This window comes from Mercenaria mercenaria, chromosome 8 (genome assembly GCF_021730395.1).
Source record: "Mercenaria mercenaria strain notata chromosome 8, MADL_Memer_1, whole genome shotgun sequence".
NCBI classification, from domain to species: Eukaryota; Metazoa; Mollusca; class Bivalvia; order Venerida; family Veneridae; genus Mercenaria; species Mercenaria mercenaria.
The window spans coordinates 35,446,042-35,734,399 of record NC_069368.1 but is presented as its reverse complement, the minus strand read 5'-3'; the positions used below and the strand labels follow the sequence as shown (position 1 = coordinate 35,734,399).

Below are 288,358 nucleotides of genomic sequence, written 5' to 3'. Positions count from 1 at the left end.
AACAATAGGAAAGCATTGTTAAAAATCTAGAGGCCATATTTACCATCAAGCTCTTTGATAATATTTTCAGAATGTTTAGGTCAGAAACTCAAATCATCAACTAAACATTTGTTAACACTCTAGAGGTCGTATTTTCTAGTGATTTTGATAAAAAGTTAGAATATTTGTCTCTATAAATCTAGATATAGTTCGAAAATGAATCATCAAATGTCAAAATCAAGGTCACGTTGTAAAATAGAAAACCCTTACTAATTCTCAAAATGTATGTCTGCATTTAATTTAGGAAAAATTTGTAACTTTGTAAGCTTAGCTCAAAGACTATGTCAATAAGTTAAATCTTAAAAAGAGGAACTGTTCATACTCCAGAAATCATTTTTTTTTTAAATCTGATCTTCATGAAAGCTGGTCAGAATGTTTTTGTTTTCTTTTCATAAAATGTAAATAATGTTTTAGTCTAGGGTTTCCAAGGTCAATCACTAGGTCAATTTATAGGAAAACCTTTATCACGATATTATTCTTTATGAAATCTAGGTGAAGTTCAAAACGGGGATAAATTAGGTCAAAAACTAGATTTGTTAATTCATTTGAAAATTTTGTTTGCAGACTAAAGACTTGATATTCATGAATATATGCCAGAATGTTTCATTATTCAAGCTAGGTGAATTTGAAACTCGGTAAACTACAGTCAAAAACTAGGTCACAAGTCAAATCATTGAACAATTTCGATTTACACAGAGCATGATCAGAATGTATTTGTTATAATATCTAGGTTAGATTGGAAACAAGGCCTCGTGTGTGAGAACTAGGTATGGTGTACAAACAGGGCCTTCATTACCCTCTTATTAAAAACTTGATATAATATGACGACTTTTCATGTTTATGTTCGCAAATGCTTGAGGTAATCAAGTCATGTTCAGCTAACGTCTATTATAGCAGCAATATCCCACTTTTTAAACCAAATCAAATCCATGTCGACAAAGGGTATTTGTGTTTTATTAGAAACTGACTTACTTGAAAATGTAAAAGCAAATCAACTTATTTTGTAATTCATTGATTGTGAAAAATATGTGTTTCGTTAGGAGCAGAACATGAAGGGAAAGCATAGGGTTGCGACGTGAAAGATTGAGTTTAAATATTTTATAGGTCAAATGTGTTGTGAAGGCAGACACATACAAGATATAACCTGTCAATGTACAGATAATTTTAGCCTGTCAATTTGCACAAATATGAAAAATAATAAAGTGAAAGCGAGGTTGGAAATATTTAGTTCACAGCAGTGATCATGTATCTGATTACCTCAGTTTGTTGGTCTAGTGCTACAGTTAATGATAACTAAATCTTTACTAAACCGTCCTGTGACGTGCTTTAACACCGATTATACAATGATTTTGTTTAAGTTATATAATTTGTTTCAATTCAATTTGCCTATCTTTGAAAGATTTTGTACAATGTAAGGGTAGATACTTTAAAATATTGACATTTGTTGCATTTAATAGTTCAATAAATCTGATGTTATTTCGATTCGAGGAATTAACTGCTGTCTAAGTATACTATAAACTGGATATATTAAAACAAAATATATATCTATAGCATTCATAAACTATTGCCCATTCTTAAGTTTCTGTGACAGCAGGTCTCTCTTGAAATACTTTCCGTTATATCCGAAAATAGCTTTTAAAAAATATCTCATCAATATATTTATTGATAAGAAATTGTTAAATCTTTAATGAAATGCACGTATTAGAAACATATATTTGGGTAATTTGGAGGGCGTAGATTAAATCAGGTTTCAGTCTTTTTATAATATTCTTTAAAGTTTGAAAACTTAAAGAACTATTTCTATCACTTGAGCAGTTTGTTTAGGCAGTTTATATTGCAATTTAAAAGATTAAACAAAATAATAAATCACAGTGATGAGGAAACCAAAGATGCGGCACGAATGACTTACGTCATTTTGTCACAAAAAAGAGTAAAATATTCAGATATCGTAATATCTGTGCGCACTATTTCAAATTCCTAATGTATAATATGCCTTATTGCTATTCATACCGTGTCAGAGTGAGTAATTTACGACAGTCTGTGTAATATTAAATGCAGCAAGCATGTTCTTTATTAGCATTCCTGGTACACCAGCAGAAGTGACAATGCCAAATATGGCGGTCTGTTTCAGTTTCTGTCTGCGCTTAGTAGTTTGAAGTGAGAGTTATAACATTTTACCAATGTGATATTGTGGAGTAGGTTCTAAAGGAAAGTAAAGTATATTTTGAATATTGCTGTTTGTCATATTGTTATCTTGCAATAATATTTTGTGAACAGCCATTGACTAAATTCAAATTTTGTAGGTTTTTTATGTTTTGTTAAATAACTGTCTTGTTATTTAAAGCAAAGAACTATAAAATACACAGAACGGCAACTGGAGATAATCTCTCGTCAGCTCTTCAAAGCGTTTGCCGACTTGATCAATCGTGATCAAATTTACAGACGCTTACTGAAGAATCAAACTGGCGGTACGACCGGTGCGTAATAAACCGAATCGAGTCCATTTTTCAAACGACAACTGTTGATTTCTCAGACTTCCAATCAAAAATTCACTCGCTCCCCGTGTAGAAAATACTAATAACATTAGAAAAATACCATTATCATTACAACGATCTGATAGAAAGTTATCTTATTTCAAAGCGTTTGCCGGCTTGATCAACCGCTTACTACAACGATATCTCATTCAGTTGCCATGTGATGTTGGCGAGATTTGCTCTATATGCCTTTCAAGCTGCCGATCTATTTATTTTTATAGCTCTATGTTTAAAGCCTTTATTTGTGTCATGTAAGATGTAGATATAAAAGCTACATTTTGTTTTTCCACCGCTTCCTGACTGATAGGTTGGTTTCGAAAAATGACGGAGACGCTTAATATAGACACAATTTGGTATGGTCTAATTTATATTACAAAAATAAGTGTTTTTTATACTTATGACGATTAATGGTTTAATTACCGTGCTTCTTTACTGCGACCTGAAGCAATAGAAAGGTCGTACGTAACGTTAGATTCGATATTCTTTTCCGACGACGTGAACCGAATCTTTATACATCTGAATAAATTAATCCGAATGTGAGCTACATGATCTGTAGTTACGATACGTTTAGCAGTTTGGTTGTTATGGCGTGATTATAGTGCTAAAAATATGACACAAAAATGTATTGTATGTGATAAAAGGTAATTGAAGTTACCAAGGATATTGCATGTATGTCAATGAATTAGATTTTTTTAAAGACCACCTTGGATATCTTTATTGACTTATAAAGTATATTCACAAATTAATTGTTCTGTTGTTATTTAACCTGTAAAACGGATTAAACACGGTAGTTCTGTAACCACTATATCATTTCTGACGGAAAAGTATTCATGATTTTGATATTGAAACCTACCGTATCTCCGAGTTATTAAAATAGTGTTTTAGTTTTATTGCAACATAAAAAATTGTAAAAGTATATATTGTTATTTTCTACGCTTTTGATATAAGATACATTCTTATGTATAATTGATATGCCATTAAAACGTTTTTCCGTAAGCTAAAGTTTGTAAGTTATAACGTCAAGCAAATTCTAATATGAATCTGACAATTCTTAAAATGTCAAAATACTTTTTCTATGGTTTCACACGACAGGATGCACAAATAAATATGTCAAAATATATGAATTGTGACTTGACAATCAGTTTTCTTTGACAGCAAAAGGAATTACGATTTATGAAAAGCGATATGTCTAAAAAGATATTTCATGCCTGATCTAAAACGACGAATTCGACAGTTTGGATGAGGGACAGTAACTGAAATTTTGTAAAAGTTATGTTTTATGAAATATGATCTGTATTACTTAAGAAATAATATATCTCATCGGTGATTTGTCGCTGAATAAATCACTGTTTGGAGTGCAGATGCGAAGGAATTATATCACTCGGGCTGCGCCCTCGTGATATAATACTACGCATCTGAACGACAAACAATGATTTATTCAAGAGCAAATCACTAAATGAGATATATTATTTCGATTCTAACACGTTACCAAGGACTTTAAAGTACATCCTTGTTGGCATTCATTAAATACTTGCCCATTTTCAATCGGTTTCTTTTCCAACGCGCCGCTACGCCGTTTCACGCTATGACGTAATAATTGTGACGTCAGAACAGTGGATTGTTGTTTAGTAATTCACTGTTTCCGGCCTTCTTTGTTTAATAGGAAAATGAATCGGATCGTGTTAGAATGTCGGTTGACGACTGTTTGGTATTCGAAGATGAAAAAAATATAAAAACTACACCTCTTAATAATCCAAACTAAATGCTAGTACATAGTTATGAAATATAATTAATAGTAGGCCTAAATTTAAATGTAGCTGTTTGTAGTATAATTAATGTATAACGCAAATGTTAAAAATTCAGATTATGTATTAGATCTATACTAAACTGAATTTTAGAAATTTTAAGTTAAAATTACATTTGTACATTAGCGGCGGAAAAATATAACAATATAATCGTCATGGTTTCCGACGATGCATGTTTAGTGCAAAAACGGCATATTTCAATCAAAGCAGGAGCTTTGTCATCATAACACAAATTCAGAACTGGCAGTTGTATGCTTGATTTGTTTGCCAGACATTTTTGAGAAAAATCTCAAGCATTTTCCATACTGGGAGCCTATAAGAAAATCAATATTTTGAGAAATTGTTCAGCCCTGTCGACTTAAATGAAACTTCTCACAGTCGTACATGATTATAGAGACGTTGGTTATGATAAAGTCAAATGTAATATATAGGTCCCTGTGAAATTTTTAAATGTATTTGGTTAATATTGAAGAGATCTGCAAATTTGAAGATGGTTTAAGCTATGATTCGTGATTTTATCACGTGTGTGCTTTTGACACGTGTCAACATTTTTACAATTATATTCGATCTTTAAGCTTTATTCTACGTATTCTGAGTAGATGACGTTACGTGTAGAACTTTCTTAAAGGATACTCAAGTAAAGTCTTCACAATACGCTCCTTTTTCCGTTGAAAGGTACGGAGTACAACATTATCCTAAATAATTGAAAGGCCTAATGTGTGCGCTTTTTATTTCTATAAACACCTTTACAGAAAAATGTATAACATCTATTCGTCAGCATTTCCAGTCTTTCATTTCTTTCGAAACTGCCATTGTATTGAAGGTATGTCTATATGCTCCAAAAATAAGGCATTGACCATAATTCAAGAAAGCCATGGTCACCTGATTGAGATACGTGATAAAGAAAAAACTTTAACGTGTACATACTTACTTTGACTTACATAATACCAAGCAGTTGAAATTGAGTTAAAATTGCTTAAAATTATACAAAACGTTTTCTTTACTGTCAAACATCAATATAGCTATTATCTGGCGTTAAATGCCTTTTACTAGGCCAGAAAATGGCACGGCACTATATATTAAAGTACATCTGACAACTAATCGCATATACCTATTTAGGGAGAACGCATAGAACATGGGATAGGTTGACGACTGAAACCTATAAGGCGATCGAATGAACGAATCACAAGAAAGTTTGCAGATGTTATAACACGAAACGTGTGTTAACGCTATTCTATCATTCATGTAAAAAAAAAAGCTAAAAATGAATATAATGTCCATGAGCGTCATTAAATGCGCGGGAATGTCCGCGGCGTTTGTTGATCAAGTTTCCTTTGAGTTATCCTTTATAGGGTCTTACTACTCGATTTGACACGGAACGCGCACACATAAAATACATAAAAATGTGCGTTAACAGCTTGTGACCGTGAGAATCTCATTTTTAACGTCATTTAATCTTCTGTTTGAAGATGTTCTGAGAACGACAAAAACAGGTTGTTATGCTGTAAATACTGCCTTGCTCAGCCTAGGATTTCTACATAATTTTCTTTATAGCTACGGTCCCTAATTCACCAAACAATTCATCTTTAAACAACACTTTGACAAACCAAATTGATATTCATGCATTTGCTTAAAAATCATGCTTGCTGTGTGATCAAGATATCAACGTTTTGTCTCTGCTAGTTTGATCTATCAATGTTTTGGAGAAGACTTAGTTTCATTTAACATTATTGGTTAAATATAAGTCATAGCAGGTATATGGCTTTCAATGTTTGAGTTTTGTTGTCGACAGCCTCCATCAGACATTGTTGTTTTTTCCCACAAGAAATCCGTCTTCTGAGTAAACTTAAAATTTATGACTTCTTTCTGTGATATTTTCACATATCTTCGGATAAATGGAGAAGGAAAATGGAATTCTAATGCAAAGCAAGTCACGCCGATGATAGAAAATGGAGTGATTCGTGGATGATACAGTGTAGTGCATTTGATATGGTTGCAATACAATTAACACTTTTTACCAATTATACTATGTTCACAATGTTGTCATATGTAGCCAGGCCAATTCCATTTTGATTACAAATCTCATTTTGAAATGAAGCAAAACAAAACCCCACAAAATGTCTTTATCTATTGCTCTATTGTATCCAAACCTGAAAATAAGTGTTCTAAAACCTTTCCACATAAAACAGCTAAACCATATGACTCCATGGCTAGTTCCTTGAATAGTCTCCCTTTTCTTTCAAGCTATGATTGGTCAAACTTTTGTATATAAATTGGTACCTCAGTACCCATAACTTTGAATGGACTGAAACTTCACACACTTGATCAGTACGGTCATAATCTGAAAGACAATGTGTAATGCACATGTTTTATAACTTCAACTTTTCTATTTAAGTAATTCCCTTTTTCGACTTTGTAGTTTTGATTGTTTATAATTTTATTTTACTTATTTTCAAAACGTTATGCCCGTTTTTTGTTTTACTTTTTTACTAATTTTCATTTTTATAATGAAAAGGTTTTTGAAGCCAAGCATTTACACTTCTTGTTATTGACTAAGCTCTTTAATACAATCGTTTTTCCGAACTTAATTGCTCATCCAGGTCATTTTAGCGTAAATGTAAATTTAACAAACATACTTTGGATAAGAATACTCTAAATATAATATCTTTAAAAAATACCTATAAAACTATACAATGTTTTTAATATTGTTAAAAGATAAAAATTACACCAAACACATTTATCATTTGTAACTGGAGCCACATTATACTTGATAATCAATTTAGTTTTCGAGTCCTCACTGATTTCCAGCATTAAACACGATTAAGAGCAAGGTAATCTCTAAAAGTGACGGGATATTGGGAGAATGAACAACAAGAAGCCAGAGGTAGTCGATCCAGACCTCTGCTCTCAAAGATATTGACAAATCATTTGGCAAAACTACGCATATAGTACCCGCCTTATGTTGTGTGATGTAGCTAGCATATAGCATTGTGTAAAATTAAAACCAATGGACGACTCACATTTATTCAGAATATTCAGAAATATCTTTTAACTATTATCTCCGTATAAGGTGTTTTGCACACAACTTGTTTCTAAAGTGTTTAAAAGTGTGTCAATACCTGTCTGAACTTCTTGCTATCACTCCCTAAGGATATTTCTTTAGAATTTCTCATATATTAATAAAATATTTGTGCCTACAAACAATTACGGGACATTAGAATGTATTGCTTTCTTAGAATAATATTGAAAAATATCATTCGCAAACTGATTTTTACACTATTATTCCACCTATTATCTAATCAGTTAAGCTCTTAAGTGTGTTCCTATCCATGAGACTATCTTCGAAATTATAATAGTATGCGTAAAATGTGAGGTAATCAAAAGGCGCTTAATATCAATATTGCTGTGATCTATTGGAGTCGAGTAGTTCTACTGTAATATGTATAGTATTCAGTTTCGGGTACTTACAGGCACTTGAAAAAATACATGACAGAAATTCTTCCACTTTATCGGACGTGCTCACGGGACAAAATACAGATCTCGTTTCCCAAATACATATTTGTTTGTTGTAAAGTGTTTTAAGATTAGGCAATTGAAACATGGTTTATTAATTTAAACGTCCAAAACCTTAAATGCCGACCAATCGTAAGACTGATACCAAAGAACCTAGAGACTCGAAACTTTCAACAGGACTAAGTAGAAAAGACAAAAAAGCTGCTAATTCGAGTAAAAACTATAAAGTGAAAAAATAAAGTGAGTTATCTAATTTTTTTTGTATCATGCATATGTTCTGACTGTACTCCGTTTATATTTCAAGACATCCTTTATTCTTGAAGAATTACAGTTCAGTTATTGTTAGTTGACCAAATGAAATTAAGGTATGTGTATCATCAATATTGATATAAAGCAAAGTTCTGAAATGTTTAATTTAAAATGTTCAAGAAGAGAGACTGTAACAATTATCTGAAGACCGCACTAAGCAATTAAACAGATTCATTATATTTCGTATTGATCTGCCCATCTTGTGCCATTATAATAATTCTTCACATGACAGGCCAGACCTCTGACACTCTATGGTGCATTTAAGGTCTGTTTGGGGTCCTGTATTAAATGTTCCATTACTCGAAAATCTTTCGAAGTTATTGATACTGTATTCACATTCTTTATTATAATTGACACAGATTCTAAAGACACCCATTGCTAGAAAACTACATGACAACAGAGATAATTTATTATGATTACAATACTGACTGCGCCTACCATATCTGTTTAAAACAATAGTGAAAAATAATAAGATATAAATCATGGACTGTAAATTAGAGGCATGCCTTCGAGTACAATGCTTTAATGTAAAATATAACTTTGTATTTGGTTTCTAATACTAAATTACTGCCCACAGTTTGCTCAGTGCTTCCATACATTGTAATTCTGAGTGAAGTTTAACAAACGGCGAACGTGTCAGAGTTGCTCCGATTACTCCAGAAGTAATGTTCTGCACAATAATCACTTTCATCATAATGTAGAAATTATGAGTAAGATATTCTACAGTTTATATTTACACAGCTAAATTACAAACACTCTTGCTATCTTTCAAAGTAATGGTCTTAATCAATTCGAAGCTGAAAGTATTTCAGAGATATATTTATGGCAAAAGAATAGATTTGTTATAATCTCTAAATATAAAAATAGATTTTGCCCGCTTTTCCTTTTTTCCTTATTTCGAGATAAGTCGCAAGGTATCTGCTATACAGTAAAACACTGTTCACTCGAGGTCGCAAGGGCATGAGCAAAATGCTAAAAGGGACTTCGAACGACCCAAACATTGAAAATGTAAGGAAAACGATATAGGACCATATAAATGGCGCGAGCGGGGCAAGTTGATGAAGTTATTGATGCCGAAGCGAACTACGTTTTACTCTACTTCGTTAATGTCTTGAAATCAAACTTTGAATTTACATTATTCACATTTTGATTCCTAAAATGTCAAGAAATGCATCCATTAATTTTCTTACAGTTTCGTAACTATACACAATTTTAATTCCCATTCCACTATGCAAAAAAGTTCAAATCAAATACACTCCGCCTCTTGTTATCAGAAATTTTATCAATGAAGTAGTACATTTAATGCCGAATATGCATCCATCTACGCTTTTCAAAAGTGAAATATTTCTCGGATGTTTAGTTGTTTTTTTCGTTCAACCGTTATAACGGAATCAAAGTGATCACAATACTCGATTAAGTAATTTGTTTTTATTAATTTCCCCAAAGTGTTATGAACAAATCAAGACGAAAGTGAGCTTGTGAGTGCACATATAACTAACCGTGAGTGGGTACAAACGCTAGACTGGCTCTTACACTATTGTGTATGCTTTGGCTCCTGTAAAGATTTAATAAATGAAAAGAAGAAAACTAAAATACTTTCATCAGTCTTGTTCAAAATAGCCAGGATGGTACACATGATACATGATATCAAAACAATATTAAGTAAAACAGGTACCTAGCACAGTTCCAATTTAAAATTGATTTCGTATTTAGGTGGTGATCAACTGGGAGACCGATGTGGCAGTTGGAAAATTGAAGTGGTAAAACGTTAATCTTGTGTAATAAAAAGTATAATTGCGACATGTTAATCAATCGCACAGTCTTTTGGAATTTTAAGTGTCTAAGATGCACTTAGCTGAACTTCGAAGAACGATTCCTTGATATATAACCGGAGTATAAGGAACATTTTTCCGACATAATTTGGAAACAAAAAAAACTTGAATTCATTGAATTGGTCTAATTACAATCTCTTTTTTTTGCACTACAATCAATAAGCAATTTGTATCGACAAAGCCCCTGCAAACCGGAGGCTAGCAGACGACAATATTTTCCGTAACAGATTCAGAGTACTTACGGATAACGGCGAAAACAGCCGGAATATTTGAAGAAATGTTCACTGTACACACTAAATTGCAAAAAGGACCAAACAAACCATTATTAAATTTATAACAAATTACACATAAAAAAAATTGAATATATTTTCTACATTTTTAGGGGTATCGATTTTTTGATTATTTGCCGAAAATATCTAATTTTATCTGTTATATTTGAAAAAGTCAGTTTTTTTTGTCCCGTTTCCTACAGAGTCTATATGAACTGAGGTGAGTCTGTTTAAAGTCAAAAAGGACCAACCAAATATTAAAATATTTTCTAAAAAAAATATTCATAAAATCCGGAATGAATTAAACTTTAATTTGTGGGGTATCGAATTTTTGATTTCAAAATAGAACTTTTTCTATTTAAGTTTAAGTAATTTTTCCTCCTTTGTTTATATAGGCAAATTTATCGATTTTCCGATAGATCGATGTTACTAAAAGTTGGTAATGAAGGAAAATTAATACGGATACGAAAATTATAAAGAAATAAATCAATATATGTGCGCATATATGTGTAAAATTCAATTATTTGGTCGAAGGGGATGTCAGAAGTGTTGCACGTTTAATTGCCTCTTGTAAACAATTAAATCAAGTTTTCTGTCATTCTGCTTCAGTCTATGCTTCCAATGAATATTCTTCAAGATAAATGTATTGAAAGAAACACGTTGGTAGAGGATAATGAAGTTTGTAATTTTGCTATGTAAATATGATTTGTAGATGAACTTGCGCTCATAACTTCAAAATTGTGATGAAATTAATATTTCAACAGAAACTTAATGTCTTGCGTAATCGGAACTATGACAGCTTCATCGTTTGTTAAGATGACTTCGAATTACGATTCATATTAAAATCAAGACGATTAGAACGATCCTTTTCATGTTCCGCACGTTTTGATCATACCTTTATTATATTATAAGATATCACCTTGATAAAGCTGCACCAAAGAGACTATTTAATTGCCAAGTCTTCCACCAAATTAGCATGAAGTAGGTAACACATATATACTAAACTGTGTTATAAGTATCTTAAAAACTTAATTATGATAATAGAGTTGATCGTATACAAATTCATTGTCACACGCATTAAAATGCTTCCGTCCTTTTCTGTGCTGGATCTACAGAGGGCGGACATCTCGTTTTGTAGTAAACATGTTAAATGTAGATACACATGAACTTTGAGTACTTGTAGAAGAAAACAAAGACTGAACGGAGCCTACATATGTATACACCGTATACATGGTGCTTGAAAATCCAAAATACAATTGTATCGGTTTATTTACAATTAGAGCTCAGAAAAGTGGATAGCGTCAGTGGTATTTCGAGAATATATATATTTTTGTATCATTTTCGATATAGCATTCACCATCATTTCATGATAAGCATGATAATATGAGTAAATGAACCATATTGACAGATGATATATAATATGGCATTTATACAGATTTGCCATACATGACTTTTAATTGATGGTTTACAATAGGATAATTGTTCAATATTTGAAGCAAGTAACCGTTACCATCCGTTATTTATGCACTTAAAAGCCATTTCAATATAGCGTGTATCTGCAGGAGTAATGCCTCAAGTTTTGCCCCTCTTCCAAATGCTTGCCAGAACAAGGTGTATCTCACTTAACGCTGCATAAAAATAACACATTCTGTAAGTAAATCTGTAAGACTTATTTCGGTTTCAAACAACATATTTGTAGAATATTTAATAATGTTCAATGTGTCTAAATACTATATTGCTACAATTTTCAGCTGGATAAGTTTGTTTAATCTCCCTAAAGTATAGACAACATTCATTGATCTAATGCTCCGAATACAGCAGATAAATAGATAACGCGTTTGATCCTTCGTATGAAGATCAGTTCAATTAAAACTTTTAATGAAACATACTAAAAACATAAATTACTGAAAAGGTAAACTAAACATATTTTAAGTGCATTTTGTATTCAAACAAGGATATTCAATATCATAAACACTCTGTATAAAAATGTAGGACTGATTAGTGTAGCCGTATTGTCTAGAGTATAGCATATATACACCATACGGCCGAACATATTTCTATTTATACTATATAATGAACTAGTAAATAAACCATATTTAACCCAGTGACAAAGTTATAACGAAAATATGATATATTGATAATGCACATTTCTATTTTCCCGATTCCTTACTCATAATTATAATTGAGATAATGTGTGTAGATTGATGTGGTCAGAAACCGCAATTTTATCGCACTGCAAATATGGAAACCAGTAGTAAGACCGTATTTAAACCAATTTACAGAAATTAGTAACTGGTATGTTCATGGCATTTATCTTTCATTTCATTGAGAACAAAGGGAGAATGCGTTACAATAAAACGTCTTGTCTCAAAATACAAGTTTCAATACAGTATTGGAACTGGAATGTCTTATACCATCTATGTAAAACTCGAAGTCATTAGAAATATTAATCACATGAATTTGTTTCAAAATGATATCTGAAAATAAACTGTGTAGCACATACAAATCAGTCAGAAGTTTTACTTAAACTATGTCCTCAATCTGACTAAAGTACATCTCCTAATACGCTACGCTTAGGATCTGAGAACGAGCTATTGATAGCCTCGTTCTGACGACCCTTTCGCTAGCTAATCAGAGCTTAACTTACAACATTTTGCAAATCTATAGTTAACCTTGATTTTTGATATTTACAATTCTTATGTCGTAATATGTCAGATAGCCGGTTAGCTCAGTCGGTAGGCCACTTGCTCTGTAAGCGAGGGGTCACGAGTTCGAGCCCTGGATTGACTGCACATTTTTCTTACTCTTTGACATTCGAACAAGTCGTCTGATTGGTTCAAATAAAAATATATTTGCGAAAATAAAAATAGCAATATTGGAAATCCAAAATATACAGAAGACGAATGTGAATGGGCCATTCTCAGATCATCGTTTAGAAGATCAAGTACTTTAGTCAGATTGACTATGTCCTATATCAGAAAACGTTACGTGCTATTTTCTCTCCTATAACAAAGGACACCAACATTATGCTCTCTAGTGATTGCCAATTTAAGGAACATGGTAACAGTCTAAGATTGATCAAATGGGAAAAGTGCAGTACGTTCCACATCCACCACCCCTCCACCCAGCACTGGCTTTAATACAATTTATATAGGAATCTCTTGATAGGCCTTAAGCATGTATACAAAACATGCATACGGTTAACAATCGACTAGATTAATTCATAGACTATGATATATATTTTTTATTGATTTTTATTTTTAAGGTTGTGAATATAGCCATTCTATATCCTATGTCAAAAATCATATAAGAAAGTCTGTGAAATAGACTGGCATTTGTCACTATTACATAGAATAAATGAAAAATCACAAAATCTGAAAGTTTGTGACAAATTCTTTATGATCAGTCTAGTGACTAGTCCAGCAGCTGACATGTGATTGCGAAACTAGTTGTTTTCAAGCATGTACAAAACTCATAGCACAAGAATAATGTAACACTTCTTACGTATGGTATAGTTCTGTTTAATCCTTGTAAATGTGGACTTTGGGCATGCAGTGATAAACATTGCATTCTATAAGCAGCCAAAACGTATATATTCGTAATCTTCGTGTTTCCATAGAAACAACATTTATTGCCAGGTCATTTTTTCTGTCTCATCGTGATCATGGGAACAGGGCTTAACTCAATCGTTATCTCCTGCGATATCATTCCATAAACACTAACCTGGCAGATCTGGAAACAAATGAAACCGGATTTCGAGGCAGTTAAAGAATATTGTGAAGTTGAATGTAAACAGTTATGATTAACAAAGTATATATACATATATATATGAGGCTAGGCGTATATTATTTTCATCTCAAAATTGAGAGATGAAATTGCCTAGATACAGTTTTATTGGTAAGTGTTTTCTCACTTCAATCACTAAATATCATCTAATGAAATCATTTCATAATAATACATCTGTATGACACTAAAAATGATGTTATTATACTAGACTATGACTTCCAAAGATTTATGAGTAACAGAGCATTTAATATAGGACCCCAAACAGACCTTAGATGCATCACAGAGTGTCAGAAGTCTGGCTTGTCAAGTAAAGAAAAATTATCACGGCGCTAGATGGGCTGATCAATAGGAATGAAATATGACTCTTTCGCTTGTGGTAGTCTAAGCTTCAAACATATAGAAAATGTAACACTGGTGTAGAATAAAGAGAATGTGATTACGTTATCAGTATCGCTGATGTGGAATAAAGGGAATGAGATTAATCTTCTATTCTAACCTTTGTAATGTAAGTGTTAGCATTTGTAAAGCTATCCATTTAAATATCACAGTCTATCACTGGAAATCATTACATTTCTAGTACCTTTTTCAACAAGAAACCTTTCCAGTGTCTTCTTTTAAGCAATAAAGCTTTGCCAGTATCTTTTCGCGCAATGCAGCATTTCTAGTATCCTGTTGTGCAATTAATATTTTTTCAGTAACATATTTTGAACAGTTAAGCTTTTGCTATATCCCTTACAAGAAATAAAGCTTTTCCAGCAACGTTTCTTAACCAGTAAAGCTTTTCTAGCATCCTTTTTTGGCCAGTGAATATTTTTCTGGTATTCGTGTTTGTAGCAATCAAGCTTTACCAGTTTTTGAGTAATAAATATTTCAATTATAGTATCTTTGTTTTAGCAACAAAGAATTTTAAGCATCCTTTCAGAATAAAGCTTTTCAGCTGCTTTCCCCAAGCGTTTGTAAAATTACAAGTCAAAATATCTTATATTATCGCATTTTCTAATTTGTCAATGACACAGGCTTAATAATGAATTTAATGGTATAATAAGTAAGGTAAATTTAAAATGAAAACGCATATTTACCTTTTTTAAAGAAAAATTATCATAATCAGCAACCATATGTCTTTTGCGTTCAAAAATAATCTTGTCAGTTTTGTTTGAAATACCTGTGTCATGTTATTTTGTAAATTCAGATACTAGTGGTTTGAGTGAATGTACATTAGGGTACTTTACAAAAATGGATCGAATCATTTATCAGTAAGTCCTTTAAAGTAGTTCGTGTATCCAACTGGAATAAAAAAAAACTACGAGAAGACCGTTTGGAAACATAGAACGAAACTTAACAAAATAATAGCTGTCATAATTTGATAGAGTCTGTTCATAAGAGGTACTGAAATAATGTTCCATACCCCTCACACCTCTATCAAAAAGTATTGAATGTATTCCTTGGCCCAAAATATCAAGTCAAAGTATGTGGAGACTTTTAACAAAAGCAAACTGTTATGTCGGTAATCATTTCTTACAGGGAGTGTAGTCAAAACAGATACAAGATGAAAATAATATAAAGCTCGCTTTGCTTTTATCCGACTCGTGCCTCGAATAAAAAGCTAATGAAACTGTCACCAGTTGTTTTTGTATATATACACATTGTTCCGTGTATATACCAAAAAAGTGGATGCATTTCTTTCTGCAATTTTAAGTGCATATTATTTACAAGTATCAGTAACGGAATAATATACAAGTCACAGTAACTAAAACATATAACATTACTTTACTCCAGTAGATCACGATATCATAGATATTAAGCGCCTTTTAATTTCCTCATATTTCACATATACTGTCATAATTGTCAAAATAGTATCGTGAATAGATACACTCCTAAGAGCGAGATTAATAGTTAACTAGATATTAGGCGGAATAATATTGTAAATATTAGTTTGCGAATGGCATTAGTCAATATCATTCTTACAAAGCGAGACTATAATATTTTGCAATCGTCTGAAGGCATTTTAAATTGTATTAATGGATAAGAAATTTGAAAGGTAGATGTCCTAAGGGAGTGATAGGAAGAAGTTTGAAAAAGAATTGACGCAATTTTAAGCGTTTTTGAAACAAGTTGTGTGCGAATAACATTTATTACCAATTAGCATATATCAAGATAGCCATGACAGTATTCTTTAAATTTAAATAAACGTCAGTCGTCACTTTTTCACTCAGGATCTATTGTAGTTTTATAACAATGCTAAAATTTTGAAAACTGCGCAAACACTTTTATTTTCAGCAAGTACACAATCTTTATGAAAATTGACTTTAATTGTAAAATTCCATCAAATCGTTCTACTGCCCCCGCTAAAACGGCAAAAAGATATTTTACTATTTATTCGTTGTGTCGTTTTATTGTCCCCGACAAAACGATACAATGACATTGTTCTCGATTTATTTGTTTTGTCACTACGTCGCAACCGCCAAAATGACAGAATTAAAACCATTGCGCGACAGAACGACACAAATGCACACACGCTATAGCTCTATCTTTTGGCCGAGATTAAGGTGAAAGATGTGGTATTTCATGCCCACTTTTACCTTTATACCCATCCGAAGAATTTTGAAATAACTCGACGTAAGTGTTTGCGAAAAAGGCGCAACGTGCAGAATATTGGTTAAAGGTAAATAGTGTTGTCTTTTTATAGGGTCTAGAGTCACATCGACATCATTTGTTATATTGAGACTATTCATTTAAGATTGATGGTGGAAGAAGAGCTCTGATGCTCCTCCTGGTACCAAGGTAGAACTACTGTCCAACCATGCTAGATGGCTTCCTCACTAGAAGAATTCTACATCTAAGCATGGTTTCAAACCCACATTGGTGACGGGTAAGCGATTTAAAGTCTATGGCCTAAACCACTCGGCAAAGAGATCCCTGGTTAAAAATGAAATCAAAAGGTAAGAAATTGTTTACCCATCTGACATACTTTCTAATTACTTTAAAATTTGCAACTTTCCAAAACTTGATGACATTTCTAGACCAATACATAAATTTATGCTGTAGACGGATATTACATAAAAGTTAACCGATCCATTTTCAAAATAAATATCTTGTTTTCATTTCTATTTTCCTGCCACAAGTACCTTTTAATTATTCTGGTATCTGTCTGAATGTAAATGAAAATGAGATAATAGATTTTTTCATGCTCTATCAGCTTTATTGGATACAAAAACTTCCGTTGATTTTTTTGGAGGGGGTGGGGAGGGGTTAGCTCCGTTTTTCAATAGTATTTCAGTTATTAAACGGCGAGCAGTATTACTGGACTCTGAAACAGTACTTACCTCTTCTCCTCAAGAAACTGTCAACTTCCCCCACATGAGTCAGAGATGGAGGATAAATTACTTTAAACACAATGTCATTTATCAGTCGTCTTGGAGAACATACACCTCGCCTGGGGATTGAACTCACGACAATGCGATACATAGATTTGTCCTCTTCCTATCGAGCTTAGCGAGTATTGAACATTTCATAATATATAAATATAGGGAAGAGGATAGCACACCAATGATTCGAATATCGATGACTCAAAAGAATAATGTAAAATTAAAACACAATTATTGTTTTCTTCAGTAAAGTTCTTTTCAAAATATATGTATTTGGCCTGTACGTGAAAATACCGTTGGAATAATAATAAACTGAGGTAATGCTATTGACATCAAAGCGTAACTCCAAGTACATTGATGACGTTTCTGTGAAGGTCGGTGATTCTGTGATAAAATCCACGAAATGTGTTAGGAATCTTGGAGCAGTATTTGACAGCGGTATGGATATGGAACAACAAGTCAACTCGGTGTGCCGGGCTGGATATGCACAACTTCGCAGAATAGGTCACATCAGACGGTATCTTACCAGTGATGCCACAAAAACCCTTATAAACAGCCTGGTTACTTCACGGTTAGACTACTGCAATGCCTTGTTAAGTGGTATACCAAACAGCACACTTAACAAGTTGCAACATGTCCAGAACACTGCAGCTCGCGTAATCACTAAGACGCCCCGTCGCAATCATATAACACCGGTTCTGAAGGAGCTTCACTGGTTGCCAGTGAAATACAGGGTGCAGTACAAGGTTCTGACCCACACCTTTAAAGCGTTACACAATCAGTCCCCTGCCTATATTAGGGATATGCTAGAAGTGTATAAACCGGTCAGGACCCTAAGATCGCAAGACACGCTGTCACTGGTTATGCCAAAATCTAATACCATGATGTATGGCAATCGCAGCTTTTCGTGCACTGCTCCAAAGCTTTGGAACTCTCTTCCTGTCAAGATCAGGGAAGCTGACACGCTAGCTGCTTTCAAAAGCCTGCTCAAAACCCACTTCTTTGTACAATATTTTGTTAACTGACCGATACATTTATTTTTTTTATCTTGTTTTATTAAATTATACTTGTTTTCATTTATGATTTTTGTTAATGTGGAATGCATTATCTTTGTATACGTATTTGTTTGTATTTTTGCAATTTATTCTGTAAAGCACTTTTGAACGTGTACAAGTGCATGAAAAGAGTGCTATATAAATGTGGTATAATAATAATAATAATAAAACGTGAATTAATTTCATGCGCGAGTCAGTATGTATGTCAAATGGGCAAGCACTTGTCTTTAATGAGTTTTTGTGGCTTCTTAAATGTGTGAATAATTCTTTTCTTAATTAAGCATTTCCAGAATTTTAAAAAAAATAATGCTGAATTCTATCCTGAAAAAAAAAATGAAACAAACAGTTAGTCTCAATCTTTTTGTGAGTATGACCTTTCTTAAGTAAACTAGCCACTAGACTGATAATAAAAAATTTGTCACAAACTGAAACTTTTGTGATTTGTCTCTTATTCTATGAAAAAGTGACAAATGCCAGTGTATTTTAAAGATTTTCCCAGAGAACTGATTTTAATATTATAATATCAGACATAGGATATAGACATTCACAATTTTAAAAACAAAAATTAAAAGAATAATATATCATTGTCTAGGAGCTAGTCTATTTCAAAAAGAAGTATCCAGATAATACGCGAAGTCAGTCTGAACGTATCTAGATAATATATGAGCTCAATCTGAACGTATCTAGATAACAAACGAGGTTAATCTGAGCGTATGCAGGTGATATATGAGGTCAATCCGAACGTATCTAGATAATATACGAGGTTAATCTGAACTTATGCAGGTGATATATGAGGTCAATCTGAACATATCCAGGTAATACACGCATTGGAGGCTTTCGGAAATATCATGTATAACTCATTTACAAATATTATGTTGTCCTAATCAAATCAATGTACCGATAACAGATACAGTTTGGGCTTCTAAATTTTGTTACAAAATAGGCTTCATTTATTGATACCGAAAAGCAAAACTTAAATACTTACAGTAAAACAATTCATCAGATATATGGATAGATCTCCTGCATACACTTTATCTGTACAAACGTGTCTGTACATCTCTAATGCAAAACCGATCCTAAAGATCTAAATATTTTTGCTTTTTTTTTTTTTGGGTTCAGATGACATTTAACGAAGAGTGTGGTTGCAATATTGCAAGTCTGAAAGAAATATGAGAATAACAGATTGCTAGATCGGCGCGTTAATTTAATTTCAAACGCCTGCGTTTCTAAAAAGCGATTGATTGCACTTTATTTTGATGTCGCACTTTCTATTTATTTCTAATGTGTACAGTGATTTTCAACTTTAAAACATGGTTTTGTGAAGACATGTTTAATTGGACATAAGACCTGGCACTATTTACGTCAATCTGCTTCAGCCGATCGGGGTCTGAAACACCATGATCGAATTTTTAAATACATTTGTACAATATATGAGGGTGCATTTTCGTTCTTTATCTATCGCAATTTTTCAGATACATGTAATATTCAAACTAGTATGGATTGTGCAGGTTAGAAGAATCATAAAAATATGCTTTATTTTTGACAAAGTCCTAGTTATACCACTCAATAAAGGTTCAAAGTGTCATTTTCTGCACAATCTGGATACATTTCTGCTCTTTATTAGTTAAACAATATTTTAAAGCCAGATAGCACGAAGGCTTTAATGTTGTCGACGTCTATAAATCAGCAAGCACCGGTTGCCTTAACGACTGTTTGTTCTGAGTGAAAGTACTACGGAGAGAATTATGGGATCGATATTCAACATTGAACAATGAAAAGCAGTAAGCGCCAAACTAAAGTAGTAAAGTGCTGGAAGGATTCACCAACAACATCACCTCGAAGTTATTTTCTTACTTTGTCTATTATTTCAGTGCGGAAAAGGATACTGACTAAACTGGAGAATCAAAGACATAAAAGAAAACCTTTTATCTTTTGAAATGCGTAAGCCAAACAGAAAATAATATCAAAACATATTGCGTAATAATCTCTTTCTTCAAATAAGCACACCAGGAAGCAAAAAAATCCTGTCAGACATACCATTTTAGTACCTACTGTTATACGATGTTATATTTTATTACTTCCTTATAGATCTCACACCTTATGGTGCAATTTAATGTTAATTTTATTATATAATATATAAATGTAAGGTTAACAACTGAGACAGGGTATATTATATGAGCTTTCCTGTTTAAACAGTTGTACGAGTTGTGTGAAGTATGCAAAAAAGATGATCAGTGTTTTACTGTATCCTCAGACCATTGACGCTATTATGAAACAACTCGTTCATTTAAAGGTTAGGTGGTGCTTAAATGGCCCCCTCCTCGGCAATTAGACGCATTAATAAGAATAAAATAAGCAGACGAGTTCCCTAAATACCCGGAGGAAATCAGGGTTACCATGAAATGTGTCTTTAGTGCTACCACAATGGATTGTTATCAATGTGAACTAAAGTACTTTATCACCCGATATTGCCAAATTTGGATGAATTTTGATGTGTTTGTGAGAAAATACATATATCATTTTATACGGCGAAAAGCATTATTTCAATATAAATCTTCATAGAACCAGAGAAGTTATTTTCCTTTGCAAGCTCAAATCTAAATAGGAATCGTTACGCCAGTTTTTTAATACCATGAACAAATTTGTTACACTGATCCTTTGTAGCCAAATATTTTACATTACCATTCAAACATCGAGCCCTTATATTTGTGGAAAATAAAACAGATTCTCTGTTCAGCCAAAGAAAACAGTATCTTTAAACAGGAAATATCTTTTAAAACGATATTCGGCGTTGGTGAGGATTTCATGTATTGAAAATGTTGGAGTGTACAAAAGAGTTCGAAAATGCCTGTGCAATTTTGAATTAATACTGCATTTCTGACAATTTTTAGTAGATATACCAGCAAATAGACGGTATTTTGTGGTTCAAAGTCATATCAAACACTTGCATTTATTATAAACGCGCAAGTACATTACAGATTTTACGGAAACTACACTACACATCAATAGTTACACATATTTGGATTCCCAAGATTCGTTTTCTAAACATCAATCATTATTCAGGTAAAACTCCAATATTACTAGTATAAATACCTCCTGTCTACAGTAATCTTTTGTGCTTCTCCCTATAAACGGACTAGAGACAGTAGCTATTGTATCTATGTAATACTTAATCGAAATTAACGAAACTTATTTCGAAACAGTATTTTAATTTCAGTCAATTAAATGTATGCATACATTGTGTATATTTATTTCTGTCCAGTCGCGCTGCTTTTATTGGCTGAGGAATTATAAATTTGCAACTTTCATTGTTTTTTTTAAGTAGGTCAAAAGTTGGCTTAGACAGCTACGCCGAAAAATAAACAGTGACACACTCGTTTAGTTTTATCTGATAAAACAGCTTATAATTGCCCTAAAATTTGAATATAAAGAGCTTATCGGGACATTGGAAATTTGCCCCTTATTACCGAGGTTCGATGTATGCGTATAATGAACTGTTTCTTATATATGGACATTAGTACGTACACGATTATAATAATAATAATAATAATAATGTATTAAAGATTACACAATCTTTCTTATTCATCTTTGATAAGTATTAAAGATATTCTTTGACACTCGTAAAATTGTTGGTTTCCATTAAATTATATCTGATGTTTTAAGGTAGTACTTTCATTTTCTCCGGTAAGAAGTACTGAAGAAGAATTTCTTGTATTAATGTTATTACGTGACCTGCCTATTACTTCCTTTTTAAACATGCTTGTATTTTTTTAAACAGCAGCCATTCTGAAAGAATGACGTTTTTTTTTTATCAGATCGTTATGAAAAACTAAATTGATAGCATCCGTATCATTGTATAAAATAACAACAATTGAAATGCGTTGTTTTATGTGTATGCTTACTACATCGAGTAGGCCTTTCAATATGCGTATGCGTACTATATGTGTGACATATTTTGCACAGAGACATATTAAAACCAGCTATTAGTATTTAGGGAGTTAAAACACTTTAAAATTTTATAATCAACGAGACATTGCGGGAGGAACAGTGATTCTAGCAAATCGTGTATGATAGTGCTTAAACCTCTGTTATAAGACATGGGGGGCGTGAACAAACTCATAACTAATACATGATGTGTTATTGAATGACTCAAATAAATAATTGTGCCCTCAAGAGGCTCGTGTACAAACACGCACCATTTTGTTTTGATTTGTACAGAATTACGTCTGGGAAATAAACACAAACTTGGTAAGAAATTGTTGTAGTAAATCACCACAACAAATTAACGTATCAAGTATCCTGATAGCCTTCGCCTTTCCGTTAATAACATATACCAAACATTTTAGCGCAACACAATATCTTCAAAACCAAAGAAAGAATATTTTACTTAATATTTGGAATGAAAACAAATATCTTTAAAGGTTAACTATGACATTCATTTTACGACACCAATTCAAAGATTTTAAGTCACAATAATACACATAAATGTTTAAAATTTATAAAAAAAGAAAGCAAATCTCGCTATAAGGCAGGAAATTATGTTGAATTTAAAGTAGCGAAAACTCTTTAACCTTAGTTTGATAATGAATTTGTTCCTTTGAAACCGAAACAAAAGATCTTTTTTGACTTTTTAAAACTTGTTATATGTCATAAATTATAAAGAAAACTATATGATTGTATAAAACAATTTTTTGAAGCTTTATATGTGAACAGTATCGAGAGTAACATATTGTTCTAAATGTGTGAGAAAAGTAGAAGATCAAACTCCACTATGTAAAGCCACTGTCAAAGAACGCAGCCACTCATAGTGTACACAACATGAAAACACTAAAAGCAGACACAAATATTGATGTAGAAGGAACACATCAGGACCAAAGGACCAAAAACGATATTCAGTTAGTTGGACTGATTATCAACATAAAACATAACTTGTTTTGCTATAAAACATATGTACTGAAAGAATCTACATATATTTTGGTACATAGTAAGCTGTATTTCACAAAACATTTTAAAGACGAAAATTCTTTATTAGCTTCAGGCGTGGTTCAGCTAGATCGCCATATCGCTTTATAATTTTTATATAGTGTGTCTCTCTGTACCATATATTGTGTGGCTATAATTGATTTATTTCCATGGCAGAGTGCTGATTTTCCAACTCACAGAAAGGTAATAACATGCTCTGTAACGGTTGCAGTCATGTTACTTATATCGAAAACAAACCTGACTTAAAATATGTGCTGTTCAGGTCGACGTAACAAATTACTATAAGAATTGCAAAAGTCAGAAAAAGAATCTGCATCGGCACCTAACAATACCTAGCTAAACTAATTAGCCCATATTTAAGGTTACTCGTACTTTTTAATGTACTTTTGAATAAAAGTCTTGTAATATATCACTTTTATATGTTTGAGCATATTTGGATGATCAAATTTATAGGTAATCTAGACTGATCGGTAATATCCTGTATAACACAGCTAAGTGTGTCTTCAATAAACGTAAATGGATGTGTCTGTAACTTACATTAGTTGCTGTACGGGGATGTTTGAAATTATTTTGTCTAAAACATATGGTGTGGTTTATTCTTGTTTTTTGTTTTTAGTATTTAGTATGGCATACTTTTACCTGAAGAATACTCATTTTTTACAATATCATTTTTTTCATGCATGCAGAAATTAATATCCTAACTAATAATGCAGTACTTTCATTATCTTACAAGCGCTAGAAATCCAAAGGTAGCAGACATAGACAGTTGCCCGCACTTGGACGTTTGTTTTCTTGGAATCAATACAATATAGTTTCGGCTTAGGCCGGTATAGGGGACTCAATCAACGAGAGAATTGAATTATTTCATTGTTGTTCTATGTGTATGAACGATATTCTTAAAGATTTTGGTAATTGTAAAATATAAACCTATTATAGTTGTTGTATTGTTTAGTCTTAGTGAATATCTGTTATCTAAATGCAGAAAAATCAGCGTATCAAAACATAAGATTTGATTTTCAAATTTTATTTATTTAACATACTCTAATGATTGCCGTTTACGATACTCAGTCAATGGACAGACAGTATACTCCAAAGGCGCAAAAAATATATCAAATATGTTTGTGTGTAATGGAACATCTAATATAGACCCCCAGTCGACCATAAATGAATCACAAAATATCAGAAGTCTGGTCTGTCAAGTAAAACAAATGTTACAGCGGCGGTAGATCAATAACAATGAAATGTGACTCTTTCTCATGTGGTACTCAAGGGTTCAATATTTAATACAAGAAAAGAAACGAGAGTGAGCTTGAGATCTTCTGTTGCTCATGTAAAAGAGTAAGTGTTGCAAAAAATGTATTGCTTGAATTGACTGATGTAAGGAAGTATGGAACTGGTGCGGTAGTTACTAACTGATGTTTTTGGAGTATAGTAAGTCTTTCGCTGTAGGATATCTGTCACTTAATTGTCACACACATCATAGGAATATCGGTACACACGTATTATAAGTTATTTATACCAGCGTCATGCAAACAACATATATTTAGACACCAACTTTAGACCTACGCCGCCTCAGCAGTTATATTTATCACACAGACATACGTGTGACAATGTAAAAATAAAATGGTAGGAAACATTCTTAAACAAACAGTTTTTGAAGACCCACAACAACTCTCATACATTTTCTTCACTTAAAACCTCATGAAAATCAGCTTGATAATTTAGTTAAAATACAGTTAATGACACGTGTACGATTTATGACCCTTTTCGAAGTAACTATACATGTTTCTCCTATTTTATGACCTATTCTATTTCATTGTTTCCAGTATTTTTTTTAAGTTGAAGAAACAAAATAAAAAATATTTTCATAAACCCAGAGTCACGTGGTGACCCCATATATTTCTGCGGAGGGTCAGTAGATTTTCATGTCGATCTAGCACTACTGGATGCACATGCCATTAAAAGGCATATGAAATTGGCCTTATTTTTTTCAAACATTTTTAATAGAGTTTTAACAGGTCACCATTAAAATTCACCCCTTACTTTTTACTATTTAATGGCATTTTCATGACCATAGCTTTAATGCCATATATTAAAAAGCCATGAAATAAGTACTTTAAAACTCTGGTAAAATATACCTTGTAAAAATGACTTTGAGTGCCATGAAAAGCTGCTAAAAATAAACCACTAAAAATAATTTAATTGGCTCCTTAAAACCCCATGAAAATTTCTTAATTGGCATTAAATTAATGAGCCATTAAAAAAGTACCCCTTAATTTCACATTAATGAGTAAAAACTAAGACGGCCATTATTTTTTTTAATTCTCTATTAATGGCTGTTAATTAGTTAATAGTCTCAATAAATATGTAAGATTCAATTTTAATGAGTTTGTAATATTGTAATGGTATATCAAATTAAGGGCCATGAAAATTTACCACCAGAATTAGACATCATTAAGATAATCAACTTCATATTGAGATTTGCCTTATAGATTTAAACTACGTATTACTACACATGTAATAGTATATATACATATGTACTATTTTGTAAAATGCTAGAATATTGGATTCTTTTTTCTCTCATTATTTTGTTATGTAAACACATGTAACAGCCTTGTACAAACATTTGTCATATTGTATCCTCATTCTGTCATATGTTCAAATGAAATGAGAAAATAAATGGATATTGTATTGTATTGTGTTGTACTGAGAAGGGTTTACATGTACCCGTTTAAAGGTTTTACTATTAAGATCAAGTGACCATGTGAGTAGTTTTAACTAACCAACATTTTTATATTGACAAACATTCTCATTATTTTGTTATGTAAACACATGTAACAGCCTTGTACAAACATTTGTCATATTGTATCCTCATTCTGTCATATGTTCAAATGAAATGAGAAAATAAATGGATATTGTATTGTATTGTGTTGTACTGAGAAGGGTTTACATGTACCCGTTTAAAGGTTTTACTATTAAGATCAAGTGACCATGTGAGTAGTTTTAACTAACCAACATTTTTATATTGACAAACATTCTAACCAAGTTTTTATTGGTACAGACATTAGGCGTCATGTGTGTTGATGACAATGTCAGCACACAATGGGCGATCACAATCTAGCTCTCCTTCAGTACTTTGTGCTCAGGTGCATGCACTTAAACAGCTAAGAGCAAATGCTTGAGGGATTGTATCACAAGTAGCTTCCCCCAATCAAGCGTACCACACTCTTTGATTCACTGAAACGAAGAAGCCATTGGTCTGCCCATGCCCCAAGTGAATTTAAATCAGGCTGTAAATCTTCACAATCATGTTTACTGTTTATTGCTCTATAAACCATAATGTAAATTTCTTACTCCACCCACTTTCGTATACAAATGCTGATTATTTGGACAGGAAAAACAGAAAACAGAAAAGTGACATGCCTCAGTACGTATTTACCCTTACCAAAATAATGTAGATTGATGTTATCAAAAAAATAAGTATGTTTTCATCCGACTTCCATTGAAATAAATCCGATTTTTTGTAGGAACACACTTTGGCAAACATTTGGAGAAAATGGCGGAACTGCATCAAGGGGAGATAACTTTAATGCAACTAAATATAACATCATGATATATTATAGACAATGTGTGCGTAGTATGTATTTATTGTGATTAAAGTCCATTTTAGAACAATATGGGACTGGAATTAAAAGCATTCAATGGCGCGAGCGCAAGCCAAAAACAAACAAAAAATATTTTTTTGTGCTTCTGAAAATATACGAATCACATTTTACAGAATGTAGGATTTAATGGGCATTACATTGCTGTTAAGGGCCATTAATTTTGCTCTTAAATGAAATCGTACAGAACCTAAACATTTAATGGGAATTGAATCAAAGTTAAGGGCCATGAATAATCATGTTAAATTCAAAATATACAGAATTTCATTATTTTTTCAAAGCCATTAACTTCTTTCGCTACTAAACCAAATTTTTAACGGCATGAATTATGGTCAAAAATGAGTGTTTTAATTGTATTTTAACATGTAACCCATTAATATTGTGAAACCTGTTAAATAAAGTGATGCAAGAATTAATGGGGTTAATTAACGGTTTTTCCTATTTAATGGATATTTTACAGAGTTTTAAACCATGTTTAATGGTATGTGCATCCAGTAGTGTAGGTCGATAAAACTAAAAATATGTACCCCCCATTTATCGTAATGACCCCATATATTTCCGCTAACAAACTCAATAATTGATAATATTTTACACTGTGAAGAAAAATTGGTGTTAACATAATTAGAAATGATAAGCACTATGCAAACTGCTACATATATTTGATAATTGATTTAGATAGTAAACTGTGTGTAACTGTAACAATAAAGCAGGTACCGGCATTTTGCATTTTTTCTTCATCTTTTGAAAACAAGATGTATGTTCATACATTTTATAACGTGAAACAAAAGAATACAAATTTTTACACCTAAAATGCAAATAAAGCCATAGAAATCAACAAGAAATGGCCAATCATCATTTAAAACATTTCCCAATCTATATGCAGTGAAAGTTACTTAAGAATTAAAACCTTCCACCTCTACTAACACTAACCAGAAGAAATCATTAATTTGGAAACCACAGTCCAACTATTTCAAGTGTGATTGGAAACATCATGAAGTTTGCGAGTGTGAAATCATATTTAGTTTGGCACGAAATCTTCAAAGCATTTTTAACGTAAATTTGTGCATGAAAGCAAATTTATAAGCAGAAAAGAACTGAAGATTATCTGAGGCAATTAAGATTATAAAGAACTTTTGTCATTAATGGGACTCCTGTGGGTTGTTATCAATGCAAGAATAAATAATGGCCAAATTGGCGTCCAAAATTTACATATCATTTTAAGAGTGATAAAGTCCGCATACAACAAAGGGAACTGCCTTTCTTCTCAAATACCCTTGAAAATGTTTATCATTCATCCTTTGAAGGTAGAGATGTCACGTGGTGTGGCAGCTATCTCAGTATAGCTATAGATTGATTAATTGTATATCAGATTGCAAGGAAATATAAGAAATTTGTTTTAACAATAATATTTAGTCATTTAATTTGCCATTGGAAGTAGTTTTAAACAGATTAATTTGACTAATGTACTTGACTTTTCCACATACATGTATTTGATTGCATTTTCGTTGTTAAATAGTTGGCCAATAAACGTGTCCGCTACACTCCCCACGTCATGAAGGCTCTAATTGAAGTACAAAAAGAGAGAAAAGATAAATTGAATACAGGGACTGTTTTCAAAACATGTACAAATGCAGAATATTTAATAATGTTCAAATTTGTAAGCAAAGGATTTAATGGTTAACCAGATGATTTAGCCAAAATGCGATAACATTGATCAGCTAAACCTAGGGCTAGCAACCAATTACATTATTTTTCCTAGGTAAATTGACTCTTTATTTCATTTTTCTTATATGCCGTCATTCTAAGATACAGAAAACTAGAGTAATTGATGTTTTATAATTCATTGACCCATTGCCATGATAAATACTCTCAATATTTTAAAAATATTATTTTTAATATGACGGTATAAAAATACACGCAATGGATATTGTTATTCAATTACATTTATTCATTTACCAGAAGATGCCTATTCGAAGAGATCCCTCAGTATTAGAGTAAGATCTATATTATCTCAAGTTAAAAAAATCCTTTCCGTGTTTCAATCAGACTTCAGAAAAGTTTTCATACAATACAATCAATTATTTGAAATATTGACCATAACTTTTCACAATAGCAGCAGATTACTCAATGTGTGACAATGAACAAAAGCCTTCGGATTTCTTACTTTTAAAAATGTATTTGGAGAATATCTCCGTATTTTCCATTCAATTCCTTGCTTTGTCAGGTTAATGCCGCTGTCAGTCAAATGTCAAACGATCCGCTTTGAAGTATTCTGGAAGAAGCTTTTGTACACCAAATATAAAACATATGTGCGTCTCAGATCCTCTAAGAGGCGATACGTTTTCGATTAGTCAGGATAGTTGTTTAAACGGGAATATTTGGCCGAGGGTATCAAAGTCATGGGCTTGCTAAGTATGAAAATATCTGCAGTGTTGATTATTGTGTACATAAGCTTTTCATCCATTCATATTTGTAAAACACTTGCCTTCCAGTTTAGTTGTTTTCAAACCTAACTGTCTACATGTTACCTCGCTAATTATTTAAAAAAAAGCGCTTCTTAACGGAAGACATTCGAAATATAACAGCTTTCCGTGTTGCAATAACATCAAGGGCGACACTCCCTGCGATATTGCACGTAGATGTTTGATCTGACGTTGATCACTTAAAACATAAACAAAATTGCGTACCTCGAAAAAATCTTTGAAAATCACCAACAAAATCTTAAATAGTACTTTAAATAATACACACTATGTACCCGGATAATCCTAACTCTGTTCAGCGACCCTAACTCAGTGCCAACATGGCTGACAGAAAGATGATGTATGTAGTTAATTTCCTTGTCTTTTTACATGTTTTTATGTTAGTATGCAGTGTTAGCGTAAAACATTTGATAGTCATGATATCCTGTATTGATAACATGTTTTGTGTACTAAATATTTCAATCGAAAAGTCACATTATGTGGCTGGAATTCATTAAAATGTACTCAAAGAAGTCTTCAAAATGAACATGTTTTATGTTTTAAAGTACCAGAAATTGCAGCAAGACCTTACTTATCAATTGTATTAGTTCCATAAACATCTCTTTGACAATGTTTAACAGTATCAAAGTTTGAAATAGATTTTTATAGCTTAAACATTGTATTAATTATGAGGTGGGTTTAAATTTGCGGATAATTCCTAACTGGTATAGGAAACAGTGCTGGATAAATACGAACTTAGAATGGATAAACACCTAACCAAACGAAAATATAGCTGTTTGTCTGTGCTTTATTTATGGACTGTAGATGCTCGAAGTTCTTTGACCTACCCACCCCTGCAGGGATGTGGGATTCCTATGTCCAACTTATCCGACTCGTGATTTTTTGCCGGCGGACAAGTGCATTTTTCATTCTTTGTGTCCGCGGACAAGCATACTTTTTCAGGTATAAAATGAGAAAACAAAAAAATATCATTTAGATTGTGTGTTGCTTCAAGTGTATGGAGGTAATAAAGATAATGCGTTATTTGACTAGGTCTCGCGCATACTGTAACTCGGTGACTATGATAAAATATCAGAGAAGATTTAGATATAAGAAGATTTATTTAACGTCGGATAAGTATAAACATATAACACTAGCTTAAAGCTATTTTCCGGCAAACACATGTAAATAAGCTCAACAATAAGTAAAACAGCTGTAATAAAATGCATATATGTTAAAGCACATTAAAGCAAATAAAGCATCTGGCTCTAAATAGATAAGAAACAAATCACAAATTATCACATACATGTTACAGCGCATTAAAACAGAACTTCGAACATCGGTGGTATTAAATAATTTCTTATATAATTATATAATAATTTTGACTTTTATACTGAGTTATTTTTGAGGTTTTATCCAGATTTTTGCAAACATTGCTATTTGCATAATATTAAAATTATGAAAAAATATTTGCCTGTAGTGGGCATATATATATCGTCTTGTAAAATTAATGACAAAGTTTGAAGACAAAACCGCTTATAAAGTAATGTTTACAATAATCAGACCATGTATATGTCAACTCATTCATTTCTATAGAATACTAGTCAGTTAGGTGTTTATCCGTCACGCAATTTCGTGTAAGTTAGGTTTTTATTCATTCCTCATGTAAACTGCGTTCGGTTTTTATCAATTCAAAGTTAGGTTTTTATCCCTTTCCTCGCTGTCAGTACATTTGAACATGTATTGTGTCAACATGTAGTGGGTTAACAACATAGTGTAAACGGGCCTATAAAGCAGTATACTTTTTGCTTTCAAACAACAAAATAGTCGAGGCATCAAAAGCATATAAGTATTTTTAAAGATTTTTTGTAAAAGTTTTCATTAAAAAATGTGCCTTGTTCGTCGTTTTTCCACCTGAAAACACAAGGGTTGATATATTTAACATGATACATTTTGAAATAAATATACACTTGTCAATGGAGATAGATATAACAACCGAAACATTCCTTTATACATCGTAATTACACAGAAAACAAAGTTACATCCGCCATGTTGGCACTGAGTTAGAGTCGCTGAACAGATTTAAGATTATCCGGGTACATAGTGTGTAATAGCTAAAACTCCATTTTCTCACGGTAAAATTCAAAAATGGATCGACATGACTATGCGATTTTTTTCATTGGATTTAAGGATATTATAAATTAAAATCAGGATTTGTATTTTTACTGGAAGGCAAATTTTAGTTCAACGAGGGCTTGTAATTTTCTCAAACCTCATATTTTGTATAAAGCTACTCTAAAAATGTAAACGTAAGGATTGGCTGTTAATTTTTTGTGCTTTTATACTGATATAAATAACTATCGCTATCGCGATTCATGGATTTGCCAGGAATTTTTTATGTACTTGTTGTTTTATTGTCTGTCTGCTAGATTTTTCGTCACTATCTTTCTTTTTTGTCGTGGGCCTTCTTTGCGATAAACGGCTCTATAGATGTGTTTGAGGTGCTCTGTAAAACCCTTACCTTTTATTTTGTACACGTATAAACACACAAAAATACCATTCAATCATTAAATAGCTGTATTTGATTTTATAAGTTTCATTTCAAAGGAACATAAAACAATTAAAATTCATTGTAAATAAATATGTTATCATGTTGGAGGGAAGTAATTAAGACAGAAAAAAAAACAAGATGCGAAAGATAATTAGGATGACTACACTAATCCAGAAAGGATTTATGAAATGTATTAAAGGGGAAATATTCTGAGGTGAAAAATTACAAACTAACAGCAAAATAATAAACGTAGGTCTCTGGTACATTCACTGTTGAGTAACTAACCAAAAACTATTATGGTATTCCCCTTTTTGCAGAAACCACACAGTCGTGTAAATATAAAGCCAAAATGTTTAAGCAAAATAGTTTGAAAATCCATTCATGCAACGTAAATGCATTGACCGGACAAGAACTGCTACTGCCACTTTGTTATTTCAAATGTTTGAGCCAAATTATTTGAAAATCCATTTAAGCATGGCAATATTATTATCCGGACAAAATAAGACTGACGAATGGAAGGACAAACGGACGAGGCGCAAACCTTGAAGCGTCGCCGAAATTGGTTTTCAGTCGATAAATTGTTCGCAATAAGAACTTGAAAAGACGACAAAATCTACACATTTTGCTAAGTTAAATACAACCTAAAAGAATAAGTAAACCTTCACAATAAAAGTCTTTGTTTCATACTGTACTGATCATTTTGAAAATAGGAAAAGAAATGACTTTATAATAAAAGAAAAATATTTTTAAAATGTTGCAAGTATTTGTCTGGGACGGTAGCGAAAATGGCAAGCCTGTTCTCATTATTTCCAATCAAGTTTCATTACTACTTTTACTCACCATAATTATCCTCTTCAGTAACTGCGTACGTCTTTTTAGCGTATTCGGGCAATTTTGAACGGTTAGCAATTGCGCATTGGCAGCAGACATGCTGGGCTTAAAAAGACGAAAAGTTGTCTCTCTATTCATCAACGTTGCAAAAGAAAATAGAGGTGATTAACAGTTCCGCACAGAACACTCCGATCGAGGTAAGGTCTAAGACGCTCTGCGGGTATCTTTAAAGTGGCAGTGGTAAGAAAAAGTATTTCTCGAGCACCAAATAACCTAATTTCTATATTTACCTCCTTTTACACACCCAACTTAAAATCTGTTCAATTCTGAACAGCTTAAGATTATATTATTGAAAGTTTCATTAGAATAATAATAAAGCCTAAATCAATAACGTTACCGTAAATTGCACGGTATAAAACCGAATTTTGCGACATTTCAATTTAACCAGAAAAGCAATTTTAAAGTGTAATGATTCGAGAAAGTTAGTCTAGTGCGTAAGAAAGTCCTTATTTCTGCGAAGCTTACAGTGCATAACAGTGTAAATAGTGAAGTATTGGAAGAAAATAGGGTTTGTCAATGTTCCAAAGTATGTAGTTATAGAGACTGAACATATTCGAGAAAGTTGCTTCACAAGTTTTATACCAGAGTACACATCTAGTGCGCAATAATTTCTCTCTTTGAAATTCAGAGCACGGATTAGATTTGGAATTGTAGAATTGCATTGATGAAATATTATCAGCTTTGTGTAATTTATTCTACCAGCAAGACAAAGGGAAGAAGGGCTATCGTAAATTAATAAACTAATCTATGAAACAATGGCATATAACGAGAAAGAAAATAAAAACATCAAAGTTAAACACGTGTATTTGCCACACATTATCAATTGTTTCATTGTTCTCTTTTGCAAGATTTTTTTTTGGTACCCATCTTTACAAAATGAACATAATAGTGTTTGACGGTAACCGATATATTTTGCAATTCAAATAATAAATGTTCCCTTAATATTTCAGAAAACTGGATATCAATGAAACGTTTTTTTTTTAAATTATAAACGTTTATATTAATTTGAAATTAATTTTAAACATAAGAAATATGTAAACTGTAGCATGTGTGTTTCCTTTTAATAAAACATTTTAAAAATAATTTAATGAACGAGAGAACGCCATCTGTATTGGTAAAGACGTTGTATTAGTAGGTCTAAGTGCTGATGTCCAAGTCATCAATTTGACTAAGTAAACTCATTGTATAATATTAAGCTAGATCGAGTATATATTGTTGATTTGGCATACTTATTCTGTATCGTTAAGCCAGATCTGATCCGTAAACTCCTGAATGTTTACCGTGTAAGCTAGATCTGATCCGTAAACTCCTGAATGTTTACCGTGTAAGCCAGATCAAGTAAAGTGAAGACTCGACAGACTTATTGTAAACTGAATCTGGTCTCATAAATGGCTCTGTAAACTCCATTTTCCTCTAAAGCCATACTGACATGCTAGTCTCACTGTATATTGTAAAGCCAGTTTGCCTATTTATGTACTGTTAGGCCAGATCGAGTCACCTGATAATTAATTTACTATTTGTCCTTAAGCTAGATTTAATCTGTAGACTATTCTTTTCATGCAAGGTAGATCGAGTTACATGATCAATTCGGTAGTCTTACTTTTTACCTTTTACTTTCCTAGATTGCACAAACAACACCAAGGTAAATGATAAAATAAGATTAATCTTTTTAAACAAGCTAAACCATGTGTCAAGCTTACCACTGTTTTCTGAATTGTAAATGATACTCTTATACCGTTTTAGCGAGACTGACTTGGCACTCACAATGTTTACCGTTTTAGCTTGTGTATTGCAATTAGCTTGGTAGACTGAGGAAATGGTACATTGTACAGCGCAAAGACAGAAGTAAAAATTATATTATTCATTTAATTTGTGACCGAAACAGAGGCACAACAGTAAAGTACAAAAATGTACGTTATTATTAACATTTTAGAAATTTAAGGCTTAAATCTCTCTGACAGCTGAATGTCTGCTTATTTAACATGCAGATTTGAAGAAACTAATAATTTTACACTTCGGCAGAAAGAAATGTGTATGTATTATTCTTATGTAGCTGTATAATAAATATGTACTATAAAATTCCTATAATTGTAACATTATAATGAAGTTATACCAGTAGCTGCTACGGAAGACCTTTCCTATTGATTAGTCAGCCATGTGATTCCATCGTCATTTGTAATATCTCCATTAAATATAACAAGTTCTGTTTCTCTAAGGACAATTATACACATTGTTGACAATGAATGAAAAAGTTATTTATACTTTTTTATTTAGGCGTAAAAAATTGTTTGTTTCCGGTATCCCGACCTACCCTAATTTTTTGGCCCGACCCTAAATGTTTTTATGACCATGGAGAATATTTTTTTCAACTTTTTAACAAAAAGATGCAAAACTGCACTTTTTGTGCTTTAAACATGGCCAGTGATGTTAGAAATCAACTTACTGATGCTCTAAAGGTATAATCCCCTTATTTGTAATCATTTTTTGACAAAAAAATAATTTCCAAAAAGTCTCCCTTAATAAAAAAAAAATCCAAAAAAAAAAAATTTTCCGACCTACCTACCCTAATTTTTTTTAGCATGTTACCGGAAACAAAGAATTTTTTTTTAGGCCTTAACAGAGCTGCATCTCAAAATAAATTTTCATTTAAATTTACTTCAAACTTATTTCTATTTATAGTTCACCTATGTTTAACTTACTCCGCTTACAATGAACTAATAAAGCTTTGTTATTGATAAAGTAGGTATATTGATGTAAAAATATTCGCGATGAGCATTCTAGCATAAAACTACTGAAACTGTCTGTTTCATCAGAAGAATATGAAGGTACCTTTATTTTTTATGCGTATGGAAAGCCATCTGCACTATAATTCCAAACACCTGAAAACCTATTCAAAAATGCTTTTTCCCCTGAATACATTGGTTTCCTAGTGTAAATGGTACACAATAATAACCAGAACCTAGGTTCTTACAACTAACTCTATTTTTCTTGTTAAGAAACATAGTTCTCGGTTCATAACTTTTCTATAGAACCTAGGTTTTGAAACTGTCGTTGCTTGCCCGCTTATCCCTATCTTAACTCAATAGGGAGAGCCCAAATCTATTAATCGCGGGGTCGTGAGGTCGTTCCTTGGGCGAGGCGTATGTTTTCTGTGACGATTTGATAGAAGATATATCTAAAATCATTCGCCATCCACCTCTGATTGATGTGAAGATGTTGGCAATTACTTGCGGAGAACAGGTTCGTATTGGTACATATGGTGGCTGATTTCTGCCAAGTTCGTTTTTTCGCTTTGTCGCCCGCGACAAAGCGAAAAGGCGAGGTTTTTAGTATTGGCGCGTTGTCACCTTTTCGCTTTGTCGCGGGCGCCAGGACGAAAAGGCGAGATTTCTGGTTTTGGCGCGTTGTCATCTTTTCGCTTTGTCGCGGGCGCCAGAGCGAAAAGGCGAGATTTAGAACTCGACAAGCGAAAAAGCACAAGGCGACAAGGCGAAATAGCGAGATTTTTAGCGCGCCGTAAAAATCTCGCTATTTCGCTTTGTCGCCTTGTCGCCCGGGACAAAGCGAAAAGGCGACAACGCGCCAAAGGAAAAATCTCGCTATCTTTAGTTTAATCATATTTTATTGCTTTCTGTTTCAAAGATACACACAATAGTACATACATTTTTAACACATAACAAAAAACAAAAGGGTCGGGCAACGAGTTATTGCAACATCAGCATACAGTCCTTCCCATAGAAAGAATGTTATACTCTACTAAATAGATTTAATGTGAGCAAGTTACTTGAGAGAAAAAAATAACAAACAAACAAACAAAAGAAATACAATAACACAAAAGAAAAAAGTATATCAAAGAATACATTTCTGTAACGGAGCTACTATATTTTTTCTTGAAGCTGCCTCTTCATCCCGACCGTTCCAAAAGAAACCCATACTTGATATAAATTGAGACTTATAAGAACTTATATAAATCATACTTTGTTCAAGCAAATAAGAACACACGCAGACAATTTCATTCATAACAAAATGTGTATAAAAGGTAACAAATAGAAATAAAAAAAACATATATAAGGTTATAGAATTTATTGTACTACTTAAACCGATTTGATTGTTCAATAAAAGCTTGCACTGCTAAATATATTTTACTATTTTCTTCTGTTTGTTCTTCATTTCCAAAATTATATGGCACTGTTTCATTAAATTGTGTTATGAGATATGACAGAATGTATATTTTATACAGCGCATGTGCTACAAGAAGGCGACAAAGCGAAATAGCAAGATTTTTAAAGATCTCGCCTTGTCGCTTTGTCGCTTTGTCGCCTTGTCGGATGTCGCCTTGTCGCTTTGTCGCCTTGTCGCCTTGCTGTAGCACATGCGCACACCATTGTTATGAGATATATTTTATATAGCGCATGCGCTACAGGAAGGCGACAAAGCGAAAAGGCTAGATTTCTGGTATTGGCGGGTTGTCGCTTTTTCGCTTTGTCGCTCGGGACAAAGCGACAAGGCGAAAAGGCGAGATTTTTAACGCGTCGCCGACGGCGCCTCAAAACTCTTGCAATTTCGCCTTTTCGCGTTGTGGTTTTTTCACTTACCCTGCAACTATAAGTTATGAACTGGATTACATTATTACAGTGTAGGGCGGATGGTCTGACGGACAAACATACGGCCACACAGATGAACAAGGAGATTACTTTAGATTTAGTTACAAAATGATGTTCAGTTTGAACCAAAATAGTTACTCCTGTTCCGTGTTTAAACACATATAAACCCGACTCTCACACAAAAGAATCATGTGTTAAAACCTAATATTTTATCCGTAGAATGATTCTTAAGATTTGATTATTCGATCTGTTTGCTTATTATTAGATTTCAAGCCATTATACGAAGTCTATGGACCCAATATTGCCGTTCTGGAAATAATATGAGAACACCAGATTGACGAATCGTCGCTATAACTTGATTTCGAACGCCTGTGTTCCTTTAAAGCAATTTATTACTATCCGATTTGTTCACACAATTGGGATTGTTATTTCTATTATAAAGTTGTAGCTCTTTCGTTTTGAGTGTTTTGCAGCAATGAGTTTCACGCTTTTAAACACTACTTTTTGCAGGCAGTTGAATCATGCTGCAGAGATTTTCCAAGAAAACGAGCTTAAAGTTACTCTCGCTTTTGTATTTTTATAACAGAGCAGTGAGATATTATATTATCTTTTTTAATTGTACTATGTTCACCTTACAGATCCAAATGATAGTTTTTATTAATTTTGCAAATACAGTAATAATACAATAATCTACATTTCGTCACATTTTCGGTTTAAGAAAAATTATATTATCAAATCGTTTTGCAACCTGTCGAAGATTATTTAGGATATCTTTAAATCAAAACTCACTATCCCATAATATGATAAAGAGGACATTAACTATTTGCGAAAAGCGAGATATAGTGTCCGCATGTACCCGAATGTCCGGCGGGGAAATATTGGCCTTCCTCAACCATACAAGCTTAAAAATCACCTTATATTTAAAACCTGGACTTCTTCAGAGCAATTTCATATAAATTGTTTTTATAAAAACAGTGTCCACCTTTCTATTCTTGTGACATTAAACATTATATAATTTGAGATTTTCTTACTCAACATTTTATTGACTACATGGTAAAGAGTGCCAACTTCTGGTATGAATTTAAAGATATCGGTGAACCACCAAGAGTTGCAAAGGGTATACTTTGTATATATAAAGTAAACTCGGGACAAATGTAACAAAGTAAAGGCCAAAACATGAATTTGAAACATTTTAATGTCTCTTTTGAACCCTTTTGACAACAGAAGTCTGCAACAACATATTATAGGTAATATTGTTATGATTCATTTAAAACAAAGGGTGGTAAGACGAACGCACGGGTGAAACAAACTCACAGACAGACAAACGGGTTACACAGCCCTAAAATGTAATAAATACATGTATCTACAGAATATGTAGAATAAGACATTCAGTGATGTTTATTTTACATTCATCCCGCTTTTTGAGATTTTAGATATAAATATTTGATATTTTGGGATACGGTTTTCTCTTTTAGTGAGCTTGTGCCATGTCTCAATGTACATATAAACAGGCTCACAGAGGAATTAAATGATTCTTGAGATTTAAACATTAAATCTGTTTGCACATATTTGAAGTTGGCTTTAAACAATATTTAAAGAGGAATATGGATCTAATATTGAAATTCTGGAATGAATATGAGAGCAACATATCGCTGAATCGATGCGATAATTTAATTCCAAACGTTTGTGTTTCTAAACGAAATGTTTATTGCCTTTTCGTTCACACAATTGGAATTATCACTTCGCCTATAAGGCTCTTGAGGTTTCGTTTTAAATGTGTTACAGCAATGAATATAAAAAGTTTAACACAGTATTTTTGCAAGAAATAGCAACTTGCTAAAGAGAATTTTCCTAGAAACTGAACTCTTTTATCACTAAAATGGCTTTGGCTTGCTGTACAACATGATAATATCGCAATGCACTGTATTGTATACAGTATTGTCTTCAGTTCCTAAGAAAGTGGAAAGATTTCTCCGTAAAAGAATAAATAAAAATGCTTGTAAATGCACGTGCATTTTCTAAACGAGATAGTAGGATTCAAGGAAATTAGTCATACTTTACATATGTATTTTATGAGCTCGCCTAATATGGATTTCCTTGACAGCGTATATCCTGTATCCGGCCACCAACAAGCCTTGTAACTTTTATGTCGCGACAGCGTTCTGGCAACGTTCATTTAATAGAACATTTATCTTTATTAGATATATGATGCACCACATTTCCTTAAGTGCAACGTCAGATATATCTTCAAAGAATTATATATATACCTTTAATATATACCTTTTCTTTATAAGAAGGAATATCTCAGACTGGATCAAGCTTTTTTGACAACACCCGAGAATACGAGTTGGCTTATTCAATATATGTAGCAAAAACATTGCTAAATATGCGGCCATTTGATTTTTCATGTTCAAAACTATATTTCTAGAATATCTCCGTATTCTCCAGTTTAATCCAACGCTTTGTCAGCTTATGGCGCTGTCAGTCAAACGTCACCTACTCAGTCGCGACTTAACTGTGAATAGGCCGAAATATTAGACATGAAATCTATTTTTTCCAACGTCAGGGTATTTAAGAAACATTACATTTCCTAGTGTTTTATTTGCTCTATTTTAGACAGAACGTACTGTGTACGATTCTAGAAGTGATCTAAATGTTTATAGCACTGCTGTAAGTTTTTACAACTAAATGTTTAACATTCTAAAGACAGTCGAAAAAAGGGCCCTTTGAGGAAAAATAAACAACAGTAGTCAGGCCAGTTCTTGAGTTCTGCATGAAGTGGTATACTTGCTTGACATCTTTAAAACAGACTAATATTTAAAACTATTGATATTAAAAGTTTTGAAGAAAAAAAAATGCAAATACGTTAGTATGATTCATCGTTTACTGACAGTATAAGATGATACCTGCATTTTTGCAGGAGGCCATACGTACATAATAATAAAAATGATTTATAAGTATTGCAAATCATAGTATTATAACAATAAGAATCGATCCTATATAAAATCTGATTTTAGTATAATTTAACGGATTGTGTTTGTGATCTTTTAAATATTTTTCCTATCCTTCGTCCTCCCTAATTCTGGGAAGACATTGTTTCTTACCTCTTCTTCCACTCATCCATCGGCCCATCTACACCATATATAGGATAGAACACACTAAATAGCTTTCCTTCTTTATTCTATATAAAATAGGCATATTTCCAATGGCCGCAGCACACACCAGGACCCATTTTAAATGTCTGTAACTTACATTTCCTTGAAGAATATTGTCAGTGCTGAATAAAAATCAAAAGAAAAGTGGGGCTCATGTTTGATGCAAGAAAAATATTTTCAGTCAGTCAAATACACAAACTGCAAAATCAGCTAAAAAATTAGACCCCAAATTGTAGTGGTGGTGAATGATCTAACTTTCAATGAAAAATTCTGTCATGTTGGTATTTCAATATGAAAATGCTACCTACATGTCAAGCATAGACCTGTCATGTGATTTTAGCAAAAACATTGCAAAGAAAATAAGGAAAATAGCTCTACAGAGCAAAAAAACTGAGGATTCTTTGTATCCGCCATTATGCAAATACAATTTTTTTTCGCGCTATTTCCTATTTAGTGTCTGTATGCCTATAAGAAAAACCTTTTTCTCTAACATTGTGCCAGTCTCATTTGACACGTACAAGCAACCTAAATGCATGAAAAAAACAAGGTTTTAGCTTGATATCAACAGTCTCTAAGGTTTCATAGCATTTTCAGTAACATAAGACAACGCGTCAGATTTTGCCAGAAATAGCCGTCGTGACATAATTTTCAAGTAGTTGCCCTAACTGTAGCCTTGTTTAGATCTCTTTTATCATTTTCTACTCTGATCTGTATACAAATTACACATTTAAACTGTTAAATATGTTCCTTTTTACCTCTGAATGCCAGAAATTAGCAATCTTTAGGCTATAAATATGCAGTTTTTGAACAAAATACTCCCAAAACAGTGACAATGTGATTTTTTTTGGGGGGTTTTATCCTCATTTATAACAAAATTGCAATACATTTTTCATTTTCTATCAAATTCTAATCAAAGTAGCCCATTTTCACCCTCATCTGGCCAGATTTCAATTTTTACCAATGTCACCACAACACAACTAAATAGCTTTTTAATCTATTCTATATAAAATAGGCATATTTCCAATGGCCGCAGCACACATCAGGACCCATTTTAAATGTCTGTAACTTACATTTTCTTGAAGAATATTGAAAATCAAAAGAAAAGTGGGGCTCATGTTTGATGCAAGAAAAATATTTTCAGTCAGTCGAATACACAAACAGCAAAATCAGCTAAAAATTAGACCCCAAATTGTAGTGGTGGTGAATGATCTAACTTTCCATGAAAAATTCTGTCATGTTGTTATTTCATTATGAAAATGCTACCTTCATGTCAAGCAAAGATCTGTTATGTGATTTTAGCAAAAACATTGCAAAGAAAATAAGGAAAATAGCTCTACAGATCAAAAAAATCTGAGGACTCTTTGTATCCACCATTATGCGACTACCATATTTTTTTCGCGCCATTTTACTATTTAGTATCTGTCAGAATACATCTGCTTTTTATCTTCTGATAAGGCTACGTGCTACCTTCGAGCTTCTTGGTTTAAGGTCAAGTTCACACGGTATTATACTGACGGCAATTTTCTTTTAGATTTTACGTTGTTTTACTATTCTAATGTTGTTTAGCTTTTTATTTATTATCTTCCTAGATATCAGAAGTGTTTTAGTGCAGCTGTAAATTTAAACAATTTAAACAATATTAGAAACTTCATTTTACATAAATAATTTGGTGTCGGCATGACTAAAGGAAAATTAAGTCAACTGGCTCGTATATCTTTGATATGAAGTACATATTAAAATAGGAAGGCGTTATAATGTGTACGTCTGTAATATCCAGTTGAGTATATGCAAATCGAATACAAGTACATATTACATATATGTTTTCACCAATAAAATATAACTATAAGTGTGATAAATAGTGATTAAAACAGAATCTTTAAAAATATGTAACAGGTTTTCACAGATATCATGGGCCTCCGTGGCCGAGTGGTTAAGGACGCTGACTTCATATCACTTGCCCCTCATCGATGTGGGTTCGAGCCTCACTCGGGGCGTTGAATTCTTCATTTGAGGAAGCCATCCAGCTGGCTTACGGAAGGTCGATGGTTCTACCCAGGTGCCCGCTCGTGATGAAATAATGCACGGAGGGTACCTGGGGTCTTCCTCCACCATCAAAGCTGAGAAAGTCGCCATAGGACCTAAAATTGTGTCGGTGCGACGTTAAACCCAACCAATAAAAATAATTTCCACTACAAAAAATGGTATATGCTTGTAAGCTTATTGCTATATTAATACAAAAGCACTTCAAAAGCAATTCTGCTTGCTTCAGTAAAACAATTAAATAGAAATATAATAACCTAACATACAATTTATCTTTAGATAACAGATAATCCGCGATATCCTGCTTGAAACTCTAATTTAATATTATTTCGTCACTTAAGTCCCTGCCTTTCATGGAATTGCAAAACAACAGCATTTGTTTGTCGGAGGGTCTGCCCTTGTTAATAAACCTTTTATTGATCCTTCTCTTTATAAGGAACGCTTAGAGTTGGCAAGTCACACTTGACTGAGCAACTGACCTCGAAAGCTGTTGTTATTGCAAGCTGGCAAATCAAACTCTGTGACCTTAGAAATTACCTCTGACGTTAAAAATATTCTTTTCTACTTGAGGCGACTCTGGCTGTAAGCGCTCCGAGGAGTACATATGACTAAACTCGAGGATGGAAGGTAGCGTTATTGAAACATGCCAAACACCTTATTTGTCACAAAGGTTAACATACGTCGTTACCTTCGAATGCATGGTCAATATTTGAAAACAAACCCCATTGCGACACTCTCAATGTGCGCAACAAATTACGCATCGAATGCCAGGAGATTTAGGACAGATACTACTAAATTACAGCCATGAATTACTTCATCAATGATCGCTAAAATTCTACACGCGTGTACGATTTTCCAATAACACGTGGATATTGACTGAGTTTAAATCAGGTCAATGTGTACAACAAGTGTTTTCTTAATTGCCGTATTTACTCAACTGAAAGTGTAATGGATTTACTTTGTTGTTGGATTTAACAACTAATGTTAGCGTAAATACTGTGGAAATAGCGGACTTTACATTTTTTTTCAGGCAATAGAAAACAACATAGTTCTTTTTCTTTCAATTTTTTTTTTCGTATTTTGGTGCAGAAATAAACGCCCCCTTGGTGCAAAATGTAACGACCTCGGGCGCTTAAACGGGGAGATACGGAATATCAATAAGGTAGAATGGTCTTGTCCTTGCGTCCAGTCCAAGGGTTCCACACATTGATGACCAATATTTATAACAGACATTGCAACCAAAATTTTACAAGATCACTATATATTTATATAGATGTGCCCTAGAAGGAACTTTTGCTATGATTTAACTTGTCTGAAGCATGTATTTAACTCGGCTAACACAGTGTTTTAAGGTCTAGGTCAGGAGGCGTTAAAACAGTCTTCCGTGCGATCACTTTAATTGTGCTACCTTTACTCCTAGTTCACTTAAATTTTGGCAAATAGTATACACTTGAATTATCTAACGCAACATATGAGATTTTGCCTATATCTTAAAAATCATAATAATTTTTGAAATATGTTATATTATAGGTATGTAAGGCTTGATTTGAGTGTGATCTGACAGTTATATGTCTAAGACTGCTCTGTCGCGTAACAGCGGTCTGGAAAGAGGCATTTGATAACAATTTCTGTGAGAAGATCTTTTGAATCATAGAACGCAACCAAGCAAAATGATAGCAGACTCGGTTTGACTAAGTCTCTTCATGAAAGGTAACGTAACACCCCTCTTTAATATGACTCCCTGTATTATACCTTCAGATTTATACCTTGAAGTTCGTAGAAAGACAATATGTACCTTAACGTTTTCAGAAGGAATATATGGACTTTTACACAATGACAAACTTTACGAAATGTTAACGAGAAAAAGAATTCAAAAGTAACAAATTGCTATATGCAGCCATATGATTTGTCAAAACTATATTTCAAGGAATATTACTGTATTCTCCAATGTAGTTCGCCGCTTTCTCGGCTTAAGGCATTGTCAATCAAACGTCATCTAATCAGTTGCGTCTTTGCTATGAATAGACCGAGATATTAGACATCAAACCAGTTTTGCAGCACCAGGGTATTTTAGAAACATCAAATTTCCTCCACATCTCTTTGGCATTATTCTATAAAGAGCATACAGTGTCCGATTGAAGAAGTGATCCAAATAGGCAATAGGGATATCTGTTTCACACCTAAATGGACAGCATTCTAATAACATTTAAAACTGCAGCTCTTTGTGTACAAATAAACAACAGCAGTAAGTTCAGTGCTTTCTGTTGTTATGAAGTGGTAATCATTCATAATAACACTAAACTAACAGCTAAGACTTTAGTAAGTAGTGGAAGAAATGTTCGTCATAATGAGGTTTCATTGTGAGTGAAACTTTCAGGCAACTTGGTTAGCGGTCAAGTTCACATGGTATACTACATGTAACCCAAATTTTGAAGATACTAATGAGTGGTAAATATGGATTGTATAAATTTTATTTGTTTGTTTGTTTTGGGTTTAACGCCGTTTTTCAACAGTATTTCAGTCATGTAACGGCGGGCAGTTAATCTAACCAGTGTTCCTGGATTCTGTACCAGTACAAACCTGTTCTCCTCAAGTAACTGCCAACTTCCCCACATGAATTATCAGAGGTGGAGGACGAATGATTTCAGACACAATGTCTTTTATCAAATCGTCACGGAGAACATACGCCCCGCCCGGGGATCGAACTCGCGACCCCGCGATCCGTAGACCAAGTATAATTTTTAAGTTGTTCTGATATCCTTATATCGTTTAGCTTTTGTTTCATTATCCTCTAAGGTATATCAAGTGTTTTATTGCAGCTATTCTTTTTTAAATTAGAATAATAGTAACTCAATTTTACACAAACAATATAGACGCTGACACAAATGAGCCACACCATGAGAAAACCAACATAATGCATTTGCGACCAGCACGGATCCAGAGCGCAGTCTGGTCAGGATCTATGCTGTTCGCTTTCAAAGCCTATTGCAATTAGAGAAACCGTTAGCGAACAGCATGGATCCTGACCAGACTGCGCAACTGGTCTGAATCCATGCTGGTCGCAAATGCACTGTGTTGGTTTACTCATGGTGTGGTTTAAATAGACGTTTGTATGATGTATGAATTTAAGGAAAACTCAGTCAATAACATCCTAAGTCATTTGATTAAAGTATACATTAAAGTAAGAAGGAGTCAAAATAGTGTTTGAATTACTCGCTTCTTCGTTGCCCACTTGTCGAGAATGCATGCTCAATTAAACGGCATTCACAAAAACATTAACATAATGGCGTTGCTGGAAGAAAGAAATTCAAAATCGAACACTAAACTTTCAAAAATTAGACTAGAGCTCTAACTTAATTTTCTGCCATCTTAATCGGCATGATTTTGTAATTTTTACTGCATTTACGAATATTTTATATTTTATATCAGAAAACGAATTACAGTTTCATGTAGGTGTTGTTTTTTTTGCACTTTGTTCTTGAAAAGATTGATTGTCTAGCATTAATTTTGATTTCTTGAATCTCCCAGAAATCTCCCAGAAAGACATGTACTTACGTTTGTAGCAAGCTGTCGGCAAAAAAGTAAATATAAGGCTTGAAAGTTATTTTTGTGTGTTTAGACGGATATTAACCAATAGTGCGATTCGTGAACTTGCAAAAAGTCATAACGTGATTTATACTCGACTAAAGTCACAAAATATAATACATGTATCTAATCTTTAAATAACGTCAACATCATTATTCATTGCTGCTTGTATTTCCACGAGTACGAAATGACACCAAATTGTATGATTGGAGCGGAGTCGTCGCTTCAACATTAGTATAATGCTTAACCGAATTTAAAAACCTGGTTTTTATATTATCACTCATGTTTAGCCTTAGCAGACATATTTAACGTATTGCGTATCATATAAACCCTATATATTTACTACTTCCGCTGAGATATAGTATGCAATAATACAGCCTTTGATAGCTGAAATTAACTTTGTGGACTGAAAGTAAGTCCGTATGGAAATTGACGGTCCCGTTACCTGTACACAACCTTCTGTTTGCGGTGATAGAAAACAAAACGTTACGGTACCGAGAATATAATAAAAATCAAAAAAGATAATTTGAAGAACTTAAAGAGGCACCACAAAATAACTGTATTCTTTTGTATTTCCATGATTTCAAATTGACAGTGACATATATTAGGCCAGAACAATGTGTTTAATGTCTTAACATTCTATTGAATTTATGTGTACAGTAGTAATATGTACATAAATCAGTGTGTATAGTTAAATTTCAATCACATTTTGTTTCTACAGTGTAAAACAGTTATTCATCTTTATTCTTAAAACTACGCTGAAAGAGATTGACTGAATATGTTTCCAGATGAAATTGTGAAAACACATTTATTTAGGTAGTGCTTAAATTGTCCACCTTATAACTTGTAGTATAGCTATATATTACCTGTATTATAGGAATGATTTTCATGAAGTTTTTGTGGGTGAAAAAATAGGTCACTAGGTCGTGGTGGGTCTTTAAAATATCACGTAGATTTATGATACAAGGAATATTTTATATAAGATGCCATTTTTTCCCTGCATGGTCATAGCAAAAATATTTTCTCCGCCCAATCCGCTTTTCTCAAAAAATTGATTTTATCACATGTTAATGCGTCATAGAAAAATTAACCGAATATCTTAACTTCATTTGTTAACAAAATACGGAATATCTGATTGGATTGATCTGCGAAAGTCTCTTTAAAGATAACATTTTGCAGAGCTACAATTCGTGTTGATGAGCTATTTTTAGGTTAAGGGAGCTGTCATATTGCAAATCCGTGGCTTATCAAACTTTACCAAATATGTTTCAATGGTTGTCTAGACAAGATTTTGTGCACTACCACTGAGTTTTACGATGAATGATTTTTAAAGAAGAAAATAGAGTAGCAGAAAAGTAAACATCACTGGGTTAAGTTCATACGAAGAAATGTTTTTAACTATTTGACATTTGTCTTGTTTGTTACTGCAACTGTAGAAAAATGTTTCTCCCTCTGTCGGATCGATTAACAATAGGCTGACACTAGCTTTTAACAAAAGAAAAGGAATTAATCGAACATTATTCTAACAATATGGATACTTATCAATGACATTTAATTTCGCTAAAATGACTTAAAGGATCTTTTTACAGATTTTATTAACTATCACAACAGCAATCTTTAAGTGCCGTGTGGCGGCTGTAAAAGTCTCCCTGTACTTGGATTCAGTGTTGTTATATTTTCTGTTCCTGTGGGACAATGGAGTCCATTCAACATATGTGTAATAGAGTTCCGCTTAAGCCGCTGCTAGGAGGTGAGAGAGGTGTTGCACATTTCATTACCTCTCACGAACAGACTCAGTCAAACCGAGTCTGCTATTATTCTTCTTGGTTGCATTCTTTGCTTCTAAAGGATCTTTTAAGTGGCCTTCCGTTAGCCAGCTGGTCGACTTCCTCAAATGAAATATCAACACTCCAAGCGGACTTTCGAACTAGTCGCGGAATCCTCTTGTTCTTGGTACACATGCGAAATATGTTTTGAAGTTTTCTTGTATGTACTTTACAAAACAGGACTTGATTGCTCGCAATGTAAATTATATTCACTCGGTCTGGTAAAATATGCACCATGCTAGATTTCATCTTATCTAATATGTAACACATTACAACAAAAAATATTTTAAAAAGATGAAAAGATGGTCAGTAAGTGTTTGCCATTGTAAAACTTGAACTTTAAGGTCAGTTGTCATGAAAGAGATTCATAAAGAAATGAAAAAGTTCTGTCCAAAATTGAAAAATGCAGTAATGTTTGAAGGTCAATGTGAAATGTCTACGTGTGCGAGTTTAAAAGAGGTCAATTAAGCAATGGATGAGTTACATGCAAGGTTAAACTTTGTGATAGACAAAGTAAAAACAATATACCCACAGATCATTCTCTACCGTTCGCTACTACAAAATTCAAGAAACACGTGCCTGGACTCTTTACTAAGGTTTCCAGTTTTTGGTTGTGGGTTTATCCCGCTACCAAAGTTATGTGTATTTTTGACAATCATGTAGCATCTTTATTTGATTCCAAATCACATCCAAAGGAATTTGTTCATGTGCTACACAAAGTAGTTCTATACATGAACAATGCGGATGAATTATCAATTTTTTTTGTTTAATCATATTTTATTGTATATATATACATATTTAATACACACACATACAACAAGCATACATAAATACATCAATGTAAATATACAAAAGGGTTGGTCCAGAAGTTATAACAACATTATCGGGGGCCCTCCAATTATCAATGATCAAGCAGTTCTTATTCATCCTCTATCAATTCACACTGGCCATTTAGATTATATAAGATCTGTCAATGATTGGGTATTCCAGCCCATGGTTACATCACTGACTTCCAGCTGTTCATGTAAGGTCAGGCAGAGTTTATCTTAGATCGAGGCATATTAGTATTTGTTTCTTATACATGTATATTTATAGATTGGCATTTAAAAGGAAAATAACTCTAGCAAAACCCGCAACCACCAGACATCTCAAGGCTTTGATTTACGCCTGGCGACATTATCTTGTTTTGAAAATCTATCTATAGACAATGAAAAAATGGAAAAAGGCATGTATTTTGTAATGCAAGAAAACCACAGTAACGTGACTGAAACAGGTGATGTAAAACAAAACTATTCTTCCGCAAATCAACAAAACACGGGATACCTACTTTCATTTCGGACATATTTCAGATCTACTCCAAGAATGCTATATTCAATAAAGAACCTAATACGATAGATAACTGTTAAAATTAAATGTTAGAATATTCCTAGCTATGTCTTCGTAATATTACTAGTATTCACGCGCTCGTTGAAACGAAAAGATATTGCTTTTAAATACAACTGACAATGTGAAGTTTTAACACGTATGTTTCAGTTTAATTAGGAAAGATGCCTGAAGTCAAGTCGATACAAACATTAAACTCTTACACTCTACAGCACCAGAAGATGAAGCAATTAAACTCTTACACTCTACAACAAATATGTTTAAAAGAAAGAATGTCATTGGATTGACAGTATCAAACACGGAAAACATATCAGAAACATTTTTTCGGGGGCTAAAAGACTGCATCTGTGTTCTTTAAATCTGTATTTATGTCTTTTTACAGACTTGTAATAAGTAGAACCATACGTAAAGTAATATATATAAATAACACCATGACCAATGATAAACTGCATTTGAGTGGGTGCCAGTTTTTTAATGTCTCTCAATAAATAGAAAAACAATGACAGCTTTTTGATATCACATTGTGTCATTAACGTAAAAGATAAGAAGTTATAATTTATAATGCGGTGTCAACAGCAAACTTTGAAAGTCTTGCAAGCATAGAAAATAAACTTGTTTCTAATGCTGTGCGTTTAATATCAGCGATATTCCAAAATGTAAACGAGTGAGCTGTTTCATAGATATTCAGCAATCTGATTTGTCATGTTCAAAACTATATTTGTAGAATATCTCTGTGTTATCCAATTTAATCCATCCCTTTCTGGGCTTAAAGCCTTGTCAATCAAACGTCATCTTATTAGTCACGGCTTTTTTGTGAATAGACTGATAAATTCCCTGACAGATTGAGTACATCAGACATATTCTGCATCCACCAAGGTATTTTACAGACATCCACTTTCCTCCAAATCTTATTTATAATTATATAAAAAGATTATTAAAATGCGACAAAAACAGCAAGTCATTTTTGTTATTTCGGGGCGCATGCTAATTGTTTTCACCATAAATAACTACTAGAATTGAAGTCTACTAAGAATTGAAAGAAAGATGTAGCGGCAGTCTAGTGGCTAGGATGTTGGCCGATCAACCCAAATGTCGTGAGTTCGAGCCCTACGATGGGACACCGCCGCTTCACATATGACACCTATGCTGCTTTTTACAAGAAGCGGACTAGAGAATAATTTTGATAGCTTAAACTCAGCAATTCTTTACAAGTTTAACGCTAAATCTATTGTGTATATGGTCCCTTGTATATAAGTAAATGATAGTCAGTTGTTGATATTTCTGTAGTTCTTTGGGTTTAACGTCATATTGTCACATATAGGTCATACGGCGATTTCAACGCTTTTGGTGGTGAAGGAAAACCCCAAGTGCCCCTTCGGGCAATATTTCAAGTCCGAGCGGGTACATGGATAGAACCACCTACGTTCTGTATCACATGATAAAAAATTCTACACACCGCTCCTCATTGATCATTGTTTACAATTCACCGAATAAGCGGTGTTGTCTTGTAATAAATAGCAATGTACTTCTTATAGGGACTGGCCTCCAAATCATTCGACAACAAGTTTAAAGTGTTTGTATGAATCTTGTGATTCTGTGTTGTTAATCTGAAACCTTCCATTTGAAGTCTAGGCTTTGTCTGTTAAATATAGATATATCATTAAAGGAAATCCTGCTTATAGATGAAAGGCGTACGCTAGAGTCTCTGTATATGAGATGGGCGAAAAATGCCGTTTTCAAGGGCAGATAACTCTTTTTCAATACTGGTGGCCTATGATATTTATTGCATATCTTTGTTTCTTAGATGTTTATCCTTCTATATCCAAAGTTTGAAGAAATTCTATTGTTGGGAGAAGTTTCGCCCATCTTATAAACAGAGTCTCTAGTGTACCGCCTTTAAACCTTTAGTTCTAGCAATTATTATTATTTTAATATACAAATATGCCTTTTAAGCCGTAAACTGCATTTTATTTGTAAATTTGACCGGAGCAGCTTACAAATTTTCAAGATTTGCTCTAAATGAGTTCAGAGCTTGTCAGACTAAAGTCGCCTACATGACTTTCAAAATCTTAAACAAAAGTCTGTTAGAGACTAATTTAGATCAAAAGAAACCCACTTTTATACATACCCAATATATGCTCTTGAAAATATCGACAATTGAAATAGATCATGTATTAACAAATTCTGCCAGGAACAGTACACAAATTCGCTAGTAATGTTACAGTTTCATTTAAGCTCCCTTGCACGCAAAAATGTGGAATGAACCCTGTTTCCAGCATTAAATGTGTTCAGCTCTCAAGCAGACTGAATCTTATGATATATTTAAGTTACTGGAACGCGAAATCTTTTATAGTACACTGAGTGCCGATTTTAACAATTTTCACTAAACTAAATTATTTGACCACCTACGAGTAGAACATATTTTCCCGTAACAAAATTTGACTGTTCTGTAGAAAGTAGCTTTAGATAAATAATAATTGCCTTAATTGAGATGCATTTTGAAGATCAATTTAGTAAGTCTAATTTTTGCAGGTATTCAAGTCAAAGAGTTTTAGATAAGTCATTGAAAAATAGAAGTCTTGACATGTGTAGAGATATATGCTGTATGCTCACACAGATATTACATGAACGACTGTTTTATTTGTATTTATTATGTATCATATCGTGTAGACATCTCTTCAATCATCATCCTGATTTCCTCATTGACAATGCTCACACTTTATGACGCATGTTAACTGTTTTAACACGGCCGCCGTAATGAGGTCACTTGTAAACTTTCTCCTCTCACGAACGGAGCTGTTACATTATTAGAGAAATAAAATTTCTCGTCTGCACCCAATCATTAAATACATATTGCAAATTAAAGTCGTGATTTATTAAATCACATAGAAATAATATCTTATAGCTATGTTTATTAAAGTCGGATATAAGTAAAAATATGCAAGTGCGCATATATATGAAATTCTCTGTTTCACCATAAGCCACTACTTTTTAGGACTGGTGCAAATGAACACAGGCTCTTAAAATTGCATGATCCATTTATGACAGTTCAGCTGCAGAGACTTTAGAACAATGATTACATCGTGTTTATCTTGGAAACAGCTGTAACAATAAATCTTAAATTATTCTATAAAGAGACCATATATCTTGTTTAGGAATAATGCGGTTGTAGCTTAAATAAATGCCATTAATAGTTCTTCGAATGGCTGGATATTGTCCAATAAATTGCTTTCTTTATCGGTTAAAAGCTGTTGTCAGTCAAACGTCAAACAATCCAATTATGCATGAGGGTTAATAGACGCTCTTTACTACATTTATTAACTTCCTCGCATTTATTGAAAAAAGGCTACATACAGAATTTTGAAGCTATGTTTTGGAAAGTCTCAAAAAGAAGTTGGTTAGAATTAAAGAACTTTTTTGTTCTTTTGAAAGCACACCAGAATTAATTTCAGAATGAAGAAGCGTCAGTTTTCTAGCTTAGTTTATACATAATTTATTTTAGGTCGATTGTGAAGGAAGTTTTATAACTTATATTAATCACTCTCGACACCTCATTCCTGATGGAATCCATCGTCTAGCTTGAATAGGAAGCTTGAAAAAAGATAGAGCTAACTGATATTTAAATCTAATAAGTAATCTTTCAGGATTGTTACTATCCAGCACATCAAATACAGCTTACAAATATTCTTGCATATGATTTTCTTGTACCTCAAAGATAAAGCGAATATTGCATTCAGAAGAAAGTAAGATAATAATAGAGCTTCGATTTTGTTTTATGACTTTTTCCCTGTAGACCAGCAAACCTGTGTTGAACTATAGACCGGTCAAATACACTATGTACCGGTAACATTAATCATTATTACATGACTCGCGAAATCGCGAATCAATATTTTTTCTATATGGACGGTCTGATCTACAGTCATGTTGCCGCTCCAAATTCTTTGCTGCAAGTTTTATGCAGACAGCAAAGAAACAATATGACCGGGACTGAAATTTCTTTGAAGACAGATCCAGCTCAAAACTACAAAAAAATATACACACTATTTTCTTTCAAACATCAGTAAAAATGAAATGTTGAGGATATTCGACGTCCCTAAATTATCTGGGCGGCTGCGACATAGGTTTGATGTTCACATACTCTCAGAGAATACGTGAGTTTTTTCACAGTAAAACCTTCACTTATTAGATGACGTTTGATTGACAATATCTTCAGCGTAGAAAGGGACGTATTAAATTGGATAATACGGAGATACTCTAGAAAGACAGTTTTGAACATGACAAATCAGATGTCTGAAAATTGAGCAATCTGTTGCTGTTAAATAAGCTAGCTTTTGCACAATTCGTAAAATCTCTCGAGTTATGTAAAATCTTGAAACCGTCTCGCAACGGAACCATGAAATCTGGCCCCCGTAAGACGAAGAATAGGTTGACCTGTTTGTATGTTTATGAAAAAAGTAAGCTTTGTGATGCAGTTTTAACAATAATTACACTTTTATTATATTTTTACAAATTATGTCTATACATATAGGCTGTTCCATGACAAAATATATATACATGTAAGAGATTTTTTTGGCACTAGTTAGCTCATTCCATAACAAACAAAAATCATGAAGCGCATTCTTTTACCTTTCAAATCTAGAAATTTGAAGGCATTTAGAGACGCGACGTTAGAAATGGCATTATGAAAGTATTATGATGTCGTCGTGCAGGCGTATATTTTTCATGTCATTCATGCGACAAGTTAAACGTGTCACTTATAGAACATCATACAATTTAGTATATAGAAACAGTTTAAAATGATTTTATTGAAAAATCATTTAACCGTGTATTGCTGTATTGCATCTCTATATTCTCATAGTGCATGGAATTTCGGTTGCCATAATAACACAAATAACATTTTCTCATAGAACAGTAGATACTTTTGCAAATGTTCAGATAACTTATGCCAGTGAACTCTACCATGGCGCATATTTTGCCAGTTTACCAATATATTCTCAAAAAAATCAAACAATTCTAAGGCATACGTAAGTTCATGAAGCTGTACACGTGCGATGTACTTAAATAATTTATCTTTTGTGCTCCTATTAAACACTTCAAAATTCAAATTTGTCATTTTCACGTGATAATGCATTCCAATGTATATCAATAACTAGTTTTCTGGATCATCTTGATTTCCCATGGCATTTATGTATCTCCATTGCTTATACTTCGTCCGTCCTAATTTGTCTAAACGTCAGCGAGAGGGTCATTTGAGCGCCGATTAATGAATTCAGAAGACACACGTTTTTATATAATGGCGCCAATGTGGATAGAGAATGTGTCCAAGTACATAATTTTTATACTAATCACCAGAATCCTCTCAATTAATGCAAGATTACAGATTGTAATGATACTTTATTCTTTACTGATTTATAAATCTTAATTGTTCTTAGTTCATATAGCGTCTGACACTATATTATGAAACACAGTAAATAAACGGACAAAATAATTGATGTCTGAAAACAAACAACCCATTTAATTGAGTTGCCTAACAGAACACAAAATTTACATGGTTTAGAAGTCAGTCTGTATCTCATGAATCATGATAAAACTAGTTAAAAATAAGATAATTTTTGAATAATCATACATTTTGTTCGCACGTCCAAATGATAAAGTATTTAACAAACAAATTCTTTAAATTGATGTCCCCGATCGAATAAGTGGTTGATATATTTCAATAAGTGATTTTAGTAACGAAACATTGAGATGGTACAAATTATGTGGTTTAAATATCGACTTAGTGTAGAAACATATTAGATTAAAAGGGAAGTAACTCAAACTCCTAGTATCTCCCTCTAATGCCAGTACTTAAACTTCATTGGAAGGGACGTAGTGCTGATTTTGAAATCTGCACTTCTTTTCTAATCTCTACTATTATGTAATGCAGCTTTTATATCCACTCGATAGTTGCAATAGTAGTATTGCAAACATTTGAAAAAAAGTAGGTTAAAAAAGACAAATATTTCAAGATTTAGCAAAGATAGAGTTTCGGTTTTAGCGTCCAGTACCTTCTCACATTGCTATTTACCATGATGACCAGTTGATTTAAAGCTCCCAAAAACAAGGTTAGTTTCGCTGCAAACCACTCTGAAGAAACAGTGCTGCGTCTAATTGACGGGGTTACAAATATTGTTTCTACGGAGGCATAAAGCTTGAATATCGGTTTAAACCAATTCAAAGCAATTTGTGTAACATTACCGTCATAATAAAAAAAAATCCAAGTAACATTGCGAAAGAAAACGAAATACTAATTTGTTATATCAATTCAATATTTCGGAAAAAGTCGGGTACAGCGGTTAATCACATTCCGCGCCTTTTTATCACAAACATTCTTACACGTATATAACAGTACACTATGTGGAATGGTATTTATTCAGCTCCTGTAAAAAACGAAAAGTTTGTTTCATACAGTTTATAGCATTTCTATTGTTCTTTCGAAGGATATTCACAAGTTATAATGGACAAAGTAATATGAAACGCGGATATAGCAGTTTGAAGGGTTTATAGTGTGTCTCTCTGACAGGAAGATCCGATTTAATTGATCAATTATATGCAGTTTGTTTTCTTTGATCTTATAGACACACACTTGATGTCACCATCGGTAAAACTGGCATTCATCCGACACTAAGACACCTGAAACCCATAAGCACTATAAGTATTGAACTGCATCAAGATGTTAGCATTATTAATTCGAATGGTCCATAGATCAAAAAAGTGTGAGCTACTACAAATGTTTTTAATTCATGATTTATAGCAGATCGAACTGATTCCATCAAAACAATGCTGACACGAATCTGTGACATTTCTTTTAAGCATTTAATTTCCTCCAAAATTGATGTCACGACATAATTGTTAACCAATTCTTCTAGCCTGAGCTTGTTTTTGCCCTAGTTTATATATTTTTACTATAATTTGCAAGTAAATTACACACTAATACTTTGTAATATACCAAATTTCCCCTCTGAAAGCTATAAATGGACAAAATTTAAAATGTGCATTTTTTAAAATAAAATACACCCCAAACAGTGAAAATGTGAATTTTGTTTTGGTTTTTATCAATTTTTGTTGCAAAATTTTAATGAAATGCTTATTTTCTACCAAATTCTGACCAAACTAGCCTACTTATGATCAATATCTGGACATATCTCAATTTTAGCCCATATTTTCTTACAGGTCAAACTAGCATAAATAGTGTTCCCTATATATTCTATATAAAACTGACATTTTTTAATGAGCTACCAAACATAGCTAGACCCATTTTAGATAACAAATCCTTACTTCATTTTAAAGAGTTATGATAAACCTGACATAAAATGAAGAGAAAATTATGGATCATTTATCTTCTAAGTCACATTTGCTTACTGTAAAATCACACTGCTGTAACCTGGAAAATGTCAAAAATTCACCCACAATGAAATTTTAACAAAAAAAAGCTTTAATTTAGACCTCTCTGGCCGTGCCAAAGTGAAAAATTAGTGTTCAAAAACCTGTCCGCCATTACGCGACTAGACCAGATGGCACCCTAGCTGGTTCCTTTACTATTAGTTTAGCCTATTAACATTACAGAAAGAACTGTTCTGACGTCATCACCTTTCCTTAATCTTTGATTAGTGCATGTACTGTTTAGTGAACGGTAGCAGAAATTGACTATTTGTCAATATTGAAATATTTTGTCCAGGACAAGCTAACACACTGCAATTAATCAACTGATAAAAGAGAGATCAGAAACAGTTCAAATAATACAGATTTCCATTTTCTTGTCGTAACGATTGCAGTAGACTTTATAACTTATTTTTTATGAAAACACAGACATTTTTGTCAGTTAACAAACAATTCAGTAAGAAGACTCCGTGAATCACCACACAATAAAAACACACCCGCCACAAAGCACGTCATCTAGTCATCATATCGCGTATGATCTGGAACTTTAGGCTAGAATTCAAACATGGTTGATCGCTAAGAAAATTAAGATGTCATAAAAGTTAGTGCATGTTAGAAAGAAACAAAATCCTCATGCGGCCATATATATCAGACACAACTATCTGCTAACTCAAGTTTTGTTTTTCACTGAGCAATTCACTCGAGGATAAGCGTAATTGTACCGACACGGTCGGTTATTTTACCAAAGAATATTATATTATAATTATCTTATTTCAGGCCTGGTTCTAATTCTATTCTGTTATGTCATTTCAATCCGATTTTGTTAAAAAAAAGACATAACTCTAGCATTAAACGGTCATAGAGTTATTCAGTATTTTGCCGTCAACTTAATCACGGAATGCTTCAAGCTGAAATAAAATCTGGAAAGTAGATCCCTCGGAAGCACCGAGAACAAGGCAAATAGTGAAAATTGTAGTCTCGGTTTGATTATTGAGTCTGTTCATGAGCAATAATGGAAAATGCAACACTGCCCACGCCCCCTAGCACCGGCTTAAGCAGTATTCAATTTTCAAATCTAAATGAGTTGAACTCAATGATCCCGAAGGACCAGAAAATATAACAACACTGAGATGAAATCGGGGCGACTTTTTACGGCCGCCACACAGCACTTAACACCCGCTACCCTCACTTATACAACTGTTTTAAACAAAACACATTCATGCAACCTGGTCTTATTCTATCTAAGATACAGAAACGTTGTGCAACCGACATGAAAACTTATTAACCTTTCGTCAAATGCTTTAAATTACTATTTTACTACAAAGATAATAAAGATAGTAGGAAAGTTCAATTATTGCAACTCCACACGATGCGATATCATGACTTCTAAACTTTAAATTTGTAATATTGTCATTTTCGTTAATGATGGGAACACAGTTAATGCCATACGGAGACATTACAGCTTTGTAATTGGCCAGCAGTATAGCTTCTATATATGATAAACTATTTCATGAAAAGCGGTGTTTTGATCCCTTAATAAAGTAATACAATAAACAACATACAACGGTACAGGTTTGTTTAAAGGAAATTCTGTCACCTTGATTGTGACAACTAGTACATGTACTTATTGTTCAAACTATCAAAAGTGTAATGTAACACTCAAAACAACAAAAATGGCTTTTATTGACAAATACTCACAAAAAAAGTTTAAATAACAATTTTGATTTGACAAAAACACGTGAAAACTAACACACCACTGCAATATGTAGATATATTGTAAATGATTTGGACTTCAAATGTTGTAATGACAAGGGAAGAAAACAAACATTTTACATCAAATGAATTTCTTTAACTGTTTTCTCCAGTCCGTTGATAAAAGTACCGATATAAACTCGATCTATATGGATCAACAATGTATCTAATGGTATGTAGAAAAGTTAAATGCAATATGATCTAATACTATAGAAGTGAGTTACCTTTTATTAACAGTCATGTTTGATGTTCGCCGATAGAGGTTGCTCTAAATACCTGGCAATATAATTTAGACATGCATATATAATATATAGTTAATGTATATAGTTATTAATTATCGAGATGCGTACGATAGTAACGTTATCAAGGTTCTTTTCATAAATGAATATTTAATATCATAAATTATGGACAAACACGATCCACACAAAACTACGTCTCCTCAATATCAACAGTCAAAACATTTACGCATAAACTGGATTATAGGGAGTGTATATCAACTCATAGTTCATGCACTAGAATTAATCTCAATCATATTTGTAGATCATTTTACGAGGAAATCAAGCTTTTCTTAAAGCTAGAGCTTCAATTATTTATTCCTATTAAACATTTTGATTATGTCTTTAATGTAATATCGACGTTTCGGTTAGGAAAATGGCATACGGTTCCGACTTCTGACAAAGCGAGCAATTAATCAAACGGGCCAGAATCTTTCTGATGATAAAAAATCGCAGCGGGCCGTCTTTAAATTTTGTGCAAAACAGGTTTAGTTGCTTCTTCAGACGTAAGGCATTTTTTATATTTTATTGAGTTTCGTCATATTTTACTGCTTTTTGTTACGAAGAGACGCAATACAGTAAAGCGCATTTGAAAGGATTGGCTATGAGTAATTTGAACTTGAGAATTCTGTCATCGAGGTTTAATAAAGTTGATGAATATCACTGGCCACGGTTATACGATTTAATCGTTACTTGTCAAAACCAGTTTAATATTTATCTTTATCACGGTTTCGAACCTGATTACAATTTGGAGGAAAATGTGTAACCGGCGGTAAAACACAGGAATATCATTGTGAAGCCTAGGGATCAAGTACCGGTCTATTTAAACATTTTTCCAGCCCTAGGACATCTTCGTGTTGTATTTTTGTCTGATCATTCTAATATTGCATCCAAATTTTGAAAATATATTACCAGCCACATACACTACAAACTGCCGAGGGGGTATATTCGTGATGTATAACGGTAACATGCTTTGTTTTTATCGACAAACAATATCAGATTCTACATATGTTCCATCTATAGTGTATTTTAACTGACAAAGACAGGGTAATGTAAACATATGCTATTCCTAGGAGGTTTTGATAATAATATGGACTGTGGTTTGCGTTGTTATTCTTGTATCGACGAAAGGACGCTCTCCGAAAGGCATGGTTTGTGTTACAAAGCCAAACACATACTTTCTAAAGAAATAATATTTGAATAAAGTATGTTTCTTATATTTTAAATCAAGAAGTGGCATTTTTGTAGCGTAATTATATGCATTAAATAAGTAGGCAGTTGAACGAATCATTTCTGCTATCCGTTTGCCTTGTGTATGGGTAGTTACTAGAATCAGATAGATTCAAGACATACATGCAAATAGTTTAAAAAGACTTGCGGACTTATGGAAGTCGGAGATTGCAAATGTACATTTTATTTGTCTCCTTGTCACGAACTACTTACACGTGGGTACAAGATTGTATATCGTGGTCTCGTTCTCACGAAATACTTTCTCGCAGATAAAATAACGTGTTCCCAACAGATCTATTTATAGTACTTGTTGCATAAGAAATTGGAATAGACAAGCTCCATCTGTACATAAGAAGCTTGAAATTACACAAGACGAGCAAAGTGGACATTGATTAATCAACCTTTCCTCTATGTAGCTATAGCTAATAAAATTGTTTCACAATTGAGATGATTGTGTAAAACAGAAAGATGCCGTTAGCGCTAACTATTATGGATCGTATCATGTATCTGAATATTTGGGAGGGGCTCTTTTAAGGAATGAAATCCTTGAAAATTTCCTCTGGAAGCACAGAATGTAACCAAGCAACATGATAGCAGACTCGGTTTAACTGAGTCTGTTCATAACAGGTAATGAAATATGCAACACACACAACGCATCCAAGCGCCGGCTTGTGCGGAATTCTATTATCATAGTGAAAATGAATGTAGTCCATGATCTCAAAGGACCATTGATTTAACAACACTTATTGTCACTGTGTAAATTAGAAGATATCTATATCCTTAGGACAGCTCGCACATTTTTATGATATCTTGCAAGGCATGGCATACGTATGTTTTGACGGCAAGTTGCTACACATCTTTTTTAAAAATAAATGTGATGAACATTCCTAAATCAAAATAGCTCTAAGCTGGAATTCACAATAAAGTGAATGTATAATGAATTTTACTGTGCGTATTACTTATATAAGATTGAATACAGAATGATTCATTCATTATACATGTAATACCAAATTATGTTCTTTTTTCTGATATAACAATATATAATAAATGTAAAATTGGCTGATAAGTCTATAGTCTATAGTTTTTGTCAGCATACTGAGAGTCTGTTTTCCCTGCCAATATTTAGAGGCTTTTTTGTCAATAAAAGATAGAGCCAATTCTCCTGGCAGTTTATGTAAGAGTCAGTTTTCTCTGCTAGTATATGGTAGAGTCAGTTTTCTCTGCTAGTATATGGTAGAGTCAGTTTTCTCTGCTAGTATATAGTAGAGACAGTTTTCTCTGCTAGTATATCGTAGAGTCAGTTTTCTCTGCTAGTATATGGTAGATTCAGTTTTCTCTGCTAGTATATGGTGGAGTCAGTTTTCTCTGCTAGTATATAGTAAAGTCAGTTTGTTCTGCTAGTATATAGTAGAGTCAGTTTTCTCTGCTAGTATATGGTAGAGTCAGTTTTGTCTGTTAGTATATGGTAGAGTCAGTTTTCTCTGGTAGTATATTGTAGAGTCAGTTTTCTCTGTTAGTATATAGTAGAGACAGTTCTTTTCTGTTAGTATATCGTAGAGTCAGTTTTCTCTGCTAGTATATAGAAGAGTCAGTTTTCTCTGCTAGTATATAGTAGAGTCAGTTTGTTCTGCTAGTATATAGTAGAGACAGTTTTCTCTGCTAGTATATCGTAGAGTCAGTTTTCTCTGCTAGTATATGGTAGAGTCAGTTTTAACTGTTAGTAAATGGGAGAGTCAGTTTTCTCTGCTAGTATATAGTAGAGTCAGTTTGTTTTGCTAGTATATAGTAGAGTCAGTTCGTTCTGCTAGTATATAGCAGAGTCAGTTTTCTCTGTTAGTATATCGTAGAGTCAGTTTTCTCTGCTAGAATATAGTAGAGTCAGTTTTCTCTGCTAGTATATGGTAGAGTCAGTTTTCTCTGTTAGTATATGGTAGAGTCAGTTTTCTCTGCTAGTATATGGTAGAGTCAGTTTTCTCTGCTAGTATATAGTAGAGACAGTTTTCTCTGCTAGTATATCGTAGAGTCAGTTTTCTCTGCTAGTATATGGTAGAGTCAGTTTTCTCTGCTAGTATATGGTAGAGTCAGTTTTCTCTGCTAGTATATAGTAGAGACAGTTTTCTCTGCTAGTATATTGTAGAGTCAGTTTTCTCTGCTAGTATATCGTAGAGTCAGTTTTCTCTGTTAGTATATGGTAGAGTCAGTTTTCTCTGCTAGTATACAGTAGAGACGGTTTTCTCTGTTAGTATATGGTAGAGACAGTTTTCTCTGCTAGTATACGGTAGAGTCAGTTTTCCCCTGCTGTTATATAGTAGAGTGAGTTTTCTCTGCTAGTAAATAGTAGAGACAGTTTTCTCTGTTAGTATATAGTAGAGTCAGTTTTCTCTGCAAGTAAATAGTAGAGACAGTTTTCTCTGTTAGTATATGGCAGAGTCAGTTTTCTCTGGTAGTATATAGTAGAGTCAGTTTTCTCTATTAGTACATGGTAGAGACAGTTTTCTCTGTTAGTATACGGCAGAGTCCGGTTTCTCTGCTAGTATAGAGTAGAGTGAGTTTTCTCTGCTAGTAAATGGTAGAGTCAGTTTTTTCTGCTAGTATATGGTAGAGTCAATTTTATCTGCTGGTAAATAGTAGAGACAGTTTTCTATGTTAGTATATGGTAGAGACAGTTTTCCCTGCTAGTTTATGGCAGAGTCTGTTTACTCTGCTAGTATATAATAGACTCAGTTTTCTCTGCTAGTATATGGTAGAGTCTGTTTTCTCTGCAAGTATATGGTAGAGTCAGTTTTATCTGCTAGTAAATAGTGGAGACAGTTTTCTCGGCTAGTATATGGTAGAGTCAGTTTAATCTGCTAGTAAATAGTAGAGACAGTTTTCTCGGCTAGTATATGGTAGAGTCAGTTTTCTCGGTTAGTATATGGTAGAGTCTGTTTTCTCTGCAAGTATATGGTAGAGTCAGTTTTCTCTGCTAGTATATGGTAGAGTCAGTTTTCTCTGCTAGTATATAGTAGAGACAGTTTTCTCGGCTAGTATATGGTAGAGTCAGTTTTATCTGCTAGTAAATAGTAGAGACAGTTTTCTCGGCTAGTATATGGTAGAGTCAGTTTTCTCGGTTAGTATATGGTAGAGTCTGTTTTCTCTGCAAGTATATGGTAGAGTCAGTTTTCTCTGCTAGTATATGGTAGAGTCAGTTTTCTCTGCTAGTATATACTATATAGTAGAGACAGTTTTCTCGGCTAGTATATGGTAGAGTCAGTTTTATCTGCTAGTAAATAGTAGAGACAGTTTTCTCTGTTAGTATATGGTAGAGTCAGTTTTATCTGCTAGTAAGTGGTAGAGACAGTTTTCTCTGTTAGTATTTGATAGAGTCAGTTTTCTCTGCTAGTATATGGTAGAGTCAGTTTTCTCTGCTAGTATATGGTAGAGTCAGTTTTCTCTGCTAGTATATAGTAGAGTCAGTTTTCTCTGTTAGTATATAGTAGAGTCAGTTTTCTCTGCTAGTATATAATAGACTCAGTTTTCTCTGCTAGTATATGGTAGAGTCTGTTTTCTCTGCAAGTATATGGTAGAGTCAGTTTTATCTGCTAGTAAATAGTAGAGACAGTTTTCTCGGCTAGTATATGGTAGAGTCAGTTTAATCTGCTAGTAAATAGTAGAGACAGTTTTCTCGGCTAGTATATGGTAGAGTCAGTTTTCTCGGTTAGTATATGGTAGAGTCTGTTTTCTCTGCAAGTATATGGTAGAGTCAGTTTTCTCTGCTAGTATATGGTAGAGTCAGTTTTCTCTGCTAGTATATAGTAGAGACAGTTTTCTCGGCTAGTATATGGTAGAGTCAGTTTTATCTGCTAGTAAATAGTAGAGACAGTTTTCTCGGCTAGTATATGGTAGAGTCAGTTTTCTCGGTTAGTATATGGTAGAGTCTGTTTTCTCTGCAAGTATATGGTAGAGTCAGTTTTCTCTGCTAGTATATGGTAGAGTCAGTTTTCTCTGCTAGTATATACTATATAGTAGAGACAGTTTTCTCGGCTAGTATATGGTAGAGTCAGTTTTATCTGCTAGTAAATAGTAGAGACAGTTTTCTCTGTTAGTATATGGTAGAGTCAGTTTTATCTGCTAGTAAATGGTAGAGACAGTTTTCTCTGTTAGTATATGATAGAGTCAGTTTTCTCTGCTAGTATATGGTAGAGTCAGTTTTCTCTGCTAGTATATGGTAGAGTCAGTTTTCTCTGCTAGTATATAGTAGAGTCAGTTTTCCCTGTTAGTATATAGTAGAGTCAGTTTTGTGTCTACTAGTATATAGTAGAGTCAGTTTTCCCTGCTAGTATATAGTAGAGTCAGTGTTCCCTGTTAGTATATAGTAGAGTCAGTTTTCCCTGCTAGTATATAGTAGAGTCAGTTTTCTCTGTTAGTATATAGTAGAGTCAGTTTTCTCTGCTAGTATATAGTAGAGTCAGTTTTCCCTGCTAGTATATAGTAGAGTCAGTTTTCCCTGCTAGTATATAGTAGAGTCAGTTTTCACTGCTAGTATATAGTAGAGGCTGATTTATCTGTGGAACTCAAACGATAGCATTTTGCAGCGACGCGACTACAGTGTGATCCTTATTTTTATAAAAACTGGATTTCTTAATTATAATATGCCATCTTTAATTGTTATGTTGTGTTAATTGATTGCGTTTGCAAATACATTTTCCTTCGACTCAGATATACATAATATACATAATAAAACGTTCAGACGTCCTACGTATTCATATAAGCGGAAGACGAACTTAACTACCGTGTCTGTGAGATATTCCAAAGTAGGCAGAAATAGAAACATAATGATCCTACCTCTATTAGACTGTCTCATTAGATTAGAACATGTAATTCTGTTAAATAGTAAAGACATTTTCGACGTCTTATAATGTGAAACTTCGGGGAATAAGTGCATATTAAGCAAAGATAAGTTTTTAAATCTGCGAGTGTTATGTACTGTCTGACAATTTATGTGTTTCTCATATATTGAATAGATGTCGGACTTATTAGTCAATGCTATATTTAAAGTAAGTTTGCATGCAGTTACATGCGAAACACCTTTAAAAGAATTCAGTGCTTTCCATAAAGTGCTTTCTTACACTGTATCTTTTAGTAGATTAGCATGGACCCCATTGGAAATAAGCTTTTAGCTTAATGGGTTATCCATAGGTCTCTAGTTTTCTCTAAAGTATAACACCTGGCTTAGAATTTTCAGTTTTATTAAAAGTATGCATCTTACCCTAGTCTTAAATACAGATTCGTTTTTATAACCATGTAAAGAAATTGTTTTTATATGCTGTGATATTATATTTATTGCCTTGTGTTGTGTTTTATGCTATTAATCTTTAAAAGGCTAGGTTTGTATAAATATGCACAATTTACAATATCATGTGGACACTTTACACGTGCAAGAAATTACTAGCCCCACCTGAACTATCAGAACCATTTAGACATTCATAACATGCGATGAAGCATCCACGCATCAAATCCAAGACACCCTTGTCCTGAGTTATCGCGGAAAACAAATTAGAAATGGTACTGCTTCTTAAAGGCCTAGTTCCGCTGCTATATAAGCGTACCCCTAATATCTTCCCTTATTTGCAGCTTATCAAAGATTACGCAATAGCTGTCAGTTGTAAGGTAAGGTGGCGGTGGTGGGAGTGTGGTGGGGGTCTACAACATACATAGCTGCAGAGGTTTCTTATATATTATAGGGAAAATAGTGTTTTACCTGATAAACATTCAAATTTGCTTTTTAATATGTTTTCATATAACTAAATGGTGATTTTCACCAGATGCAAAATGATATTAGTAATTATGATAATAATAATAATAATAATAATAATAATTGTTATTATTTGTATGATTTACTGTACACTGAAATCGTCATTGATATAACAAGTCAGCTCTTATTGTAGAGCGATCATACAAATTATACCATACTGGTCCAGTGCCTAAATCCGGACACTTTTGGTGATTTTATGACCATAACTTTGCATTCCGAAACCGCACGTGCCTCACATTTCAAATGTATAATTTTAGGTTCTTTATAAATCTCTATACAAAACAACAAAATCGTATATTGCTGATTTCATCATAAAAAAGTCATCCGAAGTGGGCCAGTAAAAGCTGTCAAAATCGACCTTCAGAATGCTTAAATATTCGGACACTATTTCGGTCGGTATGAAATGCAACGAATCAGTGCTCCAAACAATAAAAATGAATATGACTTTGTTTGAAACAAAGCAGTCAGATTCTGTCCTGTAAGTTTTGTATATAGGCCTACAGACATCTCCGTTCGATTGAAGTTTTATTACCTGTTAATCACGTAATCATGTGGACTAGTTTCTAATTTAATGTATAACTGCCAAATATAACAATAATATAATACGCAATAAAATCTATCTTAGCGGAAATTAATCTTTACAAACATGCAGATTCTGTTGATATCGTTATACTCTTTGACGCAACTATGCACTATAAAGACTCCGTGTCGATTTTATCTGATGAATTGCTTCTCTTGTCTGCAAAACGCTGGCATTTTCTTCTCTATGAATTAATTACTATATAACAGAAATCGCTTATATAAATACTGAGGGTAGTACAGAAATGTAAAACATGTTTTACATCATTTTTGATCAACTAAGAAAAAGAGTCGTCTGCAACAGGAATGATTGTTTTCTCATTAAATTAGTACCTCGTCGCACCTTAAATAACTGGCGTGCGCTGTATGACGTCATCCCCCGCAACACACAATGTTTACTTTTAGCGTTGCGGATATTTGAAGGTAATTTTCTCGGGAAATACTTACATTCACACACTGTTGTTGACAACTGGTCATCAAAGCGTTCGTATGCGTCGATAATGTTAATTCCAGTAAAAAATCACGACCGTAAAGCGTTTTTAATTGTGTCCGAATTATTAAGCACTATCCGGATTTAGGCACTGGACTAGTATGATTTATAAAATCCCTCAAACAAATAGAACTGCTTTAAAGTCACTGAGCGTAATTAAAGAACAAGAATTTACAGAATTAAAAAAAAATCATTATCAAGCGTGTAGTATATTCCTAAGGTTGTCAGTGAATAAACAATATTTTAACAATATAGCAAAATAAATTTCAGAGCTTACAAAATGTTATAACTTATAATATTCTTGTTTTCTAAATTTTTAAATGTTGTTTCAATATAGACATATTTGTGTTTATTTTATAAGTTTTAATGTTTTTTGCAAAGAAGAAGAACTGACAATTTCTTTGCCAGGAATATGAATTTAAACAAGCTCATACGGTGTAAGAATTTTCATCATTTGTTATTTTAAATGTACTTTCCCATAAAACTTATTGATACAGTCCAATCTTAATCGTTGGAAAACTGCATTATCATTAATATGAAAATTCGTGTCCTTCACACAGCTGACGTAGTGCTTCCATTGCAACAAATATAATATATACATGATAATTGATGTAAGTGAGTTTGTGCTATAGAATTTAGTTTCTAGGTTAAAGTCAACAATGAAATTCGAAAAAAAAGTCCCCAGCGAATTTCAATGATGTAACAGTATTGATGATTATGCAACCAAGTCATAGTCATACTAGAACTAAACATGCCAAAAAGCTTTAGTAAAACTCTTCCAATAATGTATATTCTCAATTAATACACAAACTCCACATATTGAGACAATTTCAACGGTTTTATCGACTGCATTTCATCTTAGGTCCACTCAAAGAAAAAAAAACTGGTAAAGAATATTGTCTGTGTGCATATTAATGTATGATGCATGGAACAAAACTAATCCCAGTGACATTTGCGCATCTCTTTTACAAAGTTAGAAGAAGGAAAACAGGCTTAAACTTCAATAACTAGTACTTAATAGAGATTTTGATTATGCCTTTAATGTAATATCGACATTTCGGTTATAAAAGTGGCATATCGTTCTGACTTCTGACAAAACGAACAAATTAATCAAATGGATCGGAATCTTTCCGACAATATATCAAGTATGACAGGCTGTCCCTAACTCCTATCATCTTTTCTTGTGTTTGTAATTGAGCAATAGATTGCGCTAAATTGAAACTCTCCGCTTCTATAGTAGAAAATTGAGTTGCTTTCTTCCTGTGGTACAAATTCTTTTACATTTCATTAATGGTTGGTATTAATAAAATACCATCGGCGACAGTTAAATTAGATAGCTTCTATTTTGGGAAATTTTGTAGAATTGTACGGAATAAAGATTACATAAAAACCAAGGGAAAACTTTTATCCATCTTGTGCTTGTTACTGATATTTTATTATATGCTTTCTCATGGATTACAGTATGAAAACAACTTTGCGATCTCAGCTTAATCTTCCAGCTTAAAAATACAACACTTCTAGCAATATAAAATGGATGACTCACAGAATTTACTTTGTATTGGAATTACCAGCTGTTTTATGTAGTCAATACCATATCTTTGTTTCTTATGCAGGATGAACAGTATTTTAGTTATATGCAGCCGCCTGTCTACCTGATTGTTTATAGATTTCTAACTGGTCGCTTTATTGAGCTTAAGTAATTACTTGAGCTGGAATTTCAATAAATTCAGAAGTTTTAAGAAATAAAGTAGATCCTGAGAAAAAAAACGACAGACATTTCCCAAAGAAAGCCTTTTGCATTGTAGTTATCTCCGATATAAACCCCACTTTGAAATAAACATTGCACAGTTCGAAAATTTTATCTGGTTTTTTTTTGTTTTTCGGCTGACACGGCGACAAATAATATTGTTACGCACTAGGGTGGTTATTCTGTCTGGATTTACCCTTCGGTTAGGAGCTAAATACTTTCGGGAGGACTTGGCCGATCGACATGAGAAAGCTTCTTCTAATGTATTAGGTCAAAGACTAGGAACTCTGTACTAACAGTTTATGAAGTTTAATTAGTGTGTTTTCTTCTAAGTTACACAAATAATTCAAACACAAAGTATCAACGAATAAAATGTTACACGAATCATATTAAATTTCAAAGGAACTCAGCAATTCACAAGATACCACGCAGTGTTTATAATGTCACACAGTATATATGTAGAAGACAGTGTTAGCTTTCCATAACTTAATTAAATGTAGTATTAACTTGAGCATTAAACTCTATTCATCACTTAATATATCTCAAAAGGCCTAAATAATTCATCATTCAGCAATGAGGACTTGTAAAACATCAGTACAAATATTCATTATTAAGACTGTATAGGCTTTCCATAACTTCTAAAGATGAGTGCATGTGTACTTAGTAACGTTCATTTCAATAAGGCTGCTTTTGCATTAAATCCACTTGAAAAGTAATATAAAAATAAATGTTCCTTCAAATCTTCTAAATGTATATCAAAATTACTTCAGCTTTATGTTAAAATGTGCTTACACCAATATAATTCATGCTGAGACTATTGTATTTGAATCTAAGATAAAGATTGGTAAAATTCTCAGGACTAGCAAAAAGTGCCCTTAGGCTTATTGTTCAGAACTGGAATGACCCAGATGGTCACAAATCTTGCCCTTTTATAGTAGGCAGGAAAATTGACCAAAACAAAATGGTCAAAATTGATCACACGGTAAATTTACCAAATAAAAATGGTCAGTGACCAAAAACAATTGGTCACAGTGACCAAGTGACCAGACATATTTGGTCACAGTGATAAAAATAATATAAAATAATATAAAATAATAAAAAATAATTGGTCACAAGCCTAAATTAATAGAGAATTCTGTCAAATGCTTCAAAATGGATACTTTATACAATAAAAGAGTGATTTACAGTAAAATTATGTACCAGGGGGTTAAATCTGAGGTTTTTATTAGCTTTAAACATCTTTAAAGATGACAACGATTATGTTTGCTGCTAAGTAACGGAAGTAAACAATCCCACAATGCAGCGTAACCAATACACTTCCTGTCAGAAAAATGTGACAATTACAGTGAATTCTCAGGAAAATAAAGCTGATTTACACAAAATAGGATTGAATAAAGGATGACAGTTGTCTTAAACAAACATTTAAATAACATGGAGTGATTGTGCAGCTGCTACAGTGATTCACATACAGGAAAAACGATGTAAAATGCAAATAAATGTAGAAATGAATCCAGTCCAGAAAGTAAACAAACTTGGATTAGAATCTAGATTAAAACGAACATAGGACTGTATAATATGTGTTTGATCGGTCATTTTATCTAGATCAACACATATGTGTACAATTCTGTGTTACGTTACTTGCAGTTAAAGATGAAAAACAAGGAAAACATGACTAGAATTAGCACCTGAGATGAACAAAGTATGTGGTAAGTTCTCATTATCCGGGGCATTACAATATTATCATTTTACCGTGAATTATAGTAAATTTTTAACTGACTTAATAGTTTTAAATTCTATATATTGGGCTATTCTAGTCAATAATCACACCAAAAATGTTTTGTCTTAATTTTAATGTATCTCTTTATCAAAGCAGGACATGAATTATATAGAGAATATTAGGTTACTGTCTTATAAATTTAAATTTATTAAGTGAGTCGGAGAAAATACAAAAGTCGAGGCTCTGCCGAGACTTTTATTTTTTCGTAGACGAACTTAATAAATTTGAATTTATAAGACAGTAACCTAATGTTCTATTTATCCTACTTTCTGATCTAAAATCATTCTTTAATTAAAATTAAAAATTTACCACCAACTTGATCTGAGTCTGTCTTGCACAGAAATTAATACGCCCCACCATTACACAAACAGGTCTTTAAAATGAAAATATTATAAAATTAGAGCCGAAAAACAAAGGCTAACCTTGTTCTGCTTTGTGTCTGACTTCTCTGTTCTGCTGAACATTAAGGAATGATTTTAATTTGCTGCCAAGTGAAGTTTTGTCCGAAGTTCAGTTGAATGTCGGATTGCCCATCCTCACCAAGCAAACGATTGACGAGACTTATATACACGCCATATCGCCGCTTGACAAAACGAATAGGCAAACCGTTTCCTCGATGATTTTATTCAATAACACTCCATTACAGATGCAATATATTCCTAGATCGACGAGAAGAAAGCTAAAATTCTAAACAAACGCTATGGATAAACATGAGTCACTTTCTGTTTCTCCGAGCGTTTCCGTTATAAAAACTTTTTGTAGTAATTGCAAGACAGTACGGTATGCATACACTATACATTTGTGATGGTCTCACATACCTAATAAAAGCGCGTTTATGAAAATAATTGCATAAATATGTCTTTTAGCAGTTATTCTCAAAAACAAGATGGCGTCGTTTTAAAAAAAAATCCAAAAAGTAGTCCGCCAAGCTTTATTTAGTCACTGACCAGATAAAGCAAAATTTATCTGACCCCTTGATTTTTGCCTTTATTTTGCATGAAGGTAGGATAAATGTTTATAAACAACTACATAAAGTTCGTATCAGACCTAATTCACCTACCAGCTCTTTGAAACTATAAATTTTTTAAAATGCACCTTTGTCTGTCAATAGTTCTGTCGGAATTTTCGATAAATAAATATTAAAATGTTCTTTGCTTTCTCTAACTAACATAACATTAATATATCACTTTAACGTGTATTGTATCTATTCAAATTTATAAAAGAAACTTTCTTTGGAGATAGTTGCATTGTACATATTTGACATGTACGCGTGCCGTACTATCTTCTTTCATACGTTTTTATGTCCTTGTTATTTATTTTATTTAAGAAATAATAAATATGTTCCTATATTTTATCAGTTAATAAAATATGGGCAGGAGTTCGGATGCGTAATAATTAAATCACGAGTGCGTAGCACGAGTGATTTAATATTCGCATCCGAACGACTGTCCATATTTTATTTAAGAAACAATTTATAGCGAAAGAGTGTTTTAACACTATTTATGCACGATGAGCGGTTATACGTCGGGCGTAATAATTTCAAGAGGGCGCAGCCCGAGTGAAATTATTTGTATGACGTATTACCGCCCGAGTGTATAAATAGTGTTAAACACGGTTTTGGTAAAATTCATTTCGATTCTAATGTGCCCTTAATCTAAAACAGTAGATAAAATGTAGTAGCGCTCTTTCATAGTCGCAACAAAAACATTGACGTCACTGCACGTTAACGTGACGTCATCCTAGCGTAATAGTGTTTTAACAGAGAAAAGCATATTAGAATGACTGATAAAATTATTGAAACATATTTATTATTTCGATTCTAACCACGCAAATTCTTGGCATTTTACAGCACTACATTTTAGTTTGATACGTCATTCGGCTGGCCATATGCTATTATAAAAAATCCTCCCCACGTTTGAAAAGCGTTGCGTAACGGAATTTTCCTATATTCAGTAAATTTTAATTTAAGTATTTAGTAGTTACTGCTGTAAAAATGTTATTTTCAATAACATCTTAGGCCGGAAAAGTTCAGAAGACTTTTAAGTAAATACTTCTATGCAGTTTCTAAAAATAGTACACGTCACCTATGATGACATTGCAACATACACACCAGAACATTGCGGCATATACATGTAAATACTTGAGTCTTAGAAGATATTGGAGCATGAATTATAATTTATTTACTGTAAAATATTTGTCCTTGTTTTATCATTTTACTATCCTTATATGTTGGTATAAGCGTGTCGTGATCTTTCTGATGAAATAACATTGCCGCTAAACATTGAAAAGTTGTGGGTCTTTACAATTCATCTAGCAATGAACAACAATCGTACATCATTTACTCGCAAGGAATGTTATAATCTGCAAACTAGTAACATTGCTTAATAATATCAGAATGAAGTGATCGTTGAAAATTAAAAGCAAATATTCAAAAGTTGTATCGGATTTACAATAGTATTCGCTGGAAGAAGACAAAGGAGGAAAAGCGTTGCAATGGTCTATTTACGAGACTGCACAGAAGAATAATAACCGAACAATGATAAGTTTATGATATGTATTTTGTACAGGTACAGTTGTTATTGTGCATAAATGCTGTTTTCCTCGTGTATCAAATACGTGTCATTGATAATCAAAAATGTTTGTTGGCGACGAGACATGAACTGTTACGCTTTCACGATACCCATATAAACATGTATATTACAAATATATTGTCTTGTTACGTGTTGAGTTCTACAGAGAGCAAATTATAAAGCCTCCTCATCAAAATCATTATTTCATTATAAATATCCGACTTAATTTCCCATATGTATACAGCACACTTGTATGGCATGCTAACAACCTACCGTTATGTATGTCACACAAAAACTGTTTTGATATTGTATCTGTCTGGAATGTCAAAATAGATTACTCTGTACGCCTTTTCTGTGACTTCATATTGAAAGAATACAAAGAGACTATGTGTCGTAATATTTTAAGAGAATAACTGACTTGTGTGAAAGTAAGAGACGACAGAAAAATATTTCATTAATAGTTCATTTACATCATGTGAATTTGACAGTGTGCTTTATTTGAGTTGTGTCACAATATTTATTATGTTTTTAAATAAAAGTGCAAGACAAGAAACAAAACCTTATCATTAAAGTTCTGTAATAACCTAACAATATTAGGATACCATATGGTTCATCTAGAAGAAAACATAAGACAAAATCTGGAACAGTAAAAGCAAAAGGAAAAACGAGAAAGTCACATTCATCTATACACTGGAAGCGATGACTTAATATGCATGTGAATATGTAAAATAGATTTATGCCTTTCTTTGAAAACAATAATAATATAACCCTATAGCCTGAATGAGATAAGACTGTATTCGCTTATATATTATGCCACTTGTTGGAGATTCAGACGGGAGTATCCGGTTCGAGTGTAACTATTTTGACTACCGAATTTCCGCCAAAACAATTACTCGAAAGCCAGATATTCAAATCTGCACAAATATCCATCTGTGGATTGCTTTACTTGCATATCATATTATAATAGAAATTAACTAAAACAAAATAGTTTCTTTGAAGGACACTTTCACATAGAAGCGTATTTAAAAGCGTGCGCTAGAATTCCCAGTATATGAGATGGGCGAAATTTTTACCAATAACAGAATTTCTTCAAACTTTGGATATTGAAGGACAATCATCTAAGAAACAAATATATGCAATAAAAGTCATAGGTCACTGGTACTGAAAAAGAGTTATCTGCCCTTTAAAACGTCATTTTTGGGGGAAATGTTGTTTTCAAAGGCAGATAACTCTGATAGATGATTGTCTTTCAATATCCAAACTTTGAAGAAATTCTGATATTGGGGAAAAGTTCGCCCCAAATTCTAGCATACGTCCTTAAACTATGCGCGGGGAATTAACGTTAATAAGATCGTGACGTTTCGAAGACACACACAATATTTAGATGGTTAAGTTCGAGTTTTCTACCTTTATTTCTACAAACCATACTGGCTTATTCTTACTCTAGATGAGTGTTCGTAGTTTAAAATTTTCCATAATGCTTTACACTGAAGTATTAGGGATATAAATTTACAATTAGGTTACTTGATATATATAATAATGTTATGAAATGACAATGTAAATGCGAAAATATTTAGAAACACCGTTTTGATGTGTGTATTTTATTATTTATTTATTTTTTTGTTGTTGTTGTTTTTGTGTGTGTGTGTGTGTGTGTGTGTGTGTGTGTGTGTGTGTGTTTTACACCTGTCTTCTTAACTACCGAATAAGAGCAAACTAATTATGACTTTTAATAATGCTGCATGATTAGCACACTGTGATAAAAGCATTATTTTAAGATTCTTTATCTTGATATTTGCATTCTAACAAATAGTGGAATTCGTCTTCGAGTATATTACATATAAAACATTTCATATTTCTGGACTTTTGTTTCACTTGTTAATAAAATAAGTAGTGTATGTGATACTCAAAAAACAATATCCGTCTTGTAAGAGACATGGTTCGATTCTCATATACAGCAAACTTGGTATATAATAGCACTAACATTCTAAAAAGTGATCATTTATTTAAAGGGAGCATTCATTTGAGTTGACCATTCATTATGTGAGATCATTTAAGTGAGAATTCATTTGAGTGTTCATTTACTTAAATGAACTTTCATTTGAGTGAGCATTAATTTTAGTGATCATTCATTTTGATGAGCGTTAATTTAAGTGAGCATATATATAATATATTAGCCTGTTTGGTACTTTGAATCTAATTAAGTAAAAATATTGGTGTTTGAAGATTTCCAATATAAATATTTACTTAGAATGGAATTGCCCATAATTTCAATATTATGATGAATTTTATATTGCAACCGAGGACCTTTCCTTCTTGATTAGTTAGACTTATGACACTCTCTCCATTTGATTTATCAACTTCAAATATGACAAAATATGAGCATATAGAACGAATATTTTTCCATATTTCTGTTCAAGTTGTAAACACTATAACCTGTTTGTTATTTGATGAAATGACTTGTTGAACATTGACTTATGTTTATTATGGCGAGTATGAAATATAGTTTGGTAATAAAGCCGCTTCTTTGTAAACAATCTGGTTTTCAGACCTCTTATGATTATTTTCAGGAGTTAAATTTATAATCAGAGATATCTTATGACTGATTAATTGTTTCGTGCATTTACATTTTTTTGGAAACACTTTTCTAGGTCCAAACAACACATATAAATCAACTTTTCGTGACACTTTTCATAATAAATACTGAATCAGGCATAGTCCGTGCATTTAAGTCTCAGAGGTTCTATGGTTTTAAATTTATGTTTAAAAAATTACTGTTTCCCAATTACTGACAATTTTTTAATAATCATCATAATTATTTCATGATTCTTTATATAAATCGCAGACCCATAGTTTGTGCTACATTACCGGTCTATACTAAACACATGTTTACTGGGCTAATTAGTCAAAAATGTAAACATAAAACTGTGATTATTTTTTTTGGTACCATGTAATAAAACACTTGTCGAATGGTTTGGATCTTAGACAATCATTTCAACTATTGACCGTTAAACTATTTTACTTTTAATTAAATTTTCGTCTGATGTTACATGATTTCAAATGCATTTATTTATACTTTAGAAAACGTGACAGTCATACAAAATTATTCATTATTATTAGTCATATAAAATTATGAAAATGTCGCTTCGTATTGTCGAGTGTCACTTCGCGTGTCGTGTATCGTTTGGAATTGTCGCGCGTCGACCCTCACCCAAACCCGCGACACGCGACACGACATTAGGAAAATGTCGCTTCGGGTTGTCGAGCGTCGTTTGAGATTATCGCATGTCGTTTGATAATGTCGCCGTCGCGTATGCAGGGTCGACACGCGACAACGCGAAGTGACATCGCGACATTACGAAGTGACATAGCGACAATGCGATATAACGCTCGGCAAAGCGAAGTGACATCGCGATTTATCGTGCTCTTGAAAGGCAACATTTCAAAGTGGATATCGCGACAATGTCGTTTGGGATTGTTGCCGTTGTTTGCGATTGTCGGGTGTCACTACGTAATGTCGCTGTGTCACTTCGCTTTGTCGTGTGTCGACCCCACAAACGTGAAGGCGACATTATAAATGGCCCCAACAGGATTCCGTAAATATTAGAACATAAAATGTGTCCTTTTTGCATATAGGTCTTAGTGTTCAACATTAATCATAGTAAGGAAAAAGTGATGCCTTGGTAATGTCACTGGGGGTTTTTGGTCAGAATTTATCCCTGATATTATGAAAGGAAAATAGTTTTCTTTTTTTTTTTCTTAAATGAATAAAATGATATCTTTCAAATGTTATTGTTGATATATATTTTCTAACGGTATTATGATTCCGTAAATGTACTATTTGTTATATGCAAGATAAAGCAATTTGAAGCCAAGAAGTTCTCAGGTAAATCTCCATTACAAACACGTATGCCGTCGAAGAATTGTGGATTGTGGCAGCAAAACTTTGCTACGAACCTAAATAGTCTTTCTGTAATTATTACCGTTTAAAATGCATTGGTTGACTGGACTCAGTCATGATGTCTTGTTTTAGTTGAAAGTAGTAATAGCAAGATAGTGTGTGTGCTGCAAGTCCCTGCTGATGTTGTATTTGCCTTTACCGTTTATTCCATTGACGAGTTTCAACATGGGAATATAGCTTCTTATTTGGCCGATGTGCCCGTTCGTGATAAAATAGTGCACTGAGGGGTATCTTGGGGCTTCCTCCACCATCAAAAGCTGGAAAGTCGTCATTCGACCTACATTTGTGTGGTGTGACGTTAAATATACACAAATCAGAAACATCATACATTAAATGAAAAGTGCATATAACTTGAAGTTTAGGAGATCTATTATATAACAACATTAATGTTAAGGAATATGTGCCGTATAAAATCCACATGAAGAGTAAATTGTTATCTTATACACGCAGTGTTTCAATTTAGCGTACACTGTCACGGAGTTATGAGTTCAAGAAAAGATTTTAAGAGTTAGGGACAGACTTTCATCCTTGATTTATTTTCGGAATGTTGCCTACCAGTTTGATTAATTGCTCGCTTTGTCAGAAGCCAAAACAATATGCTATTTCTATTACCGAAAAGTCAATATAACATTAAAAGCATAATCAAATTAGCAGCTATGAAAAGTTAAAAGTTTAAGCTTCCGAATAGCATGTTAAATTGATAGAAGAAACCAGAACAATATTACATTAATTATGCGTTAGAATGCAGGAAGAAGATCTGTTTACTAGTAATCTACGTAAGTTTACTTGAATTTAGAATGTTTGACTGTGAAGAAGATACACAAAGCATAGGTGAAAATTATCTACAAGAGTCTAATAATTCATTGGCGGCCGAGAAACTTGCCGATTTGTTCATGGCAAAAATCTCAAAAATACGTCAAACCTTAACTGAACACCAAAATTTTTAAACTCAAGTACGGGATGTACAAAATTTGGACAAATTTACTGAACTGGCTCAAGATGAAGTGAAAAAAAACTCATTAGTGACTTCAGAGCTAGAATTTTTGCCAACACCTATTCTTAAATCACATGTAGTCGAACTTCTCCCTTGTATCGCTAAATTCGTGAATCTCTCATTACAAGAAGGTGTTTTCTCTGTGAAATACAAAAAGCTGTTGCTAGACTTTTGCTAAAAAAGCAGGCATTGAACTAGAGCTTCTCAACTATCGTCCTGTGAATAATTTATCATTTCTGTCAAAACGTATTGAGAAAGCTGTTCTTTACAGATTAAACAAAGAAAGGTTTCATTAGTGACTTCAGAGTTTCGAACATCACCAAATTATAGAAAGAAATAATTGTTATACTTGAAAATTAAACAGCATATAAAACATTTATATTATTCTACAAAACCATTGTCAATTTACTCAGTGACATATATATTATATTGAATTTCGGTAAGGGACTGCAAGAAGGGGCCACACTTCTGGACAGTTCAACGCCTTTAAAATTCACCATTTTTAAAAAAACTGTTACATGTCTTCGTTTTGATGTATTTGCAACAATGTACGAGTGCATAAACTTTACATAACTAGGTTAAACATCGTTTTTTACAATTGTTTACTTTTATGTCTTTACAAATGGCATTCTATTTTAAAGGGGGGAGGGGGGGCAACTCTTTAAGAATATATTAAGTATCCAATTCTACGCGACAGAACGGTAAAGATGTATAGGACAGTTGGGTTGTTTATAAAGATGTTGTTTGTTTACTAAAAATTTCTGTGGTTTTGTGATATACTGCTAACCCTTAATGATCTTCTAAGTGGTATGGAAAAACAGGAAGACACTGGCTTCTTGCAATTGACTTAAATTCGGCATTTGATACTGTCGACCACGACATGTTGCTAGATGTACTAAAAGCACAGCATGGTGTCTATGAAACAGCTCTTCAATGGGTAGACTCCTACTTAAGGCCTCGTACTTGTACAGTTGATATCAACAATGCACATTAAGCAGAACCAAGGCATGTGCCTTGGTGCGTGGATGTGTCTCACCTATGCTGGAACTCTTTTTGATGTCATTCCCAAATCCATATCAGTTTACGATTTTGCTCATATAGAAATGAAAGCTTTCGTCCCGTAGAATCACAAGCGGACTTGATGAATAGAAACAAACTGAAAATGAACACTTCAAAAACTGAATATATTATGTTTGGTAGCAGACCTCAATTGATACAATGTTTTACAAATTCGATTAACATTGCTGGTGATGATATCAAACGTGAAAGAATATCAGATATCTTTTGTATCTTTGTGCATTTCTTGACGAAAGCTTGAACTTCAAAGATCATGTAAATCGCAAATGTGGTACAGCCATATTGAATAACCTACGAATTAAGAACATCTGCAAACATTTAACCAAAGCAGCCACTGAAATTTTAGTTTTGTCTCTAGTAATTTCACACAGCAATGTCATACTGTATGGTGTAGCTTACGGTGATGTGCGTATGATGCAACGTGTTCCAAACATGCATTGTATGAATTACATAGGTTGCTTGTGAAAGCAAGAATTGAGTTTAAGATACTTTCTTTCATGTATAGCTGTCACATTGGCAGAGCACCTATGTATTTAACAGAACTGCTTACAGGGTATGTTCATAGTAGACAAGGTTTGAGATCGTCAGAAAATTCTGAATGTCGTTATGTTGTTCAATACAACAAATGCAAATCATTTAATGATAGAAGTTTCTCTAATATTGGTCCAAAACTGTGGAATGAGCTGCCGTTAGCATTACGCAAAAGTAAATCATTGATACATTCATAAAAATTATCATTTATATTTTTAAGGTTTGTTAAATTAAATGTACAACGTTATTTAATATGTCATTGTATAGAAGCAGGCGTTTAATCAAATTAACCAGTTTCAGTTTCAATAATCAGCTGGAATCATTCTAACTTAAGGAGACTGTATACCACCAAAAAATATTTTTCCAGCTAGGTGTATCGTCGCACCGACCCAATTGAAGGTCATAATCCGACTTTCTAGTTTTTGAAGGAATGACCCTCTGGGAATTGTCTATAGGCACAGGCGGGAGAAATGCACTTGGGTAGATCCACTGACATTCCGCGCACCAGCTGGATGACATCATATCATGAAAGAATTCTACACACAAAGCGAGGTTCCGAATCTAAATTATAGTGGGAAAGGTGATTCGAAGTCAAGTGACATTAACCACGCGGCCACGGAGGCCCTTACCAGTGAGTAAAACAGATAATTTTAGAAAAGTTCTGATGTGTTTCCGTAACTGTATTGAATTGTTTGATAAAGCGAGTTACAATGCTTTCAACAATCTAATGCCAATTACTGTGATATATCGGCCGTATTTCAAGAATTGATGACACAAACACTTACGCATTCGTCTGATTTACGAAAGTATCTGATCAACAAAAGATATAAATCGAAGTCGACAAGAATAAAAGATACAAAGTAAATATCTGTGATGTACCAACTGTCAAGAAAACAGATATCCTATAATAAATACATAGGTTTTTCACGATATTCGTTAAATGACTTGAAAGCAATTTTTGAGTGTATTTCACGTAGAAGAATTAAGTTAAATTAAGTTAAATCATATGTTGATCTGATAAATCATGGTTGGCCCGAGAAAAGTCCGCGTTTTCAGACGGGTGAAGCGATGATCATAGTGTTATATAGATGTGGTTTCTGCACTCATCAACTGATATTCTAGCCCGTCTCAAAACTTAACAACATAACGATTTGTCTCAATTTATTTTAACCCTATATATGACGCTTCATTTACAGTTACACCCAAATGTGCCGATTTCTTTGATACACATCTTCTTGTTTGCATATGTTTAAGATTAAGCAGTAAATAACAAAACCTTAGAAATATTTGGTATACGAACAACATCTTTACCACCAATTATAGCCTGTGCAACACACGTTTTACCGTACTGTCCTGTACGACTGGATACTTGAAAATATTCTCATAAAGCTGTCCCCCTTAAATGCCTCTTGAAAAGAAATATAAATAAACAATTGCTGGAAACTACGTTAAGCCTAATTATGGGACATTTCAGCACTAAGGCGTTATTGCAAATGAATCAAAAAGAAGATATGTAACATTTTTTAGAAATGGTGAGTTTTTAAAAGCGTTGAACTATCCGAAAGTATGGCCCCTTTATTGCAGGCCTTTTCTGGAATTCAATGCATATAAAGTCACAATTGTTTTACACAGTACTATACATTTTATAAGCTGTTCATCTTTCATCAGTTCTTTCTTTCTGTGATTTGGTACTGTTTGATATTAACTTAAACGTCAAAATAGTTTATCAACTAAAACATGTAGATATGCTTAGAGTGTCTATAATTTATTATACTTAAAATGTATGTGCACAAAAGGCAAAACCTAAACTGGATTAAAGTTATTGGTGAAAGACAGTCAGATGATATTTATTAAAAAGAGTGCATTGAATGTTTAGATAAAGAATTCTCTGTCCATACATACTTTTGAAGGTGAGGTGCTTCTTTAAAGATGTTTATGTGATATAAAATGGAAACATTTTAACCGCCAAATGAATTTTCTAGTCGACATGGTATAAGCGAGGTTAGCAATCGTATTTAATATGAGTCATTACATATTTCTTTCTTTTCTTTATAATTTTTTCAGTGGTAATTAAAATCTTGTACCGAATAAAAATGATTGTACATTTTAAACAATTACGAGCCTAGAAAGTGCATTTGTATATTTAAATTGATAAAATTGAACTACTTATAGCCACAGTTTATATTGCTCATATTGATTATTTGATAGTGAGCTGGTCACAAAATGACTTTTCTACTTCAAACAACAACCTTTAAAATTGACTGAACACTGATAATAACAAAATGCAGTGTTTAAAAGACAGGCTAATATCAAGCGGTATAAGAATAATTGAAAATTGGTGTCTTTTTTTCAACAATTTAGTTAATGAAAGATTATAAAGTCTGCTCACTATATTAACAGCGTAAGGATTACACATATATAAAATAATATTTTGTCTGAAATTTACCTATAGGCCGTTCTTCAGTTATATAAATTATGGGACAAATCGCTATGAAAGTACATTTTGAGACGGTATATATATGTACATGTGTACGTGCCAAATTAGTACATTGCACGCCTGCAATAGATCACATTATCATATTATTTAATGTTCATTCATTTTGTCATACCTTACAAGAACTGTCAAAATTGTTGAATCAACATATATTACTGATGCTCCTCCACACCGCTAGATTTTTCCTACATTTAAGGCAAAGCAAGGGTACATTTATACATTCAATGACATCATCAGACCGTGTCTGAACGAAATTAATATGATGGCATACACATATATATTTATGTTATTATATGGTTCTTTATATAAATCATCGATCCATAGTATGTGCTATATGACCTGTCTATATTCAACAAATTGGCTAATAAATCGCGAAAATTAAAAACAAGACCACGAAAATATATTTCTTATGTCATATAATAAAACAAGTATTGAATGGCTTAACGGGCAAAAGTAAAAACTTTTGGCCCTCTATCCTTCGGATAATCTCGAGCAATAGTTTTGTCCAACGGCCGGCAATCCATTCAGTAAGTGTATAATAAAATTTCTAATGTCTAATGAGAGTGATAAATGGAAAATCGACATACTAACCCAGTTTCTAAAAATTCGGAATAATGTCAGAAGCGAATAATTGTAATTTGAATTCTTTAAAACTATAAGTATGCTATACGATTTCGGAAGGCAACACACTTTATAGTGCCGAGAATAAATGCCATTATCTTATCAAATCAAGCATTATTGGTTGATAACATGATGCCTTTGAGATATTACGCAAATTCGTTATTTTTAGCTGACTGACTAATGAACAATAAGGCTGAGCTGCTCAAGCTACCTTAGGCTCAAACTTGATGATATGCTGCCAATGAAATATTTATTTGCCTTGTACAAGTAAAAAGCAAGGTTTACATCATTTTCATTGCATAAATGATTTTTATGGGTTGATCAGTCAATATAAATCTTTATGTTTAGAGTAGAATTGTGTTGCATAGTTACGTTCAAATACGGTCCACATCGGACTTGAGCATTTGCATGACCTAAATGTCATCTTTCCTATTAGCAATACGCAAGCCTTATTGCTATTCATACCGTGTAAAAATTATTAGAACCACACTACGAATCATGAATATCAACATCTAACTGATCCTCTGTATTTTATTAAAATCCTCAGCATATGAGTCATCTAAATCAATAATTATTCTTTCATGTTAATATAAAAGAGTTATGCAGATTTTGGTGCCCAAGGAAATGCATCAAATACATATTATCGTGTTGTTTTATTAGAACATAATTCATGAAAGAGTGCAAGTTTATGCATTATTTATCATCGCACTGCACTGAACTGATGTTGTATTTTACCCTGTGGCGAGATGAAAACATTTAACCTAAATGCTAAAAGTGTTAATTTTGCTCTAATTTAAGACAAGGGAAAGAAATTTAGAACTTTCATTTTGAACCTCAAATTTATAACATAACGTCTAATTAATCGATACGGGTATTTTGCAAGAGGATTCTTAACTGACATTAGAAACTAAATGATACCTTTTGAATCCTGATAGAAATATCTCAAACGACAAAATAAGGGAGAACACTTTGGATGTTTTAAATCATAAACTTGAACAGAAATTTTGGTGCATACATTCTTATTGGCTTATTGAAGAAATATTTCAGGGACCAACTATTCTGTCTGAAAACTACAAAACCACTAAAATAATGTCTTTATTTAGTGTCTCCGTTCCACATTCTAAATGCTCTAAAACTACCAAAAATGAAAAATATTGTCATGAGTTTTACAGCGTCTTGATATTGTTTGTCATGTTATCTTGTAAATGAAAACAGATTAACTAATTTAATGCGTTTTCAATAACGTACATGCATGTGTCATAACATTTGACACATTGAAGTCGAGCCAGGGGCTAGTTGGAATATAGGTAAAAGCACTGGGGTAATTGCATACTTCACATTACTATTTCATAATATGCTGACATACGTCTAAATATTTGATACTTTATATATAACGTATATCGTTATACTAGTGTTATCTAAAATTTGTCTAAAAATTGATAAAAAAGGACAAAAGTTCAGCACGGCTAACTAAAAATGAAAAAGACCAGAAACGAAAATACATTTCACCTACATTTAAATGCAGTAGGTTTTACGATTCGTTAACAGACATCATCCCAAAATTCTGAAAATTTGAATCAACAATATACTGCGCATTTTTGCAGTACCACTATAAATATCAGTTTAAAACCTCTGATATCGTGCATGTCACCCGTTTCGATTAACAAAAGCTACGTAAGACCTTAATTTTTAGTTTAGATGGTACTTTAGCGGGCATAGAGCAATAAATGTCACAGTTTTGTGTTATTATTATTTTCTATGTATGAAAAATAGACTATTAAAATTTTTGTCCAATCGGATTTTCCAAAATCCTATTGGATATATGGCGTCCAATTGGACTTTTTTGCCATATTTTGGCGTGCTGGATTTTTTCCGGGCGAAAATTTCAGCAACAAATTAAAAGGCATATTTGCGTTTGTTTTGTGTTGCACTGTATTTTGTCTGGATTCGAGATCAATTCTATGGTCAATAAAAAAATCCATTTTAAAAGCTGGAAAAAATCCATTTGGAAAAATATTTTCCATTTCAGAAAGAAATTCAGAAGTATTGTATATGGTTATAAATAGGATCAATGAACACTCTTATACAGTAGTGAATGACGATACTTTTTAGACAGTAAAAATGTTTAACAAAAATAAAATCCAATTGGATTTTTCCCAAATTTTAGATCTTTGAAATTTTTCCAGCTTAAAAAAAAATATAAAAAATATCCAGCTTTAAAATCGGACGTTTTTCAAATTTTGAAAGTGGCCATACATTATAACGCCAAACATACTACTTACGGTGATGTGCGTATGATGCAACGTGTTCAAAACATGTATGCAAAATTTGTCCTTAATAGGAGGAAATTTGACAATTCCAAACATGCATTGTATGAATTACATAGGTTGCTTGTGAAAGCAAGAATTGAGTTTAAGATACTTTCAATCATGTATAGCTGTCACATTGGCAGAGCACCTATGTATTTAACAGAACTGCTTACAGGGTATGTTCATAGTTGGCAAGGTTTGAAATCGTCAGAAAATTCTGAATGTCTTTTATGTTGTTCAATACAACAAATGCAAATCATTTAATGATAGAAGTTTCTCTAATATTGGTCCAAAACTGTGGAATGAACTGCCGTTAGCATTACGCAAAAGTAAATCATTGATACATTCAAAAACAATATCATTCATTTTATATTTTTAAGGTTTGTTAAACTAAATGTAAAATAGGCGTTTAATCAAATTAACCAGTTTCTGTTTCAATAATCAGCTGGAATCATTCTAACTTAAGGAGACTGTATACCACCAAAAACTATTTTTTCCAGCTAGGTGTATCGTCGCACCGACCCAATTGAAGGTCATAATCCGACTTTCTATTTTTTGAAGGAATGACCCTCTGGGAATTGTCTATAGGCACAGGCGAGAGAAATGCACTTGGGTAGATCCACTGACATTCCGCGCACCAGCTGGATGATGTCCTATCATGAAAGACATCTACACACGAAGCGAGGTTCCGAATCTAAATTATAGTGGGAAAGGTGATTCGAAGTCAAGTGACATTAACCACGCGGCCACGGAGGCCCTTACTAGTGAGTAAAACAGATAATTTTAGAAAAGATCTGATGTGTTTTCATAACTGTATTGAATTGTTTGATAAAACGAGTTACAATGCTTTTAACAATCTACTACCAATTACTGTGATATATCGGCCGTTTTTCAAGAATTGATGACACAGACACTTACGCATTCATCTGATTTACGAAAGTATCTGGTCTACAAAAGATATAAATCGAAGTCGATAAGAATATAAAGTAAATATGTGGGATGTACCAACTGTCAAGTAAACAGATATCCTATAATAAATACATAGGTTTTTCACGATATTCGTTAAATGACTTGAAAGCTTTAACAAGAGGGTCATGATGACCCTGGATAGCTCACCTGAGTAATATGAAGTACATGTTTCAAATGTCAAACTGATGATTTTTAGAAAAATTTTGGTTTTCTGATGTACAATCAAGTAACCCCTGGGGCGGGGCCAATTTTACCCCGGGGCCATGATTTGAACAAATTTTGTAGAAGTCTACTAGGCAATGTTACATATCAAATATCTAAGATCTAGGCCTTCTGGTTTATGTTAAGCAATTTTATGAAGAGTTCCCTATCAAGTAACCCCTGGGGCTGGGTCAATTTGACCCTGGGGGTCAAGATTTGAACAAATTTTGCAGAGGTCCACTAGGCAATGCTACATGTCAACTATCTAAGCTCTAGGCCTTCTGGTTTATTTTTAGAAAACTTTTGAAGATTTTCCTATGTAAAATCAAGTGACCCCTGGGGCGGGGTCAATTTTGACCCCGGGGGTCATGATTTGAACAAATTTTGTAGAGGTCCACTAGGAAATGAAATGCTACATGTCAAATATCTAAGCTCTAGGCCTTCTGGTTTATTCTTTTTTTAAATTGAAGATTTTCCTATAGAAATCTATGTAAAATCAAGTGACCCCTGGGGCGGAGTCAATTTTGACCCCGGGGTCATGATTTGAATAATTTTAGTAGAGGTCTACTAGGCAATGCTACACGTCAAATATCTAAGCCTTAGGACTTCCGGTTTTTGAGAAGAAGATTTTTTAAGATTTTCCTATGTAAAATCATATGACCCCTCGGGCGGAGTCAGTTTTAACCCCGGGATCATGATTTGAATAAATTTGGTAGAGGTCTTCTTGGCAATGCTTCAAACCAAATCTAAGCTCTAGGTCTTCTGGTTTTTGAGAAGAAGATTTTTAAAGTTTTTCCTTTCGGTTGCCATGGCAACCAGAGTTCTGCATGGAATTCAATTCTTTGAAAAAGAATTGTAGAGCTTCACCCAAGAAACATTTTTGTGAAGTTTGGATGAAATTTGCCTAGCGGTTTATGAGGAGATGTCGTTTAAAATAAAAGTTTACGGACGACGGACCTGAGCTCAGGTGAGCTAAAAATTGAAAAAATATCCAAGAAGTTATGGACGGATTACACCAAACCAGAAGTGACTACTCAGTGTTACATGTGAAGTAGTCCAAAATGTAGTTCCATGCTATGGATGCAATCTGGTATAATGAGTGACATGAGGAGGTGACAATTAAATTTTTGGCTTATGTTTATTGCTTATAGTATTGAGAATAGATCTAGACCATTTTCATTGTAAATTTCTTGGAATAAGTTTTATTCTTTGCGAAAAATGTCTACCTACGCGTAACTGCTAAACGGCTGTTTTCTTGGGGGCATTTTTAGAGGGTGATGTTACTCAGATCAGATTATTTTTCTTATATACAACATAACATGTCAATATTTTTCTATTTTTGATAAGAAGACATGTTATACTAAATGACCATATATGGTTTTCATATCATTGAAATGCTCTAAAGTGCTGAAAATGAGGTCTGAATATTTTGTTATTAATATGAAATAAATAAGGAATTGAATTGGTAGAATGTAACCTTATCTAAAACATTGTAGAGACATTTCAGAAATATATGCTGCTGTAAAAACACATATATCAACCTTGTTAACTGCAAATTTGCCAAATTTGAATTTTAATCTGTACTTTCCAATCGGTCTAAGAACATTTGTGATTCTAGTATGGAACATGCATTTGCTTACAAGCCCATCCCTGCTCTTAAAGACTTCGGTTACACTGCCCAGTGCGCTCTACGGACGTTAACGTCTACCAGAAGTACAATGTCATCTACTTGCAAATCCCTAGTTTCTCTCTGCCACTTTTGTTGGGTTTGGAGGGAAGGCAAATACTCTCTGATCCATCTTTTTTATTTCAAGAATATGTCAGCCAAGTATTGGATTTGTTTTCACCATCTCTTGCAGTAAACGTCTTCCTTCTGGAAATCTCCTCTTGGAATACTTGAGTTACACTTCATCAAAAGAAGCAAGTTCGGTGCATCTCTGGGATCGGTACTCAAAGGAGTGATTGGCCTGTCATTGATTACTCTTTCTGTCTCTGTTATCAATGTCATCAATTTCTTGTCAGTAAGAGGTTTTTCTTGTGCAAGAGCTTTCAGTATTGTTCGCGTAGATCTGATCATTCTCTCCCATGCTCCACCCATGTTGCTTGCATATGATGGATTAATGAGCCATTCTATGTTGTGCTGCACCAAGTACCGATCGATCTTTGGCTGGTTCCACTCTTCTGTGAATCATTTGTCAAGCTATAAGCCACTTCTATGTAGTCTGCTCTCCTGGTCAAACAGGAAAAGTGACATCCATATCTTTTAAGACAAGAACGACCTGATTTCACCATTAATGGACCGAAGTAGTGTACGCCGACAAAGGTAAACGGAGGTTTGTCAGCTGTCGTCTGTTCTTGAATCAATGGCGCCATCTGCTGTGTGAGTATTGGACTGTGTTGTCGCTTACAAGCAATACATCTTCCAATCGTCTTCTTAACAGCGCTAGGTCCACGTTATATCTAGTATTTCGCCCCTAGTGCTGCAAGTACGTGTTGGCGCCCAACATGTCCGTTGCTGTTATGACAATGACGAATTATCAGCTCCGTCCCTTGATCACTATGGAGAAGTATGATTGGGCATGTGTCATATTCTGTGTGAATTTGTTTGCCAGACATCCGAATGAGTCTATTTGCCAGTAAAGGGTTAAGCTAAACTGTTATTCTTCTTCACAGAATTTCCTTTATTTCAGTGTACCAGTTCTTGACTGAAGTTGGCCCTTTGCACATGTCGTAATATCGCAAGTGCAGCGTTCTGAATCTTGACTGTGACGAGGTCTCCACGTTTTAATGTATCTTTCTGCCATCTATAGTACGCTATGGACCTCTGTAACCAAGAAAACGCTCTCTGTAGTCTATGCCAGTCGGAGCAGTGGTTGAAAATGTCTTCGATTGTTGTTCCCGTGTACAATGCAGTGGTGTTTATTGCAGCCTATCTTTTGACTACTGTGTCGTCGTCTACTACATCCAATTTGTTTGGTAGTCGGGGCCAAGTAGATTCACCCTGCATCAGATATTCAGGTCCGTTTTGCCATGTCTTGAGACTGGTCTAATCGCAGGGATCCTTGACTCTGGAAGCTAGATCTGCAGAGTTTGAAGTGGAGTCAACATAACGCCACTGTTCTGGACTTAGTCTATTTCCAACAAACGTCTTGAAACGTCTTATGGTGTTGTTTGTGTACCCTAGAAGGATCATAGAGTCTGTCCAGAAAACGGCCCGGTCAATCTGTAAGTCGAGTTCTTCAATCAGCATGGAATACAAGCGACAGGACACTGCGGCTCCACACAGTTCCAGTCTGGGTATAGCTGACTGCTTGATCGGGGCGAGTCGGGATTTACCAAGCACTGGACGTAGCCATGAGCCGTATGCGGTAAGGACGCGACTAGGGTGGACAGTTCGTGGACCAGTCCCTCAAACCGGCGTAGAACGGATCAGAACAGAGCATGTAAGAAAAACAGCAAATATCCATTTTGGTTAATCCAGTGACGTTTCATTACAACAACAGCTAGAACATATGTGGGCTTCAGACTTTAACTGCGAAAAAGAGTCGATATCACTTGAAGGTAAGAAGGCGTAAGGCATTATGGAGTCAACCCTTTCACACGTAGCCGGTCATTATGAGATGGGACTACCTTGGCGAGCGGACGATATTATCCTACCAAATTTGGCAATGGCACACGCACGTCTAAATCAGCTGAAGAGAAAACTTTCACACGACAAAATGTTACATGGAATGTATACAAAAATCGTCACAGACTATATAAACAAAGTGTATGCCAAGGAAGTAGAAGACAAAGATACTGACTCCAAACGGATATGGTACTTACCCGTCCACCCCGTGACGAACGTGAACAAACCAGGGAAGGTCCGTGTGGTGTCTGATTGTGCCGCGAAATTGAATTGTCAACTCCTACAAGGCCCTGATATGATGAACAGTCTAGTAGGAGTACTTATCCGATTTCGTCAGGAAGATTGCCATTGCTTCCGATATAGAGTAATTAGAAATATATTATATACAGTATATAGAAATAAATGCTACATTAATTTTAAGAATTTACAGAAATCTTACGATATCTAACACAAGAAATTCCGAGCTTTTTACTGGCAATGAATTATCTAACACTGACAAGAATAGTTTGTCCTACTTGATTCCAATAAAACGAGCATAGTTAGTAAAGTAAGTATTTCCCCGAACGTGATTGAAATTTACGTGATTATGTAACTACGAATAATTTATTACACTAAATTTTATACGTTGTTTTATAAATCTTGGAAAGCTGAAAATACTCACAGCTTAATAATAGGATATTTAGGAGAATATTCAATTTAGTAAACATACGTCCTTCTAATATTCAGGGATACAACTCCTGATTACGTCAATTGTTTTCAAATAAAGAAATCACTGACATTAGTGAATACATGAAGTTGTAAAAAGTAAAATTAAACTAATACAGTGGGTTGAAGGCAGCGTGTTCTCATAACAAACACTAGCGTAGTTTATAAAATATTTAAAATAGCTCATTAAAGAGAACTTCATACTATAAAAATGTTTCAAAAATAGAATGGAGTTTAGCTGTTCAATAATATATTGTATCAAACTTGATATCTAGATTAAGTAAACTTTGCATTCTGTTTCTTCACCCTTACCCTGCTCAGTTTCTATAATGAACTTGTCCATCTTTCAATTTGGATAGTACATGAACTTTGTTCATTATGTGATATATTGTATAATCGCTATAATAAGTAAAGCTATTATGCCTGAGTTTGTATCATGTTTATTGCGAGTAAAATTAGAATGGCTGGGTTATTACGTGCTACGATATGTAATCGCTATTTGATTGAAGTTAGAATGGCGAGGTTATTGTGTGCTGTGTAATGTGTAATGTCACTGGGTTATTTTGTGCTCTGATGTGTAACATATGTTTATTGTGAGAAGACTGTCTGTAAAAGTTTGAGCAACAGAGACAAGATTACCATTATAATTTGGTCGTAAACGATTTTTCATTACATTAGACGGTATATCAAAGCTTCTGTCAGAAAACTATATTCAATCTATATCGTTAGATACATGTTGCCATCAGAGTTTCGTCAGGATCTGCTATCACATTTCACATCCAGCTGTTCTTTATTAAAGAAACTTGACAAACGTCTTTATTTTATAATAAATAGTTTCTTTTTAATAGTTTCCGATGAAAATGGAAAACAGAGATATGCCTTACCAGAAAGTGCTTGTTACTTTTAAAATAGTTTGAAATATTAATACATTCATCTGGAAACTACACTTTTTTGTAAGAAAGAAAATGATTATATAGATGCTTTCATCTAAACTGCATTAACTTAAGTTATATCTGCTATTTCGTCTCTAAAGACACGGTGTCATTGTTCAGGTATATTGCTTATACTTGTGATGTAAACTTGATAAAGTAAACTCGGACCATCTGAACATGTAAACCTACCATAGAACTCAGCTCTTCCAAAATAAAGGACTCAAGGGCGTCATTGATATCCGCTAGTGTAATGAAATTATGTATGATGTATATTATATCGGAACTTTTACACAGGAGTTCGCAACAATCTATACTGTCAGGACTGTTTTCTCCGGCTTGATATCTGACTATTTTGTCCAATGGCAAGTAGATATTTCGTTTTTCCCAGAAATAAACCGGTAAATGCGAATAATTTTATACGTTATTGTGTAACATTTGGGAAGCTGAAAATACGTACGGCTTCTATAAATAATAAATTTGGGAGAATTTTCCATTTTAATGATAAAGTTCTTTATAAAATTAGACACTTTCAGGAGCATAACAGACTTATGTCAATTGTTTTTGAGTATAGAAATTGCTGGCATAAGTTGATACGTGCAGCTGTAAGAGTAAAATTTAAGCAGTGCGTCAAAGGCAGTGTGTTATCATAAAAACCACTAGTGCAGTTTATAAAATTTGTAGAAGAGCTCATTAATGTGTATGTCAGGCAATAAAAACCTATCAAAATAGAGCGGAATTAAGCTGAACTTTGTAATATCTTCATCAACGTATTCTGTTTCTAAAACAATGACATTTTGATGTAGTTTGGTATCTATTTAGAGCGACGTTCATGAACGATGCTGACAATGCAAGCTGGTAAATAATTTCTGATTAGTTTTGTGTACACAGCTTTTCTGTCATGGCGAGTTATTTACTAGGTTTTAGGTTTATTTTCATTGTTACAAAAATCAATCGACCTTAGAATAGACAAAGTCGGTATATGTAAAGTTTTCTTCTTACACTCGAAAACAGTAAATAATTTATTCCTTTATCACCCTTATCGCCAAAGACACGCGTTATAAATTATGTATTGACAATTTCGCAACTCTTGGTTTATCTACCTTAAAAGCGAAAACGTGGACTTTGTGTCATTCTTATAATACCAGAGAAACTGTTACATAAAAAGAACTGAAACTATCCCCCGGGAAAAACACAATACATTCTTAGAACGATATTTTGTAATAGACTTTCGTTAGAGAATTGACAAGTTTGGTAGATTCTATTATGTATGATAATCTTTTTACGACAATGTTATACTGACATATTGAAAACTGAACAATGATTATGAAACTATTCAAACGCTTGTACATTTCAGCATAAACCTGTTTCCTAAAGACAGAGTCCTTTAATAGAAAACTGATTCGTATAGTTGAACCCAGGTTCTCACGGGTGCCTGACAATATCAGAAGGCGCAACTAGGGCCTTCCTCCAACATGAAAAGCTGGAAAATCACCGTATGACCTATAATTTTGTCTATCTGATGTTACACTTAACAAAAAAAAAACTTATCCTTTTCAAAGTGATTAAAACTTGCGAATCTATTACCCTTTCAGGCCCGTGTAGTTCGCAATGGATATATTTCCGTTTCTCAATAAGACGCTTCGCAATTCACATTTTACGATTTTAGGTAATTAAGCATTGCAATACAATGATAATAAACCACAAGATGGCAGTTATGACAAGTACTATGGATAATCCTGATTTTCTCTAAGCATTTAGAGCACTTCACTTCACATTTTATTTCAATTTCTTCTGTTTTTATCTCTTTCTAGTAAATCAGTTTAATTGCACTCGCTAGCTTCTTTTTTTCAATAAAAACGAAATGGATCCACTTCTTTTTCACTCCACTTGATGTAGACCTTGTTAAACACTTGTAAACAATGTCTCCGATAATGTTATTATCAGATACGTTTTGTTATTATCATGTCTTATGTGGTGCTTGAAAGAAACGTTTTATAATCGTTTAATTCTGAGAATACAATAGATTTGAATCAGTAAACAACATTCAATTTTAAAAATACTGTTTAGGAACATTATTGATGACGTTTGTCTTTGCCCTTTTTCGTTTTATATTTCTAAACTCGTGTATTCGCTGTCTGAGAAAAAAAGCTGTCTTGAGCCTTAATTATTATCCTCATTAACAGTAAAACAGTTTCCTACATTAATTTTATTCCTGTAATACCACAGTAATATCAGCTTCTTTTCATTTGAATAAGTATTTCCTTGTGTTTATGTTCAAATTCTATGACGCCGTCTTGCCAAATGAATAGCTTTTTATCTAGGTAACAGAGCGTCTGTATAATGTCTAATGAGTTTTAAAACACATGAAGAAAACCACAGGTGCCGGACGAAGTCTTCACCTATATCATATACTACAACCACCCTATATCAACTTCAAAGACATTTGTAAATGAATTCATATGATCATATCATTTCAATCACAGGCAATGTGCATTCTTGTATTTTGTCCTTTACAAGTTTGTTAATCTTGCACAAGCTTTGTCCTTGAGTACACACATCAAGATTTCACTTTTGATATGAAGATATGCATTTGACATGAGAAAATGTATAGACATACATGGATTCGATTAAAAATAATCAGAAATCGGCGTTCGTCTGAATATAGATATACAGATATCTTTTTACGATACTGATGACACATTTTGACAAAAACGTTTTCCTCTCTGGTACTCCCGTTTTCTTTGATTAATATTGAACTCAATAGTACTTAAAACAAAAGAGGAACATTTTATCGATCAGCCTATCTTGTAGCGTTATGATGCTTGTTTTATTTGATAAGCCTGACCTCTGACATTCTGTGATTCATTTAGCGTCTGCTGGGGGTCTATTTAAGAAGTTCCATTACTCACAAATCGTTGCAATATATCATTCTTGACTTTAGGGGATATTGTGTCCTACGACATGTAATTGGTATTGTGAGTACAGTTAACATGCTTGGGTCATTGCGTGCTATGATGTGTAATCGCTATTGTGAAACAATACTGCCGGTATATGTTTGAAGAACAGTAACAAGATGATCAAGATAATCTGTCTAATCTTGTTGTAAGTGGCCATCCATTACAACAGACGTCATATCAAAGCTTCTTTCACAAGGTGATCTTTCAAATATATATAAATACATGTATGTAGATAATCTTTTTAATGAATTATTGTTTGTGTCAAAATCACGAGTATTTCTATCTTATCTACTTGAAATTGTATCAAGGAATAAAACTGAATTTACACTATATTCAGACATTTCCTTTTCCTAAGTCATTGATTCAATTCTGGAGTGGCTTGGTGTAAGGCGTGGCTTCGCTTTTAATTTATTCATTACATATTCAAGATATTCTGTTTTTACGCTATTAACAACAAATAAACAATGACAATTGAAAGAAAGAAAATAAAATTGAAGTTATGTGGTTCTAATTATCTGATCAGTACTGTAACCGCGACATTTCTCTTTCAGTCTGACACTACTTTATGCAAAAATATTAGGTAAGAAAACACAAAAACAAAAAAGTTTGTGTTGATGTGTCCATGCATCATCCAGCTGCCACAAACTGCACCGGGCTATGCAAATGCTGGAGTAACCGAGTACGCTAGCGAAGGCAATTATTTGTCTGCTGGCTGTTTAGAATTTTACATTCCAGGTACCGATTGTTGTTTGTCGCGACTTTTGAAAAAGCATCCAACGTATATGACACAGTTTGGCCCAATCCCTTTGTTGCTATTCCATGACAAATACACCACAGTAGTTTCTGTCTCTCATAAAGGCCACATTTGGGCGGTTTTGTAAAAGATTGCCATGTAAAAGCTGTTTCATCCACCCGGATCAAAATACAAAACCGTATGCATGTTTAGGAACTGTCCGTATACATCTGGTATTAGGTTAGAATTTTTCAGGACAAAGGATACTCTTTGCTGTTATTATTTGTTATTACTATTTTTAAGAAGTGTAGTTATTCCTACTGCAACTTTGCCTATCATTTTACCACTACAATTTATCTACATATATCCTCTTTTTCGTGATTATAATTTCATTACTTTATTTTGCTTCAAGTAGTTGCTACATTTCCCATATTGCTTTATATCTCAATCCAAGTCCAAATGTCAGACATTATTTCTTAGACAAAGGAAGACATAATTTATTGTTCAGTTATTGATTTATACGAGTTATGGACAAACGTAAATAAAAATGTTTCCGAACGCAATGCAAATGAACACATTGAAATGAAATCTCATTTTCGTAAGATGTCTAATCATTGAAAATACTTTCACAGTTTAGTCAGCCAGTTTTCTTGAGTAAGTGGTACATAAGTGTAGTGCAAAGGGTTGAGAAAGTCTATATCTAAGAAGAACCTGTTATGTTTGTACTCTTCAGTACAATTCCGGAACTGGTAATTGACCGTATCATTATTTTACAGTAGAGTTTTCCTAAATTTAATAGAGTATATTGCTTATGGTCTTTGATTACAATAAGCATGAATTGAAATTATGTGATTAGCATAATTAGTAGAATTTGAAACGAAGCAAACTGTTATTAACTGTGTAAGTTTTAGGATCCAGTACAAGGTACGAGGCTTCAGATGCTTGTCATCATTTCGGACATTAAAGTTGTGACACAGGTCTGCATCCTTACTTATAATAATTGTCATTCATGTGAGCATTGAAAGAAACAAGTGCAGCAATAACTCGATTTCTTATGCTTTAGAAGATAGGAATATGTTAAACGGGTAGTACGTATTTTTACGCATGGCTTTGGAACTAAATATCTATCAAAAGCTATTTAGAATTGTGTTGCGGGTATCTGGTACATGACAATGTCATGTACTGACTTATTGGCGTTTTACATTATATTTATAGAACAGTACTTTGATCAGCAAATACCAGTCAGACGCTAACATTCTGAATAATATCGGCGACTTTCTTAATTCTTAATTTGGAATATTGATTCTCGTAATATATTACTTCTTTATGTGATAATTTCACTTATGTCAGGACAGCAGTGGTGGAAAAACAAAAATGAAAATCCTTTCACCAGATTTTCATATGCAAATGGGATTTTAATGCAGACCAAGACGCGCCGATGACATTATGGTTTCTGACTTGCAAATGAGGTGGTTCTCGGATGACACGATGTGGCTAAAATTCTAATACATTACTTTTATTTCAATGCTAAAGAGTCAGACATTCGTGGCATGCTTTCAAGTATTACAAAATAGGATACCTGAAAAGGAAAATGTCAATGTTTTTATATGTCCATTTACAAGCTTCTGAATCAATGAACTACGTTAGGCAAACATTGGCGACAAAGGGTGACTATACAGTGTAGTATTTTATAACACCAATGGGTAGAATGTTTATACTATATGGACACGCTGTTTGGATCCTTTCGCTCTGTTAGGATTGGTTGTTCGATTATTACGTCTTTGCGATCAAGTCTTTCGAATCGGTGTTATTATGGGGCCTAATATGATAAAATTCAGACAACCGGTGTCTATATCAAAACATCGTTCTTGTTAAACTCGTAAAGTTTGCTTATCTTATGAAGGCTCAAAATGATAATGTATACTAAATCAATTGTTACTTGTATAATATTTTAATTCATTTTTGTTATTGTTAAGCAAACCGCAAAATGATGTGTTTTTAGCGAAGAAAACATGTACATTTGTATATGGATTTATGACAATCAATATTTCGCCTTTGGCTTATTAATCTTGTTAAATTAAAGGTATATAATATTTTTAGATGTAATTCTAGTCACTTTTATGATACAGTTGGGAAGAATTATCAATGTCTGTAATATTAGAAGAAAAAAATGAAACAACGAGTATTGTCAAAAATTCCGTCTAAGTTCTTGAACAAATAATATGGAAGAATACGGTAGTGAGACCAGGGGTAACTGAAAGAGTCTTCTTCTGTTTTGAACTTATTGGATCTCTCGCAGAGCTTGATGCCATACAGTCTTCCAAAATAATCAGTTTCATATTAAATAATGAATAAGTCTTGTTACGATTAAACAAATCATGAATAAAAACAAATAACTGCTCAGACCATTTTTTTTTATTTGGAACTGTATTAACCTACAATTCTGCTGCTTCGTTAAATCAAAGTTTAACGTTAAGCCTTCCTGGGACATTATATGAGTCCGTGATAATTATGTATTATTTATTTACAAGACGATATTGCAGTCTTAGATTATGTAAAGGAAGGTACACAATTCATATATTTTCATATTATTTTCCTTGAAACTTGATATGCTAATATTTTTTCAAAAACAATAACATATTTCATACATTATCTATAATGACGTGTCTTTGCAGGATGTTGAATGTGTTACCGGTATATTTTTCGTTGAGACGGAACTATATAAGATCTTAAATTTCTGTTCCACGTAACTCTTAATCACTTTTACGATTTTTTTCATTGGTAATTCAGAAATTAACACTGGTCCTACAGTTAACCAGTTGTATGTTTCCACATACTTTTTATTGCCAAATACGAGCGAAAAAGAATGACAGATAGTTTTTTTAAATAACTCCCCATGTTTTTCAAGTGTAGCATTGTCGTAGTGTTCAGTAATCTATGTGCTATTTAAAGACTTCACAGTAATATTTCAATAATCGAAACTGAGGGGAAAAGTTTAATTGTGTGTCAGACATTCTACTATTTTTGAAATGAAAGTACATGTATTTCGATTTATGGGAATTACTATACATGTTAGAAATCACAAGTATAATGATACATAATGTACGATACGTATAAAATAACCTCGAACAAACGATTTTTAGAGGTAGCTTAGGTACATAAGTAGGACTAAGTACGACCAGCCCCTTTCGATGGTTTTGAATATTATACCATTTTAGTTTATATTAAAGAAAGACTATAATGTAAATGTTACTAAATTGAATTTTGAGAGCAAAAATATCGTATTAGCAAATTAAACAATGACAGCGGTGTTTGTCTATTCAAATATATATTTTGGCTATAGAATGAATCATCAAAATTCATATCCTCCTTACAGTCTTGAATGACGTTTTTAACTGATGTTTTATATATATCCTAATTCAATGATGTAACTTTTTGATATTTTATGAATAAAACTTTATTAATAAGATGTGAAAAGATCAAGACGACAAAACAATAATCTTGCCGCCTCATTTAACTCGGCCTCAAAGTAAAATAAATCCTTCTGTATGCTTTCGCGCCCCGCTGAATTCTCAACCAAATTTCCCTGACCAGCTGAAACAACATAGTTTTAAGAGTGCTATTTCTGCGATCTGTCCATTAACAAGTGATCTGAAACATCGTCTAAATTACAATGTTTCATATCTGCAATATCAGAACTTGATATTATATATATTCAGCAAGCAAGACGTCCAGATCCTTGTGATGTGATGAAAATTTTCAGTTTTCAATAGTTATGAAATATTGACGAACCAAGCCATTATATATAGACATTTGTTCCATGTATCTGTTGCTTCAAATCAGTAATCAATGGCGTTTTTGAAGTTTTCACTTGTGTGTTTTTAAAAGCTTTTGATCGTAATAACCAATCTTAAAATTCAAACGAACACCATTAGTTCCATCGATTGCTTGCTTTTACAAACAGCTCAAGCCTATATGGTTTGGAAGAAAAACTCAGAATCTGTTTTCAGACCATCAGGATTCAAACCGTATTATGTTGGTTTCTAACCAATTTCTTTAAAACATAAACGATGTCTTTTCATGAGAATTTCCCTAATCTTCATGAATTAAGTTCCAAGTAAATAATACAAAAAAATATGTATCTTATGCTTTTCTTTTTGCACCAAATCAGCATATCTTGTTTATGAATATTAAAGACCAGCAATCGATTTATATCAAGTTTTTTTACATTACTCATATGTCGCGCGTTCAATAAATGTCTGGGAAAGTTTTTGCGGTTGTATTGTGAATCTCTAATCATTTTGACACAGCATGTGTAGCACCTTTGCATGTACATTGCTAACAACTCGAAATACGAACTAATTTCGCTGAAAGTCAGCTTTAGTTGTAGTTTAGAGTAATCAAACTGTAAAATGTGTTCGAAACATGCAATACCGGGTAAAAACTATTATTTTAGCCAGCCAATAATGCAGATTTTATAAATACTGTTTTCATACAATGCAAAAGTTGGAAACCTTTTAGATTTTTAACATCATCATGAATCTACCTGTATGCGTATTAGACTGAAATGCTGTCAAAACGTAAATTTCTAAGAAGTATTTCACATTACTCATAAATGCCGATGTTACAGACACATTCAATAATTCCAGAAGAAAGCAAGTATTTTATTTGTTTTCACTAAAACATACATTTCCATTGCGTTTGTTGAAATAATAGCATTGTTGTTTAATTTTATAAAATTCTGACATATGGTTCCGAACTGTAAGTAGTGTAACGTTTCACAATAATTAGGTATACAATTGTACGCCGTAGTAAATTATTATTTTCGTCCAATTTGATTTAGAAATGTTTGAAACGGCATTGTAAAAAAAGACTTTCTGATTATTGCTCTCTTAAGGTATTCTTTTTTCAATATCTTCTGTATCAACACAATTAAGACGTAGGAATGAAGTAAAACCATTATGTAATGTTGGTATTACACTAGAGTAAGAACACTTTTAAGTTGATGTCGTTTGTCGGACTGACTTTGGCTATTGATGTCTAACATGTGATAAACAGAATACTGCATTCTGTGTATTTCCACATTTATTTTTTTCCACTCATTTGATAAATTCTTTATGAAAAGACACTCATGTATTACATTTGATATATATTAAAAGGAGAGCTTTTCAGGATATGTTTTCGACCGTTTATTAGTGACACTGAATTTATAAGATTATAAGTTCAACCTTACCTAGGGTAATAAGCTAGTTTGGAGCAACAACGACTTATATCGACTGGACAATTGTGGCAGTATTCGCAAGATATGAGACAATTAGGGAAACTAACTTGACGTCTAGAATGACGTGATCTATTTCAGACATGACATGTACTTTGTTCATGTTTACTGTTGTTATTATTATTATTATTATTCTGTCTTTCATCAAGATTCTTACCAGGTATTTCCGTAATTATTTCCTTTAAAAGGTAATACATGTACATCTAGTTTTTACTGACAAAATTTCATGTTAGATAAAAACTTCGGAGTATTTAGCATGTTGAACGGAGACACTGCACCTGTTATCATTTTAAAGCTATCAAATGTAGATTTGCAGTTTTCATTTGAGGACATATTGGGTTCCAGTAAATAGCTTTCCTCTGGGCTATTACTTAAAGGCGTTGAACATATATATTTGATTTGTCTAACCAATGCATTGAAATATTTAATATTGTTTTATCTATGCAAGTGAGCTAACTACTGATGTTCTTTTCTGATACGTATTACTCAAACATGTTAATGTGAACCCAACACTGATTTATCTATTTCACATACTTCAGTTTCAATATCAGGATTCAAACAGTCAAAATTATGATAACTAACAAGAATCTCCTCAAAATGTCTTTAAAAGGTGACGACTCGGATAATCTAAATTCCAGACGTAATGAAATTCATTTAATTTCTTAATTTCTTCTACAATAGCGGTTACAATAGAGAGGAATCGGCACAAGTCTTATTAAGGTCGAGCGTTCTGATCTGAACCAAAAGTAAATTAGAAAGTTATTGTTACAAACAGCTACATAAATAACTCCCGAAGCAGTACAGTTCTGGAAAAAAGAATGCATAATTCGTGAATTATTGACCAATAAAACAATTTGAAAGTACCGGTATGTGTTTTATGTCTTTTTTCCTTTGGTACCAAATCTGCTTAACTAGTTTATAAATATGAACGACAGTCGTTGAAATGACCCGTAAGGGCGTCACTGGTCGAGTGGCTATTAACTTCGAATCACTTCCCCCTCACAGCTGTGGATTAGAAAATTCGATTAAGATGTAGAATCCATTTCATTTGAGGAAGTCATCCAGCTAGCTTATGGAAGGTCGGATGTGCTTGCAAGGTGCCTGCACATGCCTGCCAAAAAATGCCCGGAAGGGATATTGGATTTTCCTTCACCATCAAAAGCTGGAAAGTCACCATACGATCTATAACAAAAAAAAATAAATGACTCAGATGATTCTTGTTCAATAATTGTTCCTTCTGTTGAGAAGGAACACTTAGATCCGGTAAGTCACACTTGCTCGAAAGCTGTTGTCATTACAAGCTGGCCAATCAAACTCCGTGACCTTAATAATAACCTCTGACGTTAAAATTATTCTTTCCTATTTGAGGCAACTTTCTGGCTGAACGCGCTCTGCGGATAACATATTACTAAACCCGAGGATGGAAAAATGGAGTTGTTGAAACAGGCCAAACATATCATTTGTCACAAAGGTTTAAATATATCGTTACCTTCAAATGCATGTTTAATTTGTGAAAACAAATCCCATTGAGACCCCTCGTGTGCAACAAATTCACGAATCGAATGCCCGGATGTCACATTCACGAGATTTAGGACAGATACTACTAAGTTACAGCCATGAATTACTTGATCAATGACCACTAAGTTTGTTGTGTGCGAGGTCGTAGACTGTTAGCGCATCAAATCACTAGTACATTAGGATCCCACCATATATCTAGCACAAAAATGACTTACAGCTTTGAAGGGGTTTTACGTTTTAAGAAGTAAGGCAAAACATAACTCATTAAAATCAAACACTTCCGGGAAATATCCATTTTACATGTTAGAAAAAAAGCAAGTTCCGGAAAATATTCACTATTCACTTTTAATGTCCGCTACTGTCATGTCATAGTCTGCTGTCATCTCTATAAACTTCTCAAAACGTACTGGTGAGTTAAACTTTTTCAATAAAACATGGACATTTTGGGACTGAGTTTAAATCGGGTCAATGAATACTTAATTACCATATTTACTCAACTGAAAGTGGTAACGGATTTACTTTGTTGTTGGGTTAGCGTAAATACTGTGGAAATAGCGGACTTGACATTTTTCAGGCAATAGAAAACAGCATAGTTCTTTTCAAAATTATAGTGGCTTTTTTTGGTATTTTGATGCAGAAATAAACGCCCCTTGGTGCAAAATGTAAAGCCCCCGGGGCGCTTAAACGGGTGATACGGAATGTCAGTAAAGTAGTATGGTCTTGTCATTGCGTCAAATCCTAGGGTTCCACACACTGATTACTAATATTTAAAACAGACATTGCAACCAAAATTTTACAAGATGATCATTATATATTTATATAGGTGTGCCCAACAAGGAACTTTTGCTACGCTTTAACTTGTTTTATTTACGGTCCTTAATATCGGCTCTATTCGTTCTGAAACGGTACGAATAGCTTAGTGCATTATTACATTTATATATACTGTAATTTCTGCATTCCGCATATAATGTCAAAAAAAATCTACAAAGAATGAAATAGTTTCGATGTAAATAATTCTAATGCGGCACCAGTGCTATCTTTTCTTTAGAGTGTTACAAATAAGCTAACAGATGTCTGCATAATAAACTGAAATTGTACTAAAGTAATTATAACGTATCAATATTCCGCTCAAGACAAGCAAAATTGATTAATAAATGAAAGTTTTTAATTATACCAACAATACAGGTTGTTCATTATTAGTGTACAATGCAAATATATGTTTTCAGTTGAAGCTTTTTAAGTGGTTTAAATATTAACCAGTTTGCCTGTTGCTCAACGAAATAAAACTTAAACAAAAACATCGCTGTTAAAATCTAAATATAAAGATATTTCAAACTGTTTCACATATCTCATCATTCCAATACTGTAACGGCAGTAAACAAATGAAAAGTTTTCCTTTCGAAAAGCCATTTATATCTTTCAAACAGCATTTTTGAAAAATATCATTCCTGTTTGCTCGTATAAAATACTAACATTTATTTCCTTGAATTGTAAACAGCGTTTGTTTTCACAATCATAAAATACACTAACAGAGTTAACACAATAGTTAACTATTATTCTCGGGAAGTTTGGTACAGTAACATTACGATACGAGTTATACGTCTTCAAATTTCTGATTATTACTCCCATAGGATATCTTTCTTCGAATTTCTTGTCTATTAACACGCTTTATACACATGTTTGCCTTTAAGTACTTCATAGATATTACTAGTATACAGAGAGCTTTTTCAGAGAATTGCATCAATTCTGTTCGAAAACCATTTAACAATAACACCGAATACATTAGAAAAAAACTTCTACCTTATCTCTAGGAATAAACGTACTGTAAGAAGCATCAATAATGTATATTGACTCGACAATTTTTACAGTATTCAAAAGATATGAGAACATTAGAAAAACTTTAAGTCTATAATAATGTGATTTGTTGCAAGCATGTTTTGTACAGTATATTTTATATATTTGTTTCCACATTTAGAGATGGAATTTAGAACTTTCGATCTATCATAGAAATCTTTCAAGATACTTTCATTTAAATTTCCCTTTAAAAGATATAAGTCTGATGTCTAAACTTGTTTATACATTTATAAAAATATACATAGGTAGAGATAATTTATACAAACCAATCACCAGCACAATATACCAGACAGTTACGGCAAGGCGCCTAGCAGAACAAAAGAGAATGCACATTCCACAACAGACCCAGTAATATTTTTTTTTTAAATGTACTTTCGGTACTGTTTTGTATACTTACCCAAACTGTACCACACATCTACATTTGTTTACATCTCTAATATCCTGTCTCACAAATCTGCAGTGGCACCAGAGAAGCTCTCTCTCTCTCTCCCTCTCTCTCTCTCTCTGACTGTATTTCGATGATTCAATGAATTGATTGAGGTAGTGCGTGCATTAAGGTACATAATTTAAATTCAGAGCTGCGATTTTCACATACGTGACGCAAGGAAAGAAGTTCGCATAATAAATTATTATAGTTAGAAAGAATTTATACGAACCAATCACCACCACAATATACCAGACCAACTACAGCAAAGTGCCAAGCAGTACCAACGAGCGTGGGCATTCAACAACAAATCTACAAACACAATATGATTAGTTTTGATGCTACTTTAATAACACGCCGGCATTTAACTACACATCGGTACTGGTCAACATTTGCATACATGCTCATATCTTTGATATTATGTCTCACAAATCAGCAATGACATTTTAGTCATTTTATCTGATAGGGACCAGAGAAGCTATCTATTCTATCTCCGAAAATTAACTGGGTCTTTAGGAAACGATAGTGAGTATTGAGGGATTTTAATTAGGCTCAGAACATTTGACTTTCCCATATATGAGATCCGCGAGGATACGAGTTCGCATTGGTCGGTAGATCTCTCTATCTATAATAATTTTTGATGCGAACTTGTACGTTGTTGCTTTATGGCACTGATAGAGAACACAAACACGAAGTACAGCTTATTTGACTATATAATTGTACGTCGCCGATTACCTGATATTTGAATATTCTTGGAGAATAAACACGATGCAGTTACAACTGGACATAAGGAAGGACGGATGTATCCAGCTTTTCTGAAGCTTGGGCTTAAACTGCCTTTTCATAACTGCAATTCTTACTATCCTTTTAACGTTTTCAAAAAAAAAATAGCATTTTATTGAGGTCAACAAGAGAATTAATCGATCATATATAAATATATATACTTGTCGTACATAAAAAATCTAGTATGTAAAATATGAAACACATGGTCATATCCGACTGTTTGATATTTTGATGTCCTCTTATAAGAAGAGTATTATTTGCAATAGGTCACACGAATAATGTTCGCCACGATGTCAGCTGAGGCCTGTAATTATTCATATTTCAAAGGTAGGGCGTTTTTAAGTATTTTTGACTGGTAAAGACTAGAAATAGTGGCGGATTTGTTGTAGGTATTTGTGTGATAATCTTGTTTGTCGTTAGACGAACGCTTTACAAGTTAATATGGATAATAGCCCAGTAATACTTGACCGTTGCAGTGTTAAATGCAATGTGAACGTACAATATCACCCAAAGAGATATCAAATGCACAGAAAACCAAAATAATGCTGTTGCACACGTGATACTAAATTAGTCAGTTGGTAGAAAATCAAAATAGTGAGTTTGCGCTTGAGATATGATATATGACTCGTGTTAAACCAAACTGGAATTTGCGTTGAACACTTATGTGAGATATCATAAATACAGATTTATTGAAAAATAAATATATTTATGCAAGTACGGGACGGTACGGGTTTTAATATTATTCAATTGCGGAGCACGAAAAGCTTACGCGCAAATTATCAAAAACTTCAAAATTGTCAATAGAAGAGGTTCTAGCACGTACAGTTCTGATGTTTTACTACAATTTGATGTCCAACACAATGTAATGTTATGCTGCAGACATCGCCGCAGTGTACAACACTGGACAATCGTATTTGTATGGTTTTAATTTTCTTTATTCGTACTCGGTCATTTTCGACCCAGTAATATAGTTTACTTGGTGCTAGAGATGTCTTTGCTGTTCATGGGAGATTCTCATAGAGCTCAGTTTGTGGCGTATATTGATAAACTGCAAAGATATGATTTACTTAATGTTGATTCGGCAATTGACGTGAAGTTCTGTGGAATTAGTGGCGGTTGTTTAACAAACTCGAACCATGTCCTGTTCTTTCAAGATTGATTAGTGAAGCATGTTTATTTGCCAATTAATTCTAAGGCAACACACCCGCCACATCCCAGCGTACATATACAATGATTTTATTATTACTGAGAAAAGCAGGGTGTTTAAGCAAGAACTTGGAATACTTAACGTACTGGAATTTGAAAGGAATGAAACATTCTAATGCTAACATTTTACAGATAGATGGTGTTCATTTCAACAACCTGGGATTTGAATTTTTTCCACAATGTGAGAGAAATGATTTTGAAGTGCATTGCAGATATGTAATTCACACATGTACTGGAAGATACTGTATTCTAATTGGTGGCACATTTGTATCTATATTATCATATAACAGTAAGTATAGACATACATGTAGTAAGTATATTAGCCGTCATATATGATAGAACCAAACCCATATGGGGTCCATTTCAATTAGATAAACAAGACTTCCTGCAAGCTTATGAACATGGCAGATCTTGTATATCACAAATTTTCTGTTCATTTGTGGTAAAAGACTAAATGTAGTTAAATGGACTAATAGAATTATAAAGTCTAAACACATTGTCTGTATTTGTTTATATAGTTTAAATGTAGTTAAATGGTCTACTAGAATTATAAAATCTAGACACATTGTTTGTATTTGTTTATATTCTGTTCCATTATATAAATAATGGTTACAGATAAGTAATCTGCAGTCAAATACACCGCAAGTTGTCAAATGGGCAACAAAATATGATCGTTTTTGACAGCTGTCTACATTTATGTAATCAAATGGACTGCATGGAGTCAAATGGGTTACTAAGTCTATGTTACTCAGATATTTTGTCCGTATTGATGTAGTCAAATGGACTACAGTGTAGTCAGATGGACTACTTTGTATAGTCAGATGGACTTCTTTGTATAGTCAAATGGACTATATGTAGTCATATGGACTACTTTATTTAGCCGATGGATTATTTTTACTGTATGGCTAAACACAGGATGACTGCCATACACTTGTAAAAAGTTACAAGAAGAGATTGTTGTAAATATAGTATTATCTCGTGGAAGCTGATCTTTACATGCTCTTTTAATAAGTATAGATATAGTAAGTATATTAGCCTGTCATATATGATAGAACCATTTCAGTTAGATAAACAAGACTTTATGCAGGCTTATGAACATGGCAGATCTTGTATATCACAAATGTTCTGCCCGTTTGTAGTAAAAGACTAAATGTAAGTAACTGGACTAATAAAATTATAAAATCTAAACAGATTTTATGTATCTGTTTATACGTTTGTGGCCGATAAGTCTAAATGTAGTTAAATGGTCTACTAGAATTATAAAATCTAGACACATTGTCTTTATTTTCTTATATTCTGTTCCACTATATAAATAATGGTTACAGACAATCTGTTGTCAAATACACCACAAGTTGTCAAATGGACAACAAAAAATGATTGTACTTGACAGCTGTCTACATTTATGTAGTCAAATGGGCTGCATGGAGTCAAATGGGCTACTAAGTCTATGTTACTCAGATATTATGTCCGTATTGATGTAGTCAAATGGACTACTGTGTAGTCAGATGGACTACTTTGTATAGTCAGATGGACTTCTTCGTATAGTCAAATGGACTACATGTAGTCATATGGACTACTTTATTTAGTCGATGGATTATTTTTACTGTATGGTTAAACACAGGATGACTGCCATACACTTCTAAAATGTTACAAGAACAGATTGTTGTAAATACAGTATTTCTTGTGGAAGTTGATCTTTACATGCCCTCGTATATGGTTTTCTATTTCATATGCCACCAAGACAGCGAAGGCTGCTGCAGCTCGGGAAGCTGCTAAAACCGAACGAAGAACAAACCAAATTGAGCAGGTTTCAGAAGCTAACACATCCAATTTATCAGAAAAAGACTTGAACACAATTATATCAAATGTTGTTCCTGCTGTCACGCAAGGTATGTTGTAGGTTTTAAAAGACTTGAAGGTACTACCGCCTGACTATTCAGAACCAAAACTTCGGAAAGGAACAGATACCTTTGGAATCCACACAAAGCACTTCAACATCTGCTCCAACACTGACTTTGCCAGCTTCAGTTATGAATCAAAATTCTGCCACATTTTTGCATCCACTTTTTCTTGGTATTAATCAAAGCTAAGATTGTATCAGATCAGTTTGTGGAGTTAGATTCCATATAAAATAAAGGCGATTACCAATTACATTTAGTCGAAAATGGCAGTGGGGAACTCTCGTTCAAAAAAGTTTTAAATCGTCGACCAGTATAAAAACGCTGGATCAAAGGTTTAATACATTTCATATTTTTACAAGTGTTTACACAGACATACACCCAACATCTGCTGCTACTTTAATGAAACATTGCGACACAGTTCGTAAACTTGCAAAGCAATAGGGGGATTCCGCTGCCATTTTTACGATAGACAATTTAGTGTCTTAAAAGAAGCAAGATTGGCTTCGATTTCATATGGGGAAATCGATACCCAGTTATACACGCAGGCACTGGTCATGGGGTTAATTAAACCAAAACAAAAACAGTCCTTTCTTGGCGCAAGATCCCACCAAAACAAACCGTGCTTTGATTTTAACAACGGGTCTAGTGCCAGAAAATCGTGCATCTTTCAGCACAGATGTCAAAAGTGCCTCGGTCCTCATGGACGAATTGTGTGTTTTTAAAAAGGTGCAATCAAATTTCAAGTCAAAGAACTGACAACGAAACCCTATGCAAGGTGCCTGCAGTCTTAAATAAGGCTACTTTTCATATTGTTACACCAATTAATTCTGATAACCTACGATACTGGCTCCAAGGTACGACTTGAAATTAACAGAATATTTGATGAATGGCTTCACAAAGGGCTTTAAAATACCTTTAACAGGTACTCATTTTTATGTATTTCCTGGGAATTTCAAATCTGCGACTGAAAATTTAGAGGGCATAAAATCACTGTTGAAATTGATGCGGTCGTGTTCCGGGTCCTTTGAATGAACCACCTTTTAGCAATTTTATGACCTCAACTCTGGGTTTAGTACCAAATCAGGAACCCAGTGAATTTCGTGGAATACATGATTTATCATTTTCAGAAGGTCAACTGTTAAGGCTGGAATCCCATCAGAATTGTGTTCTGTGCAATATCAAAATATTGATGATGCAGTAGAACTTGTGAAAACTATTGGACCTGGTGCGCTTCTGTCAAAATTTATGTCCAAAATGCATTTAAAATCATTCCAATTCAGTTGTAGGCTTGGTAAACATCTCAGGACATAAGTATTATATGCCTGGTCAAAAGATTAGTTTTACAATGTTTGAAATATATCTTTTTGTTTTAAGACACGCATTTTAAAAGCATTGCAAGGTTATCATAATTTAGTTCCTAAAACAGACACACGTTTGCCAGTTGCATAACTTAATACGGTCAATGGACGTAGTTTGCAATTCGCAATTTCTACGTATACTTCTACGCCATTTATTTATTGACCTTTCATGTTTTCCTTCGAGTTGGAGAATTTACTTCTTCCTCTCCTGACTCGTATATTATAGTAGTAGAACATGTATATATAACATTCAATCGAACTAAATAGCTCTGACTTGGTTCTGAAAAGCTATAAATATAGTCGAGGCAAGACCCATAAACTGCATATTTCATGTTGTCACTATGAATTATGTATGTGCCCATTGCATGCATTGTACTCGTATTATACATTAAGTAACGCTCCACCTGGCCCACTATTTTCGTTTTTGATAATCATCCAGTGACAAGACATTTCTTTTGTACCAAGCTTCAAATGTCACTCACTCGGTTAGGTTATAGTAATGACTTTTACAAAGGTCATAGTTTCCGCATTGGTGCGGCATTGCAAATAGGTTTATGGGGAGTTTCAGAAAATCGACCTTTTGGCAGGTGGTTTTCTAACGCTTATAAAAAGTATATTCGCATTCCTATGGGAGGAAAATTAGATGGGGTCAAAGCTCCAATAATATAGGTACATCATGGTCACAAATGTGATGGGGTCAAGGGTCTCTCACCTTGTGATTATCATGTTAACAAGTATTCTTCAGTTATTCTCTTAATACAAATATCAGTATTGGATTTTAGAAGTCATACACCTTTGTTTGGGGTGGATTATTTTTATCAAGTTAATATCTAGTTTTCATATGTTTGTAATTCTAATTGCTAATGGTGCGATGGGGTCATGGGTCTCTCGCACTAATGTTATCATGTTACATGTACACAAAGTTTATTAGTAGACAATTTTGCATGTTTTCATGAGTTACTGATATTTTGCTTGTGTGATGGTGCCAAGAGACGCTCATCTCTATTTTGTCATGTTAAATGTACTTGTACCATTTTCTACAATTTCTGCATGTTAGAGGATGTAACACTTCAACAAGTATTCTTCAGTTATCCTCTTAATACAAATATCAGTATTGGATTTTAGAAATCATACACCTTTGTTTGGGGTGGATTATATTTATCAAGTTAATATCTAGTTTTCTTATGTTTGTAATTCTTATTGCTAATGGTGCGATGGGGTCATGGGTCTCTCGCACTAATGTTATCATTTTACATGTACATAAAGTTTATTAGTAGGCAATTTTGCATGTTTTTTTTTATGAGTTTCTAATATTTTGCTTGTGTGATGGTGCCAAGGGATGCTTACCTCTATTTTGTCATGTCAAATATACATGTATCATTTTCTACAATTTCTGCATGTTAGAGAGTGTTACACTTTAACAAGTATTTTTCTGTTATCCTCTTAAGACGAATATCAGTATTGGATTTTAGAAATCATACACCTTTGTTTGGGATGTATGATTTTTATCAAGTAAATATTTAGTTCTCTTATGTTTATAATTCTCATTGCTAATGGTGCGATGGGGTCATGGGTCTCTCGCACTTATTTTATCATGTTACTTAAAGTTTAACAGTAGGCAATTTTGCATGTTTTTGTGAGTTACTGATACTTTGCTTGAGTGATGGTGCCAAGGGTTGCTCACCTCTATTTTGTCATGTTAAATATACCATTTTCTACAATTTCTGCTAGTTAGAGGGTGTAACACAACACATGAGTAAGCTGTTGATAAATAAATGATACACTCACTTTCTTCGGATGGGGTTATTGCTAATAACTTAATAAATGAAATCCATTTATTATGTTTTTGCAATATGTGGCATAAAGGTTAGATCCCCACCTTTGATGATGCATATCAACTGTTAATATTTGTCTTTTCTTGATAAAATTAGTCACCTATCACATATTATGTATGATGCTGTAACAGAACCATTTATTGTTAATTGTGTTTTCAAATTCGTCATTTAGATATTAAATGACAGATTTCAATCAAAGATACGTGTTGGGTTTTGATTTGATTTACTACATCATCAAACAGAGCTCATAAAGTGAGTGTAAGATATATACCTTGGTTATATGGAGCTAATGCTACGGAGCTTGCATAAATACAGATTTATTGAAAAATAAATATATTTATGCAAGTACGGGACGGTACGGGTTTTAATATTATTCAATTGCGGAGCACGAAAAGCTTACGCGCAAATTATCAAGAACTTCAAACCCTCCCTCCCATCCCTGGTATGCTCAGTATACCTATAGTTGTAGATAGTTCAACATGTGCCAGTCATTTTTTGTTGTCTTGATAGATATGTCATTACAGTTTCATTGTAAAAATGATGTTCAACATATGGTAGTCATTGTTATAATAGATATTTCTCATACTTCTTAATTGTTAGCATGACATTCAACATACATTTATAAATGCTGTATTGATACTTCACATGTAAATATAAATATATTGATATCATTACTTTTAACTATAAGGCTGACATTCAGCGTGCTATTATTATTATGCTAGTTATTGTGCCATTACTTTTTGACCATAAGACTGACATTCAACATAATATCATACTGATCATTGTTAATTAATGGATATGTATTTCAGTATTTTCCTAGATGTAAGACTATCATTCATTGCTTATTGGCATAAAGGTTAGATCCCCACCTTTGATGATGCATATCAACTGTTAATATTTGTCTTTTCTTGATAAAATTAGTCACCTATCACATATTATGTATGATGCTGTAAAAGAACCATTTATTGTTAATTGTGTTTTCAAATTCGTCATTTAGATATTAAATGACAGATTTCAATCAAAGATACGTGTTGGGTTTTGATTTGATTTACTACATCATCAAACAGAGCTCATAAAGTGAGTGTAAGATATATACCTTGGTTATATGGAGCTAATGCTACGGAGCTTGCATAAAAGTAGATATACATTATATATAACTATCTAAAGGAAGTTGGATAATATGTATATATGCCCATGCTGTTCAAACATTTTTACACTGTTCGACATGTATATGTCCATGTTGTAAAATAAATGCTGTTGCTGTTGTTGCGCTTTGAAAACCAATTCCTTCAAACATTAGACGACTTAAGATTTAAGGTTTCTTCAGAAGTAATTTTCCCTTTATTCTGGAAGCACCTGCTCGTCCTAACTGGTGTCAATAAAACATTAGCTTGTTTCATTTCATCATGCAATAACTATAACCTCGGGGTAAAGACACCAGCGAAGCTGGATATAGCGAGTCAGAACATTGACACTTAATTTCAGCTTTACTGCAGACTAACATTGCTTCTGGGCTTATATGCCGCCTGTTTCTGAATTTCAGTAAATACAGTTTTTATTGTACAAAATAATAATTTTTACCAATACAGCTTGGCTCTGATAAAACAATGAGCTCATACAACACAAAACAAATAGCATAAAATTATCAAACCAAAAATATTATATCGTGAAAATAGAACAGCTTCGAAAATATCGTTGCTTCACTCTGACGCCCGGTATACAGCGCCAGAAAATATCGTTGCTTCGCTCTGACGCCCGGTATACAGCGCCAGAAAATATCGGTGCTTCGCTCTGACGCCCGGTATACAGCGCCAGAAAATATCGGTGCTTCGCTCTGACGCCCGGTATACAGCGCCAGAAAATATTTAAAGCAACTGCAAAGAAATTTAAGACTGAAATACGAAAATATGACAGGTCTCCCTTTGAAAAGACTGCATTTTACGGGTCAAAATATATATTATGTTGAGCAAATGTGAAATACCTGTCCCTGTTATTTAACTTAATAAGTACTGACATTTATGTATATCATAGCCTAATTGCCTAATTGTCAAGTATTGTACCAGAAAATAAGACGTAATTTGTAAAGAAATGAGACTTTTACATCTTTCTGAACGAAATGCTACCAGATATCTGTTTTATAAATCTAGGGAATGTGTTCTGAGAGATTTAGGATTAACTTAACTGGCTGGAGCTTGCAACTTCAATAATAATTATTTCTCCATTTAATAAATCTTCAAACGCAACATACGAGACTTTGCAGACGTCTCTAAAATTATACTAAAAGCACATTTTCTTGAAATCTTATATTATTATATTTGGAACTGTATGTTGACTGTAACATATAAAAAAATATCAAAGAGACCCTGTTTCAACTAATGACCTGTATCTTAAGCTTTAATAATAATGATAACTATAATTACAACAATATCTTTATTTAAAGAAAGTATCGCAAAAAGACATACAACAGTTATACAGCATATTACAAATATTAAGTTTCGGTAAGAAAGGAGCAGTTTACAACCGTTCAACATAAAAATAGACGAATTTGATTATCTACAATTGTAATAATTTTATTGACAAGCAAAAATCTGAGCACATTTCGAGAGACAGCTACTGAAAAGAAAAAAATGAATTACGAGCAGTTAACATAAGAAGAATAGCGTCGTAAAAAAACAGTAAACTATGTTTCGAACTTTTCGCGGCCCCAGTAATGCAAAGGGAACTTTATTTTCACCCGCCTGCTAGATGTATTCGCTGCTTTCTCGTGTTTTACTCTATATGAAATCATAATGGGCGAACAGTTTTTAGATTTTTAAGCTATGAAACCAACTTATATTTTCTATATAAACTTTTTAACCTTTCCGTAGACCTTTCAATCATTTGATTTAACAAAAAATACGGGCTTTTAATCATTTAAAAATAATCCAACGGTCTTGAAAATAGGAGAACATATATAACCATCTTAACATAATATATCAATATGGCACACGACGAAACAACTAAATATTTATACGTATAAGAATTAGCCCGCCCGAAACGTAGATATATGACGTCACGTTGCCACGTCTTCAAGACGTTAGTTCCTTGGCTACAAGAAGCAGAGGGCGAATTTAATGATCAAAATGCCAAAACATGCCAAAATTTAAAAAGAAGACGAACATTATTGAGGTAAAGCCGGTTGACGCAGACGACACTGATCATATCATCGAATATGATGGGAGGAACATCAGCGCATCCTCTAATATCAGAGGAATAAAGTTGCACAAGGTCAGTTTGCTTGGAAACAAATGAAGGACAACGCCTCTGAAGCTGAGTGCAAATCCACGATAGTTAAAGAAGAAGACGAGAACAAATATGTGCAGGAAAAATTCACGACATTGTTAGAAAATATTTTTAAACTTCATATTTACTGCAAATAAAATCAATCGGTAGTTTTATAAACATTGTATAAACCTCTTGTAATTTTCTTCCATTTCATTTATTTATTTTTTTGTTGGTTGTTTTGTTTGTTATTGTTGTTTTTGTTGGTCGGTCGTTGGTTCGTTCATTCGTTCGTTCCTTCGTACTTCCCTTCGTTTTAACAAAACAATAAGCTTTTCAATTTAAGAACAAAAACCAGTCTTTGAAATATTTTGTTTTAAATGTTTAAGTTTTTTATTCATGGCACTTCTAACACATATTAAATATATTCTATGCAGTGAGTGACGATCTTCATGCATGTTCATAGTGTGCATGCATATCTTTAACCATTTCTCAAGAATAACCGCAAAGATACACATGTATTAAAGGGAATTCCTACAGTTTTTGTTTTCCTTTTTTCAAATTCTCATATATGATAGGAAAAATTGTGCTAAAAACAATGAACAAATAAAAACAATGGGTCACCAGGCTTGTTCTTGTGAAAAATTGTTTTGAACACACCCATTGTTGCTGAAACTGCCAGCGATTTTTCAACATTTTCATAATTTTCTGCTTTTTTATAAATACCAACCAAAATATGCATCAAGACAGCACGATAAGGTTTATTCTTTTTAAAGATTTTATAATATACTTATTTGATATCATAGTCATATTTGTAATACTATATCCTTACAATAATGGGTACAAATGAAAAGAAAATCTTGTTTCATATTCACTTTCGTGAACTTTTTTCAATGAAAAATACCCACAGTGAAGAATATTTCTTTAAATTTTGAAAAAACTGTTTCATAGATTTTTTTCTTGTGTATAAATAATTGTATTGTGAATATAAAAATGGCTAAAAATGTATGGGTCAGCTAGGCTAAATTTTATGTTAAGACCGCTTGAATCCATACCTGTTCGGACGAAAAATGGCGCGAATCTGACCAAATTGATTACATGTATATCTGCTCGAAGTTAAAAAAAGTTTGTTTTTTTTTATTCTTTCTATAATTGAATACTAAATAATCTGAAAGGAGATAATGTCTTATCAATACAAAGTCAATTGTCTAACATTATAAGAACAACACAGTCTTTGTACTAAAATGCGCTGTCAAAACAGCCACAAAAATGACAAGATACATGTCAGGCATGATACATGTCAATACAACATAAACCAGTATCAACAATTGATTACTGATAAAATTTATCAAAAATGTTATTTTATTCCAGATTCCTCTATTTAAGATTGTCTGTCACATGTTTCAACAAATGTTGACTTCACTTCAATTTTCCATAGATAGTGTCGGCTGCGCAGAAAGATGCGCATAAAAACTATAGGAATTCCCTTTAAGTTCAGACATTCATAGGCATTACAGTGTTTCCCATTGTTCACGTAATGGCATTGGTTCACGATTTCAATAACTGTACAGGCCAGTCGCTTAAATTGTCCTATATTTGGTACTGTAGAATGTAGATTCTACAACATGTACATATCAGCCTGCTCACCATTAAGAGTCTAATTTGAAGCTTCATAGAAGAATATAGATAGAGGCTATAGACCATTTTACACAAACTATTGGTCGCTATGCAATGACACTGATGTTTTGATTTTAACGCGCATGCGCTCTTTACGTGTGGCAAAAGAACGCTCAACGATAAGAACACCTACATAAAATTATCATTATATTACGAATTGTTTTGCCACTATATTAATATGATTTCAGTCAAGAAATTTATTATACAGTATGCTTTGATTAAAGACATGTATGTTAATTATTATATCTTACCTAAAAGCCTGCTTATTCTTATTTTCGTCAGAAAAGAACAAACATTTCCAGTCTATTTCCACACATCATACATCAAATATAAAATTTTTTCCTTACATTTAAAAATGTCATATTTTCTTTCATTTTATCTATTTTTTTTTTTCAACAACTTCAAATAGTTGTTGTATATATTTTTCTCCGACTTAAATGACATCTACATTCTTTGCGGCTCCATGTCACTGAAGTTGCTGTTTTAAGTAATCTACCGGAAATTATTTAAGAAATAATAATTGAGCCACGCCATAAGAAAACCAACATAGTGGGTTTGCGACCAGCATGGATCCAGACCAGCCTGCGCATCCGCGCAGTCTGGTCAGGATCCATGCTGTTCGCTAACGGTTTCTCTAATTGCTATAGGCTTTGAAAGCGAACAGCATGGATCCTGACCAGACTGCGCGGATGCGCAGGCTGGTCTGGATCCATGCTGGTCGCAAACCCACTATGTTGGTTTTCTCATGACACGGCTCATATATCTCATCCAGTGATTTGTCGTTGAATAAATTATTGTTTGGAGTTCAGATGCTAAGGAATTATATCACGAGGGCGCAGCCCGAGTGATATAATAGTACGCATCTGAACGACAAACATTGATTTATTCAAGAGCAAATCACTAAATGAGATATATTATTTCGATTCTAACACGTTACCAAGGATTTTTAAGTACATCCTTGACGACATTAATCAAATACTTGCCCGTTTTCAATCGGTTTCTTTTCCAGCGCGCCGCTATGCCGTTTGACGCTATGACGTAATAATTGTGACGTCAGAACAGTGATTTGTTGTATAATAATTCACTGTTTTCTGCCTTCTTTGTTTAATAGAAAAATGAATCGGATTGTGTTAGAATACGTAACTATTATGCAAATGGCATGATAAAACATAGATCACCTAGGTAATCAAGACCCTGGTGTCCCCTGATTAGAGTGGATCATAAAAGTTACTGAAGCATATAAGATGGCTTTGATGTGACATACTTTAATGCCTTCGGTCATCAATTAATGCCATAATAAGAACGCACTTGGATTAATATATAACGTGGCGGAGCTGTTTGGTGAATCAAAAATAAAAAATTCACGTGATATCTAGACTAGTATTTTAAAATCTATAAGAATATACTTTGGAACTTTAATGGAATTTCCTTTTATAACGATGGAAGTGTATTTAAAAAAATCTAAGTCCGTAATATATGAATCAAATCAAGGACTATAACTACATAGTGAAGGGAAATACCTAAAATAAATTTCTATTTTTTATCTCTTATGTTTAGTTTAAACATATTTATTGCATGAATTTCACAAATAACAAAAGTACAGTAACCATTTTGCATGCAAAGAATATTGACGAAAGCACATTGTACTTAAAAGGTCAATCTTCTATTATAAGATATACACCAAAAACATGGCTTAAATTTACAAAACAGAATATTTCTTGTGCAATACATCCAATTTTAGAAGAAAATATACGATAAGAAATGTTTCTTAAAATCGTAGACACTTAACATATAAAGCTGTATTCCTATAAATCCCAAAAACAAAACAAAATATTGACAGCCTGTTCGTACATATTTTAGAAGTCACAAATAAGTTAAGTGCTAGTAAGAAAATCGTAGTCACTTAACATCATACAAGGCTCTTTTATTCCTATAGTTACCAAGAAAAAGACAAAATATTATCAGCCTGTTCAGTCATATTTCAGAAGTCACAAATAAGTTAAGTGCTAGTAAGAGAAGTAAAGAATTTCAAATCATGATAGCTACAAGAAAAAATATGTAGAAAAGGAAAAGAATAAATCAATAAATGAAAATAAGTGAAAAATAATGAAAATAGAAATAATCCACCTGCAGATGAACAAGTTAAAACGTAGAAGGATGTCAGGTGTTATCAAGATATTACAGCACATGTCACAATGAAAGTCAATGTTAATTATTAGTGAACCTTCCACTGTCAAGAATATACTTCTGGACAGCTGCAAATAGTTCTATGTTATCTTCATCAGATAAAGAGTCGTCACCAAAGAGCAGGGTAGTTTCACAAATATTTCTAGTGATAGGGACAAGACTCGCCAGAAGTGAGGTGCGACAGTTGTCATAAGCTCTACATACAAATAAGAAGTGGTGACTGTTTTCTACTTCACCGCACTGACAGAGAGGGGATTCAACAATATTACGTAGAAACAAGTGATAATTCAAGCTACTGCACTCGAAGTCTCGCGTGAAAAACCTGGGCTCTTCTATTGCCAGTGTAATAGAATTTTGGAGTTTTGTTAACGTTATTTTTCAAAAGATTCTTGAAGCTAGTCAAAGTTGGCGCATTTCGGATTTCACTGGACAAATTGTTCCAATCACGTATAGTAGCAGGTAAGAATGAGTTGAAGTATTGTGAAGTGCGCGAGTATACCGGTCTTATAAAATCAGGATTGCGAAGATTGTATTGGGTTGAAGCTCCTGCTGACGGAGGAATTAACTGTTGTAGATACTCCGGGGTCAGTCCTTTTTTCATTTTATAAAATAAAATCAATCTGTGGTCTCTTCTTCTGTTTTCAAGTGATTTCCAATTGGTTTCGCGTTGGAGATTTTCTAGGGATACTAGTCTAGTTGCTCCTGTCACAATTCGCGCACATTCATTCTGAATCTTGTCTAACTGATCCTTTTCAAAAGCTGTACAGTTATTCCAGATAACGTCGGCATACTCTAAAATAGGGCAAACAAAAGAAGTATATATCGTTTCAAGGGATTTCCTGTCGAGAGTCATTTTCAATTTACGCATAATGTGTACTCGTGTCCAGGCCTTTTCAGTGATGTAGTTGACATGTTCATGCCAAGAACAGTCATTAGTAAGTATGGGTCCAAGATGTTTATGATGTGACACTTCCGGAATCACTTGGCCATACATAGTCAGAGCAGGATGAAGCAACTGTGTTGTTTTTCTGGATATAAGAAGTGATTCTGACTTTGAAGGATTGAAATCTACAAGCCATTGATTAGCCCATGACATGATTTTAAGAATGTCCGATTGCAGAAGCTCCGCAGCTGGAACCGGAAAGTCAACAATGATGTAAAGACTAGTGTCATCTGCAAAAAGGCGGATATGACTACCAAGATCAAGGACGATATCATTTATAAATATTAAGAACAAAAGGGGACCCAATATTGATCCCTGGGGAACACCGGCAGCAATATATGCCCAGGATGAAGAAATACCAGGAAGTACAACACGTTGACGCCGTCCAGAGAGATAGTTGGTGAACCATTTTAAAAGATTCCCTGAGACACCGGCATTTTGAAGTTTTATTAAGAGGCCCTGATGCCATACCCTGTCAAAGGCTTTGCTGATATCGAAAAAGACCGCCCTAACTTCAAGTCCGTCGTCAAGGGCTTTGCAGAAAGTATCATAGAGAAAGGCAAGCTGGTTAACTGTTGAGTCCCCTGGCCCGAAACCAGACTGATAAGGAGAAATAAAGTGCGTATCGAGTAGATGGTTGTAAGTGTGTTTAAACACAATTCTTTCAAAAACCTTTTCAGTACAACAAAGAAGCGAGATAGGGCGGTAATTATTAACAAGCGCTGGATCACCTTTCTTGAAGACAGCACATACATGAGCTTCCTTCGAAGAATCTGGAACTACACATTGCTGAAGAGAATGGTTAAAGAGAGAACAAAGTGGAAATGAAAGTTTGTGAGACCCTTCACGGAGAATACGATAGCCTACACCGTCAGGACCGGTCGCTTTTGCAATCGGAAGATTTCTAAGAACGTCTTCAACTTCTTTAGGTTGGATAGCAATAGATGTTAGTTGAACATCTTCAGACAGAACATTAGGCGCTGGAACAGTTTTGCCATGATCATTCAGTTGAGTCTGTCCCACAAAGAAATTGTTCAGAAGCTCAGCTTTCTCGTGGGAGCCAAATGTTAAAGTGTTGGAATCAGAATTTATAAGAGGAGGCAGTGACTTCCGGGAGTCTTTTGAAATGAAAGCTTTCAGTGTAGTCCACCAGTCTTTTGGAGATAGCAATCTTGAGTTAAGTTTTTCTGACATGTGTTCATAGTAATCTCTTTTCGCTCTTCTGATAAGTGTCACTGTATCATTACGAATTCTTCGAAAGGTCAGCCAATGAGCCTCGGTGTAGTGGCTTTTGGCGTTTCTGTATGCCCGCTTGCGCCTCCGAATACTTCTACGAACTGTATTTGTCATCCATGGAACATCGTCAGGACGTATCATTACGGGTTTGTTTGGGATAGACGTTTTACTTATCTGGAGAATTTTCTCAGTAACATTGGATACATGGGTGTTTATGTCATCTTGATAGCATGAGTCCCAGTCCATAGTTCGAAACTTTTGTCTGAGGGCATTAAAATCGGCTTGTTCGTACATCCAAATTTGTCTTGTATAGGAAGGCATCTTTGGTTTTTTGAACTTAAGAATACAGTAGACAGGACAGTGATATCTAATATTCTGTTCGAGAAAATGGTCACCAACTCCAGAATGGAGTACTGCTTGTTAGTTAGAAGCAAAGATCAAGTCAGTTGTAAAATTAGAAAGCTCCGTATAATGAGTAGGTTCTTGGATTAACTGTACGAGGCCATTTTGTTGGCAAAGAGATGAAACTTTAAAACAAGTATTTGGATTTTGAATATTGAAGTTAAAGTCACCTGTAATAAAGATATCAGCTATCCCTGTGTCAGTAGCCATAGAAAAGGAATCTTCAATAAGGTTATTGTAGATGGTATCGGAGCCGGTTGGTCGATAAAAATTTCCAAACAGGACATGCTTGTTATTACGAAGAATCACCTCAATCCAGAGACATTTTAGTCGAATGGGTTCAAGATCAGGTCTGTGCTTGAAATGAAGATTGTTTTTCACATAAATAATAACTCCTCCATGATTATCGAACTGTCTATCCTTTCGAATTGGCGGATGGAATGTTGGAATAGTAAGATCAGTGCTCGTAACTGATTCACTAAGCCAAGTTTCAGTAAAGGCCAAAATGTCAAAATCGGTAAGTTCAGCAGACAAGATATCAATTTTATTCTGAATACTTTGAACATTATAGTGGATAAAAGAAAGATGATTATGTTTACATGCTGGATCATTTTCATATCGAAAATGTATCGTGCGCACTCATTACCCGTAAATTAATAGAAAATTATGATAAACTTGAATTCCGCAAAGAATAGGAACATCGTTTAACAACAGATAAAGAATGTAAGTAGAACACCTCTCCCCGCCCCCCAACCCCCCTCTATTAAATCTGACCTCTGCATTCACCAGCCGAACCACTTTGTTATAATGATACGCATCTGAACGACAAACAATGACTTTATTCAAGAGCAAATCACTAAATGAGATGTGTTATTTCGATTCTAATACGTTACCAGCGACTTTAAAGTACATTCTTGGCGGCATTCATTAAATATTTGCCCGTTTTCAATCGGTTTCTTTTCCAGCGCGCCGCTATGCCGTTTGACGCCATGACGTAATGACTGTGACGTCAGAACAGTGAATTGTTGTATAATAATCGGATCGTGTTAGAATCCGTACTAAAAATATTCTAACACGATCCGATTCGTTTTCTTATTAAACAAAGAAGGCTGAAAACAGTGAATTATTATACAACAAATCACTGTTCTGACGTCACAATTATTACGTCATAGCATCAAACGGCATAGCGGCGCGCTGGTTCAAAAGAAACCGATTGAAAACGGGCAAATATTTAATGAACGCCGTCAAGGATGAACTTTACAGTCCTTGGTAACGTGTTAGAATCGAAATGAAATATCTCATTTAGTGATTTGATCTTGAATAAAATCATTGTTTGTCATTCAGATGCGTATTATTATATCACTCAGGCTGCGCCCTCGTGATATAATTCCTTCGCATCTGCACTCCAAACAATGATTTGTTTGTTTTGTTTGTTTTGGGTTTAACGCCGTTTTTCAACAGTATTTCAGTTATATAACGGCGGGCAGTTAACCTAACCAGTGTTCCTGGATTCTGTACCAGTACAAACCTGTTCTCCGCAAGTAACTGCCAACTTCCCCACATGAATCAGAGGTTGAGGACTAATGATTTCAGACACAATGTCGTTTATCAAATAGTCACGGAGAGCATACGCCCCGCCCGAGGATCGAACTCGCGACCCCGCGATCCGTAGACCAACGCTCTTACCTACTGAGCTAAGCGGGCGGGCTATTCAGCGACAAATCACTAAATGAGATATATTATTTCTTAAGTAACCAATATCTAAAGCAAACAATGCGGATCATTTAGTTACAAAAGGCAGTAAATTGTATTCATCCTATGAACTTTGACCACTTCATGCCCAAAAAACCTCTTGTATATTTTCGGAAATCATTTTCTGTGTCAATGTCACTGTGACCTTGACATCTGACCTACCGACCCCCACCCCCTAAAAAGGGGCAATCGTTTTGTGAGGTCAAAAGTTGACATCAATCCCAATTTGATATCTAAAGGCAGAAATGAACGACAGCAATAGTGACTCGGAATACCTGGAAATGACTCGAAATAATCGCGTTACAACATTTCATAAATCAGATAAATGAATGATTGTATTTTTATTGGAAAATTTTAAAATGTTTTACTTATGGATATATTAAAACAAACGTAATGTACCTTTCGAAGCATTAATTCCATATTTTTTCCAGAAAAATGGTTCGGTTCGGATATTCCGGGTATAGTACCACATATATTTTATGTAAAACATGAAATCTATATCAACAGCACTATGTATTAGGTTTAAAAAGTAGTGCATACTATAAATGTGTAGTAGCAATAAAACTGACTTTTTAAAGAAGTCTGTTCCTGCATGTCGCTTTATTACGAATGTAGCTCTAAATACACTTATAGATTTGGTAAAGTTAATGCATTTAATGAACATTTTCTATATTTGAAAAAAAAAAAAAATGGCGAAAGATAGGCATTGGATATCTTTAAAGTGATGCTTACATGAAAAATGCAACAGCGTCGTCTTCGACTGACCTATTAAAACGACCTTTTCACAAATTTGAGGTAAATCATTCCTCTCAGAAATCCATAGAATATTGGTACTGTGAAAGTGACGATTGGTACAAACTTACTGACATGTTTTTTGCAAGGTATCCTAATCAAAAAATATTGTTCAGAAGGGAGTAAACCTTTGCAACGCTTTTGAAATAATTGAGATAATCAATGTTCCTTTTGTCTTTTTACCAGCATCAGATACATAATTTCACTCACATTATCATATTACTATGGTGGCTGACAAAGCGAAAAGGTGGGTTTTTTGGTATTGGCGCGTTGTCGCCTTTTCGCTTTGTCGCGGGCGCCAGTACGAAAAGGCGAGATTTCTAGTTTTGGCGTGTTGTCGACTTTTCGCTTTGTCGAGGGCGCCAGAACGAAAAGGCGAGATTTCTGGTTTTGGTGCATTGTCGCCTTTTCGCTTTGTCGCGGGCGCCAGTAAGAATAGGCGAGATTTCTAGTTTTGGCGCGTTGTCGCATTTTCGCTTTGTCGCGGGCGCCAGAACGAAAAGGCGAGATTTCTGGTTTTGGCGCGTTGTCGCCTTTTTGCTTTGTCGTGGGCGCCAGTACGAAAAGGCGAGATTTCTGGTTTTGGCGCGTTGTCGACTTTTAGCTTTGTTGCGGGCGCCAGAGCGAAAAGGCGAGATTTAGAACTCGACAAGCGAAAAAACACAATGCGACTAGGCGAAATAGCGAGATTTTTAACGAGCTGTAAATCTTTCTGTTTCACTTTGTCGCCTTGTCGCCCGGGACAAAGCGAAAAGGCGACAACACGTCAAAGGAAAAATCTCGCCTTTTTGCTTTGTCCCCTTCCTGTAGCGCATGCGCACACCATTTTTATGAGATATTTAGTTTAATAATATTTTATTGCTTTCTGTTTCAAAGATACACACAATAGTACACACAATAGTACATACATTTTTAACACATAACAAAAAAAAACATAAGGGTCGGGCAATGAGTTATTGCAACATCAGCATACAGTCCTTCCCATAGAAAGAATGTTATACTCTACTAAACAGATTTAATGTGAGCAAGTGACTTGAGAGAAAAAAATAACAAACAAACAAACAAAAGAAATACAATAACACAAAAGAAAAAAAATCATATCAAAGAATACATTTCTGTAATGGAGCTACTATATTTTTTCTTGAAGCTGCCTCTCGACCGTTCCAAAAGAAACCCATACTTGATATAAATTGATACTTATAAGAACTTATTTAAAACTTATATAAACTTATATAAAGTCATACTTTGTTCAAGCAAATAAGAACATGCATAGACAAATTTCATTCATAACAAAGTGTATATAAAAGGTAACAAATAGAAATAAAAAAAAGGATATATAAGGTTATTAAATTTATTGTACTACTTAAACCGATTTGATTGTTGAATAAAAGCTTGCACTGCTAAATATATTTTACTGTTTTCTTCTGTTTGTTCTTCTTTTCCAAAGAGTAATATGTTTGTGTTTAAAGAATGAAATTGTCTTGTTAATTGAAATAATCGAAGTCTTTCCTCAGTTTTTTTTTACAAATAAAGAAATAATGTTCTGCATTTTCTTCTCCGTTTCCGCATTCACAAAAGGCGTCATTTCGTAAGTGATTATTGTAAAGATCGTAGTTAAGAATGCTACATTTAATCCTTAATCGAACATAACAAACTGCATTTTCTCTTTGGTATAATGTGAGGCTTAAACAATTCTTCCAATTTTGCTTTCGAGGAAGCTACTAGTACATTTTTTACGTCTTTGGTATGACACGGCCAGGGATCGAACCCACGACCTCCCGCACTCGAAGCGGACGCTCTACCACTAGGCTAACGAGGCTGAAGTCACAAGGTTGTCATTATTGCGAAAATTATATGGCACTGTTTTGTTAAATAGTGTTATGAGATGTGACAGAATGTATATTTTATACAGCGCATCCGCTACAGGAAGGCGACAAAGCGAAAAGGCGAGATTTCTGGTATTGGCGGGTTGTCGCCTTTTCGCTTTGTCCCGAGCGACAAAGCGAGATTTTTAAAAATCTCGCTATTTTGCCTTTTTGCGTTGTGGTTTTTCGCTTATCGTGTTCTCAATCTCGCCTTTTCGCTCTGGCGCCTGCGACAAAGAGAAAAGGCGACAACGCGCCAAAATCGACAACGTGTCAATGCGTCATTATTATAGCTTCAAGTGACAAAGCGAAAAAGCGAAGTTGGCAGAAATCAGTTACCATACATTTCAGTGTCATACATACATGTACACTTTTTGCCAAACTTGTTGGAAATGAATGTTGAAAACTCCAACTGTGGGCGAGTAGCTTTAAGGATGAATCCCGCATTTTACTTTCAACGTGAATTCTGACAGATAGTGGTTAACGGGCAATTTATTCAGTACCTCATAAATATGAGACAAACGAATATAATTATTACTCGGACATCAGAAAGGAGACGAGTTAGTTGTTTTTGTTCCTTTGTTAACAGCTTGTGTACTATATCTTTACTCATTTTTGAGCACAGGATATGATGAACGTGATAGAAAATAGCAAACAAATGAAAAGAAAAGTAATCAACGAAGTTACCAAAACTAACGAAGAAAGCAAAAACGATGTAGATAGTAAAGATGTAAGTGGTGACACAAATAATGGAGTAAAAGAGAAAAGGAGTAAGAAGGGAAAGAAAAAGAAAAAGGTACTATCTTCGATAATATATTTACCAGGTGTTATTGGTGCAGTCATAAACTTAAAGCAGTTTTACCATTAATACAAGAATCAATACTCTGTCATAAATATAGAAAAATAAGCCCGCTCATGGTGGATGTGGTGCAAACGTTTTTGTTAGAAGCTCATCCAAGAAACATTCTGCAAAATTACTTTCTTTGAAAGTGCTTGCTTGATTTTAAGATAATTACAATCTATAACCGTTCTTTTTATATCCCTCTACCAAACTTATTAATGTCAATTTGATATTGTAAACAGCATGCCACCATTATCCCGCATGCACGACATCTTATCTCGAGCGCAAAACAAGTTGTCTTGAGCGTACGAGATATTTTTTCGAGCACATGACGTCTATTTCGAGTCTTGATCACATAAGATTTTATCTTGAGCGTATGGCAAATCATTTCTAGCGCATGACATCCTATTTCAAACGTACAACATTTTATTTCGGGCTTGGCACGTTTTATTTCAAGCGCACGGCGTCTTATTATGATCGCTCAAGATATTATCCTAAGCGCACGACATATTATGCCGAGCGCTCGACATAAATAAGTGTATTTCCTAAAAATACCACCATACAAATATTATATGTAAAACGATACAAAACTAATAACATGAAAATTATACAGAAAAAGAACAAGAATAAAGTCGAAACGGCTGAAGCAAAGCCAAACGAACCAAACGACAAGGAAAGTAACGACGGTCAACAAGCAGGAGAAGATATCGTGGAAATCGGACCGACAGATACACAGGAAAAGAAGAAACGAAAACTCCCTTGCATATTTGGGTTTGTCGCTACATGGCTTGCCAAAAGGAAAGAGTGAAGGAGAGAAAAGAAAAGAAGAGCCATTGGAGCAAGGTCGTCCCACACTCCCATCGAGTCATTAGGTATGGCGTCTCTCTTGTCATTCTTTTCTAAGGGTTTAGTACAAACACTTGAATCGGTAAGTATATATATCATTATCTTGTGTAAATGACTGGAAAACGATGTAATGAGAGAGTGTTCAAAGTTTGTCCAAGGCCATAAGATTAAACAATGTTATAGCGTCCACGCTTAAATGATCTCGCTTTCTTAATTGCCATATGTTTCAATCCAGTTGAGTACGAGCACAAGCTGGCGAAAGGAGGCGTGGCGTTCACTGTGGAAGTTGACAGTAGACCTATGAGAAAGCCTGTACTTCCACCAATCAAGCCCCGCCAAGGACCCGTAAGTTCTATAACTTTATTTAGTACAATACTTGACCATTATTATAGCTTCAAGTGAATCACTTGTTATACAAGAACATTAATATTCAGTAACAATTTTGACTTTCTAATATACGTTTGCTGTTTTTATTTTTGAACTGTTGATATTTCACCAATAAATAGAGATGTACCCGTTTAATGTTTTCTATATTATTTATTTATCTTCAGGTCATGCAAGGAATGGACGAGAAATTGAGACATGCTGAACAGAAAAGAATGGAAGAACTTGCAAAGAAGAAACTGGCTGCCAAAGAAACTGACAGAAAAATGTAATTTTTTGCCAATGAAATGTTAAAATACCAGGTTTTATAGGAATACAAATGTGTAGCATGATGTAGCATGGTGATTGCCTTAGTGATTATTCTTATAAAATGCGATGAAGATGGAGAAAAAATGTTAAAAGAGAACTTAATTCGTTTTCTACTTAAAACTACTGAGTAATGCACATTTAATAAAGCCCCGAAGTTGTTTATCCTTAACCCCACGTAAACGTTTTTTCTCCGTTTTTTTTAGTGATTCTGCTTATTAAAAAAAAAGAAAAACAATTTTTATCAAATTTTGAATCGAAACCAAGGTCAGCGGACAGGAAATTATCTAACTAAGAATGTGAGTGCTCACACTTTATCGTCGCTTCTTATACTGGTTTCGGCATTGACACAACACTGAAATACGCGCATGGATACAAAACACGACGGAAGCCTGAATTAATATACATTTAAATTATCTTAAGTTTAAACTCAGAATCGTCAAAGGTTAAATTAAACCATTAAGCATTCTAACAACAAAGTATGCATGTATTTCGTTTTGAAATAACTTGAATGACACATAACTTTAAACCCTCGTTTATATGACAGAAAAATTGTTGAGAAAGACGTTAAACCCGAACACACACACACACACACACACATAACTTTAATACAATGTATTTTGCTCCTTACTCTAAGGAAAGTTACTAGAAATGAAACAAAAATATGTAAAAAGATTATTGAAAAGAAAAACCACTAATGTTTGGCAGTATTCTTGGGCTCTTTTAGCATGTGACAGGCCTCGTTCACTCATCTCAGTATACATGTACATATACTGAAATATTGTACTAATTCTTTCACTTCAGAGCCGAAGTTCAAGAGAGGAAAACAGAATCAGAATATCATTTCAAGCAAAAGGCTCATCTTACAATAAGATACAAGCAATTTGGTGCAGAGAAAAACCGTGCTCGTCTGCAAGAAGATCGTCGCTGTTCCTCTCCAGTGCTCCGAGCACCATCCACACTGCCACCACTACGTAACGTCAGGGTCAAACCATCCACCAAGGGCAGGCCGGCCGGGTCTCCTACCACCGAAGACCCTGGCAGTGAATTGTTCAATTTCTAAATAGCAAGCCGACCGACTCCCGCCAAAATGGTAGACCTTAGAAGATGATGATACTGGCCTTTTGATACATATTTTAATTGATTTTAAGGATCCAGGTTTTATGACTTTTCACAGCATTTTTGATATTTTGAAGGTTTGTCCACAGACTGATTTTGCAACAATTTGGTACTCGTTAGATACACGTACAAACATGCAAAATTTACTTCCATAACACACCTACGCTTCCTTGCCTAAATGATTGGAGGTCAATGGATTTGTAAATGACACAAAATCTATTCTGTAGGACGTATGTTCTGTTATGAAATTTTCAAGTTTTTGCAGGAAAAAACTATTTCCTGTGGACAGGAGTTCATGGATCAGAGATTTTAACGGATACAATATATATGGAATTGTTATTTCTTCGCTTGGGTTATGCTTTGTGGATTGACGCTGCCACTCAATCCACGAAAAAGAGCTAGCCCTTCGAGCTATAATGATTCCATATATATGTTACTTATATTAGTGTATCATTCACATAGGCTACATGTGTAGTTTCTGTCCCTGTGCGTGACACGCATCCGTATCTTTTACAGTTTATATCTTTTAATAAGTTCTCTTACTCATTTAGATTGAATTTCGTGGTTGATGCTACCACTCATTCCACGAAAAATTAATCCGCACGAAACATAATGGCTTCTCACGACGTTGCTAAGTTCGTCCGTAACACAGGCTACATTAACTCTCTGTCCCTGTGTTTAAAACTTTCACCCTCAGCATCTTTGATAGTTTCTGTTCTTATTAATGTAAGATGGGATTTAAAAAAACGTGGATTGACGTAACAACTCAATCCACCAAAAAAAAATATGCGTCTATAATTAGTTCAAAGTACACGGCCGATACAAGAGTTTAAAAAAACAACAATATCTGTTTATAGAAATTCGAACAATCATGACATGTGTATGTCTATACAAAAAAAAAAAATTGTGCGCTACATGCCACATTCAAACTCAAAATGTGTACATTGTATATGAAAGTAAAACTAAAATGTTTAAATATGTCGACCAGTAGTGGTGCATTCAAAGGTGGACTAACATTTCTTTCAGAAGCTGGTGTTTCTAATAAAAAGTATTAAATTTTGAGAAAGAAAACCTTTTACATTGTATCATAATTATCAATCAGCGTAGCCTATGAAGATTTTACTTTTCAGTTTATGTTTAGAATATTTATCCACACCGATATCAAAGCAATTTTAACCATTTTAAGAAATTATTACGTGGCCATGTTCATTCAGTCAGGTCTACCATGACAGCGGGAAGTCGGTCGAGCTTTTTTGGCTTAAAATCTAATTTGTCTAACAGAAATCGAAAAATTTTGTTATCATAATAACAAAAGAACAAATAGGATATTATATTTTGAAATTTTAAATAAATTTTTCAAACTTTTAATATTTACCGGTTCTGTTTTTCCTTAACTATGCTAACACAGCCTTGCTTCCCAGTTAGCACAGTCGTGTTTCCAGATTGGAAGCTGGGTGCTCCAAAGGAACTAGTTATCTTAGGCACTATAACTGCCGAGAGCATTCATTTATTATTAATATACTGTGATGTCTTAGAAAAATAGAAATTTGTCACAGAAAACATATTTTAGCTACGAGTGTGACTCTGGCCTTTAACTTGCATGTATTACACCCTTTTGTTATGGTGATTTTAGGCAAAGTTGTTTGGATATTCATCAATGCAGAGCAAAGTTATCAAAAAACCTTTAACCTTGAATTTTGAGACAAGGGTATGGGTCTTGCACATAACCCATCGTCTTCATTACAGGGGATATTTCTGCAAAGAAATTTTGATATCCATTCATAAATGCTTGACACTAAATAGACATTGTAAACTTTTGATCTACTAGTACAAGTGTAATTGGAGCTAGGGGTCTCATTACGAGGTTTGTCATGTCATTTCAAATTCCTTTGATGTATAGCCGAATTGTAGACTACTCACGAAAATTGAAGGATGGACATACAGATAAATGCAGCCAATATATATGTCCAGTTCTTTTTCTTTGAAAATATTTTCAATTAAAATCCCTAAATAATTGGTCAAGTTATGGAGCAAACAGGGAGCAAACTTTTGACCTCTAAGTGTGATCCTTACTTTAAGATACAGGTATTGGTTTTGCGTATTACATATCGTTCCATTACTAAAACATGAATATTAATAAATTTTGTGCAAAGTAATATCAAAAGCTCTTGATAGATGTCAGAGTTATGGACCGGACATGAAAATACGGACAGCAGACAGACCAACAGAATGAGACGGAAAACAGCAGTCCTTTGTCTATGAAACCGGTCTCAGGACGGGTAGAGGACTGAAATGTACAAATGGGCTGATAATAAAGGTAATGTTACTTGCTGGCCAAGTATATAGATCTCCAGAGATGCATACTATATCTAAAGAAATGACTTCAAAATATGTATAATGTTAAGTCCTAGCACTTTATGCAAGTTTACTCTTGTTTTGAGGCCTGGTGGATAACCCTGTTTATTACCCATGTATATGGCATCAAGGGGGTAGGAGTCATCTGCCTATTTGTACAATGTTTTTGTATTAGTTATCGGAAGGTCCCTTGGAAACTTTAACACAAGTTATCCACACAGCATTTTATAAAATTTCAAACAGCTGTAACTCCTAATTAAGACATGGTGTATGTATTCACTGATAATATGCGCAAGTTAAATTAATACTAAATATATTTCTGTATTTTGGCAAGCTCCAAAACTCCTATATCAGGCATGGTACATATATGTAAAAGACAATATGGACTAGTTCGCTCAACAGTGATATCTTTCTTGTTGGGAGTTTGGACCAGATCCCACGAAAACTGTGAGGTTATCTGAACACATGTTTAGTTAATCTTGCATGATCGTAACATTTCGTAAAATTTTCATGGGCCACAACTCCTTAACTGAGCATGGAACATTCCTGCTCCGATAACACACTAAAGTGCACTTAACAGATTTGTTGTCGTTTATAGTTCAGATATGAAGGAGTTTTATCACAAGGGTGTAGCCAAAGTGATATAATATGAACTCTGACAACAATGATTTTATCCAAGACCATGTCACCGAGATACATTATGTCGATCTCAATACATGATTATGTAAGACTTTGAACATATTCACCAAATATTTGCCTGTTTTGTGTGTGTTTTTTTTTTCAAACACGCTGCTACGATATTTGAAGCAATGACGTTGTAAATGTTAGGTACAAACAGTGCCTGTGTTGAATAATACCACGTTTTCATTTTCTTTGTTTAAAAACGAAATAAACCGGGGCGTATCAGAATAAAGTGTAAGTATATTTTTGTCAGTTTCTGTGACTGTGTAAGTACAAGAGTTATCTGAACAGAGATAACAGAGATTTCAGAAATGATTAAAGAACATACAAGGTGCAAACTATATGCCAATATTTCTTCATACAGTATAAAAAAGGTGAAATGGATTATTCATACAAACTATAGTCAAACACATTTCAAACAATTTTATTACAAAATACGCAAATACAAAATGTATATATTTGATATATGTAAACAAAATAAATAGAATAAATGACTGGTTTAAATGCAATAAAAAAAACTATCTTCCGGAATGTAGCCAACTATTTATTCCAATTCAGCCTAGTTTTCATGAAACATCAAATTAACCTTACAATTGTCGGAAATGTTTCTTTTATTTTGCAAGTACCAACATTACTGGTTACACAAGCTATTTCAATTCAAACACACATTAAAAATTCTGGTCAAAAAATGTTAATTTTTGGAGGCCTGACAATGCTAGCATACTCTGCACTGTGTTGTATAGTATAATAAACTGAATATTCCTAACTATTGCAAGTAAAGCAAGCCAATTCTTTTATTCAAAACAGGATTTAAAACTTAAAATCTTTGTCCTTCTTGAACTTTTTTTGAATTTCGTTTTCAATGACAGTGACCAATTTTCAAAATTCCCTGACAATACACCAATTTCCCTGGAGGTATCTTCAAGAGTTACAAAGTAGGAATCTGTGAACTATACTTAATTACCAGTCTTGACAAAACTACTGCTAGATTAAATTCTAAATTTTATCTCTAATACCTTAATATTGTGCTGAATAAAAGAAAATAATATAATCTATTTGAAACAAGTCAAATCAATTGATTTTTAACAAAATTGCCATTGCATTGAATCCAAAATGGTATTAATTATTACTTTTCACAAAATAATAACCACAAGAACATGGAATTTTAATTGCTTTTCACACTACTTCAATTCATTTTGATAAATTACTGGAAAAAAATTCTTGATTACTGGGTACTTTAAATTTTTTGATGTATTGTTCATTAACTTGTAAGAAACATACTTTTTTCATTATTGTTGAATGAAAATTGTTGTTGGCATCAGTTCATATAGAATGTGACTGAGTCACCATTCTCTACAGTTAAAACATATAATGACTGTACCTAATATATGAAACACAAACATAAAATATATCTGTAACAAAGTTTTAGAAAGACTGCAAATTTAAAATTCTATGTTAGGAAAACTGCAAAAAAATATACAATAAATTCTTACAGTACAAGAAGGTAAGACCAAATGGTGAAATGAAAAAACATGTTTTGAACTCTAGCCATGACATCATGATATTCTGATATCATCTTGTTCACAATTTCAGATAACCAATGGAAATTTAGAATTGACTACTAAACCTTAAGACAATATCACCTTTTCCATATATTATTAAGTTCTACATTGTATTAAAATTTGTAAACAAAATGAGTAAAGCATGTTTTTGATGAATGGACAAATTGCTGCCAGGCATTAGATTTAGGTGAGCTGAAAAAACAACAGGTGATAGAGAAATATTAGTGTTTACTACTGGCAAGACTCATAGCTGTCAGTATCAAACATTTGAATATTGCATAAAATACCCCCTCCCTACCAAGCAGGGGAAACTTCTTGCTCGGAAAATCAACCCGTAAGATTTTATCTACTTCCGAAATAAAAAATCTGTAAATAACTCTTTATTCTGTTTATTTCTGTTCTTGAAGGTAAATTTACTCCTTTTTTCTAGTTTCATTCAACAATCCCAGTGTGTAAGAAAATATGTGATACCATTAGATAAAGTAAACCATCGGAAACCTGTAAGATTTATATTACTTTCTTTCAAGTTTCCCCTACCACCACCCTGTACAACAAAATCTCATCTATCAATTACATTAAATACTGTCAATTTTTCGAGTCTAGGTAATAAAAATATGATCATGCAAAATGACTTCTGGGAAAAGATATAAAAAATCACTAAAATGAGAATTTTCTATCAAAGATCAATTAAACGAAACATGGTGACCAATACTAACACAATTCTGTGTAAAATATGTTACCATCACTATTTCTAAATCCAGTGAGTAAAATTAACAAAATGCAAAACTGAACATACTTTAGTAACAATACATGTACCACAGACTTGTAAAACATTTTTTGACCCACAGCAAAACATCGCTTGCTCTTGAAAGCATCAATGGCTCAAACACCAGGACTAACTCGAGCAATGCATGTTCACCATGGCCGTTTTCCTAATAATTCCCGTGTTTGGATTGCTAGAAACCCAGTATAACTCTAAAATTTTGCTTATCTCCTTGAGACCTGACGCTATCCAGGTTTTATTTTTCTTTAGCAATCTTAACAATTGAATTTTTGTCAAATTTTGACAAAACAGTCTGACGTTAAAAATCATATTTACCTGGAAACCAGGATATCAAGAAAGTATATACATATTCTGAATACATTTTAAAGCTGTAAAAAATGTTGACTATCTTATTTGAATAAACCACTTTTCTACTCCTGCAATCTCTTCAGAGAAGCTTCAAGTAACTGGCAAAAATAAACTTTTATTTGCGTAAGTGCATATCCAGAGTGCCAATATAGGCTTAGATATGCTAGTAACTGCATAAGGCACATAATTTTCATTTGATAAGTTGATTAATTACTTGCTACTCTTCTGCTCATCAATATACAAATGTACCTATATGGAATAACAAGTAGATACTATTTAATTTCATAAAGTGTTGACATCAACAAACTTTTTACTTAGTAATGTGACAACACAATCAAGTGGAATGAAAATGTCAAAAATGACCTCATGGATCCACAGCGTTTCAAAATCAGTTTTCTGTGCACTCTTCCAGTTATGAGGCTCTATACAAATTGTTACTATTTATAGTAAGTTAAAAAGATAACATAATTTCTCTGATAATGGCAGTATATATACAGTAAATTGATCACAGACATGCTTGTAAAAATAAAAGTAATTTTTGTTTGAGACGAATGCTCAACAAGCTTTAGAAAATAAATAATACACATAATTTACATATGATTTTAAAACTGTAGCACACTGGACATGAAAAACAAACAGTTGAGCCGTGCCATGGGAAAACCAACATAGTGGCTTTGCGACCAGCATGGATCCAGACCAGCCTGCGCATCCGCGCAGTCTGGTCAGGCTTCATGCTGTTCGCTTTTAAAGCCTATTGGAATTGGAGAAACTGTTAGCGAACAGCATGGATCCTGACCAGACTGCGCGGATGCGCAGGCTGGTCTGGATCCATGCTGGTCGCAAAGCCACTATGTTGGTTTTCTCATGGCGCGGCTCAGTTAGTAATTCTTTTAAAGATACGGTATGCCTGCTTCTATAAACTGACAGGTAGTTTTCTAAAAGGTATTTGGAGCCCATAAAAATTAAAATTATTTGTTACTCTTCTGCTCACCAATATACAAATGCACCAAGGTAGCCCAGGGCTACTGAATAATTTTACATTGCCATAAAAGATTTTCTGTTCTGAACATTTACACCAAGTTTCTGTAAAATGTAAAATCAAAAGGCTTAAGATGCCAAATGAGCTGACCAAAAATATGTGGAGCTAACAAAAAAGCACAAGTCTACTATAGCGATGTAACTTGTAATGTAATGTAATGCTTAATCCTCGTACTTGATTGTCATCAATCTAACACTTTGACGATAGAGCAATGGCATACAAATGAAACTGCTTGTTACGTTTTGTCATAAAATGTTCAAATGTTTAGCTTGCCAAAAACAACATAATGCATTAAAAGTGGACAACTCCAAGTAAAAAATTATGGAAAGATAACTCTGTAACAATTTTTTGACGAATTAATAAAAAGCAGTCAAATTCCATAATATAATGTTATTAATCAAATGATCTTATATTGGCCTTGTTATCTATCCAAGGTTGGTTGTATTAGCTGAAGGTCTGGGACCAATATGACTGCCAGAGGACAAATAATAAATTCATATGAAATGATCTGGTTAATGATAATTTTATTATTCAACTTCATATGCCACATAATCTTAACAAATCAAAATGCATGAATCCTATACTGGCTCAGTTTTCTCATGTTTGACCTGATTTTAATTTACTAATATTAACTTAGTTGACCTTGGTACTGGCTCAAGCAGTTTCGCATGTTATGTACAATTTTTCTAATATTGTGTCCAATATTGCATAGTTGTATAAAAATAACTAGTTCACTAGTTCTATTTCAATTACAAAGTAAGTTTCAACCAATACTGAAAACAATACCCAGTTTACATGAAAACAGACAATGGACGGCATCAGCAAATTGTACACATAATCCCAGTTGTATGTTTCTAACAATCCTTTCATCTCTGTCACTGTAATGTGGTTGTGGTATATTACCTCTGTGCTGCCTTCAATTTATGACGAGATTTGTGTGGTGTTGCATACTGGCTTGATCTGAAAATAGTAATTTACGCTTTTCTTTTCTTGGGTTTAACATGAATTCGACACAATTATAAGTCAAATGGTAACAGGCCAGCCTTTGATTCTGGAGGAAGACCCCAGGTTCCCCTCCAGGCAGTATTTCAGCAAGACGAGCACCTGTGTAGAACCACTGACCTTCTGTAAGCTGACTGGATGGTTTCCTCAAGCAAAAGAATTCTAGATCCTAAGCTAATAACCCACAACTGTGAAGAGCAAAGAATTTGGAGTCATCAGCATTAACTTCTTCACCACAGGGACGGACCCCCAACTTATACTTTACAGAATACTGGACCACCAAGCTCTTCAACACTCACACAGGTATCGATATTGCACTTCTACATAAGATACGGTCAGGACAGACAGACAGAATCAAACAAATAGTCTACATCTTATTAAACAACAAAGACAAACAAATAAACAAATTAAGGATAACATGGTGTAATAGGCCTCAATTTCACCAAAAGAGTACATACAACTTGATAATTTAAGTTCTAAAAATGTCAAACGATAGAAATAAGGTGCATATTGACAAGTTATATAGTGACAGAAGTTCTCAAAAATTTCCGGCTAGAATGCACGTTACTGGTACGCACTTCTTGCTAGGATTGTAAAAGGCAGGGTGTGCTCGTTACAATCATTTTAATAAATTGAAACAATAATCTATTCATTAAAGAAAAAAGAAAAAAAACAGGGATGTGGGGGCAGTAGCCCCCATAAAAATAAATGTGGATATATTTATTGAATGTGCGTACCGGTAAAGTGCAGGTGTCCCAAATTTCCTTTAGATTACCTCCCCTGATAATTTTGGTTTTTCATGAGTTATCTCCCCCGAAAACCAGATGAAAAAAAATGGTTTTCTCCTTTTCCCTATGGGGAATTTTAGATTTCTTTTTGATATTTGTATCAGAATCATATAATGCAGCTTTCTAAGGCAAAATTTTCTCGAAACTCAAGTTCAGATTCTCATAATCAAAGAAATTATATATTTCCCATAGGCATCAATGTTAACTTCAATACCGATTATCTCCCCAAAAAATTAAAATTTGAAAAATCTCCTGGTGAAAAGTTTTTAATTTTGAATGTCTTTAAAGTGACCAAATTTCATTTAAATATTACCATCCAGTTACAAGATATGAAATATGGCTATTACACCATGTTATCCTTAATAGGACATTAACAAGAGCTGTCCGTAAGACAGCCAAGCTCGACTATTCGAAATATTGTCACAGAAGCAGGAAATTATTACCCAAAATGTTAAATATCAAAAGAGTTTTAAGTTCGAAAGGTGACATAATTTGACCAAAATACATATCAGAGTTATGGGACTTGATGCTATCAACTAGTTTTATAACCCAAAAGAAACACGTTAAGTTTCAATTCAATATCTGCATTACTTTTGGGGATAGTAACTTGCATGTAAAACTTTAACCAGAATTTTCTAAGTCCAAAAGGGGGCATAATTTGCTCAAATACATGTTAAGAGTTATGGAACTTGACCCAGTGAGGTTGGTAATTGACCTAGAAAAAGAATAAATAAGTTTCAAAGCTATATGCCTTTAAATGATAGCTGTATGTACTTGCATGCAAAAACTTAACCAAGGTGTGACGCCGACGCCGACGCCAGGGTGTGTAGAATAGCTAGACTATTCTTCGAATAGTCGAGCTAAAAATGCACTATGAGTAACCTATACAGACTAAAACAAAAGCTATGATGAAATTTCATTTAATTGATTTAATCTGCATGTTACGCAGTGTTCAGAGTTTGTAACAATTGTTCATTTAGTCAACATGATGATTCATTTAAATTTTGAATTGAATTTGAAATGAACATATAGTTTGTATAGTCAATATAGTGTCTTATGTTATCAAGTTCAGACTGTGTTAAGGTTCATATGTCTAGAGAATGTCTTACATAGAGTGTCATAATACTAAGTTCAGATTTTGTAACACTATATTCTATAATTATAATCTACTCAGAGAATGTCTTATGTTACCAAGTTCAGACTTTGTAACATATTCATACAGTCTAGACAGTAATTTGTTTATGTTACTGAGTTCAGGTTTTGTAACATATTATTCAACATTGTCTGCATAATGAATTATGTTCTTGAGCTCAGACTTTGTAATAGGTTCTCATAATTTACATGTGTAATTGTTTACATATTTGAGTTCAGAAATTTTGAGCATGCTGCATTTTTGGATCTGATTATTAATTGTCTTAGCAAAAGTTACAACAACCACAGCATTTTTCTGATTCTCAACAATATTTTTCCCTGTCTACCTTCAGCAATATTTCTGCACCTGTTTAAAGTGATATTTTTAGTGCAATTAAGGATTCATATGGTGTGTTAAAACTTATGTTGTTAGGAAAGCATTTACTGAGCAATCCATGAACAGTTACATGCAGTTTTGAACCTAAGACTATCTTTCGCAGTTAACACAAATAAAAAATACTTGGACAAGAAATTATTCTAAAGCAAAGTTAAAGCCATACAAGGCTGTATGTCACTTCATTTTAAAGCATAAAGTGTGATCAGGACCCATGCAATCTAAAAACAAACAGCAACAAATCCTGATGCATGTTCTTAATATCAGAAAGTCATTAAGCCTTTAAAAGCACTATGTCATTTCTAAGACAGACCTCTAGACTCTTTCAAACTTTCTATACCAGTCTCTTACTTATAGCAAAAAATAACAAGAGCTGTCGGAGGACAGCAACGCTCGACTATTCAACAGCCTTGTCAATTGAATGAATACAAAAGTTGAAAAAGGGGCATAATTTTGTAAAATGCAAAGTAGAGGTATTGAACCTCTGTACTGCATGTCATATCATGACAGTGAACAAGTGTGTGAAGTTTCAATCCTTTCCAATTTGTGGATACTGAGATACCAGCTTACATACAAAAATTAACAAAAAACTGCTAAGTCAAAGGGGCATAATTTTGTAAAAATGCCAAGTAGAGTTATGGGACCTTCACAGTGCATGTTAGATCATGACAGTGAACAAGTGTGTGAAGTTTCAATCCATTCCAATTAGTGGATACTGAGATATCAGATTACATACAAAAATTTAACCAAAACTGCTAAGTCGAAAAAGGGGCATAATTTTGAAAAAAAAGAGAGTAGAGTTATGGGACTTGCTTAGTGCATGTCAGATCATGACAGTGAACAAGTATGTGAAGTTTCAATCCATTCCCATTAGTAAGTACTGAGATACCAGCTTACATACAAAACCTTAACCAAAAATTTCTAAGTCGAAAAAGGGGCATAATTTTGTAAAAAAGCAAAATAGAGTTATGGAACCTGTGCAATGTAGATCAGTTCATCACAGTGAATAAGTGTGTGGAGTTTCAATCCATTCCCACAAGTGGTTACTGAGTTACCAGCTTACATACAAAACCTTAACAAAAAATTTCTAAGTCGAAAAAGGGGCATAATTTTGTAAAAAAGCAAAATAGAGTTATGGAACCTGTGCAATGTAAGTCAGTTTGTCACAGTGAATAAGTGTGTGAAGTTTCAATCCATTCCCACAAGTGGTTACTGAGATACCAGCTTACATACAAAACCTTAACCAAAATCGGGACGCGGACGCCGACGCATGGGCGAGTGCAATAGCTCACTATTCTATGAATAGTCGAGCTAAAAATAAAATGGAAAATGAAATTGTTTTTATACCAAAAAAGACATCAGCTATCATGTTATTACTACATAGGCAGTTCATATACAGCATATAAATGCTTCCCCTGAATCTGTAATAAAACAAATGTTTCCCTCACCTACACATCTGATTACTTCCCCTTGATTTGTAATACAAACCTTTACAGCTAATTACTAATTACTCACCTATACAGCTAATTACTAATCACTCACCTATACAGCTAATTATTAATTACTTTCCCTGAATAAGTAATAAAAAAAACTTTCTCCCTCTAAAATACATCCGATTATTCGATTATCCGAAGACATGTGATGTTTTAATTGAATACCTGTATTAGTTTTACATGCATGTAAAAATAAAACCAGGATTTCTAAGTCCAAAAGGGGGTATAATCTGGCCAAAATACATGTCAGAGTTATGGAACTTGACCTAGTGAGATTGGTAATTGACCTAGAAAAAGAAAAAAAATTCAAAGCTATATGCCTTTAAATGATAGCCATATGTACTTGCATGCAAAACTTTTACCAAGGTGTGATGCCAACACCAGGGTGAGTAGAATAGCTAGACTATTCTTTGAACAGTCGAGCTAAAAACTGATTTCTTCACCTATGTTAAATTACTTCCCCAATTTTATTCAACGAGTTTGATAAATTCAATGTGGAAAGTCACAAATGTAATATTCTCTTTATCACATGTTAGCCTTTCCTGTCGGAACATCAAAAATTCCACTTTCTTTTACTAAATAAACAAGTCAATTTGACCAACGTTTCCTTAGTATAAACGTCTTCGACATCAAAGCTTTATTACACTAGTGTATTATAATAGTTTTTATTTAATGGCTTTATTACACTCCTGCGACGTCAAACATGTGATAAATAAATATAAATATGTTGATACAAAGTATATAACAGGTTACTTACACATAAAACACCAGTTAGTGTTTACCCTAAAAATCATCTAGCATTTACCTATCAAATATCTGTATCTTAAATCAATTACCTTTTTTTTCATATACATGAGTTATCATTATATTAAAATGTATTATTACAGATATATTATGCCCAAATTTCACATTGGAAAATATGAACAATAAACTGAACAGTATCAATGTAAACATAGAATAAACATGATTTTGTATATAAACAGTACTGCTTGTTGTGTTTAAAATACTACACAGTCATGAGTATGTAAATACAATATGAATATATATAATGCCACTAAAAAACTGAAGGCTGTCACTTGATACAATTTAAGTTTGACTCTATCTCTACACAGTTAAATTATATGTACTTTTTACATTGAAATAATACCTGTTGATAAAATTCTTTAAACATGGGCATAGTATATCTTTAATTCTGATATGCTTGTTTCTGTTAAAACTCGCTTACGCTAAAATGAAGTCACATTAACGTGCAATGACGTCAATGTTTTTGTTGCGACCAAGAAAGAGCGCTACTACATTTTGTACACAATTTTAGATTACGGGCATATTAGAATCGAAATAATGTACAGCAAAATCTTGTTTTACCTTTAAGTTATCTTATACACTCTAAATCGTTTATACCTCGCCATAATAATTCACTCGGGCTACACCATCGTGAAATTATTCCACGGACATATAACCTCTTTCCATGTATTAATAATGTTAAAGCACAGATTTTCTATACATTATTTCTTAATTAGTTACTTGTTAATTTGCCTTTAGCATGCTGGCGGCAAGTGATTCTGCACTTTTCGCTATTCAATCAGTAAATTTTCAGTGAACACCCCTTCGGATAATAAATGGTACTGTCCAAATTGAATGACAGACCAGTCCATTATAAAAATTCAGCACGGTAAAGGTTAATGGATATAACTTTGACAGGCTGTCTAGCATACCCTGACAAAAAATTAGGGCTAATTTTAGGGCAATTTGTACAAAAAAATAGGGCTAAAATTAGGAATTTGGTACAATTTTAAGGAAATTTTAGGACAAAATTTAGGAATTTTCAAATTAAAATATGGACTTTAAAGACCATGTAATGTGCTTACCTTTATGTGACTGACATAAAAGTAACTCACAAATAGTGCTTTATTTACAGAAAAGACGTCTACCACTGGTAAACTGCTTTGAACTGTGCTAAACTGTTTTTTTCTGAATTAGAAGAACTTTTAAACAACATTTAAAACATTTCCTCTTTTTGATCATTGCAAAAAAGTTAAAAAATTAGGAATTTTTGTGAAAAAATAGGGCCTTTTCAGGAATTTCCTTTGATTTTTTTAAAAAAATAGGAATTTTAGCCAAATTGAAAAAAAATAGGAAAAAGTAGGAATTTTAGGGACACTAGACAGCCTGCTTTGATGAAACAGAACTATAAAGTACCCAACAAGTTGAACATTAAACATAAACTATCAATTAAACAATTAAACAGCTACCTCTCTCCACATGGTGATTAACAAAATGCTGATTAACAAAATAATTTACCTTATCTGAAATGCACATTATAGCTGGAACATGAACAAACAGGAACATGTGTATGACAAAAAACGTCAAAACTTTCAGCAAAATTATTTCAACAAACAGCTATCAGAATTTCCATTACATCAGCAAATAATAGAACATTCAAATAATACAACACTGAAAGACATTCTTTAAAGACAGAATTACTTGGGATATGTTTGTGCCGAAGCTCATACATTTGTATTAACATTTTTTCTCTTCTAACTGGTGTAACAACTGAAAGGTTCAGTCAAATGACTTCTTTTTTTTAAATGCAGACCATTTTTTCCAGTACATATCAATTTATCACACTGTGAGGATGAAAGCAAACAGGGTCTGCCTTCATGGTTTTTATGTTTACAGCCAATTTTTGCTTTTTGCTTTATGGCCTGGAATTATAATGAACAAATGTTTAAACAAACTATTGTCGCTTGACTCACCTATCTCCCTTCTTTGGTGAGGCTGATACTCGAGATCTATTTTTGGTCGAGTTGAAAGAAAGCTCAGAATCTTCCCTGTAAAACACGCACAGAATGCATTGTTACCATTTGACAGGTTCAAATATACATGACAAAGTATTAAAAAGAAATTAATCTGTCAGTTTATCTTTATTCCCTTTTTTCAGTCTTTGCTAAAACTATTAGACTGTCACAAAATCTTAGGTTGGGATGGTGTAAACAACTGGAATGTTTCCAATTTCCTTCCCTAATCATAACATTGTAGTCGGCATGAATTTCTTTAGATATACAAGATAGCAGTAGTAGCAGTTTCATTTCTAGAAGTGAGAGGGCCTCCCTGGCAAATGTTTAATAGTTTAACCCACATCACTGTTTAAAATGTAGAATTCTTTCATGTGAAGAAGCCATCCTGCTGGCTTACTGACGGGTCAATGATTCTACCTGCATACCTTCTTGTCCCTGAAATAATGTTCACAAGGGAATCTTGGCTTTTCCTTCATCCTCAAAAGCTAGTTAGTTGTAATATAACCTAAGCTTGTGTCTGTGAGACATAAAACTCGACCAAAAAAAAAATAAACCCCTATTTCAAGAAATGATATTTTGTTGGGTTTAGAGTTGTACTGACACAAGTTAGGACATGTGGCAACCCTTCCAGCTTTTAATGGTGGAGGAATAATGGGCAACACCAGGATAGAACCACTACCTTCTGTACATTAGCTGGATGGTTTCCTCACATGAAGAATTCTTACATGAAGAATTCTACCCAAGGGAGGGGTCGAACCAACATCAGTAAGGGGCAAATAATTCAGTCAGTGACATTAACCATTCTTCCAGAGAAGAAGTGAGACTCTGTTACTAATATATAGGTTATAATTCTGAAAAATGCTTTTTCCTTCTTAATGTAAGGATAAGAATTAAGGAACAAACCTCAATGGCATAAATTCTCTCTGTGTAAAGTCATTTTCATTAAATTCTTCCTCAATGATTCTATCTCCACTGAAGACTCTATCTTTGGTGGGTCGGGAGAACTCAAACTGCAAAAAAATCCATAAAGTAAGTACATATCTTTCATTAATAACACAGGAAATATACATTATTTGCTTCTGTTTAATTTCTAGTCATCTGACAATAAAAATATCAAAGATGCTTTTAAAACATTAAATTATCATCACAATATTGGAAAAACTCTTACACTAACTATCAAGTCATATCATTCAACTCTGACATCATCATAACTACATTACAAACAAGGATATTTATTTGTTCCTGCACTTGTGTGTTTTAGTGAATAATCATTTTATTTCATTTTTGTTCAATCAGCCCCTAGTTTCACCAAAGCTAAACTATTTGAATTAATCTAAGTGAGATTCATGCCAGAATGCTACAGATATACTCCAGTGACATTCTGACAAATAAGTGTGAAGGTAATGCTGTGTAAATGTTCTCTACAGCATCACTGAGTTCTTGTTTCAGTAATGTCACAATGTCCTTTGCTATTCATTATCTTACCTGTTCATGTTCCCTGCATACAGCATCATTAAGTTCCTGTTTCAGTAATGTCACATGTTCTTTGTTATTTTATAACTTACCTGTTCATGTTCCCTGCGTACAGCATCATTAAGTTCCTGCTTCAGTAATGTCACATGTTCTTTGCTATTCTATACCTTACCTGTTCATGTTCCCTGCGTACAGCATCATTAAGTTCCTGCTTCAGTAATGTCACATGTTCTTTGCTATTCTATACCTTACCTGTTCATGTTCCCTGCGTACAGCATCATTCAGCTCCTGCTTCAGTGATGTCACATGTTCTTTGCTATTCTATACCTTACCTGTTCATGTTCCCTGCGTACAGCATCATTAAGTTCCTGCTTCAGTGATGTCACATGTTCTTTGCTATTCTATACCTTACCTGTTCATGTTCCCTGCGTACAGCATCATTAAGTTCCTGCTTCAGTGATGTCACATGTTCTTTGCTGTTCTATACCTTACCTGTTCATGTTCCCTGCGTACAGCATCATTCAGCTCCTGCTTCAGTGATGTCACATGTTCTTTGCTATTCTATACCTTACCTGTTCATGTTCCCTGCGTACAGCATCATTAAGTTCCTGCTTCAGTGATGTCACATGTTCTTTGCTATTCTATACCTTACCTGTTCATGTTCCCTGCGTACAGCATCATTAAGTTCCTGCTTCAGTAATGTCACATGTTCTTTGCTATTCTATATCTTACCTGTTCATGTTCCCTGCGTACAGCATCATTAAGTTCCTGTTTCAGTAATGTCACATGTTCTTTGCTATTCTATACCTTACCTGTTCATGTTCCCTGCGTACAGCATCATTAAGTTCCTGTTTCAGTAATGTCACATGTTCTTTGCTATTCTATACCTTACCTGTTCATGTTCCCTGCGTACAGCATCATTAAGTTCCTGTTTCAGTAATGCCACATGTTCTTTGCTATTCTATACCTTACCTGTTCATGTTCCCTGCGTACAGCATCATTCAGCTCCTGCTTCAATAATGTCACATGTCGCCTGTTGTTCTCCATCTCCTCCTCCAAAGATCTCATCTTGCTTACTAAATGGTGCTGAGTATCAACAAATGCTCCAACAAGATTCTGTAATACAGTTATAAATAAAATGGAAAATTTCAACTTGAAGCTATAGCATATAAGTGGAATGAAAGTAAAATTTGTCTTTAGCTTAATCTGTAATGTGGAGTTATGTAGTGGCTTACATCTGCACCAAATGAAAGCATTGTCAGTGTTTAAAAACAGAAACAGAACTCACAACATACTCAACCAGAACTACTGTGATTTAGTTAGTACGTTTAATAATTCAGACTTTATGAAACATTTGATTGTATGTAACAGACAACAGCATACACTGACAAAACCACTTAGTACATAAAGAACACAAAAACAGTTATCAAGCCACTCTCAAACAAGCAGGAAAAAGCTACTACTTTGTTGTATTTTAGACCTTCAACATAGTCCACCGCTTAACCTTAGAAATAATTATACAGTATATTTACAGTACCTGACATGCGATGAGTTCTGGCCCTGCCTTGCCCACATCTTTTGGTATGAAGTCAGCATTGAGCAACAGTTTGGACAGTGATACATCTTTACCACTTTTCAGCCCAACTTCATGTTTCGTCTGAAACGTTACATAATCTTCTAAAGCTTTTTTCAGGCTTTTATATTTTCTGTTTTACTGAAGAAACACAAACACTGAATAACAATGCTTCAAGTAATTCTGCATATCTGATAAACCTGAGGTGATGGCATAATGTCAGTGATTGGGAAAACCTAGAATCATGCCTAGCAGCTGGTACATGGGTCACAAAAATGTTGCTGGAAACACATTAATATCCCATATCTTAAATTTTAAATGGTCAGCACTTGTGACTTTCATTAAGGTTAATTTTGACAAAACAGATTTTGATTTTGATGTAAAATACTTCATAATAATAAACTTAATTAAAACTAGAGCTGTCACAGGAGTGACGAATAATACCCCCATAATACGACCTTGTCACAGAAGTATGGCAAATTTTAAGTTGGAAAGGGGCCATAACTACATCAAAAAAATTGGTGGTTTGTAGCCAAAGTCAATCTTGACTTGTATTTTATGATGTTACACCTGTGTACCAAAACTTATTTACATAGATCTGTCAAGCCTTTCATGAGTTACTGTCCAGAAACCATGAGTTTGGCAAATTTTAAATTGGAAAGGGGCCATAACTACGTCAAAAATGGTGGTTTGTAGGCAAAGTTGAACGTGACCTGTATATTATGATGTTACACCTGTGTACCAAAATTTATTTAAATCTGTCAAGCCTTTCATGAGTTGTTGTCATGGAACTATGAAAACCAACAGACCAACCGACCAACAAGCTCATTCCTACATACCCCTCAAACTTCGTTTGTATAATAAGCATTAATGCAAGGATTCTAATTGTTACTTGGCTAATGGTGAAAAATTAAGCCCATGGACCTATATATTTTATTTGACTATATGATCGAAAACAGGTAAACCTATAACAGTTACTATGGAAAGTGTCATTAAAATCTACATTACTGAACTTCTATATGCGAAAATGTTATAAATGTTGAAAAAGTTGGAAAATTTTCTAATGTATTCAAAATGGCTTTTACTTTTTGTTTAAAATTCTCTGCCAAAATGTCTGGGAAATTCTGCTTCTGTGTTTTATAGATTAAACCATAGAATATATTGAAACTTACTCTAACAAGTGCATTTTCCACTGCCTGGATATAGGAAGTCAGTATATCCTTATCTCTGGAAATATAAATATTTTGTCAAACTTATTTATTTATTTTGTTGGGTTTAACGTCCCACCGACACAATTATAGGTCATATGGCGACTTCCAGCTTTGATGGTGGAGGAAGACCCCAGGTGCCCCTCCGTGCATTATTTCATCACGAGCGGGCACCTGGGTAGAACCACCGACCTTCCGTAAGCCAGCTGGATGGCTTCCTCACATGAAGAATTCAACGCCCCGAGTGAGGCTCGAACCCACATCGATGAGGGGCAAGTGATTTGATGTCAAACTTATATAGATCTAGAACACATCAAATATCATTTCAAGCTACTCAACTTGAAAAAGTTTAAACAAATCCATATGTCACATCATTTACAGAAAAATTTTTTATAAACAAAGTTTTCTTTACAAATTTGTAAACTGCTTTTTAGTTGTTTAGAAAGTTATATATATAGGCCAAGACCATAAAACTGGCAAGAGAGAATACATACTTGGCAACAGTCCTGAGAGCTTTCTCTGCATCTTGTAAATTATTGCGCAATGATTCCTTCTCTCCTTCCAGTGCTGCAAGCTGTTTGTTCACCTGTCTTACTGTCTGTTCTTTACGCCTCAGTTCTAACTTGGTTTCAGCAAGACCCTGCAATTTATGGTCATTTACACATTTATAACCAATGGAGAATGTTTGTTCTATAGGTTTTCACTTTTAAAAAATGCTTAAGCATAAAATGCAAAATTCTTTCCATTAAATTTCATTTGGTGGCTGTAAGATGCTACCTGTATGGCTTCCGACAGTGTCTGTTCTTTCTCCATGCCCTCTGAGGAGAAGATATCCATCCTGGCTGACAGTTCCTCAAGCTGTCTAGCCTGCTCCTGCAGCAGATTCTGTGCTTGCTCCTCTCTCCTCAGGGCATTGTTTAACTCATTACACACACTCTCAAACTTCTCAATGGGTACATATTTGTTACCCTGAAAATACATGTTCCATATTGAGCTTGAGAAATAAAGCGGTGAAGTAACAGAGGATATCTGTTTCTTTCAAAATAAGATTGAAATATCTTTCACTGATTGAACATCATCAGCTATAAAAGTTTCACAAGTTGCACAGCCGCAAGTGAAAATTTAAAGTGTGATGTTCAAAAATGAAAGGTATTTCAAAACAAACAAATTATCTTTTTTTCCATGTCTTTCAAATGCTTTTTTTCATAAATTATAACAGTTTACTAGCTCAATGTGATGGACATTGTGTAACATCATACATTAAATCCTAAGATCAGAAAACTGAAATTAGTAAAGATGTAAAATAATTCCTCAAGATTTTTCGATTTATTTTGCATTATAATACTGTACAGAGTATATTTTTATGTTTTGTAGGAATTTGTATACTTCTACTGTATATCTCTGTTAATGTATACTTTGGAACCAGTTTCTGATTACTTGTAATTCCTGTTCTTTCACATTTGTGTAGTTCTGTAACTTACAGTGAAAATTATAAAATGAAATCCCACTGTTTGAAACAGTGTAAGTTATAAATATAATCAATAGTTATATTTCAAACTCACCTGCTGTGTTACAGCTATATCATTGCCCTCTGTAACCAGTTCTTCCTTTTCAGGTCCGAGCCTCTCTACCTCCTCCTGCAGCCTGCTAACTTCCTGTAGCAATGATCGCCTCTCCACCTCCACGGTGTGTAACCTTTGAGTAAACTCTAAGATATGTGTCTGCAGGGATATCATCAGCTCCTGGAACATAACCCAAATGTCTTTATTTTAAAGATACATCACAAAACATCCTGCTTTAAAAGACATGTGAAGATAAATTTTCTTCTCATACAACTTCCAGATATGCAGTTAACAAGAACTCCATCAGGTTCTAGAAGTGTGAAAGAAATTAGCAGTGCAAAATCATCTATACGGTGTTCTGATGATATTATTGTCTTTGAAGTTGAAAAGGTGTAAAGTACATATTATAACAATAAAAAAAAACTTCTGAAAATTCCACATGTTTAAATCATTGTTATGGGTTTAGCATCATTTTTCAACAGTATTTCAGATCTGTTGATGGTGGGCAATTAACCTAACCATTGTTCCTTGATCTGTAACTGTACTCCTCTGTTCTCCACAAGTATCTGCCAACTTCTCAACATGAATACCAGGTGGAGGTCAAATGATTTCAATCAGAACATACACCTCATAAGGGGATCAACCGTATAACAACAAGAGCTGTCCGTAAGACAGCCAAGCTCGACTATTCGAAATATTGTCACAGAAGCAGGAAATTATTACCCAAAATGTTAAATATCAAAAGAGTTTTAAGTTCGAAACGGGACATAATTTGACCAAAATGCATATCAGAGTTATGGGACTTGATGCTATCAACTAGTTTAATAACCCCGAAGAAACATGTTAAGTTTCAATTCCATATCTGCATTAGTTTTGGAGATAGTAACTTGCATGTAAAACTTTAACCAGAATTTTCTAAGTCCAAAAGGGGGCATAATTTGCTCAAAATACATGTTAAGAGTTATGGAACTTGACCCAGTGAGGTTGGTAACTGACCTAGAAAAAGAATAAATAAGTTTCAAAGCTATATGCCTTTTGGTAATAGCTATATGTACTTGCACGCAAAACTTTAACCAGGATTTTCTAAGTACAAAAGGGGGCATAATTTGCCCAAAATACATGTCAGAGTTATGGGACTTGATTCTATCAACTAGTTTTATAACCCCGAAGACACATGTGAAGTTTCAATTTAATATCTGCATTAGTTTTGGAGATAGTAACTTGCATGTAAAACTTTAACCAGGATTTTCTAAGTCCAAAAGGGGGCATAATTTGCTCAAAATACATGTCAGAGTTATGGGACTTGACCCAGTGAGGTAGGTAATTGATCTAGAAAAAATAAGTTTCAAATCAATATGCCTTTTAGTAATAGCTGTATGTACTTGCACGCAAAACTTTAACCAGAATTTTCTAAGTCCGAAAGGGGGCATAATTTGGCCAAAATACATGTCAGAGTTATGGGACTTGACCCAGTGAGGTAGATAATTGATCTAGAAAAAGAAAAAATAAGTTTCAAATCTATATGCCTTTTAGTAATAGCTGTATGTACTTGCACGCAAAACTTTAACCAAAATTTTCTAAGTACAAAAGGGGGCATAATTTGGCTAAAATGAAGGTCAGAGTTATGGGACTTGGTGCTATCAACTAGTTTTATAACCCCGAAGACACATGTGAAGTTTCAATTCAATATCTGCATTAGTTTTGGAGATAGTAACTTGCATGTAAAACTTTCTAAGTCCAAAAGGGGGCATAATTTGCTCAAAATACATGTTAGAGTTATGGAACTTGACCCAGTGAGGTTGCTAATTGACCTAGAAAAAGAATAAATAAATTTCAAAGCTATATGCCTTAAAATGATAGCTGTATGTACTTGCATGCAAAAACTTAACCAAGGTGTGACGATGACCCCAGGGTGAGTAGAATAGCTAGACTATTCTTCGAATAGTCGAGCTAAAAATCCATAGATCTGCTCTTTCCCTTTTCCGCTAAGTGAACAGAGGGGGAGGAGGTGAATGAATGATAGTAAACAGATAAAACAATCATACCTGTGGAGAAGATGGGGCTATTTCATCCCCAGACGCAGTCCTAATCACCTTGCTAAGTCCACGACCAAGTAATCTCACTAGAGAATTCCTTTCTCTAAAGCCTACATCTGGGCGTATTGACACATTTTCATAGTAGCGACCAAGTCGATCAAACAAGCGAGTAAAAGAGTTCCTGGCAGCATTTACAATGGCTCTGGTTTCTACTGTGCCCACTGGAAGACAAAGGGTTGGAATTTATGAGAAAATTCTTCTGTGATATTTTGGTAAAAGATGTAACAATGACCATATGACATAAATTTCCATCATTGTAAAAGCTTAACTGCTAAGGCCAAAACACCAATAAAAATCATCTGACTTAAACAACCTTAGTATGGGCCACCTAGTCAAAGCTTCATGTGAAATATCTTACCTTTATGCCTTAAACTTTCAGAGATAAATGCTTTTTTTCAAGTTTTTCTTTAAGCTTTAGTTTTTTTAAAGTAAGCATGCACATGTATATACATTCCAGTATTACCTTTGTCTCTTCCTTTCACCTGATTGATTGTTTCCATGAGTTCACTGGTGCTGGAGGTAAGGGTGTGCAGGAGCTCTGAGCTGGTCAGCCAGTGCAACAGTCCAGTCTCCCCTGGTCCTTGTCGATCACGGTACCTTTCCTCTTCTATAATTAGGCATTCAAAATAGTAAGAAATCTTGTAAACAAGCTTTTTACATATTTTAGCATCAATGGCAAACAATACAATAAAACAACAGGATGGGCTAAATTACTAAAAGTAAATCAGAGGCCTTATTCATCAACATCCCAAGTCTGGAAACTGAGGCTCACTTCAAAATGCATAATATCAATTTTCTATATCATTGTTAAATTAGCACAGATTGTAATGAAATTTTAATTGGGTATTTGTTCTTCAGCTACAAGTTAAGCAATATTTTATCAGTATAATTTTTTTATAAACAAAGTAATTTTAAATTGAATATTGAAGCTATTAAGTTTAAGTTTCAGATGTTAAACACTGATGAAAGGCCCAGTATAACTCCTATCATCTGCCATAGTCACTACTTAATTTCATGCAGTTATTACTATTGGGCAAACCACAATACTTTGTTCAACTTTTAATAATTTTTTTCAGAGAATATTTGTTTAAAAATGTTTATATTTGTAGCTGAAAACTTAATGCCATTGTAATACCCATAGAATTGCGCAAAAAGTTTTTTTTTGTCCTCTCTATCCTTCAAATACTTATTCTTTTCAATTACTGAAACTAAACACTAAACACTAAACACTAAATTTTTCTGTCAAACTAAATGAAACAATTCTAACTTAATTATCATAGACATGACATGACAGACATTGCAGAATGAACCTACCATCATCCCTAACTGGAACATCGGTGCTGCCCGTACATACCAGGATATTATTCTGTCCGGTTGCCGAATCATGGGTAACAAACGTTCTCACGCATGATCGCCCTAATCTTTTTAATCTGTTAGCAGCTAGCACAGCAATGGCACCTGTTCTAAACACTAGAATTGGATTTCGTTTTGTGGGGGCAGTTTCTTTCTGCTTTCCGTTTGTTTTGTTCATTTCAGATGTTAGCGTATGGACTAAAAGTTCAACTCTTTCTCGACAAACATCCCAATTATTCAACTGATCCTCCATAATCCTACGCTGCATTGCAAGGAAGTTTGAACGCGAGCATAAGGGATAGAAAGCACCAATGAGCAGAGAGCATGAGGCAAGAAGAGACGAGTTCTCTTTCTTCATGTCTGCAAGTCTGCCCTGGAGTTCAGCACACTCAGACTCAAGTCCCTGCTGCACCCCTCCTGTCACTCGAATCTTCTCCCATGCCTGGTCTGCTACACTCTGACTCTTCTGTTAATAAAATATCAATACACCAATACACCTAAGTTATAAATGAAACAGCAAAAACACTAAAATAGATCTTTATAAACAATAAATATAACAGGAGTGCCAAACTGTTACAAAAAAATATGCCAACCACGGCAAATCACATTTGGCTTTTAACTACTTACTCAGAGGACTAGTCTTTTTTTTTCCATTTCAACAAATTCAAGGGCCATAACTCCTGAGCAATAAAGACTATCTAAATTTGTCAAAAATGATATGCCAGTTCCAATCAAACCTGTTTAACAATGGAAAAGAACTGCCTAAGCAAGAAGTTGATGCAATTTTAAGTAATTCAAATACCTTGGCCACTTGGCCAATCCTGCTAGTAATCAAATTTGTCTCAGTTATTATTTCCATAATCATTGTGACTAACTTTGGTAAACACTGGATAAGTACAGCTCAAATTAGAGCATGGACAAAGTGAATTTCTGCAAGTTTGATTATTTCAAGGGCTATAACTCCAAAGAGACTTTGAGGATCCAGGTGGTTATCATGTTTGGCCATCATGCCCACAGGTGCTAGACACAAAATCAAATAATTTACTTAATAGGCCTATATATGTATATATATGATCAAGTCTCATATATACATATACAGGCCCATGAATAAAATATTTGGTTACGTGTCTAGCACCTGTGATCATGCCCATAAACACTCTGACCAATTTTGGTAAACAATGGACAAGAACTGCTCAAATTTGAGCCGACAACTTCTGTGGATGTTGCCTGCCTGCCACAGCCTCCCTTTTACAAGCACATAAAATTTCTATAGAAAAGAACCTTTACCAGTAAAGAATCTGTTAACTTTATTCTACTATAACTTGTTGTATACCTTGATTCTGGCCTGCATTTCATTCAGTAACTGTTGATAATGTTCCTCCATTTCCTGTTTCTGTTTGTGCCAGGACATTTCCCTCTCCTTGGTTAAAGTGGACAGTTTATTTAACTGATCCTCACGTGATATATGTTCCTCCTTCCATCCCTCCTCTCTGCTCCTTAATGCATCTTCCAAGTGGGATATCTGAAATATACAACATTTATTATTTTCAGTGGGTTTTACACCACAACAACATTATATGTCATAATGTTATTATGACTTCCTAGCTTTTGATGGTGGAAGAAGACCCAGGTGATCCTTTGTGTTTTCAGACATGGGCAGACAACTGGGTAGAATTATCCACCTTCAGTAAGTTAACTGCATGGCCCCCTCACATGATGACTTCTTCACCCTATGCAGCTTTTAAAACCCACAGTAGTGAAGGGCAACTTAATCACTCAGTCTCGGAGACCCCTAAACACCATTCAATACATATTGTGTTTCAAGTATGACTGTAACACTAAAAATAATGATATATAGCTGAAGCACATTTTGTATCAATTAAAATCTGGTGACTTTTGTATACCCGACGTAGAATTTCATTGTTTTCCCCAGTGCTGATAAAGCTCATGTAACATCCTACAGTGTACTCCTGTCCTTATCTTAAGTGACTGGTGGGCGTCTTATACAGCACACAGGCTGAAATATCATGCTTCATTCTTGGAGAAGATCACAATATTGATTTAAAAGGATTATTCGTAACAAAATTAAACAATTGTCATTTAAACAAAACAGTTCTGATATGTATTTTGAAATACATATCAAGCAATACTGTAACTTAAAAATATCACCAACAGAATTATGAACACTAGTAATCATGAAAAATGTTGCTCAAATGTGACTGAAAACAAGAGAGTATCAAGAGCAGTCTGTGCAGTGTTTCATCATTTTATGTTCTTAAATAGAATGTTTAATTTGTTCACTTAACAAGTATCTATGCATGGCAAACACAAGCATTTGCTGAAAATTAAACATTTGCAACTTGCAAAAAAATTAGCATGCAAGAGAATAAGTTCTAACTTGTAATGATCAAGCTAGCTGTTACTTTTAAGTATGGAATGTCCTAAGTTGAAATGATTCCTACTCGAGATATGATTTCTTTTCTTAGACATAATTAAGACATAATTTCTTCCTAAAACAAAATTTCTTCCCAAGATGTGCTTCCTTCCCAACATAAGAAAAAAATTGTGATTCCTTCCCAAGATATTATTCCAAGATATGACTAAGATATGATTCCTTCCCAAGATATGATTAAGATATGATTCCTTCTCAAGATATGATTAAGATATGATTCCTTCTCAAGATATGATTAAGATATGATTCCTTCTCAAGATATTATTCCTTCCCAAGATATGATTAAGATATGATTCCTTCCCAAGATATGATTCCTTCCCAAGATATGATTAAGATATGATTCCTTCCCAAGATACTATTAAGATATGATTCCTTCCCAAGATATTATTAAGATATGATTCCTTCTCAAGATATGATTCCTTCCCAAGATATGATTAAGATATGATTCCTTCTCAAGATATGATTCCTTCCCAAGATATGATTCCTTCCCAAGATATTATTAAGATATGATTCCTTCCCAAGATATGATTAAGATATGATTCCTTCTCAAGATATGATTCCTTCCCAAGATATGATCAACATATGATTCTTTCCAAAGAAATGATTAAGATATGATTCCTTCCCAGGATATGATTCCTTTCCAAGATATGATTAAGATATGATTCCTACCCAGGATGATAGGATACAGACTTCCACCACAGAATAAAACACCATAAGAAATATACAAAATATTTACATGTTACCTTCATATTTAGTTCTAAATGTCTTTGAATATTGTAAACATCCTGTGATTAATAACAATAAAAGTTTCCTTACAATGTTTTTTCAACAAATAATGAGTGCTGTCATTGGACAGTTTGTTTTCTGCATAAAGACAGCTGAATGGAAATGTTAAATTACAAAATGTAAAGTTAAATAAGTACTAGAGAACAAGAGTTTCACAACACATGACAATATGTGCCCAAAATTTAAGATCAAAGGAAATAATACCACTCATCATGGAAGTGATTTTAACTACTAGCCAATCATGCAAATAATGATACTGTTAAATATGTGCACAAGAAGTAAGCTTAATTATAAATTCAAGTGAGCTTTACCCACTGATTTCTATGAAAAAAATTAACTGGAAAGATGTTTACAAATCCTTACTGTTACCATAGCAGAAAGTTCAAGTCAGCTAAATGTGACAAAGCTACCAATATGTATAATTTTCATACTCTAGCAAAGTCTCTATACTTCAAGAAAAAATGTATTTAGGTCTACATTTTCACCTCAATAAATCAAACCCCATTACTAAGCCAATGCAGTTGCAAATATATCTACTGACCGCTAAGTGAGTTCTGTAACACTAATAAAGAAATAAAATTTTCTGTGAAGAAGCTATCAAAAATAACTGATGAAAAAAACATGCAGAAAACTTTCAAGAATTTTGATGTATTGGTGTATGAATTCCAGTTCCAAACTTTGATACTTCACATGTATTACATAAAACAGTGTTGGAGAAAACAGACATATCTCTTGCTGTGTTTTTTTTCATTTTGAACTTCCTTTATATCTGTCTAAAGGTATAAATTAACTGGATATCATACAAATAAAGATAATACAAAAATAAGAAAACTTTATGGTTCTTGAGCTCATCATTTACAGTTCTTGCCATCTATCCCAATATTCATTATATTCCCTACAGAAGTTTCAACGTTACTGTCTGATGGATAGATGGAAAGTGCAGCTGGATGGATGGACAGACAAATGGACAGATTTCTATATCCCATTTTGACTCGGGGTGGCAAGGAAAAGTAAAGGTACCTTTAGTTAGTGTAAAACTTAAGCATGATGACAGCAATTACTTTCAGAAAAGGTGTTTAGGAGGTTGGGGTATACTAAATGTATCTTGATTTCCCCATTTTGTCTTTCTATCCAGTCAAAATCACAATGCAGGGTTCTGCCAAGGCCGCGATATCGCGAGAACCTTGGGAAAAAATAACAAATGTCTCACTAAAATTGGTTTAGGATCGTCACTTGTCGCGTTACAAAAATTTTGGGGACAAATGTGCGTACGTAACGACCAGAACAGTGTATGAATTATTAATTTTTTCTTCCGTATCTGAATAGAAGAGTTTCCTGTAAAAACATCATTTTGGTCAACAATGAACAATTGTAAGCTATGTTTCTGAATCTATAAACAAGAAAAACATTCAGTCTAATGATTAACGGCCTAGTCCTTCATGTCGCTTCAGAAAAAGCCCGATAGACCACACAAACCTGATGTTGTTTACCATTCTCCACCCACTATCTTGGCAGGTGAAGTTTAAAGTGTGTCCATTAACTGCTTAAAATCTGTCGACTATTCGACACTTAGTCAAATTGTCACCAAAACTGAAAATGCATCACAAAACCAAACCACGATGGGTGCAGAAAATTCGGATGAAGCCAAAAAGGAAAGTGACATCAAAGGCCTTTCAGGAGAGTTGATAAAGGAAGTATCAATGGTTGGACTATTATAATAAAATACTTCAATTTTAGTGATGTAACTGCATTATTTCAATGACATATGGTCCCCACATTTTTTATACCTAAAGGGAAAAATGTCCCCACCATTTTTGATCTTTGGCATAACCCTGACAATGTATTTACAATTGGCTACAACATATAAAGGCAAGTTGTAAATTAGAACAATGAGTTGCCAACCTTTTCTTCAGCATTCTGTAGGTTATTGAGTAGTGTAGCTACTTGGTCATATACCATGTTGGTCAGATCATGCCAGGAGAACTGGTTAAATGTCTTCTCCTTGGTCGGTACAACAATTTTACCAGACAACAGTCTCTGGTATAAACCATGCAAAAATGCCAGCTTCTCCTGAAAATTGAAAAAAAAAAATAGATTTGCTTTTTTTTTGTACAATGTCACATCATCAAAATTATATGTCCTAAGGAAGTTTTCTTGATGAACAGCTCTTGATGGTAGAAGAAGACCAAAGGAGCCCATCCGAACATCATTTCATCAAGGGTGGGCTTCTGGGTAGAACCACCAGCCATCTGTAAACCAGCTGGGTGGATTCCTATCAAGAAGTGTTATACCCCTCAAGGGATGTTTCGAACCAACATGAGTGAGAGGCAAGTGAACTGAAGTCAGTGGCATATACAATGTACCTCTCTACTTTTGAGGTCCCTGTAGATATTCAGTGTCCAAACTATACAGTTATCTACTGAAAACAAAAGGGTCATGATGACCCTGGATTGCTCACCTGAGTAATATGAGCTACATGTTTCAAATGTCAAATTGATAATAAAATTTTAAGTAAGTCAGTAGGTCACATTCATGGTCAATGAAATTCAGTTTTCCAATTGGTGTGCGTGTATGTCATCAAAACTTCAAGGCTGTATCTTAAAAAACAGGAAAGTAGGTCAGTAGGTCAAGGTCACAGTCAAGTGACATCATATTACTTGGGGTCATCAGGTAATTATAGTTAAACAGTCTTGGAAATAGGATCAGATGATTTTTTAAGTATTTTTTCCTATACAACTCACATAATAACTAAGTGACCCCCCCAGGGGCATAATTTGAACAATTTTGGTTGAAGACCATAAGACAATCTTACAAACCAAATATCAAAGGTCTAAGTGTTGTGGTTTCAGAGAAGAAGATTTTTAAACTTTTTTTCATATATAAGTCTATATAAAACTTGGAACCCCCGGGGCTGGGCCAAATTTGACCCTAGGGGGATAATTGAATAATCTTGGTAGAGGACCACTAGATGATGCTACATACCAAATATCAAAGCCCTAGGCCGTGTGGTTTTGTACAAGAAGATTTTTAAAGTTTATTCCTATGTAAGTCTATATAAAACTTGGGACCCCCAGGGCAGGGCCTCTTTTCATCCCAGGGGTACAATTTGAACAATTTTGGTTGAGGACCATAAGACAATGCTACAAACCAAATATCAAAGGTCTAAGTGTTGTGGTTTCAGAGAAGAAGATTTTTAAACTTTCTTTCCTATATAAGTCTATGTAAAGCTTGGGACCCCCGGGGCAGTGCCATACTTTAACCCTAGGGGGATAATTTGAACAATCTTGGTAGAGGACCTCTAGATGATGCTACATACCAAATATCAAAGCCCTAGGCCGTGTGGTTTTGTACAAGAAGATTTTCAAAGTTTTTCCTATATAAGTCTATATAAACCATGTGACCCCCGGGGCGAGGCCATATTTGATCCTAGGTGGATAATTTGAATAATTTTGGTAGAGGACTACTAGACAATGCATCATACCAAATATCAAAAGCCTAGGTCGTATGGTTTCAGACAAGAAGATTTTTAAAGTTTATTCCTCTGTAAGTCTATTAAAACTTGGGACCCTCAGGGCAGGGCCTCTTTTCACCCCAGGGGTACAATTTGAACATTTTTGGTTGAAGACCATTAGACAATCTTACAAACCAAATATCAAAGGTCTAAGTGTTGTGGTTTCAGAGAAGAAGATTTTTAAACTTTTTTTCCTATATAAGTCTATGTAAAACTTGGGACCCCCGGGGCTGGGCCATATTTGACCCTAGAGGGATACTTTGAACAATCTTGGTAGATGACCACAAGGTGATGCTACATACCAAATATCAAAACCTTAGGCCATGTGGTTTTGTACAAGAAGATTTTAAAAGTTTTCCCTATATAAGTCTATATAATTCATGTGACCCCTAGGGTGGGGCCATATTTGACCCTAGGGGAATAATTTGAATAATTTTGGTAGAGGACCACAAGATGATGCTACACACCAGATATCAAAGCCTAGGCCCTGTGGTTTTGGACAAGAAGATTTTTAAAGTTTTTCCTTTCAGTTGCCGTGGCAACCAGAGTTCTGCATGGAATTCAATTCTTTGAATAATTTGAAAGGGGGCCACCCAAGGATCATTCCCGTGAAGTTTGGTGTAATTCTGCCCAGTGTTTTTCAAGAAGAAGATTTTTTTACAAATTGTTGACGGACGCACGATGAACATTGAGCGGTCACAAAAGCTCACCATGAGCCTTTGGCTCAGGTGAGGTAAAAACATCCAAGAATTTGTTTATATTTCATAATATCCCTACAGGTTAAATATTTTCACTGTATAGTATTGTTTTTAATATATTTTCTAACTTTAAAATAATATTAACAATTTTTGTAGAAGTTAAGAATATATCGGCTCTATTTTCCAGCATTTTGATATTTTATTGCCGTTTTATTACCTCCCCTTATTACTGCTTCAAGGTTCCCTTTTCCGCCGTTTGACTGCATTTTGTCTTTAATCGTATTTTAATGAAAGTTTTTAATTTTTTGATTGTTTCTGTAATTATATATGTGCGGTTAGCTTTTAAATTAATGTTATTTTACTATTTATATAATTATAAGTAGATCAATCGTTAATTCTCGCTTATGCTTCACATGTATACTTCAAAATTTGTCATGTAGATATGTTGGGTTTTATTTTTTCTCTGCTTCATATTGAAGAAATATGTTTTCGATAAATACCCGCCGTATCATTATGATCCGTATCTATATGTACATTAATACAAATATATTCTATATTTGCGCTTTTTGTCACGTTGACGTTCGCGTCCAAACGGACGTGACGTCGTTTGTTTTGTAAGTTGTTATTTCTGACGAAGACATAAAGGTCGAAACTAGTAAAGAATGTGTTGTCTTGGTATTTTTAAATCCTTTTGATCTATTAACTAAATATAACCAAGATTTTGCATCCAATATGACGGATCCACGCAACAACCTACAAAAAGTCGCATTAAAACAGATGAAATGTCGTCTTCATGAACAATTTCTGCAAAAGTGCATAAACAATGAAGTAATTCCAAAGGGTCTCCGACTGAAAATGAAGATCAACACAAGCTCAGGTTCTAAAGATCTCCAAACTTCTGTTGATAACCTTCTTAGGAAGGTTTCACTAGATATCATGAAGAGAATCGTGGAGGACCAACAGCGTCACGCCTTGGACCTATCAAATACAATCGAAGAACAAAGGAAAATTGCGAGAAATCAACTTTCAGACGATCAATTGTTCGATGTTGAAACTGAAATATCAGACAAAACAGAAAGAGAGAAAGAAACTGTTAAAGAGGGACATGAAAAGAAGCTGTCAATCCTATTAAAGGAAAGTGAGGTGCTTTCACAACCACTTCAAAGTAATGAATCTGAATCATCAGAATCAAACAAATCAGGCAGGGCACGTCGTAGAAAGAGTAATAAAAAGAAACCAAAGCCAGCACCACGTAACTCAAGAAAAAATGATCTGAAGCCGCCCTCAGATAGAAATACTAAAGAATCGTCTTCAGCTGAGAAGAAATGTTCACCAAAAACTACGGAAGCGGCAACTCCAGAACCTACGACAGATAGAAATTCAAAAAACGTAAGAGCCCCGGGCACAAAAGCAACTTATGCAGAGGCCACACGGAACGGGGCAACAATAGCCCAGAATCAGCTGAATCAAACGCTACAAGACCTAACGAAACTGCTCAAAATAGTTGTCGAAAGGCAAGCCGACGTTTCGTCAGGGCCAAAAATAAGAACGCATGGAGGAGAATCAAGAAGAGGAAAACGGCCATTCAAAGAGGCAAGGCGACGGTAATTAATCTATCAAAAAGAAAATTATCCGATGCTGACTATATCCTGTTAGGTAAGGGTCTTTCTTTTGTACCAAAGCTTAAAAGCCACGACAAAGTTAAATTAGCAGAGGAAACATTTAGATTCTGTCGACGTTTGAGACTGAAAGAATATTTTTTCAATGATAATAACAATAACGACCAAAATGATAAAGAAAAAACTTTCTTCAACAAAAAGCAGTCAACGTTCATTCCGAAGCAAGGTCGTGATGAATATCTTGATTTCTATATTGAGGCAATTCACCAGGAAATACTCCAGTCATCAAAACAGTCGAGATATTCAAATATCACAAAAGAAGAACTCTCTAGTTTACATTCTCTAGCGAATGACAGAGATATTGTAATAAAAAAGGCAGACAAATCGGCAAATATTGTGATAATGAACACTGATGAGTATCAACAGGAAGTACATAGACATCTCAACAATGACAAGTATTACGAAAAACTTGATAGCAATATTGCAGAAACAGTGAAACGTAATGTATGTGAATGTATGGATGAAATTTCCGAATGTGAAGAATTTTTGAAAGAGGAATTTGACACTTTTCCAGAAAAGATACGTATACCCCATTTTTACATTTTACCCAAACTACATAAATGTAAAGATAATTCTTTGCCATTAGGATATCCAGGTAGGCCCATAGTATCTGCATGCAATTCCCCTACTGATAACATATCTAAATATCTAGATTATGTATTGCAACCACATATGCAATCATTACCTTCGTATGTCAAAGATACTATGGATTTCCTTTCAAAACTTAAGAATTGCAGTTTATCATCCAACAGTTATTTGGTGACTTTGGATGTAACCTCTCTATATACGAACATTCCACATGATGAGGGTATTGAAGCCTGCAGATTTTTCTTAAACAGGGACAAGAGTCTGTCTGATACTAGTTTGTCCGTAGAAAGTATATGTAAACTTATTGAACTTACACTTAAGAATAACCATTTTCAGTTCAATGGTGATGATTACATTCAAACAATGGGGACGGCCATGGGCAGTCCGTTCGCCCCTACCTATGCATCATTGTTCATGGGTAAGTTAGAGCAAGACTTTTTACAAAGCCAGCAGCTGAAACCTACTTTGTGGCTTCGGTTTCTGGATGATGTTTTCATGATCTGGGATCATTCACTCGACGAACTGAATAGCTTTGTTAAAGCCCTTAATGAATTACATAGCTCTATTAAATTCACGTATGAAATTTCAACGAAACATGTGTCATTCCTGGATGTTGATCTTACGAAAGATACCAGTAATAACATATGCACCAATGTACATGTTAAAAATACTAACATCCATCAGTACCTTCTCTACTCCTCCAATCATCCAAAGACTTGTAAAGACGGTATTCCCTACAGTCAGGCTAAGCGATATCATCGTATTATATCTGACGATAATCAATTTGCTAAATCTCTGGACACTCTACGTGAATTTTTCAAATCCAGAAATTACCCAGACAGTGTAATAGATGCTGCATTTAACAAGATGCATAATGTTACACAAGACGAAGCTCTGAAATACAATAACAATTCTGATCAGGTTGATATTGTGCCTTTTGTTACTGAATATAATCCCTCCCTCCCTAACATTGGTAGTATAATACATAAATACTGGGATTTATTTAAACTATCGCCAAATGTATCAGTCCAACAGTTGCATTCCTCTAGACCCGTGTTAGCATACAAATGTGGTAAAAATCTTAAAGACTTCCTTGTAAAGTCTAGATATTCTGCAATGCCCCCTACCCCCATCAGCGCCCGTTCCAGCAAATGCTACCGACCTAGATGTACACATTGTAGCAAAATAGTAGAAACTGATGAATTCGTTAGTTCTTCTAATTCTTCGATGTATAAACTTAGATTTAATACAGACTGCACATCATCAAATGTCATTTATGTCATAACTTGTAAAAAATGCAACATGCAATATGTGGGTCAAACACGACAACAGGTTTCTAAACGTATGAACAGTCATAAATTTGACATTAACAATTTCAGCGATCCAGCATATGCTAGCGGTGTGGCTGCCCATTTCAACAGTACTCATCACAATTTAGATGATTTCAGTTTTTTACCAATTGACATTGTTGATAATGATTTAGATAGGTTATTACGTGAAACGTCCTGGATTCACCGGTTAAATACCGTGCAACCATCTGGCATGAACACCAGCGTATTGTTTACTATGTGATTACAGTTACCAAGTAACATTTAATAGGGTCTTATATACTAACTTTTTCATAATATCCCTACAGGTTAAATATTTTCACTGTATAGTATTGTTTTTAATATATTTTCTAACTTTAAAATAATATTAACAATTTTTGTAGAAGTTAAGAATATATCGGCTCTATTTTCCAGCATTTTGATATTTTTTTGCCGTTTTATTACCTCCCCTTATTACTGCTTCAAGGTTCCCTTTTCCGCCGTTTGACTGCATTTTGTCTTTAATCGTATTTTAATGAAAGTTTTTAATTTTTTGATTGTTTCTGTAATTATATATGTGCGGTTAGCTTTTAAATTAATGTTATTTTACTATTTATATAATTATAAGTAGATCAATCGTTAATTCTCGCTTATGCTTCACATGTATACTTCAAAATTTGTCATGTAGATATGTTGGGTTTTATTTTTTCTCTGCTTCATATTGAAGAAATATGTTTTCGATAAATACCCGCCGTATCATTATGATCCGTATCTATATGTACATTAATACAAATATATTCTATATTTGCGCTTTTTGTCACGTTGACGTTCGCGTCCAAACGGACGTGACGTCGTTTGTTTTGTAAGTTGTTATTTCTGACGAAGACATAAAGGTCGAAACTAGTAAAGAATGTGTTGTCTTGGTATTTTTAAATCCTTTTTATATTCTCTAATAAAACTGGTCTATGTTCACTTTTAGCACACCTACATTTTAATAAAAACTGAAATAGATTGAAGTTTTCTAGTATCATAAAGCAAATGGGCAGTAAAGCTGGTTTACAGGGGCAGAAGAACTGTTTACAGTATCAATATGCTTAATGCAGTCAATTTTAACAAATGGCTTTATTTTGGTCACACAAACACCCACTTCAGATTGAGGTAGTAGACCTTTAATGAATATCAGCAGTTTCCTACTATTTTATGCCTAAATAGGCTTCCTTCACCAGAAAATTGTTTCTTTAGAACAATCAGGGAATGTTGAAATCACATAATCACATGCAAATTTACATTTAATTGTAAAGTCATGAATGTACCCCAAATCTAACATCTTAAAACAAGATCATAATAAAACTCACCTCCTCATCATTCTTATGTTTCTTCACCAGCTTCATAATCTGAAAATATTGTCAAAAAATATCCAATATACAGACTACCTCAGAGATCAAATAAACTTTATTTAATTTCTATAAAATTGGCAAACAATAATGAAATGTTCCTGTGAAAGTATTTACAAAAACTATGAAGGATCACTACCGGCAGTTCTAGACCTGTATTTATCAACATTTCAAGTCTGATACTTAGCTGAAGAAAAGAAAATATTCCATCTGCCATAATATACACTAACTGAATGGTTTGTAAATCAAAACTATTGCATGAAGTCCAAAAACCCAGGCCGACAGTTTTGACTATCGGCCGGCAACCATATTACATGACATAAGAAATTAATTCTCACAGATTGATTTTCAAAGTTTAAGCTTATTAACCCAGTAAACATTTGTGAATGTGGATCATCATATTGTACAAACTGTGGATCAGTGATGTATATAAGGAGTCAAGTAACTACTATGTCTATAGCACATGCATACTAATGAAATTTTTCTGAGTCATTAGCAGTAGAACGGAGCTACCTGCAACCATGCATAATTCACAATGCCAGACAAAACAAGAGGACCATGATGATCCTGAATCGCTCACCTGTCCCCACATGACCCAGTTTTGAACTGACTATGACGTTGTTTTTTCTATTATTTGACATAGTGAACTAGTTTTTAAGCTCATGTGACCCAGTTTTGAACCTGACCTAGATATCATCAAGATAAAAATGTGGCCTCTAGAGAGGTCACAAGGTTTATTATTATTTGACCTAATGACCTAGTTATTGACCCAGTTTCGAATCTGGCCTAAATATCATCAAGGTGAACATTCTAACCAATTTTCATGAAGATCCATTCAAAAGTATGGCCTCTAGAGAGGTCACAAGGTTTTTCTATTTTTAGACCTACTGACCTAGTTTCTGACCGCAGTTGACCCAGTTTCAAACTTGACCTAAGTATCATTAAGATGAACATTCAGACCAACTTTCATACAGATCCCATGAAAAATATGGCCTCTAGAGAGGTCACAAGGTTTTTTTATTATTTGAACTACTGACCTCGTTTGTAACCCAGTTTCAAACTTGACCTAGATATCATCAAGGTGAATATTCTGACCAATTTTTATGAAGATCCATTTGAAAGTATGGCCTCAAAAGAGGTCACAAGGTTTTTCTATTTTTAGACCTACTGACCTAGTTTTTGACCGCAGTTGACCCAGTTTCGAATTTGACCTAGATATCATCAAGATAAGCATTCAGACCAATTTTCATAAAGATTCCATGAAAAATATGGCCTCTAGAGAGGTCACAAGGTTTTTTCATTATTTGACCTACTGATCTAGTTATTGACGGCACATGACCCACTTTCGAACTTGACCTAGATATCATCAAGGTGAACATTCTGCCCAAATTTCATGAAGATCCATTCGAAAGTATGGCCTCTAGAGAGGTCACAAGGTTTTTCTATTTTTAGACCTACTGACCTAGTTTTTGACTGCAGTTGACCCATGTTCAAACTTGACCTAGATATCATCAAGATGAATACTCAGACCAAATTTCATACAGATCCCATGAAAAATATGGCCTCTAGAGAGGTCACAAGGTTTTTTTATTATTTGACCTACTGACCTAGTTATTGATGGCACGTGACCCACTTTCGAACCTGACCTAGATATCATCAAGATGAACATTCTGACCAATTTTCATGAAGATCTTTGAAAAATATGGCCTCTAGAGAGGTCACAAGGTTTTTCTATTTTTAGACCTACTGACCTAGTTTTTGACCGCACGTGACCCAGTTTCGAACTTGACCTAGATATCATCAAGATGAACACTCTGACCAATTTTCATAAAGACCCCATGAAAAATGTGACCTCTAGAGTGGTCACAAGCAAAAGTTTACGGACGGACGGACGACGGACGCTGCGCGATCACAAAAGCTCACCTTGTCACTTTGTGACAGGTGAGCTAATAAAAGCACAGCAGTTTAAAGTCTTAAGTTTGACACTTAAATTAAACGTTCATTAATACTGGCCTTGATTATGCAGATATTGGAACACAACATGGAGGTTTATATGAAGTAAATGATAACAGTTTTTTTAATTATTACTTTATGGTTAATTATGTTTAAAAAATTTAACCTTATTTATCAAAGTCATGAAAAACTTTTTGTTCCCCAATAAATAGTACAATTAAAGCATTAAAAGTTGTTTTTTTATATTAAACTAAAAATGTGTCACCGACACAGATGCCCCCACAACATGAGAAAGGTCACAGGCATGGTACTGCTCACAAACTAAAAGAAGGACCCTTGACCTTATTTATTTACACACAAAAAAAATTGTAGGAAAACCAGAAAATTTAGTATTCTGTATATGTAGAGAAAATTGACTAACTTCAACCAAGGACTGTGACCTTGACCTTTGAGCTAGTGAAATGCTTATTGTGCATGACACATTGTCTATCCATGCTTATCATTTGTGTCGAATTATTTTGAAATTGGACCATGCATGTCAAAGTAATGGACAAGACACGAAGACCACATTATCAGTATATATATATAGTGAAAACTGGCTAAGTTCAACCAAGGACTGTGACCTTGACCTTTGAGCTAGCGAAATGGTTTTTGCACAGGACACATCATCTATCCATGCTTATCATTTGTGTGAAATTATTCTGAAATCGGACCATGCATGTCAAAGTTATGGCCTGGACACGAATACCACCCTTTCCTGAACATGCACACAAACAAAACACACACACGTACAGGGGTAACACTATATGCTCCCCCCACCCCCATTTTATGGTGGGGGCATAAAAAGCTTTGCTGGACTACTTTTTACTTTGTTCATTACACACTATGACAGATAAAATTACTACAGAACTAACCTCTTCTGACAGTTCTTGAATCCTGGTTCTATCTTTACTCTGATTGGTGGCTGTACTCTGCATATCAACTTTCAGACGTGTTAACAATGTCTCAAGTTCTCCATACTCTGACCTCACTCGGTTCAACTCCTTTGCCGTGCGTGTATAGCTCTTCTGTGCATCTTCCAGGGCCTTGTCTTTGGCCCAAATCATTTCCTTACATTGTTCTATCTCTTTGTTCAATGCTGTACTAGATTTCTTCATCTTTGTAAGCTGAAAATAACATTTATTAATGTACTCTATAAATACATATATATACTGACTGTCAATGAAGAACACCTGAACAGTTCATGTCAGGTAAAATGTCAGAGCCAAACAGTGCTTTAAGTTTTAAAATAGTAATCAGTTCATTATGTCTAACCAGTACAGAATAATGCCACTAGTGTCTGACAACTTCCCCTTGTGAACAAAATGTTAAGGATATAAGACCATTATATACTTTTGTCTTTAACAATAATTCACACAAAGTGTAAAATGATAGCTCCTATATATGAAATCAACCATTTCAACCAGCTGAGCTATCACACCTCAGACAAACAAAAAGTCAAAATTTATCTTTCTCTGAAAACATAAATCTTATTTAACAAAGGGAGTTCAGATTTAAATGGTTTACAAGTTTCAGTTTTCGAGCTGAAATTCAGTAGTTGTAGTAAAACACAGCCCTCATATGAAGTCCAGTAAATAAAATCTGAATTAGATAAAATCTAGTTGTAATGACCCTGAAGACAAAAGCAGGAAATTTTCATGAAAATAGTTTCAACTGCGTGTACTGATCTTTCAAAATGGATGCACCAGATATCCTGAATTCCAAAGGACTAAGTCTTTACCTAGAGATAACTCAAATTCAACATCACTTTTTGACATGTTACCAGTACTTTTTAGTAAATGTGTCACAGAAGCCTTACAAGCATGTAGGTTAAAACATGACAAATACATTTGATAAACATTTTGAGAGTACTAAACAATCATAAATGCATCATTTCATACTTTTTTTATCTGTGCACTGCTCCATCACACATTTATATAGGGAACAAATTTTTTACCTCGACCCCTCCAGATATAAATTCACAGGAATTTGACTTTCACTTTGACACAAAGTCAAAAAAAAAATACGTGGAATGTGTCTTCAACAGAGTGAAAATAGAATTTAATTGGGACTTAAACAAATCAGTGGAACAGCTGAAAATTTAAAATAAGCGACTTCAAGATATTTAGTTAGATCTATATAAGATTGTTATTTTACTCAATGATCACTATGGTATTTAAGGTAGTAAACTGTAAGTTACCTCTTCTGAAGTATTGTCGAGACGTTTCCTGTAGTCAGAGAGTGTAAGTCGTAGATTCTCCAACACTACAGATGGTGCCGGTGTCTTACTGCCTTTACTTTCTTTACCTTCTGAAAGTTTATACACTATTATATTCACAACAACATACTATAGCTGAACAAAACACAAAATGGAATCGTACTTATTCAAATTTTTTGTACATATTTACACACAACAGGTGTATACACTAGATATTGTCAGTTAAATTTGTAGTCATTATAAAGCTTGCACTTAAAAAAAAAACTGTATTTATGTACTAATATTCTGACTGAAAAACACAACTATGGGCATTTCTTAATTCCGTCTCAGGAATTTTAGTATATATTCTACAATTAAAAAGAAGTTTCTTCAGTTTGAAGTACTTTTTGGAAAGTCTTACTTTGTTGTGTATTTTTTTTCTGTTTACTTTCTCCTGAGATCTGGAAGTTCTGTAATAACAGTTCTAGTTCTCTCATACTGCCACCATACGTTTCTTCCAGGTAAATCTGCCGCTTTCTTGCCTGAATTGCAACAAAACCAAACTTTGAAGTCCAACAATACAGTACAATAACAAGAGCTGTCCATAAGACAGCCAAGCTCGACTATTCAAAATATTGTCCCAGAGGCAGGAAAATATTACCTAAAAAGGTTAAATATCAAAAGAGTTTTAGGTTCAAAAGGGGGAATAATTTGACCAAAATGCATATCAGTTATGGGACTTGCTGCTATCAACTAGTTTTATAACCCCTAAGGCACATGTGAAGTTTCAATTCAATATCTGCATTAGTTTTGGAGATAGAAACTCACATGTAAAACTTTAACCAAAATTTTCAAAGTCCAAAAGGGGGCATAATTTGCCCAAAATACATGCCAGAGTTATGGAACTTGATCCAGTGAAGTTAGTAATTGATCTAGAAAAAGAAAAAATAAGTTTCAAATCTATATGCCTTTTAGTAATAGCTGTATGTACTTGCACGCAAAACTTTAACCAGAATTTGCTAAGTCCAAAAGGGTGCATAATTTGGCCAAAATGAAGGTCAGAGTTATGAGACTTGCTGCTATCAACTAGTTTTATAACCCCGAAGACACATGTGAAGTTTCAAATCAATATCTGCATTAGTTTTGGAGATAATAACTTGCATGTAAAACTTTAAAGGTCCATTACTAAGGGAAAGTGAGTTGGCAATTTTTTTCATAGCCAGTGCATAAACTTCTGCAAGACACTAAATAATGAAGATTGGCAGGTCAAAATTTACAGAAGGTCTTTGGAACTCAAAGAAATGTATGTTCATTATATTGAAATTTCAATGAATCGACAGAATGACCCCCAGGTCTTTTTAACTTTCTTCATACTTCATAGAAAAATAATTGTACATATACTGCGATTTATTTCGAATTTCTACATACCAACTTTCATTTTCCAATAAAATGAATAAGTTTCTGTGCTTTTTAAAAGAAATTAAAATGTTCACTTTCCTTAGTATTGGACCTTTAACCAAAATTTTCTAAGTCCAATAGGGGGCATAATTTGCTCAAAAAACATGTCAGAGTTATGGAACTTGACCCAGTGAGGTTGGTAATTGATCTAGAAAAAGAAAAAGTAAGTTTCAAATCTATGTGCCTTTTAGAAATAGCTATATGTACTTGCACGCAAAACTTTAACCAGAATTTTCTAAGTCCAAAAGGGGGCATAATCTGGCCAAAATGAAGGTCAGAGTTATGGGACTTGCTGCTATCAACTAGCTTTATAACCCCGAAGACACATGTGAAGTTTCAAATCAATATCTGCATTAGTTTTGGAGATAATAACTTGCATGTAAAACTTCAACCAAAATTTTCTAAGTCTAAAAGGGGGCATAATTTGCTCAAAATACATGTCAGAGTTATGGGTCTTGACCCAGTGAGGTTTGTAATTGATCTAGAAAAAGAAAAAATAAGTTTCAAATCTATATGCCTTTTAGAAATAGCTGTATGTACTTGCACGCAAAACTTAACCAGAATTTTCTAAGTCCAAAAGGGGGCATAATTTGGCCAAAATGAAGGTCAGAGTTATGGGACTTGCTGCTATCAACTAGTTTTATAACCCCGAAGACACATGTGAAGTTTCAAATCAATATCTGCATTAGTTTTGGAGATAGTAACTTGCATGTAAAATTTTAACCAAAATTTTCTAAGTCCGAAAGGGGGCATAATTTGCTCAAAATACATGTCAGAGTTATGGGACTTGATCCAGAGAGGTTGGTAATTGACCTAGAAAAAGAAAAAATAAGTTTCAAAGCTATATGCCTTTAACTGATGGCTGTATGTACTTGCATGCAAAAACTTAACCAAGGTGGGACGCCGACGCCAGGGTGAGTAGAATAGCTAGACTATTCTTTGAATAGTTGAGCTAAAAATTAAAACAGTAACACAAGAAAATCAAGAAAAATAAAACTTGTATTATTTCATACTTTATTTTGCTGAAAAAGAGCCAAGAAAATGGAGGTACTCATACTGGGAACAATAAACTGTACAGCTAATATGAGAGCATGTCCAAAAATTACCAAGCCATATACTTCTGCATAGTTTATTGGCAGTAGGCAGCACTGTGATTTTAAATGTATTTATCATGCTATAGAATTTACTGTCAAAGAAAAACTGTCATACCTTTGAAAGTTCTTCTTTTAGTTCGAGGAAGTTTTTCTGATGTACTTCTAATTCCTTAGAAAGACTTCCAATAGTTGATTTCTTATTTTCTACCTCATTGGTTAGCTGTTTCTTCACAGAACTATGCTCTTTCTCCAACCTGTTTGAAATACAATCATTAAATCACTGACAAAGGGGTTGAGATACTGACCATGTCACTTTCACACTAAGAGGTGTGGGAGTGGTTGGAGGCAAACCTATCCATTCTTTCCTGGAAAATATTTTGACAGCAAAAAAAACAAACTACAAGAGCTGTGTCAAGGACAGCACTTGACTACTGGAAGATATTTACCAACAGAGCAGTGAGAATGACAGATAATAGTGAAATGCAATTGCTTTTTCATATTCTTGTGTGGGGAGGTGATAGGGATATGAAGGATATCAAGAAACAAAGGAGATATGTGTGTGAAATTCAACACAATATTTTTCTTTTTTTATTTGGCAGAAAAGTCGGGGTGTGGTTGGGGAAATAGGGGTGGGCATTGGAGAGGGTAGGAGCTTAATGGGGTGTGGAGATGAGAAAATCTATGAAACAACTTAAAATTTATCAGTGTGAGAAAATGTAAGAAAATCAAGTGAAGAGTATATGAGGGATGCTAAGAAACCATATGAGATATATGTCAGTTTATTTAAGTTAGTGTGTACAAGGAATCATTTTCATTTCTTTAGTAAGAAGGGGATAGAAGAGATGTGGGTAAGAGTGAGAAGTAAGGTATCGAGAGACATTAATTTATGACAAAAAACACATAAAACCAAATGACTCGACATCATTTATTCAGCATTATGTTGTACATGCAAATTTACAAACTCATTGAAATTTATTGACAAAAAGTAGTGAAATATGAAAGGCCGCAACATAAAAATTACTGTCTCCTTTGCTTCTCACAAATAAAGAGTGCCAAACAGAGACCTATGAAAATCCCAGCCAGCCAAAAGTCGGAGTTTGCTATTGCCAATGTAGGAATAATCATCGCGCTATCAACGGTAGCATTTTGCACTGCACTAACCCATAAGATCCAGCTTAAGCACAACTTAGTAACTGTACTGTAGTTACTAGTACACACTGTGCTACTACTATTAGCACACACTGCTTTTTATCGCTCTACTTTTCACCGCACTACCATGAATTTTTCTAAGAGACTCTTGGAATTCCAAAAACAGGAAAGAGGGTGGATCAATTCATTCTGTTAATAGGTAGAGCAAATAGTAAGAGAAACAACCACGATTGCATAATTCTGTTTGTTGAATGAAGGTTACTCCCCCTGCTACAATTATAGTTGTGTTTTCACAAATTAAATTGGCATTACTGTCATGCAATAAGCCTTATTATGAGTTATAAAATTAAGATGCAGTTCAACTGATGAGCCACAGAAAGTGATAAAAAATCTGACCCCAGTGATCTTGACCTTTGAGTTACCTGACCCTAAACCAAAGATGTGTGCCCCTTAATAATCCTGATGTGACGTTTGGCGATTGTCAAATTTATAAGTTTAAGGATGTAGGAATGATTTTTTAAGTATGTAAAATCAAGTGATCTCTGGGGCGGGGTCAATTTTGTCCCCGGGGTCATGATTTGAACAATTTTAGTAGAGGTCCACTAGGCAATGCTACATGTCAAATATCTAAGCTCTAGGGCTTCTGGTTTTTGAGAAGAAGATTTTTTAAGATTTTCCTATGTAAAATCAAGTGACCCCTGGTGCGGGGTCAATTTTGACCCTGGGGTCATGATTTGAACAAATTTGGTAGAGGTCCACTAGGCAATGCTTCACACCAAATATCTAAGCTCTAGGGCTTCTGGTTTTTGAGAAGAAGATTTTTAAAGTTTTTTCCTTTCGGTTGCCATGGCAACCAGAGTTCTGCATGGAATTCAATTCTTTGAAAAATTTTGAAAGGGGGCTACCCAAGGATCATTCCTATGAAGTTTGGTGTAATTCTGCCTCGTGGTTTTCAAGAAGACGATTTTTTTTTAAATTGTTGACGGACGACGGACGACGCACGATGCACGTCAAGCAGTCACAATAGCTCACCTTGTCACTTCGTGACAGGTGAGCTAAAAACATTCTCACCATTGACAACAGTCAACTAATATCTGATTTTGTAAATAAAAACTTGCCAGAACATCTAAAATGATCTCCCAAACAGGCTGTTTTACCTTTATTTACTGCTTTTCTTTTTCCCTTCAGGTTAAGTACACTTGGCTGTTTGTTCATATGGTCAAACTGATATAACTATCATGCCGACAGATTTATCTTAATTAGCAACAACAACAACATCTATTAACATAATCTACATAACATGCTACAAGCTAAATTGGTCCGGAAAGATTCAAGCTGGCGGTTTGTAAAAAGTGACTGATATTCAAAGTGATCGTTAAGGCAGGTTGGACTGTGTATATGAGCCGTGCCATGAGAAAACCAACACAGTGGGTTTGCGACCAGCATGGATCCAGACCAGCCTGCGCATCCGCGCAGTCTGGTCAGGATCCATGCTGTTCGCTTTTAAAGCCTATTGGAATTAGAGAAACTGTAAGTGAACAGCATGGATCCTGACCAGACTGCGCGGATGCGCAGGCTGGTCTGGATCCATGCTGGTCGCAAACCCACTATGTTGATTTTCTCATGGCACGGCTCAATTATATTTTAATGATACTCTGCAAAATCTACCTACTTTCCTAATCTTTCTGTCAGCTGTTTATTTGTTCTTCTTTCATCTTCATAAGACGTCTCAAGTTCCCTACAATAATACATGTACTATCAGCAATAACATAACCACCATCCCCCATCTCAAAGTAACTTCAATTGATGATAAACATTAAAATGGTCAATCCATTTTGGATACTTAGATACACATTTTTATAGATCCACTAACATATTTTGCTAAACAAAGAAACAAACCCTAAAAATCACAATCAAATGTAATACCAGGAATAATTGCATATGTTACTAATAATTTAATTTTGTGGGCATGAACATTTTTGGTTTTGTCATAGATGATTATCTTGTGGGGATATAAATTCACAGATTTAAACATCTGAACATAAAATGAAAGTTTGGGATTAAAGTCTGTGGGCCAACTCAAACATGAATATCAATGATTAGGCTAGAAAGTATTGTGAAATTATATAATATATTTATTCTGATGGGATAGGTTTCTATTTCTTCTGAACTGGAAAGAACAATTCTTACTTAATTTGTTTAGTTAATCTGTCAATGGCTTTATTTGCTTCATTATTTGCAGACTTCTCTACGTCAAACGCTCCTTCCAGATCTCGTACCCTCAACTGAAGTTACAAAAAATACTAGTGACAGAAATGATACAAACAACACCTGTTACAAAGACTGTAAAAACAAAAATAATAACTTTAAACAAAATCTGACTATGTTTGCTTGTTCTATATATTTTTTCTTATAAATTAGACACTTTATCACATGCCAATGCTTCTGCCATTTCCAAACAATTAAGGACTGATGTGGATATTGTTTATTGTCATTTTGTCTAATTTTACATAAATTCAGATTCAATGTGATTTAAAAAAAAACATCAATTTTTCTCCACATTAGAAAGACTTCCAGTGGTATTACCTGAACAATCTCGGAGTTAAACTTTGTCTCAAGATGAGCCGCTCTCTCTGACTCTATACTCTCTTCAGTGGCCCGTAGACGCTGCAACGCTGTCTAAAAATAGAAATCATTTTATCTCAAGCATTTCTGTTTGTAACAACAAATTGTAAAGAATTTTGAAATTATTTCAATGATAATGGAACAAGATCTGTCACTACTGCCAAACAAGATGGTGAAAAACTGGGCCTCTTCTACCTTTTTCAAATATTTGACTTAAACTGGCATTTGGCAGTATTATTTTGTCATCTCTTAAATAACAACTTCCTGTTTCAGCTGTCATAAAACTGACATGTTTTGTTATAACAGTAATACTTTTCGTTGTATCTACCAAGAGTTTAGTTACATCTATTAAGTGAAGGACAACTGTTAAATCTTACTGTAAATGTTATAATCAGTATTGTGGTAAAAGCTACAAAACTCGAACTATCCAAATTAAATGTTTTTCTTGTAGAAAAAGTATTAACACCTGTCTTAAATCAACAATGAAATCACTTTCACATACAAGCTTACTAGTAACATTTACCAAACAAACTATAAAATATTGTTGTCTACTTTTACAGACAAACCGATGCAAAAAGCAGGCATGTTACAGATAGCCTTGTCACAAAAAAGATGGAAAGCAAAATTAGCAGTCTGGTCAGACACATTTTAAAATGCTTAAATCAAACAAAGTATGAAAATTATGAAAAGAAAGCGTTGTATCCAAAGCCCAAACAGATTCTGGCTTGTCTTGTTGAATCTTGATTAAGAAACTGACAAAATTTATTTTTCTTGCTATACAGCATTACAGATAAATACCTCTAGATCTTTCTTTGCCCTGTCCTCCCTTTCTTTACAATATTCCAGTTCAGTGCCTGTCCTACGTAGGTTGTCACCATGATGTTTTTTCTCACCTAAAAAGAGATTAAAACTAGATGCGTGTCCAAAGAATTTAAGCCTAGCTTAAGCCCTGCTTTGTTTTATATCAATATTATCTACTTGTTGTTCAGTAGTCAAACTTGTACAAATCAGCCAGCCAAGGGAAAGACACACTGTCTAGTTGTTTACTGCAGGTGGTTACTTAAGACAAGTTGAAATTCGAACAAAATGCTAATTTGACAAGTTAACTGGCAGCTTTAGGCAAATGAATGCTTAACACAGGTGGCTACTCCGGCAGGTTCAATAGTGAAATGTATGAAATGGTATTTACTTTTCAAATTTTTTTTGCAAATCGAGATAGAACATTTTTCCTAGACTTCCATTTAATACCAGCAATCAGTTACTACGTTTTTCCTCCAAAATGTACTAACAAACAAAAAATTTACTCCTAAACAAATGCTGAATTCTGACTACTAGGATTGGACTCCAAAGGGACTTTTGAAATTGACCTTCTTTTATGCACTTTTATCAAAACTTAGAAATGATTTCAACAAATTCTAGTGACAGAAGAATCATTTTTCTAAATGTGACCACAAAAGCTCTTTTATTTGCAAAAATATCAAACAGTAAAATAAAAGAAGTATTTTCGAAGAAGTAAACTTTATTCTGTATTATATTTAATATTTAATAATACTTACTTTCTAAATCTTGCAATTTCTCATTCAAATCAGAGATGGCACTGAAAAACAACAATTATTTAATAATTATATATCATAGCTGAAGCTTGAAAATTTCAAGCCCTGTTTATGTTTTATTCTCTCTTTTTTATTTTAGTCATAAACAGGAAAGTCATAATTTCAAACAAGTTGTGAATAATTTTCCTTCAAACTATCAAGAAATATTTTTGCATTCCCTGAAAACCATCAAGCTGAAATGATGGAAGTTACAAAGTTTACATGGAATTTCTAAGTCCCCTTCATTCTCAGTTTAATTTCTGTGACGTACACCTAACTTTCATACAAGGATGCTTTTAAACTCATTAGTATTGTCATTATCAGTGCAAACTTTGTCTTGGTCTTGAAATGTCAAAGAAATGAAATGATTCAGAAATGATATTGTCTTTGTCTGCAATAAATTCTGTCTTAAAGTCCGTCTATTGAAAATAATGCCTAAAACCAGAAAGCCTTCAAAACTGGGTTTCCTTTGATCCCTAGGTTGGTTCAAGTGTATCAGATATGCTGTGGAATCATTGAATTATTTGTGAATTAAAAATTGTGACTTTGGCAAAAAAGGCTTATTTGTGGGGATAAAAGTTCACTAATTTCAACTTGTGAACAAAAAAATGGAAGGGAATACCATTAATAGCTATTCATTTGTTTTAGCTCATCTATAATACAATAATGTATATGCTTGAAGATTAACGAGTCAGTTTAATTAGAGCTGAGAAGACACAGCTATATCTTATACAAGTACACAACTATATCTTATACAAGTACACAGCTTATATCTTATACAAGTACACAGCTATATCTTATACAAGTACACAGCTATATCTTATACAAGTACACAGCTATATCTTATACAAGTACACAGCTTATATCTTATACAAGTACACAACTATATCTTATACAAGTACACAGCTATATCTTATACAAGTACACAGCTTATATCTTATACAAGTACACAGCTATATCTTATACAAGTACACAGCTATATCTTATACAAGTACACAGCTGTATCTTATACAAGTACACAGCTATATCTTATACAAGTACACAACTATATCTTATACAAGTACACAACTATATCTTATACAAGTACACAACTATATCTTATACAAGTACACAGCTATATCTTATACAAGTACACAACTATATCTTATACAAGTACACAGCTATATCTTATACAAGTACACAACTATATCTTATACAAGTACACAGCTTATATCTTATACAAGTACACAGCTATATCTTATACAAGTACACAGCTTATATCTTATACAAGTACACAGCTATATCTTATACAAGTACACAGCTATATCTTATACAAGTACACAGCTATATCTTATACAAGTACACAGCTATATCTTATACACGTACACAGCTATATCTTATACAAGTACACAGCTATATCTTATACAAGTACACAGCTATATCTTATACAAGTACACAGCTATATCTAATACATACTTTTCTTGTTGCTGTACCAAACTACCTAATTTATCCTTTTCTGATTGTAGAACCTCATGTTCTGCTGAATTCTTTGATAGCTCCAGATCCTAAAAGTGTACAATTATCATGTATATTAATATACACAGCATAGTAAGCAATGTATTTACACATATCTACAATACAGTACAAATATTTCAAATTTTGAAAAAAAAAAGCAGTAAATTTAAGTTACTGAATGGACATTTTAAGTCAAAAAGAGACCATAACTCTTGCAAAAATAAGTGTATTGTAAACAAAATGATTCTTGACTTGTACTTTATGATCTACTAATGAACTCAATCAACCCTTACTTTCAAGGTGTGCAGACGGACCAGTAACATCAGCAATTTCGCTTAAAGGGGTACAATTATGGTGACTTTGTTGAAATTGTTGTACATGAAAACTTAACTGTACATGTTGAAATATTGTCAGGTATTACAAGTTTAGTCACAATCTCAATGCTAAAAGAAAGTACTGTCAAAACTATGATTTTTGCAAGAGGTCTCAATACCTTACACAAATAAAAGGAATTCACAGAGAATATACTCCACCTTAAGTTCTATCTCTCTTTTAAGTTGCCTTTCTCTTTCCTCCAAACTATCACGGGACTGCTGCAGACCTTCCTCCAAACGTTTTATTTCATCTCCATACTCTGTAAGCTTCTCTGCAATTCAAAACACCAGAATCTAAGATTACAAAAAAGTTGAGAAACCACTCTTAATCAGCAATCTGATTGGCCCTTTATAAGCTCAAGTTTCAAACTGACCAATGGGAAGTTTACACTACAAAATGGGTAATTAAACCAGAAGCCACAGAGATTTGCATTAGTTTTCATTTTAAAAACATTTTAATGAACATAATATTGAACCAGTTATACAAAGATTTCCTATGAAATGTTTAAATGAATCAAAATGAAGGTGTTTGCAGTTGAAACTTTTTCCCAAAACCATCAAATAATATGACCAGTTTATATAAAATGTTCTTTCCTTTTTAGTAAACAAAAAAGTAATCTTAAATCAATGGGGTTACAGTTTAACACTCAGGTTACTATAAAATAATGACTTGTTACAATGAAACAATAAAGCTATAGTGAAACAATGGAGTAAATGTGACAACAACGGGGTTTTAGTGCAACAAAGGAGTTAATGTATAATGGGGTTACTAAGAAACAACAGGGAACTTGGTGACAGTGAAACAATGGGATTTTAGTGAAATAATTGAGTTACAATGAAAAAGCCGGGCTGTAGTGGAATAATGGAGTTATTGTGAAACAAGTGGTTAAGTTACAGTGAAACAAAGTGGTTAGTAAAACAGACAAACTGGAGACATATCTGCACTCACGTTTAAGTTGTTGACTTGTTTCCTCCAAGGATGTTTCCCTGCCAGCTGCCGTATGTTTCTGCTGAGCTAAGTCACGTTTCGTTCGAGCCAGTTCAAACTCCATATTGGCCCTTGATGCCTCCCCTTTCTCCAAACTGGCACGCAACTTTGCTATCTGACTTTCTAACTCGGACACCTATCATTGATCAATAATTCTTTAAGTGACTTATTACATTTCTGGAGAAAATTACGAAATCAGAAGTCCTTAACAATATAATTATATGCAAATAATCTTTATGACAGTAAATTTGATGAAAAAATATTTCAAATTTCCTTTAAGATCAGAAAGCCATGTTTCAAAAATCTTTAGCATTTAGCTACGGCAATCAAAACAAATATGCAAATGAAATGTAAGAAAATTTGTTTTAAAAATGTCACCCTTTTTTTTTCTTTGTATCTGTCTGTTTTAAAAAGCTTGCATGCAGCAAATGACTACCTCTTTATTTGCTTTAGTTGCAGCCTCCAGTCTGTCCCTCTCTACTGTATTTAATCTCTTACGTAGGTTTGATACAGTATCTGTTGTAATCAAAATGAAAAATAAACAATAACATGAGAATTTCCATTTCAAATGGCATACCATTTTTAAAGAAATACAGTTGTATTTATAAATAGCTTTCATTCAGTAATTGGATAAAAATTCTACCTTCAGAATCAGTGCTCTTGACAGGACTCCTAACCTTGGTGTCTGTATAAGCTTAGTATCCTTGTAATAGCTCAAGTTTGATTTTCTTCACTTTATTTAAGTGTAGAATACAGACATATAGCTAAAATAGCTGGGGTTTTCACATATAGAACAAGAGTGCAAGAATGTCACAATATACGCCCGTCACAGCAAATTTCTTTACTCTAGCACCTGTATTTGCAAATGGAATTTTAACTTTGTGGTTGTTTAGTAATAACTAAGTGTTTTGTTTTTCTAAGTCCACAAAAAAACTCCTTACCAGGTAGAGATACCTTAAAATACACCTAAAATTGGAAAGTAACATCTATGTTGTACCACAGAAAAGTGGTCTTGGTTTTTCCCTACGGTCAATTATAAAAAAGTTACAATATAAGTTATTTATAGTAACAACTAAGGGAAGTTAATCTTAAAAAAAAAAAAAAAAAAAAAAAAATTGTAAGTCCTCACAAAAATCTTTATCAAGTGGAGACTGGTCAAAAAACACCTTAAAATTGGATGTAGCATGCATATTGTACTACAGAAAAGTGGTCTCGATTTTTCCCTATGACTAGTAATGAAAAAGTTACAATATAAGCTATTTATAGTAACAACAAAGGGAAGTAATTCGAATGAAGGGAACTGCGCATGACACTTCGTCTCATGATGGTGTATAATTGTGTCAAGTTACATCAAAATCCCTCAATGCATGAAGAAGAAATACTTCGGACAAAGTCATTCCTGTATCTGACCTTTGGCCTCTAAGTGTGACCTTGACCTTAGACCTAGGGACCTGGTTCTTGCGCATGACACTATGTCTTGTGGTGGTGAACATTTGTGCCAAGTTATATCAAAATCCCTCTATGCATGAAGAAGACATGCTCCGGACAAGGTTTTCATTCTTGTATCCTTTGACCTCTAAGTGTGACCTTGACCTTAGACCTAGGGACCTGGTTCTTGCGCATGACACTCCGCATCATGGTGGTGAACATTTGTGCCAAGTTATATCAAAATCCCTCTATGCATGAAGAAGAAATGCTCCGGACAAAGTTTTCATTCTTGTATCCTTTGACCTCTAAGTGTGACCTTGACCTTAGACCTAGGGACCTAGTTCTTGCGCATGACACTCCTTCTCATGATGATGAACAATTGTGCCAACTTTCATCAAAATCCCTCTATGCATGAAGAAGATATGCTCCGGACAAAGTCATTCTTGAATTTGACCTTTGACCTCTAAGTGTGACCTTGACCTTAGACCTAGGGACCTGGTTCTTGCGCATGACACTCCGTCTCATGATGGTGAACAACTGTGCCAAGTTTCATCAAAATCCCTTCATGCATGTAGAAGATATGCTCCGGACAAGGTCTGTGGACGCCGCCCGCCCGCCAACCCGCCCGCCCGCCCGCCAGGGGCGTTCCCATAATACGTCCCGTTTTTCAAACGGGCGTATAAAAATACAGAAAATCTTAAGATATTACTACCGCATGTTCTAGTTCTGTCCATACCTTGTTCAGTCTGTAGATCTGCTGTTATTTGTTTAAGCTGAAGTTTTAACTGGTTATTTTCTATCCGTAACCTCCCAGAATCCTCTGGTCCTGGTGACATGGCAGCCATCTTCCAGTCCTGAGAGTGGTCCAGCGAGAAAGACATGTCTGGCTTGCCACCCTGTAAGACAGTATTGACAGAACATTTACTTCTGCAATTTGGTAACATCCAGCAAGGTAATGAGCTTCCATTGTCTGGGCTCAAATGGATTTACAAGGATTTTCAAAGGAAAATGGCCCCAAAGTTTCCAAAATTCAGAAAGTGGTCATATTACTGTTGAAATTTGGAGCCATTTTCTTATGAAAATCTTACATGTACACATACCGCTTTTGACCTTTGACCTGGTGACCCCAAAGTCAATAGGGGTCGTGTAGTCAATAAGTACTATTAGCATGTGAAGTTTGAAGGTCCTGGGTGCAGTGGTTCGCGAGTAAAGTGCCTTCATGCAAAAAGTTTACATTGGCCCATGTGACCTTGACCTTTGACCTGGTGAACCCAAAGTCAGGAGGGGTCGTGTACTCAATAAGTTCTATCAGCATGTGAAGTTTGAAGGTCCTGGGTGCAGTGGTTTGCATGTAAAGTGCCTTCATGCAAAAAGTTAACATTGGCCCCTGTGACCTTGACCTTTGACCCCAAAGTCAGTAGGGGTCATGTACTCAATAAATTCTATCAGCATGTGAAGTTTGAAGGTCCTGGGTGCAGTGGTTTGCGAGTAAAGTGCCTTCATGCAAAAAGTTAACATTGGCCCCTGTGACCTTGACCTTTGACCTGGTGACCCCAAAGTCAGTAGGGATTGTGTACTCAATAAGTACTATCAGCAAGTGAAGTTTGAAGGTCCTTGGTCAGGGGTTCGCAAGTAAAGTGCCTTCATGCAAAAAGTTAACATTGGCCCCTGTGACCTTTGACCTAGTGACCCCAAAGACAGTAGGGGTCGTGTACTCAATAAGTACTATCACCACGTAAAGTTTGAAGGTCCTGCGTGCAGTGGTTCGCAAGTAAAGTACCTTCATGCAAAAAGTTAACATTGGCCCCTGTGACCTTGACCATTGACCTGGTGACCCCAAAGTCAGTAGGGGTTGTGTACTCAATAAGTACTATCAGCATGTGGTATGACGGTCCTTGGTGCAGTGGTCTGCGAGTAAAGTGTCTTTATGCAAAAAGTTAACATTGGCCCCCGTGACCTTGACCTAGGCGACCCCAAAGTCAGTAGGGGTCGTGTACTCAATAAGTACTATCAGCATCTGAAGTTTGAAGATCCTGGGTGCAGTGGTTCGCGAGTAAAGTGCCTTCATGCAAAAAGTTAACGTTGTGACGAACGAACTAATGAACAGACGGACAGTTGAAAACTAATATGCCTCCCTTTGGTGGCATAAAAATTCAGTAACATGTATCTATTAAGTACTGAAAACTATTTATTTTAAACTGCCTTTTTCATCTAGCCAAACTCTTGGCCTTGAAAATGTGTCACAAATAAGTTATGTAAAAGTTTGCAAATCATGTACAATCAAATTTGCATTAGGCTAAAAAAAAAAAATATGTGTGGTTCAGGTAACATTGGTAAAAAAATAGGGTAGGAAGGTAGGCTTTTTTTTTTTTTTTTTTTTTCCCTTCGACACAGTTGGTACAGACATAGTTGGTCACAATTCTGTGAGATATGCACATGGAAAGCATCTCAACAATATATGCAATTCTAAGTGACATCTCCGACGAGGGATGAGTGAAGAATTGCCTTCATAAAGCGTTTCTGGTCGCCGTGAACACATTTTTCCACTGTCACGGCGAGAACACTAGCCGCTGCCATGTTGAAATCGTAATCGATAAGACGCTTGCATTGATTCGTATATTTTCGTACCCAGTATTTTTCGTTTCAGGTTAAAAACCACAAAAAACTATAAAAAGAGTGTTAGGGTCGGCGATGAAAAAATAGGGTCGGTCGGGTTACCTGAACCACACATATTTTTTTTTTAGCCTTATAGGCATAAGACTGTAACATCTACCCAGACATCAAATCATAAATGTATCTATAGTATCCATTGAAGCATGCAGAAAGGATGCACTACCTCACCTGTGCAATACAATTTGTAAATTCATGAAACTACAGGGTTCTGCCGAGGATCAAAAATGGTTGGGACACATGCCCCCTTGGTATAAAAAATGTGGGGACATTTTCAGAATCTTGGGGACAACAACTTTTGACCATATGTCATTGAAATAAGACAGTAACATTACTAAAATCGAAGTCTTTATTGTGGTTTAACTATTAACGGCTTCACAGATAAATAAACAAAAATAAATATGTAAATTAAAATATCTTCATAGTACTAGAAAGCACCAATTATAAACAAGAACAAAAAGCTAGTAAAAAATATTGGGTAATTTTCAGTGTCTTTTACAGGTATAAACAGTCAATCGTGCTATGATGTTTGACAGAGCATTTCCCAATTATGGCCCCTTTTTGACTTAAAAGTTTGTTGTCCATTCAATTACTTGTGAACAAATGAATGGACTGAATTCATTATATCTACACAGGTATAAGACCTCAAAATGCAGGCCAAGCTTGATTTTAGTTAAAATCCACCATTTTTGACAAAATTTTGGCCCTTTTCTGACTTAAAGCTTGTTTAAAATTGTTGTGATGTCTGTTTTGAAAGTTTTGAAAGGATGGATTGGTTTAATTCATCTTTGGTACACATATATATTTTATGATTATAAAATACAGACCAGGTTAGATTTCAGTTAAAATACACCAATTTTTGGTGGAGTTCAGGCCCCTTTTCGACTTAAAAACAGGCCTATTTTATACATGAAGGCAGTGTTATTTATGTTGCAGAAAGACTGACAGTTATAGTTTCAATCTCGTTCAATGTCACTTTGACGGTAGTTTCACCAATGTCAACCTACCAGTACCGCCTGACTCACAAAACACTATGATCAAAAGCAATCATCATATGAGCCGCACCATGAGAAAACCAACATAGTGCATTTACAAAAACGGCTTTTACATAGAGATCTGGATTTTAAATTTCAGAGACATACAGTGAAATCTCTTTATACTTTGCACACTGGATATCGTTAAATTGTATCAAAAATGATTACCGGTAATATTTATACTGACTTATCCTTTATGATGTTTTATAAATATTGTGATAAAGTTCCTTTAAATATTTCATACAGCGGTCTTGATCTTCTTACTTTTATTGTTTGATAAAGTTGAAACATAGTATACATGTCAGTGCTTACGTCAAATAAACAAGAGCACCGCCTTGCGGGTGCTGACGCTCATCTGATTTTTTTTTTGTGTAATAGAAATATTGTCCCATGATTTTCTAAGTCTAAAAAGGGGCATCATTCTTGCAAAAAGCAGGATAGAGTTATGTTTCTTGATGTTCAGTGTCCACTTATGATGGTGAAAAACTGTTGCAAGTTTTAAAGCAATAGCTTTGATAGTTTATGAGAAAAGTTGACTTAAACATAATACTCAACCAAGAAAATGATTTTCTAAGTCCAAAAGGGGCAATAATTATTGCAAAAAGCAGGATGGAGTTATGTTGCTTGTTGTACAGGGTCAGCTTATGATGGTGACAAGTGTTGCAAGTTTCAAAGCAATAGCTTTGATAGTTTAAGAGAAAAAGTTGACCTAAACATAAAACTTAACCAAGAAATCTGATATTTTCTAAGTCCAAAAGGGGCCATAAATCTTGCAAAAAGCAGGATGGAGTTATGTTTCTTGCTGTACAGGGTCTGCTTATGATGGTGAACAAGTATTCCAAGTTTCAAAGCAATAGCTTTGATAGTTTAGGAGAAAAGTTGACCTAAACATAAAACTTAACCAAGAAATCTGATATTTTCTAAGTACAAAAGGGGCCATAAATCTTGCAAAAATCAAAATGGAGTTATGTTTCTTGCTATACAGAGTCAGCTTATGATGGTGAACAAGTATTCCAAGTTTCAAAGCAATAGCTTTGATAGTTTAGGAGAAAAGCTGACCTAAACATAAAACTTAACCAGGCAACGCCGACGCCGACGCCGACAACCGCTCAAGTGATGACAATAACTCATCATTTTTTTTCAAAAAATCAGATGAGCTAAAAATAATCTCACCTTTCCGTATGAAAACTGGTATGAGCCATCTTGAAATCTGAGAATATCTTCACTCTGCTGTGACTCATCTCTGTCTGCAAAACCAACATCCCTTTGTCTAGATTCATCATCAGAATTCATAATTTTCCACAAAATTGCTGGCTCTTATCATAAAAATCTGAAATTTTAATTTCAAACATTAACAACAGCTGTCTGAATGACAGCCCACTTGTCTACTTGAAAATGTTTTACCCACAAAGTAAGTGTAAAGTGCAGATAAGAGTGAATCCAATACACAATTTTAAGGATTTTTTTACTTTTGAGAGTGTGAGTGTGTGCTGAGGGGTTGGGGGAGAGGTTTGCATGTGCTATTAAAGAGTAAGAAATAATACCCATGGCAAACACAAGCAACTGGCAAAGAAAGGCATGTGTAAGATGTGTGTGTGGTGATGAGATGAGGTGTGAAGGATACAAAGAAACAATAAAAGATAATGTGAGAAATGTATTTCTTAGGAGAGGGAGAGGAGGTAATGGGGGAGGGAAGGCAGAATGGTGCAATCTCAGAAACAAAATGAGATGTGGGGTATTTATAAAGATACTAAGAAACAATATGAAGTATTAGGGCTGTAACGATACATTCCGATATTCGATTAAGTCGAATACAGTTTTGTCCGAATTGTATTCATTATTCGCCATGTCCCAAACCGAATATTTACGAATATAGATAAAAACTGCATAATCCAAACTAAAATTACTTGAATGTAAATTCAAGTAATTTTAGTTTGGATCATGCAGTTTTTAAACACAAGAAATCTACCAAAAATGCTCCCATTTCATAGTGCATAAATTATTTGTTTTCTTCGTATTGCCCCACCCACAACAGTAGACAAATATTTTCACGACATTGATTCGATAAGTCATAGGGCCGATATTTGATGTTGGTTTACCTTTTACCATTAATAAAATGCTTTTCATAATTTTCTGGGTTTGAAATGTGATTGAATTCATAATCAAATTTATATAACTAATATTTGATTTCAACATGTGGGAATTCCCATTTTACAACATCCGAAAACCCTACATAAACAACATGTTGAACTGAAATAGGGGATTCTCCTGCAAAATACACATCGTCAGTTTTTGGTTGCCTCTACAGTACTCATTCTTTTGCCAAACAATTGACAGTTTAAGTCATTTGAATGCAAATCTTACATGTTGACTGTGTTTTGTTTTTTTACTTTTGAACAGTATTAGTTTACAATAACAGTACTAGTGTTTTGAGTACCCAGTAAGTACTATAAATAACTTAGTTAGCAGACTGTAATATATTGCTGGCAAAAGCCACATAATGTTCAGTGACCTTTTATTATAGAATTCATATTCATGAATAAATATTTGTATTTGTCACCCTGTATTCGTGATACGTATCATATTCGCCCCTAAGTGTATTCATTACAGCCCTACAATAAACCCCATATTTTTTACATTTTCAAATGAATACAGTATAATGAGACTGAGTATAGTATAACACCACCCCCCCACATCCCACCTGTTCCTACAGCCCTGTAATTTGAAATAAATAAGAAACATTCTGAAAATAAACGAGGAATTTTAGAATAAAATCTATTTGAGGATCGCTGTGTCACAAGTGAAACAAAAACCCAAAGTAAAAATCTTTGTATTGATTTCTCATTCATCACATTTCATGTTACACACATAGATATAACTTACTATCGTACGTTATATAACTTACTATCGTACGTTATATACCATATTTCATATGTATGTTGAAATTTCTAATAAATACAAATACCTACGACTGTGAAATTACAAAAAAAAATCTGCAGAACACGTAAAAATCTCAAAATTAAGAAATCTGCCATTTGATTATTTAATGTAACTATATTTCATGATTTGTTTAAATTATTATAGATCTATATATACATAAATGATAACAACCGCGAAATATATTTCTAAAAATAGACTTCAGCTTCCATACCTTTCCGCCATTCTCCGTACAAAACCGAGTGTTCCCGAAGATGGATGTACGGTACGGGGATTAGGAACAACCGTTTAATGTGCACAGATGCTTGAAGATTACAAACATAACTATTTTCTTAGTTTTGCTGAAGTAATTGTTGCCATCAGCTGTAAAACGTTTAGGGCGGCCCGCATTTCAGACTGATTCGGGATACCCAAGCAGACTGTACCATCTCCCAGTAAGGCTACTGTACCATAATAGACCATTTCACGGCAAGCGTCTAAGTATTGGAAAAGTCTTGATCGGTAGACGCATTCTAAGCGAGAATTCTCGAGACGCAACGAGATTTGAAAAACTGGGGCCTCTTCAGTTATTTATCGATTTTTGCAACAAAGTTTCCTGATAAAAGGTTTTTCACTTCAGTGGTTTATTGATTCGGCTGATATTGACATAGGAAAACTGAAGTCCTATCTGACTGTTTAGAGTAAAAATATGGTTAAGATTTTGTCAGCATTTGACCGTATTCATATCGAATCCACCGTTTTTATCAGTATGTGTATTTCTTTTTTATCAAATTTGAATAACGTGAAAATTGTGCAAAAATTTAGAACCCGTGTCACCACTAAGAGTCTGTTTTAAAGAAGCACTAACAAAAAGAAAAAAACGGCAAAAAAAAAAAAAAACGACAATGGACTTTCGCGTTTAAACAATTACATGCTCACTTCATTTTCTTATTTTAATCATTATATTTGACTGCTTTTTGTTTCATACATAAAATAATACAAGCATATCATTTTAACACATAACAAAATGAAACAACAACAACAACAAAAAAAAAAAAAAAAAAAAAACAGTTGGGGTAGGCTACAAGTTATTTCAAATGATCGGTATATAAGTCCTTCCCACAATTTAACATTCATCTTTTTAAATGAACATTTTAAACCATTGTTAACAAATACGTGCAATTCAGATTTTAAAATAATTTCAGTTTTGAAACATCAAATACAAATGACTCTTAAAAATAGTCTTTGTCTAATTCATCCAGTCAAAAATTACCCCCGCTCGGAACGAATTACACACTAGTTGGATCGTTCGCCCGTCAATCGAGCGATCACATGTTTGGTGTCTGGTACGGCCACTCTATCCGTAAGTATTATTTATCAATGAGACAAGTTTAAGTTACTGTGGAAATAGTATAGTGCTTGCAAAAAATTAATAAATAATATGTTGAAGAAAACGGGTGTATAACCCTAAACAAACAATATTTATTCCCTTATAAGTTGGTCGAGATATGCACAATCAAAACGACATGAAGTTAATGTCAGACGTAAGAATTTACGGACATGAAATAAATAGATTATTGTACTTATCCATTTGATGTCCATTATTTGTGTTGGGTTTACGCCGTTTCTCAACAACCTTGTCACGGCGGTTTGCTTACACAACCTGTTTTATACTTTCTAACCAGTAGGCACTCTCCGTAAGAAATTTACATCTTCCCCACTTCATGCAGTGCTGTATGAAGTCGGGCCCGTACTAACATCTCCAGATTCCGGAGAAAACCGCATTTAGTTATTTCTGAAACAGCTGAAACGGGCTTAAACTTTATACGAAAAAAAAAAAACAAAAACAAAAAAAGAAAAACACTATCTAATAACGCTACAAGCCGTAAAATAAAGGCTGCAAATAAATTAATAAATTCCACAAACAGACGAACTTGGTTGGAAAATGCGGGAAAAGACATGTTTAAAGTTCCTTAAACTTCTTAGCACTGTAGCATGAAAATAAACCCGGTAGTCAAGGAGTTTTGTTATCTTATTCTATTCAAAAACATTCCGGGATCATTTTCAGAAAATTTCTAAAAATCTATAGTGGAGAGAAACGGGCGGAGCAGTAAAATGTTTAATAAAAAGTATCATTTTTTCATTACGCTTTTTTGTGTGTGTAACATGCATTCAGGCATACAAGTGTGACAATAAAAATCAGAAAGAAATCGGAGAATTGTTAACAAAATTGAAGTACGCTTAAAATGCAATTTATGTTTGTTGTTTTTATTTTTCCCTAAATCTCGCGTGAAAAGGATTGTAGGGGAAAACTGAAGACAATACAGCAAAAACAAAGTCGGAGACGTCGCATTTTATCTCTAATTTTACAGTAAAATAAATTTGTATTATGAGTTAAGTTTTTTTTTACACATTACTTAGTCATTCCGTTCGAAAATAATAATTTCGTAGAAAGATTTTGGCATAGTCTTTGCATAAAGTAAGAATTCCTTCGGCGAATAGTCGGAGTACATATTTAAAAATTACATTACCGTATCTAGGTTTCAACGGTCCTGTTATAATAAATGAAATAAATTTCTTTTTGATTGAAATGGGCACCGGAAACTAAATTAATCGCTGTAAAAACAGCAACATCAAAACTATTTAGGCTAAAACGTGATTTTTCAACGCCATTTGCGTAAAAAGTGTGCATTTGACCTTTTCAATAATTGTACATCGGGTGATGATTGCTTATTATTATTATGTGACTTAGGCGATGCAGATTTCTCACTATCAGTAGACTCCAAACGCTCTAAACGTTTGGCAAAGGATTGAACAGTCAATTGCAATTCTTCATTACGCGCCTCCAGACGTTTTTTGTAGGATACTAATTTATTAATTTCTTTTGCCCTTTCTTGGTTCTTTAACAACAACACTTTCACTTCATCTTCTTTTTTCTTTAATTTTATCTCTCTATCTCTCAGGTCAGAAAGTTTGGTGTTACATTCACAATTACTTCTTGAAGATGAAGCTGAAGATTTCACATTGTGTTCAATTACATTATTTAAAGTTCTATCAGACAATATACTTGACACTACAGTCACACCTGTTTGGGTTTGAGTCGCATCCTTAACATTTATTAATTTCTTTTGCCCTTTCTTGGTTCTTTAACAACAACACTTTCACTTCATCTTCTTTTTTCTTTAATTTTATCTCTCTATCTCTCAGGTCAGAAAGTTTGGTGTTACATTCACAATTACTTCTTGAAGATGAAGCTGAAGATTTCACATTGTGTTCAATTACATTATTTAAAGTTCTATCAGACAATATACTTGACACTACAGTCACACCTGTTTGGGTTTGAGTCGCATCAACATTAGTCAAGGAATTTGAATTTGAAATTGACAGAATATTTTCCTGTGGTTTAGTTGCAACCTTGTCTACAGCACACGAAGACTGCTGGCTCACTGACTGTTCAATATCAACCTCATCCTGGAGAATTTCCAGTGCCAAAGTACACTCTGTTTCACTAGTGATTTGGGGTATTTTAATACTATTAGTTTTAGTTTTTGGTAATTTTTTCACTGCATCACGTGAATTAATACTATTAGAAAATTTATCAGAAGAGACATTGCTCGATATTGTACCGGGAGGATGTTGTCTCACACAGAACTTACAACAGTATGTATTTGACCCAGATTTTTCTACTTCATCAATCTCAGTCTTGTTCAACCCTTCACACCGGTAATGTATCCAGTGTGCGCCCTCTGTACATAGCAAACTTCTGGTTTTACATGATTTTTTACACCCCGGACACACTACATTAAATTCCGAGTCACCAGATGCGCCATCATGCTGAGTACGCGTACTGTATATTGCGCTGTCCTTCATATGTAACCCAGTAGACGCGATTGTCTCTCCATTCTTATCAAACCCATTTTTTCCCCGGCTGTTAAGGATAAAATCAGACAAAGCCCGCACAAGCTGTTCCTTCAAAGCACCCATGTCTACATCATTACTAACACAAAAAAATTCCATTATTTCATGAATATGAGGCATATCGCATTCAAGGAATGTCATTTTATTTTTACCATTTAACAGAAGTTTACTAGTTGTATGATATACATTCAATGTGTAGGATTCACCGCTGCTGTAGCTCACCCTATGTGTTTGCTTTGTAAGATTTTTACCTGAGCTGTCAAAAGTATCTGTAGTTACCACTGATCCAACACTACTTTGAAATTTACCGAAATACTGAGATAATGCGATTTTTATAAGCTCAAAAGTTACTGCATCAGTAGTAAAAACTATATTATCCCTGCTATATGAATATTCCACAGCATGGACTCGTTTAGCCGCCTTGAGTTTCTTCCGAAGGAGCTTGTCAAGATTCAGATCGTAATCATCCCTCACAACCATCCTGCCTACATTTACTTCATCAGTTCGGTTCAATTTGACAGATTGAAGAGCCATCCTCCGACTACCGCACCACGCAGCCAGCCCCAACGTACCAAACACCACCGGAAGTTCGGAGGTTAAAATCTAAAAATTCTTCAAGTCCATAAAAAGCATAGAAAAGCGGCATAAAATACAATAGTTCCTCAATCACGCATTTCAATGTTTAAAATTTATGTTAAAACTTGTAAAAGGTCTCACATAACCACACAGTCTGACTCGAAATTCAATAAAACTCAATCTTAAAATGTAACCATTCAATATGGCTGCCGCGCTCCGCCAACAAAGGAAATTAATTTCACCAGTTTTTCTACTAAAAAACAGCCGGGAATAGATACACAATCTCCTCACACCGGTTCTTGATAATTATTACTATTGTTTCAACCGATACTCTTACCACCACAATAAAACATAAACGTTAAAAAGTTATTAAAAATTTAAGAGCGATAAAATTCACGTCCTTTCACCAACACCAACACCACGTGACCCATTATTAGACTACTGATGATGAATAACAAATATTGGACAAAGAGCAGAAATTTAACCTTCAAGGGAATGTGCAAATGTAACTGTTAAACAAGATTACAGATCAAAATGTATCGCAAAATCATAGAAAATGCATAATGTATTTTCTCAAATTCTGTGAGACAGGTCCAGACTGGAATCAACAAGGGCCCGAAAATTTACTTATTTTGTAACTTATGACCTGCGCGTTAAATGACACTTGCAAATTACAGAACAATAGCAAGTATACGTACTTTCAGAATCACGGATGTTTAGGAATATTGTTGCTTAATAATCGTATAAACTACCGAATAAACACATTACTTAGTTCAAAAGTTTGCTGTTAGCCGCCATACTGTTTATATTGATACTTCCGGTTTTACGGAAAATCATTTTGACTTGATTTTGATTGGTCAAGCCGGTTTTAGTACGGTTTCAGGATACTAATAAATAGACGGTTGCGTTGCGAAGATTGAATAACACTAAATCATGTGCTTTTTATTTCAAATTCGGTTCCTTCTTTATTTCATATAAACAATAAAATATTGAGACCTCATTTTTAGCACTTTAGAGCATTTCAATGATATGAAAACCATATATCATTTAGTATGACATGTCTTCTTATCAAAAATAGAAAAATATTGACATATTATGTTACATATTAGAAATATAATCTGTTCTGAGAAACATGCTCCCATGAAAATAGCCGTTTAGCAATTTCGCGTATGTAGACATTTCCTCAAAGAATAAAACTTATTCCTGGAAATTCACGATTAAAATGGTATAGATCTTTCCTTAATACAATCAAAGAAGTATAAAATAAAAAAAATATTTTTATAGCTCTAAAGTAAACCCTGGGAGAGAACATAGCAAGGTCCCTACTGGGGCTCGAACCCCGGACCTCGAGATCTCTAGGCGGACACTCAACCACGTCGCTAAAGGGTTAACCCTACAGCAAGGCTGTTGGAAGTGGCCTATATACCAACTCTCACTACACTTCTCCCCCTTTACTTTTCAGAGCTTACCAGCTCTCCAGAATGACACTCCATGTCCACCGCATGAGTCCGTCAAACACTTCTGACACCATTAAAGTAAACCCTGGGAGAGAACATACCAAGGTCCCTACTGGGGCTCGAACCCCGGACCTCGAGATCTGTAGGCGGACACTCAACCACGTCGCTAAAGGGTTAACCCGACAGCATGGCTGTTGGAAGTGGCCTATAAACCTACTCTCACTACAGCTCTTTGATACATTAAGCCAAAAATATAACTGTCACATCCTCATATGACTCATTATACAAGATTTCATCAACAGCATGGCAGGGCCGTCGCAGGCTTCGAAAAAAGTGTTTACGCCATTGGACGCGAGTGCAGAAGGCAGGAGAGAGGGGAGAATAGGAGATGGGAATTTCACTGTCTTAAAGGGGGTTCGGGGGATCTCCCCCGAGAAAATTTTAAGAATTGGGATGCCAGTAAGTGCGTTTTTCTCGCATCTTGAAAGCATAATTTCATAATATTGTTCAAGCGGATAACTATCCAGCATTTGACCAATTTCAGCAGACTGCTAAAAATATTGATGTATTTCAGTTTCTGAGTGTCAGCTAAAACATAGAAAACAAGTATTTTGACCCCTCTGTTAGTCTCATCAGGCGGTGGCATCAAACTTAATGCAATGATTAAGCCTTCTCTTCTTTTCTTGTTTTTTTTTAATATAAAATACAATTAAAGACATAGTATTCAATGCTTACATAAACCTGACATCATCGTAACTAGTTGTAAGTAAGCTTTCGGTTAGTTTTGTTTTATTGCGCCACGAAAAACACAATTGTTTCCATTTTTTTAAACATATGATATGTTCCTTTTTTATTTAAACAATAATTATAGCTTGTAAAAGAAATCGTCCTTTAAATCATACCGGAATGAACATCCATCAGATAATCGTTTAAATATGATTAATCCAATCAAGCAGGGTCGATGATAACTTTTGACCTTCAAGCGTGACTTTGACCTTTCATCTAGGGGTCCGTGTATTGCGCATTGTGCATTTATTTCAACTAATATTAAACTCCCTTTATGGATAACAGAGTTATGGACCAAACAGAGAAAAAAAAACTATTGACATTCGACCTCGACTGTGACCTTGACCTTTGAGTTAGAGATAAGGCTGTTGTCTCATTATAGAAAACAATTGCGCCAAGTAATACTAATTTCCCCCACAGGGGAAAAAACCTACTGACCAAGAGCATTGATCTCAAAGTGTGACCTTTACCTTTTAGATAGCTAGGGGTCTTGGTTTTGCGAATGACACGTTGTATTATTTATAAGATACATTTGTGCCAAGTATTATTAAAATCCCTTAACGGGTTGTGGAGTTACAGACCGGACAGGAAAAAATCCCTGTTGAATTTGATCCCCAAGTGTGATCTTAACCTTTAAGCTAGGGTTCTAGGTGTTGCTCATGACACGTCGTCTGATTATGGGAAACATTGTAAAATTCTTAAACAATCTCAGTGGAACTCACTCCCATCTACACGTCAGATGATATTTCACTAAAAAAGACAAGTTAGTATTTTGCCTACTATTTTGAAAATCTATGAAAAAAAAAATGAATGAAGCTATATTCCAAAACGCAGCCTCTCCCCAAAGCGAAACCCACAGCAAGTGGATGTGCACACGACTAGCACACATAAGCAAACAAACACACAGACAAAAATAAACCAAGCACACAAGGACAAAACGAAGAAACACTGTTGGATACCACATTGCAAAACCACCACTGGCGAGCTTAAACAAGTTTATGGTGAGCACTTTGCCTCACTCTTATTCTCTTCCATGTTCCAAGGTCACAGGGCAGTGTAAATAAAAGTAATCCCACTTAGGTAAATCCCTATCGCACGTAACAGCAACAGAATGCATAACATTTAAAACAAAAAAATGTTCTTGTAGGTTTATACAAAAGGAAAGAATTGACCAATTAATGAAAAAATTAATAAAATCTCCCACCCATATCTATATGCATTTTGGTCATCATATGGATGTCAAGCAACTTTACTCAGACTGGAACAATGCTTAACATGAAAACAGAAATGTATGGCCTATTCTTACGGACCTCAATGGCTTTTATTGCTTTCCTTAAATAAACCAAGAGTTATTAGGTCAATAAAAGAAATGCAAGTCAGTTAATGGTATAAACTGTCTTTCAAACATCTCCCAAAGAGTTAAATGTAACACTTATTATGCAAATGACTTGCTACAAATTATGAAGGGCATCAAGGCTCAAAACATTGGCGTCTGGTTTATAATTTAACATATTCACAAATTATTGCTTGTGTGCTTAGATCTTGTGGCTGTTTTAAGGATAGTGGATGCATATGCCTGGTCAGTTTGAGTGTTGTTTATATGTAGATTGGAGACTGATTGCTACAAGGCTATGTCAGATTTTGAAGAACGTAATGAGTCTAATCTCCGCCTGCCAAGACCTTCCTGCATGACCGTATCACTCGAGAGAGGTGATTATTATTCCTAAAAATTGAATTTCACGTCCCGGATCATCTCTAACTTGTAATCATATGTCTTGGTTTAAGAGCTCCAGATTAGAGAAACATATTCCAGCTTGGGCGGACTAAGGATATGTATACTAGAAGCTAGTTCCTTTACTTATTCTTGTTTGGTGGTTATGTTTCGCGTTATGAATCCAAGAATGTAATAAGCATTTTATATATATATATATAAATGTCATATTTTAGGTCTGAAAAGAGATCTAGCCACAGATATTTAGCACACGGGACATTTTATGTTTATAACACGGCTACCAAAGGTTTTGAAATATCCTTATCTATATCTCATAATTTGTTGTTGTTGTTTTTTTTATAATGTTAGGCTTGATTAATAAAGCAAAATGTTTTATTGAATCCTTTGGTTTTGATCTCTAGTTATGGCTCTGATTGCAAATCATTAAATTGTTTATTATAGTGGTATTTGGGTACACAAATTGCAAAAAGAAAACAAATGTATCAAAGGACACCCGGTCCATTAAACCTAAAAGTCGCCTTAGAAACGCACTGCGCTGTGTAAAATGAAAAACATATAAATATGTTATACTTCACCATGTGCTTTATATTTTAATTTGAGTTTTGATGAAAATATGTTCTTTTATCAACCTGATCATATTACTTTCATCCCGTGCCGGTGATCAGAACTATGTTGTCAGCTCTGCAACTTCATTTGCAATCTATTTAATCTATTGTCAATTCTAACAGCTGGTTGGTCTGTTTAAACGGAAGTCCCCGGTCTGTTATGACTTATATCTTAATAACTGATTTCTTAAGAGTAATATTGCAATGGAAGGCGAAGACATGGATGGTATTTCTTAATGTCTTAATTTTCTTTCTTTCAAATAGCTTAAAAATTAAACATATTCTGTGTATTTTACAACAGTCAGGTGTGATTACACACTTGATCGACCCTTTGATCGGAAACACATTGAACACATTCCCTTCAATTACAAAGTCTCCAAAGATTGATATTATGAATGTAAGAAAGCCGAAAATTACTTTATCAGCAAAAAATGTGTAGGTCGGGACCAAAACGAGTAAACTCGTTACATAAGTATGTTATGTAGAATGGCTTCGTTGCAGGGTTGGCCGCGAGTGTACCTCGTAAGATGTTTGGATTTCCGTAATTTGCTGTTTTAGAGGAATAAATACAGAATGATCTGTCACAATTATAAATGTTTTTATGCATATGTGTATATATATTTTCAGTTTTTTATGTATCGAAGATGAGGCTGTTCTTGAATTTGGTGTTAGCAGTTTTAATCTTTGTAATACCGTTTGTTGCAACGGTAGTGACCGGAAAAGATTTCATTGTTGTTTGCTCGTCTTGGATTTAGTATAGGAATTAAACATTCAAAAACTTTTTGACGGAACATAATTTCAACACTAATAACGCCATCGGCCTTATAGTGACACTCAATTAGATGATGTTACAGATGCGATATGTAAAGAAACACGTACAATGTGGAGACCGCTTGTGACAGGCTTGGAGGAATGAGGTTTTGAGATTTTTGAAAGAGGAAGACCGAGCCGGAATAGAAATCTGGAAGGCACGCCGTCTCCAACAGACTCGCTGTAATGTCCTTATTGTTCTTGGCACATTGATGGGTACGACGAGTTAAAACCATCATGTATTGAGGATATAGTATGCGGATAATGTGGTCCTCTAACAAAACAAACTATTATTTTGCTACTTAAGACAAATTGTGCGTATAGAATTCTGCGATCAGATTTTGGAATTAGAATTTTACAGCCACTGTTTAGATACTATGAACAGATTTAAAGGCAGGTTTTGAAGAGTTTCATGTACGGAAAAAGTACGAGAAGCCAACGTATAAAGCATGGTAGGGAGTTCTTAGACGCCATGGTATCCATTGTTGTACTAATATTGAACATTATATATATCTTTTTTTCTGATAGTACAAAGTCTAGCTTAGGCAGTTTTCTGCTCATTTTTTTCCTTTTCAATTTTGGCACTATACTGTTTATAAGCAAAAGGTAATTAACGTCAAGTGGTATGATAAACATGTGTATATTAAATGAAACAGGACTGAAACTAATCTTTTTCATCTTTGATAATACTGAAGTAAAGTTATAAATTTATATGCTGATCATTTAATATTATAGCAATTTTGTGCGGTCAAAATCGATACTTAAATATGTGCCGTATTTACCGCACTCGTACCTATCTATGCAGTTCAAATGAAGCTTAGACCAAGTAGACAGAAGCAAGTTTGTGTTCTTAAATTTGTTCCCCTTTCCGGACTTCCTTATACTCTTATATCGAGTGTTTCCCGGGGAGGCAGGTATCATACCATATTGATACCAGTGTAGTTTTTGCAGATGTTTACTTTTCTTTCCAATAATTAGAAGACATTTTCTATAAACCACTGGTCAAGAAACTTCTGTAACATCACAGTATGATTACCAATCTATCTATCATGCAGTTATTTAAAGTTATAATCCTGCAGCGAATTTTAATTAAATTGTAAGTCCAACTCTAAGATATCCCATGCCGTTGAGGCCGGGTTGTAGGTAGATAAGATGTTTTAACATATTTTTTTTTTTATTTCTAAAATAAACTTTTCCGAGAAACATACATTTAGGATCATATATATTTTTTCATATAAATATATAATAACATAATGTTTAGTCACAAACAGGTCTATTTATTTCTTTTTCTCTTTGACCTTAACATAATTGAAGTGGTAGACACATTACAATTTAAAAATATTGGTTTCATGAATGTTTATGATAAAATATATTTGGTAGGTGTATTTTTTCCGGTAGGTATCGGGTGAGTAAACATTTAGGTGCAGCAGTTTCCACGTTAGATTTTGTTAATATTTTGTTAAATGATACTCGTTTATTACTTTATTCAACTCGTTTAATAAATTCAATATGAAAAGGCACTCATGCAATATCCTCTATTTAACTGTTTTTCTTTTAGCATTTCTTTTATTATTTCTTTATTTCATCTACTGGCGCCAGTTACGGTACTTGCATACAAGGGTATTTACTCTAAAAGTCATAGTAGGCCCTTAAAATTGAATCAGTAGGATAGCTCTACTTATTCTTCAAATAGTCGAGCTAATAAATCATCCTTTGTTAACTTGTCTTATGAACTGCTAGCTTGCAAATATGAAACCTCACTGAAACTGAAACGATTCGGCTATTGAAATGTTTTGTGGCGACTTTCCTTGTACATTGGAATGGTATCATTCTAGTAACTCTTACACAGTACAGAGTGACCCGAATAGAGACCAAATTGTTTTAAAGTTCCCCGTAAGATACTGAAATCGGCTTAAACAAGAAAAAATCGGCAATAAAAGGTTCTTGCACTTGTGCTTTGCAGTCGTAAGTAAGAAGCACTGGCTATCATAAATTTGGTCGAACTTGTACTGTTCTTTTTTTACAAAAATCGTTGGAAAAGTGGACTTGAGCAGAACTTGAACTATTTATCTCCATATAAAACGTTCAATAACATTTTACGGCGCCAGGACTCAGTGTAAATTTGCCATCCCGGCAAAAATTGTCTGTTCGACTGAATAGGTGTAATTATCACTGTAATTAAGCCGAGGGGACCACCAAATGAGTATAGGCGTTAAGCTGGTCTGCAGTTTGCAGTTTGCAGTTCGCAATTCGAATTGCAAACCGAAAACTGTTTTGCATTTGCAGTTCGAATTGCAAACCGCAAACTGTTTTGCATTTTGCAGTTCGAATTGCAAAATGGATTTTTTATATGATCCGTGATTTGCTTTCCAAGAATGATGTTAAAGACGGTTTTGAAACATTAAAATTCACCTTTAAGTCTCCTTTGCGCTTTGTAATTTGAATTGCAAACTGCAAAATGTTTTGCATTTTTCAGTTCGAATTGCAAAATGAATTTTTACTTTCGATTCACTCTATGTATTGAACTGCGATGCAGTTTCTCAGAAACATGGTATTTTTAGGGGTATTCTGCTTTAACATTTCAATCTTATTTGCACTTTGTAATTTGAACTGCAAACTGTAAAACATTTTGCAGTTCGAACTGCAAAACGAGTTTTTATTTTGCGTTTCAGTATTCAGTATTTCAATGTCCTTTTCGCTTTGTAATTTGAATTCCAAACTACAATTTTTATTTTGCGTTTCAGAATTGAAATTCATGTTTTTGTATATAATTATGTACAAACTGAAAATGAAATAAACTTTGAAACTTTTAATTTGAATAACAAACTGCAAAACATTTTATTTTCGATTCAATATATGTAATAAACTGCTTTTCAGTTTCTTAGAAAAGTGGTATTGGTTAGGATATTCCAGGATTTAAAATTTAACACTTCAGTCTTATTTGCGTTTTTACACTTCAGTCTTATTTGCGTTTTTTATGTCTCCCACCACACAGTGGTGTGGGAGACATATTGATTTACTCCAGTCTGTGTGTGTGTGTGTGTGTGTGTGTGTGTGTGTGTGTGTGTGTGTCTGTCTGTCACAAAGCTTGTCCGCACTCTAAGTCAAACATTTTTCATCCAATTTTCACCAAACTTGAACAAAATGTGTTTGACCAAAAGAGCTCGGCCATGTTCGATAACTAGCCAAATCGGTCCAGGCGTCTTGGAGTTATGGCCCTTGAATTACCAAAAATCGGCCTTTTTACTCTTGTCCGCGCTCTAATTCAAACATTTCTCATCCGATCTTCACCAAACTTGAATAAAATGTGTTTGACCATGAGACCTCGGCCAAGTTCGATAACTAGCCAAATCGGTCCATGTATTTTGGAGTTACGGCCCTTGAATTACCGGAAAATTGGCAGTTTTACTCATGTTCGCCCTCTTAGTCGAACATTTCTCTTCCGATCTTCACCAAACTTAAACAAAATGTGTTTGACCATGAGACCTCGGCCAAGTTCGATAACTAGCCAAATCGGTCCAGGCATTTTGGAGTTACGGCCCTTGAATTACCGAAAAATTGGCAGTTTTACTCATGTTCGCCCTCTAAGTCGAACATTTCTCTTCCGATCTTCACCAAATTTGAACAAAATGTGTTTGACCATGAGACCTCGGCCTGGTTTGATAACTAGCCAAATCGGTCTAGGCATTTTGGAGTTACGGCCCTTGAATTACCGAAAAATCCGCCTTTTTACTCTTGTCCACTCTCTAAATCCAACATTTCTCATTCGATCTTCACTAAACCTGAACAAAATGCGTTTGGCCATAAGACCTTAGCCAAGTTCGATAACTAGCCAAATCCACCCAAGCACTTTTGATTTATGGCCCTTGAATTACTGATTGGATCCACTCATCCAGACCATATAATTGGATCCACTCGTCTAAACCATCTAAAGAAACTAGACATTTTACATAGGGGCAGTTGTGGGAGACATGCGCTTTTCTCAAAAACATCTCTAGTTTTTTATTTGAATTGCAAACTGCAAAATATTTAGCATTTTGCAGTTCGAATTGCAAAATGATTTTTTGTTTTGCGTTTCAGAATTCAAGATTTCAATGTCAATTGCGCTTTGTAATTTGATTGCAAACTGCAAAATATTTTGCATTTTGCAGTTCGAATTGCTAAATGAATTTTCATTTTGCGTTTCAGAATTCAAGATTTTAATGTCAATTGCGCTTTGTAATTTGAATTGCAAAACGAATTTTTATTTTGCGTTTCAGAATTCAGGATTTCAGTGTCCATTTCTCTTTGTAATTTGAACTTCAAACTCTAAAATATTTTGTATTTTGTAGTTCGAATTGCAAAACGCATTTTTATTTTCGATTCAATATATGTATCGAACTACGATGAAGTTTATCAGAAACATGGTATTTTTAGGGGCTTTTCAGTCTTGAAATTTTAAAGTTTCAACCTAAGTTGCGTCTCGTAATTTGAATTGCAAACTGAAAAATATTTTGCATTTTGCAGTTCAAATTGCAAAATGAATTTGTATTTTGCGTTTCAGAGTTCAAGATTTCAATATCAATTGAGCTTTGTAATTTGAATAGCAAACTCTAAAATATTTTGCATTTTGCAGTTCAAATTGCAAAATGAATATTTGTTTTGCGTTTCAGAATTCAAGATTTCAATGTCAATTACGCATTGTCATTTGAATTGCAAACTGCAAAATATTTTGCATTTTACAGTTCGAATTGCAAAATGATTTTTTACATTAGATTCAATATATATACTGAATAGCGATGAAATTTCTCAGAAACATGGTATTGTTTGGGGCTTTTCAGGCATGAAAATTTAACGTTTCAATCTTATTTTCGCTTTGTAATTTGAATCGCAAACTGAAAAATATATCAAAATATACGCAAGATATCGCAAATAACCATCAATATCTACAATATCATACATATTTATATTTTTTTCTGATACAGACAAAAGAGATTCTGTTTCAAGTAACTGGCATTCAGTGAGGTAAATGTCAAATTTATAGTCATTCACAATACTTTAGACATCCCCCATCCCTATTGTCCTATTGGGGTTTTGCTAAAATTTGCTACATCGACTGAGATTGTTTTTCGTGAGACCTCGGACGCTTGATTCGTATCCAGACATTCTTTTTTGGTCGTACCAAGTGGGAGATTGCCGGCGCTAACCACGGTTTGATGGCGGGGATCTTGATTTCTGTTCCCTTCGTATTGAAGTGGGGGGGGGGGGGGGGGGGGGGTCAGAAATGGCATAGCTTTGTGCAACTGATTCATTTATATGGTTTCCAGCATACTGGGGTACACTGTTATTAGAAACTCTTGATGCTTGTGTTTCTGCACATAATATAGTCCCAATGTGGAAATACATTTTTCACAATTTTCCGTTCATACTTCTCTTTGCCGAGTAAACTAAACTAACCTTACCTACTGACCTTGATTGTGATCTGAGGTCAGTGCATCAGCCCATATTCTTTTCCTAGCATCGCCAAAAAGACAACTTGTTGAATCTTAACCGGAATTGGAAAAAACGCATTTGAAATTCGAACTGCAAAAAGCAAAATGGAAAATATTTCGCTGTTTGCAATTCAAATTACAAGCACAGAAATGATTTTAAAGCCTGAAAATTATTTTCTCGGAAAGCAAATCGCAGTATATATTAATTTTCTTGAATCGCAAAATTAAAATTTAGCATAAAACTGCTGTTCTTGACACGTTTCGAGGATGTTTTAACAGGAGAGTAAACGTGTTCTCGTGTCCACGTGCTATTAAAACTGTTTATGCGCGTTTTATGGTAGAATTGCGTTAACGCATGTTCATTTCGTGTTATAACATCATCAGATATCCCTCGGGATACGTTGGTACTCTCGCCCTACCGAGCTTGGGCACAAACCGATCCCTCGGGATTCTGCAGATGTTATAACAAGAAAAAAAAAACGTGCATTATCCATACATTCATTTTGAAATGCAAAGCGCAAATGAGAATGAAATGTTTAATTCAAAATTCTGAAAAGTTCAAAACATGAACATCTTTTTCGGAAAGCGAATCGCGATTAATTTATATCTTAAAGGGCAAAAAAAAAAATAAATCATTTTTCAATTTGAAAAGCAAAGCGCAAAATATTTTGCAGTTAGCAATCAAAAATACAAAGCGCAAAAGTGACTGAAAAGTTCGATTTTAAAGCCTGAAATATATTCAAATTTAAACACTGAAAAGCTCAAAACATCACAATTCATATATATAATGAATAATTAGTAAAACTTCATTTTGCCATTCGAATCGCGAATCGCAGAAAAGAAAAACGTGATTGAAATATTCAATGTTAAAGCCCGAGCTGCTCAAAATATTAACATTTTTTATGGAAAGCGAATCGCGGATTATATATATATCTCTCTCGAACTACAAAATAAAAGTTCATTTTGCAATTTGAACTGCAAAGTGCAAAAAACAAAAAAGTTTGCAGTTTGCATTTCAAATTACAAAGTGCAAATAAGATTGAAATCTTTAATAATAAGGCCTGAAAGGCAAAAAATAATAGAATATTTCTTAGAAAGAGAATCGCCTTCATATATCTTCATATATAACTTGAACCACAAAATAAAAATTCATTTTGCAATTCGAACTGTAAAATGCAAAATGTTTTTGCAGTTTGTAATTCAAATTTCAAAGTGACATTAGATAGAAATGTTAAATTTCAAAGCCTGAAAAGCAAATTACAATAACATCTTTCTCGGACAACGAATCGCTGTTTACATATACTGTGAAACGCAAATAAAAATTCATTTTGCAATTCGAACCTCAAAATGCGAAATGTTTTGCAGTTTCCAATTCATATTACAATGTGCAAATTAGATTGAAATGTTTAATTTTTAATCCTTAAAAGCCTAAAACAATAAAATCTTTCTCGGAAAGCGATTGTGGTTTATATTAGTCTTGAATAGCAAAATAAAAAATCAATTTGCATTTCGAAGTGCAAAATGCAAAATGTTTGGCAGTTTGCAATTCAAATTACAAAGTGAAAATTAAATTGAAATGTTAGATTTCAAAGCCTAAAAGAATGCGCTTCATATGTATCTTGAATCGCAAAATAAAAGTTCAATTTACAATTCGAACTGCAAAATGCAAAATGTTTTGCAGTTTGCAATTATATTACAATGTACAAATTATATTGAATTGTTAAAGTTTCAGTCCTAAAAAGCCCAAAACAATAACAGCTTTTTTGTAAGATAAGATGTGTTTTAGACTATTATAATTTTATCTAATGTATATTATAGTCTCTTGCAAATCTGTATAGATTGGCTTTGTGGTACAGTGTTAATTAAATCTTTTATGTATGTATTATATAAATGTACACAAAGATGAGACTTAAATAAAAATGTTGAACTTGAACTTGCTTTCTCGGAAAGCAATCGCGGTTCATACAAATCTTGAATTGCAAATTAAAAATTCATTTTGCAATTCGAATCGCAAACTGCAAAACACCATACGAATCGCAGTTTGCAATTCGAACTGCAAAATGCAAAATAGTTTGCGGTTTGCAATTCGAATTGCGAACTGCAAACTGCAAACTGCAGACCAACTTAACGCCTATCAAATGAGTTCGAGAGTTCGAATTATCGAAATTCGAGCGACCCGAGGTAGAACTATATAGAATAAAGAAGGAATAAATTCGGAACCGGGCGAAGAGTTCGAGCGATCCCGGGTGTTCGAAAGATCCGAGTTCGAGCCATTGAAGTTCAACTGTAGTATGGCAATTTTCCTGCCTTTAAGTTTGCTGATAAAATTTGGAAAAAAAAGAAATTGTCAGACAAGGACTTGTACACACAACTCCGAGATTGACAGCTAAACGTTTTCTCTGCGTTCGACATAATGTCAGCAAAGAAATTTATATTTTGTATTTGTTTCGCTATCTAGATTCGGTCACCGAAATTAATTCACAGTTGTATACGAAATATGCATGAGTGCCAGGTCAATACTTATGGACAATACCAGTATTTCAAAATCTAGTGTGATATATAATATTAACACAAAATTCCAACAGAAGAAAGAGTACGATAATCCATGATATTAACTTAAAATATGATGTAATTTGATATTTTATTTAAACTTCAAATAGAATGTAATTTGATATAATAGTTAAACTTCAAATAGAATGTAATTTGATATGATAGTTAAACTTCAAATAGATAGAATGTAATTTGATATAATAGTTAAACTTCAAATAGAATGTAATTCGATATGTTACCTCTCTGAATCTGAATTACTGAGTGACACACAAATAAGGAGTGTACGTATCACAAAATGAACGCATAGATATTAGTACGTAAAAATGCCTATTTGAAGTTTAAACAGCAATGGATACCATGGCGTCTGAGAATTCCCTACCGTTTTGTGACCGTATAGAAAGTCTATTTCCAGTGTTCTGTCATTCTGATAAACAGTCTGCTTAAATCACGCTCATGGAACAATAATCCCAAGTATTCTGTTTGTCAGTATCGGACCGCAGATGTTGTACGTTGCCGGATCTCTTAAATCTTTTAAACCACTATTATTAATCCACCAATGGATATCCTGGTATCGGAATTCCCCACCATACTTCAGTTCGTTATTTACCCGTTACATTTTCCTTACATTAAATTCTTCAGACCTGCCACTGAATCGTTTTCATAGCTTCTTAAAAGAGGCTAACAATAGAATTACTCGCAGAATTCTAGATGCACAATTTGTATGCCTTAAATTGTTCCATTGCTTCGAGTCATAATTGTTCCATTGCTTCGAGTTATAATTTTTCGAGTCATAATTGTTACATTGCTTCGAGTCATATTATCCATCTGCTATATCCGTTAGTGTGGTTTTAACTTACGGTACCCATAAATGTGCTAACTACAACTCGAAACTTTCATTGTGGTACTGTTTCTATTTGAGCCGATGCATATCTTATTTTCCAACTATACTGAGCGGCCCATCATTCTTAAAGACAGTTTTCCTTTCCTTATGCCATAGTTCTCTGAAATGGTCTGCATTATAAGTTATCACTTTGCTGTCATACCTAGCTTTGACTCCAAGCAGGCTGTCTCAGAATTAAACTATTAGATCAGCAAGGGAAGTTTTTACACTTTTAACTTTCTTTTATTTCTTCTTTATATTACACTTAACATGCTATTTGCTTGTATTTTACTTTCTGAACCTGAACAGAATTCACAATACATTTATACCATGTGCAGTATGGAAATTCTGTCAGGAATATAGTGATCAAGTAAATGTCTGTATAACAGCTATTTCAATAATAAGTAGAATTTTCTCGTGCCAATTTATATGTGCTTGTAAAAAGTGCAATATAGAAACTAATTCAATCGCAATTCACCCGCTACATGACATATTAGGAGAAGAAGTTGAGATTTTCTGTAGCTTAAGTCCAGATATACAGTTAATAGAAAGGCTACCTGGTTTACCATAATTTTGCATGCAAGACAGTAAAAGGATTTCTTGCTTTAAAATGATTTTGAGACGACTACATTTTATGTTCAATGTATTAAATATTTAAATTTACAAATTGAATATTTAATTTAAATTTGCATAAAATGAACATTATCCGCGATGCATTAACTTTATGGCTTTCCCCAGAAAGATGCTTTCTTTTCGTTTCAGAAAGCATACTGATAAAGGAGAGATATCCATATAACTAAGTTACCATTAAAAGATATACATTTGTATTTTCATTTATTTTCATTCATGCCTCATATATCATGCAAAAATAATATTTATGTAGAAATGTAAATACCATCTTGCATAATCTGCTTATGTGTGTGAAGTCTAATTCAGTGCAATGCAATATAAATTCTGTATGTCTGTGAAAGATTTATATGTATATATACATCTTTTAATCACTTGCTAAATAATCGTGTACCATAGTTATATCTGTATATTTACCATGTTTGCCTTTATATTATATCATTTCTGCTTAGATTTATTGTATTCATATTATACATTGTATGTGTCTCTTCAAATTTTGCGGAAATAAAGAAATCTGATCTTCTGGTAGTGTCTCATCCTGTACTGTAAGAGGGGTGTCAGGTGGTAGGACGTAAATGATGTCTAGCTGTCGGTGGTTTAAGTGAGAAAATTGTGTCTATCGGGTAAATATGGCGCATTTTATTGACAAACCATCACTTTGCCAATTATGTGAGTTTTTCTTTTACTTTGGAAACATTGCATGTGTGCATTCTGTGACCACCCTATTTATCTCCTCCCGACAATTTACCCTGAGTCTGTACCTGGCACCGTAAAAACGTTATTGGACGTTTTATACGGAGATAAATACACGTGCTTCCATCCTCCTCAAGTCCACTTTTCCAACGATTTTTCAGTATCTTATGGGAACTTTAAAACAATTTGGTCTCTATTCGGGTCACACTGTTACTAGTATGATACCGTTCCAATATACAAGGAAAGTCATCATAGCCGAACCGATTTCAGTTGTGACTTTTTACATTTGCAAGCTAGCAGTTCATAAGACAATTTAACAAAGGATGATTTATTTTATTGTTGTTTTGAATTACATAAAATGTGCGTAAATGTATTTTACATTTATTTATTTATTTAATTATTATAGTCTCTTCACTGTACAGTACATCAATATACAACATAGGTTAAAGAAACAATAATACAATGTACAATGTCATTCATATATGAATTATAAGAGACTGAGATAAAATTGATTTCTACTATAAAAAGCCAGACAAAAGTTTTTTTAAAAAACATATTCATATTTACTTTTACTAGTATTACCACTAATTAAAATTCTATATTAACTATCTAAAATCTAGGAATTAGACATATAACTACTAAGACAGTGCCATTTAAAAGTTTAAAACAGTCTATTTATAATGAAAAGGAGATAGAACAATTGTTTACAGACTGTCCTAAATATCTACATTGGTACATATAAGACCATAATGTCAGTGTTATTGATACAGCTATTAAAAAGCTATCTGTTTTAAAATGTAAGTGCATGCTAAATGCAATCAGTAATTGTGAAAAGAGGCCCAGTGTTATAAGCACAAAACCCCCAACTGGGAAACGACACTTATATGTTTCCGACAGAACATCACGGTACGTGATGATCACAATTTACTATTCTAACGTGTAAATCACAATTACTGATTGCATTTAGCATGTACTTACATTTACGCACACTTTATGTAATTCAGTACAACACAATAAAATAAATCATCCTTTGTTAACTTATCTTATGGACTGCTAGGTTGCAAATATAAAACGTCACTGAAACTGAAACGGTTCGGATATTGAAATGTTTTGTGGTGACTTTCCTTGTACATTGGAATGGTATCATACTAGTAACTCTTACACAGTACAGAGTGACCCGAATAGAGACCAAATTGTTTCAAAGTTCCCCGTAAGATATTGAAATCGGCTTAAACAAGAAAAAATCGGCAATAAAAGGTTCTTGCACTTGTGCTTTGCCGTCGTAAGTAAGAAGCATTGGCTATCATAAATTTGGTCGAACTTGTACTGTTGTTTTTTTTTTTTTTTTACAAAAATCGTTGGAAAAGTTGACTTGAGCAGGACTTGAAATCGTTGGAAAAGTTGACTTGAGCAGGACTTGAACTATTTATCTCCATATATAACGTTCAATAACTTTTTACGGCGCCAGGTACAGACTCAGTGTAAATTGTCGGGAGGAGATAAATAGCGTGGTCTGCAATGTTTCCAAAGTAAAAGAAAAACCCCCATACTTGGCAAAATATTCGCCCTAGGGTGATGATTTGTCAACAAAATCCGCCATATTTACCCGATAGACACAATTTTTTCACTTAAACCACCGAAAGACACCATTTACGTCCTACCACCTGAGAGAGAGAGAGAGAGAGAGAGAGAGAGAGAGAGTTAAAATACGTTTTAAATGTCGAATTCCTTTAATACCAAAAGCACAATCAGTTATGATAAGGTGTATGTCTTACACGAAGTGGCCTCTGAGTGTTGTAAAATTCACTAGTTTGAAAGCTATTTGAAATGAAGAAAATTACATAAATACCAAACGATTGCAATACTGTCTTTATAACAAAGAAGTAACAAGTCTCTCCAAGGTTTCCGTAGTTCTAATATACAACTGCCTCAAATTTGCTCACTTCTTTTGGTGTTAACTGGTTGCCAGACATCGCTTATACACACAGAATGGGAATAAACGGGACAGGAGATGAGAAAATTCAATGAAAGTATGACAGTAAAATCACAACGATTACGGTAGTATCCAATCTATTTTATTTTAACATTTTGCAGACGGGTATAAATATTTTATCGTTGCCGCAGGCAAATATCTACTTAAACGTGTATTGGTGGCCAAATTATATCTTAGTATTGAAATTCAATTAAATCTATTCTTGCTTTCCTTGTTACAACTATACCATACATGACTGAGCGTTATTCGACCATTAAATTTAATCTTGAAAACCTCTAAATACGTTCTACTTAAACCAGTTCTGTTATAGCGGACTTAGGTGAGGGACGGTTCAGTGCCTCTAAGTTTTGAATACACACCAAAAAGTATAAAGGATTTTACTGCCCAAACCAAGGTAAATTCTTTGTTTATTTTTTTTTCAGGTAAATAAGTAAACAACGTTACGTTCATGGTTGATTATGATATAAAATCGTTAATGAGAACCCCACTGCATTGATGTACTTTTTCATAAGTTACTTCTGCTTTTTGAAGTCGATAAGGAGGTTTGGGAGGTGGAGGTAGGGGTATAATCAGTGTAGTCAATAAGGCGAGCTAGGTCGTGTGTGGAGGGGCGGGGCCGACGAAGGATCTTTTCACCTGTACACAGGTACACTTGTAAAGATCCGAGATGACTTGTTTGTATGTACATAAACAATGATGAATTGTGTTAGACAAATGCATATAACGTGGGATGAATATTGTGTCATCATAACTATAAGATGAGATGAGATTTTGAGTCGGCAAACATTTACAAATAACATAAGCTTTGAAGAGCCTTTTAACTGGTTTTATAACACGTGCATTAAAAAAAAGTAAAACGGTTACAATAAGAAATGACAATGTTATAGCTTCTGTGTACCTTTTTAGTTCAATTTCACCTGTAGATGCTTTATACAATCCATTTAAAGTCAATGTTTGATTGGAGGCTAAAAAAAGCAAATTCGTTTTGCTAACAATTATCAGGTCGGAGACTTTCCCTGGATTGAGAGAGTCTCTATAGATCCAGACACTGCCTCTCGTTTGAAAGACAAAACGTCTTTCGACCGAAAGACTGTATTTAGCTTAAGTGTTGAAAAAACATGAAATCATTATTAAAACAATCATTTCATTACAGTCGCATTATTTATTCATTGAAACAAATAGTTATTTCAAGTAAACTTTACAAGAAACACATAGTCATTCCCAAATAATTTTGATTTTGAAAATTTGATGAAAGAAAGATAATTGTCTGTATTTGAAATAAATTCGCGCATTCTAAAAAGAGTTTTAATTACTTTTTCATTGATTTTCATTGCTTAAGCTAATTTGAGTATTTCGATCGAATATATTTTATCTTTCGAACGAGAGACAATGTTTAGATCGAAAGAATGTTTCTCAATCCAGGGGAAGTCTCCAACCTTATTATGTTATATATTGCGACACTTCTGGACACTAGAGCCATTTTATATGGAATCAAGGGAGTCAATGACTGTTCAGTTTCGTGGCAAAATCTATCTTTTACATTTTACTCCTAACAACGTTTGATCAAGGAGTTCAGTTAGCCAATTTTATTATGGTCTGTAGCGCCTTTAATTATACGTAAGTTTTTTTTTTCTGTTTTAAGAGTCGAAAGGTAACGACAAGTGACAGAACAGGGGGAGGTAATTGAAAAAAAAATGCATTAATGTTGTCCTTTGATAACCAGATCATCGATGAAATAAGTTAAGAAATGCTTCTAGCGATCCATAGGTACCACTGGCACTTATGTTGAAAGCATTGAAATTGCTTCAAAAACATTTTTTTCTGTTGGTATCGCTACGTTTGTAGGTAAAAGGGATGTTAGTTTTTATCCTTATCACAATTATAGAAAAAAAAAGTCACGTGGTCAATGGAGTAGGTCGTGTTTATAAACAGCTCATGTAAAAATAATACAAAATGGTTATAAATGGATATAAATATGGTGTTTTATGAGGAGATTTAATTTCTGAAGTTGAGTGTTTTGTTGATATTTGACTGGAGTAATGAACATTTGTATCTATGGGGAGGAGACATGGAAATAAACGAAAGAAAAGTGAAGACAGTGCGAACAATGGAAATGACAATAAAGCGGGAAGATATTCAAATTCGCCAGAAGGGGTTAGTGTCAGTGAAATATTAAGTGAAACAAATTCTGTATTGTTTGACAGTAATGAGAGGTTAAATCTTACAAGTTTATTTGACCAAACAACGATAAGGGTCAATTCCGTAAGTACTTCTGAAACTACCCCACCCATTCAAGGTACACAAAGTATGTCAGAACCTACCCCACCCAACAAAGAAAAAATGTGTAATGAAGGAAATCCAACAAACGCAGACATTATGAAGTGTTTAAACAGAATTGACTCAAAATTAGCTGATATGGACTCACGATTAAAATCGCTGGAATCATTAGAGGCTAAAGTGGACAAATTTGAAAATGAGATGAAAAAGTTGTGGAATTATGTACACGATAAGCATAATCAGACTATAGAACGGGTAAAACAGGTGGAGGAAAAGGCTGAATGCAATGATTTCGCCATTGGTGTTGTGAACAGTAAGGTTGTGGAAATAGAGAAAGAGAGAGATGAATTGAAGGAGGAGATTGTGTATTTACAGTCACAATCCATGCGAAACAACCTTGTGTTTGGTAACATTAGAGAGGCCCCAACAGAGACACCGGCAGAAACCGAAATAAAATTAAGGAACTTTATAAAAACGGATCTGAAGGTAGACGAGAAAGTGGTGGATGCCATCCAGTTTGAGAGAGTTCATCGTATGGGAGGTAAATCGCCTGCCAATAAAGGGAGAAAAATCGTGGCAAAATTTTCGTTGTTTAAGGAGAGAGAGATGATAAGAAAGCAGTGGAAAGTTATACAGGGAACGGACTTTTTCATGCATGAGCAATTCCCGAAGGAAGTCAACGATAAGAGGCGTAAGCTGTTACCCCAACTTAAAGAGGCAAAAAAGAAGGGAAAGAAGGCATGGTTGGCGTACGATACTTTGTACATTGATGGAAGGCCGGTGAGAGAAGAAAAGTAGGGATTCGAGGAGGATGGGCTCAACATTTTATCGTGGAATGTAAATGGGTTAACGGTCGGTAAGAAAAATTCACCTGAATTCACAAGTTTGATTTCAAAAAACGACATAGTGTTTTTATATGAATCGTGGACCAGTAAAGATAGTGATATTGAACTCTCAGGCTATACTTCGCATAACTTTTACAGAAAATTCCAGAACAGGAACGCTAGAAGATGTAGCGGTGGTATTGTATTATATTATAAAGACCATTTAAAACCTGGTATTGAAATTGTAAGAACACACTATGATACTATAATTTGGTTAAAATTAGACAAGAACTTTTTTCATTTGGAAAATGATATATTTATTTGTGGAGTTTATATATGGGGAGAAGATTCACCCGCATATAACATATCCAATGTAGATTTATTCGATACTATTCAAAATGATGTACATGATTTTGAGAATTCAGGTTCTCTTTTTTTAACCGGAGATTGGAATAGCCGAGTGGGAGTAAAAGACGATTTTATTACAGTGGATGCTTATAATTGTTACACTGACGACGAGGATTATGTTCCCGATCAACCCATAAGCCGGGCCTCATTGGATAATGTATGTAATAGTTTTGGGACAAGATTGCTTGACCTTTGTAGAGCTACCACGTTACGCATTTGTAACGGTAGATTAGCACGTGATTATAATTGTGGTATGTTTACCTATGCCAGTACAAATGGGGCGTCCGTTATTGACCTACTGTTAGCGAGAGAAAAGGATTTCCCGCTATTGTGTGATTTTTACATAGACTCGTTTAACGAATACAGTGATCATGCCCCACTTTTGTTCTCATTGAGATGTAATGTTGTCACTGAGACGACAAAGTTTAAAAACTCAGTCAGCTATAAGTGGAACGAGAATTACAAGGAGGCATTTCGTTCTGGATTAATTGCAAAATTACCAGATTTTAATCATTTAACAAGATTTATAAATATTAATAATAGAGAATCCGTAAATGATGTATTAAACAACTTCACGAGTATTGTTCGAGAGGTTGCAGACCCATTATTTTTAAGCTCTTGTAAAAATAATTATAAAACTTGTTTTAATGAAAATTCTATAGTCAATCATGCAGAATGGTTTGACTTAGACTGTGTACAAGCGAGAAGGCGTTATTTAGATGCTTTGAATGTTTTTAACCGGCTTAAATCTAGTACCAGTAGGGAACAATTTTGTACGTTGAAAAAGAATTACAAAGATTTGTGTCGTAGAAAAAGAAATATTTTTGAAAAGAAAAAAATATTGGAAATAGGTCAAATGAAAAACGCAAAACCTAAAGAGTTTTGGAAATTTTTCAAACGTAAAAGTAGCAATCGAAATAACATCCCTTTAAATGATTTTAAACAATTTTTTGCAGAACTAGGTACAGATATGTTTCAATGTTACAATCAGGAAGCAGAGGATTTTTGCGAAGATTACGATTTTAATAATTTGGACTGTGACTGTGAAGAATTAAATCGGCGCATAACAGTAAATGAAATTATTACAGCTGTTAAGGGTCTTAAAAAAGAATCGGCTATGGGGAATGATTGTATTATGAATATGTATTTGATTGAAAGTATAGATATTTTGTCATCACATTTATGTGACATTTTTAACGCTATTTTGGATTCGGGCTATTTTCCGGATAAATGGACGGAGGGGATTATTATTCCCTTACACAAAAAGGGTGATGTTAATGACGTGAACAATTATAGAGGGATAACATTAGTTAGTTGTTTGTCTAAACTGTTTACTTCTATTTTGAATAAACGTATAGTATCCTTTTGTGAAAATAATAATGTAATATCGGATGCCCAATTTGGGTTCAGGAAAGGCCGTTCTACTATTGATGCTCTATTTATACTATTAAACACTGTACAAAAATACATTAATGAAAATAAGAGACTATATTGTGTATTTGTGGACATGAAAAAGTGCTTTGATACAATATACAGAAATGCATTATGGTTGAAATTATATAAAAATGGAATACAAGGTAAATTGTTAAGAATTATCAAAGATATGTATAAAAAGGTTAAATCTTGTGTAAGAAACTGTAATGAATATTCGGAATTTTTCGAATATGCAGTAGGCTTAAGACAAGGGGAGATAATGTCGCCGATTTTATTTTCTCTTTCGTGGAAGATCTGGAGTTATTTTTACAAGATGATATAAATTCTGGTTTAATTATCGACGATATAGTACTTATTTTATTATTATTTGCAGATGATATGGTAATAATAGGCAAAACACCACAGGAACTCCAGGACAAGTTAAATTTATTGTTTGATTATTGTAATATGTGGGGTTTAGAAGTAAATACATTGAAAACAAAGATTATGGTATTTAGAAAAAGGGGTGGATTAAAACATAATGAATGTTGGACATATAATGGGCAGAATATTGAAGTTGTAAATGATTTTAACTACCTAGGTACAGTTTTTAATTATACTGGAAATTTTACGAAAAACCAGGAATACTTGACGGGAAAGGCACTAAAGGCATTAAATGTTTTGTTAATAAATTGTAAGAAAATTAGATTGAAACCAAAAGTATTATGTCAGCTGTTTGATGCATTTGTCGGGTCTATATTGAACTATGCCGCAGAAATATGGGGAAATACGAAATCTAAGGAATTGGAAAGAATCCATTAAAATTTTGCAAAAAGCTGTTAAAAGTCAGAAATAATACATGTTCTATAGGGGTATATGGAGAATTGGGAAGATACCCTTTGTATATAAGTAGGTACCTTCGAATTGTAAAATATTGGTTTAAAATCTGTAATACAGATAACATTATTTTAAACAAGGTATATGTGCAATCACTAGAGGATTGTAATAAAGGGTATAAAAATTGGGTTTCAAATGTTAAAAAACTACTTTGTGATTATGGCTTTGCAAATGTTTGGTATGAACCAGATTCTGTAGATTATAATCACTTTATATGTATATTTAAACAGCGTGTTATTGACTGTTTCATACAAGGCTGGATTGTAAATAAGGAGTCAAGTAGTATGCTTGAATTGTATAATAATTGTAAAGTTATATTTGGTTACGAATTGTATTTAGATTTATTGCCGAGTACTTTAAGATTGTTTATTTCAAAACTAAGAATCTCAGCTCATGCTCTGAGAATCCATACTGGAAGATATGCTTACAACAGAATTCCAAAAAATGAAAGATACTGCCAGTGTTGTAATACGGTTGATCTGGAAGATGAATACCACTTTGTACTTGTATGTCCATGTTATATTGATTTAAGAAAAAGATTTATCAAAAAATATTATTTCGTTAGACCTAGTATGTTGAAGTTTATAGAACTGTTACAATCACAAAATAGAAATGTACTTTATAAATTAGCTCTATACTATAAAGGCGCTATGTTAATTAGAAGCAACATTATAAATATTACTTCTTGAACTACTCATACCGAGGTGGATTAGCCATCCTCACTTTAAACACAATATTGAGAAATGAGAATGTTATATAGCACAATTTACTTTTCAACTGACTGTGTGACTTTGTTAATATTTATGTATATATATAGTTGTATTTTGAACTTGATGATGTACTATGTACAAGTCATAATAAAACATATGTTCTGTTCTGTTCACAATTATAGCCCATTTAATTTACCAAACAGTCATAAAAACATATATATATATATGTATTGCAATATTCATACTTTAATACCTCAAGTTATTTTTAGTAAAAAGTACATGTTTGACAGTATAGCCAGCTATTCAAACAAATCTTTTGTCGAGTGAAAGGCCATTCGCTTTTTATTGAGATAAGTGGTAACACAAACTTGCTCACATACATATCTTTTGATCATGAGAATTTTAATACTCTGTAACATCTATCTGGCTGTCTCCCTGCCGCTGTTTGATACTGTTAATACACAGTATTCTGCTGCTCTAAATGTTACCCCTCCTTTGAAAGATTAAATATTTTTAATGAAAGTTCAGACGATCGAAAGGGTCTGTCATTCAATGACAAAATTATTAATCCACGCGTAACTCATTTTAATACGGATTTCTATCTTCTCTCTTTTTCTCAAAGTTAGAATTGAGATTTTTATAGACGGTTATTACCAAATAGATCAAACTTTCTACACGAACACTCACATGTATTGAAAGTATCTCCAAATCCGGAAGAGGTCCGTACCCTCGGATGCCGACGAGTGACAAGTTGTGTTTCACTGCGGGGGTCGGGGTGGGAGTCTTGGGTAAATTGGCTAGCTTTCTGTCGTTTTGCAGAACAGAGGTGTTGGATTCTGTTCTGCCACTGAAAACTCATGACGATTTACAAAGTGAACCTTTCAACTTTCAGATTTATGGCCCGCGGAGAGATTATGGTTCGTCGCTATAAATAATCTAAATTGGAAGATCAATGTAACTTAATTTATACGTATTTAGTAGATGGAGAAACAAAAGTACCACAATCGTGAATGGGGAAGATCGAGATGTGTTTTCATTCTGCAAATATTATATGGATAACACATAATTTAAAGATTTTTCAGTCAGTAAACTAATGTATGAAAACTGTTAAAATTACAGTTATACTCAATACCGCATTTAGAATGAAATGATTTACAGGCTGCATGCATAAATAAAGTTGATTTGTTATTTTCAGCCATTATGGATGACTTCGAAAAATAAATATGATCCAAACTGTCTAAAACTTAGCAGTTAGTTTTATATATACATGCATTAAGTAAAAGCATTGCTTTTGAGTTAAACTTTTATTTTAATAGATTAGTATTTTTTAGGATGAGCTTCATCCTTTATTGATATCTATTGGCGTGTAAACAAAGATAGTATATGAACGGCCTTTTCGAAAGCATGATTAAAAGCAAAGAGAGTTTAAAAAATGTGTCCCTCTACTTTATTAAGAAAATGTAACAGATGAGATGTTTCTGTAAATACAATTATTATTTAATTTGGGTGAATCAGGTACTTGTCAAGAAAACATGAACTGCCATGTTTTCTAAATTACTTGCCCTTGTCCGTACGTCTATTTCAGTCCGTCCGCCCGAATTTTGTCGTACAAATGTGACATAGAGTCATTAAACATAGTAAGGTTGTTATTCGGTATGTAAAGTTTTATTCGGGATTTCTTTGAGTCAGACCAAATGCACAAAGGGCCTAAAATTTGTATCACATGTACTTAGAGTCATGAAACAAGGATTGTTAGTTGTGTGCGTAGGGCTTTAATTGTTAGGGATGTTACTAAGACAGACCTTATATAGTTATAGCTCTTGACTCAGAAAAAATATGCATAAAAGGCTTAAAGTTAATGGATATTTGGTGTGTGTATGGGGATGGGGAGTCACTCCGTAAGACCAGAGTTATGGTCCTCAATATGCATCAAGGGTTTGTATTTTTTCTCACCTCAATATGCATCTAGGGTTTGAAATTTTCTCAAGAAGTATTTGACGTAGAGACATGAAACTTTACAGGACCTTTGTGAAGTTGTGCACCTTGGGTTTGATTTTGTATCACCCCACCACACTTTCCCCTCCTGCTCCAATCCTTCCTTAAAATATTTTACTCGATAAGTTCCTTTTTTCTTGTGTTTCTTGATGATGCTATGTAGTATCACTCCAGATTACTCACAGCCAAAACCCAGTGTAATATGGAAGTTAACAAGATGCATTGCAAGCTGGTAATGAATGTCGGTATAGTGATAGGAAATGGGGCACCAGTGTCCTATAGACATTGATATAGTTGTAGGCTTGTCTTAATGCAAATATTTCTAGTTTTCATGCCAATAACGAATTCCTATCTTGGCATCCCACATCACTGGCACCAGAACAGAAAGAAAATACCTCTGTACATGTTATACCTTACCCCTAGGTATTCTATAAGAACCATGGTCATGAACGGGAAAATTTACTAACGCGCATTTCATACTTAAAACACGCAGTTCGGTAAATGTGTACTATGGATATCAAACATGTGGTGATTTATCTTCCATTGTGTCCCTGTCACATTTCTTCAATACTTCTTATCTTAGAAAAACAACGCGTAGTTTCTAGTTATTTCAACGTTACACAAAAAAAACTTGCTTGAACTTCCCTGGTAGAGTTCCGTTCTAGATAACAAAACCATTCTGATTGGCTGATGTGAAAATGTATATAAATCGTCATTTTACTACACTTGTTCGCTAAAATGTGAAAATGCGGCAGAAATGTGCAAAATGAAAAAAATAAACAGAACAGATGCAGACCGATGTACGATTTCAAACTAAAGATCATATACAAGATGAATTTCATTCATCATTTCCAGTTTTACTGTAAAATTGTATTTTTTTTAAATTCTGTTTTTGTTTGTTTACATTTCGCCAAACATGTGCACACTGCCGTGACCTCTAGACCAGATGTTCATTAGGGAAGGCCAAGCAAGTTTTTTTCTCTGTAACGTTAACGAAAGCATAAAATATGTTGATTATCTCAGCAATATGGAATATTGAGACAAGGTGACTGGGTGCAAGATGGAAGATGAATTATCGCTTGTTAAATATACTAGGTACCCATTCACCGAACTTCGCGTTTAAGTTGAGAAATTTACGATTGAAACGGGTTAGTATATTTTCCCGTTCATGACCATGGTTCTTATAGGGTATAACATGTACAGAGGCATTTTCTTTCTGATCTGGCGCTAGTGTCCCACATACGCATCATGCACCCCTCACATGCTTTCTCCCTATTTAATATAATTCATTTTTAATGGGAAAGAGACCCGAAATTATGTAGGCTTTGACAAGTTTAGTTAAATTATTATCACAAAAATCTTGTAATAATATCATATAGTCTGTATATATAACTATAAATATTTAGATGTTTATGATGCGTGATCGTGCATCCAAAGCACATAATTATTATGCATCTATTTACAGGTAAACATATCTAGTAGTTTATTGTAAGTAGGAGTGTTTGCTTTCTGATGAATAAAAAGTATAGACAGTATAAACAACTTGTTACTTACAAGCCCACTGGTACTAGAATGAAAGTATGGTGCACATTTCATACCATGCCCTGTGTATAGTACAATTATAGGGACATATTGTTGGATAAATGACTGAATTCGATCGCGATTTTTTAAAATCTCGATTAAAAAATCGGCAAGCAAAATTATATGCATGATATATTATCAGATTTGTTCTTCGGCAAATAGACGCGTAATGTGGATGAATAACTGACTGTAGTGCATCCTTTTCAATACAAATATTCGCCTCGCCCAGTGATCGAACTGTTGACCTTTCGATTTAGAGTTTCATACTCTTCGAATCCCACTGAACTAACGGGGCGGGATCATCCGTTAAATAAGACGACATTTGAAAATGCTGATTTGCAACTGTCAAAAGTACATGATACCGATGTTTTTTTCCAAAATGATGATTTGCTAAATACAGTTTCTTTATTGATATTACAGTTGATATTCAACAGGGACCAATCCATGTCATTTGTAATCAATCAGTTGAAATAATGTGGCATATTACATAAAAATCATTTGATATTCGATAACTGAAGAAATTATTTAAATACCATAACTAAGGAAGGGACTTAAATTGTCTGTCAGGCAACTGAAAACTTGTTCTGTAAATTATGGTGAGTAAAGTGTAAGCTTTCCGTCCGTGTGTATGTCTGGATTAAATCATATGCAATAGAGGGTCAATAGGTCAAAAACATGACCAACGTTTTTTACCCTTACCTGAACAGCAAAGCTATAAAATGTCACCATTATAATCGGCATCAAGATTATATTTCAATATCAAAGTTTTTATTGCCGTTACATACACAAAGGTTTATGTTTTATGCGGATACCTTTCTTTCCACACTGCGTATAACGTTATGGACAGAATATACAGGTGAAACAGAGGACAAAATTCTATAGTTACCGTTGCAGTCTCCCGACCGTATACGAAATTTGCTTTTACCTTATTAAACCATTAGGTATACAGATAGTGGGGTTGGATGTTCAATCCCAGGGCAAGGCGTACGTTCCCCGTAACAATTTATCAGACATTGTGTCTGAAATCACCCGTCCTCGAGAAATTGATTGTTACTTTTGGAGGATAGGTTAGAGCTGGTGTAGAATCCAGGGAAAAATTTAATGTTAACTGCCTGTTGTTACATAACTGAAATACTGCTGAAAATGGTGTAAAACGCAAAACAAACAAAAACAGTTTTGATCCTTTTTTTTCAACAGAGAAAAATTTTGATGAAGATTTTGTAAGTAAGCTAGTACATGTATCTCATTTGACTTTTAATAAAACAAAATTTATTGGCCCTTACGTATTTATGGTTTTGTTTTGTTTTGTTGCTGTCGTCTGACCAAAGAGCTATAAAAATAATTTTTTGTTCTTTGGTCTGACAAATATCTTGCTATATACATAAAATGACATTTACGAACGGCAGGTACTTGCCTTTACCCGAACTGTTTATTTTTATTTCATGTGATATTCTTTTAAATGGGCACAATTTTTGAACGTAATTAAAATCATCAAAATTTGAGTAGAAACATATAAACGAAAGCATAATTTAGGGTTAGCTAAAATGTACATTTATTGTGGACAGTTTTTCACTGGGTCCTATCATTACAGTTTTCTTGTCTATAGCACAAAGTCGTCTTAAAGTTTGAAGTACATTTTTATATGTTTTCTATATGCACGTGTTCCTAACTTGACTTAAGAAATAAGACCGTAAAATGAAACTTAAAAGCGACTGTAAGAGCATAAGTAAACATTCTAGAATATGTTTTTATAATTTCATGATCAAACAAAACAAAACTTGTTCCTACTGTTTACACAGTTAGGATTTGACATGAATTTATTTTAAATTTATGTACACATGTACCTGTTTATGTATGCTGCTGTTTTATGGACATACTGTTCTTTATTTATAGTCATAAAAAGTTTTTTATACCGATGATTACTAGTATTAGATGAGAATGATTAAGAAAAAAATGCACATAGCTCATATTAATGTGCTGTTCGTCCGTTCGTCAGTACGAGCAGTTTTACTTTTTAGCCATGCTTGATATTTTACGTGCAGGTGTGTAGAGTTTTGATTATTACACTTAATAATTATTTTGTTTTTCGCACTTTCTTAACTAACACTAACTCTGTATTATTAAATGATGACAGATCTTTCTACGATATGTACACGTATTCAAATTGTCACTTAAAAAAAGTGAAAGCAATTTTGATATACCCTAACATTGAAAATGTTAGTTCTCGTCACTCGGGGATGCCATAAATCTACTGGAACACCATTGGAAGCACATAATACAAAAAGACAATATTTTAACTGACTCTGTCCATGAGAGATAATGTAACTTGCAACACCCCTCATGCACCCCCCCCCCCCCCCCCCAGCCCCCCCCCCCCCCACCCCCAACGGCACCCTCTTTAGCAGAACTCAGTTATACAGAAAGATTGAATTGGCTCCATGATCCCATAGGACAAGAAACGTAAAACAACACAGAGTCCCAAGTAAGTGGAGACCTTTTTATGCCCAGTAAAAAGCTACTGTTAGTAATCTTAATACTAAATTTCTTTCAGCAATTAAGTTCACGAAACTTCCTTGCTGACATAGCGCAATGTTAAAATAGATCGGTTCTGCGTTGTACTGGAACGTTCAGATACAGAGCGTGGAATATTCTTAGGTTTTTTGTCGTCTATTCCTGAATAATTAAAACGTTTCTGTTCAATTCAGATAAAATGTAAATAACATATGAATCAATCGATTGATCAATAACTTACCCTATAGTGCTTCTAGTATTTTGATGAATAAAAGAGATTGAAAACAGGTCAGTTGGCCGAGAAATGTGTCGTGTATAGTCGAATTAAAAAAAAAAAAGAACTTTGACCAAATGACCATCATAACAAGATAATGTGTTCCGTACAAGGCAGCTTCCTTAAAGGTCAAGGCCACACAAAATGTTTTATCTTAGTTTCTTGTCGATCAGTAAGGTCTTCATGCATGGATGTATATTCATATAAATTCGCAAAACTTTCTCCATAATATGACAGATGTCAGCTGCAAGACTAGCACCACTAGCTTATAGTTCATGGTCAGGCTTAATTTTAAAGCCATGTTTTCTGGATGAATACTAAGAAAACATCGCACAAACTTAATACAGACAACGTATTTCGTGCAAGACTCAGATCTCTTGCTCTTAACTGTCTGTAACTTTTGGGTTAGTCTTTCATCTCTGTATTATGGTGAAAGTTTTGCCAATCTGTTCGAATATACATTCGTTGAAATATTTCCACCATAATAAAAAATCAAGTTGACACAAAATAGGAACACACCTTTTTTAAGTCATTTTGCTTTGCCATTCTGTAAAAAGTGTATTTATTTATGGATATACAAATTGCATGGCATGACACCTGGGTAAGTTGTAATTTTCTTTTGTCAAAGTGCTATTATTTACCCTTTGGTGGAGGTATATAGACTGACGCATTTTAAATTGAGTCAAATATTAATGCACTTTCCATTGTAAAATTTCAAAAATAGAGTCGTTTTTAAGTTTTTAAAACCGGAACAAATAGTGTTATTTAGATGTCCGCTCGTCTGTTTGTCCGTAGGTCCTTTCAGCTGCAAAACTATGAAGACTTTTTCATCATGTAACAAAACACTACGTCCTTGTCATTTTCTTTCAGTAAACCAGAGTGACTGGAAGGTTGGCAGCTTCCGTTTGAACACAGAATGGCAGTCCAGAACCATACTAGAGATGATCGCACGATAGAAGATCGTTTGTCACATATCGAGGCTCAAAACAACGCCATTATTGATGCACTACAAAAGAAACAAAAGAAGCATATTTTCACTGTAAGTTATTTTTTGTTCGTTTAATATATCGAGTAGGCAATACAATGAAAAGGTCATCTGAGTTAAGGTTATGCCTGCAGACATGCATCACAATACCAATGCAGTATGTGTATGAGCAGAAGACAAGGGTTATTTTTGTTAATGTTTTATGAAACAATGCATTCTATGATTTAATTATAAAAACACCAGGTCACTGACGCAGTTGATATTTCCTTTGTAATTTACCGACTGCATTTATAAATAAATGCTGCCTTTAGGTGTTGAAAGCAGACAACGCAACTAAGCAAACCGAAGTCAGACTCTGTTTGATTGTGTCTATTTATGAGAGTTAATGAAATGTGCAACACGCCTTACGCTCTCTAGCGCCAGTATAGTATATGTGGAACTCTGCAATTTGAGACTCCTGTTTAAACTATTGTCACATTGTGTGTTGTTTGGTTGAAAATAATTTTCTTGTTTCAAGCGTGATCTGATTTTTACATCAGCACTGAAAATATTCTACAAGAAAATGAAAGTTACAGAATTTAGAATGAGTCCTGCTTTGTGCTGCAGCAACTGGAAGTTTCTCAAATTGACATAGGATAAAGAAGACCCAATTATTTAGTGTGCTTATGCCTAAAGTGACTTGTTATTGAACGTTGTTTCTCAAAATGGTTTGTTGTTGTTGCAACTCACTTTGAGCGCCGGGGAAATGTTGTTATAATGCTGTTATCTTCACACACTAGTGATCTATATTGCGTAGGATTTTATGTAAAATATGGGCAAAAATTTAACTCGAAATCTGAATCCTTCATATATATTGCATTAATTAAAATCTGAATACTATTTTTGAAGTATGCTGATGCAATTAACTATGGCATAAACGATCCTTAAGTATACCTGTAAATACTTGCTTTGATATATTCCGTATGACAAATATACAATCTGTTCCATCAACGATCGTTTATAGTTATTTAATGGACTGCAACAATTTTGTGATGAGAAGTACAAACAATTTATATAAATAATTTTGAGCGTCTACCAAAAAGCTTGATTGTAACATTTGAAGTAAAATACTTTTACCGATAGCTGCGGACTAACAAAGGCCGAATCATTTTTAGCTCCACTATTCGGAGAATAGGAGGCCATTCTACTCGCCTCGGCGTCGGCGTCAGCGTTTCTTGGTAAAAGTTTTTCGGCAACCTTTGTTTTTCTGTCATTTATAACAAGACCTGTCCGTAAGACTGCGGGCTCCACTATTCGGCGATTTGACAGTAAAAGTATTGCAGGGAATGGGCCCATTATTCCCAAGGTCAAGGTCACCAAGGTGTTATACTAAGGTTATTTTTATGCCCCCGGCATCTACTGATGGGGGAGGCATATAGTGATTGTCCTTCGTTCGTTCGTTCGTCTGTGCGTCCGTCCGTCCGTTCGTCCTAGAATGATTTGATACTAATGCAGATGTAACCTGTGACCATTCCTCATCTTCAGACATCACCTGACCTCAGTTTGACCTTGACTTTGAACTTGACCTCGTTTTGGACTTAGGTTGCTTTGTATCGACAAGGATGCCACCGGGGGCATCAAGCGTTTATTGAACGCAGCTCCTTGTTAAGGTTGAAGTTTTCCGGCAACCTTTGTTTTTCTGTCATATCTTTGTTACTATTGCTTATATCTTACTGTAACTTCAAAAAAACATTGTCCAGCATACAAACAAAGTATGTACAGGGGCTAGGCCCATTATACCTCAGGTCAAGGTCACCAATGTGTTATACTTGGGTTATTTTTAAGGTTGAAGATTTCCGGCAACCTTTGTTTTTCTGTCGTATCTTTGTAACTATTGTTTGAATCTTACTGTTACTTCACATAAACATTGTTCAGCATACAAACAAAGTATGTACAGGGTCTGGGCTCATTATTCCCAAGGTCAAGGTCACCAAGGTGTTATACTTAGGTTATTAAAGGTTAAAGATTTCCGGCAACCTTTGTTTTTCTGTCATATCTTTGTTACTATTGCTTGTATCTTACTGTTACTTCACATAAGCATTGTCCAGCATACAAACAAATTATATACGGGGACTGGGTCCATTATATTCAAGGTCATGGTCACCAAGGTGTTATACCTGGGTTATTTCTAAGGTTAAAGTTTTTCGGCAACCCTTGTTTTTCTGTCATATCTTTGTTACTATTGCTTATATCTTACTGTAACTTCAAATAGATATTGTCCAGCATACAAACAAAATATGTGCAGGGGCTGGGCCCATTATACCCAAGGTCAAGGTCACCAAGGTGTTATACCTGGAATTATTTTCATGTTAATTTTTTCGAAAGCTTCGTTTATAGACAGATCTTTGGTACTTTAACAGATAATGACTTGAAATTAGATATATTTCTTTATAATCATCATCTTCATGTGTGGTTACAATCCCCATAACTCTAATTGTATTTTGACAGAATTATGCCTCTTTCATACTTAGTTTTTTGGCAATCTTTGCTTTCTGGATATAACTTTAGTACAGTATAAGATAATGACTTGAAACTTAAAATGTTTCTTTATCATCATCATCTGCATGTGTGGTAACAATCCCAATAACTCTTGATTTGCATTTTTGACCAAACTATGCCCCTTTCATACTTATTTTTTTTGACAAACTACATTTTCTGGGCATAACTTTGGTACTATATAAGATAATGACTTGAAACTCAAAATACATCTTTACCATCATCATCAGTACCCCTTCCATACTTGACCTTTAACCCCTATGAGTAGTAGGGTCTTTTTATATCTTAGTGTATTTTCTCCTTTTTAGGTAGAGGCTTATTTATTGTTTGTTTGTTTGTTTTGGGTTTAACGCCGTTTTTTCAACAGTATTTCAGTCATATAACGGCGGGCAGTTAACCTAACCAGTGTTCCTGGATTCTGTACCAGTACAAACCTGTTCTCCGCAAGTAAATGCCAACTTCCCCACATGAATCAGAGGTGGAGGACTAATGATTTCAGACACAATGTCGTTTATCAAATAGTCACGGAGAACATACGCCCCGCCCGAGGATCGAACTCACGACCCCGCGATTCGTAGACCGACGCTCTACCTACTGAGCTAAGCGGGCGGGCTGCTTATTTATTGAGACTTATATTCATTTTACTGTCAAATCGCCGAATAGTGGAGCACGCTGTCTTACGGACAGCTCTTGTTATAAATTGTAATTTACTTCTTATTTTCCAACCTAAGATCTGGATGGAAATTGGAGCAGCTGATAAGTCATGTAAGGGTCATATAATCCATATCAGTTAACTTAAAACATTAACAATTTCAACAGCATTCAATTGGCACAAAAATGTTATTCTCTACCAGACTCATTGGCAAATGTAATGTGGATTGTACTGAAATTGTCTGTAAAAATGGGACTGTTAAATAACCATTCAGTTTTAAATGTCTTTGGACATATTCATATGCAGCTAAATCTTTTTATATGCATATATTACCTTTTTCCTACGGAATTCCGCTAGGACCATCGCCTTTGAATGTGTTGATACCATATGGTCTGAAACGCGATACTCGATAGTACAATGATGAAAACGCAAAATCACAAAACTACGATAACGAAAACGCGATACTACAATGAATGATAATAATGCAATACTACAAGAACGAAAACGCTATAATACGATAGTACGATGATGATAATGCGATATACTATAGTGTTTTCATCGCCGATGGAAACAGCTTATGTCATGAATCTGAATCCCCACTACAAACCTTCTGATTTGGGGTGATCTCCATAACGATTTACAGCAAGCTATGGCTTTCCGTCTTAAGATACTAAGTACTACTAGTGGAAGCTGATGCTGATAGTAGCTGTATAATAAAGACCGGTGTAAACAAAGTGTAACTTTTACCGAGTGTAACTTCTATAGACAGCTGATGCTGACAGTAGCTGTGTAACAGAGTCCAGTGTCAACAAAGTGTTACTTTTACTGCTGCAACATTTACCGACAGCTGATGTTGACAGTGCTGGTGTGCGAAGCTTTATTATCAGTTGTATATTATGTGTTTGTTAGATATTTTTACGGGTACCCATTAATGAAATGTAATAGTTTGAGAGCAATTAATGTTAAACCAGTGTGGCGTATCGGTCAGTGTCTTTAATGCCTCTTTTCGGTAAAATATCCCCCAAACATTTCAATAATGGGATAAAAATGTAACTGAACACTTGTGTACTTAAACGAAAAACGATGGTATATTTGATAATAACGAGCTACAACTGTTCAAACATGTATCACCTTTAAAAGCAAATACTTAAGTTCCCCACATTAAATAATTTATATCTGTAAAATCAGCGGCGTGCACGGATCGATCTATTTAAAGCAATTATTCAACATTAAACGCCTGGCTATATATTGCATCGATCAAATTTACTTATTTCAAAAAATTATTAAAAATCAATTGTACTAGTAAGTGTAAACTTGAAAATCATAATCCCACACCTGTCTCCTTCGATAGGCTGTTTATTCGCAGTGACAAATTATTTGTTTCTGTACAATTTTCTTTTACTATTTGTATTTCGTTTCTTGGTGACTGAAGTGTATTTTTTCTGTTTTAGGCCAGCTAAGCACAAAGTGGTCAATTATGAGCAGTTGTGATCACTCTGTCCGTTGTCGCTCGTATGTTCGTCATTCTTGTAATCAGCCAGATTCGGTCCTATTTATACCCCCACCAAACATGTTTGAGGGGAGTATATAGGAGTCAGTTTTGTCGCGTCCCGTCGCGTCCCGTCCTGTCCCGTCCCGTCCCGTCCCGTCGCGTCCCGAAATCTATTATCTCAGTTATTACCAAATGGATTTGATTCAAACTTAAAATACATGTTCCACCTTATCACCCACATCATGTGACACAAGGTGCATAACTCTTGACACCAAGTTTTCATGAATTATGTCCCCTTTTACTTAGAATTTAGGGTTAATTTTGCTGTATTTTCACTCTATCTCAGTTATTACTAAATGGATTTGATTCAAACTTAAAATAGATGTTCCACCTCATCACCCACATCATGTGACATAAGGTGCATAACTCTGACACCAATTTTTTTATGAATTATGCCCCTTTTTACTTAGAATTTAAGGTTGATTTTTGATGTATTTTCACTATATCTCAGTTACTACTGAATGGATTTGATTCAAACTTAAAATAGATGTTCCACCTCATAACCCACATCATGTGCCCACATCATGTGACACAAGGTGCATAACTCTGACACCAAGTTTTCATGAATTATGTCCCCTTTTACTTAGAATTTAAGGTTAATTTTGTTGTATTTTCACTATATCTCAGTTATTACTAAATGGATTTGATTCAAACTTAAAATAGTTGTTCCACCACACCACCTACATCATGTGACATAAGGTGCTTAACTCTGACATAAATTTTTTATGAATTATGTCCCCTTTTACTTTAAATTTAAGGTTGATTTTGATGTATTTTCACTATATCTCAGTTATTACAAAACGGATTTGATTCAGACTTAAAATAGATGTTCCACCTCATCACCCACATCATGTGACACAAGGTGCATAACTCTGACACCAATTTTTCATGAATTATGCCCCTTTTTACTTAGAATTTAAGGTTAATTTTTATGTATTTTCACTATATCTCAGTTACTACTGAATGGATTTGATTCAGACTTAAAATAGATGTTCCACCTCATCACCCACATCATGTGACACAAGGTGCATAACTCTGACACTAATTTTTCTTGAATTGTGTCCCCCTTTTACCTAGAATTTAAGGTTAATTTTGATGTATTTTCACTATATCTCATTCTGATTGGCTTAGAGCCAAAGGGAAGTAACCTTTTTTTAACTTTTGTATGGAGTTTCTTCACCTTAAATTCCAGGAATTAGTCTATTTTTAGAAATCCTATTTTTAGATTTTCAATATTTTAGGTATTTTTCTAACTTTTTTATTATAAGTCCTATGTAAAAAGTAAATACATTTTTCTGTGGTAACATGGGTCGGTAAGACACTTTTTTGTATTCACTTTTAGTGTATCTATAATATTAGAGATTTAATATATTTACTAGTATTACTATACTAGTATTATACTAGTATTACTTACATGTGGAAGCCCAGGATGAAGTACTCCAAAGACTAAGTATTTTTAAGATTTCTTATGGTTGCCATTCTTCTGTGACAAGACCGTATGGTGGGGGTATGAGTCACTCCTGTGACAGTTCTAGTTTACATTGTTAAAACATTCTCAATAAACCATATTTTCTACAGCCTGATCAGAACATTTGCTTTTCTATGTCAGGTTCTAAACTAAGTTATTGGGGTTGAAAGCTATGTCGGATAAAGTATGTGTTTTACTCATTTCTTTCTGAAACGGTGAAGTGTACCCAAAAACCTGAGATTGTGGTTTTCATCCTTTTTCTTTAAAACTGGGTAATTACATTTAAAACGAACTACTCAAGACTTTCTGGAATCATAATTTAGTTGTTTTTTTGGAACAAAATAAAGTTTCCACTTTTATTCATGAAATAAATCTGATCTGGTAGCAGCGGCTCGTTTGGGCTTATTGTAAGCCCCATGTCGGGTAATGTGGCCAGCCTGAGTAACTGGCAACGAGGTTCAGCGGTAATATTTTTGCAAACGAAAAAAAAAAAACACATAACAACAACAACAGCGAGATAATACCAGTTCTTTCGGCCCCATCGTGCAAGTATTCGGATACGAATTTAGTCATATCTTAAAAGATATATAGTTTTCAGCCGCCTACACTTGACAATTTCGCTACGCATCAGTTAACAAACTTAAAATAATACTCAATTAAGATAAATAAGTTGAACTCGCCTAAGGCTGTCACGTAAAATTTGGTTTATCTTTACCATCTGTACAAATTACGAGTCGTATTTATTTTTGGTTTGCAAGGTATCAAGATTGTATTTGAAAGTAACGATTCATTAACATACAAAAACATATTTAGCTAAACTGGTCTGTGAAATTTAACAATAGTTAAAATAGGCGTCTTGTTTTGCGTTATTTCGTACAAATGTCTACGTGTTTCTACCGTGAAAGTCAAAAACCTACATATTTGATGGTATGCGACCTTTTGTTGAACTTTATGCTTGAATAATAAGTAATGATGTTTGTATTTAGGTATGAGACGGACAAAACAGGATTGAAAGGGATTAAATATTTCATTTCAAAAGAAGTATTCCTCTTAATACATAATGTTTTGATACAATATATAACTGTTCAAAAGTTTTGCAGTTTCTCTTTACTGTAGGCCAGATTTATGATAGTAGTTTTACTTGCGGATCTGTCCTTTATTACGCTGAACTAATTATGCATCATTCAATATTCTGTATTATGTATATCCTAATTAAACTAATCCGAATAAGAGTTTCACGGGCGGCCCAGTAGCTGATTTATATAGAGCATAAAAACTAATAGGATACATACATGTACAGGATAAAATTTCTTATTACTGTCATTTCTTGAACGAAATTATGGAAGGCCAGTCCTGCACGAAACGTTACAGCTGAAATACACATGTATTTTTGTTCAAAATTACAGTCGTGATTATTTCGAATTTACACCTGTAGATTTTATATGACAGTAATGATTTTAAAGTTGTAGATTTCATTTTACAGCTGTAAAACAGTTCGAATTATGAAAATTAGATACAGCTGTAAAAAAACCAACCCTTATAATCAAAGCTGTTGAAATTAAAAAAATAAAATGTTACAGCTGTAAACATGCCTATAAGTTACAGCTGTAGAAATATTACAAGTGTTGAAAAGGGGCGTTATTTTAGGGGACAAAAATTAAGGTACAAAACGATAAATGATAATTATTAACTGTAACATGCGAAGCAATATATGCTAAATGCTCATTGCTAAGTGCTAAACGCTTATTCAAATAAATAATAATCACTGCTTGAATGGTTCCTTTAGAAAGAACTGGTCCTCATTACATAACTTTGTCTCTGTTAAAAACGTTTTTTTAACATATTAGAGTTCGTGTTCCCCTCACCGGTTCAGACTGGTAGAACATTATATGTTTTGAAATAATTAAAATCTACATTTATTGTTAAATACAGGTTATTAAATCACGAAGTTCAATGATTTGACGATTAACACTTATTATTTGGCAATAAGCACTAGCTATTTGGCATTTAGCATTTGGCATTTAGCACTAAGTGTATGGGATATAGCATTTGGTACTTAGCATTAAATAATTCACGTTAAGCACTAAGTAATTGTCATTTAGCATTTGGCAATTAGCATGGCGCACCGGCCTTCCATAGGCCTTCTATATCAAATACCTGAACTGAAACTCAGCCTTTACACGGGCATTTCGTCTAACTCGTGAACCAGTCTGTGTTTGTTTAGGGAGATAGTGAAACATGCATGCGCCAGATTGTTTTGGCTACGCACCTGCACCAAAGAGTGCAAACGCACCGACATAATATCCTACCGTCATGCAATGTTACTCAATTTACTTTGAATCAGATCAAATCAATATTTATGTATTATCGTATAACATTACAAACTTAAGCTATGTATAGCTTTTGATAGATATAAAAACTTATGTAAAAGCCGATAATATTTGAAAAATATCGACAACAACAAAAAAAAAACCCACAAAAAAAACTTGTAACCAACTAGTTTCTTTTAAATTCTTTAAAAGAATTTCCATTTCAACATAAGCAGCGGGTGATATGGTGCGATAATGTCTGCGGGTGGAAGTTCGTAGCTATAATATTATAGAAAAGCGGAGCTTGCGGCCTATTAAATACTTTTGCAAGTCCATGCACAAAACAAAATTGAAAATAGACAGAAAAGTCGCAGCTGTGGACATGGAAATACACATTTTGTTCCAGAAATTTTGCCTAGCTCTCTGCAGTTTTAGGTTAGGCGTCCACGACTGGAAATTTAGGAGTGAAACTAATGACCCTGACCATGTAAAAAGCTTTTGAGGGTTTTTTTTTTTTGCCTTTAAGTTAGATATTAATGATCAGTAACTGTGAAGCAGCCTACCCAGCAAACATTGTGATGGGCTGGATAGATCTTTATCTTACAACATAGGTCTATGCAAACTCAACTGGTAAAGTCTTCCCGTTCATTTTGTTTGCGCAATATTTGAATCTCTGCGCATTTTAAATAATAGTGAAGTTATGTAATGTAAGGGAAAATACATAGCTGTATTGGGATAGGTATATTCACTGGAGTTGACACACGAGCCGATTTATCGCAGTTAGTATGTCTTTTATCACACACCACTCACCCCCTGCGCTTTCTATCTATGTGATCACACGGGCTACCGCTCGTCATCAAAATCAAATATTGAGGTTCCACTTAATAGACAGTTAAAAGTATAATCCCAATTTTTGCCGCCATAACCAGGTTTGTACGTATTTCATTTTACAAATTTCAGGGTTTGGAAGATGAGAATGAAGAAAGAGGAAACTGGTCTGGAAGATTTGATTTCTTTCTCAGTTGCCTCGGTTACGCTGTCGGCTTGGGTAACGTTTGGCGTTTCCCCTATCTCTGCTACAAGAATGGCGGTGGTATGTCATTTAGCTTTTTTTTTTCGTAAGTGACAAAGGCAGCATTTCGAATTCTTTGTATTGTATTATCATCAACCTTACCAATCTTAAATCATAGGTCTTTGTTTTATTTGATGAAGCATCCGTTATAGAAAATACAATGAAAGTAACCATACTGGTAATGTATGCGACACATTTAATAAAGTCCTTACCAATTTTATTGTATATACAGTAAGATACATTCTGTACCTATCTATTTTTTTCAGGTGCATTCTTCATTCCCTATGTGATCATGTTGGCGTTTGTAGGCATGCCAATCTTCTTCTTAGAGCTGTCACTGGGTCAGTTCTCGAGCAGCGGTCCTCTTACATGCTGGAAATACGCCCCACTCTTCCAAGGTAAGAGATCCGTTTTTTTTATCTGTTATCTTTTTTGTTGGTAAACTTACGAGGATAGCAAATAAGCTGCATAAGCATGAAGCTTCCATCACAATCGAGCTAAAACAAATTAGTATAAGATAAAATAAGTAAGCTGCAATGCGTTTCTTATCTGTTACACCGAACAGCACAGTGCAAAAACTGGTTAACTGCTTCTTAATGTGTGCAGAGAAGATATGTGTGTTAGAAGTATCTTATGTGTGAAGAATATAGACAACCATTTTAGCGTATCAATACTATTTCGCTAGTGTTGTGATAGAGCGCCCGCTCGGGCTGCAAGAATTCATGGGCTAGCTCCCTTGCCTCTGTATACCAAGAGATGAAAATGCTACAATAAGCTTCCTCACTTGGTCTCAGTATTAAGAGGATATTTCTGTTACTAGTTCGTCCGGTGTCAGTATAACGTGACTGGATGGGGCATAATGTCCCGTGTCTATGGCTTACGTGATATTCCGTTGAGACAGCATTATTAAATTGGACATTCTGTTTCTTTGCTGAAAGTAGACAATCGTCGTCGTTTATATGAAAAAAAATGTTAAAAAAAAACAAACGTGAATACACACTCTAAGAGCAATAGCGTAAGATGACTGAGAGGTGCCATCAGTGTATCTAATTCATCCGTCCATTTGTCTATCGCCCTATATATTGTACATGTAAATGGAAATTAACATTTCAGTGAAAATTAATATTTTAGTGAAACCAAAATATGTTTTAAGATCTTAAGATATCAAGTCACCAAGAAGCATATCAGTACGTACAAAATTAGAAATACTCTTATTACTTCTGAATACATCGTTTAGTTAATCAATTTTACTCAGGTGTTGGTGTTGGTATGGTGGCCGTGTCAGCCATGGTTGCAATCTACTACAACATGATTATCGGGTGGTCACTGTACTATCTGTTCGCTTCATTCACCAGTGAACTTCCCTGGGAGAAATGTGACCGCGACTGGGCCACTGATAGTAAGTACACAATATTTAATAAAGATAATAGCTATAGAATGCATTCATTGACGACGTAAACATCGTACCATCTTTTCTGTAGTACTTCCAGTTTCCGAAAAAAAAAATATGCAGTTTTTATGCCCTTGGGGCGGCGTATAGAGATTGCAGCGTCCGTTTGTCAGTCCGTTCGTTAGCTCTTCGTCCCAAATTTGTGTCGGCCTGTAATTTTGTCATTCATCAAGAGATTTTATTCTTACTTGGGAGAAATGCTCCCCATAATAAGACAATGTGTCATGTGCAAGACTGGATCAAAAGTCAAGGTCACACTTGGAAGTCAAAGGTCAACAGGGCTTTTTTCTGTAACTCTGTCATCCATCAAAAGATTTAAATATTACTGTAGACAAATATTCGCCATAGTCTGACAACGGTTATATGCAGTACCCACAACCCTAGCCAAAAGGTCATTGTCACACTTGGAGATCAAGGTCAGAAGTGGTTTTCTTCCTGTCCGGACCATCTTCTTCCTTAAAGAAGAGATTTTAACATTACTTGGCACACATGTTTCTCATAATGCTACAAAGTGTCATGCGTAACCCTAGCCCAATGGTCAAGGTCACACTCAGAGGTCAAATGTCAATAGTGTTTTTTCCTGTTCGGGTCATAAGACTGTCATCTTTGAAGGGAGTTTAATATTATTTGGCACAAATGTATCCGATTATGCGACAACGTGTCATGCGTAACACCCTAACTCAAAGGTCAAGGTCACACTTGGATGTCAAAGTTCAATAGGGTCTTTTTTGTGTGCAGGCCATAACTCTGCCATCCAGAAAGGGATCTCAATATTTTTGGCACAAATGTTTCCCAGAATGAAACAACCTGTCAATAACAACACCAAGACCCCTAGCTCAAAAGTCAAGGTCACACTCAGAGGTCAAAGGTCAATAGGGTTTTCCCCTGTCTTTTCCATAGCACATAGCAAACGTTTACTCAGATATTACATATCAGTTACCTTTTCCCTTCAAATGAAGCAGTATATAGCATGCACTTTTTAGCTCACATGTCACAAAGTGACAGTGTGAGCTTTTGTGATCGCGCAGCGTCCGTCGTCCGTCGTCCGTGCGTGCGTCCGTGCGTAAACTTTTGCTTGTGACCGCTCTAGAGGTCACATTTTTCATGGGATCTTTATGAAAGTTGGTCAGAATGTTTATCTTTATGATATCTAGGTCAAGTTCGAAACTGGGTCAACTGCGGTCAAAAACTAGGTCAGTAGGTCTAAAATTAGAAAAACCTTGTGACCTCTCTAGCGGCCATATTTTTCACAAGATCTTCATGAAAATTGGTCAGAATGTTCATCTTGATAATATCTAGGTCGAGTTTGAAACTGGATTACGTGCCGTCAAAAACTAGGTCAGTAGGTCAAATAATAAAAAAACCTTGTGACCTCTCTAGAGGCCATATTTTTCATTGCATCTGTATGAAAGTTGGTCTGAATGTTCATCTTGATGATATCTAGGTCAAGTTTGAAACTGGGTCACGTGCCATCAATAACTAGGTCATTAGGTCAAATAATAAAAAAACCTTGTGACCACTCTAGAGGCCATATTTTTCATGGGATCTGTATGAAGATTAGTCAAAATGTTCATCTTGATGATATCTAGGTCGAGTTCGAAACTGGGTCACGTGCCATCAAAAACTAGGTCAGTAGGTCAAATAATAGAAAAACCTTGTGACCTCTCTAGAGGCCATATTTTTCATGGGATCTGTATGAATGTTGGTCTGAATGTTCATCTTGATGATATCTAGGTCAAGTTCGAAACTGGGTTAGCTGCGGTCAAAAACTAGGTCATTAGGTCTAAAAAAAGAAAAACCTTGTGACCTCTCTGGAGGCTATACTTTTGAATGGATCTTCATGAAAATTGGTCAGAATGTTCATCTTGATGATATCTAGGTCAAGTTTGAAACTGGGTCACGTGCCATCAATAACTAGGTCAGTAGGTCAAATAATGAAAAAACCTTGTGACCTCTCTAGAGGCCATATTTTTCATGGGATCTGTATGAAAGTTGGTCAGAATGTTCACCTTGATGATATCTAGGTCAGGTTCAAATGAGGTCAAAAACTGGGTCACTATGTCAAATAATAGAATAAAATGACGTCATACTCAGTTCAAAACTGGGTCATGTTGGGACAGGTGAGCGATTCAGGACCATCATGGTCCTCTTGTTTCAAAAAAGGGTCGTTTTTATGCCCCGGGCATATAGCAATTGAACTGTCCGTTTGTCTTTCCGTACGAACCAGATCGCACACATCCCACATTAATGACCTGATTTAGTTCATACTCACACTCAACAGTTCTTGTGGCAAGACCTACAACTGACCTATATATAGATGATATTCTAGCGGTGCTGTCCTCCTACAACTCTTGTTTTACTTAAAAGTTTTGATGCAGCTAACAGAAAATAATTAACAGATACAGAATATTAGATTGAAGCTTCACAAATATAGGTAGAGATGGTACCTAAAAAATTCAAATTCATCTTAACAGGGTTTTTTTTCAGAGTGAAATGATAGCTAAGTGCACCAATTTTCTAGATATATTTATGGTTTTCCTCTTCTCCATGTCAAAAATAGAAATATTTGATATCTTAAAAAATGACTTTCTCAAAATATCTGAAGCAAAATGGACAACTCTTGTATTGACCGTTTTACAAAGATTTTAGGACTTCCCCAATTATAGTCTATATCAAAAGCTTCCACAGCTAAATATATTCAATAGAGTATAATGTAAGTTTACTCTACTTTAAACATTTTGAAAGAGCCTATACTGAACTTCCTTTTGTCTTTTAATAAAGTCAAATTCCAAGACTAGCCAAGAGTCTAAAACGCTTGAAAAAATTCTGAGTGAAAGAGAATGACATGCTCTTTATTATAAGCTTACCAAACCATACCAAAAATGCACCTTAAAGAAGTTATTAAAGATTTTTTATTGTAAACAAACCCCTACACCATTTTACTATCAATATTTTCCACTCATGAATGCGCTCAATTCAGGTGATAATTGTTGATATATTTGTAAATGAGAGGCCCCAACAAAAACCTTTTTTCAAGTTGTGTAAACAGTATAAGTTTTAAATTAATGTTGATATCTGAAATTATCTGATTACTTTGTTTTCAACAATAAATAAAACACCTTGTAGTTTGGTTAGGGTAGTTGACCTGTAACGAAAATCATCAAATGGAGTAATCTCCATATGCTTTTTCAGCATTTATTCGTTTTTCAAGGAAAGCAAATGGTCGTGCTAGTTCCCTCCAGAGAATGTTTAAAATGAGAATTGCTTAAAATGCATTACATAGAGTCATTACCTATCAGCTACCTTAACATGTAGTAATTACAACCACTACCTTAAAACAATGTAATTATATTTGACGACAATGATTTTTTGTGTTACCAATTTAACTTTTTTGTTATTTCTCATTGTTGGATATATACATTTTACATTTTGATATATAAATGTTGTGTAAACCAATGTATCACCATTGAGAACAATAGATAAATAACTTTGGCTAAAAGATCAAAACTTAATAACGTTTCTTAATGTCGTTAATTTTCTTCAAAGGAATGTATGCATTATTCTATATAATCTTCATGCATTACTAAACTTTCGATCAGGGCCTCACTACAACTTACAAAATAACTGTCAGTGTAAGTCTTGAGAAAAGCGTGCATATTGTATATTGAATAAAAGGGATTTAACAAATGTAGGTCATATTCTGTCTGCCTGATAAGTTGTTTGTACAAGGACCTATCTGATTTTTCTGTCACTTTTGATCAATATTTAATGTTGGCTTCAGTTTATTGGTCAATTCAGAGTTGTCCCCCTTTGATTTATTTGGGTAGATACCATCTCTAATATAGGGAAAGCACTCACATAACCAAGTTAGGTAACTCCTGCTTGAAATTTAATATAAATTACGATCCTGTGTGCGGTGCGATGTCTTATTGACAGCACTTGCTTAAAATCGCTGATGTAGTTGTTATATTTTCGAAATTCTAGAATTAGGTATTATAGAATTATCATTTCTCAGCCAGACTGAATCATTAAAGCATGCTTCTTTTACTTCCTCAGTGTGTTTGGACTATATCAAGAAAGCTGAAAGCGCCCAAGAGTGCCAGGATGATAATTTGCTTATTAATAGAACGACAGGTGTATGTTACAACAGAACAACTGAGAAAATAGCGATGATTTACGATCTCGCATTGGCTAAAGAAAATGGCATAGAAAGAAAATTACCATCTGAAGAGTATTTCGAGTAAGTCTTGTTTATACTAACAAATACTCTATTTTGTTCATTCTTCCAAATATTTGTCATACACCATGCCCTTAATTGGGCGTGTATGGTCTTTTTTTATACGCCCGAAGGGACGTATTATGTTATGACCCCGGTGTCCGTCTGTCTGTCTGTCTGTCTGTCTGTCCGTCTGTCCGTTAGCAATTTGTGTCCGCTCTGTAACTCTTGAACTTCTTGAAGGATTTCAAAGAAACTTGACACAAATGTTCACCACACCGAGACGACGTGCAGAGCACTTGTTTTGGATGACCAGCTTTAAGGTCAAGGTCACACTTAGGGGTCAAAGGTCATATGGGTGTGTTTCGTGTCCGCTCTGTAACTCTTGAACTGCTTGAAGGATTTCAAAGAAACTTGGAACAAATGTTCCCTACACTGAGACAACGTGCAGAGCGCTTGTTTCGGATGACTAGTTCAAGGTCAAGGTCACACTTAGGAGTGAAAGGTCATATATGACTTTGCTGTGTCCGTCCGCTCTGTAACTCTTGAACTGCTTGAAGGATTTCAAAGGAACTTGGCACAAATGTTCACCACACTGAGACGACATGCAGAGCGCTTGTTTCGACGTATTATGTTATACCCCTGGTGTCCGTCCGTCTGTCTGTCTGTCCGAGCTCACATTTGCATACTTAGGTGGCTATAGGAACAATAGGTAACTGTACTTTTTCTTTGATGTCATTCATTCCGTAAGGCTTTTATGTGGCTATTTTTCTCTTACGTGGCTAAAAGAACAATAGAGAGAACAAAAGAGTAGCCACATAAGTATCCATATGTAGACGTCCGTCCGTCCGCCCGTTAGCAATTTCGTGTCCGCTCTGTAACTCTTGAACCCCTTAAAGGATTTCAAAGAAACTTGACACAAATGTTCACCACACCGAGACGACATGCAGAGCACTTGCTTTGGATGACTAGCTTCAAGGTCAAGGTCACACTTAGGGATCAAAGGTCGTATGGGTGTGTTTCTTGTCCGCTCTGTAACTCTTGAACTGCTTGAATGATTTCAAAGAAACTTGGCACAAATGTTCACCACACTGAGACAACGTGCAGAGTGCTTGTTTCGGATGACTAGCTTCAAGGTCAAGGTCACACTTAGGAGTGAAAGGTCATATATGACTTTGCTGTGTCCGTCCGCTCTGTAACTCTTGAACTGCTTGAAGGATTCCAAAGAAACTTGGCATAAATGTTCACCATATTGAAGCGACGTGCAGATCGCATGTTTCGGATGACTCGCTTCAAGGTCAAGGTCACACTTAGGGGTCAAAGGTCATATATGACTTTGCTTTGTGTATATTGCTCTTCATTGCAGTGCTCTTTGTTTTTATTGGGCAGATCCCTTTTTTGTTCTCTTACAATAATTTTTTTGTATTACTTCCCTTTTTTGTTACTATAAATAGCTTATTTTGAAACTTTTTATGCTCCTGAAGGGAGGCATATTAGTTTTCAACTGTCCGTCCGTTGATTCGTTCGTCCGTTCGTTCCTCACAACGTTAACTTTTTGCATGAAGGCACTTTACTCGCGAACCACTGTACCCAGGACCTTCAAATTTCACATGCTGATAGTACTTATTGAGTACACGACCCCTACTGACTTTGGGGTCACCAAGTCAAAGGTCAAGGTCACCAGGTCAAAGGTCAAGGCGCTGCAGGGGCATTTGTCACCATTAGTGACAGCTCTTTTTTATTATTGGCCGTAGGGAAAAACCGAGGCCACTTTTCTGTGGTACAACATGGATGATACATCCAACTTTTAGATGTATTTTAACATAACTTTACCTGGTAAGAATTTTTTTGTGGACTTCAACAGTCAAGTTCTTTAAATTTTGCTCCCATTCTCTGATGTAACCCTTCGGGCGTATATTGCCCCGCTTGGCGGCGCTCTTGTTGTAAAACTTAGAATATAGTTATAGTAGGACATCGAACTAGATGAAATTATGACATCGAAAATAAAAACTGCATTAGTTTTCCATTTTCACCTTAAAGTTTTAAAGACACCTGTTGCGTTTTTTCGTGTTCATTTGGATTTTGTTGAGTTTAACGTCACACCGACACAATTTCAGGTTAAATCAGTTATCATTTTTTATCTATAAAAAAAGGAATGACTTCAATGTGGGTAGTTGACTTTACTGGTGTGTGTTTTTTTATCAGAGTTACTTCCTTTAAATATTTTCAATTCCGTAATTATAAAGCATAACATCACTTTAACATGATAAATATTTTAGCCGCGCCATGAGAAAACCAACATAGTGCATTGGCGACCAGCATGGATCCAGAGCAGCCTGCGCATCCGCGCAGTCTGGTCAGGATCCATGCTGTTCGCTTTCAAAGCCTATTGCAATTAGAGAAACCGTTAGCGACCAGCATGGATCCTGACCAGACTGCGCGGATGCTGGTCGCTAATGCACTATGTTGGTTTTCTATTCTATTTACATGAAACTTGTTGTACATCATTTGTACATGAAGTGGATATTTATATGTTGCCGGTACTTTCATGTCCAGTTATTGTGATTTGGTTAGAAGCCATTTGGATTTTATAATACAAGTACTGTATTAACAGTAACTGTTACAATAACACCTTGTGTTTTAAACACATACAATTTTAAACTCCTGCAGTCTCTATCCTATTCAAATGAAACTTGTTAGTATTCATAGCTTCCGGGACAGTAACGACTACCACTAATCCCATTTTGACAACATTTCATAGGTAACTAGTTGTCAGGTAGGACAAACTAAGTGATAATTAAAAAAGACAAAAAAATCTTCCTTGAACTGCATGTATGAAGACCTATGGTCAGAATTCAAAGAGGTTCTATCCGAAGGTACGAACCTATTCATTCCAACCAAGAGAATAGGCTCAAGACCCCAACTACCATGGATTACCCAAAGCATTAAACGTCAGATTAGGAAACGAAATAACATGTTCCAAAAGGTCAAAAACAACACCAACCCAAAGGTCAAACAACATTACATAAATTTTAAAATCTTGTCAGGAAAAATATCAAAGAAGCACATGATAACTACATAGATTATGTCCTAGAATGTCAAGATGATCCGGATAACCCACAAACAGGTCAACATTTCTCTCGTAAGAAACTTTTCTCCCTTGCCAAAAATGCCAAGCAAGCCTCCCAAGGCATTTCCCCACTCCTAGAAAACGGTCAAATTCATACGGATGATAGAAAGAAGGCCAATATCCTCAATCGTCAATTCCAGTCCGTGTTCACCCCAATGTCACCTCTCAAACTGGGCCAACTCTGTAAAATGAAAGTGCAGTCTCTACTATCCATACCAACTGATTACCAACCAAATTATCCCAAAATGCCAAAGGTCACTATAGGCATAAATGGTGTTGAGAAACTCCTTTCGTCCCTAAAAATAGATAAAGCATGTGGTCCCGATGGTCTAAAGCCGATCCTTCTTAAAAATCTTAGTGAACAAATCTCACCACTAGTCACTAAGCTCTTTCAAAGGTCCTTTGACACGGGCACTATCCCAGCTGACTGGACCAAGGACAATGTCACTCCTTTATTTAAGAAGGGTGACAAAGCAATCCTGCAAATTACCGGCCTATATCCCTAACTTGCATCCTTTGTAGGTTAACAATGTCCTCTATGACCTACAGCATGGGTTCAGAGAAAAGGTCATGCGAAACACAGTTACTCGAACTTGTAGAAGATCTATTCCGAAACTTAATTCAAGGCCACCAGACAGACCTGATCCTTCTGGACTTCTCTAAAGCGTTTGACAAGGTTAACCATCTGAAACTTCTGTATAAACTTCATCAACATGGCGTTCAGGGCACCACGTTGCAATGGGTCAAGTCTATTTTGATTGGCAGGCGCCAGTCTGTCCTTGTAAATGGTGAAACATCAGAAGAAGTTCCAGTAACGTCCGGAGTCCCACAGGGCTCCGTCCTATGCCCCCTTCTATTCTTACTCTACATTAATGACCTGCCTGAAAATCTAATTTCACAGGTTCGGTTATTCGCCGATGACACTGCTGTCTACTTAACTGTAAATAGTTCTGCCCAAGAAAACATCCTCCAATTAGACTTAAATAGGTTACAGATATGGGAAAGTAAGTGGGACATGGAGTTCAACTCCTCAAAATGCACTGTTATGAACATAACAAGGTCAAAAAACCCTTTTAAATCAAAGTATACACTCCATGGCCAAGTCTTGGAAACAGTTCCTGATGCAAAGTACCTTGGGGTCACTATATCCTCAGATCTAAATTGGAATAAACACATCAATTTAGTCACGTCCAAAGCTACCCGAACACTAAACTTCATTAAACGAAACATCCCATGCAAGAACCCAAAAGTTCGAGAAGTAGCTTATAAATCACTGGTCAGGCCACAGCTAGAATATGCTAGCTGTGTTTGGAACCCTTACACCCAACAAAACATCCACTAGTTCGAAATGATTCAGCGGAGGGCAGCGCGATGGGTAAATCATGACTACTCCCCTTACAGCAGTGTCACAAACATGCTATGTCAGCTGAGATGGCGTACCCTTGAAGATAGGAGATCTGATTCACGCCTCCTTATGTTCTACAAGATAGTGAATGGTTTGGTTGTTGTGCCCCCCCACCCATGTCAGCCCCCATCCCGTCTAACACATCCCGTCTAACAAGACATATGCATCCCCACTCCTATACTCAGATCCTCAGTCCCTGTAATTACTATAAGTACTCTTTCTTCCCAGCCACCATAGTACTTTGGAATGCCCTTCCAGTACAACTTGTGCAAGCCCCCACCCTGAATCAGTTTAAACAGAGTGTGACCAAACTTGTACACAATGCTTAACATGATAGACCTGTTTTTAAACTACTTTTATCTGTAAATCCTTCTTGTTTTTAACACTATCAACTGTATTTATACTGCAATACACACCGAGTATTACTTTTATCCTCCTATCCAATCTACTTTTAACTTATTGTACAGGCACGCAGCTGCACATAATACTCGTAGAGAGGAGCGCTGCAGTATAAATAGATAGATAGATATTTATGGTTTCACTGTTTCCGCGGCAACCGTACATTGTAGGAAATTACAATCATACAGACAAAAAAACCCAGATCTTTGTCAATTTTGACGATAAAATGATTAAAATAGTACATAGAGCTGAGACATCGACCTTTATTTTGCAGTATTTTATACTAATATACTAATTTACATACTCATGAATATCAATGGGAATATTACAAATTGACAATATTCTGTTTTAAAAACTAACACTTCCAAAGTTTTAAAAGACTTCTAACATATCAAACAATTATAACCTGGTCTTAAAACCTGAACATGGCATGACAACTTATCTGTATATTACACATAGTGTTATATTTATGAAATGATAAAGGTGCTAACTGGTATTTTGCAGACGAAAAGCAGTCGGTAGCGGATTAAGTGATGGATTGGGAGATTTAGGTCCAATTCGTTGGGAGATGGCTCTGTGTTACCTCCTGGCCTTTATCTTAGTTGTCTTGGCACTCAGCAGGTCCATCAAATCGTCAGGGAAGGTATCCTTTCATTTCTCTATGTTCTTCCATAAACTAGGGGATGCGGGGTCTTATGGTCTGTTGCAAGGCCATGCAGTCCGTTATAAAAATGTGTAGCATGAACTGCATCCATACTTTAAAGGGATTCCAGGGAAGAGTGCAGATCTACGGATCTCTCGGAAGTAAGTTCGATCTCCGGACGAGGCGTGTGTTTGATTTGATAGAAGAAGTTATGACTGAAATCTGTTATCATCCACTACGAATTTACTTGGAGAAGGTGACTCTAACTTAAGAATCCAGATTAGGTAAACTGCCCACCGTTATATAACTGAAATACTGTTGAAAAACAATGCTACACCCGACACAGACAAAGCAGACGTTGTCGGTCCAAGCAGTATAGGTTCCCAAAATCCGATGACAAAGCGGTGCTACATGGATAATGATCAATTTCAATGCTAACTCTTGTTTAGTCAGTACGGTACCTCGACCCTGTCTGAAGTGTTACAGTAGTAGAGCTTTCGTCGACGACTCAAAGTTTTGTATGTAAACAGGTTTCTAAAAAACTAATAAAGAACTAGTTACATAACTGAACCTTACATTTTGCCAAAAATGTGCCCCATCATAGCACACAAAAGCATAACGTGCTCAAGAAGAGCTGTTGTTACCACTCGTCGTCCGTCCGTCCGCCAACACTTTATCAGAAGACATCCTCCCTGAAACCTCGTGATGGTAGCTCATCTCTTCCTTTGATGTTTTTTTCCACAATTTGTTCAGACGGTTGCGCTTGACTGCACATTCGGCCTGCCAGAGCTAAAATAGAAACAATTTCAAACAAGTCATCTTCATAGAACTTTTCCTTGGATGACCATCTATCAATGTGGTTCAAATTAACATGGCAGCAACGGTTTATCTTTTTTATTTCCATACTTACCGTTTGAGCGATCAAACGATTTTAATGGTATGTTTCTCATACGGGTGTATTAAATTTATTTACATAACTAACCAACCTTAAAGCAAGGAATATTTTACATTTTAAAGTGCAGCCACGGCTCAGCCTTTAACAAGGCAACAAATACACACATGTTAAACTAAATCAGCAAGCTAAAACACAGACAGGGTCTGAGAATATGTCCTTTATTTATTCCTGATCAGTATATTTCCGACTAGCATGATAAAAGGAGGATTATAAATATGTCCTTAAAGAACAAATATTGTAGCAGGTCAAAACATTTGGCGAGTCATGAAATGGCTGTATTTTACACAGCTTAAAACGACACGATATTAACTTAATAACCAACGGACGATAAATGGAGAGTAACGGAATCGATCGATGGGGAGTATTCTACGGTATTTGTCGGCGGGGCGAACTTACAAAAACACGAAAAAAAAGGGCGCTCTCACGAGAACTCGACAGATAAATTTATCGTGTCGGTGCCCTCAAAACGTCGAGTTTTCTTGTAGAATGTGTCATGTTTTCCTATTGTCGTGTTTCCGCCTCGCCAACACGACATTGCAAAAATCAGTCCACATACTTAAAAGCTACTAGAAATATTGACTCGAAACTTGCAATAAAAGTATATGGCGATGAGCGCATGAGTTCTACATAAACTGGGTCAGTAGGTTAAAATGCAGGATCAAAATCCTAGTCTCTCTGTCATATTTCGTGGCCGGGGCATAACTGAATAATCATTCAAGGTATGCCATATAGGTAGATGGCGACGAATTGTTGCGCGTAGGTGAAAGGTTAAGGTCACAAATTAAGACTAAAGGTCAAATCTATTCATCATATTGTCAGCCGCCCGCTTAGCTCAGTAGAAGCGTCGTCTACGGATCGCGGGTCGTGAGTTCGATCCTCGGGCTGGGCGTATGTTCTCCGTGCTATTTGATAAACGACATTGTCTGAAATAATTAGTCCTCAACTCTGATTCATGTGGGGAAGTTGGCAAGTATATCTTGGCGGAGTACAGTTTGTACTGGTCAGAATCCAGGAAACTGTTTGTATACTGCCGCCGTTACATGACTGAAATACTGTTGAAAAACGGCGTTAAACCCAAAACAAACAAAATTCATCATATTTCGTGTCCTGATCATTATTTAATATTATTCAAGGAATTGACTTGAAACTTGCAGAAAAGTGACCTGCCGATGAGACGATGTTCAGAGCAAATGAACCGCTATGGGAGGTTAGAGGTCAACGTTACAGCAAGGTCTAACCTGCTCGTCATATTTCGTGTCTTGAGCAGATTTTAATAACCATTCAATGTATTTACTGCGAACTAACTGTAGATAATCTGCGAATAGACTAAATGACAAGAGCATGAACCGAGTCAGTAGGTCGAAGGTCAGCGTTAAAATATATACAAAGGATAGGTTGGTTAGGGTTTACGTCACACGGACACAGTATAGAAGAATTCTAAGCCCTAAGTCAGGCTGGAACCAACATCGGTGAGGGATAAAAGGTATTGACTTAACTTAGTACCCACTGTACAGGGTTCATAACTCTACTTTGCTGTTTAACAAAATTATGACTCTTTTCGACTTTGTTACTTTACTGACAAAGCTGTTGAATGATCGAGTGTTGCTGTCCTCCGGCAGCTCTTGTTGTTTAGTTGAAACTATTTTGTACATTTAAAACTCTATGTGACAACACGGTTGTCTTTCAGGTTGTGTATTTTACAGCAACATTCCCGTACATAGTTCTGATCATTTTATTCGTTCGAGGACTCATGTTGGATGGGTACAAGGAAGGCATTGAATTCTACATCACTCCAAAAACAGACAGGTTGTCCGACTCTGTAGTAAGTGAAGCACGTTGTCATTATAGACATATACATGTATAAACCCTTTTTACACAATATTGCTTTTTATCCAGGCTGTCTTGAGCTGGGGAAATACTTGCCTTACTCAGGTAGTCATGTTGGATCATTTTTCTTATCTACCGTTGATATGTTTGCAATGTTTTCACAGATATAAATTAATAAAAATTGATCATTCACTATGACGTCAAAATACGATGTTTGACTGTTGACTGGCAAACGGCTGAGTTTGTGCCATCGTTCGGAAACAGTAAATTTCAGCTATTTAGCGACAGGCCATTAAATAAATGTTTTATTCACACGACATCAGAAATAAATTTCCACAGATAAGTACATACTGGTCATGTAGCAAAAGCTTCCTAGGAACGTTGTAGTGTAAGGAGTCACACAATGTCAATCAAGTTTCTGATTCAAGTCTAAGTAATGTTTTCAGATCTTGTGACACTTTAAACGGTGAGAAAATTGTTAGAAAAATGTAGACCAACTAAAGGATTCTGTTCTAAACATTCAAACATGCATCAACCTTTGCTTGTTTCAGATTTGGAAAGACGCTGCTGTTCAAATTTTCTTCTCTCTGTCCGCGTCTTGGGGTGGACTGATTGCTTTGTCCAGTTACAACCGTTTCCATAACGACTGTCTCAGGTAGGAATAATGTAGCAGATATTTGTTTAATAAACATAACGCTATGTATACTAGGTATTTATTTTATGGAACTGAACGCCATATTCTGTTTGTGACAATAGGCGAAATGCCAACAAACGTCAAATTCTTAAACATGTAACGTTGGTGCGTATTTTCATCCACTTACTTTCTCGAATTTTTTTTTAATGTTTGTTATCACAAGACATTTTCCTGTCTTGTAGGTAAAACGCAGTTCCAGTGTGAACACGTTGCATTTCATGAATATGATATTTGCATCGATTAGCTAAGTAAAAAAACCGTTTTGAATATTCAATTGCAGGGACTCCATAGCTGTTGCTCTTGGGAACTGCCTCACCAGTGTGTTCGCCGGTTTTGTAATCTTCTCATACCTGGGCAACATGTCATATGAACTGGGAGTGCCCATTGAAGATGTTGCAAGAAGTGGTTCTTCCCTGGCGTTCATAGTGTATCCCTACGCCGTGACTCTACTTCCGGCTTCGCCTTTCTGGGCTATCATTTTCTTCCTTATGTTGTTAACATTAGGAGTTGACTCACAGGTATGTTTTTGTAGGCTAAGTTGATGCTACTAGAGTTTAAGAGAACCTTGTTAAGAAAGCTTTCACCGTTTCGTGAATTTGAAATCAGTCCGAATCAGTTTCAAATTTGACGTGAATGCGCGACTTTAGGAGCGTAATATTATTCCGCTAAAGAACGGGAGCATAAGTAATCCCTTTATTACATACGTATCTACGCCTTTTAATATCGTATTAATATTATGAATTTGTTCACAAATCGGAATAAAACTGACAATTGCAACGATACAGATTAAAATGATGTCACGCACCCGATAATTGAAAATCAGACATCTGTATGTATAATTATATACACGTTTCCGATTCCATTGTAACTCAGCAGAAAGTAAAAACGAGTATGTTATAATAGATGATATGAACTGCAGTTATATGGCAAGCCAATTGTCCAATAATTACGTGACACCATAGTTACGTCAAAAACTAATTAACGATCGATTAACTGAGTTTTTTCGAACGTAAAACTAGAGTTTTTTCGAATACTAACCTATAGTTTCGAGCAATCATAGATACGCCGTGAACCATATTCACCTCGTAATGTAGTTCACAGATTGTAAACCCATTCACACGGTCGTAACATAGTTCACGTTCGTAAACTATGGTTTTACGGCGTGAACCGGTTTACGAGCGTAAACATGGATAACGATCGAAACATAGGATAACGACCGAAACTCATAGTTCATCGATAACTAGTTTTATCAAGTTAAACCATGGTTTACGTCGATATAATAGGTTATAGAATCTAAATGAATTCGGCGTGAACATGTGTTTAAGGACATGAACCTATGTTTACGGATGAACTATGTTTACGACGTACCATAGTTTACGACTGAACCTATATTTTCGAGCGTTGAAACCTATGTTTAGAACTGTGAACATTTGGTTATACGAGCGTTGAAATTAGGTTAACGTTCGACAAACCAGGTTTTTCAAATACTAACCGACTTTCGAGCGAAAACATAGGATAACGTCGTAAACCATATTTGACCTCTAAACGTATTTCACGTTCGTAAACCCAGTTTACGGTCGTAAACATAGGATATACGACCGAAATTCAATAGTTCAATCGAGAAAACCTAGTTTATCGAACTAAAACCTGGGTTCACGAGCGTAAACTATGTTTTACGCCGTATCTGATGTTTTCATTCGAAATATAGGTTAGTATTTGAAAAACCTAGTTTTACGTTCGAAAAACCTAGTTTATCGATCGTTAATCCTAGTTTTTCGACCGTGAACTGGGGTTCACGTAATAATTGGACAATTTGCTTGCCATACAGTTACCTTGCGTTTCCAATATTTCATCTGACCAAACAAACGTTATACGTTTTGTAACAATGATGCTACATTTCGTATTTTACATTATGACCATGACCTTTTCTGTTTCAGTTTGTGTTGGTAGAGACTGTCACCACAGCTTTAATGGATCGTTTCATTGCACTGCGAAAATACAAACTCCTTACAGTCATGGTTTTATGTTCAATTTTCTTCTTTCTTGGACTCACTCTTACTACAAATGTAAGTCATTTCTGGCAGTTTAGTTTGAACCATTCCTTTTTCATCTCACCGTATCATTGTTATTATGTTTCCTCTGTTACGTTTTTTAGCTCATCTGATTTTTGAGCTTTTGTGATCGGGCAGCGTCCGTCGTCCGTCGTCCGTCCGTCCGTAAACATTTGCTTGTGACCACTCTAGAAGGTCACATTTTTCATGGGATCTTTATGAAAGTTGGTCAGAATGTTCATCTTGATGATATCTAGGTCATGTTAGAAACTGGGTTACGTGCGATCAAAAACTAGGTCAGTAGGTCTAAAAATAGGAAAACATTGTGACCTCTCTAGAGGCCATACTTTTCAATGGATATTCATGAAAATTGGTCAGAATGTCCACCTTGATAATATCTAGGTCAGGTTTGAAACTGGGTCACGTGCCGACAAAAACTAGGTCAGTAGGTCAAATAATAGAAAAACCTTGTGACCTCTCTAGCGGCCATATTTTTCATGGTATCTGTATGAAAGTTGGTCTGAATGTTCATCTTGATGATATCTAGGTTAAATTTGAAACTGGATCAACTGCGGTCGAAAACTAGGTCAGTAGGTCTAAAAATGGAAAAACCTTTTGACCATTCTAGAGGCCATATTTTTCAGTGGATCTTCATGAAAATTAGTGGGAATGTTCACCTTGATAATATCTAGAGAAAGTTCAAAACTGGGTCACATGCAGTCAAAAACTAGGTCAGTAGTTATAAAAATAGAAACACCTTGTGACCTCTCTAGAGGCCATATTTTTCATGAGATTTTCATGAAAATTGGTGGGAATTTTCACCTTGATGATATCTAGGTCAAGTTTAAAACTGGGTCATGTGCCTTCAAAAACTAGGTCATTAGGTCAAATAATAGAAAAATCTTGTGACCTCTATAGAGGCCATATTTTTCAATGGATCTTCATGAAAATTGGTCAGAATTTTTACCTTGATGATATCTAGGTCAAGTTCAAAACTGGGTCACATGAGCTCAAAAACTAGGTCACTATGTCAAATAATAGATAAAACGACGTCATACTCAGTTCAAAACTGGGTCACGTGTGGACAGGTGAGCGATTCAGGACCATCATGGTCCTCTTGTTGAAAAAAAATGATGAGTTATTGTCATCACTTGATCGGCGTCGGCGTCGGCGTTGCCTGGTTAAGTTTTATGTTTAGGTCAGTTTTTCTCCTAAACTATCAAAGCTATTGCTTTGAAACTTGCAACACTTGTTCACCATCATAAGCTGACCCTGTACAGCAAGAAACATAACTCCATCCTGCTTTTTGCAAGATTTATGGCCCCTTTTGTACTTAGAAAATATCAGATTTCTTGGTTAAGTTTTATGTTTAGGTCAGCTTTTCTCATAAACTATCAAAGCTTTTGCTTTGAAACTTGCAACACTTGTTCACTATCATAAGCTGACCCTGTACATCAAGAAACATAACTCCATCCTGCTTTTTGCAAGAATTATTGCCCCTTTTGGACTTAGAAAATCAGTTTTCTTGGTTAAGTTTTATGTTTAGGTCAGCTTTTCTCCTAAACTATCAAAGCTATTGCTTTAAAACTTGCAACACTTGTTCACCATCATAAGCTGACCATGTACAGCAAGAAACATAACTTCATCCTGCTTTTTGCAAGATTTATGGCCCCTTTTGGACTTAGAAAATATCAGATTTCTTGGTTAAGTTTTATGTTTAGGTCAATTTTTTCTCTTAAACTATCAAAGCTATTGCTTTGAAACTTGCAACTCTTATTCACCATCATAAGCTGACCCTGTACATCAAGAAACATAACTCCATCCTGCTTTTTTCATGAACTATTGCCCCTTTTGGACTTAGAAAATCAGTTTTCTTGGTTGTGTAATATGTTTGTCAGCTTTTCTCATGAACTATCAAAGCTATTGCTTTAAAACTTGCAACCACTTGTCACCACTATATGCTGGTATGTACAGCAAGTAAACAAAATCTGTCCTGCTTTTTGCCAGACTTATGGCCCCTTTTGACAGTAGAAAATATCAGATTATTATTGTTCAATTTTTAATTGTTTAGGTCAGCTTTACTCCTAAACTATTCAAGCTATTGCTTTGAAACTTGCAACAGTTGTTCACCATCATAAGCTGACTACCTACATCAAAAAACATAACTCCATCCTGCAAGAATTATGGCCCTTTTTGGACTTAGAAAATCATGGGTAGGACAATTTTTTATTAAAAAAAATCAGATGAGCGTCAGCACCCGCAAGGCGGTGCTCTTGTTTCTAGAAGTGGTAAAACAAGTCGTAAATGTTATTGAAATGCCAGACTTCTTCATTGTTTCTTTCTCATAACTGTAAACTGTAGAGGAATTCATGAACAGACTCGATAGTCTAGTGATGCGGATTTGTTGCTTTGCTGCGACATGCCAAAGACGTGAATAACGGTTCAAGCTACACTTTCGCTTTGCGCATTAAAAGGGAAAAATGCCGGGTACCGGTGTACACGGAACTTGGGTCTCATATATAATGGTGAAAACAACAGAGAGGCGTCATGGAGAATGTCACCGGCAAAAGTATTTCGGAAACAGTGCGTTATTACTGAATTTCTTTACTTATGAAAATTGGTTTTACAGGGAGGACTTTATATGTTAGAAGTGATGGACACATATGCTGGCGGTTGGAATATACTGTTTATTTCAACCATTGAATGTATAAGTATATGTTATATTTATGGTGAGTTTGAAACAGGCAGACATATGTATCCTATTACAGAATGCTTAGGCTGTATGGATACACTGGGGTATATACCTTGGTGTTATGTTTAAAGACATTGGACAACCTATATTTTTCATGCAGAGAATGCATATTTACCATTTGAAATGTCAATAACTTACGGAAATAAACAATTATAACAGTTGGTATAACCGTTTAAAATTATTTACACTTAACCCTATTTGATATCTCAGCATTTTGTCCAATGTCTTGCTTGAATGATTATCCCTTTGCAACACTAAACGTTTCAGCAAAGAGCTTATTTTGAGGTGTATGGCATGCGCTGTTTGTTTTGCTTACAAGCTATGAACTGCGATAATTATATACTGCATTTTAAAACAGAAATATCTCCCAGTCTAATATAGGGTGAAAGGTGATTGCACGTGCTGCAGGATTGTCCGAATTTCTATGTACTTTATCAAAGACAGCCCATATATAACTTTGCTTTAAAATCGTGTTGCAATATTTTAATGTGTAGATGATGTTGCCTAAATTTTGCCAGTCTGTTTAATACCTGTTGTTCTGTCGCCCCGCCACAATGAATAAACGACATTTCGCTGTTGTTATGCTCCCGGTGTCGAAGACCTTTTGCGGTATATAGTGTTTGAAATAGTATCAAGAGTTTTATGTCCTGTATTTTTTGTGTTTAACACCATGTTAGACTTACCAATGTCAAAACTACATTTATACCCTGTTAAATCAACTTTTCCAACAATTTTCTTCCAATTCTAATGGAACTTGGTATACATTATCAAGTGGACATAGGCAGAGTGTCAAGAATTTCATGTCTGATTATGCAGTTTAAGGACGTCTTTTCGGTATGCACATAAGTGTCGTTTTTTCCTTCTTTCGCGCTGCTTTATTAACCAGGTTTTCAACGAAAACCTGAGTTATTAGATTGGGGTATGTCGTTGGTCGGGCGGGCGGGCGGATGGCGGCGTCAAACTGGTGTTTCCGGTCAATAACTTTTGTTTCGGTAAAGATATTTGAATAAAACTTGGTATGTATGTAGCTTATATCAAGACAAAGGCTGGGATTGATTTTGGGGTTTCTGGGGTCAAGGTCAATGTCACTGTTACTTAAAATAGAAAAAGGGTTTCCGGTCAATAACTTAACTTAGGAATGAGCTATCAAGATGAAACTTGGTATGTATGTTGCTTATATCAAGACAAAAGTTGGGATTGATTTTGGGGTTTCTGGGATCAAGGTCAAGGTCATTGTTACTAAAATAGGGTTAGGGTTAGGTTAGGGTTAGGGTTAGCATATCTTCTACATGCATGGAGGGATTTTGATGAAAGTTAGCACAATTGTTCACCATCATGAGACGGAGTGTCATGTGCAAGAACCAGGTCCCTAGGTCTAAGGTCAAGGTCACACTTAGAGGTCAAAGGATACAAGAATGAAAACTTTGTCCGGAGCATATCTTCTTCATGCATAGAGAGATTTTGATGTAACTTGGCACAATTATACACCATCATGAGACGAAGTGTCTTGCGCAGTTCCCTTCTTTAGAATTACTTCCCTTTGTTGTTACTATAAATAGCTTATATTGTAACTTTTTCATTACTAGACGTAGGGAAAAATCGAGACTACTTTTCAGTAGTACAACATGCATGTGACATCCAATTTTGAGGTGTATTTTGACCAATCTCTGCCTGGTAAGGATTTCTGTGTGGACTTACAATTTTATTTTTTTGTATCTTTTTTTCTTTTTTTTTCTTTTTAAAGATTAACTTCCCTTAGTTGTTACTATAAATAACTTATATTGTAACTTTCTTATAATTGACCGTAGGAAAAAAACAAGACCACTTTTCTGTGGTACAACATAGTTGTTACTTTCTAATTTTAGGTGTATTTTAAGGTATCTCTACCTGGTAAGGAGTTTTTTTTGTGGACTTACAAAAACAAAAGAATTACAATGATTACTAAACAACCACAAAATTAAAATTACATCTGCAAATACAGGTGCTAGAGTAAAGAAATTTGCTGTGACGGGCGTATATTGTGACATTCTGGCACTCTTGTTTATTCTTATGAAAAGTGTTGAAAACCTGGTTTCGTGGCATTGCCGCGTTTCTTGTTCATTCTGTCGTTGGCTGGGATGACTGGACGTCAGGGCGGGATTGACAAAAATGTTTTAAGAATTCTGCAGGTAAGAGACGTTGTATGTGCCTAATGTCTCCGGTCACAGTTGCAGTTTGCTTGTATATCATGCATGATTTATATTTTTAGGGTGGTATGTACATGTTGGAGGTCATGGATACATATGCAGGAGGCTGGAATATCATGTTTATTGCGATATGCGAGTGTATATCTATATGCTATGTGTATGGTGAGTTACCGTACACAGTGTTTCAATACTTCCAACACTCGTAAAACTAATATGTATGTTATGTTTATATGTTGTGTTGTATGTTTGTTATGTTAACATAACAAAAGCTGCATGTTGCACTAACTCTGAAGTCTATAAGGCTATAACACCATTATATTGTTAATTCGATTATGGTCACGTCGTTGTAAATGTTTGATGCACTCCCTATATTTCAACCCTGTCTTTGCTATATTTTAATTAGCTGCTGCTCATCGTCACCCGCTGTATATATGGCATAAGGACCTTAATTCTCGCAAGAATATTTCATGAATTATGTCCCTTTTCACTTAGATTTTTTTTCACTTAGAATTTAGACTAAAATTTTGATACATTTTCACTATATCTCTGTCATTACTTACTGGATTTGGTTCAAACTTAAAGTAGTTGTTCTGCATCATCACCAAAACTACATGTCAAAAGGGTGATTATTTCATGCATTTTGTCCCAATTATGTTTCCTAGTTTTAAATTTGATGCTTTTTCACTCTATCTGTTATGGATGTGATTAAAAGTTTCGTATTATCACTAATCATATGACACAAGGGTCATAAATCTTGGAGCAAAATTCAATTATTTATATCCTTCCTACACTTATTATTTCTGGTAATACTTTGATGCACTTTCATTGTCTTTGTTTAAAAATGTTATAAAAGCTTAAAACAGTTGTTTCTTTTCATCACGCACGTCAAAATGGACATTAAACTCTGGGAGAAATACTCCATGAAAAATGACACTAATTCTAACCCTGTTATTACTGAAATGGTTCAACATCATCACCCGCATCATACATGGCAAGGTCTATGAAAGCTGTGCTTGACATTTGCCAGTGACATCTCTAATGCTCTTTTTCACTATCGAGCATCGAAAAAGTTGAGCACGCTATCTCCCCAAACATCTCCTTGTTTTTGTAACAATTCGATATAACCATAATTAGCTTCTCGTTTATTTTAAAAGTAATCTTACCAGCAGTCCACGTTTTGAAATTAGGCTTGTCATAATTAAGGTGGATTTTTTAATTATCTGTTCTAGACTGGTAAAACATAAATTTAATGTTAGATAAAGCAAATCCTGTCACGTACTGTTCTTTTAATTTTTCCTAGGTATCCGTAGATTCCTTGTGGACATAGAGACGATGATTGGATACAAGGTTTGCGGGTTCTGTCCTTTTATTGCGTGCAAATACTGGTGGGCGCTGAACTGGTGTGTCATCACACCTGTACTTGTCGCGGTGAGTCACTTTATTATCCTGTTCACAATGGAATTGTAAATTTACAAGAATATGTTTTCCTTATATTTCGCTGATCAAGCTATTTTGTCACATTAGGTCATTTTCTTGGTGATCTATGGTTTATAAAATTATTATATCCCCACCGCCACCTCGAGGAAGAGCGGAATGTTTGAGTGCTCATTATCAATATGCCTGTCGCTCGGTCGGTCAGTAAACCGTTTGTTTTCAAATCAGTTACTGGCGAATGCTTGGTCTAACAATGCTAAGTCTTATTAGGATGATTGCTTAGGGTAAGTAGATGACCGCTATAGTTTGTTTGTTTTTTTAGTCAGTAGGCCAAAGGTCAAGGTCACAGTGACATTGAGGCTGAAAACAATTTCCGCTTTATAACTAAGGAAAGTTTTGCCCTTCAGATGACAAACTTCATATGATGATTGCTTGTTGTCAGAAGATGATCTCATTACGTTAGGGTCAGTAGTTCAGAGGTCACAAAAATATTCTAAATTCTTGTCATTGATGCTTTTTTTTTTTTGCACTGAAAATAATGCAAGAACCTCCGGAAAGGCAATTACCGTCTGCAGAGAAGACTGCGGCGCACGGGAAACTTTCATAGTAGTAATCACGTAAAGAATTTTGTTAAAGTCAAAATTTAAATGACATAGTGCTATTTTTAACGCAAATTGAAATAGTTATCAAGGTTGATTCCTAAGTAACAGAACCGTTTAATAAAATTTATTACATATATGCAGGCTACCATGGTGTTTTCATGGGTCAAGTACACTGACATGGAGGGAGACAAGTTCCCAGGCTGGTCAGATGCTCTTGGATGGCTAATGACCTTGACTGTTATTGTTTCCATCATTGGAGGCGCCATCTATGCAATCTGCAGCGGAGAGGGAAGCTTTAGTGATGTAAGTCCTCTGTCCTTGTCATGTGATATTGTGAATTCGTAACATATATAAGTACGGTACTAAAACTACCATTTTCGAGGTCACGTGTTTGATCCCTCGGGGAGTCGTTGCTTCTGACGGTTTGATAGAAGATGACATTTCCAATATCATTACGCCATTGAACCCGCTCGGTAAGTTAGTGGTAGGATGCCTGCTTTGAATGCGAGAGGTCGTGGGTTCGCTGCCTGGCCGTGTCATACCACAGACGTGAAAAATGGTACTTGTAGCTCATGGCTGGGTACACAGCATTAAGATAGTACTAGGATTAATTAGCCCTGTGTCAGTTTAATGTGACTGAGTGGGGTATTACGTCACGTGTCTGTGGCGTAATATTCCTAATATTCCAGTGAGGCAGCACCCCCCTCCCCACCAAACACACACACACAACGTCATTAGTCATCCGTTCGAAATCATATGTGGAAGTTGGTAATCTTACATGCAGAATACTGGTATTGAATTAAGGTGTACGAAATAGTTATTCATCATCACTACTAAGTATTTTTCAATATCTTTTATATCATTGTAACACTATGTTTGTTATGACAACACAAGAAACAAGAGCTGTCCGTAAGACAGCGCGCTCGACTCTTTTCAGTGCTCGACTCTGAGAGCTTTGCCAGTAAAAAAAATCTAAGTTATAAAGGGACATAACTCTGTCAAAATTCAAATCAGAGTTATGGGAATTGTGTCTCCTGGTGTAGACTTTGATAGTAAATAACTATTTTGAGTTTCAAATCAAAAGCTTTAACAGTAAAAGAGATATTTGACTTTTAACAAAAAATTCTAAGTTAAAAAGGGTCAAATCAGAGTTATAGATATTGTTTCTCCTGGTGTAGACTTTGCTGGTAAAAATGTATTTTAAGTTTCAAGTCAAAAGCTTTGATAGTAACAGAGATATTTTACTTTATCAAAAACTTTAACCAAAAATTCTAAGTTAAAAAGGGGCATAATTCTGTCAAAATTCAAACCAGAGTTATGGGAATTGTGTCAATTGGTGCAGACTTTGATTGTATATAACTATTTTAAGTTTCAAGTCAATAGCTTTAATAGTAACAGAGATATTTGACTTTATCAAAAAAGAATTTAAAAATTCTACGTTAAAAAGGGGCATAATTCTGTCAACATTCAAACAGAGTTATGGGGATTGTTTCTTCTGGTGTAGACTTTGATGGTAAATAAGTATTTTAAGTTTCAAATCAATAGCTTTGATAGTAATAGAGATATTTGACTTTTTCAAAAACTTTAACCAAAAATTCTAGGTTAAAAAGGGGCATAATTCAGTCAAAATTCAAATCAGAGTTATGGGGATTGTTTCTCCTGGTGAAGACTTTGATAGTAAATAACTATTTCAAGTTTCAAGTCAATAGCTTTGATAGTAACAGAGATATTTAATTGACATTATCAAAAACTTTAACCAACGCCGACGCCGACACCGGGGCGAGTGCAATAGCTCTACTTTTTCTTCGAAAAGTCGAGCTAAAAATGTATAATCATATCCACGTATTATATATTGTCAGATTATGATTTTTTATGTTCGTTCGTATATTTGTATTTGATTTACTAATGAACAGAAACTCCGCCAAGCAACTACACCAACAGTTGAGTGGGGTCCTGCTCTTGTAAAACACAGGCAGTTGGTCGCTAAATATGTACCTGGATTTGTTGTGGACCCATGGGGTAAGGGTGAGCCAGCAGTGATGGCAGAGGATATCACTCTACAGGTAATCATTTTATTTTAATTTTATTTGGTTTTAGATATATATTTACATGTGATTTTTTGATAGGGTAATTTTAGCCGGGTGCAAACTTGCACCCTATATTGGGATTTTCTGTTGAGGCAAATGTATTCGGAGAGCACATGGTATTTTATGGTTGAATATATTTGAGCCGTGCCATGAGAAAATCAACATAGTGGCTTTGCGACCAGCATGGATCCAGACCAGCCTGCGCATCCGCGCAGTCTGGTCAGGATCCATGCTGTTCGCTAACAGTTTCTCCAATTCCAATAGGCTTTAAAAGCGAACAGCATGGATCCTGACCAGACTGCGCGGATGCGCAGGCTGGTCTGGATCCATGCTGGTCGCAAACCCACTATGTTGGTTTTCTCATGGCACGGCTCATTTTATGATGAGGCTATTTAAACGGAGTACAACTTTCCACCCTAAATTGAGGAAAATCAATCCGGGAATAACATTGAATTCTATTGAGGTGCCTCTATTCGGGTGGCTCGTAGTATTCTGTGGTTAGGATCTGCTACAGTTTGCAGGAAAGGCAGGTTTGTTCAGACTTACTGTTTTGATTGGTCCTCTTAGGAATAAGAATAACAAAAACAAGAATTGCCGCCATTTTTCATAGTAAGGGAAATAAAATGGCGGTTTAGTTTACTTTTAGAAATACATTCAATTTATATTTGACCCAAAATATTTCAGCCACATAGTAAGGATCTTTGCGCATTGTGATCAGATTCTAATAAGTTATAAATTATAATAATTTAAGAATCAAAAGGGTCTTGAATAAACATATTATATTTCTAAAACATGACAATGACGTCCCAATGGCGTCCCGTGATATTCCCTTTTCCGAAACTTCATATCATACTTTCTTGGATAATGATCTGAGTTTTGAAATAATGCAGTCTTGTAAATGAGGAAAGTTATTTACTTAAAATTTGGTGATTACTTCCCCTTAAATGGTGGTGCAGCAAGGATTAAACTTTATACATAGTTTGTCAGTCGCTTGCAACAGTTGTGTACATTTTTGTATGCTTACATTTGATCCCATTGTGTATCTCTGTTTTTGAAATTCTTTTTGGAACATACACATGCGCAGGTTTAAAGTAATGCAATTATTTCAGAGATGTTGTTAATTCGTATTTCATTTTCAGATGTCCTATTCGAAACAATACAGTCCCAGCCCTCTTACAGATATATATAGAAAGAAAAGTGAATAGAAAATTAGAATGAATATGTCTGCTGTGCTTATGAAAACTTTATTTACGAATGACTTTGGAAATCAGCACGACTTTTCCTGCCTAAAGCAGGCAAATGTACCGTGCGTACAGGCATTGTATGGCACAATATTGTTGATGAACATTCTTTGAGACGTTGTCTGTTAACTTTAGGAATTTATTCCCCGTCATTTTGACAAACGATATTGTAACTAGTCAGTACTATCTCATAATGATCTCATTAATTTATATGAAATGCATCAAGTTTGCTTTCACACACATATTATGATTTATAGATATTTGCAAGACTGAAGATATACATGTTACTCTATTAGGACCAAGATCTCTTGTATATCTGTATATAAAATTGTATACGAGGATTTTGAAATAGTTACTTCCCTTGTATTACTCTTGATATGTATGATAAACCTCTTGGTCTTCTGCAGCGGCGTTTGACAAAACACAAGAGACAAATTGGTTTGTTTAGTAAATCGATCATATTCCACAATTATCCTTTTCACTTCACTTCACTTCGAATTACTTTCCTGTCATAAGTCTGGATAATTGTGTTTTCATTCTGTTATTTTTTAGCTCGACTATTTGGCGTGAGCGTGAGCGTGAGCGTGAGCGTGAGCGTCACACAAATGTTAAAGTTTGCGTACCACCCCAAATATTTTCAGAGTCCATTGAGATATTGCTTTCATATTTTGCATACTTGTTTACCATCATGACCCCAGTCTGTAAAAAGGGGGAGGCAACTCTATCAAGCATTTTGACTGAATTATAGCCCCTTTTCGACTTAGAATAATGTTAAAGTTTGCGTACCACCCCAAATATTTTCAAAGTCCATTGAGATATTGCTTTCATATTTTGCATACTTGTTTACCATCATGACCACAGTCTGTAAAAAGGAGGAGGCAACTCTATCAAGCATTTTGACTGAATTATGGCCTCTTTTTCGACTTAGAATAATGTTAAAAGTTTGCGTACATGTACAACTCCCAAATATTTTCAAAGTCCATTGAGATATTGTTTTCATATTTTGCATACTTGTTTACCATCATGACTCCAGTCTGTGAAAAGGAGGAGGCAACTGTTTCAAGCATTTTGACTGAAGTATGGCCCCTTTTCGACTTAGAATAATGTTAAAGTTTGCGTACCACCCCAAATATTTTCAAAGTCCATTGAGATATTGTTTTCATATTTTGCATACATTTACTTGTTTACCATCATGACCCCAGTCTGTAAAAAGGAGGAGGCAACTCTATCAAGCATTTTGACTAAATTATGGCCCCTTTTCGACTTAGAATAATGTTAAAGTTTGCGTACTACCCCAAATATTTTCAAAGTCCATTGAGATATTGTTTTCATATTTTGCATACTTGTTTACCATCATGACCCCAGTCTGTGAAAAGGAGGAGACAACTCTAACAAGCATTTTGACTGAATTATGGCCCTTTTTCGACTTAGAATAAGCTTATTGTAAGGTTATAGTTTTACTCATAGCTTATATTATACTATCAAGCACTGTGAATAGTCGAGCATGCTGTCCACTGACAGCTCTTGTTCTAATCCTAGCTTTAAATGTTCATTAAGCGGTACGCAGTTCAGGTGTTTTGTAGTTCATAATGTAAATAAACGCCGCTGAAAAAGTGCCTATTGGCTGAAAGCTACGTTTAATGTACAATGAACAGAGTATTTATGGTATACATATGCAGAGACCCTAATATATACATGATATGATCAATATTTATATAGCATGTCTTTCACCATTTAATTGAAATGTCTATTTTTATTGTGCTTGCATTGTTGTCCAATTATATGTTTATGAGTAGTGCTATTATTTATACGTATTTATTAATTCCTAGTCTATGTAGTCTTTCACAAGATAGGCATGTGCACGAGTTTGCTGTAGTATGCCAGAATTCAATCAACTTAAATAATTTCATTCAAAACTTGTCTATACGCTTTGACGGTGTTGTATCAAAATATATTAATTCAGTGGACATGCCTTTTGTCATTATTGTATATGTACTTTACTGAATGTCATTTCGCAGGTGAAAGGACCATCTCCAATAGACAAGAAATCCCCATATCCGCAGCAAACTTCCCCCTACTCAGTGCAGACTGACCCCACCGAACCCGGAACTGTGTCCCCTGTCTACGTCACTTACGTTGAATAATGTAAATTCTTTTTACCACTGTTTCCCCATCATGTTGTGGACTTGCCTCTGTGAAAGTTCGCTTGAAGCCTTCACCTTAAAGTCGTGCTGAATACGCTTTTGGTGATGGCAGTAATTTTCCACGTAACCTAAATCAGGCTTTTATATATATTCATTTTAAGGATAGAATTAACATGATACATTTGTTTTTTACACTATCAACCTGGGATCAAATTTCATTGTATTTTACCTGACTCAGCGACTTTTGACCAAAAAAAAAAAACGAGATAAGATTATCATTACTATAATGATACAGTAATACAGTCAGTTTTACTAAAGTTTGGTATATAGTTTCAAGCGAACTTGTTACTGCCTTGTACCCCACTGTAGTTGTATGATACCTTTGTGTACCAATAGTTGTCTAATAGCTTTTACAGTGAAATAGTTCGAAATAATGGTAGTACCATTAGATACAGTTTTTATACTCTTATAATCTGAAGATAGTTATAAGACAAGTTACATATATCACATTTTTCAAAATATATCAGAAATCGTAAGGAGAAAAAATATAGCTGTCTAGTTAGCACATGCCAAGTGTTTTTGTCCGACAAGTTCTTTCGGTCGTGCATTTTGCAGAAGTTTTCTTTACACATTGATAGAGTAAATCGCCGTGTTTCAATTTGATTGTTCAAGATGATTTTAAGTGATACCTTCGGAGAGTTTAATGAACACGTTCGATATTAGTTAATTCATTATCTATTCATTTCCTTGATAACCGTTTTTTCAACTTTTCTTCTCAACGAGCACCATTGTCCGATATTTCTACTTTATTAATCCCCCGCCACGAGTCGTGGGGGTTATAAGAATGGTTTCCGTCCATAACACTTTCGTGTCCACTCCATATTTCCTAAACCCCTTGAAAGATTTTCATGAAACTTGGGTCAAATGATCACCTCATCAAGACAATGTGCGGAACTCACAAGTCAGCCATGTCGGATCAAGTTTAAGGTCTCAACTGAAGGTCAAAGGTTTTAGCCTTCCATTTCGTGTCCGCTCTATATCTCCTAAATTCCTTGAAGAAATTTTATAAAACCTGGGTCAAATAATCACCACATCAAGACGATGTGCAGATTTTATGAGTAAGCTATGCCGGCTCAAGGTCAAGGTCACAACTTAGGGTCAAGGGTTTGAGCCTTCCACATTGTGTCCGCTCTGTATCTCCTAATCCCCTTGAAGGATTAATATGAAACCTAGGTCAAATGATCAACTCATCAAGACAATTTGCAGAACTTATGAGTCAGCCATGCAGGCTCAAGGTCAATGTTACAAGTTAGGGTCAAAGTTATGAACCTTCCATTTTGTGTCCACTCTGTATCTCCTTGAAGGATTTTCATCTACTTTTGTCAGATGATCACTTCATCAAGAACTCATGAATCAGCCATGTCAACTCAAGGTCAAGGTCACAGCTCAAGGTTAAAGGTTTGAGCTCTATGTCTCCTAAACCACTTGAAGGATTTTCATGAAACTTTGGTCAAATGATCAAGACGATGTCCAGAATTTTTGAGTCAGCCATGTCAGTTCAAAGTCAAGGTCACAGCTCAAGGTCAAAGGTTTACCCTTTCACTATCAACAGTGTCTCAGACTACCTTGTGAAATATTTTATCAGTGTGGAAATATGTTTACATTACGAAACAAGCGACCTAACCAGGGTCGTATTTTTAGCTCACCAGAGCCAAAGGCTCAGAGTGAGCTGTTCTGGTCACTCCCCGCCCGTCGTCCGTTGTCCGTAAACATTTACTTTAAACGACATCTCCTCATAAATCGCTAGGCCACTTTCATCTAAACTTCACAGGAATGTTCTTTGGGTAAAGCTGTACAAAATTTTTTAAAAGAATTGAATTCCATGCAGAACTCTGGTTGCCATGGCAACCAAAAGGAAACACTTTAAAAATCTTCTTCTCAAAAACCAGAAGCCCTAGACCTTAGATATTTGGTGTGAAACATTGCCGAGTGGACCTCTACCAGTTTTGTTCAAATCATGACCCCCGGGTGAAAATTGACCCCGCCCCAGGGGTCACTTGATTTTACATAGGAAAATCTTAAAAAATCTTCTTCTCAAAAACCAGAAGTCCTAGAGCTTAGATATTTGACATGTAGCATTGCCTAGTGGACCTCTACTAAAGTTGTTCAAATCATGACCACGGGGTCAAAATTGACACCGCCCCAGGGGTTGCTTGATTTTACATAGGAAAATCTTCAAAAAATTTCAAAAAATAAAGCAGAAGGACTAGAGCTTAGATATTTGTCTTGTAGCATTGCCTAGTGGACCTCTACAAAATTTGTTCAAACCATGACCCCCTGGGTCAAAACTGACCCCGCCTCAGGGGTCACTTGATTTTACATAGGAAAATCACTTGATTTTACATAGGAAAATCTTCAAAAAAATTCTAAAAAGGCCTACAGCTTAGATATTTGACATGTAGCATTGCCTAGTGGACCTCTACAAAATTTGTTCAAATTGTGACCCCCGGGATCAAATTGACCCCGCCACATGGGGTTACTTGATTGTACATAGAAAAATCTTCAAAATTTTCTAAAAATAAACCATAAGGCCTAGAGCTTAGATATTTGACATGTAGCATTGCCTAGTCGATCTCTACAAATTTGTTCAAATCATGTCCCCCGGGGTCAAAATTGACCCCGCCCCAGGGGTCACTTGATTTTACATAGAAAATCTTCAAAAAAAATACCAGAAGGCCTAGATCTTAGATATTTGACATGTAGCATTGCCTAGTAGATTTCTACAAAATTTGTTCAAATTGTGACCCCCGGGGTCAAATTGACCCCGCCCCATGGTGTTACTTGATTGTACATAGAAAAATCTTCAAAATGTTCTAAAAATAAACCAGAACGCATAGAGCTTAGATATTTGACATGTAGCATTGCCTAGTGAATCTCTACAAAATTGTTCAAATCTTGACCCCCCAGGGTCAAATTGACCCAGCCCTAGGGGTTACTTGATTGTACATAGAAAAAGCTTTAAAATTTTCCAAAAATAAACCATAAGGCTTAGAGCTTAGATATTTAGTATGTAACATTGTCTAGTAGATTTCTACAAACTTTGTTCAAATCATGACTCCCGGGATACAATTGGCCCCTACCCAGGGATTACTTGATGTTACATAAGAAAAACTTCAAAAAATTTCTAAAAATAAACCAGAAGGCCTAGAGCTTAGATATTTGACATGTAACATTGTCCAGTAGATTCCTACAAACTTTGTTCAAATAATGACTCCCGGGGTGAAAACTGACCCCGCCCCAGGGGTCACTTGATTTTACATAGGAAAATCTTCAAAAAAAAAAATCTAAAAATAAACCAGAAGCCCTAGATCTTAAATATTTGACATGAAGCATTGTCTAGTGGACCTCTACAAAATTTGTTCAAATCATGACTCTAGGGGTCAAAATTGACCCCGCCCCAGGGTTCACTTGATTTTACATAGGAAATCTTCATTTTTTTTTCTTAAAATAAACCAGAAGGCCTAGATCTTAGATATTTGACTTGTAGCATTGCCAAGTAGACTTCTACAAATTTGTTCAAATCATGACCCCCGGGTTCAAATTGACCCCGCTCCATGGGGTTACTTGATTGTACATAGAAAAATCTTCAAAATTTTCTAAAAATAAACCAGAAGGCCTAGATCTTAGATATTTGACATGTAGCATTGCCTAGTGTATCTCTACAAAATTTGTTCAATCTTGACTCCCCAGGGTCAAATTGACCCAGCCCCAGGGGTCACTTGATTTTACATAGAAAATCTTCAAAAAAATTCTTAAAATAAACCAGAAGGCCTAGATCTTAGATATTTGACATGTAGCATTGCCTAGTAGACTTCTACAAAAAAATTTCAAATCATGGCCCCCGGGGTCAAATTGACACCGCCCCAGAGGGTTACTTGATTGTACGTAGAAAAATCTTCAAAATTTTCTAAAAATAAACCAGAAGGCCTAGAGCTTAGATATGTCAAATGTAGCATTGCCTAGAGGACCTCTACAAAATTTGTTCAAATCTTGACCCCCCCCCCCCCCCCCCAGGGTCAAGTTGACCCAGCCCCAGGGGTTACCTGATTGTACATAGGGAAATCTTCATAAATTTGCTAAAAATAAACCAGAAGGCCTAGAGCTTAGATATTTGATATGTAACATTGCATAGTAGACTTCTACAAACTTTATTCAAATCATGACCCCCGGGATAAAATAGGCCCCGCCCCAGAGGTTACTTGATTGTACATTGGAAAATCTTCCAAAAAAATTCTAAAAATTATCAGTTTGATATTTGAAACATGTAGCTCATATTACTTTGGTGAGCGATCCAGGGTCATCATGACCCTCTTGTTAAATGCATCGTGTTTGCCCGTTGCTTAACACGTCGACCCTGATCTCCGGCGTTGATTTCAAAGGATTCATGGACAATGTAATTATATTTGTTACACTCGTTTTCCTGTTTGATACTAATTCAACAGTTTACTACAGTAAATCTCGGAAATAAACAGAAAATGTTAGAAATAAGAAATTACTCAGTATGCTTTTTATCATAGATAAGTACTGACAAAAAAAAACAGTTACAATGCGATGTATGCATTTCTTGTTCCGAGTTTTACTGTGTATTTTACAGTTCTTAAAATCATGTTATTTTTACCTGACATAGTTTGCTTACATTGGATAACGTCAGTGCATTTTAGTTTTTCATAACCGTATGCGAGATGATTGTTGAAGCGAAATATCTTATACCTCTTTTTTGTGCACACCCCCCCCCCCCCCCCCCCCCCCGAGTGGTGGGGGCATATTGATTTGGTCTTGTCCGTGCGTCCTTCCGTCAGTCCGTCCGTCCGAAGTTCGTGACGCGACTAGCTCGAAAATTACTAGTAATTGATATAAATTGATGAAACCTTGCATGCGTCTTTATCATGATATGAACTTGCGCATCTCCTATTTTTCGTCTGGCTCCGCCACCTTTTTTCACAGTTATGGCCCCTGAAATAGTCAAAAATGCACATTTTCACCTTGTGACATGCCTAGCTCAAGAAGTATTCGATATAGATTCATGAAACCTTGCATGAGTCTTAATCATGATATGAACTTGTGCAGCTTCTATTTTTTATCTGGCTCCGCCCCCTATTTTCAGAGTTATGGCCCCTGAAGTAGTCAAAATTGCACATTTTCACTTTGTGACATGCCTAGCTCAAAAAGTATTTGATATAGATTCATGAACCTTGCATGAATCTTAATCATGATATGAACTTGCGCACCTCCTATTTTTCATTTGGGTCCGCCCCCCCCCCCCCCCCCCCCCGATTTTCAGAGTTATGGCCCCTGAAAGAGTCAAAATGCACATTTTTACCTTGTGACATGCCTAGCTCAAGAGGTATTTGATATAGATTCATGAAACCTTGCATGAATCTTAATCATGATATGAACTTGCGCACCTCCTATTTTTCATTTGGGTCCGCCCCCCCCCCCCCCCCCCCGATTTTCAGAGTTATGGCCCCTGAAAGAGTCAAAATGCACATTTTTACCTTGTGACATGCCTAGCTCAAGAGGTATTTGATATAGATTCATGAAAAACTTGCATAAGTCTTTATCATGATATAAACTTGCATACCTCTAATTTTTTGGCTGGCTCCACCCCCTATTTTTAAAGTTATGGTCCCTGAAATAGTAACAAAATGCACTTTTTCACCTAATTATGTGCCTAGCTCAAAAAGTATTTGATGTAATGCAGGAAACCTTGCTGGAGTCTTTATTGTGATGTGACCTTGCACACTTGGCATTCTTCTTGAGAATCTTAGCTCTTATTACAAAGTTACGGCCCTTGAAATAGCCAAAATAGTGGATTTTTTGTTTGTGATGCTCATAGTTCAAAAAGTATAGGGCCTAGAATAATGAATCCTTTTCATAAAATGTTTGTTGAGGCTGTACCCCATTTAGACTGCAAACGTCTGAATTATTACCCCTTGTTTGTGACAAATGTACCAGTGGGGGCACACCCTGTGTCCTACAGACACTTTCTAGTTTATGTTGTACTAAATTGTTAATTTACAACAAGCCCGCCCGCTTAGCTCAGTAGGTAAGAGCGTTGGTCTACGGATCGCGGGGTCGCGAGTTCGATCCTCGGGCGGGGCGTATGTTCTCCGTGACTATTTGATAAACGACATTGTGTCTGAAATCCTAAGTCCTCCACCTCTGATAATTCACACCTCTGATAATTCATGTGGAGAAGTTGGCAGTTACTTGCGGAGAACAGGTTTGTACTGGTACAGAACCCAGGAACACTGGTTAGGTTAACTGCCCGCCGTTACATGACTGAAATACTGTTGAAAAACGGCGTTAAACCCAAAACAAACAAACAATAATTTACAACATGTTATCAGTGTACGTCTTTTCCATTTCAGTTTGACTAAATACTTTTACAAATCAGATCAGTACGAATTTGTTAGTTAGTAGCTCGATCACATTCCTTAGTTATCCTTTTCATTCTGGAACTTAATATTTGTCTGTCTTAGCCTGGATTCTCTTCTTGTGTTTATTCTGTTTTGTTTTGTTGTACTAGTTTAACAGTGCAATCAGCAGTAGATGTATTAACATTCCATCAGAGCCTAGTAGATTACTTAAAGGCTGAAGTGGTCAGTGGTTGCCTTGGCTGTACTTGAAAAGTTACTGTCTATGTATATACTTAGTGCATCTAGAAACGCAACACTTGGTCTACAGTCAATATTTTTTAACCGACGATGCCATGTATTGGTAGATGCAAATGATGGTTTTAATGTTATTATCTGTGTGCTTGTTCAAACGTGAATTCTGACCTTTGATATTATTCAAATATACATGTACAAGGAAATTATATCCTTCTTACATTAAACTTCATAATAATAATATAACTACTTTCAAGCATAATTTAAAGAATTTTCTCTTGTTACAATAGTTTTTAGCAATTAATTACTTGTAATTACAAGAATTTTGTTGAATTGATGTTACTGTATTCTATTCCAATAATAATAATATTCATACTATCTTATTATTCAAATCTGGAACTATTTATTATCTTATGGGACAGACTTTCTTTTTTGTGTGTATCTTAATTGTCATGTATAATCATTGTGACGCATGGTAATTCTTTTAAAACATAGTTATTGTTACATTACGTTTATTTAAGACTTCTTTAATTTGACCCGTGTTTGTCGAGAAAATTTAAGTAATTCTGATATGTGTATTTTTGTATAAATGTTAAGTTATAAATTGACTGTATGATTGTGTGTATGTGTGAATGTATATCAGTTGAAGGCCATACTGGAAATAAGTTGTAAAATATCTGTATTTGTACACTTAGTATTCACCTTCAGAAAATAAAGTTATTATTATTATTATTATTATAGAGGAAAGTATGAAGAAATCGAGGGTAAAAACGTTGCGTTTCTAGATGTACTGAGCATATATTCGGAAAGATAATACGTTATTCTCGTGTAATGAGGGAACTTTGTTTTTTTTTTCGTTTTGAATTAAATATTCTCATGTCGATACAGATTTGCGCAGAGACATATGGCTCAGTTAATATCATTCGGTATCAGATGTTGATATTAAAACAATATCTGATTGAATGTATATAGACTTTCTACTACCAGAACAATTTGTCACATGCACTTGGGGTTCAGAAAAGCAACAGAAATAAATTAAGAGTAGTCGGGCCTCCGTGGCCGAGCGACATAATTATGATCTTCAGTCGTGATTGCGTGCCATTAAAACCGACTCACTTCTCTGAGTTTACTGAAACCACTCACAATCTTTCATGGTGTTTGAAAATCAGACGCTTTAGTACATAATTTTTAATCCCTAGAGTAGATAATTTCGCATTAACTGATGCTGGTAATGTAATTTGAACATACTTGAACCGAAAGATGCTGTGTTGGAAAACTTGATATCTTGTAGTTCTGCGATGTAATATTACACATAGCACTATTTCATATAGTAACCTATTTAACTTCGCAAGTTCGTCATATGTTTTGCATATATACTAGGGCAAAATACGTCAGGACCAGTTGCGTTGTAATATATCTTTTCTAGGCTTCAAATGTCTGTGCACATTTCTTACTCACAAATTATGGTGTTCGTTTACAGGTTCTAACTAACAGCTTGTGAGATTTGTTTTTAACTAACAGTTCCTGAAATTTATTTCTAACTAACAGTTAATGACATTTGTTTACAGTATCTACATGGTTACGACAATAGTCAAACTTTACCAGTTAAACGCGTTTACGTAGCATAAGGTATATTATAGGATGTATAAAGCTCTGTAAAACACCGAGGTACGCATGAAAATTTGAAAGGTATCTTCATTCACCGAAAACATAAAACTTGTTTTTCAGAGTGAGTGTAAGTCTTCAAGAAAATACTTACCAAAATACAATCAATGAATGACTTAACGGCCAAAAATCAAAACTGTTGCCGAGGTCCTTTAGGCCGAAGATCAGTACTTCTGACTACTTTTTACTTGACATCAGAGATAACTTTAAGCTTGACTATACGTCAGACTTCATTCAACACTCCAATAATAGTTTTACTATCCAGCATCGAAATAGTCGAGCGCACTGTCTCCTGTGACAGCTCCTGTTTACATTGTTTTCTTCAAGTTTTAATTTTAGCTTAGCAAAATTTAGTGTTGAACTATAGAACGGTCAATAGCAGAAACTATGGACTGCCGATTTTAATAAGGAGTCATGTAAAAAACCGAAATGTTTCAGCTTGCCTCGGTAGTTTTACAGTTCCGCTTGGATGGGTCTTTATATGTATACCTGAGGTGAACTGTCTTAAGTGGACTCGTAATGATGGTTGACATTTCCCGTTCGATCTCGTTTTTCGGTATTCTCCGATTGTTGAAAAAAAAGGAAAAGTATTTTCCATGATGGCCGAAGGATGCCGAAATCGCATGTGCAGAATACGTAATAGAACGGAAATAGCCGATTGTAATTACGGGGCTGCTTTTTTAAAGTATTATCATTAAGAAATTGGTATCTTCAAGGAAAAAATCTTGTTACTGAAATTGCTTTCATCTGCACTTATAAGCATTGCGTTGCATTAATTCCTGGGGTCTTTACTGTCTCTCACAAATATTGCTTCATCATTGAATACACTACAATGGGTGCTGTAAAATGGTTATCTATAACATTTTGTTTTATGTTTTTATTTATTTACTGAAGTATTACGATATATTTTATCCTCATAAAGACACTCTTTTTCTGTGAGTCTTTAAGTAAGAATACAATATCACATGATAGTTGTTTATCAAAATAACCGTTAGTAAAGATACAGTAGATTTGCAGTTTTTTCTCCGAAGAACTTCCGATCAAAAAGCGAAACTTTCTAAAACTGTGTTGAACATTAAAATAAACACATAAATATCGTGTTATTCTGTTTCGCGAATAAAGTCGGTACAGTTTCTTTAAAAATCACTTAAAAGACATGAATAATGAAATAAATGTACTCATTTTACATTTAAGATCAATATATTTTAATTCATGAACACCAGATTTTACGATTTAACTTGGGACTTCGTCACGCCCGGTCATATTACATCTGGTGTTCACTCGGTTAAAGATATTTCGATCTGTCATAGAAACTAATGGCATATATCCTCTATGACCGATGGATACATGTATATACGGTACACACAATAATGCACATACTCCAAGGGGAAAGGGGTTGTTAGTTGTACTTTGTGTGTAATTTTTGTCGGGTGTGTGTAATAGTATTTTCAATATGCGGACACTTGTAATTTAGTTTTAGAAACTTCGTTAAAGCTCATTGTGAGCAAATAGATATATCTTTTCTTCCATTTGCCAGGACCGTACGTACTTTAAACGTCAGTTTAACCCGTGCATTTTTCACAGTTGTGAATCATTTGCATCGTTGTGAAATGTACTATAGAGCAGTCATTATAAGTATTTTACACAATTTACATCTAATGATATAAATGAGCCGTGCCATGAGAAAACCAACATAGTGGGTTTGCGACCAGCATGGATCCAGACCAGCCTGCGCATCCGCGCAGTCTGGTCAGGATCCATGCTGTTCGCTTTTAAAGCCTATTTGAATTGGAGAAACTGTTAGCGAACAGCATGGATCCTGACCAGACTGCGCGGATGCGCAGGCTGGTCTGGATCCATGCTGGTCGCAAAGCCACTATGTTGGTTTTCTCATGGCGCGGCTCAAATGATTTTAAGTTTTACGTCGTAAGTCAGAATGCTTTACATATTGTTTAGTTATTCAACGCTTTTTTACTGCATTCAAGTTCAGTTAAATTACTTTAATTAAAAAAATAAATGTGCATGTTACACATGCGGTTTACTATATGATGGTGTGCATTATAGTATTACTATTAACGTCACAATAAACTTACTGTAACGGAAGTTACAGACATAAAAATGTAACGGATATTACTGTCATACATGAAGTAAAATGTATTATGTGTTTTCTATTCCCAGGTTCAGCATACACAGAAAGGAGTCTATCCACCAGTTTACACCGTAGAAAATTCCAGGATGTAGCACGAACTATACTTGTCATCTGCTAGTTTAGATTCAAGCACGAATTGTATATTTATATATATTTTCCGGGCGAATTTCATATGTTTACCGCTTATTTCGCCTTTTACATTCGTGACATCTCGTGATCTGAAAGTTTTTATAATCGTGAATAACTGATGTATGTCTTTATTTTATTGTGTAGAAAGTACAACTTACAAAGATTCCAACAAGGACTTATAAGTATGTTAGACGGGTATTGATAAGGCAATTTTATTTTGTTTTTTCACTGCCGAACGACACAAAGTCACGACAGTCATGTTAAATCTAGATCATCTGACATTTTTATGCTGCTTTATGTGATGACTGGGAATCAAAAACATTGTGTGACGATCGCATTTTAACTTCTTTTGCATGATAAACTTTCAAATTCCATGTTGCCTTGCAGAAATGATATATTGAGAATACCTTGTGAAATAACGTTTACAAATATTGCTCTCAATGGTTCATGCAGCATGTAACACTGTGTATAGTTGGACTGGATGTCTGGATTAAAACTACAATAGGTCACATGTGCAGTCTTCTCGGAATCGAAGGATAAACACACAGAGGTTTTACCTCAATGACATACTTTAATGTACTTTTAATTGAATTATGTATATACGGTACAAGAAAGTATTATACTTTTTGTCACAATACATAATCAGATTTATAGTGTCACAGTAGCATAACCAGACATTGTTTTTTTATTATTCTTAGACCCCTCCAAGTTAATATTCTATCTAATATTGGCTGTGAAGTATTCAGACATCCTGCTTTCAATGAATAATTATCATTCCATGGAGTAATTAAATTCCTGTCATACTTAGTTAAACACTGTTTCAAGTATTTTTTGGAAAGTTATATACCTGTATTGCTCATTGGCCTTATGTACTCGTTTGATGGCTGAACATTTCTCTGTGTAGTATTTTAATGCTTGTATAAGTTTATATTTTTGAAAAGTTTTATATGAAATCTATTGAAATTTTATTAATTAGAGAATGCAATTTTAGATATTTTAGTAATAAAAAGGACCATTTCTTTTATACTGTTTTGTGTTTTTACTTTATAATGAACTTATAAGCATATGTGAATACAAACGATAAATTTGCATAATTTATTATGCATATACTTTTAATGGACAGATTAGCATACGATCAACATGGCATGAATCAGTTGTCGCCCTTAGGGGCATTGCCTGGTCCGGTAATCATAGTAGGAAGGATAGCCTTTCTTCGTGATTACCTTTCACACAGTTAGTCTATACACGTACTAACAGTTGAGCTGGAAAACAGTATTTGAAACACTGGTGCAAAGCCAATTTCAAGATTTAGTAATGAAACGTCTTCACAAAACACGTATTTGTAGAGTGATCAGAAAAATTCTCCCTGTGTACCGTACATTTATTATTGTTCATACCAGAAGAAAACTCCATGAAAACTCGTATGAAAGTAAGATATTTGAAGCTATGGCTCCAGTAAGTAATGACACAAAAGCACATTTATCACTGTCAAAATCAGCCGATGGATATTCACTATTTGAAACACGATTATTAGTAGTCATAACTTCCTGCTGTTCGTTTAACTTTACAAAATGAATAAATCAGGTAATTTATGTTTAGCCAGCCTGAACCAAAATATGTTCAAATGGGTTCATAGTCGAGTTAAAAGAAGAACATTTAAACACTTCTGTTGCGCCGCTTGATGGACTTTCATCAAATTCGGACTGTAATTTTCTTAGACCGATCTTTTTTTAAGTTTGTTCAAAGGATACAGCTTGACTGTAATTACATGCTGCCATAGTTTCATTTTTTCCAAACAACTTCGCGTAAACCATCAGACGATATTCATCAAATAAGTTGGAATAAATTATAACTATACTTATTTAATGTTTATCTTTATCTCTCTTATTATTTGATATTTTTGACACAAAAACTTTTGTCCTATATCTTCATTCATATTGGAGTCATTAAATACTCCAGGGACAGCTCGAGCTTCCTCGGGTGTGCCTAGTTCCACTTTCCAGCATCGAAATAGTCGAGCACGCTGTCTCATGTGACAGCTCTTGTATTTTGACGCAGTGCATGAAGCATAGATAGTGCTTCGCCTCCTTTGCATGCATAGCTGTTTGACGCTTTCTATTTGATATGGGTAATTACTGTCATAGATGGATCCCAGTATCATGCATTAAATTTTATGCAATAGTTTAAGGAAGTGGGAACCAACCATTTTCGTTGTACAACACTATGAGGCCAATCAAAAAGACGTATATAAATAGCACTAATCTACTGAAGCCTGTATGGGGCACCCTGATGATGGAATGATGTAGTACCTGTCGTGCTGCACACCACAACAAGCCATTAAAAATATGAAGAAAAAGCTCTTTACACCAAGTCATGTTGTCTTAAGAATATGTCAACGTGTCGAGTTATATAATCCCGACAAAATAACATGTTATATATATCGACATCAAGTAACATGCCTGTCGACATACTTCATGTCGACATACGGTATACAACGCCAAAATTTGTCAAAAAACATGATAACAAACCTCTGTAAATATGTCAATTTGTCGTGTTATTAATGCAACTTTATAACATAACTACCGACAAAATAATATGTTGTGTATGTCGACTTCTTGTAACATTCCTTCCGAATTTGATTGGTTGTGTCGATTTGATGTATATTGGCATGTATGGAAACGTATATGGTACACCCGGATGATATGTTTATGTAGGAGTATTTATGTCGACGTACCGTGAAATAACACGGTAATTCTTTTTTAATCAATATATATGTATGCTTTAGGTAAAAGAAATTGAAAAGATTTTTGGGGCAAAATTGTATATCACCCCTCTACCTCCCCCCTGTATCTATTGTATGAGTATTGGTGCACTGACTTTAATATGAATAGGGACCATCTACAGACCAAGACTTCAGTCAAATCCAAGCCTCGTCGTACCGACGGCCTGACCGGCGGACGCGCCCGACAGATGTTGTTTTTTCGTCGGACCGCAATGACCGACTAAAAATTGGAGAACATGCCTTGAAAAATTGTTCAAAAGTTGTCAAATTTGCATGTGTTTTAGTTCCGTTATACTTTTTTTTTCACTGATCAATTTAATCATTTTTACTAATCTAGATGTAACAGTACTTAATTAGGCAATGCGTGTCATATTCGGTCGCATTCTGCAATTCTATTCCCTTACGTATGGTGGTATATTTCTGCCCCGAGATGGCTCACAACCTGGAATTAAAGACGGAAGTTCAGACCACCGGATAGTTCTCGTATTCTTATGACAATTAGTGACAATCATTACCCATAAGCCATAATAAATACAGTTACAAGTTGCCCATGTTTCTTTTTTCTCAAATTTCATAACATTTGTGTCCGGTCCGGTGGAAGTTGGTGGGGATGTCCAGCTGAAGCCTAAGACTGATGCATCTATTAAGTTTGAATGTTCTACAGTAGTTACTGCATCATGTATGGAAATGACTTTCAATTTTCATACCTCAACAACCTTAACCTTTGACCTACTGACACTAAAAAGAAGTTATTGGAATACTGCATGGCAATACATAGTCACAGATTTACGCCAGTCAGTGATCCCTACGATTTGATCAACAACACTTGTTAGACTGACATGCAACATTGTCTCACTGCTGTATACATTAAACAGCCTGGTAGCATTGCCCAGTCTGGCTTAGAGGCCCAATCAAGGTTTTATTACTCGATCGGGCATAAATTAATGATAAGAAATTATTGTTTTAGTTAAGGGGACGCATATTGCTACATTCACAGTTCATACAGCAATGCGGAAGGGGTGCATATTCAAGAAATCGATGGTGGGAAAATAAAAAACATATTCCTAAACTGATATAATACTGATGGACACCTGTAATATTCAGTATTTTGTGGATAAGGATGTGGTACTATGAATGTAATAGGAAAACAGAGGTCTTTGTGAAAGTACATTCAACACAAAATATTAAGCTTTTGTATAAGGAAAAAAACAGGTTTTTTACAATAACAGTGTTCCAAATAATGTTGAAGGATGAGATTTTCTTTCTAACACACCAGGTTTGCTTTAACATGTAAAAAATTAACGCCACGTCAGTTCATCTCGGGATGGACGCCATATTTCTCATTGATAAAAAATGTAAACAAAAAAATCAGAGTGGGATTAGCATTGCAAGGGTATAACATGACATTCTACACAATGAATACCTTAGAACAGATATCTAAGATGCTACACAGGTCAGGCGGGTTAAATGCATAATGTCGATCACTTGAAATTCATCTTGAAAAGGTGGTTAATTTTAGTTTGTTTACATGGTTTTTAATTTTCCCACGACTTCTCGGCGATTCACTGCAAATGTATTACTGCGACGGACGAAAGGTAACTCTAATAAACAACGGGAGACAACTTAGGTGTCAGCACGTGTACGATTTTTAAAAAAACATGTCGATGATTATAATTTCTTATCAAATAATGAATCCTATCCAGATATTCGTCTATAATATTAGAAAATTATTAATTTCTGTGGACATTTGTCAAAAAATATTACTTACAGTGGACTACTTTGCGCATCAAACTGGTTTCCGCTTCAGTTGTGAGGCACTTCCGTTATACTTTTTGACAACAATAACAAAACACAAAATGAATCAATAAAGTCACTTATAAACCGACTGCTACTTAAATCAGTGTAAGTAAAGTTGTTGTTACAACATTATTATTATACATGTTCGTTACGTTATGAGATAAAGTTTATCTTGAACTGCATAATCCATTAATTACGTTTAGATGATATTGCATTTACAACTTATTTGACCCCGTTTTTTTACGTGAATGACAGCATTCTCGTGCAACTCGTGCAAACAGAGTTATGAAAAGTATGGTGGAGAATTCAAGGACAAATTATAAATGACATTAAAGTGAGGATTACTGTATATTCGTCCAGTTTTGATCATTGACATTCCTGCTGTGTATTAGTAACTTTTGTGAACAAGATTAGAATGTTGCTTTTGCACATATACACATTGATTGGACCTCTCAACCAAATTTCATACCTTATTTTAGGGATTTTTAAGACAATACATTTTCAAAAGTTTGTTGAATGTGTTTTGATATTTAAGTGTATTGTAGTTCATGAATACCAAGTTAAAAATTAATAATGGCAACATTTCAAGGCCTTTATTGTAAGCCACTAGACTTCTGTAACGATAAATGTTTAATGTATTAAGGGGAATATACTCTTTTAGTTTTGGAATGTGGCATTCCTTGACCACCGTATCTTTTCTTATGCACTACTTTGTAAACAAACTAAATAATGTGTTTTAGCTCACATATGCGAAATGAAAAGCAAGACAGTGAACTTATTTCACATTCTTTCTTTAAATTAGAATCTGTAGGACATTGATAAATGTTTGGACAAAGTGAAGCACTATTATTTTCGCACCAAAAAGTCTTAATTGTTGACTTTGAATGTACACAAGAAGTCTTATGTAATTCAACAATAACTTTCTTGTTTCAGTTTTTCTCATTTTTATTTTAGTGAGCAATCCTTTGTGTACTTATAACAGTTGAAACAGTATTCATTTCATTTACCAAAACCTTGTACTTTTTTGCAGGTAAATTTTATAATACCCCACCCACTTTTTTCTAATTTCAAAGTATGCGTCCACTTAATAATTTGAACACAATTTTATTGTTTACTTCTTAAGTCCTGGAAAATGTTACTGGCAACGTTACATTATGTTGGAAGCTAACATCAGCAAACTGCAATGAGCCAATTTTTGCGCCAGAATTCTGGGATTTTCACTTTCATTTCACATGTATATATCATGTGAATGTAACAAAGCCTGTTGAGCAAAAATGTGAATTTTGTATTTTGATAAATAGTATGTGTTTCTCACATGCAAACAGCTGAAGAAATTTAGGACTTTTAAAGAAATTCAGTGAATATTTTGAAGATATGACACATATTCGTCAAATTCTGAATTTCTATTAATAAATCTAAGCCGACTCAATAATTAATACGACAAGTAGACATAATTTTTAACATCATGGCAAGTTCTTTATTACTTTTCGTCTTATATTAAGACGACAAGTTGGGTTCTTTTTTAACGTCATGACCAGATTTTCACAACTTGTAGTCTTATTTTTTGACGAGTTGCTGAGTTATATGTCGTCATGTCGTCTTACAGAATCTCGACTAAACCATATAAACATCTCATCAGGATGTACCATATACGTTTCCATAGGCATGCATGTTACTAGATGTCGACATGTACAACATATCATAGAGATTTACCCTAAGCCTTCTTTACGCAAGGGAAACAATCTAATTATATAGTGAAGTTGTTGAGTGAACACCGTTTCTTAATCCTAATCCTGCCCATGTTATATCAGTGCAAAGGAAAAGTAACCTGTCTATGATAAATGCCATGTATAATTACACAGTTATGCATCTATCAGTCTTGAAATTGATTTCTTAGATTTTCTCATATTTCTAGATATTTTTCCCATACTTTGACGCATATGTATGGGTAGTTGAGATTGTTCTCTTTCCAGCAGTAGCCTTTTCAACATATTTCACCTTGTGAAATTCTGTGGGTTTTGACTTTTTTTAAAAAATCGTCTGTTTGTTGACAAATTTCACCACAAAAAATGTCCTACTTTCCCCAGGGCAATCAATTATTTGATCTTTACATAGTTTTGTATTAAGGTTGCCAATCCATGTGGCAAATATGCATGCTTTTTTATGGTTAAAGGTAAAAAGTGGGTAGTTTGGATGAGGTAGTAGGTCAATTGTCACCCAAGCCTAAAATATAAAGTCTTTGCGGAGTTGTCTCCATTTTTCCAAATATTTCATCCGGGATCATTTTTAGCTCGACTATACGAAGTATAAGGAGAGCTATCCTACTCGCCCCGGCGTCGGCGTCGGCGTCGGCGTCTTTCCGCGTCCCCACCTTGGTTAAAGTTTTGGTGCACTTTCTCTTTTTTCAACATATCTCTGTAATTACTTGATGGATTTGATTCAAACTTGAAATACTTATTCCTCATCATCATCCACATCATCTGACATAAGGGCCATAACTCTGGCACCAATATTTCACGAATTATCCCCCTTTTCACTTAGATTTTTTGGTTAAAGTTTTGATGCACTTTCACTCTATCTCTGTTATTACTGAATGGATTTGATTCAAACTTAAAATAGTTGTTCAACATCATCACCTACATCATATGACACAAGGTGCATAACTCTGGCACCATTTTTTCATTAGTTATTCCCCCTTTTTACTTAGAATTTCAGGTTAAAGTTTTGGTACACTTTCATTCTACCTCTGTTATTACTGAATGGATTTGATTCAAACTTAAAATAGTTGTTCAGCATCATCACCCACATTATATGACACAAGATGCATAACTCTGGCACCATTTTTTCATGAATTATTCCCCCTTTTTACTTAGAATTTCAGGTTAAAGTTTTGGTACACTTTCACTCTACCTCTGTTATTACTGAATGGATTTGATTCAAACTTAAAATAGTTGTTCAACATCATCACCCACATCATATGACACAAGATGCATAACTCTGGCACAATTTTTCATGAATTATTCCCCTTTTTACTTAGAATTTCAGGTTAAAGTTTTATGCACTTTCACTCTATCTCTGTTATTACTGAATGGATCTGATTCAAACTTAAACAATTGTTCAACATCATTACCCTTATCATATGATGCAAGGTGCATAACTCTGGGACCAATTTTTCATGAATTATTTCCCCTTTTTACTTGGAATTTTTGGTTAAAGTTTTGATGCACTTTCACTCTGTCTCTGTTATTACTGAATGGATTTGATTCATACTTAAAATAGTTGTTCAACATCATCACCCACACCATATGACGCAAGGTGCATAACTCTGGCACCAATTTTTTATTAATTATTCCCCCTTTTTACTTAGAATTTTAGGTTAAAGTTTTGATGCACTTTCACTCTGTTATTACTGAATGGATTTGATTCAAACTTAAAATAGTTGTTCAACATCATCACCCAAACTATATGACACAAGCTGCACAACTCTGGCACCAATATTTAATGAATTATGTCCCTTTTTGCTTAGGATATACTTATATAGTGTTATGATACATTTTATCTTTACCACTCTTATTACTTTAAGTTGATATTTTTGACACAGACTGAGCATCTATTGTGCAATATCTTCTTCCACAATTGGAGTCATTAAACACTCCAGTGACAGCTCTAGTTTCCTCAGATGTGCCCAGTTTCACTATCCAGCATCGAAAATAGTCGAGCACGCTGTCTCCTGTGACAGCTCTTGTTTTCAGTTCAAATAACTCTCTTTCAGGAAATGATATTTTAATAATTTTTTCAATCCTTGTATTCTGATGCAGTTAACTTCACATACATATGATATAGAGAGCTACTACTTGAAGTTTGTATTTTCAGTTACAATGCCTACATATCATTTTGTCGGTAAAATGATGTTGTAAAGTTACATTAATAACACGAAAAGTTGACATATTTACAGAGGTTTCTTGTCATGCTTTTTGACAACTTGTTGCATTGTTTAGCGTATGTCGACATGAAGTATGCCGGCTGGCATGTTACTTGAAGTCGACATATATAAAATGATATTTTGTCGGTATTTAATAACTCGACACGTTGACATATCTGAAGACAACATGACGTGGTGTATAGAGTTTTTTCGTCACATTTGTGACAACTTGTTGTGTTGTGAAACTCGACAGAGACGACATCATCCCACCATCAGGGTGCCCCATACAGGCTTCCGTACTAATCAGAGTATGGAAGCGTATATCGTACATCCTGCTGGCGTGTTCATGTAGGGAAAGGCATGTTATGGTATGTCGACATGCTTCAATAGAACACATCATGCCGACATAATTAACATCTCTTGTCTATATAATATTTCAGTATCGCTACTTGAAGTTTTGTGGCATGCTAATATGTTCTTACCTTTGCTACATATATTATTACGACATTTTAATAATAAGGATATGTAGACATACATCAACACATTTTTGCGAGAAGGTGTATCGCGCTTTGGCTATATATACAGAGTATCGCGGTTTATCTTTTCCCTAATTATATATATGATCTTAGTATTCCGACATACGTCCGTGTGTGCGTCTCTCTGTCTGTCCGTCTCCACTTTGCCTGTCTGGAGCATAACTTAAAAAAACTATTCAAGGGATTGACTTCTCTCAGTTCGTCTGTCCGTCCGTCCCCACTTTGTTTGTCCGGAACATAACTTAACTAGATGACCACGGGCAATATGTCGAGCCCGCCCTTTTAAATATATGACTGTGACCTCGACCTTTGACCTTTGCACATGACACTCCGTCTCATCGAGTGAAACATTCATGCTAAATATAAACAAGATTCCTCAATGCAAGTCAAAGTTATGGGCCGGACAAGATCTGATATGACATTTGATCCCCAATTGTGACATTGACTTTTAAGTTAGGATATGCACTTGACACACCGTGTCACTGGAGTTGACATTCGTGCCGAATATAAACAAGATTGCTCCATTCATGTCAAAGTTATGGGCCGGATTACATGACATTTGACTTTCAACTGTGATATTGACCTTTGAGATAGGAACCTGGGGTTTGCGCATGCCACTGTGAAAATGACCAGATGACTCCAGAGCATCTAAATAACACTGTCTAAGTAAAAAGAAGAACATTTGTTTTAATAGATATCGTTCCGACCGGTACTTGAACCTCCACCCTCCGAAATTTGTTCATTATTTGTTCTTTAGCCAACACCTTAGACCACAGTTACATGGCAGATTTCTTTTTTAAATTGATATTTTATAGAAGCGGAAAAGTAAAGTTCATGAAATTTTGTACTGAACTTAGTTCAAAATGAAATTACTTATGCTGGAGAAATATTTCTTCTGCACTGCACTTCTTTTATTATAATTATTCTCTAATCTTAATTCAAATATTGTAGGTTGACCTTCTATAATAACCAAGAAAATAGATTGACAAAGAAAAGAAAAAAGGAATAACTCAACAATAACTGGGGCTAGAGATATGGTTACTGGGTATTTCACTCTTTCTCATCGCCATCTACCTATATTCCAAGATTGAAGTTAATCCCTAGCATAGTTTTTAAGTTAAGCTCCGGACAAGCAAAGAGAAAGTAAAAATGAGCCAAAACAAGTTACTAAAATTGGAATAATGGTTTCTTGGTACTGCACTCCTCCTTGTTGCCATCTATCTATATTCCTAGTTTGAAGTCGATCCCTTGCATACTTCACGAGTTATGCTACGGACAAGCAAAGCGTAAGTAAAACTCAAAACTCAGAATAACTCAAAAATACTAAGATGGAGTTATGGTTACTAGATATTGTACTCCTCTTTGTCGACATCTACTTATATTCAAAGTTTGAAGTCAATCTCTTAATAGTTTTTAAGTTATGCTCTGGAAAAGCAAAGTGGGGACGGACGGATGGACAGACAGACAGACTGAAAAACGGACGGTTCAATTACTGTATACCTAAACAATTATTTTGACATTTTTCGGCAATGGTTTAAGTGGTTACATTATCAAAATGTATGTCGTAATACTATTATAATATACATAATTAGGGAAAATATAAACCGCGAAGACGTGTTGATGTATGTCGACATATCCTTATAATGAAAATGTCGGAATAATATATGTAGCAAAGGTAAGAACATATTAGCATGCCGCAAAACTTTATGTAGCGATACTGGAATATTATGTAGACAAGTCATCTTATTTATGTCGACTTACTGTGTTCTATTGAAGCAAGTAGACATACCATAACATGTTTTTCCTATATGAACTCGTCAACAGGATGTACGATATACGCTTCCATATCAGAGCACGCTTCCGTAAATAGCACGTAGTGCTAAGGTTATAATTTTAATTTGGACATTGGAAGGAGATCTTCTAGCTTGTAGACAGAGGAGAATTTGCACAGACAATGTATACTTTTATGGTAGTCAAATGCACGAGAGCATCGGGAACACGACTTCTACTCTCTTTGGAGGTGATTTGAAAAAAGAGCTAATGATATTTCCGAGGCGGCGCTTATGGCTGGAACTATACGAGAAATTTAAACAAAGAAAGAGAGTGAGTTGGTTTATTACTTTCTGTAACAAATTTAAGACCTCTTATTAACAAGCGGGCAATGTATAAGAACAATTGGCAAATAACAACTAGATCTATATCCCTCCATTTTAATAAGGAATAAATTTCTCCAAACGTGGTATTTTCAACTTGATTTTATCTTTAGAACATGTGTGAGAATTATTATTATTTAAGCCATCTGTTTTTATATTTCTTAACTCAAAGTAGCCACTTGACATTTAAATCGGTGAAAAGATCCTTTGGAAAAAAGAGCGCAGCCGAACAACATAACAGCAGACTCGGTTTGATCGAGCTTTTTCATGAGAGGTAACGAAATGTGCAACATCCGTCACGCCCCATAGCACTAGCTAAAGCTGAATTCTATTATAGTAAAATAAATGCACTCCGTGGTCCCAAAGGGCAAGAAAATACAACACTGAATCCATGTACGGGGAGACCGGCGCCACACGGCACTTAGTTAATGAAATCTGTAAAATCTGCGATCAGCACCAGGCAACAAGTCGTATGTTGCTTAGTACGGTGAAAATTGCCAAAAAAAAAAAGACAAACAAGAGGGCCAAGATGGCCCTAGGTCGCTCACCTGAGAAACACACCATAACACACCATAACAGTGTAAACATGTTTGACCTAGACTGAGTGATTTCATGGAAAAAAATATCCTGACCAATTATCATTAAAATTGGAGCAAAAATCTTAAGAATTAACAAGTATTTTTTATTTGACCTAGTGACCTAGTTTTTGACCCAAGATAACCCATATTCGAACTTGACCTAGATTTCATCAAGGCTATCATTCTGACAAAATTTCATGAAGATCAATTGAAAAATACAGCCTCTATCGCATACACAAGGTTTTTTTTTGGATTTGACCTAGTGACCTAGTTTTTGATTCCAGACTACTCATATTCGCACTTGACCTAGATTTCATCAAGGCAGCCATTCTGACCAAATTTTATGAAAATCCAGTGTAAAATGCAGCCCCTATTGCATACACAAGGTTTTCCTTGATTTGACCTAGTGACCTAGTTTTTGAACCAAGATGACCCATATTCAAACTTGACCTAGATTTAATCAAGGCAATAATTCTGGAAAAAAATCATGAAGATCAGTTGAAAAATACAGCCTCTATCGCATACACGAGGTTTTTCTTTGATTTTACCTAGTGACGTACTTTTTGATGCCAGATGACCCATATTAAAATTCTATCTAGATTTCATCAAGGCAATCATTCTGACTTAATTTCAGGAAGACCAATTAAAAAATACAGCCTCTATCGCATGCACAAGGTTTTCCTTTGATTTGACCTAATGACCTATTTTTTGATCCCAGATGGCCCATATGTGCACTTGACCTAGATTTAATCAATGCAATTATTCTGACCAAATTTCATGAAGATCAATGGAAAAATACAGCCTCTATCGCTAACACAAGGTTTTTCTTTGATTTGACCTAATGACCTACTTTTTGACCCCATATGACCCATTTTCAAACTCGGCCTAAATTTCATTTAGGTTATCATTCCGACTTAATTTTAGGAAGATCAATTGAAAAATGCAGCCTCTATCGCATACACAAGGTTTTCCTTTGATTTGACCTAGTGACCTAGTTTTTTACCCAAGATGACGCATTTTCAAACTCGGCCTAGATTTCATCAATATTATCATTCTGACCAAAATTCATGAAGATTAATTGAAAAATTCAGCCTCTATTGTATATACAACGTTTTTCTTTGATTTCACCTAGTGACCTAGTTTTTGACCCCAGATGACCCGTTTTCGAACCTGACCTAGATTTCATCAAGGCTATCATTCTGATAAAATTTCATGAAGATCAGTTAAAAATACAGCCTCTGTCGCATACACAAGGTTTTTCTTGGATTTGAACTAGTGACCTAGTTTTTGACCCCAGATGACCCATATTCGATCTTAACCTAGATTTCGTCAAGGCTATCATTCTGACCAAATTTTATGAATATCCAGTGTAAAATGCAGCCCCTGTTGTGTACACAAGGTTTTTCTTTAATTTGACTGGGTGACCTAGTTTTTGACACCAGATGACCCACATTCAAACTTGACCTAGACTTTATCCAGGCAAACATTATGATCAAGTTTTATGAAGATTCGGTGTAAAATGCAGTCCCTATTTAATACACAAGCTTTTTCTTTGATATGACCTAGTGACCTAGTTTTTGACCCAAGATAACCCATATTCAAAACTTGACTTAGATTTCATCAAGGCAATCATTCTGACTAAAATTCATGAAGATCAATTGAAAAATACAGCTTCTATCGCATACAAAACGATTTTCTTTTATTTTACCTAGTGACTTAGTTTTTGACCCCAGATAACTCATTTTCAAATTTGGCCTATATTTCATAAAGGTAATTATTCTGACAAAATTTCATGACAATCAATTGAAAAATACAGCCTCTATCGCATACACAAGGTTTTTCTTTGATTTGACCATGACCTAGTTTTTTACCCCAGATGACCCATTTTCGAACTTGGCCTAGATTTCATCAAGGCTATCATTCCGACAAAATTTCATGAAGATCAGTTGAAAAATACAGCCTCTATCGCATACTCAAGCTAAATGTTGACAGACAGACGACGGACGCCGGACATCGAGCGATCACAAAAATTCACCTGAGCATTAAAAACTGAGATAACGAATCCATAAAATGTGCGAACAAATTTGTACTGCGAGGATCTATGTGCTGCGGACAGTAACAAGTTTTTCGAAGCTTCCAAGCCGATGTACAGCAAGAAATATCTTTAAAAAAGATGGTCGGCGTGATGTAACTGAAGCACAAGTTATATATGGGCAGAAACCTGTATTTTAAATCTTTTGGCAATGTTGAAAGGGGCCTCTGTGAAGTTTTGTATAAATGAGGACAGTAGTTCTGAAGAAGACTGTGTTTAGAAATTGTGGAGGGACACACGACGGACACCAAACAATCACAAAAGCTCACTTTGAGCCTTTGGTGCTTAAAAGATGGTAACAGTAAGCAAACAACATTGAAATACGTTCTATACTTTATTTCTGGAATTGTTGGAAGCAACATGAACCCCTACCCTACTTCAGCTTATTATCAAATTTGTCTATCATTCAGAATATGTACAGTACTGTTTTCACCGGAAAGATTAATTTAAAATTTAGAGCCTAGAATTTAACAGTATCGGACATGTTGTTGCGGGTTAGTAATGATTTGCACTGGTTAGAAATTGTTGCTGTAATGCAGGGTAAGAGTTAATGACTGTATAAAACAAATAACCTTTTTTGTAAAAACAAAACTTAAGGAAAGGAAACTTAACAAAACAGAAATAACTAAACAAGAAAACTTACCAAAACGGAAATGTGTCCGGATGAGCAGATGAATATTTGGTTACGCACACCTGTTCAAGTGGTACGCATACAACCCGATGGTGCTGTACTTATAGAGGTTATAGATGCCGAACGCGTTGTCATTTCACTCAGTGTCACACATGACTCGGAGGGAAGCATTTTCAGCTTTTCCTCCAATCAGCGCCACTCTTACAAAATCTCTCATTACGGTTGAAAATACCGAGAATACCTTACCAAGC

At 34.6% G+C, this 288,358-nt stretch overlaps 3 protein-coding genes across 11 annotated transcripts; 2 read left to right on the top strand and 1 right to left on the bottom strand.

The window, feature by feature from the left end:
- The first annotated feature begins 126,266 nt into the window (after positions 1-126,266).
- Positions 126,267-130,519, top strand: LOC123565783 (uncharacterized). Its single transcript, XM_045359571.2, has 5 exons — positions 126,267-126,459; positions 127,118-127,376; positions 127,586-127,695; positions 127,902-128,002; positions 128,845-130,519. The coding sequence occupies exons 3-5, from the start codon at positions 127,651-127,653 to the stop codon at positions 129,101-129,103; spliced, it is 405 nt and encodes a 134-aa protein (XP_045215506.1). The 5' UTR covers positions 126,267-126,459; positions 127,118-127,376; positions 127,586-127,650; the 3' UTR covers positions 129,104-130,519.
- Positions 130,520-132,603: 2,084 nt separating this feature from the next.
- Positions 132,604-193,539, bottom strand: LOC123566585 (coiled-coil domain-containing protein 171-like). Of its 4 annotated transcripts, XM_053549726.1 has the most exons (32): positions 187,279-187,340; positions 186,483-186,639; positions 182,342-182,501; positions 180,614-180,693; positions 180,139-180,313; positions 179,349-179,461; positions 178,777-178,865; positions 177,286-177,326; positions 176,528-176,622; positions 175,691-175,783; positions 175,295-175,389; positions 174,777-174,842; positions 172,071-172,209; positions 169,825-169,945; positions 169,407-169,516; positions 168,082-168,333; positions 165,176-165,214; positions 157,940-158,107; positions 154,133-154,321; positions 152,761-153,265; positions 151,910-152,053; positions 151,396-151,607; positions 149,351-149,530; positions 148,566-148,757; positions 148,283-148,428; positions 147,753-147,807; positions 146,545-146,664; positions 145,980-146,123; positions 144,438-144,544; positions 143,493-143,567; positions 143,038-143,060; positions 132,604-136,888 (listed from the first exon to the last, which is right to left on the bottom strand). In XM_053549726.1, exons 2-31 carry the CDS (start codon positions 186,600-186,602, stop codon positions 143,039-143,041), a joined length of 4,047 nt encoding a protein of 1,348 aa, XP_053405701.1. In that variant the 5' UTR covers positions 186,603-186,639; positions 187,279-187,340; the 3' UTR covers positions 132,604-136,888; position 143,038. The 4 variants fall into 4 exon arrangements, with proteins under 4 accessions (XP_053405701.1, XP_053405699.1, XP_053405700.1 ...); XM_053549724.1 differs by lacking the exons at positions 143,038-143,060; positions 187,279-187,340 and adding an exon at positions 193,418-193,539; XM_053549725.1 differs by lacking the exons at positions 143,038-143,060; positions 187,279-187,340 and adding an exon at positions 193,488-193,538.
- Positions 193,540-210,368: 16,829 nt separating this feature from the next.
- LOC123566586 (sodium-dependent proline transporter-like) lies at positions 210,369-274,640 on the top strand. 6 transcript variants are annotated; one of them, XM_045360834.2, is made up of 17 exons: positions 210,369-210,388; positions 224,084-224,252; positions 233,675-233,807; positions 234,053-234,184; positions 235,042-235,185; positions 239,293-239,476; positions 244,891-245,029; positions 247,672-247,806; positions 248,363-248,466; positions 248,786-249,023; positions 250,443-250,571; positions 255,557-255,656; positions 256,795-256,922; positions 257,672-257,833; positions 259,444-259,593; positions 262,877-263,003; positions 273,517-274,640. In XM_045360834.2, exons 2-16 carry the CDS (start codon positions 224,130-224,132, stop codon positions 263,000-263,002), a joined length of 2,127 nt encoding a protein of 708 aa, XP_045216769.2. In that variant the 5' UTR covers positions 210,369-210,388; positions 224,084-224,129; the 3' UTR covers position 263,003; positions 273,517-274,640. The 6 variants fall into 6 exon arrangements, with proteins under 6 accessions (XP_045216769.2, XP_045216770.2, XP_045216773.2 ...); XM_045360835.2 differs by lacking the exons at positions 210,369-210,388; positions 255,557-255,656 and adding exons at positions 210,538-210,717; positions 253,186-253,285; XM_045360838.2 differs by lacking the exons at positions 210,369-210,388; positions 262,877-263,003 and adding exons at positions 210,542-210,717; positions 271,242-271,302.
- Positions 274,641-288,358: the final 13,718 nt, after the last annotated feature.

Excerpts from the sequence above, each read along its gene's own strand:
- LOC123566586 (XM_045360834.2), top strand. The coding sequence starts at position 224,130 with ATGGCAGTCCAGAACCATACTAGAGATGATCGCACGATAGAAGATCGT. Across the intron at positions 249,024-250,442 it reads CATTAGGAGTTGACTCACAG|TTTGTGTTGGTAGAGACTGT; the intron begins GTATGTTTTTGT and ends TTTCTGTTTCAG. Across the intron at positions 257,834-259,443 it reads GAGAGGGAAGCTTTAGTGAT|AAACTCCGCCAAGCAACTAC; the intron begins GTAAGTCCTCTG and ends ACTAATGAACAG.
- LOC123565783 (XM_045359571.2), top strand. The coding sequence starts at position 127,651 with ATGAGAAAGCCTGTACTTCCACCAATCAAGCCCCGCCAAGGACCC. Across the intron at positions 127,696-127,901 it reads TCAAGCCCCGCCAAGGACCC|GTCATGCAAGGAATGGACGA; the intron begins GTAAGTTCTATA and ends ATTTATCTTCAG. Across the intron at positions 128,003-128,844 it reads AAAGAAACTGACAGAAAAAT|AGCCGAAGTTCAAGAGAGGA; the intron begins GTAATTTTTTGC and ends CTTTCACTTCAG.
- LOC123566585 (XM_053549724.1), bottom strand. The coding sequence starts at position 186,602 with ATGAATTCTGATGATGAATCTAGACAAAGGGATGTTGGTTTTGCAGAC. Across the intron at positions 182,502-186,482 it reads ACCAGTTTTCATACGGAAAG|GGTGGCAAGCCAGACATGTC; the intron begins GTGAGATTATTT and ends ACTGTCTTACAG. Across the intron at positions 149,531-151,395 it reads TAGCCCCATCTTCTCCACAG|GAGCTGATGATATCCCTGCA; the intron begins GTATGATTGTTT and ends GTTATGTTCCAG.